Genomic DNA, 209,407 nt, shown 5'->3' with positions numbered 1-209,407 from the left:
GTCTGTTGTTTCCTTCTTTGTAATCATAAGTTATTGCCATTTAGCTCCCACTTAGAAGTGAGAACATGCAGTATTTGGTTTTCTGTTACTGTGTTAGTTTGCTAAGAATAATAGCCTCCAGCTCCATCCATGTTCCTGCAAAAGACATAATCTTGTTCTTTTCTATGGCTGCATAATATTCCATGGTGTATATGTACCATATTTTCTTTATCCATTCTGTCACTGATGGGCATTTAGGTTGATTCCGTGTCTTTACTCTTGTGAATAGCGCTGCAGTGAACATTTGTGTGCATGAGTCGTTATGGTAGAATGCTTTATATTCCTTCAGGTATATACCCAGTAATAGGATTGCTAGGTCAAATGGTTGTTCTGCTTTTAGCTCTTTGAGGAATTGCCATACTGCTTTCCACAATGTTTGAACTAATTTGCACTCCTACCAACACTATGTAAGGGTTCCCTTTTCCCTGCAACCTTGCCTGTATCTGGGTTTGTTTGTTTTTTCTTTCTTTTTTTTTTTTTTTTGTGACAGTCTTGCTCTGTCACCCAGGCTGGAGTGCAGTAGTGCCATCTTGGCTTACTGCAACCTCCACCTCCTGGGTTCAAGCGATTCTCCTGCCTCAGCCTCCCAAGTAGCTGGGATCACAGGCATGCTACCACCCCCGGCTAATTTTTGTATTTTAGTACAGACAGGGTTTCGCCATGTTGGCCAGACTGGTCTCAAACTACTGGCCTCAAATGATCCGCCCACCTCAGCCTCCCAAAGTGCTGTGATTACAGGCATGAGCCACTGCCCCCAGCCTGTTTTCTGGATTCTTGGCGGAGGTTCTTCCACTGGGGAAAAATAGTTTTAGCCACCTCTGGTTAACTTCATTTTCCTCATTTTAAAATGCAGCTAATGAATAAGATAAAGTATGTGGAGGAACAAACCACAATGCTTAATCCAGTGTAGATGTTCAGTAAATATTAGTGTTTTTTAAAATCCCTTTTAATCCTCATAATAGTCTTTTGAGATAGATATTGTATCTATTTTCTTAGATGAGAAAATTGAGGCTCAGATAGGAATAATAAATATGTAGAATTTAAATAAGAGAAAATAGGTAAACTTCTTAACACAGTACCTGTCATATACTATGTATGCACTCAAAATATAAACTTGCTTTCCTAAAAACCCCTCACCTAGCTATCTTCAAAGTAATTGTCATGCAGGTAAACCATTTAAACTATACAGCAGCAGCAGCACATCTCCAGTTGTATATTTCTTTCCTGGGAGTGCAGAAAAGATTGCAAAACCTGCTTTAGAGGTGGGGGAACAGCTGGTGGAAGGCTGTATCCCGTAGTTAATATCCTTTTTTTTTAAGAATATGATCCCTCCTGTGTGACTGCTAGGAGCCGAGGTCCAAAGATGAATACAAATCCAGGCTGGGAGCTAATCCTCAGTGCCTGCCACATAGGTGTTCAGTGAATGAGGGAGGGGGAATCAGGCATTCTTCACATGCCCTTGTGATTGTTGTTCTCTCAGTTATTCCAGCTTCTTTAAATAAGAGGAAAATTTGGTTATGAATGCAGGATTAAACTGGTAAGAGATCTAGATCAAACACATTTTTTATTTCATTAAGTGCAGGACATGCCATTCACTCTCAGATTGAATAAGGGATTAACACATTTTAGTCCAGAGACTATCAAAAATGATTCTAGAGCCTTTTGGTCCCACCCAACTTTCTTGTGAGAGATACTTCAAAATAACATAGTTCCCCAGAGAATGTCCCAAAATCAGAAAGGTAAAGTCATAATCTTAAGGAGTGTTTCATTTTATATCTCAATTTGTTCAAATACCTCCCTTTTGAGAAAATTTTGCCATGTCTCATCAGCAGTTCTAGTCAAGATGGTCAGATGTGGAACTAATAATGTTGACATCACTATTCAAGAGGCAATTTGAATTCTCCCACCAAGTTTCTTTAAAGCAGGACTACAAGGCCCAGCACAGTGGCTCACGCCTGTAATCCCAGCACTTTGGGAGGCCGAAGTAGGCGGATCACTTGAGGTCAGGAGTTTCGAGATCAGCCTGGCCAACATGGTGAAACCCCATCTCTACTAAAAATATTTTAAAAATTAGCCAGGCATGGTGGCAGGCACCTGTAGTCTCCTCTACTTCGGAGGCTGAGGCACAAGAATCACTTGAACCAGGGAGGTGGAGGGTGCAGTGAGCTGAGATCGCACCACTGCACTCCAGCTTGGGTGACAGAGCAAGACTGTATCTCAAAAAACAAAACAACAGATTTTGGTTTCCATTTCACTGATCTGTAATTTATAAGCACTGAATCATCAAGTTTTGGATAATAATCACTGAAATGGGTATTCTTTTGTGGTCTTAAGGTATAAACACAAATATGCTCTTAAAGTATATTTGGCTTCTGATATGAGTATTAGGGACTTAGGATTCTAACAATTTTTAATATGTTCTACTATTTTACTCATACTGTTAGTAAGTACCTTTTACTTTTCCTACTTCATTATTGTAATAAGGACCACATCTTTGGAAATGAAACCAGGAAAATTTTTATATATATATATATACACTAGAGCTTTGAAAGTTAAGTAAAAATTTCCAGTAGTCAAAATTATCATAAAAAATCCTTTAAAATAACCCATCAAATATAGTGCTGTATATGTGATTTGTGAACTTAGGATTATTTCATTTATTCAATAGTGTTTATCCATGTCCTCAAATAATCATGTTTTGTTTCTTTTCTTGAGGATGTTGATCAAGTCATCACCAGCCTTTTATCTTGAACAATGTGTTTTAAATCATCCGCAAATTTTTCCATTGGTTTCACAATTGTTCATTGTCAGTTTCAGGTTTAATTGCATCTATTGCTTTTAATACAAGCAAAGGAAAAGGACTATTTTCGTGGTATACAATCCCTTTAGGTTAACTTTAAAATAACTCAATACACTGTGATTGGAACCCACTAGACAGTTAGGATCTGTTCTCTTTACTCATGCATGGTTAAACTTTTCTGTTAATAAACATGTCTTTCCCATGCTCTAAACATAAAAGTATTATATGTGTATAATCTTATGCTCATTTAGGCTTGCATTGTTTGATAAAAACTGGGTGAAAAGCAAAATACCCTAGACACCCCCCCCCTCCACCAAAAAAAACTACATTAGTGTAAGGAGTAAACTTATGAAACAGTAAGTTGTGCTGTGTTGGTGTCAAATGCTCCTAGTCAAAGCCTTGATGACCATCTGTAAGCTTATCTGTTTGATATAAATGATCTAAAGGACACCCCAAGAAGGTTCCAACAGGCAAGAGAATGGAGTAGGCATCCTCAGGGTGCTGAATATTTCTGCCCATGGCTGGGTAGGAAATCTTTATCCCTCAAGGGATATTACTGTAAACCTTCATTAGCAAGTAAATATCAATAAATGTTGAATGAATGACTCTTGGTTCTCCAGCAATATTAAATGGGATTGAGGAGTAAAAAGAAGTGTCTATGTAACCTCCTCCAAATTCCATTGTAAGAGAATTGAGCCTAAGAAGAATGAATGTCATGTTAACTTCTATGTTATGGGGCATAATTGGTTATTGTTGTTAATGGAGTAGGACTGAGAAAGTCTTAAATTCCTGTTTGGGACAGAATAGAAGGGGTGGTTAATAATGGATGGGGTAGTTAATAAATAAATCAGTAATGTATTACATCTCAAAGGAAGGAATTGGGAAGAGTAGGATTATAAAATCTTGTTGAGCTTCTCTGATATCTCTTTACTAAATGTCTTTAATTTGTGTAAGTCTTCCCAGTAGCAAACTATGAATCACTTTATACATTAACTGTGTTTAATAATTGCATGAAATATTATAGTTTAGCAAGCACTTTCACCCTTCTAGTCATCTTGTCAACAATCCTGATGTCAGTGTTATCACCATCCACCAAAAAACATAAGCTTCTAGCGAGACAGGGCCATGTCGTATCTATTTCCATAGCCCTGTGCCTACGCGTAGCAGACAATCAAAAAATACTTGCTTTTTGAATAAACCCTCATGTTAACAATGAGACACAGGTTCAGAAAGTTTAACTTGCTCAAGACCTGTGAGCAGGAGAGCTGGGAATTTGTCCTAGGCCTTTGGCTCTAAATTGTATGCCATTTTCTCAACCTGGATGAATGAATCCCTCTCAGCAAATGCACATCTGTGCATTTTATTCATGCATTTTGAAATTATTCAAGATAATAAACATAGGGACAATTTCAGGTTGATTTATCTGTTTTTATTCCTTATATAAATTTCAGGCATATTCTCTCTAATATTTTAGTAAAACTGCATACATATTTTAACAATATGCATAGAGGTGATTAACATCACCATGTTAGAATACTGGGATGTTATCCATCACACATCGGGGCCTGTCGTGGGGGGAGGGGGGAGGGATAGCATTAGGAGATATACCTAATGTAAATGACAAGTTAATGGGTGCAGCACACCAACATGGCACATGTATACATCTGTAACAAACCTGCTTGTTGTGCGCATGTACCCCAGAACTTAAAGTATGAAAAAAAAAATACAAAATTTAGCCAGCTGTGGTGGCATGCACCTGTAATCCCAGCTACTTGGTAAGGTTGAGGCATGAGAGTCGCTTAACATGGGTAAGGTTGAGGCATGAGAGTCGCTTAACATGGGAGGCGGAGGTTGTAGTGAGCAGCCGAGATCACACCACTGCACTCCAGCCTGGGTGACAAAGTGAGACTCTGTCTCAAAATAATAATAATAATAATAATTTTACCACCACTGAGATGATCTTGTGACATACTTTGTCCAACAAAATGAGGCAGAAGTGACATTATACAGTTCTGATCCTGGGTCTTGGGAAGCCTGGGGTTTCTGCTGTGTTGCAGAACCCTGCCCAGCCATCCTAAAAAAAAAAAAAAAAAAAAAAAAAAAAGATGTTATCAAAGAAGCAATTATTTCTCTATCTCCCTCTACGATTTTTAGGAATGAAATTAAACCGATAAGCCTGCACATTTCTGCTCTTTCCACTTTGTTCTAGCAGTCTTTCACAGATCTGAAGATCCTGATGACCCCTGTTTAGTGTAGCTTAAAAATGTGTTGATTCTGCTTTAAATTAAAACCTCTAAAGGCTTTGCATGTAAGTGACACTTTCCAAAGGCACTTTCAAAGCCATTTATAGGATTTCAGGTATAATTCTGCCCTTTAAATCTCCTTGTTTTTAGCAATTATTGCAGTTAATTTAATTGTATGACATCTCTAGTGCTCTTATCACACAATAGAATGAAGTCATTTTCATCAACATTCATCAATGTCATATCAGCAATCAATGTGTGCCATTTATAGAAACACTCTGAAAAAGACTTCCTTCCTTTATCTTCCTAAATTTCAGAACTTTATTCTGATTTTCTCCTTTACCTCTTTTTATCCAGAAAGCAAAACTGAACTTCTACTTCAAGTTGCTGGCTCCCTTTGCAGCCAAGAATGACATTGTTTAAAAATCTCGCTATCTTGTGAAAGCTGGCACTTTGAAGGATATTACTTTGGCCCATAGTAACTTGGTAAAAAGTGTTACCATTCAGCCATTTACCATTGCTTGATTCTGACTCATCAAGCTTTCTAATCAATGTGATTTTTAAGTATAAGCCTTAACTATAAGCCTTAATATTCAATAATTCAATGCCATTCACATATTGTTCAGGCATTTTTCCTATTTAAGAAACGAATCATCTATAGTTCCAATATGAAATAAAAAAAACTGTACAATAAGCCAAATCTAAAATAATACATGTCTATTATCACTCATAATCCTTCTTAATGCTTTCACACCCTAGGACTGAGGTTTTCCTTCTAGTTTTTCTTCCCTTCCATTCCTTCTGTCCATTTATTCTTAATTTGAGAGATTTTATTTGTTGCCTTATAACCTTCTTCGCCTTTTTCTTCTCTTCCTTTTTATTCTTTAAACATACATCTTTTGTTTTTTTCTTTTAATCTTCTGTCTTAAGCTTAGACTTTCTCACCTGACACCCATTTTCTCAGCATATGTTAGTGAAACGGGAGAGTTCCCTGATCCCTCACAGGACTTACGACAGAGGTGTCGCTCATGTGCTCAGCCACTACAGGCTGGAACTCCTTCGGGATGGGGAGCACATGGATGGGCGGGGGCAAGAGCTGGGGAGGGGCGAGTGCTTTTGGGCTCCAGCCCCAGTAGCGTTTAGGGGTGTGTTACAATTAATGCTCTTTTAGCAGTTGCCATTTGTGGACGGCTAAGTGTTAAACCAGCTCAGTAGAGAGTCAGGGTGACAGCCTTTTACACCCTGCCCTCTTGGTACCTGGATCCTTGTCTGGTGTATTAGTCTGTTTTCACACTGCTGATAAAGACATACCTGAGACCAGGCAATTTACAAAAGAAAGAGGCTTATTGGACTCATAGTTCCATGTAGCTGGGCAGGCTTCACAATCATGGCAGAAGGTGAAAAGCATATCTCACATGGCAGCAGGCAAGAGGAGAGAACTTGTGCAGGCAAACTCCCATTTTTAAAGCCATCTGATGTTGTGAGACTTACTCACTATCATGAGAACAGCAGAGGAAAGACCCGCCCCCATGATTCAATTATCTCCCACCAGGTCCCTCCCACAACACGGAATTATGGGAGCTACAAGATGAGATTTGAGTGGGGACACAGAGCCAAACCATATCATCCATCGTCCAGGAAGATTCAGGTCACTCAGACTTGAAGGATGGTGAGTGCAGGGATTTTATTGGGTGATAGAGGTAGCTCTCAGTGGGATGGATGGGGAGCTGGAAAGAGGATGGAATGGGAAGGTGATATTCCCCCAGAGTTCGGCTGCCCCACAGCCGATCTCGTCTCTGACTGTCCCCAGCTGAACTCCTGTTGATGTTCAGACGCTCCTTCTCTTCTCTTCTTCTATGCCATGCCACTCTGACTCTGCTGCCCTGTCGTTCTGCTACTCTTCTGTTCCTCTGCTCGTGGAGCTTGGGGTTTATGTGGGCACAGAATAGGGGCATGGCAGGCCAGAGTGGTCTTAGAAAAGGCAACATTTGGGCATGAAAACAGGGATGCCTGTTCCCATTTAGGTCCATGGGTTTCCAGGCTTGAGGGTGGGGCCTTTGCCAGGGAACTGCCCTCTTCTACCTAGTATTTCCTCGCCTCCTGCCCGTATCATTAGCATTTTTAATAATTTTACATTGAGCTTGAGCAGAATCACTTAACTTTCATTTTCTGGTTGGCATTTTCTAAGGGTCTTGTAACTCCAAATTTCAGCAAATCTTCTTTCGTACTCAGTAATTGTTCAGTGCTCAAGTGTTGGTATGTATGTAGAGGTAAGCTGCTGTTGGTGTCTACCAAGTTTCCCTCACTCATCGGCGCCACCTCCACTCACCCACATCCCATGAGGCTCTAGGATGATGTCAGTCACAGTATTCTGCCTGCCCTCTTGCTGCAGCCATAACCACGTGACCCGGACCTGGCCAGTCGTGGCCAGTCATGGCACACCATTTCCCTGCCTACAGAGGGTTTCAAAGTCTTAGGTTCCTAACTCAAGGAGAGGTGCCAGGACCCAACTCCACTGCCAGATAAAGAAAGCTTGTCTGTGTTTGAAGAGAATGAAACCAACACACAAAAGTATAAAAAGCAGAGCCAAGACATAGAAATAGTTCTACTACAGCATTTTAGTACTTGGATTTAGCAGTACCTTTGGATTCACCTTCAGCCTTTTGAGTCAGAAGAGATGAACAGATTTGCTTTTTTAAAAGTTATTTTGAGATGATTTATTTCATAATAGAGTCTTACACAATGTCTAATAGTATATCAAACCAAATGCTATGCAATTGTATGAAATAAAAGGCTAACTCGCATTAATCTTGATGAGACTCAAGTCTTTTATGTATATTACTTCATACAAAATTGGTAAATAAAGGAATGATATTGGTACATTGGTATAATACGGAAATTGCATGGATTCATACACAATTTTTCTCAGCACGTTTTAAAGCAATTAGGTCAAGATTTCTTATAATTAATGAGAAAGCTTTAAAGATATATGAAAACATTTTGGAAAAAAAGCTGAAAATCTGCAGAAGTTTATTCTTTATTGGGAAAAAAAGCCTCATTTAGTAGCTTTAGGGACCTTCAGTAATTTTCATTCTGTTAAGCTATCTGGAGCAGGCATGGATAAAGACACTAAGAAGATATTTCTAGTTATATAAAACAATGGATTAGGAAGGCTACAGACTGGATACGATTTTAAAATTTGATGAAAATTGAGTTTTTTAAAAGCAAATGCCTTCTAATACTTACATCTTAAAGGAGGAAGCACAAGTCTAGGAAATTATAAGGAAGCAAATGATTAACAGCCATGAATACTAGAAGAAAGCTAACTGTGGTAACATTTTTATTAGTAATATTTTTATTGGTATTCTGGTTACATAGTTCATAAGTTTTTAGTGTCTTCCTCAACCTTGTCTACTCCATTTGCCTTATTATTTCTGGTACAGCATAGATTTTTCAGGAACACATATATGGCGTTAGAGCAGCAGTCCCCAACCTTTTCGTCACCAGGACCAGTTTTGTAGAAGACAATTTTTCCACAGATGGGGGCAGGGGGAGTGGTTTCAGCATGAAACCGTTCCACCTCAGATCATCAAGCCTTAGATTCGCATAATGAGTGCACAACCTAGATCCCTCACGTGCAGTTCATAATAGGGTTCCCACTCCTATGAGAATCTAATGCCACCAGTGATCTGGCATGAGGCGGAGCTCAGCGGGTAATGCTCGCTTGCCTGCTGCTCACCTCCTGCTGTGTGGCCCGGTTCCTAACAGGCCACAGACCAGTACAGGTCCACAGCCTGGAGGTTGGGAACCCCTGTGTTAAAGCATTTATATTACATTTATATACACCCATACTCGTTCTGAAAAGGATTGAGAATCTCTGAAGATACAGAGAGGAAAATCAAACTTTTTTCATTCTCTCACTCAACAACACAGAAAACTTCTGTGACCTCTGGTTACCAAGATGGATGTCGGGGATTTTTCCCCACCAGCAACCAATTCTGCAGCAGACACCATCTGCTGGGTGTCCTCCGATCCAATTTCAACAATATCTAACTGGAAACAGCATCAGATTCCACAGGTTGAAGGTTGAGTCCCAGAAGGCTGCCCTCCACTTCCAATGCCTATTGCAAGCCCCAGATTGTGACCTATGCTTCTGACTGACCTGCTATAAATTGGGATATCCACCATTCCCTCCTTGGGTTTAGTTAGCTTGCTGCAGTGGCTCACAGAACTCAGGGAAACATGTTTACCAGTTTACTATAAAGGATATTACAGAGAGCACAGATGAAGACATGCATAGGGCAAGGCACAGGGGAATCACGTGCAGAGCTTCCATATCCTCTCCAGGCATGCCATCCTTTAGAAGCCTATACTTGTTCAGGTATCTGGAAGTTTATCCAAACTCTGTCCTTTTGGGCTTTTATGGGTGCTTTATTATGTAGGCGTGATTGATTAAATTGTTGGCCACTGGTAATCAACTCAACCTTCAGCCCCTTTTTCCCTCCCCGGAGGTTAGGAAGTGGGGCTGAAAGTTTCAACCCTCTAATCCTGCCTTGGTCTTTCTGGTGACCAGCCCCCATCCTGAAGCTACCTGGAGACTGCCAGCCGTCAGTCAATCATTAGCATACAAAAAGACACATCATTTTGAAGAGTCCAAGGATTTTTAGGAGTTGTATACCAGAAAACCTGAGACAAAGATAAAATATATATTTCACAACATAGGATAAAATAATATTAAAATTTACATAATAAGATGTGGGAGAAAAGGGAAAGAAAGAAAGAAATAGAAATACAGATATTAAAGTTGAAGGGTGAGATTAAAGCTAAAACAAAATTAAAGCCATGTGTTGGTAGATAAACTATTCAGATTTTGTGCCAAATAAAGTGGCAATTCCTTAACAAACCAGTTTATTACTATTACTATTTATCTCATGCTGAACAGTGTCATTGTCTGGGGTAAATATCCGAGATTCATTGTCTCATGGTCATGGAAAACTAGGACATGGACACACAAAGAGTGAGGTTCAGAGCGGAAGTTTAGTAGGTGAAAGAGAAGTGGGTTGTCACTTCTGTGGTGAAGTGCAGGAGGTTTTATAGATGACCTATATTGAGTAGGCGGTGTTTGATTTACATGGGGCATGAAAGATTGGTCAGACTAGGTGTGCCATTTGCATAACACATGAAAATCTGGCTGCCCCCCACTTCCACGCTAATATTTTATTATGCAGATAGATTCTCTACCTGGCCGGCACCATGTTGCCTGTTCCTTTACTGCACATGTGGCCCCAAAGAAAAGGGAAGATGGAGCCTCCATGCTGAACATGCCTGGCCCCAGGTAGCCCTTTTCTACTGGCAGAACTGCTGTGCAAGTTTCCAGCTTGTGCAAGTTTCCAGCTTGCTTATCAATGTCTGCAGTTCAATTTTTCAGGCTTATTTTTGTTAGAAATTATTTGGGGGCTCCTTTTTGTTAAAAGGGGAATCTTGCTGAGGAGTCTTGTGCCCTCATTATCTGCCTAATTTCTTTCTAGCTCCTGTATCGATGCTAACAGGTTGGCTATTTGGGGTTAGATTTAAAAATAAGAGCATAAACTGGGTAGGAGAATTTAAATATTTTTACTCCTTTGGTTAACAAGAGATACGGTAGAGAAATTATTTAGATCTGTGAAAACTCTTATTTCCACTTTTTTAATTGATTTTCAGCTTAAATTCATGTGTGTAATAAACATGTACATTTAACACGATTTTAAAAATTCAAAATGTACATATTCAAAATCTAAAATATATCCTTACAGTAATTTTTCCTCCCACCCTGTTCTGGTCACCCACTTCCTCTCTTTGGAGGCAACCACAGTATCAATTTCTTGCACATCCCTTCACAGATGGTCTATGCAAATATAAAAATATATCTACACATATCTGCATTGGACACAAGGATTCACCACCCAGATCCCTTTTCATGGGAGGACTTATTGCTTCAACTCTTAGGAGTGCTGTCAGCCCCATTCAGAGATCTCAGCTGCAGATTTGCTTACCCAAGGCCATGCCCTTCCCAGGGAAGCCCATATCCAGTGACTGAGGGAGCAGGAATACGAGGACTCAGCCATTTCAGCCTGATGCTGGACATGTCTGATGTGCCAAATTTAGTTCCAGAGCTCTCCCTGGGGCAGCTGAGGCTCTCAGGCCTGTATCGCAGCTTGAGTGCTCCTCAATTCGATCCTGCTTCTGCTTCCTCCCTTTCACAGGCAGGGCCACCAATAGCCCCGGTTTTCCTAGGACTGAGGGGGTTTCCAGGATGCTGTATTTTCAGCGCTAAAACTAAGGCTGTTTCAGGAAAACTGGGACAAAGGAGTCATCCTATCCACCTGCGTTGATACCAAGGACATCACCTAATAGTGACATCCTGCATACTAAACTTTCTCTCAGAGGCTGCTTCCTGGGGAGCCTCAGCCTGTGACAGTCAGTCGCAAGAGTGGTCTAAGAAAGTAGGTGATAAGATAGCTTTGGAGCTGAATATCTTACCACCAAGTTGACATTGAGGACCCCACCTAGAGGTGGGTGGGGTAGATAGCCCCTGGCAAAAGGTGATGGTCCAATTATTGAAACTTTCACCAATGGTGAAGTGGGATAGCACACTAAGGAAGGGAAAACACCAGTACACACCATATATCAGGCATTTGAAAATTATGGAGGAAATAGTCACAACAATGACAGTGGGAGTGGATGATTACTGTGATTGTTGCTTTGTTAAAGATAACGAAAGGCTGAGAGTGATTAATGGGCAATTAAAAGTGAAGAGTGGAAGCCAGAGGGCTTCCTTGATAGCCAAGAGATTCTTCTGCAGTAGGAAAGCAGAGAAAGCTGAAGAACAGGCTCAGGTTTTAATCATCAGAATACCTGAGATTCAGAATGTTATACTCCCAGCTAAGGCAGGTCTGCCATGACAAGGCCAAGGCCCTTGTTGGGAAAAAATTGGACTCTGACACAAGGGATGGGGAAACCAGCATTGATGGCTCTGAAAATCTTTAATGCTCAGATTCTTGCACTTCCCAAACTTGCAAAAGTGAATTCCCTCCCTGTTAAGAGCTAGCACTCCTTCCTTGCCTCTCCAGCTCAGGGCAACATATAAGGTCCCCAGCATCTGTTTTCACTTCCCCTTCTGGCCACTAGGTGCATAACGAGGGTTAAGTCACAGAATAACCCAGTCAGGGTTGCGCTAGGTCTGACAAGAAAGGAAAGAGTCCCCAAAGAAGCTGCAATGCCTAACTAGCAGGTACCAGCAGGCGCCACGGGAGGTCCATGGAAATGAACCCCAAGAGTGCTCAATCAAGAAAGCTGGGACATAAGGCTGGTTATGAAAGAGTTTATTTATTTTCCTAAAATACAAGATTTAACACTTAGGCTAGGATCCCAGCAGGTGGGCCCAACCTGCTACATAGATGGCTCCTAGAAGTGTGGCAAAAGCAAGGACCCATGCTGAGTGAAACTAAAATATAAGAATTTCCATAGCACATGGTGGAAGAATAGATTAAAAGATGTAGGGAAGTGGGCAGGCTGGAGTGGATGTACAGTGTAAGGCCAGATAGCACAGTAGATTATTACAGTTCATGGGAAGGCCTGGACATGCTATTTATCAAGGCTACAGAAAGCATTGGTGAAAGGGATCCAGCATTACTAAGTATCCCAGGTGAAAGTAGGAGAGATCATTACAGCATTCAGCTTACAGGTACGAATGGTGATAAGACCCCAAAACAATAGAAATCAATAGACACCTGTCAGCAGCTGGTCCCTGTCAAAAACCAGGTGATACAATTATTTCATAATGAGTGGTAAGATCAAAATCACAGCCAAGGGGGCCTCACCTGCAGAATTATATAGATGATTAAAACAACACAGCTTCAGGTTGGGCGCGGTGACTCATGCCTGTAATCCCAGCACCTTGGGAGGCTGAAGCGGGTGGATCACTTGAGGTCAGGAGTTTGAGACCAGCCTGGCAAACATGGTAAAACCCCTGTCTCTACTAAAAATACAAAAATTAGCCAAGCATGGTGGTGCATGCCTGTAGTTCCAGCTACTCAGGAGGCTGAGGCAGAAGAATTGCTTGAACCTAGGAGGCAGTGGTTGCAGTGAGCAAAGATAGTGCCACTACACTCCAGCCTGGGTGACAGAGTGAGATTCTGTCTCAAAAAAAAAAAAAAAAAAAAAACCCAGCATCCACAGGACCAAAACAGAGAGACAGTCAACAAAGGCACCCCAAAATAAACCTTACAAATATTCAGAGGCCTGTCACTCAACTTGTACCTTGAGAAGAAATCAAGACTAGATGATCAGGAGGCTGAGTGCAGTCACCCCAGTAAAAACACAATCTCTTATCCAGTTTCGTGACCTCAATTGTTATAGGGACCCAGAACCCACTGATGAAAAGAGAGGATAGTCTCCAGATAAAATGACTTTGCAACACCATGGCAACGCAAGAGATATTGATTCAGTCCTCTCCCCAAGGGGCCTATGGATAACTCTACACTGGGGGCAGAGGGAATACCCAAGCATGTGATTACTGTTGGACATAGAATATGAGGTGATATTGATAGCTGGAGACCTGAAATGTCATCTTGATCCTCCCTATTACAAGAGAATCATATGAGACCAGTTTACAAGTGGACTATTGACTGAGGTCTAGCTCACAGTGGGCCTACCTACTGATCATTTCCAAATATATAATTGGAATAGACATAGTTGATAGATGGTGCAGCTCCCACATTGAATCCTTGGCCTGTCAGGTAAAAGCAGCCTATCATAGCAGAGAAGGCCAAGTAGCAGCCTTTGAAATTTCCATCTACTCCCACCTTGCCCCCAGCCAAGATACTAAATACAAAACAAATTCATACCCTGGGAGGGATGACAGAAATTAATGCTACCCTTAAGCATCTAAAGGAGGCCAGAGTAGAGATCCTCATTTTATCTCCACTTAATTCACCAGTCTAGACCCCTCCAGAAATTAGATGGATCTCCTGGAGCATGAGAGTAGACTACACAAACACAGCTGTAGCTGCTGTGCCAGATGTGGCACCTGTGCTAGAGCAGGTGAACATGGCTTTGGGTACACAGCATGAAGCCAGCCATTTCTATCATAAAAAAAGATCAGAAGCCAGGTGTAGTGGCTCACACTTACAGTCCCCACTGCTCAGGAGGCTGAGGCAGGAGTATCACATGAGCCCAGGAGTTAGAAGCCACAGTGAGCTATGATTGTACCACTGAACTCCAGCCTGGGCTATAGAGCTAGATCCTGTCTCTTAAAAAAGAAAAGACCAGAAACAGTTTAGTTTCATGTGAAATAGGCAACAGAGCTATAGTTTTCTCCAGAGCTGTGTTAGTTCTCACTCTTGTAATATAGTCTGAAGAAATTTGGGCTTTCTGAGTATCTCACTGGACCTCATATTGATCCACTACATTGATGACATGGCGCTAAATGGCTGAATGATCAAGAACCAGCTAGCATCTGCTCCAGAGGTGGGAGGTAAGCCCTAGGAAGATTCAGAAGCTCAACATCAGCGAAATTTTTTAAAGATCCAATGATGATGGGCATGCTAGCATATCCCACCCAAAGTGAAAGACAGATATTACATCTTGCACTCCCCATTAGGAAGAAGGAAGCACAATTCCTTGTAGACCTCTTTAGGTTCTGAAGTCAGCACATTTCACACTTGGGAATGTGGCTCCAGTCCATGTGCTGGGTGTCTTGAAAGTTACCATCATCGAGGGAACCCAGAGCAGAAAAGGGCTCTAGAGTAACTCCTGAACATTTGAGCCAGTGACCCAGAAGACCGTATGATGTTTGAGTACCGGTGGTGGGAAAACATGTCATGTTAGTTTATGGTGAGTCCCAGTGGGACAATCGTTATGCAGATCCCAGATTTCTGGAACAAAGCCATGCCATCTGCAAGGAAGAATTATTTGCCTTTTGAAAAACTCTAGTGTGCTACTGGGCCCTAATAAATATGGAACTTGCCTCTGAGATACCAAGGGTGATGGTTAATTTTATATGCCAACTTGGCCAGGCGACAATGTCCAGATATTTGGGCAAACATCAGTCTAGATGTTGCTTTGAAGCTATTTTTTAGATATGATGGACACTTAAATCAGTAGACTTTGAGTAAAGCAGATTACTCCCATAATATGGGTGGGCCTCATCCAATCAGTTGAAGACCTTAAGGGAAAAGTTGGAGGTCCCCTGAGGAGGAAGAAATTCTGCATTCACACTGCCTTTGGATTTAAGATTGCACAAGATTGCAACATCAGCTTTTCCGTGTGTTTCTGAGAGCCTGCCGGCCTGCTCTGTAAATTCTGGTGGTGCCTGCTCACACAGTCACATGAGCCAATTCCTTGCAATAAATCTCTCTATTTCCCCACTCTGTGTGTGTGTGTGTGTGTGTGTGTGTGTGTGTGTCCATCTATGGGTCTGTTTCTCTGGAGAACCCTAACTAATGCACCAAGTGACCCTGCATCCAGAACACGCATCATCATGAACTGGGTTTTCTCAAACCCAGTGGTCCCCAATCTTTTTGGCACCATGGGCCAGTTTCATGGAAACCAATTTTCCCACAGATGGGGTGAGGGGGATGGTTTCAGGATGATGCAAGTGTATTACATTTATTGTGCACTTTATTTCCATTATTATTCCATTGCAATATATAATAAAATAATAGTACAACTCACCATAATGTAGAATTGGCAGGAGCCCTGAGCTACTAGATGCAACTAGATGGTCCCATCTGGGGGTGATGGGAGACAGTGACACATCATCAGGTATTAGATTCTCATAAGGAACATGCAACCTAGATCCCTCGCATGCACAGTTCACAATAGGGTTCACACTCCTATGAGAACCTAATGCCGCTGCTGATCTGACAGGAGGTGGAGCTCAGGAGGTAATGCAAGCAGTATGTAGTGCAAGCCAAAAATGGTCAGCAGCTGCTCTACACATCCCCTCAGGGGTGGCCTTGAAAGACAGCGGTCAGGGAAAAATTCTTCCAATGGAAAGAGTTTCAAGAGATGAATCTGGTCACCCACTTTGTATGGACGAAAGAAATGGCCCAAAGTTATAGATTCATTGGCAGTGGCAAACGGCTTGGTTGGCTGATCAGGGGCCTAGAAGAAGAAAGATTGGGAAATTGGAATCAAATTGTCTTAGGGTAGAAAGTGTGAGAATAGATATGATAGCAAGCGTGAAGTACAAAGATCTTTGATCACATGTTAATGCCCACCAGGGATCACATAGTACAGAAATAGTATGAAGCAATTAGGTGGGCAGGGTGACTCAGCAGGTAGAGGTCATCCAGCCTCTAAGGCTCTCTCTGATCATTCTTCCCACAAGAAGTCATTTGATTATTTCAGATTAAGCAAATGCTCAGTGAACCACACCCCTGGTAATTAAGGACAACCACCAACTTTGGCATTTACAGCCAAGTTTCATGGAAATATCTGAGCACTCAAAGCAGGAGGAGGCAGCCAGGAGACAGATCTGGAGGCCCTGCTAGGATTGTGACTCTTCACAACTATGTGCTCATTCTTCCTCCATGCCTACACTTCACCTGGAATTAACTCTTCCCTGGGCAGCTAACACTAGCATGCATTGACCCAAATGAATGTGGTGGTATTGTCACCCCCAGATGAGCTACTAGTTGCTTCAGATCCAACCATCTTTTATCCATGTCTACTTAGCAAGGACTCCAACCAGAGGCTGCACTGGGACCCTCTCAAAGAAGCTCAAACCCATATCATTGGAAGGAGTCAGGCTGCCATTTTCCTCTGTAGAAGGTCTATATCCCAGCTTGGTAATAAAGCCACCTCCATTGGGAAAACATGAGAGAGTCCAGCTGGTGTGGTAGCCCCAGCAAATTGCTGAAACCCTCAATGGCTTCACCAAATTTTTACTACCATTTCACAGCAATAGCAAGATACTAAGGAGGAAGGATCTAGTAGTTATCTAGGAATATGTATTTGGACTTCAGGAGAGTATCTGAGAATAATCAGCAGATCTGTAGTTCATGCATCCATTCATTTGACCATTTATTAAACATCTACTATGTATCAGGCACTCTGCAAGATGCTAGGAATTTGCCAGTGAATAAGATAGATCGGGTCTCCATTGTCCTGAAATTCAGAGTCTGGTGGGATGTGGAAGTGTAAATTGAAGCCCTGTGTACAGGTCATCTTTCCAAAGGTGTGAAGAAACACTAAGCTTTAGGGCACATTCTGGAGTGCAAGAGAGCGAAGAGGAACTAACAAAGGAAATGGAGAAAGAGGAAGTATGTGGAAAACTGGAGGAGCATAACATTTAGTTTAACTTGTGAGAGTTTCAAAAAGAAGAGAGAATGTAAAATATCATCTGCCGCTAAAAACCAAGAATAAGACTGACGGGAAAAAGTGCAGTATAGTAGTGTTAAGTACATGGACTCTAGTTTCAGAAAAACCTAACTTTGAGTCCTATCTCCACCATTTATTGGTAATGTGACCTTGGTCAAATCTCCTTTAGTGGGGACAAAAATGCCTCCTTTAAGGGTTGTTTAAATGAAATAATATATGCAAAGTGTCAAGTATACTGCTTAATAAACAGTAGTTTGTTTTTTAAATTTTGTTTTCTGTTTCACTCTTGAATTTGGCAAAAAGGAGAATTGGTGTACTCTAAGAAATTTGCCTAAAGTTCTTTAACTTTAAAATCCAACACGCGCTTTCTCATATAACCTTCCAGTGTCTGTGTATCAACCTTTCAGTGTTTGTTAATCTCAGACTAACAATCTTCCTCTATGTGTCCCTCTGATAAGATGTAGAAAGGGCACAATCAAAGGGGACTTTAGTTATAACAAATTAGGGCTACAATTTGGTGTTCAGATGCCTCTACCTATTAATTTAGAGAATGCGGTCCGTCACACAGTTGGAAATTTAAACGAAGTATATATCTTGGTTCTCACAATTCAGAATGTGGGGCTGAGCTGGACTCTGTCTGTCCCACAGTGTAGCAGTCAGATAAATCAAGCATCAGATTCAACCCAACTCAGAAGTCCTAAGTTGGAATCTGTTTCTCCCACAGTCAGTGTAACATTCAAATAAATCAAGCATCAGATTCAACCCAACTCAGAAGTCTGCAAAATATTTCCTCTTGCCTTTAATTGGACTTTCAAGACAAGGACAGTAGCAATCTTAGAAAGTTCCAACCAACCTAGATCCAACAGCATAGATTGCCCAGCCTGGGGAGGACAACTGAAAAATGGAAGCCAGATGTTAGGGGGTTAAGGAGAAGACCTTGAGGAGCCACATAGACTACTCCTTGAAGAAGTTTGGAAATGAAAAGACAGACACGGGAAATTCTGTCTATGCCACTATCAATTTCAACTGAAGCCTAGATCAATTATTTCAAGTAAGTCCTGTTTGATGAGCTGGTTTCTCAAGCAAGCATTCTGTCTCAGCTGTACCACAAGGCCTGGCTTTCTCATGTTCCATAAGCAGAGAGGATCATAAATCCTGCTGAGATGTCAGTAGGGAAGACTCCGCTTTCTAGCATGCCCAGCCTGCAGATAATGATCTTGACTAGAAAAGTGTAAGGTGGTTAAGAGCAGTTAAGGCACCAGGTCACACTGTACTTATTCTGGGAAAAGAGCACTCTCTCTGTGCCTGGGCATAGGCAAACCAAGAAATCACTGGAAGTCTCATTCTCTCCAAGAACATCAGGTATGATATCAGGTCCCACTCTGGAATGCAGGTAGGGCAGCATCTAGGTTAGTCTGTGTGGATTTGGCCTTCCTAGATCACTGACAGTTTATGGATTAGTCCTATGGTCAGGTAATTTTCTTCAAAAAGGGATCAGTCAGTGACAAGGGGCGAAGGCTCTGGTTTGGCTCAAAAATCTAAGGACCTCCCCACAGCCCACATCTGTTATAGAGCACCTTCTATTACACCCCAGTTGTTTTTAACTCTGACCCAATATACACAAACTTCTCTGACCCTCATGAACTGGTGGAGACCAGACTTTCCATTTCTGCCCCTCTCACTTCCAACTCCTGCCTCTGTTTGCCGAAGTGGCTCTACCAGCTGATGTCCACGTAGCTGGACTTTCCTTTGGCCCATTGTGTGTTCATATGCACCAACCAGGGGGGTTATGGGGCCTTCCAGAATGCTCTTCCCAATAGTCGGAAAGCATGATGGCCAAATGTTTATGAGGATATCTTGCTGATGGATTTTAAAGTCCCTGAAAGCTTAAGATCCAAATTCTAAGTTACCCTACATATTAGTCTCATTGACATACAAAGAAATTTCAAGGGGAGCCCTGCCTCCTGAGTTCATTGGCACCTGGTGTAGGTCACTGGCTGGCCTGTGACAGGTAAGCCTCTCCAAGTGACATGATTGGGTTTTCTCACAGATTTCCATTATTGGATTTAAATTTAAACAAAATATTCTGGGCCAGGCATGATGGTGTGTGTCTGTAGTCCTAGCTACTTTGAAGGCTAAGGCAGGAGGATCACTGGAACCCAGGAGTTCAAGGTCACAGTGAGCTATGATTGTACCATTGCACTCCAACTTGGGTGACAGAGCAAGACTCTGTCTATAAACAAACAAACAAACAAATAAATAAATAAACAAAAATGTTCTGACATAAGGTTCACCAAGTGGGGTGGACAGAAATAAATCAGACCATTTGACTTTTGTTCATTCGCTCAGCACATACTTGCTGAGTATGCCGGACACTGTGCGAAGTGCTCCAAGTGCAGCATAAGCAAACCAGTCAGGTTCCTGCCCTCATAGATCTGGAAGAAGTTAGTAAAATAACCTTAGAAGTAAGTGAAAAAGTAGAAGTGCTACAAGAGAGAACTATGAGGTGCTATGAGAATGTACTATCAAGAAGTTGGACCTGGTCTTGGTGGTATAAATAGTGGACTTAAGGAAGGGATATCTTAAAGTTTAGTGACCAAGAACACAGGAGACATTGGCAATACCTTATATTTGGCAGCCTTGCGAAAGTCTTAGCTATGGTCAGCCTCCTCTGTTCCTCTTACATTGCTTTATGTTTCCCTCTGGATAGAAAGGGAAAAGTAGAAAGTATCCATATAGGTTTAGGGGACAGGGTTTGGTTAATAAGTAATCCAATAAGAGAACATGATTTGCTAATTTACTAAATTCAAGGACAACTATGTTAACTGCCACTTCCTTTTATTTTTTATTATTATTATTATTTTTATTTTTGAGACGGCGTCTCACTCTGTCGCCCAGGCTGGAGTGCAGTGGCGCCATCTCGGCTCACTGCAAGCTCCGCCTCCCGGGTTCACGCCATTCTCCTGCCTCAGCCTCCCGAGTAGCTGGGACTACATGCGCCCGCCACCACGTGCCCGACTAATTTTTTGTATTTTTAGTAGAGACGGGATTTCACCGTGTTAGCCAGGATGGTCTTGATCTCCTGAGCTCGTGATCCACCCGCCTCAGCCTCCCAAAATGCTGGGATTACGGGCGTGAACCACCGCGCCCGGCATTAACTGCCACTTTCTAAATGAAAAACTCTCAGGTAGAACTATCTGAAATTTGCTATATTTAACTTTTTGACTCATAAAAGCAGCAATTTCATCTGGTTCAGGCTAACCATATGGAGACTTCTGATAAAAAGAATCTTAAAGTGCTGATGCTGAAGAACAAGACTGAACTTAAACCATAGAACAAGGGACCATGCCAAAACAGGCTTTTTTTCCTTTATCTTTTTTTTTCTTTAATACAGGGGTCAGTAAAACTCTGTGGAAACAAAAAGATGTAGCAGAAAGACCACTAGATGGGTGTCAGGAAACTTTGACTCTAACCCCAGCAAGGCCACTCGCATTTTCTCTGTGATTTTGTGTAAGTTGCTTTCTGTCTCTGAGGCAATAGTTCCTGATCTGTGAAACTGTAGGGCTTGACCTATGATATTTAAGGCTCCGTTCTTTCAAGACTCTTCTTGCTCCTTGCTACTTTAAGACAGTAAGACTAAGAGTAACACAGCTCTATAATCCCCAGCTTAGAATACAGCCATTTTTCATTTCCGATCCCTCGCCATATGGACAGGTGCAACCAAATGACAATATGGCCCTTATCTGCCTGTCAATCACATGTGCTAGTCTCCATGTGGACCAAGACAGAGATAGGATTCACCTTGTTGATCAGATGATTTGTGAGCTAGTGCTTTATCCAGAGTATGTATTACATGTTGAAATTGTAAACATTCAGTAGGAAATCATTTGGAGGACATTACCCGAAGCATCAGAAGAAGAATTGATCTAACTACCGGCTAAAGCAAATCCAAATAATTACTACTCATTTTGGTTTTTTGCCCTTCTTGAACATAGAGATGGTATTGCTCAGCACTTAGAAACTGAATCCAAACAGCTGGGGAGGGAATGCTTTCTGAAGTCCAGTTGGGCTGCCGGCACAGATCATCTCCATTCTGCTGACCAGCAGGACCACGTGCCAGCAGCCAAACCTTTAAGTCTCTCAGCATAAGAGCAAGTGGTAACGCCAGGGGTTTTAAGCCTGCAAAGAGTGATTACCTGAAAGTGAGGTCATGATTCAGGGGTTTGACTGCCAAACACTGCTGACAAAGACACACTCTTTTCCCTGACAGTACAGTACAGTACATATTACTGCACACGCAAGTGTCTCACACCTGGGAAGGATGAAATTACACTGAGCTTAATCCTCCGAAACCAGCCCAACAAGAAGTCACTTAAACATTTAGGATAGGAGTTGTCTCCTGGCAAAGAAAATACTGCAAGGCAACCGGGCAGTTTTTACTAATGAGAAGGGCCTAAACTTGTCAGTTGAAATAATCCTTGACTCTTGATTCCCTTTATTAATTATTCCTTGAGAGGTCTAAACATAGTCTCTCTTAAGTGGGCACTCTGGTCTTTTGCATCCTTATTAACTGAGGAAATCAGCCCTTCAACGAGGTTACATAAGCATATTAAACCAAAGCAGACAGATACCAGATACTTCACTAAAAATAGGTACATAATTCATTCCTTTCAGCAAAAGCTTTGCTCCAATTAGGGTCAGCGAAGATTACTTACATGTTGGAATGTGTCAGGGGACACATACTCAGGGTTGTAAGCAAACCGAGGCCAGACAGGAGTTTCACAGCATTTATCTCTGGGTTTAATTAAACAAAAAGGCAGCATTGGGAAAAGCGTGTAAACATAAGTCTTCCAAGGAGCTCCACTGCCCATCTTTCCCTAGAACCATGTTCTCTTCCACCTGCCTGTCCTGCAGGGAGGCTGGTGCCTTGGCTCCACACCAGCAGGTGGGAAGAAGCAGTAACCTCCTGAGCCATCTTTGACCTGCAGCTCCAGTGTATCATGGTCAAGTTCTTCACTCTCCTCCCTCTTCCCAGAATCCTAGTTTGGAGTGTTATGGAAAGTTAAATCCATGAAACATATATCAACTGACCTTCCTGCCAAATGCAGAACAAAGCAAGGGGGTGCGGTCACCAACATTTTAAAACATATAAATAAGAAGTAGAAGTGCACCATCCCTCTCTTTTTAACTGCAATGTTTCCTTTCCCAGAGGCGACCAGTGTACCAATTTCCTACACTTCTTCCAGAAGTCTTTAATGCACTTTCAAGCCTATATGTCTATATTTCCTTAAATGCACACTCACATACAAATGGTAACAAACCTAACCCATCATTCTGTACTCTACTTTTTTAAATCAGGTGTTGAAGATTCTGCCACATTGATACATATCAGACAGACTTGCTCTTTAAAGACACCAAAGTGACTGGGCACGATGGCTTACGTAGGTAATCCCAGCACTTTGGGAGGCTGAGGCAGGAGGATTGCTTGAATTCAGGTGTTCGAGACCAGCTGGAGTGACAAAGTGAGACCCTGCCTCTTTCTCTTTAAAAAAAAGACAGCAAAGAATTTTATGATATGGATGCACGTAAGAGACCTAATCAATTCTTTAATTTTATTAGTTTAGGTTTGTTCCTCAATGTTTTGCTATTACAAATGATGTTATAACATACATATCCTTGTAAGTATATCATACCCATGTGTGAATCTACCTGCAGAATAAATTCCTAGGAGTATAACTGTCAGGTTGAAAAATATGTACATGTGTAATTTTGGTAGATACTGCTCAATTACCCTCATAGAGGTTGTGCCAGGTCACCATCCTACCAGCAATAGGAGTGGCTGTTTCCCCAAACTCTGGCCAGGCCAGGGTGTTACCAAATTTTCAGTCTTTGCTGAACCAACAGTGACAATGATATCTTATTCTTGTTTTCATTTGCATTTCTCTTACTGTAAGTAGGCAAAGCGCCTTTACTAATGTTTAAATGCCTTTTTTTTTAAAAAAAAAAATTCTGTTTCGGTGCTTGTCTCTTGATTTGTTGGTCTTTTTTTTTTTTAATCTTGTAATGATTTGTATTCACACTTAGTACATTAAGAAAAATGGACTGTGCTGTGCAGTACAAATATTTTATTCTAGTTTGTTGGTTGACTTGTGACTTTGTGGCATTTTCTTCCATTCATATTAAAATCGTTTTTCTGCATAGTTAAAGTGATCAATATTTTCTTTCATTGAAGTCGTAGAAGTGGAGGGGAGGCAATCAACATTTAACAGACCCAAATCAAAACTGACCAAAAGCCAAACTCCTTACAATGATCAACAAGATTAGATTTTCCTTGCTTTCCTTTCATGTCCCATCTCTATCAATCCCCTCTAAGCAAAGTAAGTTCCAGCCATATACACCATCTGCATTTCTCAAAACAAATATTGGCACATATTTGTTTTATCTATATAGACTATACCACAGGCTTTTCTTTCTACTTGGAATGTCTTTCCTTAATCCTGTACTCCAAATGCACCTGTTGGACAAATTTCTATGCATACAAAGCAATTGAAATATCACTTCCTTAGTGGAGACTTCCCTGCCTATTTCATCTGAACTGTGCCTAATTAGTTATGAAACATTTTCTGAACCCCACTAGTACTAATCATATGGTTTAGTTCATAACCTACAAACCAGCAGTATGGGCTCTGGGGCCAGGCTGGTTGGGTTCAAATTTCGCCTCTGCTACTTATTTGTTGTGTAAAGGACCCTAAGCAAATTACTCAACTTCTCTGTGTCTCAATTGTCCTCATCTGCAAAATGGGGATAATGGTAATGCCTCATAGGACTGCTTTGAGAAATAAATTTATAAGAGTGTTAAACAGCATCTGCGTTGAGAATAGTGCTGACACACAGAAACTGCTTATTAAATAAATAAAAACTTGTTGAGCCCAGAAGCAGTCTGAGCAACAGATAGTCAACAGCCAGGAGGCAATTGTGCAGCAACTTATCTTCTTTCCTGCCTACCTTCTTTTCGAGATTGTGAATGTCTTGAAAGAACAGGCCAAGTATTTTGCTTTACTCAACTTAATATTCTAAGCACCCAACACATGGTAGTTTCATTGAATGAATGAATAAATAAATGATTTTCCATCCAAGTATCTCACTTTAGTTGAAATATAGCATAAATACATATAATAGATTCAAGAAAGGCCTCAAAATAAAAATATAGGAATGTAAGTTGTCCATAACACAAGTAAATGTGAAGTCTCTCTACATTTGGTTGCTAAAGAAATAGTCAAGGAGCCCAGTGGATTAGAATAAAGAAAACGGAATTTCCTTTAAAAGTTTAAAGCAGAGAAAGAACATGAACTGTATAGACAATTACAGAGAGTATCCCAGGGAAGGGAAATGACCCTTACCCAGAGCACTTGAGGGTCCCTAAGTCCTAGGCAGCTCCCCCCATATCTTATGAAACATATTCAAATGTACACACATCCAATATAATTTGGGGGCAAAAAAATGTAGTTTTTTTCTAATTTGGTTTTCAAATTATTTTTGTATTAGTAATTCCTTTGATTCAAAATTGGTTATGATTTCTTAGCAATCATTGGGTACCTGTAAGACGATTCAAGTGAGAAAAACTAATCCACAAATGCTTGCACCTATAATGAGATGTTTATGAATACTTAATTTAATAATTGATGAAATTAGCCTATGTCATAATTTGCAGCTATGTCACTACACATTTAAAAATTTTGGTATCACATTGTTCAATGGAATCAAAATATTTCTTCTTTATTTTTCTCCTCCAGATCTCAAGTATTTTAACCATCTCTTGAAATGTTCTTGGGCCTCAGCCTAGGCACTATGCCTATAGAACCTAATGGATAAAGCAACCCTGCTTGTTTAAAGGCCTGGAGGCAAGTGCAATCACGTTTAATGCTGAATATGGCAAACTTATTTTCCCTGTTGAAGCCAAGTATCTGTGTGGAGGATTAGTTGGATGCATGCTTCCAAAAGAAACCAGCTGTTCTTGTAAGTAAAGGCCTGCTGAAAGAAGAAACCAACCTATTTAGCTTGGAGAATATGGGGGCACAGATTGCCTTTTCCCATCACCTGCCAGGAACACCGTGCACTTATTTCATCTCAATGCAAGATACAAGATCTGGGATCCAAAACACTATTTTCTATCACAAAGCCAGTTCTCACACCTTTTTCAGATCAAATGTTCCAGCCTCTTTAGAAAAGCTTAGAAAATAGTCTTTCTTTCACTCCCCACCAGTCTTCATTGTGACATATGTTGCATATCATAACCCTTTGTACTGGATGAAAGCTCCCAATCTGAATCAAGAACAGGTAAAGGTAAACAAAAAACTGAGGCTAAAAGAATCACTTAACCTGAACCAGATGGTAGGAAAAGCATGCTAGAATGGAATATCCAACCGGCTATGGACATTGTTTTTGGCAGACAAATGAATGGCCCCATTATAAAGGCATCAGGGTTGGTGTATTGTCCAACTCTAGGGGGCAACATTGAATTGTATCCTATCGTTATGGTGCTCCCTGGAGTTCTGTAAACACATAGGTCTGAGAGTGATCATCACATGCCTATCATATCCAGGGAAATAAGGAGCAAAATGGCCCAGAAGAAGAGAAAGAACATTCTACCAAGTCACACGTAATCTACCAACAGTCCACAACTGCAATTGATTTCATGCCCAACTCTTGCTACACCTAAGATTTGCATAACTTAGTACTGGGGAGGTTTTGGGGGAAACCAGAATTCCACCTCTGAAGCCAAGCCAAATCTTCAGTGACTGGAGACTGGGAAAGCTGCCTTTTTCAAATTTAGTTTGTCTTTCCCAATAGCACTTAAAGGACAAACGTGTTCTGTTCTGCATCTTTGGAACTCACTATTCATGGTTAAGTCATTGCCTTTGAGACTTTATAAGGGCTATTGGCAGTTTAGCTTTACAGTAAATGTAGTGTAATTTACACAATAAAATGCAGTCACTTTTTTAATTACTTACCTCACCTATTGGGACTTTTTCTCATCTCTTAGGTCACAGTTTTTACTTAGGGCCATAACAATGGGGTTGACATTGGTATGAAACACTTTTGAACCCCCCAGAATGAAGACTTCTTAACTGCACCTGAAGAGTGACTCGCCAAAAACAATGAAAGGTGTTTCACAATCTGAGTGGGTGAACTTCATCTAACTGATATGTAAATAAAGGAGTGGCGGGTTAACAGCTCAATACGCAGAAGCGGCCTCTCAAGAAAGCTTGGCTACTAGAAATGAAGGGCAACTTCACTCAAATCCTGTGACACTGTGTGGAATTTAGGCACAGCAAGATGCTTGGGCCTGGACCAATGGAAGGACAAAAGGTTCCTTTCTCTCTCTGCAGTTCATCCATGTCCAAAGAGAGAGAACACCAGGAGGTGGGACTTCTGAGTTGATTCTAAATCTTCCTGTGTAATTCAAGGCGTGTGTGTGTATCTGTGTGTGTGTGTTTTCTGTTTAAAACCACCAGAGAAATATAGATAGTCCCTGAGAAGAAAAGATTAATATTGCACCTTGGCCTTGCCCTTCTGGCTCACATGAGGGGGATAGCCCAGTAGACCAGCTTGGCCCAAGGGAGCAGAACCACCCCAGATCCAACCACACAAAGAAAACAGAGACCTTGATAGAGGAAAAATAATATTTGTGGCTATTAATGAAATCACAATCACAATAATAATTCTAATGTCAGTAGCTAGCACTTGCCCACACTTACACATGGAAACTCAGATTCTGGCAAATTCTGCCCACTTTCCAAGGCTTTCTGGGAGTCCCAGGTGATGTTTTATAGGCATTTGCACACAGCCCTGTTGTTTTGCACTCCAGCCTCTGTGTTGAAGTCTGATACCTGAGAGTCCCTCTGTGTCCTTCATAATAATTCTGGTATCAGCCAGAGCTGTGTCTCTTGGTAGTCTCAGAGCCAGTAACTCAAAAGGAGCCAAACTGACATTTATCTTCCTACCTGGGCATCAAAGCATTCCAGATCTCATGGGGTCTGCTGTGAAAACAGCTGCTTCTGCATCTCTTTCTCTCTGGGAGGGTTTAGACCGGAGTCAAGGAGCCAGACTCATCCATTTGGGAATTGATATCTGCGACAGATGATTCTTTTCTTTTCACCTCATCCCTTTCCTTACCATTTACTCTCCCTCCACCCATTCTGTTTCACTATATCAGGTAAACCCCAATAATCTACACTTTAATGAGCCCCCTTCCTGCGGGGAGCACAGATACCACCTCTGAGAAGCAAAGATGTATTCATTAAAAGGCTGTATGGCCTCGTGGCTGAAGCTGTGATGTCAGACCTGGATCTGAATACAGGCTCTACTCCTTCATACTATCTCCTTGAGCAAGTGACATAATCTCTTTGTAGCCTGGTCTCCTTGATTACCAAATGAAGACAGTAACAGACTTAGCTCATAGGATTGTGGTTAGAATTCTACAAGATCATTCATTGATTACTTCCTTGTATAAATACCTTATTGAGGATCTGTAATGTTCCGAGTACTATTCTAGGTGTTAGGGATACAACATAGAACAAAACATACAAAATATCTGTCTTCATGGAGCTTAAGTTTCAGTTAGGGAGATAGACAATAAGCAGGAATATAATAGAATAAAATGTTGGGCAGTGATACAGTCTATAAAGCATAAATCTGATTAGGGATGGAGAGGGATGGCAGGGAAAGTATTTGAGAAAAGATAGTAAGATAGTTAGGAAAGCCCTCTTTGACAAGGTGGCATATGAGCAAAGATCTGAATGAAAAATAATTCAGCACTTTGGGAGGCCGAGGCGGGCGGATCATGAGGTCAGGAGTTCAAGACCAGCCTGACCAACATGGTGAAACCCGTCTCTACTGAAAATACAAAAATTAGCCAGGCGTGGTGGTGTGCACCTGTAATCCCAGCTACTCAGGAGGCTAAGCCAGGAGAATCGCTTGAACCCAGGAGTTGGAGGTTGCAGTGAGCCGAGATCATGCCATTGCACTCCAGCCTGGGTGACAAAGCGAGACTCCATCTCAAAAAAAAAAAAAAAAAAAAAAGAAAGAAAAGAAAAAGAAAAATACTTACCGTATTTCAGGCATAGAATATTTAATAAATGGGACAATATTACTTTCCAGGTTCTCATCTTCAAGATGCTCACAGCCTATGTACCTGGAAATGTGGCAGTTGCTTGACTTTATTTTAAAAAATACATCCCTAGGTCAGGTACCGTGGCTCATGCTTGTAATTCCAACAGTTTGGGAGGCTGAAGTGGGAGGATCACTTGAGGCCAGGAGTTTGAGATCAGCCTGTCTCAAAAAAAAAAAAAAAAAGCCTCTGAACAATATTTTAAAAACATCATCACGTTTCACAAACACAACTATTTTTATTTTAAATATTGCTTTTCATTAATATAATTCTTAGTCTCCCATATCTGATCACCTTGCTACTTAGTGCCAGACCAAGGTGCAGAACTAGATGTTTGGGGTTTTTTGTTTTGTTTAACTTTTATTTTAAGTTCAGGGGTACATGTGCAGATTTATAACATAGGTAAATTTGTGTCATGGGGATTTGTTGTACTGACTATTTCATCACCTAGGTATTAAGCCTAGTACCCATTAGTTGTTTTTCCTGATGCTCTCCCTCCTCCCACTCTCCACCCTCCAAGAGACCCAGTGTGTGTTGTTCCCCACTATGTGTGCATGTGTTCTCATCATTTAGTTCCTACTTATAAGTAAGAACATGTGGTATTTGGTTTTCTGTTCCTGTGTTAGTTTGCTAAGGATAATGGCCCCAGCTCCATCTATGTCCCTGCAAAGGACATGATTTCATTGTTTTTTATGACTGCATAGTGTTACATGGTATATACATACCACATTTTCTTTACCCAGTCTGCCATTGTTGGGCATTTACGTTGACTCCATGTCTTTGCTATTGTGAATAATGCTGCAATAAACATACGTGTGCATGTGTCTTTATAACAGAAAGATTTATTTTCCTTTGGGTATATACCCAGTAATGGGATTGCTGGGATGAATGGAATTTCTGTCTTTAGTTTTTTGAGGAATTGCCACACCATCTTCCACAATGGTTGAACTAATTGACACTCCCACCAACAGTGTTCAAGTGTTCCTTTTTCTCCACACCCTCACGAGCATCTGTTATTAATATTTTTTGACTTTTTTAATAACAGCCATTCTGACAGGTGTGAGATTGTATCTCCTTGTGGTTTTGATGTGCATTTCTCTAATGATCAGTTGGACTTTTTTTCATTTGATTGTTAGCCACATGTGTGTCTTCTTTTGAAAAGTGTCTGTTCATGTCTTTTGCCCACTTTTTAATGAAGTTGTTTGGTTTTTTCTTGGAAATTTAAGTTCCTTACAGATGCTGGATATTAGACCTTTGCCACATGCATAGTATGCAAATTTTTTTCCCCATTCTGTCACTTGTCTGTATACTCTGTGGATAGTTTTTTTATTTTTGTTTTTTTTTCTGTGCAGAAGCTCTTCAGTTTAAATCCCATTTGTCAATTTTTGCTTTTGTTGCAATTGTCTTTAGTGTATTCATTATGAAATCTTTGCCTGTGTCTATGTCCTTTATTGCCTAGGTTGTCTTCCAGGGTTTTATAGTTTTGGGTTTTACATTTAAGTCTTTAATCTGTCTTGAGTTAATTTTGTATATTGTATAGGGAAGGGGTCCCGTTTCTGTGTGTGGCTAGCCAGATATCCCAGCACCATTTATTGATTAGGGAATCCTTTCCCCATTCCTTGTTTTTGTCAGGTTTGTCAAAAAATCAGATAGTTGTAGGTGTGTGGTCTTATTCTGGGACAGAACTGGATCTTTTGACCTCTGGTTCACTTTCTCACAAAAAGCCTGTCAGTACCTGAGAAGGGTAGCAATATACTTTCTAGAGTGGAGCTACTGTTTGCTTTTGGGGAATCTGGACAGTGGATGGGAAAGGGAGTAAGACATATTGAGTAGGCAACACTGTATATCACTCAGGAGCATACTTCTCTTGGTTGGAAAGCCAGCATGGATGGTATCACTGCAGAATTATCTCAAACTACTTGGGAACCACTGAAAGCTAATATTGCTGTAAAGCTCTTATTTTTCTAAAGTATGTTCCTTGAGCATTTATTCCATGGGGTTTCATGTTCAAAATCTTGGGGAAACATCACAGACTAAATTTATCTTCTGGAGATTCCCAAAGCATCTTAACAAATTAGATTAAAGGACTTAAGTTCTGCAGCAAAGATATCTGATTAACCTTAATTGATACAAACTTCTTTTGACTACAGAATCCTTTTCTCTTTTGACACTCATTAATGTGAACTTCTTGAAATGCCTCTATGAAGACACTAAATTTGAATCAAGTAAGCACATTTTAGAATTCTGGAATCTTACAAATAGTGCAAAAGTAGGCGATCAGTAAGCAGGAGGTAATTGAAAGAAGTTCTTATCAGATACATATTCAGCTTATCAAACTTCTATATACAAAGGAGTGTTCTTGTTTAAGGTATCACAGGGGCACTGGCATGCAAAGATTTCAGAACTCAATTTGTGGGGACTAATTTTCAGAATCTCAACTTTGGAGACAGAAAGTAATCTTAATGAGTATTTTTAACACTTATTCTGAACTATGTTGTCAAGAAACACCCATAGTGAGCTTTGTTAAAATGATTTTTAAAAACACATTGAAGTATGATAGATTGCGAATGATGTTTTAAAAAGCAAACTAGAACATATTCAAGGTTGTCCATACCCTGTGATTTCACTTTTATCACTCTACACTCCAATATCGTTTCCTGAGTGGGAAAGAGGGGTGGAGTTATAGCCAGCCTGCTGGGAACTGCATATAACCTCCAGCCGCTCTTATGGGTGCAGAGGGACACACCCTTGGGAGTGTGTCACGTATATAAATCTTATCTGTCATGTCTGTTATCTGATGGAAGAAAGTTAAGAAATGCTGAAGCAACATAACCCCTACATTTTACAAATAAGAACATGGAAGCCTGGAGAGGAAAATAACATGCCTTAGTCGTTCGGACAGAAAAAACAAAATAGAACTAAGACCCAGGTGTCCTGTCTCCTGGCTCTAAACAACCTGGTCTCTTCTGAAGCATCTGTCTCAGGTCAGGTTCCCTAGAAGCAGAGCCTGAGATGGAAATTGTAGTTTAAGAGACTTACTGGAGAAGTGTTCCAGACCCCACTCAATCTAGGATTCTTCTGTGTCACCCCATACAAAGATCAGTATTCCAGTATGGAGTATGCTACCTCCTAATCCCAGAGATGCCTGTCAAGCATTGCGCTTTTTTTGTATTTGTGTAAGGTGTAAAGCACAAAAACTTTTTAGATAGGATAACCCAGCATGCACAGAATAACCCATAACCCAGCGTGTTCAGATCACTAAGCCCCTAAACACTTTACCAATGTAGTGAACCCCTGAATCTTTTTAGTGTTTTTCTGTACAAATTCTATCCCTTGAAGCATATGTATCCTGCCAAGGCATTCAGATAATTTGCCACTTCTCATCTGGCTTGGTTAACATGATGACATCAAATATAGTGGGCCAATGTAAAGTTCTGCATAATCATCCGTTGGTCTAGGTCTCTTTGGACTATTTCATGATAGAGAAGGCAGGAAACAAACATAGCCCTGAAGCAAAACATTGCATATGCACATCAACTGCTTCTGATCCTTATTTCTGATGGGCATTTAAAATATTTGCCAGGTAATAGCTTAATATTATGGATATGAGGACATGTTAATCTGCAATCGGGGGAATTACTTGGTTGTTTATAGCAGTACGTTGTTTTCCCCTATGATCCAGTTTTTTTTAGGGGCCAGGCTGATATATTAAATGAGGATATTGCAGATCCCACCACTCCTACATCCTTTATGTCTTCAAGAGTAGCACCAATATGCCATCCCCTCTAGGATGCCAAGCAGTTTCGTATCCTATCTTGACCAAAGGGTGAAGTTTTGGGGATTTTCACACGGCCTTTCGTACCACAATTGCTTTTACTTTACAGCTCAAAGAACCAAAGTAAGTGTTCTACCAACTGCTAAGAATGTTCATTTCACTTAGACATTTGGGAGCTGGGGTCATGATCACTGGGCAGATCCATGGCCTCAGTTTATCAACTGTGAGACAAACCTGGGACAGAATTCCACTTGTTACCTGACTTGCATAAGCCCCTACCCTAAAAGCGGTCATGAAGGCACTTTGGGTTCTCATGTAACAGGATCATCTCTGACCTGATCTAATAGCATCTGAAAGAACTGGGTATTCCTTTTCCTTAGTGTCTAGACGTGGGTCCCTTTGGGGAAGGACTTGCTGAATCACTATGGTATATACTTGTTATGATGCTGCAGTGTCTTTTCACGTGGCAACTGTATTCGTCCATTCTCACACTGCTAATAAGGACATGCTCGAGACTGGGTAATTTATAAAGAAATAAGGGTTTAATGGACTCACATTTCCACATGGCTGGGGAGACCTCACGACCAATGGCAGAAGGCAAAAGAGGAGCAAAGGCACATCTTGTATGGTGGCAGGCAAGAGAGAAGTGAGAGCCAAGTGAAAGGAGTTTCCACTTATAAAACCGTCAGATCTCATGAGACTTATTCACTACCACGAGAACAGAATGGAAGAAACCACGCCCATGATTCAATTATCTCCCACTGGGTTCCTCCCACAACACGTGGGAATTAGAGAGCTGCAATTCAAGATGAGATTTGGCTGCGGACACGGCCAAACCATATCATGGGGATCCAACCTTTCTGCAGTCAGTGGGTTTTGGATCTGAGAACTGACTTAGGTCTAGAAACTGGGCAAGAGATCCTGTTTTCCATTGGGATGGCTGACCTCAGCCTTCTGTTCATCTATTCTTAATCTCATTTGATTTTACACTTTAAGTGAATATTATTAGCTACAATCTATCTTGCCCCTAGGAATGATATGACCCATTAGCCACTTTCATTGATACGTATAGGTCAGGCCTCCTTGGGTGTCATTTCAATATTGCTGCCTGTTACAGTAATTATATCCACCTTGCTTCTGATGGTTAAGAGTTACCACCTGGCCTCTGCTATTCCAGGCCCAATTATTCTCATTGACTCCAGGGAGGCTGGTTCTGGAATAGCATCTTCTACTGTCAGCCCCAGCCTAAAGATAAAGCCTCTATAGCACTTCTCAGTAGTCCTGGTATCCACCCTCAGCCGCTCCCAGTGCATTCCTTTTCACCTTGGTAAATAGTGGAACATAGCTGGTGAGTTTTCCAGTATTATATAGTTGACCCATTCTAGCATGCTCAGTTCTCTGAAACTTTCAATCCCTTCCTTCTCAGTCTTCCAGGCAATCTAGCACCTCTATCTCATTTATTGCAACAAATCACTTTTTCTAAGCTACTAACAACCACCCCATCAGTATATTAGGCATCTTTCCTGAGGTCCTTAACCCTACCTTGACAAACGTTCCCTTATCTTCCCACCTTCATCCAGCATCCTCATGATCCACTTCTAGGCCTACTCATCCAGCTCCTGGTGGCATATATTAACCCATTCCTGCACCTCCTTTGGCATATAATTTCTCTCCTCCCCTTGCAGGCCTGGTACCTCTCTAGTACTTGGTGAGACTTGACCTTAAGTCTTGTGTCCAGAAGAGAATGTGATGGCTGATCCTAAGAAGATAAGACATTATAAAGCACCTGCCTTATTTGAGGTCTTAGTCTTATCTAGAAAATGGAGGGGGGCCCTATCTTCCAACAGGGGGAGTGGGCCATTTATGCATGCCAAGAAGGTTCGGAGAAATCTGAAATGTGGGGGTTCTAAGGTTCTCAAGTGCACCACCCCCAATATCTGTATCCTAAGTCTTAGGGCCCCACTCTTTTCCTATCAGGCTCTTGACATTGGCATAAGATATTTGCCTAAGCTGAGAATTCAACCTGTTTTGAAGCTCTGCTTTCCTTACTATTAGAAAAGCAATCTGCTTGCCCTTCAGCTCTGTCCACTGTCTGGCTGCAGGAGATGAGTGTCTGTAAGTGTCATCAAAGGGGCTCTCTGTTTAAAATTGATGATTAATACATTTGAGCTTTGCATTTTCTCTTTTCAATGAATCAATGGCACTTAACACCAGTCCCCTAGTTCCACCGTCCTAAATTTTCTATTTGCTCCATACCTCTCAAATGCCAGAGACATTGTACTAAGCAGTGCATTCCCTTCTACCTGCATTCTTCCTCAGATTACCAGAGCGAAGTTCTTAGCCAATGTACAGCATGCCAGAGAGTATCAATACTCTATCTACTGCCAGGAGGGGTCCTCACTGTCATCCAGCCAGTGAGTGATCCACCCCCAGGATCCCATACCTTAGAGTCCATTTCCTATGACCACTATTGGCACCAACTGTCTTAGGTAGGTTTCCCCAAAAGCAGAGCTTGAGGTGGAGATTCTTGTAAAATTTATTGGAAAAGTGTTCTCAGCAGATTGGAAGTAAGGGAAGCAGAATAGAGCAAGGGAAAAAAAAGCTAAGTAAGGATGTGGTCTCAGCTGAAGACCCGCATCAGTCTGGTCTAATAGAAAGCTCTGGAGCACAAATTTCAGCACATAGTTAGGCACGCTTGAGGCAAAGATGTCAGCCTTTTGTGTCCCTGTGTCAGTCATTGGCTACTGGCTGCTCTCGGGGGGTAAGAACCTGGTGGGCAGACACCCTTGTTCAGCAGAGAAGTCTATGAAGAAGGACAGCTGCAGGTCATTAGTAGACTTTACTCATAGCCCCTGGGGGATGAGTGAACAAGCCAGGCAGCCACAGTGTCCACTACAGATAACTTCTGTAATGATAACTCCTAATCCCTTAAGAGTAGACTCGATATTAGCAGACAGCCAAAAAGTTATTTGGATCCAACCTGGCAAATAAGATTAATGAACAATATAATATTGTTGTGTGTTTTTCTTAAATACAAATAACATTTTTTAAAGGTGATAACAATGCTTTATACAAAGACTTTCCTCTTTTCTTACGTGGTTTATAAACTACTTTGCGTGTATGTCCCATAAAGGAGTTCCACATACTTTTATCGAATGGTATTATCATTAGATTAAGTGTCTAAGTGATCACTCTGCTGTGGGCAAAACTCACTTTTATGCATAAGCTCATGAATGTGTGCATACAAATCAGATCAACTCATTAAATAAAAATCTTAAAAAGGAGCAAACAATTTGCACTAAGAGAAATATGTGTTTAAAAATATTTTTAAAATGGTATTTGACTTCTCTAGAGATTTTCAAAATGCCTAGGAGACACTTTTCTATTTTCTTCATGTTTGCAAAAATACCTCTGAGGATTAATTGACACAAGCATCAAGCATTTGGGGTGGAAGTATGCACGGGAGTATACATTTTGGAAGATAATTTGGAGATGTATATCACAATCCAGAAAAGAATTGATATGTCCTCAACCCAACAATTCCATTCCTAAGAATTGATTACAAAGAAATAATCCATGATCCCAACAAAGCTGTATATTCAAGGACATTCAGATAGTGTTATTTTATATTGGCGAAAAATTAAAAACTTAAATGCCCAAAAATTATAGAATGAGTACATAAATTCTGGAACATGTGGTCCAGATGTTGAAATACTATGCCTTGAAGTTGCCTTGGCTTAAATTCCAACTCTGTCCTTCCCTAGTTGTGTAACCCTGAGCAAGGCAATTAACATTAATTAATTTTTTAAAATGGAGATTACAATAATTTCTATCTCAAGGGGTTGCTAAGAGAAAGTACTTGGAGCAGTGTCTGGCTCATAGAAATGTTATCACAGTTGTTTATACAAATACAAATATACCTATAATATGATCTCAAATTTTTATGATTAAACACAGTCATATACCAAAGACTGGAAAAAAATTCACTGTACACTAAATATCTTAGTCTTTTTGTGTTGCTATAAAGGAACGCCTGAGGCTGGGTAATTCATAAAGAAAAAGCATTTATTTGGCCCATGATTCTTATGGCTGAAAAATTCAAGATTGGGTATCTGTAGCTGGTGAAGGCCTCAGGATGCTCCCATTCATAGTAGAAGGTGAAGAGGAGCCAGCCTGTTCAGAGATCACCTGGTGAGAGAAGAAGCAAGAGAGAGAGAAGCGGGAGGTGCCAGGCTCTTTATAACACCCAGCTCTCCTGGGAACTAATAGAGTGAGAACTCACTTACCCCCAAGGGAGGACATTAATCTTTTCATGAGGGGTCAGCCCCTATGACCTAAACATCTCCCACTAGACTCCACTTCCCAATACTGCCACAAGAGATTTGGTGGAAACAAACTGTAACCAAACCATAGCATTAAACCAAGGGTTCTCAGACATCTTGCTCTTAGGATCCCTTTATGCTCTTTAAAATTACTGAGTATCTCAAAGAATTTTTGTTGGTGTGAGTTGTATCTACCAATATTTACTGTATTCAAAATTAAAATAAGGAAATTTAAAAGAGGAATACAGAAGCACACATGTTGTTAGAACAATGATGTCATCACATATCATGTAGCTTCTAGAAGACTTCACTGTATACTCACGACAGAATAAGAGTGAACAAAACAGATAGTGGCTTGCTGTTACAAAAATAATTCTGACCGTGTGGACCCCTTGAAAGAGTTCCAGGGACCTCCAGAGAATGTTTTGGTCACACTTAGGGTCTGTAAAGCATCTGACACACAGTAGCCAGTCAATATTTGTCAAATGAGCTCAGCTCTTGAGGATGTCTCTCAGGTACTCCACCCTGCTTAGCCACCGCCCCAACCTAGGCTCTGGCCCAGGCCAGTCAGTCTGGAGCTTCCCTGTTGCCTGAATTTGAAGGCTACTAGCAGGACTTTGTGGAGCTCACTGCAGAGATCACCAGCAAGATTGAGAGGGTCCCCTGACTCCTTCCTGGGATATTTGCTTGAAGCCACTATCTCTGAACTTATGCCCCACTTATCTCCTAAAACAGTTGCTTCTAGACGAGGTACATGATGTCTTAAAGAGGTTTATGAGTCCAACTAAGGGAATAAGAGGAGAGAACGAAGGGAAGATATATATATATATATATATGCCACTGAGTTCTCCTGCCTCAGAGATGTTTGTGGAGCCATTGGCTTATGATGGCCTCATCACTTCATGGTACATCAACTCTGCTTCATTCAATTGCACAAGATGGTCTTGATTTTTATTGTTGTTGCTGGAGATTACTTCCTTTGAATTGTGTCAGAGCCTCAGAACGTCAGGACTTGTGCTGGATTTTGGCTCGTTTTTAATCGTAACCATTTTAGCAGTAGAAACATTGGTTTGTTTGGGCTAATAGCTTTTGCATTGGGAAGTTGTTTTATAAAGTTACAAAGTCATCCCTTTGCAAAATTGTAAAAACTGTTTCCAAGAAAACAGATTTTGTTACAATTGAGGGTGTTTTTTTTTCTTTATGTTTTAATGTAACAATTCCTACCACATAGAAGAAAACATTGAACTAGGTGCCTTAATAATAAAGCCATGCCTTTCCTTAGCTGAAGTTTAATGAGAGGGGGAACACAGCAGCTACATTACAATAGAGAGGAGGCTGCATTGCTGGCACTGGAAAAATGCTACTGACTCGAATAATAGTAATTCTTAAAAATGCAGTGGTTTCCCTCTTAATAACTTGTGCTTGCTGCCTTTGTAATCTATTTTTAATTGATAAATAGAAAAAGATGGAAAAAAATCCATGTAGTTATGAATTTCAGATGTGTGTCTGGGGGACTACTGGAAATTAGTATGTACAACCATGGCAAAAACAATGTGATTTAAAGTAATTACAATAGCTCTCTCTGGAAATCATTAGTGGTTGTAGCACTTGAGTAAAATTGACCCAGAGGAGAGGAACTATAATTTGTTTGAGGAAAGGAGGTTACAAATTGGATGAAACTTTCCAGCCAAAGCAATTCATCCCACAACATATTGCCTTAAATTGAAGTAGAGTGGGCAGATCTATTGAAATAAAGCTTACTCTCTGCTGCGCATGTACGATGTATTAAGGTGTTACTTCCAAAGAGAATAGAAAAGATTGAACATTTTAAAATTTTAAGGAGGAAATTTGATTACTCCATGATATGCTTTAAATTATAAAAAGACTTTGCTCTTAACAAAATTGTGTCAAATGAATCAATGTGGCTGGGCATGGTGGCTCACACCTGTAATCCCAGCACTTTGGGAGGCCGAAGTGGGCAGATCACAAGGTCAGGAGACCAAGACCATCCTGGCTAACACGGCGAAACCCCATCTCTACTAAAAAATACAAAAAAGTAGCTGGGTGCGGTGGCGGGCACCTGTAGTCCCAGCTACTTGGGAAGCTGAGGCAGGAGAATGGCATGAACCCAGGAGGTGGAGCTTGCAGTGAGCTGAGATTGCACCACTGCACTCCAGCCTGGGCAACAGAGTGAGACTCTGTCTCAAAAAATAAAAAATAAAAAAATCAATGTATGACAAGCGGTGTCTACAAACGAGCAAGGAGTGTTATAATAATAGTATCCACGCCAAGTGCTTTACATCATGGTACTATTATCCCTGCTTTATAGACAAGAATACAGAGGCTCAGAGAGTTTGAGCTCCTTGGCTGAAGTCACCGAGCCAGGAAGTAGCAGAGCCCATATTTGAACTCAGGTTTGTGTGAGCATAGAGTTATTTGCCCAAGTCTATATAGCTCCACTGTCTTAACAGGCTTGTATGATTTCAGGGGTGCTAGGGGGGTTCCCACCCCAAGAAATGCTGGGAGAATCAACTAGAACACTGATATTAAAATCCCACCCTTAGAAATTCCTGCCTCTGACTGAAACCTGTAAAACTTAATTTTCTAAGCATAGGTTACACTGTTTCTGGGGATGGGGGAGACAGGCCTGGAGTAAGAGGAGAAAGGGAAATCAAGAGGCTGGGATCCAGCACGGAGGCGTGGATAAAGGCCACGGCAACATGAGGCTGGAGGGAATTGAGGACCAACACCCTTCTTCTCCTTCAGGTGTCCCGGCAACTAAAATCTGGGAGCCAATGGGAGGCAAAGCTCCTCAACGGGCTAGACTGACACCAGTGCTGCTTGGGAACCAGGTTTGGGAAGGATGGAAGCAGCAGATGGGCTCAGTCTTACTTAAACCTGAAGTCTCTATGAAGACCTCACTCACCCAAGACGCTGGCTTTCGGCCCCCCAACATCTCAGCAGAACTCCAAGAAGTACAACATTCATTTGGCTTCCAATGAATGCAAGCAAAATAGAGTTTCAGGACCATGGCAAAAAAAGTCTGCTGGTGAAAAACAGAACATTCTACATAGAGAACCTGAGAACAGGGGAGGAAGCAGAAGTGGGAGCCAGGCTGAGGCAGGAGAAAAGACAAGAAGAATGTGACTGACAAATTAACGGAGTGACCAGAAAGGTTTTTGGGGTGTGTGCGTGTGTGTTTGTGTGTGTGTGTGTGTGTGTGTGTGTGTGTGTGTGTGTGTGTGTTTCTACCCATTGCAGGAGGAGAATGCATTTATTTGGTGAAAAATGTTTGCTGGGTGTATACTGAAATGCTACACTGGAGCCTATACATACAGAGTATATGGCTGGTATGTTATACCGGCCCTACCTCCTGACCTTTGCATGTTTTGTGTCCTCTGCCTGAAATGCCTTTTACATTATTTACCTGTCTACTCAAATTCACCCTTTAAGACTTAGCTCAGAGATGGTCCTTTCCAGGAAGCTTCCTGTGATTCCTCCTGCTCCCTCTCTTAAATTCCTACCCAAGTATGGATTATGCTGCTGAGTATTCATAAGATCTTTGCCCTTAGTACACTGGCCTGAAGTAATCCATGTCCACGACTGTATTCCTGGCTAAACTGACATTTCTTGAGGATCATGTCTTATCCATCTTTGTATCCCTGGTACCTGGCACTTAGTAGAAGCTTAGTAAATATTCATTGCATTCATTGTGTTGATTCTCCATACCCCCCTCTCTGTACCACTGACTAATTATGGGCATTTAATGAGAGACAACTCACATAGGATAAAGAACATAGTCTGGGCATCAGACCTGAGTTGCAGTCCTGGTCCTACCACTTTCTAGATCTATAGCCTTGGGTAAGTTACTCAACCTCTCTGGTCTTTGGTTTCCTCATTTGTAAAATGGAGCTAAACTCCCCCATCTTGCAGGGCTGTTGTTAGGATTTGATGAACCGATTTAATCCCTGACACAGTGGATGCCCAGTAATTAGTTGGCATTCCTTTTAGTGATAAGTTGTAAAAGGTTAGGCAAGTGTTGGCAGGGTAGGCAATTGCCTGGCCTTGATGAGGAGTAAAGTCTACTGCCCTCTAGGGGCTGCATGAGTAACCTGGGCCTCACTAGCATGGTGTGCTCTACTCACAGGAGTCCTTACTGGTCCGTGAAGGGGAAGTGGGGAATCTGTCCTAGAACACAACCCACCACTACACCACTGCCTCCTTCTGGGGCTGGCATTACACTCAGCCAGGCTAGAGAGGTAGCTTTTGGTAAAAAGAACCTCAAAGTGGCAAAGACACAGAGATGGCCTTACATAACAGGAGTGGCTGTAGGAGGTGACCCCTATGCAGTGAACACGTCTGACTGTTCCCTCCTCTCCTGAAACACAGCCATCCTACGGCCTCTCCATCTTGAGCAGGAAAAATGACCACAACACTGAAAACTGGATGAAAAGGAATGGCTGAAGCCAGCTTAAAGGCCAAGGAAGGGACATGGTCGGGTGAGGGAGAACAAGTAGAATAATTTAGAGGACTCGGGGGCCTATAGGGGTTGTGTGATTAGAAAGCCCCTGCAGAAGAAAGAGGTTCCTTGAGGGACCAAGTGAGGAGAAGGCCTTCAACTGGTGGTTTAGTTAGAATCTGTTCCAGGTGCCATGCCAAAGGTGAGCCCCAAGGGATCACTGTGTTCAGCTTCAGACCAAAGGAAAGAACAGTTCTAGATGTTATGGATTCAATGTTAGTTATCAGTGAAGCATCGTCGGTAATGGGCTGTGCCTTCCTGCCCTTCCCATGCTAAGAGCAAAGTCAAGACATTTGGCAGAGACTGCTGACTGTTCTCTGATACCTCCTCTGTCCTTCTTTCTGAGCTACAGGCTTGGAATGCAGATGTGATGTCAGGGGCTGGAGCAGCTATATAGGACCATGAGGTAGGATCATTAAGAGTTAGAAGGATTCATGGTATTTCAAGACTGTGGGTTTGTCATCTCAGCTGGCAAAACCAACCGTGAAAGGGAAATAAACTTCTACCTCTTGCTTTGAATTTTCTGTCACTCATAGGCAAGCCTGCTCTTAACTGATACAAGGAGCTCCATAATAGTTTCAAAGGCCCCAAACCTCCATTTTTCTGGAAAAAAGCCATGTAGACTAGTGAGGTTGAGTAACAACTATTGAGTGCTTACTATATCCCAGTCATTGTCCTAAGTACTTTAATGTATTAGTTCATTTAATCCTCATTATAATCCCATGAAATAGGTGCTTTATTATCCTTGTTTTATAGATGAAGAAATGGGCATGAGATATATTAACCAGCTTGCTCAAGTTCACATATTAAGTAGTAGAACTGGTATCTAAACCCAGATCACCAGGCTTTAAACCCAGACTCCTAACCACCGTGCTAACAAAAATACAATCATATCAGAATTCCAAATCAAATTAGTTTTGGTTGTTCTCTGTCTTGTTTTCTATCACCCACAGTTGTTTTGTCTTTTGTTATTTTCAAAACGAGGGAATAAATGCATTATTTATTATAGCAGCTTGGAAGAAATGTTTTTGAAATGATGCCCATAATGATAATGGGAGAGTGGGGGGCAGACTGATAAAAACAACTCCTTTTATCATTTGGGTACATCTACTCTAAATTGGTGGTCACCACATTATCTATATGGCATGCCCCTACCAGCATAACATTTTGGGTCACACACACACAATTTTTGAAGTGTGTGTGTATGTGTGTGCATGCACATGCATGCGCACACATGTGTGGAATTCACATGCATTGCTGTAGAAATAGATTCTTGTGGTGGACACTGTGGTGCTCTGCCTAGACCCTCTCTTCAGAGTTAATGCCACCACCTCCCAGCAACTGAAAATATTTGTTGCCAAAGCCTCACAGCTACATTCCTGATTGGAAACTGCCCTTGGCTATAACAAACAGCTCACCCAAGGCCATGTACTCCCGGAGGGTGGCTTGTAGCCAGTGACTGACTGATGGGGATATAAAGACCCCACTCCATTGCCTCAATGCAAGACCACTCTCAAGGGCTATCACAGCCCCGGAGCCCCGGGTAGGGTTTGTTGAGACCTCTGTTGCATGTGCATTTTAGGTCAGCTTTCTCCTATGCCCAGTACTGCCCTCCTCACTTCCATATAGTGGCAAGTTGATACAGTCCCAAGTGTACCAACTGGGACTACTCCCCAACAAACCTGCCTGCAACTCTATGTTTCAGAGTCTGCTTCTATGGACCCAATTTGGAGATTATAAAACATACTCCTAGATAAAAATTCAAACAAAGATGACATTAAAATAAATATAACAAGATCAAATATTTTCTATTTATCTCCCACTAGTTGTCTTGTACACCCTTAGGTTGTGCCTACCTGCTTTGGAGATGATTCCCAAAGATAACTTTGAACATAGGTCACATTAATCCCAGCCCTGAGATGGGAGGTAGAGGTCAAAGAAGAGGACCACATAAAAGAGGAAGAAGAAAAAAGAGCCCTTTTATCCTTCCCACCTAGACAAGTTTAGATTTTCCCAGCATGGGTATCCACAGCCCCACTTCCTTTCCCTTTGAAACATTCATCACTCATTTGATGACTGTCTTTCCAAAAGATCAAAGATCGATGAGGTCAAGACTTACATCCATCTTGTGCATGACTGTGCAATTAATATCCAACAGTTCCTGGCATAAAATAAGTGCCTCAATAAATATTTGCTGACAGAGGGGTGAGGAAGTTTATCCAGACGTGTTCACCCCTCACTCTCTGCTCCCAATGGTACACACAGGCTGACCCCTTCCCCACAATTTCAGTTCAGCAGGTCTTAGAGGCTGCCCTGAATCTGGTGGGCCCTCCAAAGAGGCATAGAAGGAGGATTCATTGATTGTTTCAATTGTTTGTTGAGAACCTACTGTGCACCAAGCAACCTGCTCTGCCCTGGGGATCCAGTGCTGATCACAGACACAGACACTTGATCATAGACACAGATACAGGATCAGCAAGAAGTCCCCGATCTTGTGCAGCTTTGAGTGTGGGGGTAGATACTCATCACACAGAGCACAGAAATAAAATGGGGGACAAACTAAGATGAGTACCCTAAAGGAAAGAAGGGGTATGCCCTGAAAATGGCATAGTCTGGTGTGCATTTGGGTGGTGATGGTGGTGGTGTTGGGGTGAGGATGGCAGGAGAGTGCCCTCTGAGCCAGCTTCCCCAGGAGAGAAAGTGATCCTTGAGTTTCAGCTGATGATTTGCTTAGCTGGAGCAGGGTTTCTCAATCTCAGCACTAATTAATGCTTTGGGCTGGATCATTCTTTGAAGGCAGGGGAGGCTGTCATGTGCCTTGTAGAATCTTGAGCAGCAGCCTTGACCTCCACCCACTAGATGCCAGTAGCACCACCCACTAGCCCCAGTTGTGACAGTCAAAATGCCTGCAGACATTGCCAGATGTCCCCTGCAGGGCAACATCACCCCCAGTGGAGACTCACTGAACTGGGAGAAGAGGCTGGAGAGTGGAGAAGGGTGGGAAGGGGAGAGGTATACAAGGAGAAAAGAGAAGCATTGCAAAGGTCATGGGGTCAGCTGAGCTACTGGAGGCTGGAGAGGGCCAGGGTAGGGGCTGGCAATGCACTCTGAGAGGCAGACAGGGCCAGACCCTGCAGGCTGAGAAAGAAGGAAATGAGTTGTCTGCTCCTTGGTAAAGAAAACAGAAACATTCAGAGAGAGGGTGAGAGCCTACAGGACTATGACAGGATCTCATAACTGTAATCATTGGAATCCAAAAATTAAGAAATAAGCCTCCATAAATCCACAGCCCTGAGACAATATTAATGGAACTTGGTTAGCACATGTAGCCCATCCAGCCCGCTCCCAGGGCTGACAGGGGATGATAGATGAAACTGAGTGGGGTGCGAGGACATGCCAAAGGTGCTGTTGAATAAATCAGCTGACACTCCCCTGAATTTGCATTGTTAATGGCAGCACCTAAACCCCGGTGTTTCTGCGGAGACTTGTCCCGCTGCTGCCTTCCATCTGAAACGTCCCAAGTGAGTTGGCTAAGGGCAGCAGGGTGTTGAGTGATTAAGTTTGAAACACATTTTATTTTTTGAGACAGGGTCTCATTCTGTCACCCGGGCTGAAGTGCAGTGGTGTGACCACAGCTCACTGCAGCCTTGACCTTTCAGGCTCAAGCAATCCTCCCATCTCAGCCTTCATAGTAGCTGGGACTACAAGTGCGCACCACCTGCCTGGCTAATTTTTAAATTTTCTTTAGAGATCGGGTCTTGTTATGTTGCTAGGGCTGGTCTCAAACTCCTGGGCTCGAGCGATGCTCCTATTTCAACCTCCCAAAGTGCTGGGATTGCAAGTGTGAGCCACTGTGCCTGGCCTGAAATACATTTTAGAATCAGCCTGGAGCTGGAAGTTGGGTAAAAGGTGCAAAAGATCTGGCAGGTGTTGTGCAGGCTTGGTGTCCTAATGAGCACCTTACAGGGCCCCTAAGGCAGAATTGTCCTGGAATGGGACAATAGGGTCTCCCCACTGGCCATTGAGTTCCCAGGCAGTCCACCATGAATTCTTTGCTAAACGGTGGTGACTTCCAGTAACGAAGTTACCCTCTTTGGATCTTGCTTTGCTCCAAAACATGTTAAAGTACGTCTTCTCTTTGGCAGGGGGTAGGGAATACTGAATAACGGAATCATCTAGGGAGCTTTTTTATTGTACAACCCAAGTCCCATCCACTGCTAAATTTCTCATATGCTCTTGAAGCACATGGGAAGGGCTGTGTTCTTCAGGATCAATGTTGCTGATTTTTCCTCTTGTCTCAAGTCCAATATAGTTTGAAAGGACACTGTCCCTACATTTGTCTTTATTTAAAATTTTGGTAGTTTTCTCCTCCTGATTTGTTTTGCATTTGTTTTGTTGCTGTTGTTCTTGTTTGACATGGGGTCTCACTCTGTTTCCTAGGCTTCGGCACAGTGGTGCAATCATAGCTTACTGCAGCCTCAAACTCCTGGGCTCAAGTGATCCTCCTGCCTCAGCCTCCCCAGGAGCTGGGACTACAGGTGCATGCCACTGCACTCAGCTAATGTGTTTCTATTTTTTGTAGGGACAGGGTCTCACTTTACTGCCCAGGCTGGTGCATTAGTTTTGATCTCATAAAATATTGCATTAAAATATTTTTTATCTTGATGACTGAGTTTTTCAGTGCACCTTAAATTATTTTATTTTATTTTAAATTGTTGTAAAATATTTCTAATATAAAATTTGCCATCTTAATCACTTTTAAATGTACAGCTTTTGGGCCAGGCATGGTGGCTCATGCCTGTAATCCCAGTACTTTGGGAAGCCAAGGTGGGTGGATCACGAGGTCAGGAGTTCGAGAACAGCCTGGCCAACATGGTGAAACCCCTTCTCTACTAGAAATACAAAAAATTAGCCTGGCATGGTGGCAGACGCCTGTAATCCCAGCTACTTGGGAGGCTGAGGCAGGAGAATCGCTTGAACCCAAGAGGTGGAGGTTGTGGTGAGCAGAGATCACGCCATTGCATCCAGCCTGGGTGACAGAGCAAGACTCCTTCTCAAAAAAAAAAAAAAAGAAAGAAAAAAACACAAAAGTACAGCTTTTGGCAGTAAGTACGTCCACACTGTTGTGCACACATCACCACCATCCATCTCTAGAACTCCTTATCTTCCCAAACTGAAAGTCTGTGCCCCTTAAACAATAACTCTCCACTTCCCCTTCCCCTAAGTCCCTGGAAACCACCATTCTACTTTCTGTCTCTATGAATTTGAAAACTTTAGGTGCCTCATTTAAGTGGAATCATACAGTATTTGTCTTTTTGTGATGAGCTTGTTTCACTTAGCATAATATCTTCAAGCTTCATCCATGTTGTAGCATATGTCAGAATTTCCTCTTAAAGGCTGAATAACTTGATAAATAAAATATATATCCATATATGGAATGTATGTATATACATGTATGGTAGGTATGTATGTATGTACATATAAATATATGGAATCATATTCCATATATGTATTTACATTTTATTTATCCATTTCTGTGCTAAGGAACACTTGAGTTGCTTACATCTTCTGATTCCTATGAATGATGCTACCATGAACATCGGTGTAAAAATATCTGAGATCCTACTTTCAATTCTTTTTGGTATATATACAGATATGGAATTGCTAAATTATATGGTTATTCTATTTTTAATTTTTTGAGGAACAGCCATACTGTGTTTCATAGTGTCTGAACCATTGTACATTCCTATCAACAGTTGTGAAAGAGTTCCAGTTTCTATGCATCTCAAATGCTGTTATTTTCTATTTTGTTTTTTAAAAAATAGTAGCCATCACGGATCATGAGATCAGGAGATCGAGATCATCCTGGCTAACACGGTGAAACCCTGTCTCTACTAAAAATACAAAAAATTAGCCGGCTGTGGTGGCAGGTGCCTGTAGCCCCAGCTACTTGGGAGGCTGAGGCAGGAGAATGGCGTGAACCCAGGAGGTGGAGCTTGCAATGAGCAGAGATTGCGCCACTGCACTCCAGCCTGGGCGACAGAGCGAGACTCCGTCTCAAAAAATAAAAAATAGTAGCCATCAGCCAAAATGCCCATCAATGATAGACTGGATAAAGAAAATGTGGTACATATACACCATGAAATACTATGCAGCCATGAAAAGGAGTGAGATCATGTCCTTTGCAGGGACATGGATGGAGCTGGAAGCCATTATCCTCAACAAACTAACACAGGAACAGAAAACAAAACACCACATGTTCTCACTATAAATGGGGCTGAATAATGAGAACACATGGATACAGGGAGGGGAACAATACACACTGGGGCCTGTCAGGGTGGCAGAGGGGAAGGAGAACATCAGGATAAATAGCTAATGCATGTGGGGCTTAATACCCAGGTGATGGGTTGATAGCTGCAGCAAACCACCATGGCACACCTTTCCCTATGTAACAAACCTGCACGTCCTGCATATATATACTGCTAAACAGTGGTGACATCCAGTAAGTAAAAGTTAACCTCTTTGGATCTCAGCTTGCCCCAAAACATGTTAAAGCAAGTCTTTTCTTTGGCAGGGGGTGGGGAATAAAAAAAAAAAAACCTTAAAATAAAATTAAATTTAAAAAATATTAGCCATCTTAATAGATGTGAGAGGTAGTGCCCCCTTACATTTTATAGCCAAGGAGGGGGCAGTCTCACTTGACTCACTGCAGTTCCAGCCCTGCCCCTTAGGTATAAGTCATCACCCAGTTGAGCCTCTGATCCTGACAGACATGTTTTTACATCCCTCACTTGGGCTGATGTAGGAAAAAATACTGTGCCTTTGGATTACAAGCTTGGCTCTACCACTTACTACCTGTGTGAGTCTGGGCCAAATATTTAACCTGCTTGTGTTTAAGTTTCCTTACACACAAATGGAGAATAACTGTATTTACCTGATAAAATTGTTGTGTGGAGTAAATGGATTAATATATATAAAGCTCTTAGAAATAGTAAGCACCACGTCTGTTTAAGTGGTAGCTGCTATTATCATAGATCTCACCTGCTATGTAGTTGTTTTTATTTTTTTAAGTAAATATATTATTTTGGAATAATTTTGATTTATTAAAAGTTGCAAAAATAGTACAATAAGTTCCCATATACCCTTAACTCAACTTCATCTAATATTAGTATCTTATACAGGTGTGGTACATTTGTCAAAACTAAGAAATTAACATTGGAACAGTTACTATTATCTAAACTACAGGCTTTATTCACATTTCATTGGTTGTTTCACTATTGTTATTTTTCTGTTCCAGGATCCAAACCACATTGCACATAGGGTGTAGCTCTTTTGCTTGCTTTTCTTTCTGTTTGTGTTTGCTATTTTCCTGAAGAGTGGTTTTGGAAGTTGGAATTTGAAGGCCCTCAGATGTGGCATGGTTCTCTATTCTGCCACAGTCTTTTGCCATCCCCTATTGCCATGAGCCTGTTTCACATGGCTGCAGTTACCTGCCTGCCCCTGGAGACCTGTGAATCTGTAATCCCCGGATTAGCTGATGGCTCAATGCTTTCCCTCTGAGAGACTGTAATTTGATGATTCTGAGTCTCCAAAAATCCTTTATTAAAATTCAGACACTCTCAGGTAGCTAGTCCATGTAAACAAATCCACAGCTACATATCTCAGTAGCAAACTGTTGATGGTGAAGAAGGTCTCACAGGAATAGCTGGTGAAGAAGTGCCTGGAGGAGAGAAGTTAACAGGGAGATGGAGAGGTGCCTGCTAAGGAAGGCTGCCAGGCATTGATGCTAGACTTATCTATCTCACGTTTTGGAGTGGGCCCTGCTTGAGATAGGCCTTGATTCATGCCGCTCAGCTCTGTGACCCCATACCCAAAAGTGCTCCCTGGTTCCATGGGTCTGTGAGCCCAGTGGAGCCCACCATGCTGTTGGTCATGGACCATTCCCAGCCACTGCCTCCCCACTTCCTGGAACACGGGAAACTCAAATTTTTGGTGGTGGATGGGAAAAAAAGGCTAGAAAAAAACCCAGCCCTAAACAATTTATTAAGGATTTTCTCTCTGCCCAGGACAATGCAAAGTGCTAATCAGGGATTTGGAGGTGAAGACCTGACATCTAAATGACAGCAGCAGGGGTCTTTTCAATCTTGTGTTTGACTTAGATCAATAGGCTATGAGCCGTCGAAGTTTATTTTCTTCTCCATATCTTTACATATCCGGGTTTGTACATCTAGAACTACATGTCAGAGTGGCTTCTCTTATATCTGAATATGTGAAGAAGTCCACTATTGACCAATAGTATGAATTATGAGAAAAAGATGAGACGGCTGATTTTTAAAAAGTAATTGTGAATGTTCCCCTAACTTAGATTCTTGCTATTGCTTGTGGGTGAAACTTACAAGCTGCCTCCAATGTGAGCCACATAATTTCTCCCTGCCCTCACCCTAGTTCCTTTCTTGGTGCGATAGCAGTTAGGTAACAGAATGGGTCACAGAGACCTCATTTTGAGTACCGACTCCACGGCTAACTGGCAGTGTCACCTGGGGCAAGTTACCCAGCCTCTTGGTGCCTCACCTTCACCAGCAAAATGGGGATAATTGTCGCACCTGCCTCCTGGGGTTCTTGTGAGGTTAAATAAAAGGCAGATGAGGCAAAGCATACCAAGAGCTGAGTGCAATACCTGGCGTGTAATGAGTTCCCCACAAGTTTGGCTCTTGTTATTTAGAATATCCAGGGAAAGGCAGCATAATCATTTCCTAAATAGCAGCCAACATAAAAGCAAGGGAAAGAGAACAAGTGAGAATGAAGAGGAGTGTTCTTGTGGAGCAGGGGACATCTATCTGGGCTCGGCAACTTCCACACAGAACACCTTGCTACTTCTGACAAGAACCGTGTGACTGTCTCCATCTGCCCAATGAGGAAAGTTAAACTCAGAGAGCCCAAATGATGCACCAGCAACCACACAGCGAAGATGCGAGCTGGCCTTGAAATACCGGAGTGGCATAGTTAGGGAGCACTAATGCTGGTGTCAAGAAACCTGGAATCCATCCCTGCATGCCTGCCACCTTGGACCAGCTATGTGATGTGAGAGACATCTGTTAAGTTCTGTGTCTCGGTTGCCTCATGTGTGACTGTACCCAGTTTGTGGTACTTTGTTATGGCAGGCCTAGGGAATGAATATCACACATGGGGATAATAATAGTACCCCACAGGGTTATTGTGAAGATGAAATGAGTGTGCGTGTGTGTGTTGTGTGTGATGCATGGTAGTTACCAGTAGTCTTTATAAGCGTGTGAGAAAAAAAATAAAAACTTGGAAATTCAGACCCTCTGAGTCTAATCTACTCTTTGAATACAGAACTAAAAGAAACACCCATCTTTTACCCCTTTTACAGAGGAGAAAACTAAGCCTGAGAATATAGAAGGTTTTTTGTTTCAGTTTAGGAACTAAATTAGGGGGAGGAGTTGTGTGTGTGTGTGTGTGTGTGTGTGTTTTAAGCACCTGAAATAAAAACACAAAGAGACAGAACAGCAAGGCCAGATGGAATAGAAGCTAGATGGAGAATCCACAAACATGCGGAGGCTGAGAAGGTTAACAAAACAGTGATGTCATTTCTGACAGATAACCGGAAAGAATGGAGGTGGTGCTGTCAAGCATCTCGGAGGCCTCCAGGCAGTGCGCCCAATGCCAACAGCAGCCTGGCCCAGCATGCAGCCATGTGTCTCCACGGGCCTTCAAACCCAGCTCAGACACTTCTGGGGACATTCCGATCCAGCCTCTTGAGGGAGGTAAGCTGTGTGCCCCTTTCTTTCCAACTGACTCCCCATTCAGTTCCCAGTCTCAGCCACCCCACCCCTGTGCAGACTGGCCAAGAAGGGGCTGTCTACAATGAGAATGTCTTTCCTGAAAGCGGAGGGCTGGCTTCAGATATGCTGTCACAAACCTTGGTCTTTCTTTCTGCTTCCATTGCTGGCCAGGTGGTTCTGTTTGGCCTGAGCTAGTACATAGTAAGTAACCCTGGGGAATGGCTCCATGTCAGACGGTGGCAGGAAAAGACAGAGGGGAATGCACAGGCAGGAGAAGCTGCCAGGGATGGGGAGACGGGGGGCCCCAACGGTTGTTGTCTTTGGCCCCTTCCAATGCTTTTCCTGCCTTGTGAAGACATCTATGTCTAACCCACATGTAGTACACCCCCCAGCTTCTGCCTTACATTCCCCTCCCGTGAAGATATGAGGTCACCTGCTGGGCTCTTTCCTGTGTATCTGAGTATAGCTGGCAGGTCATTTGATATCTTGTCTCCCTCTCCTGCAGGTGACCTCTGAATGGCCTCAGGTTGGGGGCTGAGACTACAGAGGCTTGTGGGCAGAGTGTGCAGCTTCTACCTGCAGTGGGTGGAGAGCAGCTCCAGCTCACCTTTGCAGGTTCCGAACCAGATTTTCCCAGCTGGTCCTCACTTTGTGTTACTTCATGCCTCTCAAGAAAGACAATTCATGAAATCTTTATGCTTTGGTGGAATGTTGGTTGCAGAGACATTCATAGAGCAGCAAAACAGCCTTTTTTGGATGAAACTGTGACCCACTTCAGGGTTCTGGAAAACAATCTCTTGCCTTCATGAATGCTGAGAACATACAGTATAGACAGGGAAGTGCAGTAGATCAGAATGAATAATAATCTTTTGAGGAAAAATTTGGGAGATCTGCCTTATTTTTTATTTTAAAAAATCAAGTTATGTTACAAGTGGCAAAATTCACCCTAAATTCACACTAAAAAGTGTAGTTTCATGACTTTTCACAAATACACACACACATGGGACCATCATCACAATTAAGATAGAGTAGTAGTATGGTTCCAGCTCCAAAACGTTCTCTTGTGCTCCTGTCATGGGGAGAATTATGTCCCCCAAAACTCCTATGTTGAAGTCCTAACCCTCACTACCTCAGAATGTCTCCTTTTTTGGAAATAGGGTCTTTATAGAGGTAATAATCAAGTTAAAATGAGGTCATTAAGGTAAGCCCTAACCCAAAATGACTGATGCTCTTATAAAAAGGGACATTTGGACACAGACACATACAAGGGGAACACGATGTGAACATGGAGGCAGCCATCTTCATGGCTGGAGAGAAGAAGAGACACCAAGGAGAGGAGCCTGGACAGATCCTCCCCTTGCAGCTCTCAGAAGGAGCCAACTCTGCCAACATCTTGACTTTAGACTTCCAGGCTTCAGGACTCTGAGACAATACATTTCTGTTGAAGTCACACAGTTTGCGGTATTTTGTGATGGTGGTCCTAGGAAATGGATACAATACCTTTATAGTCAATCACCTCCCCTGGACCCTGCCCCTGGCAGCCACTGATCAGATTTTTGCCCCTATAGTTTTACTTTTCCCAGAATGTTATATAAATGGAATCACACACATACTGTATGCGGCCTTTTGAATCTAGCTTCCTTCATTCAGCACAAAGCTTTTGAGATTGATCCATTTTTTTTCTTTTTCATTCCTTTTTAAAATTGCTAAATAGTATTCCATTGTATGGATGCACAGTTTATCTACCCACCAGTTGAAGGACACTTGTATTATTCCAGGGTTTGGTTGCTGTGACTAAAGCATCTATAGATGTTCACATATCAACTATTTTGTGCGCGAATGTAGGTTTTCATTTCTCTTGCATAAATGTTTAGGGGATTTCCTGGGTCATATGACAAGCAGGTTTAAATTTGTAAGAAACTACCAAATCATTTCCAAGTGGTTGTTCCATTTTTGCATTCCCATCAACAGTGTATGAAAATTTAAGTGCTTCACATCCTCATTGTACTTCATATTATCTGCTTTTTGGTTTTGCCAACCTGCTAGGTATACACAGGTATTTCATTTTGTTTTTAATTTGCATTTTCTTAATAACTAAAGATGTCGAACATCTTTTCATGTGGTTATTTGGCATCCATGTAACTTCTCTTGTGAGGTATCGATTTAAACCTTTTCCTTATTTCTAATTGTGTTGTTTGTTTTCTTATTATTCAGTTTAGAAAGGATAAACATCCTTTATCAAATGTGTATTTGGTAAATACTTTCTACCAATCGGTGTCTTATCTTTTTATTTTCCCAACAGTATTTTTTGAAAAGCAGATGTTTTAAATGTTTATGTAGTCATTTATCGATTTCTTTTCTTTGATGGATAATGCTTTTGTTGCCATATTTTAAAAAATCTTTGCTTAACCCAAGGTGACAAAGATTTTCAGAACATTTGCTTTTCATCCTGACTCAGTGGCTGATTCTGCTGCTAGACAAGTCATTTATTCTTTCTCAGCCTTAGTTTACCCTTCTGTGAAATGTGAAGATTGAAGTATATCAGTGTTTTTCAAACTTTTTAAAAGCAAGGGAACCTACTTTTAACTGAGATCATACATATACCCCAGGATATAAAACAAACATAAGTGTACCTGGGGCCCTGACCTCCTGCAGTCTCTTGAACCGCAGTTCCCTACCTTTCATATTACATAAATCACCTGAAGACCTTGTGAAGGTTTGATTCATAGGTCTGGGATAGGCTGAGGTTCTGCAGTTTTAACAAATTATCAAGTTCTAGGTGATGCCTACTGCTGGTCCAGGGACCTAACTTTGAGTGGCAAAGCCCCAGAGTACTTTCTAAGCCACAGGGGGACGTCTGCTTTTGTCGACATAAGACTTGGGAGTTTTACAATGTGTTTCTTCCAAGAAGAGCAAAGTTCTTCCGTATCAGTAATTCTCTTTTCCTCCCTACTGTCTATCCTACTATTATCCAAGTCACTGAGAGGTACACTGAGCCCAGGTTTGAGCCAAGTTCACTGGAACCTGGCAGAATCAGGTAGAGAATAATACTACCAGCAGCTGGGGACTAGTACCACTGTGAACTGTATGGTAACGTCATTGTAACATTAAGAACTTCTGTTGCATCAGAAACAACGGAAAGGGCAAAGGAAGTTTTTGGCTGTAGCTAGAAAGTTTGAGTTCATGTTAATGTCAGGTATAGTCAGCTCTAGGTGTTGGGATGATATCATTAGAAATATGGCTCTCTGAAAGTTTTAGTTCATGCTTCTCTGAATTGGTTTCACTTCCAGGCAGGCTCTTGACATGCCAGGGTAAAGAGTCCATTCACTGGTCTAAGCCTGCATTCCATCAGCTTAGCACCATCAACAGAAAGCTCTTTTTTTTCCCCCAATAGTTTCTACAAACTCCCTATATTTGAGTTTCATTGACTTAGCTCAGGCCACATGGCAATTCATTTAACAACGACTTCAGCCAGTGGGACTGTGGGATGCAGTGATTTGATGGTCTAGGCCTAGATGATGCCTGGACCCTGGGGTGAAGTTAGCTTCACCTGAACCGCATGCAAAGTATGGAAGAAAAATTTCCCGAAAGAAAGGGGAATGCTCTTTGCTTAGTGGGCAAACCACAGAGTCCACTACAGCCATTATGATTTTATGTGTATGAAAGGCTATGTCTTTGTTGTTATTCTTATTTATTTATTTATGTGTTAAGAGGAAAGGGGAAACAAGATGTAACTCAGGTGACCAGGAAACACTCTCCTTGTGCCTTTGATGCCACAATTCTTTCTTAGCACTCAACTTATTTTCCTTCTCCCATTTTCAGTGCAGCTCTCTCACCTCCAACACTCAAGAGTTTCATGCCACCTTTCCCAATCAGATAAATGTATTTGCATTTCAATGCTGGAGACGTATATTACCACCCATCCCAGGATTTTTTGGACTTTAAGTGAGAACTGCAACAGAGAACAATGCTTGACACAAAGCAATTGTGAAACTAAAGATGGAATTTCCAGTATTAGGGTTTTCTGTTTTGTTTTGTTTGGAGAAGAGGGTCTCTGTGGTTCTGCCAAATCATGCAACTGGTTTCAGTGATCCAGGAACATGACCAAGGTCATAGGCTTTTGGCCCTAGAGCAATCTCCTCTGGCTGAAGGTGGCAATAAAAGCAGGTGGAGTCACAGCTGGGCTAATTAAAGGCAATGTGAAGACTGTCTCGGGAGGAACCTCTAAATAGAAGTGCGGGTGGCAAACCTTGCTTAATTATCAACGTGAAAAGCCTGTAAATTGAGACCTCAGGAGGGGAACATTCTTGCTTTGTTTCTGGCAGATAGAAAAGGCTGGCTGGGGCCTGATAGCCATCAACTTCAGTCATTCAGGTGGTTAGGAACACCCCCCAACTGTAGGCCTGTAGGCAGGCCTACACAACGCCCCAGCAGGAGTAGGATGTCTCTGGCTACAAAAGAACCAGTTCTGGCCTGAGATAAGCAAGTTTCTTGTGGGATCTAGTTGATGCTCTGTAATGTCAGGTTAGGCTGATAGGGTATTTTATTGAATGACACAAATTCCAGCTTCAGTAACAGTACCTCAGTGTTAATGTGAATGTAAATAGATTGTCTTATAAAGTGAGAAAATATGTGCACAGTGTCACCCCTCCGATGAACCTCTGCCCTCCTGAGCATATGAGCTATGAGACCACACTTGGCGCCTGTAGGCACCTCTCACTCCTTTACCCAGCACACACAATGACCTCCTTTATATGCCGCTTGCCAGGCTGCGTGGGAAGGGCCCTTGGTGTGCGCAGTTTGACTACAGTAATACTGTACGTGGTAATCATTAACCTGAAATGGCATTTGCGATGATGAGATGGTGCTGTGTGCTGCTCTCCTTCATCTCTCCAGCAAACACAATGTACTGACTCTAAAACAGGTACGACCAGTTGCTGCCAGGCCCTCAAAGACACAGTGTTCTACTGTGGAATTAGCCATACATAATGGGCCCATTGAATCAGGCAGCAGGCACTTTCCTCTCTGGGCTGCACAGATAGAGGAGTTGGGCCTAGACCCCAGGGACTGGTGGGTAGGTTTGGGTTTCTAAATGGGCTTTGTTCACTCACTGGAAGAGAAAACTCCAAAGCTGAGCACAAAACCCAGGGAACTGAGCTTAAAGCTTCCAACGGATTCCCTCAATGGGAGTCAGGGGCTGAGTAATACCTTTGGTGACTTCATAAATAAAACAAGGTTTCTCACCTGAGGGCCTTTCTGCATAATGGCTTTGTTAGGTAGGGACAAGTCAGGCTTTAAGAGTAGCTGGGGTTGTGGTGAGGGAAAAGGCACAGAGGAATTAGGTAGTTTACTCAAAAGCACACAGCTAGCGTACCTTGGGACTGGAAGCAAGACAGTTCTCCTGATTCTTGTATTTTGGCCTCTTTGGAGGCCCAAGGAGGAATTACCTTTGCTTGGGAAGTTCAGTTCCAAGCAAGGTTCCTTCCTTACACTAGGAGTCTAGGCATTGTTGTTCCTTCCTTGTGCCCCTAATAGTTACTTGGATGGAGGAGGAGAAGCAGTGGCTATGGCAAACTTGGAATAGGAGAAGGTGGGTCCTAGTCTGGGCCCAGCGACCTCTAACTGTATGATGGTAGGTAGAATCTTTCAAGTCTTTGAACCTTGGTTTCCTTATCTCCCTGAAGAGAAAGCCAGAACAGGTGATCTCCAGGGTCAGCCACAGCACTCACATTCCGTAGATAGCATTCCACCGAGAGCAGGAGATCTCTGACCAGAAGCTGCTGAGAAAGCTTCATGGGAAGGGTGGGGTGGGGGTGAAGATGCCAAAAAGGAAAAGGAAGCACTTGAAAAGCACCCCACTAATTTGGGGCTTTTACCTTCTTCCCAGTGACTTATGAGATCCCTCCTGAAAAATGGTTAAGTGCTAATCAGGATCTTGGAGTTTGTTTTATTTAACTCTTTTCTTTTTCAGACCCTGGATTTTCAGACCCAAGTGACTTGCCCATGGCCACAGAAGAACTGGTGGCAGATCTGCTTCCTATCTGTAGCTCTTTTCACTGCTCACATGGCCACTTGTGTTCAGCAGCTGGTGACTAGACCAGCTCCCAGTTGGCAGCAGCATAGCAAATACAGATTCCTGTGGACATCTAGTAATGCTGTGATATGGATGATTGAGCCCACTCTGTGCTATGCACATTACCTACATCAGCTCAGTAATTTTTAAATTCAAAGCCTATGACAGGTGTGTTTTCCTAGGTTCAATATAAATATGTGGGAAGTAGAGCTGAGGGTTATTTGCCTGAAGTCACAGGTTTAAAATTTGACAAGACATCTAGGACGAGCATCAAAGACCCTTAAGTTCAAGTCATTCATCAAGCGGGACTGCCTTTGGTTTCTGCTCTTGGCTCAAACTAACTGAGATATTAGTTCTTCTACAGCCTCCCCATCTACCTGCCTCCAGATATAGCCAAACCCAAGGTGCAGAATCTATTCACCTAACCATTGCACCACACTGCCCTGCTAGGGAAGAGTATGTTGGGCCATGGACTCTGACTCAGAACTATGGAAATATTCCATAAAGATAGTTTTTTAATAATCTCAGCATTCCTGATTAGAAAACCAGTTGGCCAACAGGGCACCCTTCTAGGGAGCTGTGGCTGTCCTTGGTACACTGGGAAAGGGTCCTGGAGACAAAGCCCAGTTCTCCTCTATGCCCTCCAGCTTCTGAGAAAGGGTTTCTTCTCCTTCTGCAGTGTTTATAGGCAGGCTATACACTGGATCTGGCCAGTGGGTGACCTCCCTCACAGTGAGAGTTTGTCTAGAAGCCTCCAAAGAGGAAAAAAAAAAGGAAACCATTGTAATCACTCTTGGGCTCCAGCTGCTAAAGCAGACAAGAAAGCAGCCCCAAGATCCTGGAAACTCTTGCCCAAAGGAGATCCTGTTTCAGTGTCTTTGTGTGAAAGTTGGTGTTGAGGGGACAGGGGAAGATGGAAATGCTGGAGTGATTAGTGCTTGGCAATTCTTATGTAGGGGCAATTGTCACCTACAAAATAGCCAGAGCAACTTCAAGCACTGTTTGCTCTCTTGTATGGAAGAGACTAATTCCTGAGATAACCCTCAGAATTGATAACTGGGGAGTTTGCCTATTTCCCAAATGGATAGGCCAAATCCGGCCCTAGGAGACTTAGTAACTGGCATTCTGTCCCAGAACCCTGGGGTGGAGGCAGAGAAAGAAGCCAAGTTGCCTGATGTGTTGCCAAGTGCCTCCCTCACTCTGGGTATCATGACATCAGGTCATCTAATGTGCCTCCTGTGACATTCGATTCTAGGAAAAAATGCCTGGCTTTGTCAAAGAGAACTAGCTGACCTCAGGAGAGAATGTACCCAGAATCATGTGGCCCCTTGGGGCAGACCTGAGGTAGAGTCCCTTCAGTTTCACAAGCAACTGACGCTAACTTAAAGTCACTGGTGCTTGTGGATCCAAAGCTCATGAAACATGGTCTATGAGGTTTTTGATTTGTCTTATACTGATTGTGCCCTCACCAAGTGCCACTGCTAAAATGCCTCTTTTTCAGGGAAGCCTTCCCATAACCCCCGTCAAGATGAGGTCCCCTGTGATTTTATTCCTGGGGTTCTCCCTGGCAGTCCTAATCCCAATAATAATTTAAATAATTATTTGCCCAATTATTTGTTTAATATCAGTCACCTCTCCCAAGCTGTCAGCTGTACAGAGGAGGTTTAGTGTCTGGCTGATTCATCAGGACCTAGTATATTCCTTAGCAGCCATTTAAGAAACATTTGTGGAATAAAGAAGGAGGGCACGTAGAGACTATTATATTTACCAAAGGATGAGAAAATGTTGGAACTAGAATTTCCAGGAGTGATAAACTAACTTGTCCAAGGTTACATGGCTGGACAAGAAGACATCTAGGACTAGCATGTAAGAGCTTCAGGGTCAAGTCATTCATCAGGGGAATTACTTTTAGTTTCTGCTCTTGGCTCAAACTATATGAGATATTAGTTCATCTGCAGAATCTCCCCATCCCTCTGCCTCTAGATATAGTTGGAATCAATTCACTTTTCTGCATTCCCATTTCCATAAACCACTATCATCTCTTGGCTGGAATTCAAGAGTTTCCTAAGTTTTTCAAATGCTCCCCTGCCCCTCCTTTACCATCTTCTAGACAAAAAGATTGGAGTGAGATTTTAAAAACATGCAGCATATTGTACCATTCCCCATCTTATAGCCCACCAGTGGTGTCCCTAATGTAATCACAGTCACTCCTTACAAAGGCCACAAGCTTTATATCATCTGAACCTTGTCTCCTTCTCCAAATTTCTCTACACTCTTGCATTCACTAGCTACACTCCACCCATGCTGACCTTTTTTTTCTTCTGTTGCTCAAACATTTTAAGTTTGCAGTTTCTTTTGCCTGGAACACTTTCTGGCAAATCTGCACATCCTTTTCACACAATGTCACCTCCTCTGACCATCCTGTATAAAGTAGCTCTCCTGTGCCGCCACACTACTCTCTGTTACATTTTTCCATTTTGGTGACTCCAAAGCATATATCACTCTCTGAAATCATCTTCTTTACTTGTTTTCTTGTATATTATCTGTCAAATCGTACCCTAATGTGACTGCCAAGAATTTGGGGGCTTTGTCTTGTACACTGTTGTGTGTCCAGCACCTAAACCAGCACTGCATATGTATTTATGGAATTGGTTGAGCAAATTAGTGTGTAATCACATCTATATAATTGGAGATACTACAATTGATTTTTTTCCCGAAGGTGATGACAAAAAGCGAATGCATATAAAACCCTAGAATATATGCTTGGACAGGGAGGGCACTTGGGTAGGTCAGCTGTTCCCCAAATTGGTCAGCATCAGAATCACCAGGAGAGTTGGTAAAAAAAAAAAAAAATAGAGCTTCCTGGGAACCCCTCAGCATCTACTGGATCAGAACATCCAGGGCTGGGTCATGAAGTTGCTGCCTACCGACAGAGAGTGGGCCAGTTTGGAAAGTCACTAAGTGATAGGATCTGACGCCAAGTACATGTTCCTGCCTTTGAATCTGTATCTGCACTTCTGGGAAATAATCTTAACCACAGAAAAGACTTTGTGTACAAAGATATTTATCTCCCTTTGTTTATAGAAGTAAAAATTAAAAAACAAATGCCCCCAAACAGGAGAAGTGATTAAGGAAACCATGCATGATATCATGGTTTGATGGACATTAAAATGAATGCCTATGAATATGTTTCTGCATGGAAAAGTAGAGTTTCTGACCTTATGCTAAAATGTAGAATGGTTTGTGGGTTATAATCATGGTTAAATGCACAAAAAGTACCGGGAGCTGACTACAAGGATTGAAATTCTAGCTCTGACTAAGTATGTGACCTTAGGCAAGCCACTAAACCTCTCTGCACTTCTGTTTTCTCACCTTGAAAATGGGGATAATTATAGCATCTGGCCGAAAGTGGTATTGTAAGGATTAAGTGAGTTAATGTATGTGACATATGAGGCCCTCTAGAAACATTAGGTGTTATTATTATATATGTGGGAGAGGAGGCTAGAAAGAGTTATATTAAAAGGCTTAGCAATAATACTAATCTTGTTGGATAGGAGTAATTTTTCTTTTCTTTTCTCCAGTCTTCAAGAGGTGGTTCTATTATCTCCATAATATGTTAAGTATAATGACAATCAAGTCTCCAACATTGGGATGGGGAGTGGGGACAGAGGAAGACAAATGCACAAAGACTCTTTGCACATATAAAATTTCATATTAAAATATAAAATATGAAGTTAATAAAGATTATAGCAACTACTTTTACAGCACCTATTTGCCTAAGTTGATCCAGCCACTAAGTAGCCAAGCTGCATTTACAACCTAGAACAGTCTGATTCTAGACCATATGCTCCTTGCTCTGAACTACATTGTTTATCCAAAAAAGTGAATTTACATCTTCTCTTCTCTTTCCTTACCAGTCAATACAATTGAGGGGCTTTTAGCTATTCATGTATTCATTTACTCACTGAATGCCTACTTGCAGTGTAACAGCTCTGCCCTGGCACCCTGCAACTTCATACATATCCACATATGCCACACAGCCAGACGGTTAAACTTCAGCTTATCTGAGTCTTGGGAAAACGTCTGTGATCCTCTTGGAACCCCAGAGTATGTGAGGCTTATGAAGAGCTGCTCTGAGGTCATCTGCCTTTTACCTTTCTATCTTCCTAGGGAGGCTATCTCAAAACCCATCTCATCACTTCCTGGGTACTGATGAGGTATGGGGCTTTCTGCCACATTCTTCTCAAAATAGAGCTGTGGAATATAAAACTACTTAGCTGCAGTCTAAAACCACATAGCTCCTTGATATAGTTTGGCTCTGTGTCTCCACCCAACTCACATCTTGTAGCTCCCATAATTCCCACGTTGTGGGAGGAACCCAGTGGGAGATAATTGTATTATGGGAGTGTGTCTTCCCCGTGCTGTTCTAATGATAGTGAATAAGTCTTATGAGATCTGATGGTTTTAAAAATGGGAGTTTCCCTGAACAAGCTCAGTGCTCTCTCTCTTTGCTTGCTGCCATCCATGTAAGACGTGACTTGCTCCTCCTTGCCTTCCAACATGATTGTGAGGCTTTTCCAGCCATGTGAAATGGAAGTCCACTAAACGTCTTTCTTTTGTAAATTGCCCAGTCTGGGGTATGTCTTTATCAGCAGTGTGAAAACAGACTAATACAGTAAATTGGTACCAGGAGTGGGGTACTGCTGAAAAGTTACCCAAAAATGTGGAAGTGACTTTGGAACTGAGTAACAGGCAGAGGTTGGAACAGTTTGGAGGGCTCAGAAGAAGACAGGAAAATGTGGGAAAGTTTAGAGACTTGCTAAATGGCTTAGCCCAAAATGCTGATAGTGATATGGACAATAAATTCCAGGCTGAGGTGGTCTCAGATGGAAATGAGGAACTTCTTGGGAACTGGAGCAAAGGTGACCCTTGTTATGTTTTAGCAAAGAGACTGGAGGCATTTTGCCCCTGCCCTAGAGATGTATGGAACATTGAACTTGAGAGAGATGATTTAGGGTATCCGGCAGAAGAAATTTCTAAGCAGCAAAGCATTCAAGAGGTGACTTGGGTGCAGTTAAAGGCATTCAGCTTCAAAAGGGAAGCAGAGCATAAAAGTTCAGAAAATTTGCAGCCTGACAAAGCTATAGAAAAGAAAATCGTTTTCTGAGGAAAAACTCAAGCTGGCTGCAGAAATTTGCATAAGTAACAAGGAGCTGAATGTTAAGCCCCAAGACAATGAGGAAAATGTCTCCAGGGTACATCAGAGGTCTTCATGGCAGCCCCTCCCATCACAAGCCTGGAGTCCTAGGAGGAAAAAATGGTTTTGTGGGCCAGGCCCAGAGTCCCCAAGCTGTGTGCAGCCTAGGGACTTCATGCCCTGTGTCCCAGCTGCTTCTGCTATGGCTACAAGGGGCCAACATAGAGCTCAGACCATGGCTTCAGAGGGTAGAAGCCCCAGGCCTTGGCAACTTCCATATGGTGTTAAGCCTGTGAGTACATAGAAGTCAAAATTGGGGTTTGGGAACCTCTGCCTGGATTTTAGAGGATGTATGGAAATGCCTGGATACTCAGGCAGAAGTTTGCTGCAGGGGTGTGGACTTCATGGAGAACCTCTGCTAAGGCAGGGCAGAAGGGAAATGTGGGGTCAGAGCTCCCACACAGAGTCCCTACTGGGGCACCACCTAGTGGAGCTGTAAGAAGAAGGCCACTGTCCTCCAGACCCCAGACTGGTAGATCCAGAAACAGCTTGCACTGTGTGCCTGGAAAAGCCTAAACACTCAAGGCTAGCCCATGAAAGCAGCTGGGAGGGAGGCTGTATCTTGCAAATCCATAGGGGCGGAGCTGCCCAAGACCATGGGAACCCACCTCTTGCATCAGTGTGACCTGGATGTGAGACATGGAGTCAAAGGAGATCATTTTGGAGCTTTAAAATTTGACTGCTTTTCTGGATTTCAGACTTGTATGGGGGCCTGTAGCCCCTTTGTTTTGGTCAATTTTTCCCATTTGGAACAGCTGTATTTACCCGGTGCCTGTGCCCCCCTTGTATCTAGGAAGAACTAACTTGCTTTTGATTTTCCAGGCTCGTAGACAGAAGGGACTTGCCTCGTCTCAGATGAGATTTTGGACTGTGGACTTTTGAGTTAATACTGAAATGAGTTAAGACTTTGGGGGACTGCTGGGAAGGCATGATTGGTTTTGAAATGTGAAGACATCAGATTTGGGAGGGGCAGAGGTGAAATGATATGGCTGTGTCCTCACCCAGATCTCATTTTGTAGCTTCCATAATTCTCATGTGTTGTGGGAGGGACCCGCTAGGAGATAATTGAATTATGGGGGTGAGTCTTTCCCGTGCTGTTCTCGTGATAGTGAATAAGTCTCACAAGATCTGATAGTTTTAAAAATGGGAGTTTCCCTGCACAAGCTCTCTCTCTTTGCCTGCTGCCATTCAGGTAAGACACGACTTGCTCCTCCCTGCCTTCCACCATGATTATGAGGCTTCCCCATCCATGTGGAACTGTAAGTTCATTAAACCTCTTTCTTTTGTTAATTGCCTAGTCTCAGGTATGTCTTTATCAGCAGCATGAAAACAGACTAATATACTCCTCAACTACCAGGTATCCCACAACTCATGTAGTCATCAGGCCCCTTTGGTTCTAATGTTATCCTCTTTGGCATGTGGGACAAGGATCACAGGGGCTGGTGCCTTTGGTTCATCCTTCTCTTCACTGTCTATGTAGGTAATAAACTGTCTAAATCCAAAAGTGGCTCATTGTACCTTTACCTGTCAAATCACTCAGGCCTTACCCTTGGCTTTACCTTTTCCTGTGGGATGCATCAGTGGATAAAACATACAGTCTCTGTTCTCATGAAGCTCACATTCTAGTGGGGTCACAAACCACCAAAAAAAAGGTACAATAAATAAGTGAAGTCTATATGATAGAAGGTTATATGGGAAACAAAAGTAGAGATGGGTAAGGGGGTCTGCAACTTAAGGTAGGAGGCAGATGGCTGTATTAAATAGTCAACAACATCCATCTCATTGAGGACACGAAATCTAAGAGAAGATTTGGAAGAGTTGAGGGGTTTAGCCAAGAACACGTTGGGCAGAGGAAAGAACTAGAGCAGATGTGCTGGAATGTGCAAGAAAAAGCAGGCAGTCAACTATGGCTGAAACAGAGTGAGAAAAGGCAGGCATAGTAGGAGCAAGTGAGCAAGGAAAGGAACCGATCCAAGAGGTAACAATGGACCAGATACCTCAAGGCCTTGTGAACAGTTTTAAGGACTTTGGCTTTCAATTGAGGAGATGTGGGAAGCCATTGCAAAGATTGCTTTTAACGTTTTTATTGAAAAATAAAAGATACAAATACAGAAAACCACACAAAACAAATGGATAGCTTAGTCAGTTATGATGGGGCTGTGCTCTTCGAACCATTTCCCAGATCAAGAATTAAATTTGCCATTCTCCCCAGAGGCCCTTCCATGGGCTGTGTCCCAAACAGAGTTCACTGCCTCTGCCCAAATGTGACCACTAGTCCAACTTTTATACTAACCATTTCCCTGGTTTCTCTAGGTTTCATCACCCAAGTTTGCAGCTCATCTCTAGTCACTGTAGTTTAATCTTGATATGTATTTTAAGTCTCTTTTAACCCATGGGTATTTCTCTATCCCTTTCTTTTCCCTACCATTTATCTGTTGAATTACTCAGTCAATTTGACCTATAGTTTTTCTCATGCTTGATTTTGTTAATCATTATATGGTTTGAAGCAGAGGAGTGATATGATCTGATGTAGAGTTGGAAAGAGTCATGGTGCCTATTGTGTTGAGATTGAAGGGCAAGAAGGGTGCAAAGAGATTACTTAATGGGTACTGCCGAAATACAGAGAGAAATGATGTGGCTTAGACCAGAGTGGTAGAGGTGGAAGACACAAGAAGTAGTCAGATTTAGGAGATATATATAGAACCAGCCTGCACATATACCCTTGAAACTAAAAGTATATATTAGATTGGTGCAAATGTAATTGCAGTTTTTGCATTGTTGAAATTTGCCATTTGATATTGGAATATATATCTTGAGGTATGTTCCTCCTATACTCAGTTTGTTGAGGGTTTGTATCATAAAAGGTGTTGAGTTTTATCAAATGCTTTTTCAGCATTTATTGAAATAATCATATTGTTTTTATACTTAGATCTGTTAATGTGATATATCATGTTTGTTGATTTGCATATGTTGAACCATTCTTGTATCCCTGGGATGAATCCCACTTGATCATGGTGAATAATCTTTTTAATGTTTTGTTGGATTTGGTCTGCTAGTATTTTGTTGAAGGTTTTCGCATCTGTCTTCATCAATGCTATTGGCCTGTAGTTGTCTTTTTTTGTTGTGTCCTCTGGTTTTGGTATCAGGGTAATGCTGGCCTTGTAGAATGAGTTTGGAAGTATTCCCTCCTCTTTAATTTTTTTTGAAGAGTTTGAATAGAATTGGTATTAGTTCTTCTTTAAATGTTTGTTAGAATTCAGCAGTGTAGACATCAGGTCCTGGGACTTTTTATTACTTCTTTGATCTCATTACTCACTATTAGTTTGCTAAGGTTTTCTATTTCTTCATGGTTCAATCTTGGCAGGTTGTATATGTCCTAGAATTCATCCACTTCTAGGTTTTCTAATTGTTGGCATATAGTTCTTCAGAATAGTCTAGTGAGTCTGTTTCTCTGGTTTCAGTTGCTATGTCTCCATTTTCATTTCTGATTTTATTTGAGTCTTCTCTTTTTCTTAATCTTGCAAAAGGTTTGTCAATTTTATCATTTTCAAAAAACCAGCTTTTCATTTCATTGATATTCTGTAACTTTTTTAGTCTCTGTGCTATTTATTTCTTTCCTTCTACTAATTTTGGGTTCATTTTATTTTTGTTATTCTTTTTTGAAGGGCATTATTAGATTGTTTATTGGAAGAATTTCTACTTTTTTGATATGAGCATTTATTGCTATAAACTTCCTTCTCAAAACTGCTTTTGCTGTATCTCATAGAGTTTTAGTATGTTTTACTTACATTTTCATTTGTTTCAAGAAATTTTAAAATTTCCTTCTTAATTTTTCATTGATCTGTTGATCATTCAATAACATGTTCTTTAATTTCCATGTGTTTGTGTATTTTCTGAGGTTCCACTTGTTATTGATTTTTAGTTTTATTACATTGTGGTTAGAAAAGATACTTGGTATGATTTCTACTTTTTTGAATTTGCTGAGACTTGTTTTGTGTCCTAAGATATGGCCTATTTTGGAGAATGTTCTATTTGGTGACGAAAAGAATGTGGTTTTTTTGCAACAGTTATGTCAAATGTTCTGTAAATGTCAGCTAAACCTATTGGTGTAATATGTAGTTAACTTTGATGCTTCTTTGTTTTCTGCCTGGATGACCTACCCATTACTGAGAGTGGGGTGTTGAGGTCCCCTACTATTATTGTATTGCAGCGTATCTATCCCTTTATATCTGTTAATCTTTGCTTTACATACTTGGGGGCTTCAGTTTTGGGTGCACAGATATTTATAATTGTTATATCTTTTGCTGAATTGACCCCTTTATTATTGTGTAGTGACCTTCTTTGTCCTTTTATATAGTCTTTGATTTGTAGTCTGTTTTATATGATATCAGTGTAGCTACTCCTGCTTTTGTTTGTTTGTTTCCAATAGCACAAAATAACTTTTCTCACACCTTCACGTTCAGTCTATGTGTGTCTTTATAAGTGAAGAGCATTTCTTGAAGGCAGCATATAATTGGACCTTGGTCCTCTGTCCTTTTAGCCACTCTATGCCTTTTAGCTGAAGAATTGAGTCAAATTTACATTCAGTGTTATTGATAAGTAGGACTTACTATTGTCATTTTGTTGCTTGTTTTATGATTGTTTTGTAACTTCTCTCATGCTTTCTTCCCTTGTTGACTTCCTTTGTGATTAAGTGATTTTTTTCCTGCTGGTATATTTTGATTCACTGCTTTTAACTTTTAGTTAATATACAATAGATTTTTACATTGTGGCTATCATGAGGCTTACAAAAATATCTTATAGATATAACAAGTGATTTATTAAGAAGACAACTTGTATTAGATAACAAAGAAAATAATAGAAATAACCCAAGAAAAAAAGAGAAAAAACACTATAGTTTAAGTTTATCCCCCCCACATTTTGATTTTTTATCATCTCAGTTTACATATTTTTATATACCCTATCTCTTAACAGGTTGCTTTGGCTATTACTGGTTTTGATAGATTTGTCTTTTGGGCTGTATATTAGACTTACAAGTGGATTGCACACCATGATTACAGTATTAGCATTCTGGGTTTCTCCACGTACTTAATTTTGCCATTGGGTTTTATAACTTCAAATATTTTCTTTTTGAATGTTAGTGGGGTTTTTTTTTTATTTTAGACTAAAGAACTGCCTTTAGCATTTCTTATAAGACAGGGTTGGTGGTGGTGAATTCTCTCAGCTTTTGTTTGTCTGGGAAAGACCCTGTCTCTCCTTCATATTTGAAAGAGACCTTTGCTGGATACAGTGTTCTTGGATGACAGTTTTTTAATCACTTTGAAAGTGTCATTCTCCTCATTTCTGGCCTGTATGGTTTTCATTGAGAAGTTTTTTTGCCAGATTAATTCAAAGTTCCTTATATGGTCTTTGTTTCTTTTCTCTTGCTGCTTTTAGGATTCTCTCTTTGTGTTTGACCTTTAAGAGTTTGATTATTATGTGCCTCGGGGTAGTTCTGTTTGGGTCAAATCTGTTTGGTGTTCTTTGACCTTCCTCTACCTGAACATTTATCTCTTTCTCCAGTTTTGGAAAGTTTTCAATTATTTCTCTGAATAAGCTTTCTACCCCTTGTTCTTGCTCAACTCCCTCTTGAGTAATGATAATTCTTAAATTGGATCTTTTAACGTAATTTTCTAAATCTTGTAGATTATCTTTTTTCCTTGTTATTTTTTATCCTCTGTGTATTTTCATATAGCCTGTCTTAGAGCTTGCTGATTCTTTCCTCTGCTTGATCAATTCTGCTGTTGAGATCCTCTAATAAATTTTTCTGTTCAGTAAATGTATTTCTCAGTTCCAAGATTTCTGTTTGATTTCTTTTTATTGTTTTAATCTCTTTGTTAAATTTATCTGATAAATTTCTGAATTGCCTTTCTGTGTTGTCTTGGAGATCACTGAGTTTCCATAAAACTGCATTTTGAATTCTTAGAGAGTTCATATATCAGCATCTAGTTAGGGTCAGCCACTGGTTCTTTGCTTTTTTCATTTGGGAGATCACGATTCCCTGTTTTTGCTGTTTCTTGTTGATGTATGTCTACATCTTGCATTGAAAGATTATTTATTCTAGTCTTATTTGTCTTGCTTGTTTTGGTTTTTATTGGATTCACTTGTTTAGAAATTCTTTGTAATTTACCTGTTAATTTATTTCCCCAAACTAGGTTGCTGTCTCCTTTTAGATACTAGATGGTTTCTTAAGCCCTGCTTGTCTTGGTTCTAGTAAACAACCAGAGTGCTGCCCATCTTGAATGACAGAGGTCCCAAAGGTTATATTCCAGTAGTATGGAAAGGTAGGCTAGGAGCTCATGCCCAGTGGTCCTGTGGAACAAATCTCCTACAGTATGGTGCTGCTGAACAACCATTCTGATTTGGTGTTTCCTTTGGCTGAGTTACAGAGCAGTGTTTCTAAGCCTGGGAATCATAGTCCCTCTCCTTTTCCTTTGGCTATTCCAAGGCTAATTTTTCCTTCAGGTACTTGCAATGCTTCCTATGGGTTGAGGCAGGGGCAAGTCCACGGCCAAGAAACCCAAGATAGTGGAGAAGCTGGCTGTTCACCTCAATCTCAATTTTTTCTAGTGTAGAAACCATAAATCTAGGAAAAATTTCCTGCATGCTTGGTGCTGAGCAGATTGAGAAAACGGGCATCATGGACATGGAAGTCTGATTTTCTTACCATCTGCTTGGATTTTTTTTTCAATCTTCTGTGGCTGCAGGAACTGTCTCATTCTTACATTTAAGTTCTGGTATATTGCTGGTTATAATCTTTGCACTTTATATTTGTTTTAGGTTTTCTTTGGGGAGTTGGGGAGGAGTGAAGCCGGCTTGCTTCTATGCCATCATTTTGGAACCAGAGTCCAAGGGAACTTTTTGAGGTGATATGTATGTTATATATTTTGATTATAGCAGTGGCTACATGACCAATATATTTTTCAAAACTTATGAAAATGTGTTCTTTAAAAGGGTGAATTTTATTGCATGCTAATTATACTGCAATATACCTGAGCAAATGAAAAATAAAATAGTAGGAAAGGAATTGTAGTCATCAAAAAGAGACAACTCTCTCAAGGAGTTTCCTGAAAATGAGCGCCATGAAATGAGACATTTGCTGGTGGGGGAAGTCAAGTCAAAGTTCACTTACTTCAGTAAAGGTTTTAAAATTTGTTTTGTAATTATTGTAATTATTATTATTTTTTTGATGATGGAAGCATGAGCAGTGAATTCATTGGTTGATGGAAATTATACAAAAAGGAGAGAAGAGAATTGCTGGAAAGATGTCCCTGAATTGGTGAGAAAGAATGGGATCTAGAGTGAAGGTACTGGCTTCGTTATCAAGCATGAACAATTTTCCAATTGTAACAGGAGGGAGGGCATAACATGAGGTTCTAGGTGCTAGCAGTTGACAGATGTTGTGGGAATCTAGAAGTTCTCTTCTTATTGCTTTCATTTTCCCTATGAAGTAGAAAGCAAGGTCAACAGCTAAGAGAGCCTTTCTTCTTTTAAATGACTAGTAGCTAACTTGAACCTGACACTTCTCTCTGCCTCTCTAGACTATAAGCAAGAATGGAACATTTCTTGCATGATTGTATCACCAATGCATTAATGCTTCAAGTGCAATCAATAGACTAGGTAATTGGGCCACACAATGTTAAGCAATTCCATTTCTTGTTGTCAATTTTTTTTTCTTCTTCTTCTTTTTTTTTTTTTTTTTTTTCCTTTTTTGATGGAGTCTCGCTGTTGCCCAGGCTGGAGTGCAGTGGCACAATCTTGGCTTACTGCAACTTCTACCTCCCGGGTTCAGGTAATTCTCCTGCCTCAGCCTCTCGAGTAGCTGGGACTACAGGTGCACACCACCATGCTTGGCTAATTTATTTATTTATATTTCAGTAGAGATGGGGTTTCACCATGTTGCCCAGGCTAGTCTTGAACTCCTGAGCTCAGGCAATCCATCTGCCTTGGCCCCCCAAAGTGCTGGGATTACAGGCGTGAGCCACTGCTGTCAATTTTTGAAAAGCTAAACTGACCAGCAACTTTGAGGCCAGGTATTCCTAGCTAAATATCTGCAGTTTTTTTTTTCCTGCAGCTTTTGTCTTCCTTGTTTGTCCTTTATTTGAATGTCTATTTTCTCTACTAAAAAGGTGTGAACTGTCAATGTGGGCTAAGCCCAAGAGGTCTCTGACTTTTGAATCTGTCCTGCCTCTTATCTCCAGATGGCTGTTATTATATTAATGGCCTTCTCAATCCCTAAGATAAACTTGATTTTTCACCCCCATAACTTACTTTTCTTTGTGTTTTGTATCCCCATCTCAGTAAATGCTATAATCCTGTACTCAGTTGCTCAAGCCCATAAGTTTGGAGTTATTTAATTTCCTCCCTTTATCACCATTCCCCATTTCCTCCATAGTCAGGCTATCAGGAGGTGCTCTTTGTTCTTTTTTCAAGATGTCTCAAGGAATCAGTGAACTGTTCTCTTCATCTCTACTTCCCATAACTTAAGCCAGACCGCTACCATCATCTTTCCACCTGCGCTGTTAAAATCATCTGTAATAGGCTTTCTGCCTAAGCTCCCTGCTCTCATAGAATCTATTCTCCACTTTGACACACAGAGTTCTGTCTGACCTGAATCTTAATTACTTCTCAAACCTCCTATCTTGCTGTTTCTCCTTGCTTATTCCTGCCTAACTGCACTGATCTGTCATTTATTTAAACCCACCATATTTTTTCTAGCTCAAAGTATTTTCTCTGTCCTTTGACCTGAAATGTTCTTCCCTACGCTTCTAAAATGACTGGCCTCTTCTCATTTTCAAGGTCTCTGCATAGTTGTCACCTCCTCAGAAAGTCCTTCTCTGACTACTTTATCCAAAGTAGGTTTTCCCAGCCCAACTTCATCATCCCTATAACACTCTAACGTAGTTGTTTTGCTCCTGTCCCCAACAACCTTTTTTAGTCTTTTTCTTCACTGCACTGAGAAGCTGAATATGCAAACAGACAATGACTAGACCATATATAAAAGTAGAATTCTGACTCAGAACCTGCAGCAACCTGCCCAGGAAACCAGCCTCCTTATCTGCAATAAACAGTTCAGGAAGCCAGCCTGTTATAGGTCAGACTTGCAAGAAGCCAGATTGCTATCTTTAATGACAATTCAGGAAGCTAAAAAAATAACTCATGTAAAAATTGGCCCAAAATGGCCAAGACTTGATTAAAAACTGAAAGCTTCCCTAAGTTTTATTCCTACTTCCAACTTACCACCCACCAGAGAAAACAAAATATGCTCCCCTATCCAATAACACAGGAAACCCGTTTCTAGTTATCCTGCCTACAGCTTCCCTTGCCAATAGCCTCCAATCAGGGCACACCTGAAGCCTTCCATTTTTTCCACTACAAGGCTTTCCCACTCCCACTCCTCTACTTGCCTTTGCATTTCTGCAAAAATACAAGTGACAGTGGCTGATCCTCTTGTTCAGAATAAATTATTTCTCAAGCTCAGAATAAATAGCCTTTGCTTTTCTCATTTGGTTGGTATTAGTTTATTTCCACAAGAATAGACCATGCCTTGCTTATGATTACATCATCAAGGCAACAATGCATGGGACCATAATATTCACTCAATAAATGCTTGTTGAATGAATGAGTGAATGGAAGTCAAAAATCATTACTAGTTGGATAGTCAATCCCTTCCCAGCCTAGCTTCAAATGTATTCCTCACTACATCCACTCTTATGTTCTCCAAGCACACTTTTCTTGACCAAATGCTCATGGTTTATTGCTGTTCTCATGGTGTATTCTTTTCTATAATACAACTGAAGCCCTTTCTTCTCTATGAAACCTTATTGATCACCCTAACCTTCACTGACTTTTCCTTCTGAATTTATACAGCACATGCCACCTCATTTGGTATTTAATTTCTTTCAGTTCATAGGGTGTCTATTCTCCTGGGATTGATGGTTATACTTTTGCACCATTTGTTGTAGTACAATGATAAGAATAATGGTAGTTACAATAGTTTTATAACAACCCTGTGAGATATACACTATTACTATTCTCATTTTATAGATGAGGAAATTATAAAACTGAGGCGCAGAGAAACCAATTCTCTTGCTTAAAGTAATGAATTAGTAGGAAGTAGAACCGAGGTTTGAATTCAGTTCTGCCCGACTTCTATACTATATATACTCAAAACTGTATATTGTATAAACTACCTTCTATATGCTGCCCCCATATTAGGTCCTCAATAAGTGTTCCTGAAATTAATGAAATAACCCAGTTCAAAAGTTGCATAAACAAAAGAGAGATGGAAGCAGAACTCCGTAGGTTAGTTTCAAAGGGTTAAAAGGAGCAAGGGACATGGGGACTACAGGACTTAAATTACTGACCTCCGCATTCTAAGTTCTAACCTTTGTCTCCTATTGCGACCCTAGGACAATTCATTTTGTCTCCAAGGCTTCATCCACCTCATGTCATATTGTTACTTTGACCTGTCTTGAGTCTAGTTCTCTAGATGGGTCCAAAAAATGGCTGAAGGATGTTTAGTGACAAAACTCAGCAGTTCTTTTCCTGTTGATATACATCACCAATATACATCGATTCAGCCATGCTTTTTGAGCTTTGATGTTCAGTGCTAATGAGGATGCCAGCACCAACCAAAGAACATGTCCTCTAGCAGTTTGTAATAACGAACCATGAAATTCAGTGAAGACATAGACTTTCCCTCCCTCTTCTGTATCACAGTTAGGGTTAATTGCTAATTCATGTGGTATAGATTCCCACATAATTTTGAGTACACATTAGGTCAAACGGTTGGAAAAATCCTTTTGACCAGCTAAACATGAGATGTTGTAATGCCATTGTAACTACAAAATTGTCATGAACCTATCTCAGAAAATACTTGAAAGCACTTGGAAAAGGGGTTGTTGGATTAAGCAAATATGAATGTAGTCTGTGTTTGGGAACATCTTTGAAGAGATCTAGGTAACATCAAGTCTGTTCTGGAAGCATGGAAGATTATGATGTGTGGTGATTATAATCCTATTAGCTGCTGCAGTGAAATCCATGAGATTACCAGCAGCACATCCAATTCATTAAGTTTTGTCTCTACCAAATGAGGAATAACCCACTTGAAGTTCAAATTTACAAATTGTTAACTTTGTCATCACAAACAGGTTGACACGAGTTTAGAGTTTGGGGGAATAGAGTTGCTGTTTTATTTGGCATGAGATTAAGAGAGTTGAGGAGAGATTTGTTGCTGTCTTTGGCAGAAATTAAGAGACAATGTGTTTACCATAGTTTGATGACAACATATTGAATTATCTCCCATGCTTCAGGGTCTCATCTGAGGAAAATTTTAATGGTTCTCAGTGTTTTTAGTTTGACTCTTGCTGAGATTAATACTCATATAACTACCCATTGGTCAAACTGGGAAAAGAGGTGAAGGCAGCAGTGTATGTTTGTGGGGTTGGGGGTGGTGGGGTGGGTTGGATGTGGATGGTGACTTCAGGTTTATTGACTTCTCCTTTCAGTCATGCCCCTTCTCTTTGGCAGCACCGTGGTCACATGCCAAGTCAAGTTTGGCAATTTTTATTTCATTCTTTTGATGGGCTGGGAATAGAAAAAGTCATTTCCTATTGGTTTGGCTCTGAAAACCTGAACAGTCCTGGTAAAAGCTTGGTACGCTTCTTGGAATCCTGGGTGTCAATACTTACTAAATGCCTTTGCCCTTCCCCTGCGGTTACTGATTAGATTTGGTGGAGTGGAAGGAAGTGAGGAAGTGGAATTTGATGGTAATAGCCTTTGCTGCCTGGCTAGTCTCACACCTCTCAATCACGTGAAAGTGCATGTCTTCTTTGGGACCAAGTGGTGTGTTGGGTTGCCTATGTTTAAAAAAAAAAAGTCTTCACCTTTCTACTTGTCTGGACTCAAAGGTAATCCTAGAACGCATTAAGATGAGGAAAATAAATATAGCCTTTATTGTAACCCAGTGTAGGACAAAAAAATCTGCTTGCTTACCAAACAATAAGTGTATGTGTAGTTTTCTTAGCTTGCATATTCTCCATATTTCTCTGTTAATATTTAATATCTGCGAGAGTAAAGCACCCTAGTCCATCAGTAACATACAAAGTCAAACCCCATGGATGGGAATCTCCGGGAGACTAGGACATTTTTAGAAATCAAATACAAGAGTCACAGAATAGTAGTCTTGAAAGAAAAAACTGATGGCTAATAGATTCTAATGGAAAAAGGCCAAACTGAAGCTAGTGCTGATGAATAGTGCTGTCAAGGTCACATGACTTTTCAAGGCAAACCGAGAATTCAGTGAGACTCCCAGAGCTTCTGGTTTGATGTTTGAATGACCACATGTAGATTTGGAGAAAATACACATATCTTTTATGTAAAATCTGATGTTTTTCAACATTTCCAGGTTGACTGGAATCTTGCCCTGCTCTCCTGACTTGTATGTGAATGTATGTATATGAATCAGGGCACTCAGGTGAACCACTTTAATCTGGAAATGTTAAAAAAATCTTTCATAGAAGTAGAGAAAAATTAAATGATCCAAGCCTCCACTGCAAGTTTCAATGTTTCGTGATTTTCTGTGTTTTCGCTTGTCGAAAATGTCCTATCTCCAAAGAGCCTTCTCTTGGTTAGAGACCTAGTCAGGGCCACTTGGATCAATTAGCTGTAAAGGAAGAGCTCACGTGGTCAGTGTCTTGAGGCTGAGATATGATACCAGGGAAACCTCTCTCAGGATGCAGCTGAAGAGATTATACATATGGACAAATGCTATAAGGGAAATTGCTGTTATCTTTTAGCCTACTAATATACTATTACAACGCTAGGACAGGGAGCAGATCTTCAATCACAGAGTCCCCAGCAGCTAGCAGAGTAGGTCCTCAGTAAACACTAGCTGTGGGAATGAATAAACCACTGACTTTACTACATTCTTTACATATAGTAGCCAAGCAAAGGGCAACAGAGTTAAGGGGAAAGAACAAATTTAAAGAAAGATCATCTCTTTTGACCCAGAATAGTGATAAGCTGAAAAGTGTTCTTTAAGAATATCACTAGTTCTGGCTCTTTGTTTAGAGATTCAAGTGGGCTTCTCTTCAAACTAGTTCTTCAGACTTAATTGATGATCACCTCTGAGCCTTGTTGTCTTCATTTGAAAATGTAATTGATACAATATTTCCCTCATGAGGATTAAGTGAGGGAACATAGGTGAAGCACCAGAAATGTCTCAGGTTTGTGGAAAACCCTAACTAAACATTATGATATAAACTTTCTGTCCCGACACCCTTTTCTGTAAAATGTAAGAAAAGCACTTAGCATTGTGTCTGGAATATATTACATGCTGATTTATTATAATCAATTATAATCAATGCATATTACCCAATAAATGATGATGGATATGGCTTTTTATTTGTGTTTACATGGTTGAATAGATTCTTTGTTTATTTCTATTTTTAATTGTGACCGTAATGGCATACAGCAAAAGCAGTGCTTATAGGCAAGTTTATAGTGTTAAATGCCTACATCAAAAAGATAAAAAGATCTCAAATTAACAACCTAATGTCATGCCTCAAGGAATCAGAAGAACAAGAACAAATCAAACCCCAAACTAGCAGAAGAAAAGAAAGGACAAAGATCAGAGCAGAATTCAATGAATTGAGACAAAAAAAGACACAAAGGATCAATGAAATGAAAAGTTGATTATTTGAAAGGATAAAAAAATTGATAGACCACTAGCAAGATTAACCAAGGAAAAAAGAAAGAAGCTATTAACAAGCACAACCAGAAATGATTAAGGTAACATTACAACTAATACTACAGAAATTCAAAAGATCATCAGTGATTACTCTGAGCATTTCTATGCACACAAACTAGAAAAACCTACAGGAAGTGATAAATTCCTAGAAACATACAATGACCCAAGATTGAGCCAGGAATAAATAGAAATGCTGAACAGATCAATAATGAGTAGTCAAACTGAATCAGTAATTTAAAATCTCCTGACAACAACAACAACAAGCCCAGGACCAGACAGATTCATAGCCAAATTTTACTAGACATATAAAAAGAGCTGGCAGCAATCTTACTAAAATTGTTCCCAAAAATCAAGGATAAAGATTCCTCTCTAACTCATTCTATGAAACCACTATCACCCCCTATAGCAAAATTAGGCAAGAGAACAACAACAAAAGGAAAGTTACAGACCAATATCCCTGATAAACATAGTTGCAAAAATTCTTAACAAAATACTAGCAAACTGAATCCAGCAGCACATTAAAAAACTAATCCTCTATGATCAAATAGGTTTTATCTCTGAGACACAAGGTTGGTTCAACATAGGTAAATCAATAAATGTGATTCATCATATAAACAGAACTAAAAACAAAAACCACATAATCATTTCAATTGACGCAGAAAAGGCATTCAATAAAGTTCAATATCCCTTCATGTTCAAAACCCTCAATAAACTAGGCACTGAAGGAACTTACTTCAAAATAATAAGAGCTGTCTATGACTAATGCACAGCCAATGCCACACTGAATGGAGAAAAGTTGAGAGCATTCCCCCTAAGAGCTACAATAAAACAAAGATGCTTACTTTCATCACTTCTATTCAACATATTACTGGAAGTCTTAGCCAGAGCTATCAGGCAAGAGAAAGAAATAAAAGTCATTCAAATTGGAAAAGAGTAAGTAAAATTATTCCTCTTCATTAATGACATGCTCTTTATTCTAGAAAACCCTAAAGATGCTGCCAAAAGAATCCTAGACTTGATAAATGACTTCGGTAAAGTTGCAGGATATGAAATGAATGTGCAAAAATCAGTATCATTTCTATGAATCAATAATGTTCAAGTTGAGAATAAAATCCACAACTCAATCCCATTTCAATAGCCATAAAAAATACCTAGGAATATGTTTAACCAAAGAGGTAAAAGATATCTACAAGGAGAACTATATAACACTGATGAAAGAAATCACACATGATAGAAACAAGTGGAAAAACATCTCATAAGCATGGACTGGAAGAATTAATGTTAAAATGACCATACTTCCCAAGGAAATCTACAGATTCAATGCAATACCTATCAAATTACCAATGCAATTTTCACATAATTAGGAAAAACAATACTAAAATTCATATAGAACCAAAAAAGAGCTCAGATAGCCAAAGCAATCATAAGCAGAAAGAACAAAACTGGAAGCATCATATTACCTGACTTTAAATTATAGTACAAGGCTAGAGTAACTGAAATAGCATGATACTCATACAAAAGTAGACACATAGATCTATGGAACAGAATAGACAGCCCAGAAATAAAGCAACATACCTACAATTAACTGATATTTGACAAAGTCAACAACCAAAAAAAAACAATGGAGAAAGGACACTCTATTCAATAAATGGTTCTGGGATAACTGGCTAGCCATATGCAGAAGAATAAAACCAGACTCCTATCTCACACCATCTACAAAAGTTAACTCAAGATGGATTAAAGACTTAAATGTAAGACTTGAAGCTATAAAAATCCTAGAAGAAAGCTTAGGAAAAATTTTGTAGGACATTGGCCTAAGCAAATAAATTATGAGTAAGAGCAAATGCAACCAAAACAAAAATAGACAAATGGGACTTAATTGAAAAGCTTCTGCACAGCAAAGGGAGTAATCAGTAAACAACCTACAGAATGAGATAAAATATTTGCAAACTATGCATCTGACAAAGGACTAATATTCAGAATCTATAAGAAACTCAACTGAACAAGAAAAAATAAATAACCCCATTAAAAACTGGGCAACATGAACAGACATTTCTCAAAAGAAGACATACAAGTGGCCAACAAGCACATGAAAAAGTGCTCAACATTGCTAATCATTAAAGAAATGCAAATTAAAGCCACAATGAGATACCAGCTCACACCAGTCAGAATGGCCATTATTTAAAAGCCAAAAAACCTCCACATTTGTTCTTTTTGCTTAGTCTTGCTTTGGCTATGCAGGCTCTTTTTTGGTTCCATATGAATTTTAGGATTGTTTTTTCTAGTTCTGTGAAGAATGATGGTGGTATTTTGATGGGAATTGCATTAAATTTATAGATTGATTTTGGCAGTATGGTCATTTTCACAATACTGATTCTACCCATCCATGAGCACGGGATGTGTTTCCATTTGTTCGTGGCATCCATGATTTTTTTCAGCAGTGTTTTGTAGTTTTCCTTGTAGATGTCTTTCACCTCCTTGGTTAAGTATATTTCTAAGTATTTAATTTTTTGCAGCTATTGTAAAAAGGGTGCAGTTCTTGACTTGATTCTTAGATTGGTCACTGTTAGTGTATAGCAGGGCTACTGATTTATGTACATTAATTTTTTATCTTGAAACTTTGCTAAATTCATTTACCAGTTCTAGGAGCTTTTTGGAAAGAACAAATCTGGAGGCCTTACATTACCAAACTTCAAGCTGTACTATAAGGCCATAGTCATCAAAACAGCATGGTACTGGTATAAAATAGGCACATAGACCAATGGAACACACTAGAGAATTCACAAATGAAGCCAAATACTTAAAGTCAATTGATCTTTGACAAAGCAAACAAAAACATGAAGTGGGAAAAGGACAACCTATTCAACAAATCGTGCTGGGATAATTGGCAAGCCACATGTAGAAGAATAAAACTGGATCCTCATCTCTTACCTTATATGAAAATCAACTCAATATGAATCAAAGACTTAAATCTAAGAACTGAAACAATAACACTTCTAGAAGGTAACATTGGAAAAAACTCTTCTAGACATTGGCTTAGGCAAAGACTTCATGACCAAGAACCCAAAAGCAAACACAACAAAAACAAAGATAATAGATGGGACTTAATTAAACTAAAACACTTCTGCACAGGAAAAGAAATAGTCAGGAGAGAAAACAGACAACCCGCAGAATGGGAGAAAATCTTTATAATATATACATCTGACAAAGGACTAATATCCATAATTTACAAGGAACTCAAACAAATTAGCAATAATAAATAAATAATACCATCAAAAAGTGGGATAAGGACATGAATAGACATGGGGGGATTGGAAGGCATTTTCCAGGGAAATTTTGAATACCTGTAATTTTCACCATATACACTACCTTAGGAACCCAATCTCTGTATAAAGTACATTGAGAGTCCCTGTGATACACACATGTATAATATTAGTCATGAGTGAAAGGGAATGGGAGAGTGGGAAGAGCCCATGACAACCTTTTCCCACTACTAATAACAGCAAATAGTCAAAATATTTATTTAGTTCTGTCTTTGTGCCAGGAACCACATTAAGCACCTAGCTTGGATAATCTCATTTAACATCCACAGAAGTCCTGTAAGGTAGATATAGTGGAAATCATCCTTCTTTTATAAGTGACAATAGTGAGGCGTGGAGAAGTGTGGTACTGTTCTAGATCATACCACCAAGTGACAGAGCTGATATTCAGACACAGGTGGTATGTATGTCCCCTGAACTGAGCTTTCATCCACTCTGTAAGACTTCTGCATATTTGGGAAGCAACCTGGGGAAGGTCTCCCTAAAAGTGGGTCAGAAGAAACACTTTGATTTGCCTTTTCCCAGTACAGTGTATTAAAAAGCTTAAATACCATACTGAGAACAATATAAGTTAAGATAATCTGAGGTAGCATGATTGAAAGCCTATCATGTAGAAGAACACATTTTCTCTCTAGTTTTCATCAGAACCCTGCAAAGTAAGTAATTATTACTCTCGTTTTACAGGTTAGGAAATGAAGGCTCTCAGGATCTTGCCTGAGATCACACAGCAGGTAAGTAGCTGAGGCAGGACTGGAATACAAGGTCTGTGCTCCTTGCAGCACACAGCCCTTTCTTTACGGGGAAGCAGCCCTTCGCAAGAAGATGCATTCTCATCTGCTTCTAGTTATCCCGTGAGCACAGCAAGACCTTGACTCTATCAGCAATATTGATGATAATCTGGGTTCCGTTTGCTCATCTCTGTGCCTATCTCTCAGTTGGTGCCACATGGGGATTTTATGAACAGCATCATAAAATTCATAAATTGCTTTGATCTCCTTGCAAAACACACAAGGTTTTCCTGGCTGACCATGTCTTTGGCCCTAGTGTGACATCAATTATTTGCTTGAAGTCCTAGAAGTGATAACACAATGGGAAGCTGTCTTCTTTCACTCTCATCTTCTGTGTTGACTTACTTTCTTCTCAAAAAGCCCAGAGGTAGACAGAGAAATAGGAAATCATCTATCTCAATAGAAAGACCTACTAACTGGTTGCAAAAGCCAGAAATCAAGAACTCTCCTTTTTCTCTGCCCCTTTTGTTCAGTCCATCAATAAGCCATTGACCTCTAGACCATCCCCATCCTTCCATTTAATGTCATCTAAAAATTCAGGACATCATGATGTCATGCCTGGAGGATAACTAACATCCCGATATGTCTGGGACTTTCCAGGTTTTAGTACTGCAAGTTCCACCTTCAGGGAACCCCTCAATTGAAGGCAATCCAGGATGGTTGCTCACTTCACTGGCCTGGTGTTTTATAGTAATCTCCAAATAGGTCTTTCAGTTCCCAGGTTTGCTTGCCTTTAATTCTATCTCCACCCACTAGCCCACAGTGCAATCTTTTAACTGCATAGATTATCGTGTCATTCTCTGTTCTTAAAATCCTGCCTTCTACCAATCTAACTCTTTACCATGGATTACAAGGTACTACATGATTTAGTCCTTTGGTACTTCTCCAAACTCAACTCATTCCATTTTCCCCTTTACTATGCTGTCTCTGTCAGTTGCTCAACTGTGCCAGGCTCTTCTCCTTCCCAGGACCTTTGTACTTACTCTTCCCTTTTGCCAGCTCTTTGTATGTGCACATTTGTAACCATGTAGATGTGTGATTATTTGATTAATGTCTACCTCTGAGAATTAAAGATCCTTGACTCCCTAGCTCATCACTTAATCCCAAGGACCTAGCACTGGGGCTGACACCTAATAAAGTTCCATGAAGTATTTATGGAATGAATTAGTGAAAGAATAGATTAATGAATATAGGTTTGTTAGTGAAACTGCTAATGGGATTTGCTACAGAGATTTGGTGGTCTGAAAGGCCACTAAGACACAATGAGCAAGGCTCCATGAGGCTGGACGGGAGGCAGAGGCCAGTACATGAAAAGCTTCTAAGGGAGTCAAGAAGTTGGGACATTGTCCAGAAGATAATGGAGAGCCCTAGAGATTTTGAGCTAGGGAGTGACATAATCACATTTATATTTTAGAAAACTGAAGTCAGGTAGGTAGGCAGGGTCCCACTTGTGAAGACATTTCTTTAACCCTGGGAGGAGGCAGGAATTAGGGTGTGCATTTGCAATGGGTCTTGCAGAGCCAACTGAGTATGACTGCTCCCTTGGTTAATTTTCTGGAAACAATCAGCCAATTATGAATCAAAGGCCTCTGTAGCTCCAGCCCAAAACTAATTGTATTTTTATAGTGTATTTAATCACAAATTAGAGATTGTGTAAAGGGCTTAATTGATGTCAAGACTGGCTTCCAAAGGGAGCAAGTCAGTAGTGCTATTTGTCCAGGATTGAATTTTATAAAATATTGCACTAAGCTCATACTCAGGGAAGCAATGACTCCTATCCACTCTGAGTACTTTGTAGCCAGTGTTCATTATATCAAAGGGGAGTAGAAAAGCAGGTGCAGTGGGTGAGTGAGTGTTAACTACAGTAAATACATAAGAGTTGGAATGCTGCCACAGAAATACAGATGAAGCCCAGGTCAGGAAGCAAGAGTTAGGATCAAATAGCTCAGTATTCTCAGAAATCAATCAAAATTATTGAACAGCTATGCAATCTTGAACAGGTGACATTAATTCTCTGAAATTTACTTTCCTTATCTGTAAAATGAATGGGATGTCCTATGATCTCCTAGTTGTACATTATCTCTCCCTTCTTTGTGTTATATTTTTTATGTGTATAGTAAGTTACTGCTTTTTTCATGTATCAACTTCTGTGATATAGAGTCGTATAGCTGCCTCTGTCTCCACTATTAGGTAGAAGCTCCTTAAAGGCAGGGAATGTATTTTTTTCTCACTTTTGAATCACTCAACAGTACCTAGCTGTATTAGTCCATTCTCACACTGCTAATAAAGACATATTCATAACTGAGTAATTTATCAAGGAAAGAGGTTTAACTGATTCACAGTTCAGCATGGCTGGGGAGGCCTCAGGAAACTCAAAATTATGGTGGAAGGGGAAGCAAACACATCCTTGTTCACATGGCAGCAGCAAGGAGAAGTGCTAAGCAAAGGGGAAAAAGCTCCTTATAAAACCATCAGATCTCATGAGAACTCACTCACTATCATGAGAACACAATGGGGGTAACCATCCCCATGATTAAATTTCCTCCCACCAGGTCCCTCCCACCACACATGGGGATTATGAGAACTACAATTCAAGATGAGGGTTGGCTGTGTCCCCACCCAAATCTCATCCTGAATCAGGCTGCATATCATTCATTTCACCCTTGGCACCTCCCAAATCTCATGTCCTCACATTTCAAAATACCATCATGCCCTTCCAACAGTCCCCTAAAGTCTTCACTCATTCCAGTATTAACTCAAAAGTCCAAGTCCAAAGTTTCATTTGAGACAAGGCAAGTCCCTTCCACCTATGAGCCTGTAAAATCAAAAGCAAGTTAGTTACTACCTAGATACAATGAGCGCACAGGAATTGGGTAAATGCACCATTCCAAATGGGAGAAATTGGCCAAAACAAACAGACTACAGGTCCCATGCAAATCCAGTAGGGCAGTCATTAAACCTTAAAGTTCCATAATGATCTCCTTTGATTCCATGTCTCATATCCAGGACTTGCTAATGCAAGAGGTGGATTCACATGGCCTTGGGTAGCTCTGCCCCTGTGGCCTTGCAGGGTACAGCTCCCCAGCCAGCTTCTTTCATGGGCTGCTGTTGAGTGTCTGCAGCTTTTCCAGGCACACAGTGCAAGCTGTCAGAGGAGCTACCATTCTGGGGTCTGGAGAATGGTGGCCCTTTTCTCATAGCTCCACTAGGCAGAGTCTGTGTAAGAGCTCCAACCCCATATTTCCCTTCTGCACTGCCCTAGTAGATGTTGTCCATGAGGGCACTGCCTCTGCAGCAAACCTCTGCCTGGACATTCAGGCATTTCCACACACCCTCTGAAATCTAGGTGGAGGTTCCCAAACCTCAATTATTATCTTCTGTGCACCTGCAGGACCAACACCACATGGAAGCTGTCAAGGCATGGGGCTTGCATCTTCTGAAGCCATGGCCTGAGCTGTATCTTGACCCCTTTTAGCCATGGCTAGAGTGGCTAGGATGCAAGGCACCAAGTCCCTAGGCAGCACACAGCAGGTAGGTCCTGGATCTGGCCCAGGAAACCATTTTTTCCTACTAGGCCTCTGGGCCTGTGATGGGAGGGGCTACCATGAAGACTTCTGACATGCCCGGAAGACATTTTCCCCATTGTCTTGGTGATTAACATCTTCAAATTTATGCTTATACAAATTTCTGCAGTTACTTATGCAAATTTCTGCAGCCAGCTTGAATTTCTCTCCAGAAAATGGGTTTTTGTTTTCTACTGCATCATCAGGCTGCAAATTTTCCAAACTTTTATGCTCTATCACCTCTTGAATGCTTCGCTGTTTAGAATTTCTTCTGCCAGATACCCTAAATCATCTCTCTCAAGTCCAAAGTTTCACAGATCTCCAGGGCAGGGGCAAAATGCTTCCAGTCTCTTTGCTAAAACATAACAAGAGTCACCTTTGCTCCTGTCCCAACAAGTTTCTCATCATCTGAGGCCACCTCAGCCTGGACTTTATTGTCCATATCACTATCAGCATTTTGGACAATGCTATTCAACAAGTCTCTAGGAAGTTCCAAACTTTCCCCATGATGGCAGAAAGGAGAAGTGTTGAGCAAAGGGGGAAAAGCCCTTTATAAAACCATTGGATTGGCCAGGTGCGGTGGCTCATGCCTGTAATCCCAGCACTTTGGGAGGCCAAGGCAGGTGGATGACGAGGACAGGAGATTGAGACCATCCTGGTTAACACAGTAAAACCCTGTCTCTATTAAAAATACGAAAAATTAGCTGGGCATGGTGGCAGGTGCCTGTAGTCCCAGCTACTGGGGAGCCTGAGGCAGGAGAATGGCATGAACCTGGGAGGCGGAGCTTGCAGTGAGCTGAGATCATGCCACTGCACTTCAGCCTGGGCAGCAGAGCAAGACTCCATCTCAAAAACAAAACAAAACAAAACAAAACAAAAACTAAAAATCATTGGATCTTGTGAGAACTTACTCACTAATATGAAAACAGCATGAGAGTAACCACCCCCATGATTAAATTATCTCCCTCTGGGTACCTCCTATGACACATGGGGATTATGGGAACTACAATTCAAAATGAGATTTGGGTGGGGACACAGTCAAACTGTATTGCTAGCACAATATCTTTGACATAGTAGGTGCCCAATAAACGTTCCGTGAATCTAATTCAGGGTTCATTTCATCTCCAGAAGTCTACAATTATGGGAATTCTAGCTCAAGTGGTAAGTATAAGGATCACAGCATGAGGTTTTCCCAGGCATCCAGGAAGTCTCTAAACTCCACAAGCACCAGTTGGCCATGGTTTCCATCTAAGCTCAGGGGTCTTCTTCAAGGATAGCTTGGTTTGGGTTTCTCCTTTCTCTCTCAGCAAGGCTGGGTCAAGAGCTTTCTTTCTGGGCCCTGGTAACATGATTTGCATACATTTATCTTCACACTAACCACATTATGTTGCATTTGTATTGATGTTCCTGTTTCTCCCATTAGGCTGTAGCCCCAGTGGGAAACAAGGCTTGGCTCATTGTAAGCATCCAATGTAGATAACTCTGGGGACTTGTGGTTAGCTTAGTGATGTACAAGCCTGTGCAACAATTTATTGCCATCATTGAAGTTTCCCCCTTGATCTTGCACTCAGGATGACAGGAAGGAGGATGACACTCAAGGTAGGATGTCATCCTCCTTCCTTTCTGTCTTCCTGCTGAGTGCTTCCTTGCTTTCATTCCACCAGCATTTCAGAATCAGTATAGCCTCACATTCAACCTCCTCCATCCCCTCTAAAACCTCTTTTATTCTTTGCTAAAGGCTTCATCACTGAAACTCTATGTCATTTTTAACATTTGCCTTTGAAAACCACCCCCTAAAGCCAAGTAGTTGTCAAGATACTTCAAGAATATACCCACAGTGCTTTCGTCTGTCCTGGCTTCTCCCTTCCCACTGCCCTGGTTCAGGCCCAATACTTATTTTAATTCTTTATTATGGAAAATGTTAAGCATATACAAACTAAACAGGATAGTATAATGAACCTCCATGTGCCTATCACTCAGTTTTTATAATTATCAATATTATGCCATTCTGTATTCCTGGCTCAATTATTTTTATTATTCTACAGTTATTTTCTAAGTAAGATAAAATTTATACAGAATTTACACAGCACAAATCTTTGTGTGCAAATTTGACAAATGGAGGCGTCTATTTAATCATGCTTCTATCATGATCTAGAATATTTTTATCTCCCAGTTTCTTTGTGTCCCTGCCCAGCCAATCACTCCTGTCCCCTAGGGCAACTGCTGTTCTGATTTTTCATCTTAGATTAGATTGGCTGTTCCCAAAGTTCATATAAATGGAATAATACAGCATGCATTCTTTTCTGTTCAGCGTCTTTCACTCAGCATAATGTCTGTGAGGTTCCTCCATGCAGTTTCCCTCATCCATCGTTCTTTTTTTAATACTGATGAGTAGTATTCTATCATAGAAATAAATTATAATTTGTTCATCCATTCTCCAAATGATGGACATTTATTTGAGTTGTTTCTGTTTTGACTATCATGAGTAAAACTATAATGAACATTTATGTACAGCCTTTACATGGACCTAGGTTTTCATTTCTATTTGATACATCCTACATGCAAAATTGCTGAGTCACCACATTAGTTTTTGTCTTGATGGCTACAGTAATCTAGCTGCCATTTCTGCCATCCGATATCGGCCCACAAGTCTGGGCATCACACCATCTTCCTTTTCCCAAAGCAAAACTCTATCCATATCAAAGATCGACTTAAGAAGTTCTAGTGGTCCCTCCTTGTCTTCAGAGTAAAGTAAAGACTGTCTGGCCTGGCATTTATAACCCCTGCAACCCAACTTCAACTTTCTTTCCCCATATTGATTTCCTGCTTCTCTCTCGATATTCTGTGGGAGCTGGGGACATGGTCTCTGATCCTAGGCTCTTAAAGGACCATTGTCTAAAAGGCATCATTTTACTTGACCCCGTAACACATGGTAGTGCCTAGCGCACAAGGGGACCCACATCATCTGCTGACTGGGCTAGTCAATGCTCCTCAGCCCCAGGGGTGTGGAGCTCACATGTCTCAATGCAGAAACAGAGAAATGCCTGTAATGTCCCTATGGCTCTCACTGCATCTTTCGAGAAGGGAGGCAATTAAACCAGGTAAGATCTCTCTGGACGGTAAGACTCTGTGATTCTGTGAATTTTACTAAATCCTGTGTCCAGAAATTCCACCTGGCTCATACCACTGATGTACCAATGGGAGAGTCTGAGTGGAATAATAAAAATAACACAGGAACGAAAGTCAGTTGTCCCAAGTTCTAGTCTCACTTCTACCATTTACTGTGTATTCTTGGATAGGTTCATCCTCTTAGCCTCCACTGCCTCCACTGGGAAACTGGGAATGCAAGTAAGGGGTGACCTTGATGATCAGTAAAATCAAACCTAAAATCACCCGATGGGACTGGATTTCCCAACATATTAAACTAGATCTGCCATTTCATTTTGTTGTTGTTGGCAGGTCTCTTTTCCCTTTTATGTTCTCTCTGTGAATTCAGTGCTGCCTAAGTACAACCCAAGCATTACTCCTTGTCCCCAAATCATTAGTGGTAGCAGCCAAAGCACAGTTAAAACACTAACTGCCAGCAGGACCTCACTCAATGGTGGTAAGAGTTGGTATCTCACAACATGTTTGCCTAAAGTAGAGACATCTGCTTGAGAGTACACCACTGCTACAGGACACTCTACAAGTTGTAGAATATCCACATAGCACACAATGATTACACCATTGGCAAGAATCAGGCTGCACTGTTTCATAAAGAAAATAAAATGACCCCATTTCAGACACTTAATTTTTCTTTGCCTCTATTTGCTCAACTATAAAACAGGAATAATGAAATATCAATCTTGCAGGCTTTCCTAAAAAGAATAGATAAAAGAACAGATGTAGAATGCTTAGAAGTATATCTGACACACAGGAAAACTCAGTAAATATTAGATAATTATCATTATCATTAATGCTAATATCCACATCTTAGGGGACACAGAGGACTTGGAGAATGTGGACTCCACACTATATTTTGCAAGGCTTCAAGGTGCTTGGCATGTTCACCAAATGATTTCATTTCCTTATCCTTAGAAACATGTTCAAAATGGAAGCAGTGTCTCTAAGCATCAGTAGCCTTTGTTCTCTGTTTTCTTGGAAATTGAATTTTTAAACTAGAAAGCTCATCTCTGAATCTGCAGTCCCTTAGTTCTCATCCCTGGATGTCCTCTATGGGTGACAGCAGAATTGACAGTGGGCTCCTTGTACCTTCTTGGGAAGAAGAGGAGTGAACGTCATACTCTTGGGAGGACAGAAGCCGAATGCTCCTGTGAGTGCCCTTCATGATAAGTGAAGAAAGGAGCAAAGAAAAGAAGAGAATGGCAGCAAACAAAAGCAAGAATTGTTCAAGAAATGAACCCTTTTCAGGAGCCTTCAAAGCCACTCTTTCACAAAGCCTGGCAGGGAGACAGTAACGAGGCTGGGTGAAAGCCAAGCATGGACTTAATTTATTACTGCCAAACTGTTTGTTGCCTTTATTTGCCAAGACTTACTAATTGAACTTTTGTTGATCTGGCTGCCCCTCTGGAGAATTGGAGCTATTGTTACCTGCTCTGTGAGTCCCGTGGAATGTGCCAAAAAATTGACCCCAGTTGCAGCTGATTTCCCTTCCTGGTTCAGGCTGCTTTTTCTTTCATGAATGTTTTTGTTTTGCTTTTTAGGTTACAACCCAGAGTAGGTGTTTAGACTGAATTAGTATGAATTTCACTGACCCAAAGGAAAGATTCCTGTTGAGAGGCCAGAGAGGTCCCCCAAAAGGCCTACATGGAGACCCCTTCCTAGACCTTCCCTTCATGCTCCAGCAAGTGGTACCCACACTCAGCTTCTACTACTTAGGGAAGGGAAACTCTAGACAATCGATTCTCAAAGGTTTATCCCAGGAGCAGCATCCGAATCACCTGAGAATTTGTTAGAAATGCAAATTCCTGTGCCCTACTCCATGGCTCCCAAACCAGCAACCTGTGTCTTAAAAAGCCTTCTAAGTGATTCTGATGTACACTGAAGCTTGAAACCAGTGCCTTAAGCCAGAGTTTCTCAATCTTGGCACTACTAACACGTTGAGCTGGATGATTCTTTGTAATGGGGGCAGTCCTGTGCATTGTAGGAGGTTTAGCAGTATCCCTGACTTTTATCCACTAGAAGCAGTAGTCCCCCACCCCCACCCCTACCCCAACATGATATCTGAAAATGTCTCTGGTCATTGCCAGAGGTCCTGGAGTGAAGGAGGTAAATTCAGCCCTGGTTGAGATGATAGACAAACTGCTTGTTGTTTCTCTGGGCTCTGGGCTTTTGCTCTCTCTGTGCCATAATGGCAAAAAACTGCCACACTGTCTGTGTGGCTCCTTAGCATGAGATAATAGGCACAAGAAGCGGTAACCACAAGGCAGCTTCCTAAAAACAGATGGAGTTTTTTAATATTGATAAATCTTTCTTTTGTATCCAGCCCCAAGCAAGCACACATTACTTTGATTTTAAGAGCAAGTTCTCTTTCTCAGATCGTTTGGTATATTCAAAACAAAACAGAAAGCCTTTGGAGTTTGGCCTCCTCCCATCTGCCTATATGTTTGCTACCCCCAGGGCAGAAGAGACAGAGGGACTAAGTTCAGAGGTTCATATACCTATGTAGTGCAGACTGATGTGAATGCTGCATCTGCTGATTTTCCCTCTCAACATCAAAGTAGAAGATTTTCTTGTGCATTTCAGGACAAGTGTGTCCCAGTGCTCATTCTAAAGGGTTTCCAACTCTGGGTTCTTAGTGTTGGTGCATTTGCATTTGAAGGGTACCCAAACCAGAAAGTCTGCTATTAGACTTCATTCCCACCACTATCATTTCAGGGTTTTGACAATGCTTCCACTTCAGGAAGCTGGACTTGGCAGAAATCAGCCAAACCTAAACTCAAGTGTTCATATAAACACCAGCTGAAGATCACAACTCATTTGTTAATTTAGTTGGAATCTATTGAGCACCTACGATGTACTAGCACTATGCCAGATGCCCAGGATACACATAGAGAAGCATACAGCCTCAGCCTTCGGCGAGCTTGTTGTGAGATAAAGGTAGAAGCCATTTCAAACAGAATGCAGTCTTTGATACAACAGGGAACCATAGAGCAACATGGAAATATGCTTCACTGTTGAAGCTTCAGTGTCTGGCTCATAGTAGAAGCTTAATATATATTTGTTGAAAGAATGTTAGAGGGGACCTGTCCTACACAAACTGAAAAGGTTAAAAAAAAGAGTCTTGCCAAAGAAAGTACTACTTAGGTTTCCAAAGAAAAAGCAAGAGTTGGCCATGCAGAGAATGGAAAGGTAATTTCAGATAGAGACAGTAGCAGGTGCAAGGACGATGGCATGGGAATATGCAAGATAGCTTAGGGTGGACTTCAAGGCCTGAAAGAATTGTCTGAGGAAGTGACTTCCTGGTTGTCTATTGCTGTATAACAAACTACCCCAAAACAACCATTTTGTTTTGGTTGTAATTTTGTGGGTAAGTAATGCAGAAATGTTCAGCTGGATGGTTCATCTCTCGTTTACTTGGCATTACCTACGGCCACTGGGGCTGAAGATTCACTTTCAAGATTTTTTTTCACTGACATTTCTGGTGCCTTGGTGTTTCTTGGCTTCCCTTCCTCTCTATTTCATTATCTCATTATCCAGGGCTCCTCCATGTGGCTTCTCATGACATGGCAGTCTCAGGGTAGCTAGTTTCCCCCAGAGTAAATAATCTTAGAGTGAGTATTTCAAGAAGCCCAGGTAAAAGCTACAAAGCCAGTTGGGCACGGTGGCTCATGCCTGTAATCCCAGCACTTTGGGAGGCTGAGGCGGGCAGATCACGAGGTCAGGAGTTCAAGACCAGCCTGGCCAACATATTGAAACCCCATCTCTACTAAAAATACAAAAATTAGCCGGGTGTGGTGGCACCTGCCTGTCGTCCCAGCTACTCTGGAAGCTGAGGCAGGAGAATCATTTGAACCCCGGAGGCAGAGGTTGCAGTGAGCCAAGACCACGCCATTGCACTCCAGTCTGGGTGACAGAGTGACACTCGATCTCAAAAAAAAAAAAAAAAAAAAAAGCTAGGAAGCTTTTTGTAATCTAGCTTTGGAAGTTCCAGAACATACTCCTGCATTCTTATGATCAAGCAAGTCACTGCAGCCAACCCAGATCCAAGGGGAGGGGAGTAAGAGCCCTTTACCTTAATAGGGGAATGGCTTGCCTACAGAAGGAGGGAGGAAATTTGATTGCAGCCATCTTGGAGGAAAGCTTCCTCGTGTGGGTTGCAGGGGTTGAGGAACTTGAAACTAAAGAGTCAAGCCTGAAGAACTTGGAGCAGCAAGCTAAGGAGTGAGCAAGGTACCCTGAATTCTGCGAGAAGCCATGGAAGAGTTTAGCATGTGAGTGGTCTGATGGGATCCATTTTAGAATGATCTTTCTCTGCCAGCTGTGAGAATGGAGGAAGTGGGAGAAGACTACAGGCAGGGAGGTAGCCATGAAATCTCTATAGCTTGAAAGAGCAAAAGTGACTTGAGGGACTGAAGACTGGGGATGGGAGAAGGGGTGTCATAAGTGAGACTCTGAGGAGCATTCAGTTATCTGAGGGCTCTGACACCTCTCCCAACACAACCAAACCAAACATGTTCCCTCCAAAATGAGAGAAGAAAGGCCTCATTTTCCATTCCGGGAACTGGATGAGGGGTAAATGGCAGCTGGCAACTAAGCTTGCCCTCTGTGGCTTAATGGCAACACCTTTTCAGGTTTGTTCGGAGCTGCCACTGAGGAAAACAAACAAGATTGGTGTGAAGACCATTAAAAAAAGGCCTCAGAACAAAGACTCCACTTGGCAGCTGTTGCTCAGAGCTGAGTGAGAGAAACAAAAGAGTTTGTTGAGCAAACATGAAAGGAGCCTAATTGATGCAATTAAGGTGAAATTAAATAAAGGAAGGTTTTAGCCCGAAGTTCATGGAAAATTTTTCAAAGGAGTGTCACTGGAATAGTCATTCGGGGCTTTTAAATAGAGGGAAGCACCGGATGTGGGAAATTGGCCTATTTGACCCTTGGGAATGAAGCAAATCAAGTGTGGTGATGTGGGCTACACATGTACGACTGTTTGGCCCTGGCTGCCTCATCTTGGGCAGGGAGTAGGCTGGGGTTGGGTGCAAGTGGGGAGGGATGAGACAGAGGCAGCCCAGGGGGATCATCTTTAACAAGACCACAGTGTCTTGCTATCACATCACCCCATTTTATTTATTTCATAATACTACTCTCTGAGAGTATCTTGTTCATTAGTCTTAGTTGTTTACTATCTGTCCTTTTCACTTCAAAACACACACACACACACACACACACACACACACACACACACAATGGAACTCTAGGTCTTCTTGGAACACAATTTCCAAGATGCCTATCTGGCTGTGTTGTCACCCCCAAATGCTGACACCCAAAAGCAAACATTTGTACCTCACACATGTTCCCAAGCACTGCTCAGATGTCTCAGAACTGTGCCACGGGAAATTAATACCTGAAATCAACCCAAACAGGTCAATTTATTTAACAAACCAGTTACACAGGCCCTACTATATGCCAGGTACTCTTTCAAGCACTTTACAAATATTAACCATCTGGTCCTTGTAAGGACCTGTGAGTCAGGAATACTCTTATCTGCATTTTACAGGTGAGGAATAGGAATAGAGAAGTCAGACTGTGTCTGAGGCACTAAGTGGAAGAGCCAGGACTTGAACCCAGGTACTGGACTCCAGAGGCCACACTCTCGACCCCTACACTAGGCCCCTTTGAATTGTAGTCAAGGCAGGATTCATGGACCCAGAGTATGAAATCCATTGGGAGCAGTGTAGCAGCGGCATCTGAATCCTTGGTCTGGTTCCTTAGCATCTCACTCTCATTGGCTTTGGCTGCCAAGCACAAAGCCCACCCTCCTGCATTGATGGTGGATGAACGGAGACATCCAGAAAGGCTGAAAGCACATCTGGATGAACTCATGTATTGTCAATAATTAGAATGTGGGCCTTTCACTGGGAGGGAGGAATGCATTGCAAGGAGGCCCTATCCTTTTATTAGAAAATGCATAAAATTTTAAAAATCTGATCAGGGAAAATTAGGGGCTTTGAAAGAGACAGGGAAATATATAGGATGAAAAAAGCGTAGAATTATAGAGATAAAAATATTATAAATAATTCTAGTTTGATTTTCTCATATCACAATGGCGAAAGTAAGACCTACATTAATAGTTGTTGAATGTAATGTTTATTAAATATGCCAAGGGACTCATTTGAAATGTAAATTCTGGTATTACTTCTAAGCCTCCACCAGAGATTATGAATCAGTGAAATATCTGATTCATGAATTCTGGAGCGAGGCACAGGAATCTGTCTTTTAGTGACAGATTTAAAGACAGGAATCTGTACCTTATCAACTGATTTTTGAGTCAAGCTTTTTCTACAGAAATGCAAAAATATCTTTTTTAAAAAAAAAAATCCCAAGCTAGTCAGTATATAGTGGTATCTCAGTGTGGTGTTAAGTTGTATTTCTGTAATAACTAATGATGTTCAGCATCTTTTTTTGAGCTTTTTGTATTCTATGTATCTTTGGTGAGGTTTCTGTTTCAAATTTATTGGACGTTCTCAATTAGGTTGTCTTCTTACAGAGTGAAAAAATTCTTTACATACTTCAAATAGATGTTCATTATAAGACAAAATGATTTATTACATTTTCTCCCAGTCTGTGGCTTGTCTTTTCACATTCTTAATGGTATTTTCAGAATGCAAACATTAAAAATTCTGATGAAGTCAAATTTAGAAATGTTTTTCCTTTTATAGATTGTGGTTTTCATGCTGTATCTAAGAACTCTTTGCCTAACCCAAAGTCACAAAGATTTTTTTCCCTATGTTTTTGTCTAGAAATGTTATACTTTCAGTGCTTACACTTAGGTCTATGATTCATTTTTATTTGCTATTTTATGTGCAGAGTAAGGTAGCATCTAAGTTCATTTTGCTACATATGGATATCCAATTATTCCAGCTTCATTTTTAGAAAAAGACTATTTCCTCATCCATTGAATTACCTTGGAATCTTTGTTGAAAATCAATGGATCATAAATACACGGGTTTGCTTCTGGATACCCTACTCTGTTTTACTGAGCTGTATGTCTATACTTATGCCAGCACTACACTGTTTTGATTCTTGAAGGTTTAATTTTGAAGTTAAGTAGTATAAATTCCCCAACTTAGTCTTTCTCTTTCAAAATTATTTATTCTCTTCTATGTCTTTTGCATTTTCATATTAATTTTGGATTAGCTTGTTAATTTATACAAATAGACCCGAAGGAATTTTATAAAATTTGTGTTGAGTTTACAAATCAATTTGAAGGGAATTACTATTTTAAAAATACTGAGTCCTTCAAGCTATGAGGAGGGTGTGGCTTTCAATTTATTTGGATCTCTAATTTCTCTGAGGAATATTTTGTTGGTTTGAGTATTATGTTGTACTATTTATGTTAATTTATTCCTAAGTATTTTGTTCTTTTTTGATACCATTATTAATTAAATTATTTTCTTAATCTTATTTTTGGATTGTTCATTGCTAATATATAAAAAGACAATTAGTTGTGTATCTTGAGTTTGTATCCTGTGACCTTGCTCAATTTGTTTACTTGTTTTGATAGTTTTTTTTTCTAATACAAAGCCACCTGTCTTCAAATAAAGGTCATCTTACTTCTTCCTGTCTGATCTATATGACTTTAATTCCTTTTTCTTGACTTACTGCACTGGATAGAAACTTCAGTACAATGCTGAAAAGAAGTGGTAAGGGTGAATATCCTTTCCTTAATCCCAATTTTAGGAGAAATGAATTCAGTCTTTCACCATTAAACATCATGTTAGCTGTAGGATTTTGTAAACTATTTCCAGCTTGCTGAGATTTTTATTATGAATAAGTGTTGGATTTTGTCAAATGCTTTTCTGAGTCTATTGAAATGATCATATAATTTTTACCCTTTATTCTATTAATATGGTGTACTATATTCATTGAATTTTGGATTTTAAATAAACTTCACATTCTGGGATAAAATCCGCTTTGTCATGATAATTCTTTTAATATGTTGTAGATAAAATTTGCCAATATTTTGTTTACATAATGATTATATTTGTGAAAGATATTGGTTTGCAATTTTTTTTCCTTATAATTTATTTGTCTGACTTCAGTATCAGGGTAATAATGGCCCCATAAAATAAGTTGCTAAATGCTTTTTATTCCTCTACTTTCTGATAGTTTGAGTAGGACTGGTATTATCTTGACCTTAAATGTTTGATTGAATTCACCAGTAAAGTCATCACTCTGATCCTGAGTATTTTTGTGTGTGGAAGAAATATTTTAATTTTTATTACGTTATATTATCTACTTAGATTTAGTATTTCTTCTTGAGTCAGTTTTGATAATTTATGTCTGTCTAGAAACGTGTTCGTTTCTTCTATGTTGCCCAATTTAATGCCATGAAGCTCTTCATAATATTTCTCATAATATCTTAATTTCTGTAGATTCTGTAGTGACTGTAGTGTAATGATTTTATACTAGACCTTAATAATTTGTGTCTTCTCTCTTTTTTTCTTAGTAAATCTGGTTAACATTTATTAATTTTGCTGATTTTTACAAAGAATCAACTTTTGGTGTGACCAATTTTTTTCCCATTTTTTTTCTAGTTCATTGATTTTTACTCTAATCTTTATTTTGTCTTTCTTCAACGCACTTGGTTTTATTTCCTTTCTTTTGTGTATGGGGATACAATCTTAGATTATTCATATTTGAACTTTTTTATTTAGACTATATATATTTAAAGTTAAAAACATATCTTAAGCATTGTTTTAGCTGCAATCCATAAATTTTGTTACACTGTGTTTTCATTTTCTTTTAGCTCAACATACTCTTAAATTTCATTTGTGACTTCTTCTTATACCTATAGGGTGTTTTGAAATGTGTTAACTTCTGAATAGTTGGAGATTTCCAATATTTCTTTCGATTGCTGGGTTTTAGTTTAGTTTCATTAGGGTCAGAGAGCATACATCTAATAATTTTGATTCTTTTACATTTGTTGAGACTTTTAAATGGTGTAGAATACGGTCTATCCTGGAGAATGTTCTAAGGGTGTTTATAAAGAATGTGTACTTTACTGCTGTTGGGTGGAGTGTTCTATAACATATGTGTATGTTGGGGTGCAAGGTGAAGGAATGAAATGATAATTAAGATATAATTCTTGCCTTTTAAAGTTGTTTAATTCTTGTAAAGTGGTGGTTTTCAACTCAGGGCTATTTTGGCCCCCAGCTGACCTTTGGCAATGTCTGGAGACATTTTTGGTTATCACTAACTACTGGGGTCCAGTGCCACTTGCACCTAATAAGCAGATTCTGCTAAACATTCCACAATGCACGGGCTAGCCCCCCACAATAATTATCTGTCCTAAAATGTCAATAGTCCCAACGTTTAAAAACCTTGCTTTAGAGGATATAAAAGGGACTTAATTATAATTCAAAGCTTCAGAGGATAATTTTCATGCTATGCCAATTGCTGTACTGTGGCTAAAACTGATCAACCCTTTAGCAATTACCACACCTCTTACATGTTTGTCTGTTTTCCCCACTAGACTTTGAACCTCTTGAATGTTGAAATTTACCCAAATATTTACGATGGTTAAAAGCACAGAGACAAAGTTGGATTTCAATTCTATTTCTGTGCTCGCCAGGTGTGTGACTTTGGGCTGGTTACTTGACCTCTCCAAACCTCAAATTTCTCAGTTGTATAATGTGAATAATGCACCTACCTTATAAGATTGTTGTGAAATTTAAATAAACTCATCAAGGAAGGCACTTGACACAGTCCTGACACATATAGTCATTATTTTGTTATTGTTATTGTTATATCCAGTACCTAGCCCAGTGCCCTGCAAATATGTACACATAAGCAAATGAGTTATTGAGTCATCTTCTCTTACCTTCCTTACCTCCACAGCACACACAGGCTATACAGAATAATCCTGACTGAGATAAAACCTGTCCCTTTCTACTCCTGCTCCTTACTTTCCACAGAGGAGACCACCTATGGCTGTAGGAGATGGACAGGAGCCCAGAAAGGACAAACAAGTGCAAGGCAAACATGGATTTACCTCAGTTTCACCCTTCGGACTCCCACTAACCTGATATGAGATAGTCACACAGGAGGCACTGAGGTCATGCCCCAAACAGTCCCATGATCTGTGCACCCAGCATCACTCTGAGCCAACTCCCTTTGTTTTGCTTCAGAGAAGCAGTTCTTTCTTCTTAATGGCCACAAAGCCTGTCACGACACTCTCCACCCCATTCCTGAGTCTTGGGCACTTCACACTGGGAGTCTCTGTCTGTTGGGCAACCCTTTTAATCAATATTAAAGGCCTTTGGGTCCCTCCCTAAGTACCTCATCTCTGTTCCCATCTACTTCTGAGTGACTTGGCAAAGATCACATCTGTGAATCAATTTGCTAACTTTTAAAGTGGTGGTTGAAGGTGAAGCTTTGCCAACTTGATATCTTACTATGTTTGCTTTTGATGGAGGAGTTCATAGTGAAAGAAAGGACACCTCCAGCCCTAACAGAGCCCCTTGGTGTATAAAGCAGGATTCACATGGTACCAGAGAACCTAAGCAACCAGGAAGACACAGAGCAAAAGCTGAAGTTGAGAAGAGAGAAGGGTTCATTCAGTTCATTTAACACAGGGCACATGCCTCCATTTTACTATCTGGTTCCTACTGTGCCCTGAGGTTGGTAAACAAAATATGGAGACTTCCTTTTTATCAACATTTATTTATAGGTCATTGGTCGATGTCCTCAACCCTCATAACCAAAAGAAGCCATTTTTGCCTACACACTTAGTTTCTCTGTATGTTTACCCAGAAGTTTGCCTTCTCTAGTGACAGGATAGAGCAGAGATCAAGACTAAGCAAGGACAAAGTGACCTGAATCTAAAGAAATAAACGTATATGCAGCAGAAAGCATTGGGGATAGAGTGTTTGCTTTATTTTTAAAAAATCATGAAAAGAATATTCCATTTGCTGTTAACATTAGAGACTTAGAACAAACATTTCTACTTTGTTGAATTCTAATATAAAAATAATTATACCTACTCAATGCTGAGTTTGTGCTGGACACTTTTCTAAATACTTTACATGTATAAATTAATTTTATTCATAATAATTAATTTTATTTAGGTTTTATTCAAAATAGTTAATTTTATTTCATAATAATGAAAATAATAATAACTACTAGCCAGGTGAACCCAGCAGCATATCAAAAAGTTAATGCACCATGATTAAGTAGGCTTTGTTTCTGAGATGCAAGGTTCAACATACAAAAATCAATGTGTTATTCACTACATAAACAAAACTAAAAACAAAAACCATACGATCATCTCAATAGATATGGAAAAAGTTTTCTTTTCTTTTTTTTTTTTTTTTTTTTTTGAGACAGGAGTCTCGCTCTCGCCCAAGCTGGAGTGCAGTGGCGCAATCTCGGCTCACTGCAAGCTCCGCCTCCCAGGTTCACGCCATTCTCCTGCCTCAGCCTCCTGAGTAGCTGGGACTACAGGCACCCGCTACCATGCCCAGCTAATTTTTTTGTATTTTTAGTAGAGACGGGGTTTCACCATGTTAGCCAGGATGGTCTCGATCTCCTGACCTCAGGATCTGCCCTCCTCGGCCTCCCAAAGTGCTGGGATTACAGGCGTGAGCCACCGCACCCGGCCGGAAAAAGTTTTCAATAAAATGCAACATCCCTTCATGATAAAAACCTTAAACAATCTAGACATTGAAGGAACACATCTCAAAATAATAAAAGCCGTCTATGACAAACGCACAGCCTACATCATACTACATGGACAAAGCTGGAAGCATTGCCCTTGAGAATTGAAATAAGACAAGGATGACCACTCTCACCACTCCTTCTCAACATAGTACTGTAAGTCCTAGCCAGAGCAACCAGGCAAGGAAAAAAAAAAAGACATCCAAATAGAAAAAGAAGTTAAACTATCTCCCTTTGTTGACAATATGATTCTATACATACAGAACCCTAAAGAATTTGCCAAAACACTCCTGCAACTGATGAATGACTTTAGCTGTAGAATCTAGCTAAACTAAACAGCCTCTGACAGCAAAAGAAATTACCAACAGAGTAAATGGACAGCCTACAGAATGGGAGAAAATATTTGCAAACTATGCATTTGACAAAGGCCTAATATCCAGAATCTAAAAAGAGCTTAAACAAATAAAAAAGCAAAAAAAAGGCTGGGCGCGGTGGCTCACGCCTGTAATCCCAGCACTTTGGGAGGCCGAGGCGGGCGGATCACGAGGTCAGGAGATCGAGACCATCCTGGCTAACATGGTGAAACCCCGTCTCTACTAAAAATACAAAAAAATTAGCCAGGCGTGGTGGCGGGCGCCTGTAGTCCCAGCTACTCGGGAGGCTGAGGCAGGAGAATGGCGTGAACCCGGGAGGCGGAGCTTGCAGTGAGCGGAGATCGCGCCACTGCACTCCAGGCTGGGTGACAGAGCGAGACTCCGTCTCAAAAAAAAAAAAAAAAAGCAAAAAAAAAATAATCCAATTTTAAAATGGGCAAAGGACATGAACAAACACTTCTCAAAAGAAGACATACAAGTGGACAACAAACATAAGAAAAAAGGCTCAGCATCACTTGCCATCAAAGAAATACAAATCAAAACCATAATGAGATGCCATCTCACACCAGTCAGAATGGCAATCATTAAAAGTAAAAAAATAACAGATGCTGGCAAGGCTGCAGAGAAAAGAGAACACTTATACACTGTTGGTGGGAATGCAAAGTAGTTCAGTCACTGTAGAAAGCAGTTTGGAGATTTCTCAAATAACTTAAAACAGAACTACCATTTTATCCAGCAATCCTACTACTGGGTATTTACCCAAAGGAAAAGAATTCATTTTATGAAAAGACACATGCAGTTTTATGTTCATCATGGCACTATTCACAATAACAAAGACATGTAATCAGCCTAGGAGCCCATCAACAGTGGACTGGATTTTTAAAATGTACATATACACCACGTACACACCCATAAAAAAGAATGAAGTCATGTTCTTTGCAGCACTGTGGATGGGACTGGAGACCATTATCCTAAGGAAATTAGCACAAGAAAAGAAAACGAAATAAATGCCGAATACACATAGACATAAAGGTGAGAGCAATAGACACTAGGGACTACTAGACAGGGGAAGAAGGGAGGGGAAAATGGACTGAAAAACCACCTACTGGGTACTATGCTCACTACCTGAGTGTTGGAATTATTTGTATTCCAAGCATCAGCATTACAAAAGATACCCATGTAACAAACCTGTGCATGTACCCCTTAATTTATAATGAAAGTTGAAATGATTTTTTAAAAATACCATTTACGATAGTATAAAAAATAAAGTATCTACAAATAAATCTAATGACAGATGTACATGACTTGTATGCTAAAACTATAAAACTGATTGAGAGAAATCATATAAGACATAAAAAGGAAGAAATAATATGACATAAAAAATGAAGGCATATAACTTTTTTATGAATTGAAAGACCCAATATCATAGTGATGTCAGTTCTCAAATTGATTTACACATTGAATATAATTCCAATCCAAACACCAAACGAATTATGAAATTTATGTGAAAATTTAATGGGCCAAGAACAGACTAGGCAATTTTAAAGAAGAAGAAGAAAGATGGAAGATGTACTCTATCAAATATTAAGACCTGTTATAGATAGATTGATATTAGTACAAGGATAGACAAAGAGGCCAAGGGAAGACAATAGAGAATTTAGAATTAGACCCACAGTTAATTTCCCAAATATGACAAATGTTATACTACAGTACAGAAAGAGAAAAGATAGGGTTTTCAAAAAATTCTGCTGGGTCTATTAGAAGACCAGATACATGGATAAAAATGAATCTTGAACTCCTCTCCTCAAACCGTAGACAAACATTAGTTCCAGATAAATTTTCAGATGTAGGACTTGAGCTACATTTTAGATCAAATGGACCTGACAGACATGCACATTCTTCTCAAGCACCCACAGAACATTCTCCAGAATAGATCATATGTTTGGCCACAAAACAAGTCTTAACAAATCTAAGAAGATGGAAATTATGTCCAATATCTTTTCCAACCATAATAGTATGAAATTAAAAATTAGCAATGAAAGGAATTTTAGAAAATTCAGAAATATGTGAAAATTTAATAGCATGATCCCCAAAAACCAATGGGTCAAAGAAGAAATTAAAAGGGAAATATAAAAATATCTCAAGACAAATGAAAGTGGAAACACAATATAGTAAAATTTATGAGATGCAGCTAAAGCAGTTCTAAAAGGGAAATTTACAGGAATAAATGCCTATATAAACACAATAATAATCTCAAGTAAACAATCTAATGTTAGACCTGTAGGAACCAGGAAAAGAAAAAACAAACTAAGCCAAAGACAGTAAAAGAAATGAAATAATAAAGATGATGGCAAAAATAAATAAAATAGACTAGAAAAACAATAGAAAAGGTCAACAAAATTAAGAGTTGGTTTTCCAAAAAGATAAACAAAATTAACAAACCTTTAGTTAAACTAAGAAAAAAAGAGAAGACTCAAATAAATAAAGAAATGAAAGAGGAGACATTACAACTGATACCTCAGAAATACAAGGAGTCATGAGACCACTGTGAGTAATTATATCCCAAAAAATGGAATAACTTAGAAGAAATGAATAAATTCCTCAACACAAGCAACCTACCAAGACTAAATCATGAAGAAACAGAAAATCTGAAAGAAAAAAACAACCCACTAACAAGCAAGGAGATTGACTGAATAATAAAAAGTTCCCCATCAAAGAAAAGCCCAGGACCTGAGGGCTTCACTGCCAAATTCTACCACACATTTAAAGAACTAATATTAATTCTCGAACTTTTTCAAAAACTGAAGTAAAGGAAATACTTCCAAACTCATCTTATGAGGCGAGTATTACCCTGTTACCAAGGCCAGACAAGGACACTACAAGAAAAGACAGGCTAATATCCCTGATGAACATGGATGCAAAAATACTCAACAAAATGCTAACGCACTGAATTCAGCAGCACATTAAAAGGATAATTCACCACCATCATCAAGTGGGACTTATTCCTGAGATTCGAAGATGGTTCAACACATGCAAATCCATAAATGTAATACACTGCTTCAACAGAATGAAAAACAAAATCCAAATGATAATTTCAATAGATGCGTAAAAAATATTTGATAAAATTCTGCATCCTTTCTTGATAAAAACTCTAAAAATTAGGTATAGAAGGAATGTGCCAGATAAAATAAAGGCCATATATAACAAACATGTAGATATTATACTCAATGGCAAAACGTTGAAAACTTTTCCTCTAAGATTAGGAACAAAACAAGCATGCCTACTCTCACTACTTATAGTCAACATAGTACTGGAAGTCCTAGCCAGAGTATTTAGGCAAGAGAAAGAAATAGAAGGATCCAAATCAGAAAGGAAGTTTTCTCTTTTTGCAGATGATATAATCTTATATACATAAAGCCCTAAAGACTCCATCAAAAAACTGTATACTAACAAACAAATTCAGTAAAGTTGCAATATACAAAATCAGCACATGAATGTCAGTATCTTTTTTTTTTTTTTTTGAGACGGAGTCTTGCTCTGTCACCCAGGCTAGAATTCAGTGGCATGATCTTGGCTCACGGCAACCTCCGCCTCCTGGGTTCAAGTGATTCTCCCGCCTCAGCCTCCCGAGTAGCTGGGATTACAGGTGCCCACCACCACAGCCGGCTGATTTTTGTATTTTTAGTAGAGATGGGGTTTCACCATCTTGGCCAGGCTGGTCTTGAACTCCTGACCTCGTGATCCATCTGCCTCGGTCTCTCAAAGTGCTGGGATTAGAGGCGTGAGCCACCACGCCCGGCCAAATCAGTATTATTTCTATACACTAACAATGAACTATCTGAAAAAGAAATCAAGAAAATAATTCTATTTATTGTACCTACAAAAAAAATACAATGCTTAGGAATAAATTTAATGAAGGAGGCAAAAACCAGTATGCTAAAAACAAAGAAATATGATAAAAGAAATTGAAGAAGACACAAATAAATAGAAATATATTCCATGTTCATGGTCTGGAAGAATTAACATTGTTAAAAATCTCCACACTACCCAAAGCAATCTACAGATCCAATGCAATCCCTATAAAATTTCTAATGACATTTTTTCACAGAAATAGAAAAAAAATCCTAAAATTCATCTAGAACCACAAAAGACCCCAAATAGCCAAAGCAATCTTAAACAAAAAGAACATTGAAGGCATCACATTAACTCATTTCAAAATCTACTGCAAAGCTACAGTAATCAAAGCAGCATAGTACTGGCATAAAAATAGATATGTAGAACAGTGGAACTGAACAGAGAGCCTCAGAATAGATCCATGTGTTTACAATCAATTGATTTTTCCACAAAGATGTCAAGAACACACAATAGGGAAAATACAGTCTTTCCAAAAAACGGTGCTAGAAAAACTGGAGATCCACAAGCAGAAGAATGAAATTAGACCCTATCTCATACCATATGCAAACATTAAATCAAAATGGATTGAGCATTTAAATGTAAGAACTGAAACTATAAAACTACTAGAAGAAAACAGGGGAAAATTTCCTAGACATTGGTCTAGGCAATGGGATTTTATAGTTTTGACCCTCAAAACACAGGCAACAAAAGCAAAAATTGACAAATGGAATTACATCAAACTAAAAAGCTTCTGCACAGTAAAGGAAACAATCAACAGACTAAAGAGACAACCCAAGGAACAGAAAAATACACAGATGATCCCAACTTAACAATAGTTCAACTTTATGATGGTGCAAAAGCAATATGCATTCAGCAGAAAGGGTATTTCAGTACAGTATTCAATAAATTGCATGAGATATCAGACACTTTATCATAAAATGGACCGTGTGTTAGATGCTTTTGCTCAACAGTAGGCTAACGTAAGTGTTGTGAGCATGTTTAAAATAGGCTAGGCGAAGCTATGATGTTTGGTACACTAGGTGTATTAAATGCGTTTTTGATTTGACAATATTTTCAACTTACAACAGGTTTATTGGCATGTAACCTCACTGTAAGTCAACAAGCATCTGTATATGCAAACCATGCATCTGATAAGGGATTAATATCCAAAATATATAAGAAACTCAATGCAAGAAAATAAGTAACCCAATTTAAAAACGGACCTATGACCTGGATAAATGTTTCTCAAAAGCAGATATACAAGTAGCCAACAGATATATGAAAAAATGGCTAACATCACTAATCATCAGGGAAAAGCAAATTAAAACCACAATGAGATAACACCTCATGCCTGTTAGAATAGCTATTATAAAAATGACTAAGGAGAGCAAGTGTACATGAGGATGTGGAGAAAAGGCAACACTTAAACATTGTTGGTGGGAATGTAATTTACTACAGTCATTATGGAAAACAGTATGGAGGTTTCTCAGGAAATTAAAAATAGAACTAGCCTACGATCCAGCTATACCACTACTGGATATATATCCAAAGGAAAGAAAACCAGTATGTCAAAGAGATATTTGCACTCCCATGTTTATGGCAGCACTAGTCACAATAGCTAAGATATGGGATAAACCTAAGTGTCCACCAACAGATGAATGGAGAAAGAAAAGGTGGCAGATACACACAATGGAATATTATTCAGCCATAAAAAGGAAGAAATCTTGTTATTTACAGCAACATTGAGGAACTGCAGGTCATTATGTTAAGTAAAATAAGCCAGGCACAGAAAGACAAATACCACACGATATCACTTATATAGAGAATCTTAAAAAGTTGAACTCACAGAAATAGAGTAAAATGGTAGTTACCATAGGTGGAGATGGCGAGATTTAGGAGATGTTGGTCAAAAGACAAAAAATTTCAGCTAGACAAGAAGAATAACTTTAAGAGTTCTGTTGTATAACAAGGTGACAACAGTTTTTATTTGTCAAATAAAAATGCTAATTTGTCAATTAAATAAAATTTTTAAATGTTTACATCTAAATGTGAAAAGGTAAAACAATAAAGCTTTTGGAAGAAATCGGATGATAATATCTTCATGACTTTCAGGTAAGCAAAGATTTCTTAAACTTGATACAAAATCAGCTAATTACAAAAGAAATAATTTATAAATTAACATGTTAAAATTAATAAAGTAGTTAAACTACTTCAGAAAACTGTTGAGCCATATCTATAAAGTGATCATAAGTATAACATATGACCCATCACTTCCATTCCTAGGTGTATATCCAAAAAAAAATATGTTTTTATGTGCATCAAAAGATATGTACAAGAATAGTCTTTGTAATACTATTCATTATAGCCCCAAACCAGAAACAACCCAAATGTCAATCAATAGTAAAATAGATAAATGCATTTTGGCATATCCACATAGAATTCCACATGAAATTAAAAAGAAAGCCCAATATGAATGGATCTCACCACATAAATTTGAGTGAAAGAAGAATGAAAATTGTCAGATTCTAAATGGAGTCACTCAAGTCAAACCTGGCAAAATGGAGCCAGGGAAGGCCATCAAAGGAAGGTTCTCATGCATGATTTGCCTAGCAACAATAACTATCACAAGAAATTTTTTCCACACTGCAGCGACTATGTGAGTTGTGCAAGGACAGCTAGCAGCACAAGGACAGCTAGCCACGTACACAGAAACACTTGCCTGACAAATTGTTTCACAAGCCCAATCCAAAACTGCCAAAGGTCTAACTGCAACTCCAAGATTACAAGTCCTACCTAGCAACTATTGGCATTCGCCAATCAGAACTCAGCTCTCACAGGGCACTGCCAGTGCAATGAAGTGTCTTTTAAAACAACAGGTAAATCTCCTCTTTCCCCAACAAAATCCTAACCTTTTGTTGTTGTTGTTGTTCTCTGGACATACCAGAGGCTACCCTGCTCCATATATACATCCCAGATTACAATGCTACTTCTCGTAGCTTATTCCCAAACAAAACCTTTCCTACTTAGAGATTCATCTCTCTATATTTTTTATGTTGACTGAAGCCAGACACACAAAAAAGTACACCGTATATAACTCCAATAATAAAACGTTCAAAAAGGTGCAAAAAAAATTGTTTTAGAAGTCAAGATACTGGTGGGAGAGATTGTATTTGGAGGGGAACTTAAAGAGAAGTTCTGAGTGCTAGTAATATTGTTTCTTGATCTGGGTTACATGAGACTGTTCACTTTGTGTGACTTCATTGATCTATGCAGCTGATTTGTGTACTTTTTCGTACGTATGAATGTTAAAATCCAGCAAATGGTTTTTTAAAAAGCCAAGAACTTGCAAGTCAAAAGCTTTTGTTTTCATAACCATCTTCTCTAAAGTAAGCCTAGTTTCGAAGGTTAAAGCTGAACATTGACTCTCAGGGCTTCATCTTTCCCAGATTTTGATTTTAGGTAAGTCACTTAAACTTCCTATGCCTCAGTTTTCTCATCAATAAAATGGAGATAATAATAGCACTCATCTCATAAGATTGCTGGGAATATTAAATAATAGGTATAAAGTGGTTGGAACCATGCCAGGCACTTAGGAAAGACTCAATAAAAGTAACTTGATGTTGTTTCTGCTATTTTTTCCCAATTCTCTTCAGGCAATGGATGATTCTTGCTTGAGGAAGTAGAAATAAGAAATCACAATATGCATGTTCTAAAATATCATCTTGCTGCATCTATAGAAGCTGAGACTTGGTTTTTACAAAGTCCTCTTGCCACATGTGCTTTGGACATAATGCAAATGGAAAAAAAATAGAAAACGGAAAGCTTGTGCCCTGAGGGAAACTCCCCTAATCAATGGAACCCCAAATTAGAATGAAGTGTACTTTCCAATGATCTCTTCTATAGAAACCATGGCAATAAGTAGGTCACTCAAAATGAAAAAAATTTCTTGGTCTTAGTGAAAATGCTTCAGTGAGGCAGTATTTTTGCAGAGTATTTCAGACCCCTGATTTCTAACCCTTTCTCTGCTCTTTTTGGAATTCTAATCCTTAAAAGCTAGCCCTGTTCTTGTGTTTTCTTGGATACTTACCAAGTTAATCTTCCAACATTGAAGAGTATTATGAATGTTAAGCTGCATGAAAAGGAATAATAATTTTGTCCTACCTGTAAGACTTAGGGTCACTGCTGGCTTTATAGATTCGTGTGGTTTTTCTTGGCAGCTACCTAATAGTTTTTCTAGCCACCATGACTTTAACCCCACATTACAGCATCATTGAGCTATTTATTCAGTTTAGTTCAGTTGGCTGAGGAACTGTGCCAGAAACTGCTATTAGGAAGCTAATTTTATTTACCCCAAAGCAACCAAAGGATTCTCAAAATGGTTTTCACTGAATTTTTTTTATTCTTAAAAAAATCTCACTTTTGCTTCTCTTGTTGAAGTGAGATAAGGAAACAAATTTCCAAAGAGGTTAAGTCACTCCATAATAGTAGGTGATGAGGACAGAACTGGAATTCACCATAATCCTCACCATCTCTGAGATGTTAAGATTTGAATTTAAGTTTACAAAAATAGTGAGGTAAATGAAGAGTTGAGAGTCCATTTCAGCTGAAACTCAGAGTAAAAGTGATTTTGTGATTCTGCAATATATCATGTACAGGTGAGGGAATGTGAATTCCTTTTGGATTAGCATAGAATAGATGCAGCCTGGATAAGTCTGGGGACCATCACTGCCAGACATGGGAAAAAGTTATCCCTAAGGTGCTTTAAACACAAACACTAAGTCCTTTAATTTTTATCCACCTTCAAAAGCTAAAGCAGGTTAATAAGGATTGTTAAGCTCCAGGGGTGAGATTGGAGTTGAGATTCCATCGACTTGGCAATAAGAAGTTGTTTTTAATGGTAATTTGAGGAACATGCCCAAGAGACTCTGGGCTGCTAGCGCCAATAGGCACAAGGGTTGGGGATATAAGCAGATTTTTCTCGCCAGCATTAGGCATTAATGTTATGCCAGTTACGGCGACTCAGTTCCCTACTTTCAAGCACCTTATTTTCTTCCTCCTGAAGACTTTTCTTTCCTGTAATTTTATTCATCCCCAATTGTTCACTATTAAAAAGTGTGCAAGAGGTTCTTTGATGTTTGTTTCACTCCAATCAACACATATTTCTTTCAAGTATCAGAGTGAATAGGCTTCCCAAAACATGAGGAGAAATGAAACTGATCTTTGGAGTCTTTAGGAACTACCACTACTCCTTGTCCATAGATGGGTCACAGTGAGGAATGTTGACCCCAGTTTGCCTGCCAGACATTGTTCTGTGCAATAGGGGAAAATTGCTAACCTAAATTCACATAGGAAGCCAATATGTATCCCAGAACATGAATTCTAAGGCAAATAGATCTGGATTTATTACAAAATGTGCAACTTTCAGAAAGCAGCTGAACATCTTACAGCCTCAGTTTTCTCTTCTGTAAAATGGATATGATAATATTTGCTTCATAGGGTTACTATTAGGAATACATAAGATCATGGACATAAGGTAGTAAGTGAGTACTGTCACTTCGTAAGCACCAGTTTAACATAGCTACTACAATATAATTATTAATTCTTTTTGAGGTGGTTGTGTGGCAAATTAATAGAAATTGTTTCATTTTACAGGGGTGAAGTGGACTGTGTTAGAGAAGAATCATTTCTGTCAATAAACCAATTTAGCCCCAGATCAGGAGAGAGAGCTCATGTCTCCTGGTTCCTCATCTTTTACCTTGGAATGGAGCCAAAACCTGGCAGGAACTTTATTCTGCCACTAATGACAGCTCCAACCCAGGTTCCTGAGGGCCCAACTTAACTGCTTTTCATCTCTGAAACCAGATCACAGTCCCCATTTTCATTTTCTAATTACCCAGTGGGCCAATTTCTACTGTTATTTCTCCTGGGGGTTGGCAAAATCTGGTTTTAAACAGTTATTCTGGGGCGGCAGGAACACCGCAGCTCTGCTCCCGACAGTACCCCACCCTAGCTGACACATATGTACCCTGCCATGCTGCCACAGCTGCTGATACACACAAGCAAACACGGACCCCACTGCCACTGGCCCAGTGAAGCACTTTGGCCAGCACCACTCATGAGAGTGCAGTGGCCGCAGACTGGGAACACTTTGGCCTCTCAAGCACAGCAGGTTTTTAACCAGAGACCAAAGCTGGGGGCCCAGTACTGGCCCCAGAGTTAGAACATACAGCCCAGGAGTGCTGAGCTGAGCCTTGGCCCCCTAAAATCTTCCAGAAATGAAGTCAGTTGACTGAAGCCATCTTATACTACAATTAAACCCTCAAGAGCATCAAAAAAGATAAAAGCCAAAAATTCATCCAAAGGACAGCAACTTCAAGGAATATCAGCTCACAAAGTTGAGAAATAACCAGTACGAGAACTCTGGCAACTCAAAAAGACAGAGTGTCTTCTTCTTTTTTCTTTCTTTCTTTTTTTTTTTTCTGAGATGGAGTGTTGCTCTGTCACCCAGGCTGGAGTGCAGTGGCACGATCTTGGCTCACTGCAACCTCCACCTCCCAGGTTCAAGCAATTCTCCTGCCTCAGCCTCCCAAGTAGCTGGGACTACAGGTGCCTGCCACCATGCCTGGCTAATTTTTTGTATTTTTAGTAGAGATGGCATTTCACCGTGTTAGCCAGGATGGTCTCGATCTCCTGACCTCATGATCCGCCCGCCTCGGCCTCCCAAAGTGCTAGGATTACAGGCGTAAGACACCGTGCCCAGCCGCCAGTGTCTCTTCTTATCTCTAAACAACCACACTAGTTTCCCAGCAGTGATTCTTAACCAGGCTTAAATTGCTGAAACGACAGAAATAGAAGTCACAATATGGGTAGGAATTAAGATCATTGAGATTCAGGAGACAGTCAAAACTCAATCCAAGGAATCTAAGAAATACAATAAAAGAATACAGGAAATGAAAGATAAAATGGCCATTTTAAGAAAAAAACTGATCTGATAGAGCTGAACAACTCACTTTATGAATTTCATAATGTAATTGCAAGTATTAACAGCAGAATGATCAAGCTGAGGAAAGAATCTCAGGGCTCAAAGACTGGTTCTCCAAAACAACTCAGTCAGACAAAAAATGAAGGAAAAAAAGAATAAAAAATGAAACAAATCTCTGAGAAATATAGGATTACGTAAAGAGACCAAATCTATAGCTCATTGGCATCCCTGAAAGTGAGGGAGAGAAAACTAACAATTTGGAAAACATGTTTGAGAATATCATCCATGAAAATTTCACCAACCTCACTAGAGAGGCCAACATTTAAATTCAGGAAATGCAAAGAACCCCTGCAAGACACTATACAAGATGACCATCCCCAAGACACATAGTCATCAGATTCTCCAAGATCAAAATGAAGAAAAAATGTTAAAGGCAACTACAGAAGGGACAGGTTACCTACAAAGGGAACCCTATAAGGCTAACAGCAGACCTTTCAGTAGAAACCCTGTAAGCCTGAAGAGATTAGGAGACTATATTCACCATTCTTAAAGTAAAGAGATTTGAATCAAGAATTTCATATCCCACCAAACTAAGGAAACGGTGGGCCTCCACCACCCTGTCTCTCAAGCAAGATCAGCTGGAAACCGGGGAAACTTTTCCCTTCAGCAAAGATGTAACCAAAAGGATCCCAGAAGCCCCAGTGAACACCTTGGATACCTACAGCCCTCACCACCAAGTTCCCTGCATTCCTCACAAGCACTAAGCCCAGCTGAGGGGGATGCCTGGAGGCAACATATCTCTGTTCCCCCTGGAGAAGGAGCTGACACTGTCCCGTTTCCCTTAAGGCCCATGTGGCTACTGTGCTTCTCCATCTTAGAGCTGGAAGTAAGGCTGAAGTGTGAAGTGTGTCTTGCTCTGCGGGTGATTAACCATGGCTCTCCTTCACCCCCAGGCTAAGCCACCACCAAACCACCCAGCCTAGTGGCTGACATTCTCCAGCTAGCTGCAAGCAGCTGTTACATCATTCCTCATAAGGCCAAGCAAATGTCCAGCCACTCCACCTACCCCTCTGCCTGCCCTTTCAGTCTGGAGCTGAAGTGGTACCCTGCCTCCTGAGAAACAAGTACCTTGGTCACTCAAAGCGGCCATGCCTTCCTGATGCCTAAGTTGAAGTAATGCCCTGCATCCCAGGAAATGGTGCCTGGGCTGTCCAGGCTTAAGCTGAAGCAATACACTGCCCCTTGGGGAATCAGTGTCCTGGCTGAGCTGAGCAGTTGTGCATTCCAGGACTGAGCTGATGTAGTACCCCCACATAACAGGAGAACAGAGCAGTGGCTGAGATGAGACAACTGCCCTACAGGTCAAACAACTCTAGTATACAGATGCTCTGGAGCTGGACCAGCCTTCTAGAGTCTGAGCTGCTGAGACGTCCCTCTTCCTGGGAAGTGGAGTCACCTCTGTGCTGTTTCCTGCTCCCCAGGGCCTGAACAATAGCTGTACTCCACCATTCTAGGGTACTTGCTAGTACTGCATATGGTCTCACAGAGTCTAGGATGTGGCCAAACCCCAATATCCCAGGGTCTAGAGTCACTACTATATGGTGCTACATCCCTTAGGACCCAAGTTGCCACTGAGCTCTATTGGTTCAGGTTCTCAAAGTAGTCATACACTGATACCCAAGTCCAAAACCTCCAGAGGACGCCTTCCTTCCCAGAGTCAGGCCAGTGTTGTGCTCTGCCCTCTAAAGGTCGAAGGACATTTATAAACCAGCCCCCTAGACTCAAGCTGCTGGGTGGAGGGGGGTGGGGCAGGAAAAGGGGTAGTCCTCTGAATCATAGATCTTGGCTCAGTGGGCAACCTACATCCAAATCTGCCACAGAGAGCAAACCTGCACCTCAAGATCCAGGTGCCACAATGGGTTCATGGGACCCTGAGCCTAGGACCCTGGCCCCACAGCAACTGCAAGCACCTGCACCTGGAACCCAGTACTATTGAGGCTGTCTGTAGACCATGTCAGACCTGACACCAATAGGGATCTCCTTGGCTAAGTCTCTCCATTGTGGGGAAAAAGAGAATAAGAGAAAACCAAAAGCCCTTGACACCAAGGACATTAACAACCTATGCTGCTGCTGCTGCTGCTGCTACTACTACTACTGACACAGACTTTTACAACCGAGGCCATTGAAGTGTCCACAGTTATGGCTGACATTGCACATAGCTGAAGAAGCTACACAAAGACTATATCACTGTATTCATCTGGAAACAAAGTCATCACACCTTTCCCAACCAGCATACTACAACACATCTGCAAGTGGAATTGTTTCTCTATAAAAGACTATAAAGTTTAGAAGTGGTGATTGTTCCACCAGATGCACAGACATCAACATCGGAACACAAGAAACACAAAAAACAAGGAAATATGACACTACCATAGGAAGATAATAGCTATGTACCAGACCTCAATAGAAGGAAAATCAACAAACTGACAGAAAAGGAATTCAAACGCATGATCTCAAGGAAGATAAATGAGATACAGGGGAAAAAAAACCAGACAATTTAATGAAATAAGTAAAACAATTCATGACATGAACAATAAATTCAACAAAGAGATATAAATTATAAAAAAAGAACCAAACAGAAGTTCTGTGGCTGAGGAACTGAACGAATAAAATAAAATACAATGGAGAGCTTAAATAACAGACTTGATCAAGCAGAAGAATCTCTGAACTTGAAGATAGGTCATTTAAAATTTACCAGTCAGAGAAAAAGAAAAAAGAATGAAAAAGAGTGAAGAATGCCTCCAAGCCATGTGGAACACAACTAAATGAGCAAATTTTTATAATCTTTATGTCCCAGCAGAAGAAGAGAATGGAAAAGGCTTAGAAAACTATTTAATAAAATAATAGCTGAAAACTTCCTAAAGTCTGGAAAGATTTATGAACATTCAGATCCAAGAAAACTCAAAGGTTCCCAAATAAGATCAATCCAAAAAGTCCTCTTTGAGACACAGTATAATCAAATTGTCAAAAATCAAAGACAAATAGAGAATTCTAAAAATAGCAAAAGAAGAGCATCAATTCACATATAAGGGAATCTCCATTAGATTATGAGCCTATTTGTCTGCAAAAAAACTTACAGACAAGGAGAGAATTACACGACACATTCAAAGTACTGGAAGAAGTAACTTGTCAACCAAAAACTATACCCAGCAAAGCTGTCCTTGAGAATTGAAGGAGAAAGAGTCTTTCCTAGACATGCAAAAACTGAAGGAATTCATCAACACTAGACCTGCTGTAAAAGAAATGCTCTAGAGAATCCTACATCTGGAAGTGAAAAGATATAATCACTATGATGAAAACATGCAAAAGTATAAAACTCTACAGAGCAAATACACAAAGGAGAAAGAGAAAAGAAGCAAAACATATCACAACAGAAAAAGACCAAATTACAGCAGTAAACAATGAGAGCAGGAAAGAACAAATGAATACAAATAACCAGCAAACCACTAACAAAATGACAGGAATAAGTCCTCAATTATCAATAATAATCTTGAATGTATTAATATTAATAAAAGGATTAAAGCATGCACTAAAATATATATAGAATGCCTGAATGGATAAAATATATAACCCAACTATATACTGCCTACAAGAAACTCACTTCATCTGTGAACACACAAATAGACAGAAAGTGGAAGGATAGAAAAGGATATTCCATGCAAACGGAAACCAAAAATGAGCAGAAGTAGCTGTACTTATATCAGATAAATCAGACTTTAAGTAAAAAATTGTAAAAACAAAGACACTCATTATATAATCATAAAATGATCAATTTAACAAGAGGATATAGCAATAGTAAGTATATATTTACCCTATACCAATGTACCAAGATACATAAGGCAAATATTATTAGATCTAAGGAGAGAGAGCCCAAGACAATATTAGTTGGAAACTTCAACATCCCACTTGCAGCTTTAGACAGGTTATTTAGACAGAAAATGAATAAGGAAACATAGAATTTAAACTATAGTTTAGACCAAATGAACCTAACAGAGATTTACAGGACATTTTATCCAAACGCTATAGAATACACATTTTTTTCATCAGCACATGGAGCATTCTCTAAGAGAGATCACATGTTAGACCACAAAACAAGTCTCAACAATTTTTTTAAAGTTGAAATTATATCAGATATTTTTGTCTGACCACAATAGAATAAAGCTAGAAATCATTAACAAGAGGAATTTTTGAAATTGTATAAATACATGGAAATTCAACAGCATGCTCCTGAACAATCAATGGGTCAAGAAAGAAATTTAAAAATTTATTGAAATAAATGAAAATAGAAACACAACATACCCAAACCTATGGGATACAGCAAAACAGTATTAAGAGAAATTTTATAACAATAAATGCCTACATTTAAAGAGTAGAAAAATTTTAAATAAGCAAACTAATAATGCATCTCAAGGACTAGAGAAGTAAGAACAAACCAAATCCAAATTTAGCAAAAGGAAAGAAATAATATCAGAGCAGAAAGAAATGAGATTGAGACTAAAAAATTACAAAAGATCAACTAAACAAAACATTGGTATTTTGAGAAGATAAACACAATCCAACAAACATTAGCTTAACAGAAGAAAAAAGAGAAAAGATCTGAATAAATAAAATCAAAAATGAAAAAGACATTACAGCTGATATCATAGAAATACAAAGGATCACTGGAGACTGTAATGAATAACTATACACCAACAAATTAGAAAACTTAGCAGAAATGGAACATTCCTGGACACTCACAACCTACCAAGATTGGACCAGGAAGAAATATAAAACAGAATAGAACAATTACAAGTAATAAGATTAAATCTGTAACAAAAAAGTATTCCATCAAAGAAAAGCCCAGTACTTCATGACTTTACTCTTGAATTCTACAAACATTTAAAGAACTAATGTCAATTCTTCTCAAACTCTTTCAGAAAACTGAAGAGGAGGAAATTCTCTGAAACTCTTTTATGAGGGCAGCATTAGCCTAATATCAAAAGCAGACAAGATCACAACAAAAAAAGAAAACTGTAGACCAAAATATCTGATGAACTGAAATGCAAAAATCCTCAACAAGATATTAGCAAACCAAATTCACCTGCATATTAAAAAGATCATTTACCATGATCAAATGAGATTTATATCACAGATGCAAGGATGGTCCAACATACACAAATCAACAAACATGATACCTCACATCAACAGAATGAAGGACAAAAAACATGATAATCTCAACAGATGCAGAAAAAGCGTTTGACAATATTCAACATCCCTTTATGATAAAAACTCTCAACAAGTTAAGTATAGAACAAACATAACTCAGCACAAGAAAGGCCATATATGACAAGCCCACAGACAACATCATACTTAATAGAGAAAAGTTGAAAGCTTTCCCTCTGAGATCTGGAACAAAGACAAGGATGCCAACTCTCATTACTTTTATTCAGCGTAGTACTGAAAGTCCTAGCTAGAGCAATTAGGCAAAAGAAAGAAATAAAGGGCATCCGAATTGGAAAAGATGAAGTCAAATTGTCCCTGTTTACAGATGACATGATCTTAAATACAGAAAACCCTAAAAGTTCCATGAAAAACTCTTAGAACTAATAAATGATCAGTAAAGTTACAGAATACAGAATCAACATATAAAAATCAGTAGTGTTTCTATACACCAACAACAAAGTAGAGAAAAAAAGCAATCAATAAAGCAATCCCATTTACAATAGCTACAGAAAAATAAAATACCTAGAAATAAATTTAACTAAGTTGGTGAAAGATCTATACAAGGAAAACTATAAAACACTATGAAAGAAATGAAAGAGGATACAATAAAATGGGAAACATTCTATGTTCATAGATTGGAAGAAGTAGTATTGTGAAAATGACCAGACTAACAAAAGCAATGTCTACATACTCAATGTAATTTCTATCAAAATACCAATGAAATTCTTCATAGAAATTTTAAAAAATTCTAAAATTCACATGGAACCACAAAAGACCCCAGTCAAAGCAATCCTAGGTAAAAAGAACAAAGCTGAAGACATTACACTATAAGACTTCAAAATAAACTACAAAGCTATAGTAATCAAAACAGCATGATACTAGCATAAAAATTACACATAGACCAATGAAACAGAATAGAGAACAGAAATAAATCAATATATTTATAGCTAACTAATTTTTGACAAAAGTTCTAAGAACATTCATTGGGGAAGCAACAATCTCTTCAATTAATGCTGCTGGGAAAACTGAATATCTATATTTAGAAAAATGAGAGCCAAGATGGCCGAATAGGAACAGCTCCGGTCTACAGCTCCCAGCGTGAGTGATGCAAAAGACAGGTGATTTCTGCATTTCCATCTGAGGTACCGGGTTCATCTCACTAGGGAGTGCCAGACAGTGGGCGCAGGACAGTGGGTGCAGCGCACCATGCGTGAGCCGAAGCAGGGCGAGGCATTGCCTCACTCAGGAAGTGCAAGGGGTCAGGGAGTTCCCTTTCCTAGTCAAAGAAAGGGGTGACAGACGGCACCTGGAAAATTGGGTCACTCCCACCTGAATACTGCGCTTTTCCAACGGGCTTAAAAAACGGCGCACCAGGAGATTATATCCTGCACCTGGCTTGGAGGGTCCTACACCCATGGAGTCTCACTGATTGCTAGCACAGCAGTCTGAGATCAAACTGCAAGGCGGCAATGGGGCTGGGGGAGGGGCATCCACCATTGCCCAGGCTTGCTTAGGTAAACAAAGCAGCTGGGAAGCTCAAACTGGGTGGAGCCCACCACAGCTCAAGGAGGCCTTCCTGCCTCTGTAGGCTTCACCTCTGGGGGCAGGGTACAGACAAACAAAAAGACAGCAGTAACCTCCGCAGACTTAAATGTCCCCATCTGACAGCTTTGAAGAGAGCAGTGGTTCTCCCAGCACACCTGGAGATCTGAGAATGGGCAGACTGCCTCCTCAAGTGGGTCCCTGACCCCTGACCCCCGAGCAACCTAACTGGGAGGCACCCCCCCAGTAGGGGCAGACTGACACCTCACACAGCCGGGTACTCCTCTGAGACAAAACTTCCAGAGGAGCAATCAGACAGCAGCATTCCCGGTTCACAAAAATCCGCTGTTCTGCAGCCACCGCTGCTGGTACCCGGGCAAACAGGGTCTGGAGTGGACCTCTAGCAAATTCCAACTGAGCTGCAGCTGAGGGTCCTGTCTGTTAGAAGGAAAACTAACAAACAGAAAGGACATCCACACAAAAAACCCATCTGTACATCACCATCATCAAAGACCAAAAGTAGATAAAACCACAAAGATGGGGAAAAAACAGAGCAGAAAAACTGGAAACTCTAAAAAGCAGAGCGCCTCTCCTCCTCCAAAGGAATGCAGTTCCTCACCAGCAATGGAACAAAGCTGGACAGAGAATGACTTTGACAAGTTGAGAGAAGGCTTCAGACGATCAAACTACTCCGAGCTACAGGAGGAAATTCAAACCAAAGGCAAAGAAGTTGAAAACTTTGAAAAAAATTTAGATGAATGTATAATTAGAATAACCAATACAGAGAAGTGCTTAAAGGATCTGATGGAGCTGAAAGCCAAGGCTCAAGAACTACGTGAAGAATGCAGAAGCCTCAGGAGCCGATGCGATCAACTGGAAGAAAGGGTATCAGTGATGGAAGATGAAATGAAGGAAATGAAGCGAGAAGGGAAGTTTAGAGAAAAAAGAATAAAAAGAAACGAACAAAGCCTCCAAGAAATATGAGACTATGTGAAAAGACCAAATCTACATCTGATTGGTGTACCTGAAAGTGACAGGGAGAATGGAACCAAGTTGGAAAACACTCCGCAGGATATTATCCAGGAGAACTGCCCCAATCTAGCAAGGCAGACCAACGTTCAGATTCAGGAAATACAGAGAATGCCACAAAGATACTCCTCGAGAAGAGCAACTCCAAGACACGTAATTGTCAGATTCACCAAAGTTGAAATGAAGGAAAAAATGTTAAGGGCAGCCAGAGAGAAAGGTCGGGTTACCCTCAAAGGGAAGCCCATCAGACTAACAGTGGATCTCTCGGCAGAAACCCTACAAGCCAGAAGAGAGTGGGGGCCAATATTCAACATTCTTAAAGAAAAGAATTTTCAACCCAGAATTTCATATCCAGCCAAACTAAGCTTCATAAGTGAAGGAGAAATAAAATACTTTACAGACAAGCAAATGCTGAGAGATTTTGTCACCACTAGGCCTGCCCTAAAAGAGCTCCTGAAGGAAGCACTAAACATGGAAAGGAACAACTAGTACCAGCCACTGCAAAATCATGCCAAATTGTAAAGACCATCGAGGCTAGGAAGAAACTGCATCAACTAATGAGCAAAATAACCAGCTAACATCAAAATGACAGGATCAAATTCGCACATAACAATATTAACTTTAAATGTAAATGGACTAAATGCTCCAATTAAAAGACACAGACTGGCGAATTGGATAAAGAGTCAAGACCCATCAGTGTGCTGTATTCAGGAAACCCATCTCACGGGCAGAGACACACATAGGCTCAAAATAAAAGGATGGAGGAAGATCTACCAAGCAAATGGAAAACAAAGAAAGGCAGGGGTTGCAATCCTAGTCTCTGATAAAACAGACTTTAAACCAGCAAAGATCAAAAGAGGCAAAGAAGGCCATTACATAATGGTAAAGGGATCAATTCAACAAGAAGAGCTAACTACCGTAAATATATATGCACCCAATACAGGAGCACCCAGTTTCATAAAGCAAGTCCTCAGTGACCTGCAAAGAGACTTAGACTCCCACACAATAATAATGGGAGCCTATAGCACCCCACTCTCAACATTAGACAGATCAACGAGACAGAAAGTTAACAAGGATACCCAGGAATTGAACTCGGCTCTGCACCAAGCGGACCTAATAGACATCTACAGAACTCTCCACCCCAAATCAACAGAATATATATTTTTTTCAGCACCACACCACACCTATTCCAAAATTGACCACATACTTGGAAGTAAAGCGCTCCTCAGCAAATGTAAAAGAACAGAAATTATAACAAACTGTCTCTCAGACCACAGTGCAATCAAACTAGAACTCAGGATTAAGAAACTCACTCAAAACCGCTCAACTACATGGAAACTGAACAACCTGCTCCTGAATGACTACTGGGTACATAACGAAATGAAGGCAGAAATAAAGATGTTCTTTGAAACCAACGAGAACAAAGTCACAACATACCAGAATCTCTGGGACACATTCAAAGTAGTGTGTAGAGGGAAATTTATAGCACTAAATGCCCACAAGAAAAAGCAGGAAAGATCCAAAATTGACACCCTAACATCACAATTAAAAGAACTAGAAAAGCAAGAGCAAACACATTCAAAAGCTAGCAGAAGGCAAGAAATAACTAAAATCAGAGCAGAACTGAAGGAAACAGAGACACAAAAAACCCATCAAAAAATTAATGAATCCAGGAGCTGGTTTTTTGAAAGGATCAACAAAATTGATAGACCGCTAGCAAGACTAATAAAGAAGAAAAGAGAGAAGAATCAAATAGACGCAATAAAAAATGATAAAGGGGATATCACTACCAATCCCACAGAAATACAAACCACCATCAGACAATACTACAAACACCTCTACGCAAATAAACTAGAAAATCTAGAAGAAATGGATAAATTCCTCGACACATACACCCTCCCAAAACTAAACCAGGAAGAAGTTGAATCTCTGAATAGACCAATAACAGGCTCTGAAATTGTGGCAATAATCAATAGCTTACCAACCAAAAAGAGTCCAATACCAGATGGATTCACAGCCGAATTCTACCAGAGGTACAAGGAGGAATTGGTACCATTCCTTCTGAAACTATTCCAATCAACAGAAAAAGAGGGAATCCTCCCTAACTCATTTTATGAGGCCAGCATCATCCTGATACCAAAGCCAGGCAGAGACACAACAAAAAAAGAGAATTTTAGACCAATACCCTTGATGAACATCGATGCAAAAATCGTCAACAAAATACTGGCAAAACGAATCCAGCAGCACATCAAAAAGCTTATCCACCATGATCAAGTGGGATTCATCCCTGGGATGCAAGGTTGATTTAATATATGCAAATCAATAAATGTAATCCAGCATATAAACAGAACCAAAGATAAAAACTACATGATTATCTCAATAGATGCAGAAAAGGCCTTTGACAAAATTCAAAAACCCTTCATGCTAAAAACTCTCAATAAATTAGGTATTGATGGGACGTGTCTCAAAATAATAAGAGCTATCTATGACAAACCCACAGCCAATATCATACTGAATGGGCAAAAACTGGAAGCATTCCCTTTGAAAACGGGCACAAGACAGGGATGCCTTCTCTCACCACTCCTATTCAACATAGTGTTGGAAGTTCTGGCCAGGGCAATTAGGCAGGAGAAGGAAATAAAGGGTATTCGATTAGGAAAAGAGGAAGTCAAATTGTCCCTGTTTGCAGATGACATGATTGTATATCTAGAAAACCCCATTGTCTCAGCCCAAAATCTCCTTCAGCTGATAAGCAACTTCAGCAAACTCTCAGAACACAAAATCAATGTACAAAAATCACAAGCATTCTTATACACCAACAACAGACAAACAGAGAGCCAAATCATGAGTGAACTCACATTCACAATTGCTTCAAAGAGAATAAAATACCTAGGAATCCAACTTACAAGGGACGTGAAGGACCTCTTCAAGGAGAACAACAAACCACTGCTCAATGAAATAAAAGAGGATACAAACAAATGGAAGAACATTCCATGCTCATGGGTAGGTAGAATCAATATCGTGAAAATGGTCATACTGCCCAAGGTAATTTATAGATTCAATGCCATTCCCATCAAGCTACCAACGACTCTCTTCACAGAATTGGAAAAAACTACTTTAAAGTTCATATGGAACCAAAAAAGAGCCCGCATCGCCAAGTCAATCCTAAGCCAAAAGAACAAAGCTGGAGGCATCATGCTACCTGATTTCAAACTATACTACAAGGCTACAGTAACCAAAACAGTATGGTACTGGTACCAAAACAGAGATATAGATCAATGGAACAGAACAGAGCCCTCAGAAATAATGCCGCAAATCTACAACTATCTGATCTTTGACAAACCTGAGAAAAATAAGCAATGGGGAAAGGATTCTCTATTTAATAAATGGTGCTGGGAAAACTGGCTAGCCATATGTAGAAAGCTGAAACTGGATCCCTTCCTTACACCTTATACAAAAATCAATTCAAGATGGATTAAAGACTTAAACGTTAGACGTAAAACCATAAAAACCCTAGAAGGAAACCTGGGCATTACCATTCAGGACATAGGCATGGGCAAGGACTTCATGTCTAAAACACCAAAAGCAATGGCAACAAAAGCCAAAATTGACAAATGGGATCTAATTAAACTAAATAGCTTCTGCACAGCAAAAGAAACTACCATCAGAGTGAACAGGCAACCTACAAAATGGGAGAAAATTTTCACAACCTACTTATCTGACAAAGGGCTAATATCCAGAATCTACAATGAACTCAAACAAATTTACAAGAAAAAAAAAACAACCCCATCAAAAAGTGGGCGAAGGACATGAACAGACACTTCTCAAAAGAAGTCATTTATGCAGCCAAAAAACACATGAAAAAATGCTCACCATCACTGGCCATCAGAGAAATGCAAATCAAAACCACAGTGAGATACCATCTCACACCAGTTAGAATGGCAATCATTAAAAAGTCAGGAAACAACAGGTGCTGGAGAGGATATGGAGAAATAGGAACACTTTTACACTGTTGGTGGGACTGTAAACTAGTTCAACCATTGTGGAAGTCAGTGTGGCGATTCCTCAGGGATCTAGAACTAGAAATACCATTTGACCCAGCCATCCCATTACTGGGTATATACCCAAAGGACTATAAATCATGCTGCTATAAAGACACATGCACACGTATGTTGATTGTGGCACTATTCACAATAGCAAAGACTTGGAACCAACCCAAATGTCCAACAATGATAGACTGGATTAAGAAAATGTGGCACATATACACCATGGAATACTATGCAGCCATAAAAAATGATGAGTTCAAGTCCTTTGTAGGGACATGGATGAAATTGGAAATCATCATTGTCAGTAAACTGTTGCAAGAACAAAAACCAAACACCGCATATTCTCACTCATAGGTGGGAATTGAACAATGAGAACACATGGACACAGGAAGGGGAACATCACACTCTGGGGACTGTTGTGGGGTGGGGGGAGGGAGGAGGGATAGCATTAGGAGATATACCTCATGCTAAATGACGAGTTAATGGGTGCAGCACACCAGCATGGCACATGTATACATATGTAACTAACCTGCACATTGTGCACATGTACCCTAAAACTTGAAGTATAATAATAATAAAATACATAAATAAATAAAAAGAACAATGAAACTAGATCCCTATCACTCATCATACACAAAATAAAATCAAAGTGGATTAAAGACTTAAATGTAGGACCCCCCAAACTATGAAACTACTAGAAGAAAATGTGAGGAAAATCCTTCAGGACACTGGACTGGGCAAAGATTATATAAAGAAGACTTCAAAAACACAAATAAAAAAGCAAAAATAGACAAATCGGATTATGTTAAACTAAAAATCTTCTGCACAGCAAAGGAAACAATCAAAATATTGAAGAGACAACCAGCAGAATGGGAGAAAATAATTGCAAACTCTTTATCTGAAAAGGAATTAATAACTTGAATATACAAGGAACTCAAAAAACTCAATAGCAAAAAACAAATAATCCTATTAAAAATGAGCAGATGAGCAAAATAAATATCATTCAAAGAAGACATACAAATGGCCAACAGGTATATGGAAAAAATGCTCCACATTACCAATCATCAGGAAATGCAAATCAAAACCACAATGAAATATCATCTAACCCCCATTAGAATGGCTGTTATCAAAAAGACAAAAAAAAACAAATACTGGTGAGGATATAGAGAAAGGGGAACTCTTACGCTGTTGCTTGAAATGTAATTTAGTATACTTGTTATGGAAAACAGTATAGTGGCTCTTCACAAATTAAAAATAAAACTATTTTATGATTGAACAATCCCACTATTGAGCATACACTCAAAGGACAGAAAATCAGCATGTCCAAGAGATATCTGCACTCCCATCTTAATTGCAGCATTATTCACAATAGCCAAGATATGGAATCAGCATAATTGTTCAACAGGTGAATGGATTTAAAAATGTGGTATATATACACCGTGGAATACTATTTAGCCATGTAAAAGAACAAAATTTTATTTGGTGAGCTTAAAGGACGTTATGCTCAGTGAACATTGATGACCTTGAAGGACGTTATGCTAAGTGAAATAAGCCATGGAGCAGAAAGGTAAATACCGCATATTATCACTCATATGTGGAAGCTTAAAAAGTTGAGCTCATGGAAGTAGAGAATAGAATGGTAATTACTATTCTCTACTAGAAAGGAAGGAGAAAGGGGGGATTATTTAGCCATAAGGGAATGCACATTCTTTTTTATTATTATTATTATTATTATACTTTAAGTTTTAGGGTACATGTGCACATTGTGCAGGTTAGTTACATACCTATGCATGTGCCATGCTGGTGCGCTGCACCCACTAACTCGTCATCTAGCATTAGGTATATCTCCCAGTGCTATCCTTCCCCACTCCCCCAACCCCACAACAGTCCCCAGAGTGTGATGTTCCCCTTCCTGTGTCCATGTGATCTCATTGTTCAATTCTCACCTATGAGTGAGAATATGTGGTGTTTGGTTTTTTGTTCTTGCGATAGTTTACTGAGAATGATGATTTCCAATTTCATCCATGTCCCTACAAAGGACTTGAACTCATCATTTTTCATGGCTGCATAGTATTCCATGGTGTATATGTGCCACATTTTCTTAATCCAGTCTATCATTGTTGGACATTTGGGTTGGTTCCAAGTCTTTGCTATTGTGAATAATGCCGCAATAAACATACGTGTGCATGTGTCTTTATAGCAGCATGATTTAGGCAGGAGAAGGAAATAAAGGGTATTCAATTAGGAAAAGAGGAAGTCAAATTGTCCCTGTTTGCAGATGACATGATTGTATATCTAGAAAACCCCATTGTCTCAGCCCAAAATCTCCTTCAGCTGATAAGCAACTTCAGCAAAGTCTCAGGATACAAAATCAGTGTACAAAAATCACAAGCATTCTTATACACCAACAACAGACAAACAGAGAGCCAAATCATGAGTGAACTCACATTCACAATTGCTTCAAAGAGAATAAAATACCTAGGAATCCAACTTACAAGGGATGTGAAGGACCTCTTCAAGGAGGACTACAAACCACTGCTCAAGGAAATAAAAGAGGATACAAACAAATGGAAGAACATTCCATGCTCATGGGTAGGAAGAATCAATATCGTGAAAATGGTCATACTGCCCAAGGTAATTTACAGATTCAATGCCATCCCCATCAAGCTACCAATGCCTTTCTTCACAGAATTGGAAAAAACTACTTTAAAGTTCATATGGAATCAAAAAGAGCCCGCATTGCCAAGTCAATCCTAAGCCAAAAGAACAAAGCTTGGAGGCATCACACTACCTGACTTCAAACTATACTACAAGGCTACAGTAACCAAAACAGCATGGTACTGGGAATGCACATTCTAAATTTCATTAAATAATCCATATTTTCTTTAGAATGTTACATCAGTTTGCACTCTCATCAGTGTATATCAGTATCTGTGCATGTAGGTTCCTACCCAACAAACACTTGTATTACACAGCTTTCTAATTTTTTCAGTCTATTCAGTTTAAAGTGATATCTTATTGCTTTAACTTTCATTTATTGACTATTAATGATTTTGAGCATTTCTTTACTTCTCTATAAACTTTTAAATTTCTTGTGTAATTGTTCATAAGAAATTATGTTCCTGTAGGAACTTCTCTTTTCTTATGGTAGAATCACAAGGATATCATTTATGCCTTTTCCATTTTAGATATTGAAAGAATCTTTATCTTGCCTATCAGCTGCCTATTAACTTTGTCTGTAATGCCCTTTGTTAAAAAGAAGTTCATACTTTTGTTCATAAACTGTTTTCCTGGTCCTAGATTGCAAAGATTTTTTCCCTAATAACTTGATGTTTTATCTTTCATATTTAGATCTTTAATTTTTCTGGAGTCTCCTTAGATGGGGATACTGTTCTAATTTTCTCCACATGGTGAATCACTTTCCCCTACTCCATCTCTAAACAATCTGGCTGTTCCTTATAAAATTGCAATCTTCCCTTACGCCATATATTAGGCTCCATGTATCTATGGGTCTGACTCTTGCCTCTCCCCCCTGTTTCATGAATCTATTTCTCTGCTTTGGTACCAATATCAAACTATTTTTCATTACTACCAGTTTGTAATTCTTCTCAATGAGGGGTAAGGCAATTCTCTCCTTCTTCTTTTCTAAACTTGACTTAATTAATATGGATCTCTCTTCCTCCAACATTTTGGAATACATGTTTCAAGTTCTTCAAAAAGCCCAGCTGGGATCTGACAGCCTTTAATTTATAGATTAACATGGGAATAACTATTACCATTAAGATACAAGGTTGCCCATTCAAGAACATGGAATATTTCCATTTATTCAGATCATTTTTATGTTTTCCATTAGAATGTTAAAGTTGTCTTCATAGAAGTTATGCATATCCTAAGTTAAATAATTTGTAGATACCTTATAATCTTTGCTGCTTTGTGTATGTCCCTTAATTTGGATGAGGCTTGGGTTCTGGATCTTGCTGTGTCACTGATTATGCTGCATGATTTTAGGCAAGTTATTCACTGCTTCTCAGTACCAGTTTTCTCACCCATTAAAGGACCGGATTGAAGTTTATGCTCTTCATGGTAACACGGGTAATAACAATAACAAACCCAGATTAAAGTTTCATAATATGCCAGCCACTGTACTGGGCACACTCCCTGCAGATATATCCCCTGATAGGAAGGTGACTACATGTACAGCACTTAGCATGCCTGGTACATTGTAAGCACTCAATACATGGTAGCAATCATGGTGATCATGCCTATTTAAAATTGAGAGTTGGAATCTTAGAGAGGTGAAGCAATTTGCCCAGGCTCACACAGCTGGACTGAGATGTAAGAAACACTAACACCTGGAGATGATTCTCTTCCAAAGCAAAGACTCTGTCAGCCCTACGGTCTCAAAGGATTTGAGTTACCACCTCACAAATGCTGGTTATCTTGACTTCTGGAACTCATGCCAGACTCCTGAATACCAGAGGCCATGAATGACGTCCAGGGCTTCATTGTGCAGCTAGGGTTACCATCAGCTCTGGCCACATGCGTTTGCTCTTGTAAAACATCATTTTTCCTAGAAGTCCAATGTGTTCCTGGATGTCGCTGGCTGATAGTAGAGTCAGATAACAGCCTGGGAAGGCAGCCGATAATTACAGGACAGGAAGTGGGTGCCATCCAGCCAGCTGGATGAGAATCAGCACCTCTCTCAGAGACTGTGCATGAAGACTGAGGTGGGTACGGTGGAAAACCCCTCTCTCTCCTCTCCCCAGAAGCCAGGGCAGGCCTAGCCCATAGCCAGGTAGAAGAAGGGAATGCTTTGAGAGCTACTGACTGATCATCCTGCTTCCAGATTCTAACCCCTCTGCCAAGACTCTTCCGAATGTGACTGATAGGGAGCCAACTTAAACTAGTGTAACTAAATACAGAAATGTTACTAGCTTAAGGAGTAGAGATGATTTCAGGTAAGATGGATCCAGGATGTTAGAATTATTTCACTAGTTCTCTTCCCTACTCTCTCCTCCCCAACCCACCTTTCTTTTCCTCCTTTTTTCAGGCAAGCTCTCTCTGAAGGAGGAAAATACAGCCACTGGCAGCTCCAGGGATGTCTTCCTCAGGGCAGGGTCTCTTTTTCAGTAACCATATCAATTTCTGTAAAGGACTCTGATTAGTTCTGCGTGAGTCAGGGGTCCGCACAAAGAAAATGGAAAGTTGGGCCATGTGATTGGCAGTCTTGTAGAGTGTGAAAGAGAATTTCCCCAGAGAAAGATGGAGGGCCGAAGGGAAAAAAACGTAGTCGATGTCCACTGCCCTTCCTGTACTATTCCCCAAAGATCTGGTGGGCACATAGAGCCCTAGCTGACTCCATGACCTATTTGGTATCATTTCCTGCCATCCCCATTCTCCTACTACCCATCCTGTCCTCTAGACACTGGTTCACGTGCTATTCAACTGTTTGAATAGCACATCTTCACATCTCTGAACCTCTGCGCTAGCTGTTCCTCTGCCAGAATGCAATGTGGTCCATTCCTTCCTAGAACTCTCTCTCTCTATGTTTGCCACCACCCCCAAGCAAATTAAGTACCTTCCCACAGCAATATATGCCAGTTTATTCTATCACATAGTAATTACTTTTCCAAGAAGTTCTTATTTGTCTTCAGGCTAGACTTGAGGTTATTGAGAGAAGGAATTAATAGTGTCTGATTCATCTTTGTGCAAGTAAACGTGACTCTATAGCATACACTATTTATTTACCCTGTATCCACCTTCTCCTTCCTTGCTACTGAACTCTGACTTGGAGGACTTTTTGCCCAGCTAAATGTTCACTAGCTCAGCCTTCCTTGCAGCCAAGAATTCACATATGACACAGTTCCTGGCCCATGAGATATACATTCATGCATTGCTTAACAACAGGGATACATTCTGAGAAATGCATCATTGTGCAAACATCATAAAGTGAGCTTACACAGACATAGATGGCATAGCCTACTACACACCCAGGCTATATGGTACATCCTATTGTTCCTAGGCTACAAACTTGGAAAACATGTTACTGTACTGAGTACTGTAGGCAATTCTAACACCATGGTAAGTATAATATTTGTGTTTCTAAACATAGAAAAAGTACAGTACAAATACAGTATTATAATCTTATGGGACCATTGTTGTACAAGTGGTTCATTGCTGACTGAAACACTGTTATGCAGTGCATGACTATAACTGGACATCTGCTTGGATGGAAGGCAGTCTCTGAACAGCTTTTTTCTTTCTCATTAAAAGAGATCACATAAGTCTGGCACTACCTTTCCCCCACTCCTTCCTGCCTTATGTATGCACTTGGTATTTGGGAGTATGACAGTCATCTTGTAAACAAGAGGAAAAGATCAAGAGAATCATCTTGGCATGATGGAGGTGCTGAACTTATGCCTGCAACCACCTGCCTCCTGATGTTAAGTCAAGACAATTTTTTCCATCCTTGTTGTTCCCCTGTATTTGGAGTAGCTCAGGTAGTATGATACTCTCAGTTTTGTAAGAGTCATTGTGGAATAGGGCACCCAATCTGATTCCAAGATTTGAGAAGTTGCTTGTGCACAAAAGGCACACATACCTGATTTGTAATTGTAGCTATTTAATAATTAAATATTTTTCCATGTATATGTGTTATTTTTAGTATCTACTAATTTGTTAGCACATAAATGTTATGAAGTTATATGAAACTAACTACTTAATATAACTGTGAGAATTTTTTTTGGCTTAAGACACTAGAAAGTTTACTAAGACACAGAGTATACCTTTAACTAAGAGTGTTCAGAAGACCCTGACTTAAGTAATAAATGAATAAACATAAAAGGGAGGTTTACTTGTGCAGAGTGGAATGAAGAGGTCATTTGAGGAATAGCAGAGTGACTCTCCTTTGTTCTTCCTCTTAAAAAGGAGAGGCCTCCTCTTTATAAAGAAATCTTTATTTTTTTAGAGATAGGGTCTCACTATGTTGCCCAAACTGGCCTTGAACTCCTGGGCTCAAGCAATCTTCCTGCCTTGGCCTCCCAAGTAGCTGGGACTACAGGCACATGCCACTGTACCAGGGCATGATTCTTCTTTTTTAAATGCCATATTATAATTGCCATATTACTTCCCACTGTGTTTATGTAACCATGAGCTTCCGCTGCACTTTCTGCATTGAAAGAGTTTTCTAGCTTCATTGGCACCTCACAGTTTCCACTCCCACAGCCTTCTGGGAAGCATACCTCCTCCACAAAGCCTCTCTTGACTAAGAGGAAGTCTCATGATTTTTGTACTTTCCCCTTCATCTCAAACGCAGCATCACAAGCTCTTTGCACAGGCAGAAATGATAGGCTGGTGAGCTCAGCGGTATGAAGGATCTTGCCTCTCATTAGTGATTGTGTGTTTTTCCTTCTCTCTAGTGTAGATGTCTTTGTTTCAGACTATAAACTCTTCGGTGAGTGCTTGAATCAGCCAAAAGCCAACCTCATTTTAAAAAATTTGACAACTATTTGTTGAGGACCAAGTATGTGTCAAGCACATCCTTCTTGATGATGAGTTTGCCACAGACAGCCCTTGCCTTCATCTTGGCAGCCAGGGCTCCATGAGGTGCTCCGCACCAGTCTGGGGGGACCATTCACATAGACAGTGAAGTTTGCAGGGCATCCAGGACTTCTGCATCATGGCAGGCCTCCTGACAGATCTTTCCAATTTCTAGTGAATATGAGATAACCAAAGGCCACTGAATAAAGCAGTTTAAAGCTTAGGCTTTGGGTCCAAATTCCATCTCAATCATTTACCTGCAAGTTCACTCAATGCTCTGAGCCTCATTTTTCTCACTTGGAAAAAGGAATTCTGGAGCCTCACAGAATTATTTTGAGGGTTAAATAAAGAAACATATACATAATGAGCTCTCAACACAGTAGTAGACACACACACATATATATATATATATAATAAGGATATATATGTTTAATATATATAATAAGGGAATATATATTTAACAAAATTAGTATGCTGGGGGCTTTTGGGAACAGGCAAAATTTCAAGATAGCAGTATAATCTCTGTTAGTCAGGATGTTTACTGCTGTATCTCTAGCCTAGTCCAAGGCATAGCACATAGTAGGTGGTCAAAAAATGTTCGATAAGTGAACTTAATAAGTCTTACATTTTCATAACTCTTTCTACATTTCAAGACATGATCACATCTGAATTTTAACTCAATTCTGGTGATAATTGTGAAAGAAGGCAAATAAGGTGGCCTTATACTAATGGAGTTATTACCAGATTTTTGGCACTGTGCATTACGTGTATTATTTCATTTAATACTCAACTCAGCCTTTGAGTCCCATTTTATAGATAAGGAGATTGAGGCTTCAAGAAGCTAAGTTACTTGCTCAAGGTCACCCAGCTAGTCAAGTGACTGAACTAGGATTCACCATTCAGTACATACTCATTCGGTTCCCACTGCGTGGCAGCCAGAGCTGAGGATTTCGAAATTCAGAGGTCAGGAGACAGAGACTCTCCTTAGGTAGCAAGTGAACATTTTTCTTGTCCAAGTTACTCTGCTGTAGTTTTTGCTGGAACATATTCTGGATCAATCCTGAAAATGGAAAAAAAATAAATAAATAAGCAGCAGCTCATATTCTTCACACAACATGTAAGGATTTCACATCCACAGGTAAAATTAGTATTATGATTTCACAGTGTGGGAAACATCCAAATGAAGCATTTAGCCAAGACCAGTCCATTCAGCATGTTATGACAAGGGCTAGGCTTGGGCCAGGAGCCCTGCTGCATGTACAGAGATGTAGGGAGTTGAACAAAAGCACAGACACTAGAATCAGTTTGGCTGGGTTTGCGTTCTGACTCCACTACTTTTCAGCTTGAAGGAGTCACTTAACTAGCCTGGGATTTAGTTTCCTCATATATAAAGTGGGATTGTGAAAGTAAGTAATTCACAACATGGATGAATCTCAAAAGCATTAGGCTGAGTGGAAGAAGCCAGAACAAAAGGCTACATACTATACAATTCTATTTATGACATTCTAGAAACAGCCATAAAACAGATCAGTAGTTATTTGGAGGTTCATGGCGAGGGGGTGGGGTGGGGGGCAGTGACAGGATTGACTATATAAAGGTGCATAAGGGTACATTGTGGAGTGATGGAAATATTTGATATTTTGGTTGTGTTGTGGCTATATGACTCTATATACATTTGTAAAAACTCATCATCTTGTACGTCTAAAGAGTGTGAATTTTACTGCATTTAAATTATGTCTTGATAAAACTGACTTAAGAAATACAAGTAGTTCATGGGTTCTTGCCACCACTAAATTAAATAATGTCTGTAAAGCACTTGGAACAGCACCTAGGAGAGAGTGAGCTCTCACTGTGCATTCGCTTCTCTTACCAAGTGAGTTCATTCAAGTTTGCATGTCTCTGAAATCCAACAAGAAATCTTCAGAAGGCAGGATGAAAAAAACTGAAATGTTTTTCATGAATTCTTAACATAATATTTATTACTCAATAGGAGATGGTGAAGGAAGTCAAGTTCATCAGAATAAATGCACAATCTTCTAATGTACCATTAAAAATTCACCAACTATCACCAATGTGAAAAATAGAGATAGATAATGAATTAAAATGGTATTTAATCTATATTGTTCTCTGGCTGCGTGTAACTACTTACTTAAGAATATCAAAAGAAATACCTGGACCAGTCAAGAATGCAGGCTACTCTTTCTCTCACTCTTTCCCCAGAATCAGTCCCCCAAAGTTGCATGATTTCTACAATTTTTGAAATCTCTGCAATTTTTTTGGTCCCAAAACTCTGGCATTAGCCACTCCAGCCACTCTGGGCATGATCCAGACATAGCAGTGAGATGGCCTTGGAGGTGTTGACCTGTGCATGAACCATTGTCCTGCAATCTTCTCCTCATAAGGTTGAACTTCTGGGGCCTGAGGTTGAATCCCAAGCTCTGCCACCAACTGCTGGATGATGTGGAGCAAGACTCCTATGTCTCTGTGCTTTAGTTTTCTCATCTGCAAATTCCAGGAGTAAGCCTAGGTGATCTAGAACTGCTTAACAAGCCAACTTCTAGAATTCTGCAACCTCTGGAATCAGGAGGCAAACATGCTTTGGTTCTAATCTTAATGTGTACCAGTAATAAAAATTCTCTGGGCCAGAATTTTCTTGTATGTAAGATGGAATAATAATAATACCCACCTCCACAGGCTCTCTGTGAAGAGCAAATGGATGATGTATGCGAAAGCTCCTAACAAAGTTTCTGGCCCCCAAATTGTACCTTTCTTTCCTTTCATCTTTTACTCCTTTCTTCCTTGCTGCCACCCTCCCTCTTCCCTATGGGTATAATGGACTCCCACATAATTTTAAAAACTTATATTTTTGTTCCATTTATCAAAAAAGCACATCTGGTCTTGAACTTGCATATTCATAGTGTCATATGCCAAGTACTATTGCTAGGTGAAAATGCTGGTTATTCATTAACAGAGAGTTTAAATACATTTTTAACTATGACAAAGGTAAAACAGCTCAGAATGCTAAAACTGACCTCTTGCTCTTTTAGATACTTAAGTTGATTTTCTAAAAGTTTCTTTACCCCTATTTTTCACTTCATTCATTCATTTGTACATTCAACAAGCAATTTTTGAGCCCCTCTATATGCCTGACACAACACTAGGGACCAGGGATACATAAATGAATCAGACATTGGCCAGGCGTGGTGGCTTATGCCTGTAATCTCAGCACTTTGGGAGGCCGAGGTGGGTGGATCACCTGAGGTCAGGAGTTCAAGACCAGACTGGCCAACATGGTGAAACCCCGACTCTACCAATAAAACAAAAATGGCTTGGTGGCACGTGCCTATAATCCCAGCTACTTGGGAGGCTGAGGCAGAAGAATCGCTGGAACCTGGGAGGTGGAGGTTGCAGTGAGCCAAGATTGCACCACTGCGCTCCAACCCCAGCAGAGCAAGACTCCATCTCAAAAATAAAATAAAATTAAATAAAATAATCAGGCATTGTCCTTAAGTTCCAAAAATTGCCAGGTGAATGGAAGGAGGCACAGGGGATATGATAGAAGTCTGTTGAGGATACATTAGGGGCCAAAGAAGGGCATAGTGGGTTCTTCCAGAGAGCAGTCAGGAAAGCCTACACGGAAGAGTTGAGGCTACACTCAGATCATGGCAGATGAGTAGATGTTCATCAGATCAAGGTGCTGAAGAAGGGAACAGCATGCAGAGACAGCAGGATGCACAAAGGCCTAAGTGTGTGCAATAGCCTTGTATAATCTGGCAAGTGCACTTTGGTTGGGGTGGTGGGAATGTAGGGTACAGAGTGGTGGACTCCACAAGAGAAGAAGCTGGGAGTCCTAGAACAGTTCTCTTTGAGCAAATGCTGACCTGCTTAGGACAAAAGGACATTAGATGCTGCACAATTGTTGGTGGCAACAGAAGAACAACTCACCAAGTCCTAACTCCATTGCCCACTATTCACACTGGCCGGCCACAGCTCTGTTGCCTGCGATGGGTCTGGAAACACTTCTCTAGGGTTTTCCTGGGACTCTACAACACTTGGATTGATTTCTTTCTGTATCAGGTCATAGTCCTTAGAGGCAGCACTAAATGGAAGGCATTTGTTTAAATTCTGATACCTTGATTGAATTTTTCTTCATAACAGGACCAGATTTTTCACTGTCTGCACATCCATTGCTCAGGCACAAGATTAAGAAATAAATTTGTTGTTTATAAGATGAGGACCCACAATATTCAGTAAGGAGAGATGAGTTGTCAATAAGGGAATCAAGAGTTATCAAATGTCTAAAATGTGCCAGATGCTTTTTAACTTTTTCACAACCCAGTGTGGAATTTAGATATTTACCCCTCTGATTACAAATTCATACTCCTTCCACTTATACCACCTTGCCTCCAAGGTCTCTTCTCAAAGAGTCTTTGCTTCCAAGGAGCCAAAAGGAAAGGAAAGTGAGGAGAAGAAAGTGGTCTTCCCTTCTCCTAATGTCTTATGGAGGCTGCTGATAAACAAACACCCAGAGTTCCAGTTTAGATTTATGTGAGGGAAAAGTCTATGGCTTGGAGCTAATACAAGAGCATAGCTAGACTATCTTGGCTACCTACAAAGTTGGGAAAAGCACCACAGACACTTTGGCTCCTAGTATTAAGTGGAAACATGAAGAGAAAAGAGTTCGCTTACAGATATAGTGAAGTTTTGGAACAAAGATAGATAGAAAAGAATGTAGCAAAAGGAACAAAAAAATTTCTTCTCTTTCAGAACCTATTCCTTTTGCCTATTTTGCAAAGAGAATTTTCCCCCATTAAATGATATCATTCTCCTTATTTTGTCTTCCTTTTTCATTCTTTCCTAGATTCCTTTCTTCTATGTGTATTCCTTCTTTGCATTCTCCCTTTTCTCCTCTCTCTTTTTTTATTTCTTGGTCCTTCAAGCTCTTTCTTAAAGTTCAAATTGAAATACCAGCCTTAATCCCTGGGAAGCAGCTCTGTTTTCCCTGCCATGGCATTGCACAACTTGTGGTGTGGCTCGCTGCCACCATTAGCTGTGCAGTGAGGTTTTATGTAGCCAGGGAACATCTTGTACAATGCAATTTTTTATCAAAACCAAATAGCATAACAATGCATACAGGGCTTCGTTCACCTCAACTTCATAAGATTTCACTATGATAAAAACAATGAAGTTGACATCTAAAATCCATCTCTCTTTGAAAATAAATGGCCCCAGTGCCTCTCCCTTCCCTCTCCACCCTCCCCAGGTCCCCTTCCAAAGCCCCTACTTGCTCACCGACCCCCCTCTTCTTATCATCAAGTGCTTCCTTTGGCTTCCAACTGTTCAGGTTTCACCAGTCTGGTGACCCATTAGGACAGGGTTGCACCACAATGGGGTGAGGCTAAAGGAGAGGGGAGGAAAAGGCCTGCGTGGAAAGTCCCAGTGAAGCTGGGTTTGACTCCCCTACAATCATAGCCTCCATAATCCTGGCAAAGTAGGAACGACTTAGAGATAAGTACAGTCAAGTGTCACTTAATAACGAGGATTTGTTTTAAGAAATGTGTAGTTATGTGATTTTGTCATTTTACACACATCATAAAGTGTACTTACACAAACCTAGATGGTATAACCTACTACACACCTAAGTTATATGGTATAGCCCATTGCTGCTAGGCTACAAACCTGGACAGCATGTTGCTGTATGGGATACTGTAGGCAACTGTAACACAATGGTAAGTATTTGTGTATCTAAGCATATCTAAACATAGAAGCAGTACAATAAAAATGCAGTATTATAATCTTATGAGACCACCATCATATATGCAGTCCCTCATTGACTGAAACGTCATGACTGTATTCTTATTGCAGGGATCAGGACAAGAGTCACAGGCAGGAGCATATACAGAGCAGAGCAAGTTTCAGCCCCTGGTTCAAGAGGGGCCTGGCCCTGCCCATCAACATAGAGGTATCCTTAGCCAGGAACCTCCAAAGAGAGAAACAGGATGCACTTAGTCAAGATCAGGATGCAGTGAGTTGAGAATGCACTAATTTGAGAGCCCAGGATTCATGGCTCAGGCCAGGTTGTTATGGTATTAGACCCCCAGAAGGCAACGATAAAGGACAGGCTTTTCTCCCCACCAATTCCTTCCAAGTGATCCCCAACAATAGGGCTAAATGGGACTCAGACCTTTCTATGCCTTGAGAGAATCCTTGCCTTAAACTCCCAGAAAAGCCACAGAGCTCCCAACAGGAAGGTTTCACACTGTGTCCTTGAGCATGGAAACAAGTTCTTCAATGCCAGATAGGTAGGAGGGAGGGCTGGAAAAGGAGATGGCTTGCTAAAGGCCAAGAAGAATAATTCCCTAGAAAGAAAGTCCTTGTTCTCTTTCCTACAACACAGGCTAAAAATTGAACCCCCCTGCCTGCCTAATTCGTGGATACCATCCAACCATTCATTCACTTATTCATTTGTTCAAGAAATATTCAATGGGGTTCAACCACACATTAACATGATTTCATTACTCTGGGAGTAATGAAATTTATGCAAAAAAAGTGCCTGCTTTCATTGAAAGGAATAAATATTTAAAATAAATAAATACATAAAATCCACTAATGATAAGCCTGATGATGGGTTTTGCGGGGTTTTTTTGTTTAAGAAAAACAGGGTATAAAAAAGAAATGAGCATGGGGAGTATGTGGCTACTTTAAATTACGGTGATCAGGATGGCTTCTTTGAAGAGGTAGCATCCAGGTGAGACCCACGTGAGTAGGAGGCAGGGAAGGGCATTCCAGACAGAGGGAAAGGCAAGAGCAAAGCCTCGGAGACAGGAGCAAGCCTTACATGTTGGGAAAATGCAAAGAAGTTTTGTTGAGGCTGGAGTGGGGTATCAGAGGAGTGGAGGGTGTGCAAGGAGGTTGTGGAGGCAGGGACCACCTCCAGCCTTCCTCCTGCCCTCCAGGCCACTAGGCCCATCCACAGTTCCCTGTCCCTTTACCCAGTGGCTGGGTTGATCCTGTTAAAGTTCTATCTGGGGCTGGTTTGGAGGGCCTCTGGCTTCTACTCTGTGGAGAGGCCTCTTGGTTCTATGCACCCTCCCAGGAAAGCCCCAGCCCCTTACCTCCCTGCCCAAGCATCAAACACAGAGATTAGTGAGTGATTTCTCTGGGTGTCAGCCCTTGGGTGTGAAATTTAAACCCTTAATTCCAAACCATTACAACATGGGTATCCAATTGCCTCCGATGACTTCAAATCATGATTTGCTTGTGTGTGCCAGACATTTTGTCAACGAAGGATTTCTCTGACGGCTTCAGTTTTAAGTGAGTCCGCTGTTTACTGAAACTCCAGCCTAATTAAAAACACCCAGACAAATGACAGAATGAAAGGGCATAGAATACCTCAACGAAAGTCTCCGTGAAAGGGTTTGTGGGCTCATCTAAGGAAAAGGAATATGAAAGTGTGTGTAGTCAAAAAATGATGAGTTCATGTCCTTTGTAGGGACATGGATGAAGCTGGAAACCATCATTCTCAGCAAACTATCGCAAGGACAAAAAACCAAACACCACATGTTCTCACTCATAGGTGGCAATTGAACAGTGAGAACACATGGACACAGGAAGGGGAGCATCACACACCGGGGACTGTTGTGGGGTTGGGGGAGTGGGGAGGGATAGCATTAGGAGATATACCTAATGCTAAATGACGAGTTAATGAGTGCAGCACACCAACATGGCACATGTATACATATGTAACAAACCTGCACGTTGTAAAACTTAAAGTATAATAATAATAATAATAATAATAATAATAATAATAAAGAAAGTGTGTGTAGTAGGGGACAGAAAAGGGACGCTGTTAAGAGCCTGAGCTCTGGACTCTGTCTGGGTTCGAATCTTGGCTCTGCCACTTGCTAGCTGTGTGACTCTGGGCTGATTACTACCTTCTCTGTGCTTCAGTTTCCTCATCTGTAAAATGCAGAGAGCAACAGTGTCTTTAGTGTTGTGATGATTAAAGGAGTAAATACATAGGAAGCACTTAGAGCAGTGCCTGGCAAATCATAAGGACTCAAAGGTTGTTCACTTTTATTGCTATGGGTGTGTCATAAAGCTGACATGGTCCTAGCTTTGTGTTCATAATGGCTCAGTTCAGGTGGTTGGAGCTGGAGGCACTGGAGCTAAGACTGTGGACTCAGGGCCTCAAGTCCCTAGAATCACACCACACTTCCAAATCTTTAAGCTCACACACACAGCCTTTTGGTCCTAGAGGGAAAAAATACAAAGATGTAGACAGTGCATCACAAATTCATTCTTCCTTTTGGAGAGAAAAGCTCCAGGCCATGGTGATGCATGAAAGATAATGCCTGGCGCTGAGAGAGGCTCTGGATGTGGCGCACTGACTCACTGGGCCACCAAGAGAAATCTAGTTCCCAGAAAGTTAGGTCTAGGTCTGTGCTTTCAAAATTCAAAACAAAAAATTTTAAGCAATTGACCCTTTAATTCAAATGAAATTTCACCAGGAACCTCAACATATAAAACTGATAAAAGAGTCAAAGAACCCCAGTCTCTCAGTCACCCCCTTTCTTTTTCTGACGGTCCCTGAAAGAACTGTGAGGAACATGATTTTAAAAAGACACTGACTTAACTATCAAAACCCCAAGAGAAGAAGTGTGCATCAATTCCCGCAGTTATACGCCCTCTAATACTTCTATTAATTAAATTAAAAAATAATATATGTACATAGTTTAAAAAAGTAAAAATCATCTCAAAAAGCAGCAATGCCTGCTCTACTCCTTCCTACTTTTAGGTTGCTGTCCCCAAACGCAACAACTCTCAACCTTTTAAGCCGTTTCTTTGGAATTGACCTTTCTTTCTTTAAATAATATGGTTATACTGCTAGTTCTGGATTTTTCCATTGTAGACATTTCTCTTTTGTTACTCTATAGTGGAGGATAAAATTTATCTCTCTTCATCACCTCTATTTTGCTCTTCCTATAACTCTCCACAACATAACACTTCCCCTCCCCTATTCACTCATACATATCAACTTTTTGTTAATTCAATATTTGCTGTGTACATGATAATATCTATGAAAATATTGTTCACAGATGAGACACATAATGTACTGTGGTTAGTTTTCCTTTCGTGAACATTTTTTCCTATTTTTCCTTTGCTTGGTTTTGTGTACCTACAATTAATTAATCCCAAATTCTCACATAGGGCTATAAAACTCCTAATGAAGTCAAATCTACCATGTAACTAAAGAGTTTCATGTTTTTTTGAGGTGGGGGCAGTATATCCCTCTTGGAGATGCTTGGTCTTCCTCCCATAGTCTAGATGGGTTGCTCTGTAAGTCAGCGGTGCTGCTATTATTCTGGTCTTTCTTTTGCTATCATCCTAAGAATACTCTGAGCTTTTCTCTTGAGTTAAATACCAGGATCCTGGATTCCATGGTTTAGTTTATTCCCCCTGCCCCCACCCCACCCCTATTTTTAGGGAAGTGCATCCTCTAGTATCTTCCCAAGAAGAGCTGTTTGGGAAGTGACTATTTGTGGAGACCATGCATGTCTGAAAGTATTTTTATTATATGTTCACCCTTGATTTACGGTGGGCAGGTCAATCTTCTTCTTTATTATCAGCTTAGTGGCACTTGTTAGACCCATGCATTTTGGTCTTTGTCCAAAAGTTTTAGAATAGTTGTGTATTTAACCCTACACATGGGGCAGGATCCTCCAGCTCACTTGTGAGAGGACTCCTGGAGACATAAATACCTGACGCTGCGTGTGTGACATACAATCTACAGCAAGATAAGGCAAGACATAATTAATACCCTCCTCATCTGCCATCATGTTTTAACTTAGCAAACACTTGCAGAGTACCTGTACTCTGTGCCATGTACTGTGCTCAATGCTGGGACTTGTTTAGGATTGAGATGATTAATATATATTTATTTTGACAGGTTCACATGGAGCCCTCAGGCCGTATGGCAACATTAAGACTTTTCTGTCAAGCTGCTCTCTTCAACTAGGTCAGTTTCCCTCACTTCAGTCAGCAGAAGCCAAACTCAATAGATAAGCCTGCCAGGAAAAGGACATAACAATGAACACCAGCCTCTTGCAGGTGTCACTCAGCACACAGTACAGAAGACCTATTGTCTAGAGTTGAGGGGCTCTGAGGGGTCAGGCGAAGCTCAGCCTCAGCTTCTCAGACAGTGAATGTGCCAGAAACTCTGTGCTCTGCTCCAGGCGAAGTCCATGGAGCTTCTGGCAAATGGCCCATTCCTCCTAAGTGAGCCCAAGTGGAGGGGATCTCAGAGCAGGAGAACAGGATGAAAGATAGCAACAACAATGACAATAATAATAGTTGTTTTTATTGTTGCTACTGAAGCCAGAAGAGATATCCCACTTTATTTTATTATTTATTTATTTATTTATTTGTTAAATTTTTTTGAGACAGAGTCTCGCTCTGTCACCCAAGCTGAAGTGCAGTGGCGATTATAGCTCACTGCAGCCTCAGCCTCCTGGGCTCAAATGATCTTTTGACCTCCTCAGTAGCTGGGACTACAGGTGCGTGCCACCATGCCTGGCTAATTTTTGTATTGTTAGTAGAGACAGGGTTTTGTCATATTGACCATTCTGGTCTCAAACTCCTGTGCTCAAGCGATCCACGCACCTCAGCCTCTCCAAGTGCTAAGATTACAGGTGTGAGCCTGGTCAGGGAAATATCACTTTAATGTGATTAATTGGAACACTAGCACTGTGCTAGGGACTCAGCAACATTAAGACATAACATTCACTTCTGCTTTGGTTCCCACAGATGTTTTTCATTAGCAGTAAGTGAAATTTCAAGAAAGGAATCGAACAAAAGGTAAAGACTACTGCAGTAAAAAATGCAGAAAAAAATCTTTTCTGACCCTGCCACACTACTGCTAGAATTTATCCCAAGGACATAATGAAAGATGTGAGATGTTACTGCTAGAAATTATGAAGTAATGAAAGGTCTGAGAAAAGATATAGTCTTAAAGATATTTGCTAAAATGTTTCTATAAAATTAAAACATGAAATAGTTTAAATATTCTTCTCATTAAAAATTTGGGTAGTATCCTCATTCAATAGAAGACAGTCTATTTTAATGACTATGTAGTCATTAAAAATATATTCTAGAAATGTATTTATTGATGTAGAAAGACATATGTACAAATACATAAATGTGTATACACATATTCTGAAAAATATCTGATAGCAAAAATACCAACATAATATATTACATATTATTTTTTACATATACCTATACATATTCAGAAAAAGATATGAGGCTGGGTGCAGTGGCTTATGCCAGTAAACCCAGCATTTTGGGAGGCCAAGATGGGCAGATCACTTGAGGTCAAGAATTCAAGACCAGCCTGGCCAACATGGCAAAAACCACGTCTCTACTAAAAATACAAAAATTACACAGGTGTGGTAGCACATGCCTGTAATCTCAGCTACTAGAGAGGCTGAGAGAGGCAGGACAATTGCTTGAACCCAGGGGGCGGAGGTTGCAGTGAGCCGAGATTGTGCCACTGCACTCCAGCCTGGGTGACAGAGCAAGGCTCTGTCTCAAAAAAAAAAAAAGAAAGATATGATAGGAAAACATCAGAAGAGTTAAAAGAGGTTATCGCTGGGTTGGTGGAGTAATTGTCAGGTTTTTTTTTTTTTTCTTGCTTATCTATATTATCCATGATAATCTGACTTTACTTTTGTAAGAAAAAAAAGAGGTATTTTAACTATCTAGGATAAAGAAGAAAGGAAGGGCTTCAACGAGCCAAGGACAAACCTTGAAGGTGGCTCTCCAAGGTGTATGGAGAAACTATGTGTATATATATATATATATATACACACATATATACACATATGTATATGTATACACTGTTATGTGTGTATATGTATATATGTATTTATACACATATATGTACATATGTATACATGTATATACATATATATGTATATACACACACATATACATATATACATATACATATGTGTGTGTGTGTGTGTGTGTGTGTATATATATATATATATATAATGTTGGCTTAAACAACAGAAATTTGTAGTTTCATGGGCCTAGAGGCTAAAAGTTCAAGATCAAGGCTTCCTTCTAAGGTGTGAGGATGAATCTGCTCCATGCCTCTCTCCTAGCTTCTGGTGCTTGGCTGCCAGTCTTTAGCGTTCCTTGGCTTGTAGGTGTATCTCCTTGACTTCTGCCTTCGTGTTAACACAGTATTCTTCTCATGTGCATGTCCATTTCTGGGTCCAAATTTCCTCTGTCTACTGCTTCCACATCAAAGCAAAACCTCTTCTCAATGGAGTCTGTTTTCTTCCGTGTCCAGGATTTGAGGGTAACTGATTCACAGTCTCCCTATTTCCTCCTGACTTTTGGTCAAATGGTACCATGGTGATTTGTTTGGAATCCCATTTATATATACATACAGTAGTGCTTCACCCAAGAAGTTCCAAAGTCGTGTTTCTCCTGCACATAGAGGTATCCCTCCATGGTGTAGGGACTGATGGTCTTGTGCTCAAGGGGATTCTCCTTCATCTTTTTCATCAGTGATTCCTGGCCTGTGGCTTCTGACTTTTTGGAGCACGGACTTGAGTAGACCTGGCTTCAGGTGGCTAAGAGATTAAGTTTCGGCTGCAGCTATAAGGGTCCAGGCCGCCCACAGAAGGTTGGTGTGTCAGGGCTTGCCTTTTGCTGTTGCAAGAAGCATCCAAGCATCAAACTTGGAGGTAATAGAGAGGTCATCTCCCATCAGCAACCTTTACAAAGATGCTGATCTGGTAGATGAAACTCTTTCTTAGTGCAGATTATAAAAACCTTGCCAATGGTCCTTAACTGTATTTCATCTGCCTTCCAGTTAGCTTATAGGTTAGATGAAACCATACTCATGGCTGTGCAATGTGGTGCTATCAGAGTGCTAGCCTTCCACTTGTAACACAGTTTGAAGTCAGGTAGCATGATGCCTCCAGCTTTGTTCTTTTGGCTTAGGATTGTCTTGGCTACATGGGCTCTTTTTTGGTTCCATATGAAATTTAAACTAGTTTTTCTAATTCTGTGAAGAAAGTCAATGGTAGCTTGATGGGAATACCATTGAATCTATAAATTACCTTGGGCAGTATGGCCATTTTCATGATATTGATTCTTTCTATCCATGAGCATTGAATGTTTTTCCATTTGTTTGTGTCGTCTCTTATTTCCTTGAGCAGTGGTTTGTAGTTCTCCTTGAAGAGGTCCTTCACATCCCTTGTAAGTTGTATTCCTAGGTACTTTATTCTCTTGGTGGCAATTGTGAATGGGAGTTCACTCCTGATTTGGCTCTCTGTTTGTCTATTATTGGCGTATAGGAATGCTTGTGATTTTGCATGTTGATTTTGTATCCTGAGACTTTGCTGAAGTTACTTATCAGTTTAAGGAGTTTTGGAGCTGAGACGATGGGGTTTTCTAAATATACAATCATGTCACCTGCAAACAGGGATAATTTGACTTCCTCTCTTTCTATTTGAATACACTTTATTTCTTTCTCTTGCCTGATTTCCCTAGCCAGAACTTCCAATACTATGTTGAATAGGAGTGGTGAGAGAAGGCATCCTTGTCTTGTGCCGGTTTTCAAAGGGAATGCTTCCAGCTTTTGCCCATTCAGTATGATATTGGCTATCGGTTTGTCATAAATAGCTCTTATTATTTTGAGATATGTTCCATCAATACCTAGTTTATTGTTTTTAGCATGAAGGGGTGTTGAAGTTTATCAGAGGTCTTTTCTTCATCTATTGACATAATCATGTGGTTTTTGTCACTGGTTCTGTTTAAGTGCTGCATTACATTTATTAAATTGCCTATGTTGAACCAGTCTTGCATCCCAGGGATGAAGCCGACTTGATCGTGGTGGATAAGCTTTTTAGTGTATTGCTGGATTCGGTATGCCAGTATTTTATTGAGGATTTTCGCATTGATGTTCATCATGGTTATTGGCCTGAAAATTTCTTTTTTTGTTGTGTCTCTGCCAGGCTTTGGTATCAGGATGATGCTGGCCTTATAAAATCAGTTAGGGAGGAGTCCCTCTTTTTCTATTGTTTGGATTAGTTTTAGAAGGAATGGTACCAGCTCCTCTTTTTACCTCTGGTAGAATTCGGCTGAGAATCCATCTGGTCCTGGGCTATTTTTTGTTGGTAGGCTGTTAATTACTGCCTCAATTTCAGAACTTGGTATTGGTCTGTTGAGGGATTTGACTTCTTCCTGGTTTAGTCTTGGGAGGGTGTATGTGTCGAGGAATTTATCCATTTCTTCTAGATTTTCTAGTTTATTTGCATAGAGGTGTTTATAGTATTCTCTAATGGTAGTTTGTATTTCTGTGGGATCAGTGGTGATATCCCCTTTATCATTTTTTATTGTCTCTATTTGATTCTTCTCTCTTTCCTTCTTTATTAGTCTGGCTAGCAGTCTATCTATTTTGCTAATCTTTCCAAAAAACTAGCTCCTGGATTCATTGATTTTTTTGAAGGGTTTTTCGTGTTTCTATCTCCTTCAGTTTTTCTCTAATCTTATTTATTTCTTGTCTTCTGCTAGCTTTTGAATTTGTTTGCTCTTGCTTTTCTAGTTCTTTTAATTTTGATGTTAGGGTGTCTATTTTAGATCTTTCCTGCTTTCTGATGTGGGCATTTACTGCTATAAATTTCCTTCTAAACACTGCTTTAGCTGTGTCCCAGAGATTCTGGTACATTGTGTCTTTGTTCTCATTGGTTTCAAAGAACTTATTTATTTCTGCCTTAATTTCATTATTTACCCAGTAGTCATTCAGGAGCAGATTGCTCAGTTTCCATGTAGTTGTGCAGTTTTGAGTGAGTTTCTTAATGCTGAGTTCCAATTTGATTGCACTGTGTTCTGAGAGACTGTTTGTTATGATTTCTGTTCTTTTGTATTTGCTTAGAAGTATTTTACTTCCAATTATGTGGTCAATTTTATAATAAGTGTGATGTGGTGCTGAGAAGAATGTATATTCTGTTGATTTGGGGTGTAGAGTTCTGTAGATGTCTATTCGGTCTGCTTGGTCCAGAGCTGAGTTCAAGTCCTGAATATCCTTGTTAATTTTCTGTCTCATTGATCTGTCTAATATTGACAGTAGGGTGTTAAAGTCTCCCACTATTACTGTGTGGGAGTCTAAGTCTTTTTGTAGGTCTCTAAGAACTTGCTTTATAAATCTGGGTGCTCCTGTATTGGGTGCATATATATTTAGGATAGTTAGTTCTTCTTGTTGCATTGATCCCTTTACCATTGTGTAATGTCTTCTTTGTCTTTTTTGATCATTGTTTGTTTAAAGTCTGTTTTATCAGAGACTAGGATTGCATCCCCTGCTTTTTTTGCTTTCCATTTGCTTGGTAAATCTCCCTCCATCCCTTTATTTTGAGCCTATGTGTGTCTTTGCACATGAGATGGGTTTCCTGAATACAGCACACTGATGGATCTTGACTCTTTATCTGATTTGCCAGTCTGTCTTTTAATTGAGGCATTTACTCCATTTACATTTAAGGTTAATATTGCTATGTGTGAATTTGATACTGTCATTATGATGCTAGCTGGTTATTTTGCCCATTAGTTGATGCAGTTTCTTCACAGTGTCAATGGTCTTTACATTTTGGTATGTTTTTGCAGTGGCTGGTACTGGTTTTTCCTTTCCATATTTAGTGCTTCCTTCAGTAGCTCTTGTAAGGCAGGCCTGGTGGTGACAAAATCCCTCAGCATTTGCTTTTCTGTAAAGGATTTTATTTCTGCTTCACTTATGAAGCTTAGATTGGCTGGATATGAAATCCTGGGTTGAAAATTATTTTCTTTAAGAATGTTGAATATTGGTCCCCACTCTTTTCTGGCTTGTAGGGTGTCTGCAGAGAGATCCGCTGTTACTCTGATGGGCTTCCCTTTCTCTCTGGCTGCCCTTAACATTTTTTCCTTCATTTCAACCTTGGTAAATCTGACGATTATGTGTCTTGGGGTTGCTATTCTTGAGGAGTATCTTTGTGGTGTTCTCTGTATTTCCTGAATTTGAATGTTGGCCTGTCTTGCTAGGTTGGGGAAGCTCTCCTGGATAATATCCTGAAGTGTGTTTTCCAACTTGGTTCCATTCTCCCCATCACTTTCAGGTACACCAGTCAAACGTAGGTTTGGTCTTTCCACATAGTCCCATATTTCTTGGAGGCTTTGTTAGTTCCTTTTCATTCTTTTTTCTCTAATGTCATCTTCATGTTTTATTTCATTAAGTTGATCTTCAATCTCTGATATCCTTTCTTCCGCCTGATCAATTTGGCTATTGATACTTGTGTAGGCTTCACGAAGTTCTCGAACTGTATTTTTCAGCTCCATCAGGTCATTTATGTTCTTCTTTAAACTGGTTAATCTAGTTAGCAGTTCCTGTAACCTTTTATCAAGTTTCTTAGCTTCATTGCATTGGGTTAGAACATGCTCCTTTAGCTTGGAGGAGTTTGTTGTTACTCACCTTCTGAAGCCTACTTCTGTCAATTCATCAAACTCATTATCCATCCAGTTTTGTTCCCTTGCTGGTGAGGAGTTATGATCCTTTGGAGGAGAAGAGGCACTCTGGTTTTTGGAATTTTTAGCGTTTTTGTGCTGTTTTTTTCTCATCTTCATGGATTTATCTACCTTTGGTCTTTGATGTTGGTGACCTTCAGATGGGGTTTTTGCATGGTCATCCTTTTTGTTGATGTTGACATTATTGCTTTCTGTTTGTTAGTTTTCCTTCTAACAGGCCCCTCTACTGCAGGTCTACTGGAGTTTGCTGGAGGTCCACTCCAGACTGTTTGCCTGGGTATCACCAGCGGAGGCTGTAGAACAGCAAATATTGCTGCCTGATCCTTCCTCTGGAAGCTTCGTCCCAGAGGCGCATCTGCCAGCTGCCAGTGTATAAGAGGTGACTGTTGACCCAGTGACTTGAGGAGGCAGTCTGTCCCTTAGCAGAGCTCGAGCACTGTGCTAGGAGATCTGCTGCTCTCTTCAGAGCTGGCAGGCAAGAAGGTTTAAGCCTGTTGAAGCTGTGCCCACAACCGCCCCTTCTCCCAGGTGTTCTGTCCCAGGGAGGTGGAAGTTTTATCTATAAGCCCATGACTGGGGCTGCTGCCTTTCTTTCAGAGATGCCCTGCCCAGACAGGAGGAATCTAGAGAGCAGGTCGGGCTACAGCAGCTTTGCGGTGCTGCAGTGGGCTCCACCCAGTCTGAACTTTGTTTACAAACAATGGCTTTGTTTACACTGTGAGGGGAAAACCACCACTCAAACCTTAGTAATGGTGGATGCCCCTCCCCCCACCAAGCTCCAGCTTCCCAGGTTGACCTCAGACTGCTGCGCTGGCAGCAAGAATTTCAAGCCAGTGGATCTTAGCTTGTTGGGCTCCATGGGGGTGGGATCCACTGAGCAAGATCACTCGGCTTCCTGGCTTCAGCCCCCTTGACAGGGGAGTGAACAGTTCTGTCTCTCTGGCGCTCCATGTGCCACTAGGGTATGAAAAAAAAAAAAAAAAAAAAAACTCCTGCAGCTAGCTGGGTGTCTGCCCAAACAACTGTCCAGTTTTGTGCTTGAAATCCAGGGTCCTGGTGATGTAGGTATCCAAGGGAATCTCCTGGTCTGCAGGTTGCAAAGACTGTGGGAAAAGCATAGTATCTGGGCCAGAATGCACAGTTCATCACAGCACAGTCCCTCATGACTTCCCCTGGCTAGGGGAGGGAGTTCTCCAAACCCTTCTGCTTCCCAGGTGAGGCAACACCCCACCCTGCTTCTGCTCACCCTCTGTGGGCTGCACCCACTGTCTAACCAGTCCCAATGAGATGAACTGGGTACCCCAGTTAGAAATGCAGAAATCACCCGCCTTCTGCATTGGTCTCACTGGGAGCTGCAGACCAGAGCTATTCCTATTTGGCCATCTTGCCTGGGAATCCAGGCTTTTTTATATATGTTGTTTCCCAATCCCTGTGACTCTTCAGGCTAGATGTTATCTCTGTTTTTCAAAAGAGGAAATTGAGCTCAACAATTTGCCCATCACCTCATGTGAAGGAGCAGAGCTGGGATTGGCATCAGGTCTGCATCACTCCAGAGCTCATGTTTCACCTTGTACACAGGGCTGCTTTCAACCCCTCCAGTCCTTCTGTCTATAGCTCACATTCTAGCATCAACTAGATATCAACTGTTTACTGCCTTGTGGACTCTATTGTCTTTGGCTGTGTTGGGCTGTGTCCCTCTTCTTCCGAATCTCACTGAGTGCCCAGCAATGCACTGGACCAATGTGGATGAGTGAAACTGAAGTTCAGAACTAGTGAAATCATTTTAAGGTAAAATTGTAGCTTTTCCCCATCTTCCACATTGCCCTCCAACCTTACCCCATCATCTTGTATTAGCTTTGCACTGGGAGTTGAGTTCCTAAATTCTCATGGTAAAATTCAAAATTCTTCCAAAGTTTGGGGTTATTCTTTAGGCAGTAGTGGTGGAGGGCACCCAAGATCTCCTCTGGTTGTTTCCTTACCTGCCTATCCTGTCTTTTTATCCATTTCTTCCCACCCCGGTCTTTGAGTCCAGTCGTCCAGGCCTGCCTCTCGTTCTTGAATGTTCCAAACTCCAAGGCTTTTTCCCCATCATGTCTCCTGCCTGGATTATTACAGTGCCTCCTCTGTGTCAAACACTTAATAAATGGCTGTTGTGTAAGTTACCAAATGGTGAATGAATGAATAAACACCTTCCACTTCAACTAGTTAAGTCCTGCCCTGCCTCTGAGGCTGAGCTTGGTCACATGTCTTTGTGAAGTCTTTCTTCCATCACTCCAGCCCATATGTGTTAAGTGTTCTTCATCAGGAATGCTTAGCACACATGCAATCCACAGTGCTGGTTGATCACTCAACATGCACCATCTTGTATGTTTAAGGTGTTTTGTGCACATGCCCTGCTCTATGGAGGTAAGAGATGTGTTTTTTGCTGACTTTGTAGACAGAGAGTTCCAGGTTTGAGTTCCAATTCCATCGCTTGCCAGCTGAGTGAATTTGAAGAGGTTGCTTAACCTCTCTGAGGCTCAGTTTCTTTATCTGTTAAAAAGGGACACTGCCTGCCTTATCACTTGCTTTGTAGGCTAAGTGGCTTTTCTTTTGAGGGTCAATGAGTCAAATTACAAAATAATGTGTAGAGTATCATCCCAATTTCATAAAAAGAAGCATTTATTTTCTCAGACTTACATACCTACAGGTTTGTTTGTGTGTTAGTGTAGATAAAGTCTGAAAGGACACATACTAAACATCAACACTTATATCAATCCCAACCTTTCTCTTCTATATAGTAGTTACTTGTGTATATGCCTGATTTTTCTTCCCCAAAATTGTAAGAACCTGAGTCAGAAACTGACTTTATCAGTCAGGGTGGGCTAAATTATGCAGTGGTAACCACCTCAAAATCTGAGCTATCGAAACAAAAAGATTATTTCTCACTTTCAATACATGTCCACTGTGAGCCATCCAACAGATTCCACATACCACAATCAGTAAAGATGCAAGCTGCCAGACCCCACACCATCTAAAACGTTGCCAGGTAGCATGCTGCAGAGAAAGGAGAGAAGGATAAAGCATTTGTTCTCAGCTCTTGGCCAAAGCAAGTCACATGGCCACACTGAACTTTGAGAAGGCAGAAACATACAAACTTCTTCTTATGTGTCTAGGAGGAGTGAAACCCCAGACTTCTGTGAAGTGCTTAGCAGACTACCCTACTGACTTGACTTTGTTTCTCTACACCCAAGATGATGATGTGCATGTAGTGGTCACTCAGGTAATATAGATGATGTAAGGCAATGCAATAAAATCCAGGTGCTACTTGAGGTTCTGAAGAAAAATATAAAAATAACTAAGACTTAAGTCCAATAAAAAGTGAGGGAGAGAAATATATGCATACTCAAGCAATCACAGTAGTAGACTGGCACCAATGCTTTAGTATTATAAAATAAACCCAGTGAAAGTATATTACTTTTCTATTGCTGCTGTAACAAATCACCATAAACTTAGTGGTTTAAAACAACACAAATTGATTATTTTACAGCCTTGTAGGTCAGAATTCTAACACAGATCTCAATAAACTAAAAACACAACTGTTGACATGCTGCATTGCTTTCTGAAGGCTCTACAATCTGCTTATTAGATTGCTGGCAGAATTCAGTTCCTTGTGGTTGTGTGACTGAGGTCCCATGTTTTTGCTGGATTTAGCTGAGAACTGTTCCTAGTTTCTGGAAGCCACCACATTCCTTCACTGATGACCCCCTTCCTCCATCTTCAAAGCCAGCAATGGTGGGTCAAGTCCTTCTCATGTCACATGTCTCTGACCCACTCTTCTGCCTTTCTCTTTTACTTTTTTTTGGACAGAGTCTCCCTCTGTTGTCCAGGCTGGAGTGCAGTGGCACAATCTCAGCTCACTGCAACCTCCGCCTCCCAGGTTCAAGGGATTTTCCTGCCTCAGCCTCCTGAGTAGCTGAGGTTACAGGTGCACATCACCAGGCCTGGCTAATTTTTGTATTTTTAGTAGAGACGGGGTTTCACCATGTTGGTCAGGCTTATCTCAAACTCCTGAGCCACCATGCCTGGCCCTCTTTCACTTTTAAAGATTTGGTGATTAAGTTGGGACCACCTGGATAACCTGGGATAATCTCCCCATCTCTAGGGCCTTAATCTTAACAATATCTGCAAAGTCCCTTTCGCCATGTAAGGTAACATATTCACAGGTTCCAGGGATTAGGGCATGGATATCTTTGGGGGAAGGGCATCATTATTCTTCCTACCACTGTTTAAAAAAAATATATAATATGTATACACACACACACTATATATGCATGTATACATTATATATACATATATAAATTTTACTTATTTATTCACACTTCACTGAGATTGAGCCAAGGAGGGAAAGAGTCATTCCAAATGGGAAGACCAGGGAAGACTTCAGCTGGGCTTGAAGGATGAGTAAATTCCAACAGGCAGAGATGGGGGAATGGGCTGTTGAGGGGACTCCAGGCTGAGGGCTGAGCATACAGAAAGAGGATGGGAAGTCCCTGCCAGGTGTGCCCATGGCAAGGGGAGTGCAGCCCTGGGACATGGGAGAGGACAGGACAGGAAGCAGAGGCAGGTTTGACTGGGCAAGTTTGGTGAGGCAGCATGTCGCTGGAGAGAGGAAGGAGCATGGGGGCTGTAGAGTCAGACCTGGGTCTGAGTCTCAGCTCTGCCACTTGGCTGTGTGACCATGGGCTTACTTTACTTAACCTCTGTAAATCTCAGTTGCCTCCACTGTGAAGTGAAGCTGCTAGCAATAGCACCTATATCTTAGGGTTGTTGGGAGACTTGACTGAGACAATTTAAAGTGCTTAAAATTTAATGAAGGATGCTATTATTGGTATTACCAGCCAAGTCCTTGGACCACGATTGGGTCACCTGCCCTGAGGGGACAGAATCTGGGAGAACCAAACAGGCAGGCTGCGGGGGAACTCTGCCACCCTCCTCTTCTTACCTCCCATGCCAACTTCATGGATTTTGTGAGTTTCCCACATCCACAGACCTTTATGGTACCATGCAGGGAGAACCTTGCTCCCTCCATCCACTGGCAACTTGGCCTGGAATGGTGCTTAACCATGAATGACAAAGGGACAGTACCAAGACCAGTCCTCAAATAAAATCACATTCCCAAGTCCTGAAAGAGGGTTTGGGCACCTCTTCTTTCCCCAAATGTTTTTGCCAATTTTTTTTTTTTTTTTTTTTTGAGACAGAGTCTTGCTCTGTCACCCAGGCTGGAGTGCAGTGGCGTGATCTTAGCTCACTGCAAGCTCCGCCTCCCAGGTTCACGCCATTCTCTTGCCTCAGCCTCCCGAGTAGCTGGGACTACGGGTGCCTGCCACCATGCTCGGCTAATTTTGTGTATTTTTAATAGAGACGGGGTTTCACCATGTTAGCCAGGATGGTCTCGCTCTCGTAATATCGTGATCCGCCCGCCTCGGCTTCCCAAAGTGCTGGGATTACAAGCGTGAGCCACTGCACCCAGCCTCACATTTTTTTTTTTTTTTTTAAATGACGCAAGGCAGTGAGCTTGCTATGTCTGGGTCTTCACTTTTCAATCTACAAATTTTGGGCCCTAAATACAGAAATGTATGTTGCACATAATTGAATTGGGGTCAAGTGTTCAGAACGCATCTTCAGAGAATTGCAGGAGGGGCACAAATGTGTGTGTGTGTGTGTGTGTATGTGTGTGTAAATAAAGCAAAAGCAAATATCCTTGCAGAATTATTGATTTTTATACAATTTGTAATTATAAGCTGAAAAGCATATGAAAAAGGAAAAACACGTGTCAGATTTAACCAGCAAGTATCCATTTTCTTTGAAGAGCTAGGGACCTAGCATAATCCCTGCTAAGTCAACAGAGCAGGTCGTGGAGCTTTAACTGCTTCATACAAGGCAGGTGGCAGGCAAGAGCAATACCTTTATTCTCACCACCCACCCCCTCCACCTCCACTGTAGTTTCTTTCATACTACCAAAATAACAAGTAGTTATTTTAGAAAGTACAGACTACTAACCAGGAAAAAAATAAGGTTTGTATACAGACCCACCTCCCAAATAAAAGTGCAATTAATATTTTATAATGTCTTTTTCATTTTATCTCCATACAAATACATTTCAATCTAACCCAAATAGAATTACTTTGCACATACTACCTTGAGAAAATGAATATTTATTAAGCACCTGTTATGTCACCTCCCTGAACCCCAGTTTGTTGCTCTGTATCTCACACGGTATTTGTAAACCAGTAATAGAAATGTAAGCTAGCAGATAGTAAATATTCAATACATGTTAACAATGATCATTATCACAAATAAGAATCATAATTATTTTTATCTTGCTTAATTATCACAAAAACTCTGCCAAATTACAACAGACTGAGGCTCAGAGAATTGCCATGTGTGATCTACATAACTTTTAAGGGGTGAATTCAGGATGTGGAAAGATGAACAAAAAGAGAAAGCCCATTTTTCATAGATGTTACCTTGAGAATCTTCAAGTCCTTCAACTCCAGTTACTGACAAAATCCAGGATAAGACGGTTTGCTTCAGAATTGTCTCAGTGCATCAGCTAAAATGATTTGTAGCCAATTGGTTCCATCCTTAAAGTTCCATCATTTGAAGAAGGAGCTGCAAGAAAACCACTATTCAAGATGGCTTTCCAAGATCCTAGGCTCCCCCAGTCCTGCCTGGCCCTCTTGATTTCCAAACCCAATCAATTCCTTTTTAATAATCATAGTTCAAGCACAAATAAGAAGTAATCCAGGTTACTGCTAAACCTTGTAAAGGTTTTGGGATTAGCCATTGCATCCCTGTGCCTCCTTAACCTCTCATAAGAACACGTAATTGAGAACTTAAAGCTCAGCTGTCATTGTCTTCCATCTGCACTTTATTGGTCTTTATTCATTCGGTTCCTCAAGCCATCAAGCTAGAGTGGATTAGGCAGGATTCATCCCTCAGGTGGTCACCTTTGCTGCTTTGCCTCACACGCAGGCACACACAGGCACATGCGCATATGTACACACACATACCACACCACACACACACACACATATATACACACACATGCATTCAGCTTCCATGAGTCATAAGTTTGAGCATCCCAAAATCTGGCACCCTATGCTGGGCTGGCCCAGATCACACCAGGGCAAATGTTGTTTGGCACACAGTTTGGTTGTCTAAGGGAATGTGGATTCAGGTGGAATTAATTAAGAGAGAACTAACTTCCAGCTCTTTATTAGTGTGTTGCACCTGCATCCTAGTGGCCAGCTCCTCTCCAGTCCCTAGAGAGGGAACTAATGACTAAGCCAGGGCAAGACAAGGGGTTTAGGGACAGAGTCAGCAAGACACTTAAGCTACATGGCCAGGGTGGTGTGAGGAACTTCTCCCTGAAAGGCCCCATTGCTAAAATAGCTTGTCTAGTGATAGTGACAAATGCCTGGAATTCTACCATTAGAAATTCATCCCCATGGATTAAAGTTTTGGAGCTGCAGAAGACCCTCTGTTAAAATACACGTACCTCTGGGGAAATGAATGCAGTCATGTTAATCAGTAATGCATTAATATAAACTATTGTATTAGATTACCTCCTGTTATTTAACATGGTCCTTAGGGATCCAGGACACATAAGTTTGGGTGAGAGGCTTAATCGAAGGAACGTGGAATGCCAAGGAAGGCAGTATGAGAGCACTGGGCTCTGGGAAGGAAGGGGCGGAGGACATGTCTGACTTTACATCTTGGTTACCACTGGCCAGTGGGGTGACTGGGCTGCAGCTACTGCTGGGTGAACTTAGGCAGATCCCAGGCCTGTCTCAGTGACTCAGCCACACCCTGAAGGTAATCAAGGTGACCTACATCTACAGGCAGCTGGTGCAGGATTAATTAATGACTGCAAGGGAGCCTGAAAACACCAGGTCCATTGACACACAAGGCATGATTATTAAGTCATTAGGAGGACTGGCTAATTATCATTTCTAAAGTTGCTGTGAGTTTGTCATAGATGGCTCTTATTATTTTGAGGTATGTTCCTTCAATGCTTAGTCTGTTGGGATTTTTTTTTTATCATGAAGGGATGTTGGATGTTATCAAAAGCTGTTTCTGCCTCTTTTGAGATGACAAATGGTTTTTGCTTTTGATTCTGTTTATGTGGTGAATCACATTTATTGACTTGTGTATGTTGAATCAGCCTTGCATCCCAGGAATAAAGCCTACTTGATTGTGGTATATTAGTTGTTTGATGTGCTGTGGATTCAATTTGCTAGTATTTTGTTGAGGATTTTTGCATCTATGTTCATCAGGGATATTGGTCTGAAGTTTTCTGTTTTTGTTGTGTCTCTGCCAGCTTTTAGTATCAGGCTGATGCTGGCTTCATGGAAAAAGATACAGAGGAGCCCCTCTTTCTTGATTTTTGGAATAGTTTCAGTAGGATTAGTATCAGTTCTTCTTTGAATGTCTGGTAGAATTTGGCTATGAATCCATCTGGTCTAGGGCTTTGCTTTGGTTGGTAGGTTCTTTATTACTGATTCAATTTCAGAACTTGTCTTTGGTCTTTTCAAGGTTTCAATCTCTTCCTGATTCAATCTTGGAAGACTGTGTGCTTCCAGAATGTTTCCATTTCTTCTGGATACTCTAATTTGTGTGTGTAGGGTTGTTCATAATAGTCTCTGAGGATCTTTTGTATTTCTGTGGGATCAATTGTAATATCACCTTTGTTGTTTCTGATTGTGCTTATTTGCATCTTCTCTCTTTCTTTTTCTTTGATAGCTAGGGGCCATCTACGATAAACTCACAGCCAACATCATACTGAATGGGCAAAAGCTTGAATCATTCCCCTTAAGAACTGGAACAAGACAAGGATACCCACTCTCACCACTCCTATCCAACATAGTACTAGAAGTCCTAGACAGAGCAGTCATGCAAGAAAAAGAAATAAAAGGCATCCAAATAGGAAACCAAGAAGCCAAACAATTTCTCTTTACTGACAATTATGATTCTATGCCTAGAAAATCCTAAAGACTCTGCCAAAAGACTCCTAGAATTGAAAAACCACTTTAATACAGTTTCAAGATACAAATCAATGCACAAAAATCAGTAGCATTTCTATACACCAACAGCATCCAGGGTGCACGTGGAATAAAAAACACAATCCTACTCAAAATAGCCACAAAAAAATGAAACATTATCTAGGAATACAGCTAACCAAAGAGGTGAAAGACCTGTACAAAGAGAACTACCAAACACTGCTGAAAGAATTCAGAAATGACACAAATGAACAGAAAACATTCCATGCTCATGGATTGAAAGAATCAATGTCATTTGAAATGTCCATACTGCACAAAGCAATTTAAAGATTCAATGCTATTCCTATCAAACTACCAATGTCATTCTTCATAGGATTAGAAAAACTATTCTAAAATTAATATGGGACCAAAAACAGCTCAAATAGCCAAAGCAATCCTAAGCAAAAGGAACAAAGTCTCACATTACCTGACTTCAAGCTATGCTATAAAGCCACAGTAACCAAAACAGCTTTGTATTGGTACAAAAACACATAATGGAACAGAATAGAAAACTCAGAAATAAAGCTGCACATCTACAACTATCTGATCTTTGACAAGGTCAACAAAAACAAGCAATGGGAAAAGGATACACAATTCAACAAATGGTGCTGGGATAACTAGCTAGCCATATACAGAAGATTGAAGTTGGACTCCCACCTTTCACCATGTACAAAAACTAATTCAAAATAGATGAAAAAAATTTAATGTAAGACCTCAAGCTATAAAAATCCTGGAAGACAACCTAGTAAATACTCTTCTCAACATCAACCTTGGCAAATAATTTTTGACTAAGTCCCCAAAAGCAATTGCAACAAAAACAAACACAGACAGTGGGGCCTAATTAAACTGAAGAGCTTCTGCAGAGCAAAAGAAACTATTGACAGAGCAAACAGACAATCCCTACAGAATGGGAGAAGGTATTCACAAACTGCATCTGATAAAGACCTAATATCCACGATCTGTAAGGAACTTAAGCAAATCAGCAAGCAAAAACCAAATAACCCCATTAAAAAATGGGCAAAGGACATGAACAGACACTTCTCAAAAGAAGACACACAACTGGCAAAAAAATGAAAAAATCCTCATTATCACTTATTATCAGAGAAATGCAACTCAAAACCACAATGAGATAGCATCTCACACCAGTCAGAATGGTGATTATTGAAAAGTCAAAAAATAACAGTTGCTGGTGAGGCTGCAAAGAAAAGAGAACACTTACACACTTTTGGTGGGAATGTAAATCAGTCCAGCCACTGAAAAAAGCAGTCTAGAGATTTCTCAAATAACTTAAAACCAAGCTACAAGTCAACCTAGCAATCCCATTATTGGATATATACCCAAAAGAATATAAATCATTCTCCCAAAAGACACATGCACTCATAAGTTCATCTCTGCACTATTCACAATACCAAAGACATGGAATCAACCCAAGTGCCCACCAATGTTTGATTGGATAAAGAAAATGTGGTACATGTACACCATTGAGTCATAAAAAATGGAGTTATAAAAATACACTATGCAGTTATAAAAAATGAAATCATGCTCTTTGCAACAACATGGATGGAGCTTGAGGCCATAATCTCAAGCAAATTAATGCAGAAACAGAAAAACAAATACCACATATTCTCACTTATATGTGGGAGCTATACACTGATCACACATGGACTTAAATATGGAAACAATAGGCACTGTGGACTATGAGAGGGTGGAGGGAGAGTGAAAAAAAACTATCAAGTGCTGTGCTCACTACCTGGATGACAGGATCTGCACTCTAAACTTCAGCATCATGCAATATTCCCATTTAGCACATCTGCACATATATCCTTTATAGCTAAAATAAAAGTTGCAAAAATAAAAAATATAGTTGCTGATGGAAAAGGATAACTATCAGTTGCTCTAGATGGGGAAAGCATGGAGAATGGTGAAAAAGGATAGGGAAGATAGAAGGCACACAGGCCTACCCCTCCCCACTTGCTTTCAGCCTGTGTTGGGAAGCTGGATTTTTCTGCACCCAGAGTAACCAACCTATGGGGCGCTAGTGGCATGTATTGGGTTGTACAAGCAGCAGCAGTTTGTAATTGTTTTTTCTAGGCTGCTAGCTGGCACTACCTGCAAATTTGACCATCTAAGAAATGGGAACACCAAACACTAAAGAGAATAACTGGTCTGTGATGACTCAACACATTTTCTTGGGTGGTCCACGTGATAGGTGTGCCCAAATGTTCTAGAGACTAGATAGGGAGGAAAAACACCAGCAAGGCGTGGCTAAACTCAGCCATAGATAGATGTGTGACCTTGTGGGTGATAGTTTCTTAACCTCCTAAAACTCAATTTCTTCATCTACAAAACTGGGCGTCACAAACCCTATCTCAGGTTTTCCCTCCCAGGATTGATGTAAACATGGACTGAGACAACAGATATGGAAGTTCTTTGTGCAGCATAAAATGCTATTTGAATATTATCTCTATTGTTCCAGATGCCTCTGCCGTGTCATTTAAGGAAGCCTTGTTTGACCCTATGGGTCTTACCCAACAGTCTGCCACAACATCTATGAATTTGAGCATTTGTCAGCATTTTCATTAAAGAATTTTCCCACTTGGAGGTTCATCTTTAAAGTCCCTACATAATAACCAACACAATAACAAGATAAAGATGACCAAGGTTCATCTCTAAAGTGCCTACATACTAGTCAACACAATAACAAGATAGATGAGTATGAGCTGGTTCTTCAGATCAGCCAGTTGTCTAGAAAGTTGCTGAGGATATAGGATTTGGGATGGGTAACTTTCGATGGATAGGATGGAGAGCTCAAGGAAACAGTGCCAAAAAAGTGCAGAAGGAGGAATCCTGTAAAGAGAAGGGTGAAAATAGAAAGAAACATATTGTTGCTATTGATTTTAAGGCTTTCATACAGTTCTTTCCAGAATGGAATTTTTGTGCTTATTTTCTCTCCTAATTCTCACGCAGCCTGGTGCCTATTCTTTCCTTTTCACATAGACTAAATTGAGATCTGGAGAATTTAAATGACTTGCCCAATGGTACATGGCCCTTAGATCTAATATGTAGTGGAGGCAGGACTCAAATGCAGATCCTGAGTCTCTAAATCCTGTGCCCTTTCCACCACACTCTCATACCCACACTTCACATTTTACTTGAAGGGAAGAGTCTTTTCTGATTTGAATTTACCCAGCCCCCAAGGCTTTATCTTTCCTTCTTTTGGAGAGTAACTGAAATGTTTGAGAGGCTCAGTAGGTAGCTGGCACCTTTCTTCTTCCTTCTTTTCTTAGTGGGTCACTCCAGTATGTTCAACAGAGCAGTAATAATAGCTAGCATTCATAAAGCATTACTATGTGCCAGGTGTTTTCATATGCTATACCTAATTCTCACAGCAATCTGTAAAATAGGTCTCATATATTCAGTCTACAGAGGCAAAGACCAAGGCTTAGAGAATATAAACAGCTTGCCCAAGGTCATATAGTTGGTAAACAATTGAGCCAGAATTCAAACCCAGTTCTGCCTATCTCTAAAGCTCATGTTAAGAGGCATTGTCATCAATACACAAAAGCTACCAAGTGTTGTCTTTTTCTTTTTTTAATAGTTATTTACAAATTCTCCTTTACATGAATATTAAACTGTTATAAGCCACCTTTACTCATAAATAATTTTATTCATGTTTTATTGGGGCCTATGAGCAAGAGTGTCTCTATATTATATACCTAGAAGTAGAATTTCTGTTTCCTATAGTGAGGAGCATTTTCAACTTTACTAGGTAAAGCGGTACTGATTTACACTATTATCTGTGCATAGGAGAGTTTGTATTACTCTACTTCCTAGCCAACACTTGCATTGTGAACATTTTACACTTTTTCCAACTTAGTAGTGTGAAATGGTGTCTCATTGTGGTTTCAATGTGCATTCTCCTAACAACTGATAAGGTTAAGTCTCTTTCTATAGGTTATTAGCTATTTGTGTTACCTTCTTAATGAAATGCCTATTCATAGCTCTGGCTGCTTTTCTATTAGGTTTTTATTTTTTTTTCTTGATTTGTAGAAGTTCTTTATATATTAGATACTCTGGATACTAATTCTTTGTAGGTTATACATATAGCATATATTTTATCCTGCTCTGTGGCTTGTCCTTCACTCTATAATGCCCTTTGGTGAACAGATTTTATTTTAATATGTTGAGTTAATCAACTTTAAAAGGTTTTGTTTACATTGGATTCACCTGGATAATCCAAGATAATCTCCTCTTCTCTCGATATCCTTAACTTAATCACTTCTGCAAAGTTCCTTTTGCCATGTAAGGTAACATAGTCACAGGTTCTGGGGAACAGAATGTGGACGTTGGCAGTGGGGGGATTATTCTGCCTACCACATGTCACCCTTGACTGAGGACTTGGGAAAGAGGAAGCCTTGTCTTCTTTGCCAAATCACCCAGAATGGTACTGACATCACGATGAGTTGGGGACAGGGAAGAAGCAAGTCACGGCTCTGGTGCTAAGACTTTCACTGTTTTTACTGATATTTAGTAAATTTTCTTAAATAAATGTTGCTTTCTTTGCTGTATAAACTCCAGACAATTTCTGAGAGTTTAAATGGATGGTTTTTAAAATAATTTTCTCCAGTTATGGTAGTTTCACTGGAGAGAAGTTCTTCAAATCCCCTCACACTGCATCTCCAGAAGTAGAATCTCTCAAGCAAGTTCCTGAACTTAGTTTTGCTGGGTATGTAAGTGGAGGTTGATATGTACTTCCTGTCAGTGTGCAAAGATATTCCTGTGCTCTGTCTTTCATTATTTCTTTTCAGAAGTTTAATCCTAGTCTAATTGCTTATAGATTACCTGTCTCTATCGATTATCTTCCTGGTTGTTTTTAAGACTTTCCCTTCTTCCTAGGCACTGTGCATTTTACTGCAATGATTTTAGCTATTGATTTTCTTTATATTTACTCTGTTTGCAATTTGTTGAACTTTCTGAATCTAATTGATGTATTTCTTAAAATGTGGGAGATTCTTAGTGTATGTCTTCTCAATATTGCTTTCTCCTAATCTTTTCAATTTTTTTTTGCAACACCAATTAGACATACATTAGCTTCTCTTAGTGTATCACAAACCCCATTTTCCCCTTTCAGCCTTCCACGTTCATTAATATTTCTTTTATATTTTCTACATCTTGATCTCTGTATGCTGTATTTTGGGTAATTTATTCAGATCTATCTTCAAATTAAATAATTAACTCTTCAGCTAGGAGATATTAATTTTTATAAGAATATTGATTTTCATTACTGCATTTTTTTTTCTGGAAGTTCTATTTAATTATTATCCAAATCTGCCTAGTCACATTTTTCATCATATTTTCAATGTACAATTATTATTCTGTATCTATGAGTCAAGTATTTTCAGCCTTTGTAGGCCTATTTTTCACTTACAGTGGTTTGTTTTCTCATATATATTTTGATTTTACTTATATGATCATTAAAACATTACCTATGGATATTCTTGTGGTTGGTTTTCAATGGCAATCCACTAGAGAGGGTTAGTGTTTGCTCCTGCCAGTACTTGAAAGAACTAACTCAGGAACAACTAACATTTGGTTTGAGGTGTTTTGTAACAAACAGAGAATATGAATTAGAATCCAAGCCCATAGGAAGACTTACTTGTAGATATGAACCCCTGAGGAAAACAACTTTTCCCTCTATCCAGAGCCAAAGCTGAGAAACACCTCCTTCCTCGCCCCTCTTATTGGGTGTATCTTTTTCTCATAGATGATATTTCACTGAAGGAGCAGCCCTCTCGGGATCCTAATTTTATGTAAGAATCTCTCTCCCTACTTCCACTTCGAGCATTCTTCATCCCTTATCCCTTGTCTTCATTTGTTACAAATGCAGGTGTCAAACAAGTAAACAAATCTAGGTTATAGATTATTGGAGAAGTTGACAGACTTAGTGCTAACTTCTCTCCATGGTTTTATATTTCAACTTTGCATTTAGCATCTGATATGGTTTTACTGTGTCCCTACCCAAATCTCAACTTGAATTATATCTCCCAGGATTCCCACGTGTTGTGGGAGGGACCCAGGGGGAGGTAATTGAATCATGGGGGCTGGTCTTTCCCGTGCTATTCTCCTGACAGTGAATTAAGTCTTATGAGATCTGATGGGTTTATCAGGGATTTCCAATTTTGCTTCTTCCTCATTTTTCTCTTGCCACCGCCCTGTAAGAAGTGCGTTTTCCCTCCTGCCATGATTCTGAGGCCTCACCAGCCAGGTGGAACTGTAAGTCCAATTAAGCCTCTTTTTCTCTCCAGTCTAAGGTAGTTCTTTATCGGCAGTGTGAAAACAGACTAATACAGCATCTAAGAGAATTTCTTCTCTTGTAATAGCAGCTAATAGTTGCTTAGAAGAGTTTTACCTTATATTTTATCTGGCACTTATGTTTTTTTCTTTTTTCTTCTTGCTTTTTTTTTCCAGAGGATTTTTTTACACTATCTAGTCTTTTATATTGCTGAAAATATAAATCCCCATAATGTCCTTTCCCCTCTTTTCCTTCTTGTAAAATCCCCACTTATCTTTAAATTCCTTGGTGAAATGTTGTCTCTTCTAGGGGACATTCACTGCCCTACTCCCTCCTGAAGCAGAATACATTAGTCCATTGTCTGTGTTCTCACATACTTGGAATGTGGCTTTAATAAAGATCTCTCACATTTTTTATTACAGTTATGTCTTTATCTGTTACCTCCTACTGTTCTGCAAGATCAGGTCAGAGTGTTTTAATTATCATCTTACATTCAGTGTTTAACAAAGTGCCTGGCAGAAAATAAACACATAAGTGGATATTTATTGGAGTTTGTAAAGGAAATGAATAAAACATCATTGTTTGCAAATGAGGTCCAAATTCATTTGAATTTCATTCAGGTACCTCCACATTCTAACTGCAACCCACTCTTTCAGCCTTATCAATCAATTAATGCATTGTTAATTAACGTATATGTTATTTATTAACTCATTCATTCATACATTTATTTATTATCCAAAGTTGTTTGTTTTTTTTTTTTTTTTGAGACGGAGTCTCGCTCTGTCTCCCAGACTGGAGTGCAGTGGCGCAATCTCGGCTCACTGCAAGCTCCGCCTCCCGAGTTCACGCCATTCTCCTGCCTCAGCCTCCTGAGTAGCTGGGACTACAGGCGCCCGCCACCACGCCCAGCTAATTTTTTGTATTTTTAGTAGAGATGGGGTTTCACCATGTTAGCCAGGCTGGTCTCGATCTCCTGACCTCGTGATCCGCCCATCTCGGCCTCCTAACGTGCTGGGATTACAGGCGTAAGCCCCCGCGCCCAGCCTATTATCCAAAGTTTTTTTAGAATGCCTATGTTGTGCAAATTTCCATGTTGAGTAGTTGGAATATCGCCATGAACAAGGTGAATATAATCTTGCTCTTCATGGAATGTACATATTAGCAAAGGGGGACAAATGTTAACAAGTTATTGCATTATTAATCATTTAATTACATTGTGATAAGTATCATGAAGGAGAGATAGAAGCCCTGTGAGACACTTGGCAAACTTTTGTGGTGCATGGGTGGGAAGAGCATCTCAGCAAATAGAATAGCTTATAGGAAGGCCCCTGAGGCCAGAGCTAGCACAGGGAACTCACCCACTCCTTCCACTCACTCTGCTACAGCAGCACTGAACTAATCATTATCCCCTGAACAGAGCCACAGTGATGCCTAGGCTCAACTGTTCCCTCTGTGTGATTTCTCCTTATCACTCGCCTATCCCCCAACACCTCTATCTGTCAAAATGTCAAGAACTTGTTTCTTTCCCAGAGGTTTTGTCCATGGAGGCTCCCTTGGTCTGGAATTTACTTTACTGCCCTTTGCATTTTTATTTTAGCATATATCTCATCATTGTCTATGTTTGTGAGCTACATGAGGGCAAGTGATATGTTGTGTTCAGCTTGACAAGATCCTGCCATGTGGAATCCCAGTTTAACCACAGTTTACTTCTGTGGCAAAGTTACAACCAGATTGTGCCAGACTGGAAACTACAATGACATCAGAAAAAACTTCAAACTGGTTTACCGAAAGAAGAGTTTTAGAAAAATCAGCATTGCAAAACCACAAATTCATGGGGTTTCTGACAGGTAGCCAAGACCCAGGACCTTTTTGAGCTTCCTTTGCACTGTCAACCCACCGACTAGGCATGAAATAAAAAGCCCTGAGCTATATAACTTGATTTGTCCATGTTGAATAATGCCAGCTGTCCACATCTGCAGGCAGGGAGTCAGTGTGGTATGGTTAACCTTTTTCTTGCTCCTTCCATAAGGAATGAATTCCAAGGAATATCTGCCCCCAAACCACGCCAGGTTGCAAGACAAGGTATCTAGAGTTGGGGGATACTCAGGTGAGCTCAGAGTAAGAGTTAAAATAAAGGTCCACATTCCATATCTCTAAATACCTGTATTTAAAATGTATAAATTAAGCTGACATACTATTAAATACAATTGTTCTACCCCCTACCTTGACAAATACACATTGAAAACAACAGAGAAGGGCGGGTTACAATTTGGAATTCTCTAGCATCTTGCAACATGGAGGCTCCGGAAGAACCATCCCCTACCATGCTCCAGGAATTCTCCCTCTTCTCTTCCTACCCCTGGCTTCATCCTGCACCAAGAATGTCTCCCATGCACACATATGTAAATATCCTAGCCCACATATCCAAGCTGCATTGTACCTCTGAAAAACTGATGCCCCTTGGCTATCTCTCCCAGAGATGCAGGAGATTCATCCTCAGGAGAATAGACCCAGAGAAGAGGTCTCTGCAGGCCCTTGAATCATGTTCAAGGCTATTTGAGCAGGGAACTATTGGGTCTGGAAGCATGGCCTTGAAGGAAGCATATGAGCTCCTGGCGAGTCCTTTCCTTTGGTTTCATGGACCCTTCACCTTATAGGGAGAGTCATAGCCGGAGAAAGGCCAGAGTGGAGCCTTCAGGAGGGGTGCAGTCAGCAGCCAGTAGGGATCATACTTGAGCAGATAGTCTGCTAGAAGTTGCTTCATCTTCCAAATGGTCCCTAAAGTTATGTCCCTAATAGCACAAACAGTGCTATTCACTCTACTTAAGGACGTTGAGGTCTTCTATTTTCCATAGGATAAAATCTAACATATTTTAAAATTCCCTCACAATCTTATTCAAACTACTCTCTGTAGTCTTATCTGCCATAATCCAGAATATCCTCTACCATTTGCTGGTCAAACTGAATTACTTGTGAAAATTTTATGTAATCATCCATAAAATTTCTAATTATGAAATCCAGAGGTCTTTCTGAATACATCAAAGGCCAAAAAATGAGTTTTTGACCCAGAAATTCCATTTTTAGAAATTTATCCTAAGGAAATAGTTAAGGATGTGAGTAAAGATTTTGCTAACAGGATGTTCAATACAGTGTTGCTTAAAATACTTTTATTGACACGAAGGGAAAAAAGAGCCTTTGCTCTGGTAGTTTCTTTTTTCTAGAATATTATTACTGCCTGGAGAATGTTATCTCTACATGAAGAAAACATGACATAACTTTCACTTGACCAAATAACAGTACTGTTAATGACTCCCACCTCAGTGTTTCCACAGTACTTTTTTCAAATTTCCATTTTCTTACCCATCATGGGAGTTAACTGGCTGTATATATGTCTTTTTTTTTTTTTTCTAGGGTGGGTGCTTCTCTGGGCAGAGGCCTCTTATGCATCTTTATCTCACCCTCATTCTCAGCTGATGGCCTCTTCTTATGCATCTTTATCTCACCCTCATTCTCAGCTGATGATCTTTCTTTCTATTTCACAAGGAAAATAGAAGCATTTGGAAGAGAGTTCCTGCATGTTCCCATCACCTCCGGCCACCTGCATCTGAACTTATATATCTTTCCTTCCCTCTTGCTCCTCTCCATATTTTTATACAAGGCCAATGCTCCATTTATACTTTAGATCTCTGACCTCACCACTCAAGAACTTCACTCAACAATTCTTCCCTCTGTCTTCTGTGTTATGAAATTCGACCACTCTATTGGATATTGCCATAAATATACAAATATATTGTCTTATCTTCTTTTTTAAAAATCTCTCTCCTGGACCTGCATTCCTATCTAGTCTAGTCACTGGCACATGCTCTTCTTTACAATATAATCTATTCTAGCTGTCTCTTAAGTCTCTCTTCCTGTTCTGTCTTGGAGGCTTTTGTCCCATACCAAGGTTACCAATGACCTGCATATCACTAAATCCAGTGGTCAATTCTTATCATACTTGCCCCACGGCAGTGTTTGACATGATTGATCACTCTGTCCTAGGCAAAACAATTTCTTCTAGAACATCACATTTGCCTGGTCAGTCTTTCCCAGGCTCCTTTCCTGGTTCTTTCTTATCAGCCCCATGCTTTCAATGGTTGAACAGCCAGGGCTTTATCCTCAGACTACTTTATTTACACTCATGCCTTCCTGAAGTGATCTCATCCAGTTTTATAACTTTCATGTCATCTTTCTGCCAACAACTCCTAAATTTGTATTGGTAGCTCAGACTTTGCCTCTGATCCCAGTCTTGTATACCCACCTGCCTACTTAACATCTGCATTTGAATGTCTAATAGGCATCTATCTCATTCATGTCCAAACCTAAGCTCCTTTCTTTTTCCCAACCTGCACTCACATCTTCCCCAGCTCAGGTACTGGCAACTTCATCCTTTTATTTTCTCAGGCCAAAATCTTTATCATGCCAGTCTCTTTTTTTTCATATATCACTACAAATTACATATATCTTCAAAATATATCCAGAGTCTGGTGACATGTCTAATCACTTATCATCACCTTCACTGTGATGAACCACTAGCTCTTGTGGTTCAAGCCAACGTCATCTCTCACTTGGATTATTATAACCCCCAGGTGACCTTCTTGCTTCTGCTCTTGGACCCTGCATTTCCTCACTCCCACCACCACCCATCTTTATCAACTGAGCTGCCAAAGTCAACTTCTTAAAACCTTATATTATAAATAGGGTTTATAAAACAGAGCTTTGTATCTCATTTAGAGTGAAAGCCAGAGCCTGCACAATGGCCTGCAGGCCCCGTTTGATGGGCTTTATCACCTCTCTGCCTTCATTCCTCCTTACCCTGTCTCTCTCCTATTCTGCTCCAGCCACATTGGCCTTCTTTTAATTGAATCCATCAAGGGGGCTCTTGCCTCAGAGCCTGTGCTCCTGCTAATTCCTTTGCCTTAAACATTCCCCAGATAACCTTGTGGCTTGCTTCTTCACTCCTACAGACAGTTGTTCAGATGTCATTCTATAATTGAGGCCTTTCCTAATAGTCCACATGAAATAGTAGCCTCCACAGATATACACACCACCTTTCTCTGTAACTCTCATTCTTTTTTCCTTGCTTTATTTTTTCCTCCATAGCATTTGCCACCATTGGAAATGTTGTATATTTCCTTTTAAAAAATCAGTTTCCTATCTGTCTCTCCCAAATAAAATGTTAACTCCACAAGGGCAGGGCTTTGCCTGTTTCATTCACTGTTTTATTCTTGTTATCCTGAATGGTGCTTGGCATATAGTAAACATTCAATAAATATTCATTGAATGAATAACTGGTGTGTAGGACATCATACATCATCAGGTAAGTTTGAGTGTACAGAAAGTAGAAATAATTTTACAGTGTATGCCCCATACATTCAACACTTAGATTCTATCCTAAACATCTTACCATATTTGTTTTAACGTATATTTATCCATCTATCCATACTTGTATTCATCCATCAGTCTCTCTTTTTTGACACATGTCAAAGTAAATTAACAACTGTTCACTTTCATCAAAATAATTCAGCGTGCATATCATTAACTATAGTTCTGTATTTATTTACAGTATTTTCTCTTGAAAGAAAAGTTGACATATAACAAAATGCCCAAATCTCAAAAGTACATTCACTACATTTTAGCAGATGCATACACATGTTTAATTGAAATACCTATCAACATGGAAAGCGCCGCATTCACTCCAGAAAGTTCCTCCGATCTCTTCCCATTCACTCCAGCCACTGAACCCCTTGCCATGTTTCTGATATTTTTCACCTTAGCTTGAATTTACCTAATTTACCTAAATGAACCCTGTAGAAGTTCATATAAATGAAATCATACAGTATGTACTCTTTTCACACAGCATCCTTTTGAAGTTCAACTAAGTTGTTGCATGTAGCAGTTGTTTGTTACTTTTGATAATAGAGTAATATGAATGTAGTATTTCATAACATGATTATAGGTCAGTTTCTTTATCTATTTTCCTACTGACAGACACCTGGGCTGTCTCTAATATTTAGCTATTAAGCTGCTATGAACACTGTTATATAAGTATTTTTGGGGGCGCTTCGCATAGAAGTTCAGTAATTCCAGCACCATCTATTTAAAATAAAGTTCTTTCCCATGGGCAATTGGATTGCTTTGATACCTTTGCTGAAAAATAAGATAACTGCATAATTGGAAGTCTGTTTCTGGGCTCTTTATTTTGTTCCATTGATCTATTTGTTGATTCTATAATGAGGTTGAATGGTGTTACCCCCAAAACATATGTTGAAGTCCTAACCTAAACTCTAACACCTCAGAATGTGACCTTATTTGGGAATAGGGTTGTTGCAGATTTTATAAGTTAAGATGAAGTCATACTGGGGTAGGGTGGCCCCTCATTTAATATAACTGGCATCTTTATAAAAAGATGGCACGTGAAGACAGAGACACACAGAAAACAGCCATGTGATGAAGAGGCAGATAGCAGAGTGATGCATCTACAAGCCAAGGAACACCAAAGACTGCCAAAAACTACCAGAAGCTAAGAAGAGGTAGGAAAGAATTTCTCCTTTAGAGCCATCAGAAGGAGCGGGGCCTTGCTGACACCTTGATTTCAACTTCCAGCCTCTAGAACTGTGAGACAATAAAGTTCTGTTGTAAAAAACGCCCAGTTTGTTTTGTGGTACTTTGTTACATACTCCTAGAAAATTAGTAAAATCCTTATCCACATACCATAGTCTTAATTACTGTAGCTTTACAATAAGTCTTCAAGCTTTGCATATGTCCTACAAGGTTGATTTTTTTCTATGATTGTTTTGGACATTCTAAGTCATTTGCATTTCCATATATATTTTAGAATCACCTTGTCAATTTCTACAGGAAAGCCTGCTTAGATTGAGACTAGAATTGCATTGAATCTATAGGTTACTTGGGGAAAATAAAATCTTAATAATTAAATTTTTTCAATGTATGAACATAGTATATTTCTCCACTTACTTAATTCTTCTTTTATTTCTCTCATCAGTGTTATAGTTTTCAATGTAGAAATCCTACACACATTCTAGTCTAATTATAAAAATGTTATGTTTGTTAATGAAGTTGTTCATAAAATTGTATCTAAATTTTTGTTTTCTAATTATTTCCTTCTGATTTATCAAATATAATTGATTTTTGTATACTATTAACCTTTCACCTTGTGACTTTGCTAAGTTTACATATTAATTACAATGGTCATTTTATAGATTTCTTAGGATTTCCTATGTAAAAATGCTTCATCTGAAATGCAGTCTTAATTATTCTTTTTTACTCTTTATGACTTTTATTTATTTTAAATACATATATTATCATTATATGAGGTCTAGATGGTAGAATTCATTCTCTCAGTGTTATGTGGGATCTTTAAAATGGTGACTTCTTACGTGTTTACCTGCCTTTGCTAACATCTTGAGATTCTTCTCAGGCAGGCAGGAGCTTTTCTCTCCTTGGTATTTCACATAACTTTCCTTGAGCTGCCTTGTTACTGCCTCATTTTGCTTCTATTTAAATTAGAGGATCATAGTGAAAATTCTCAGAAATATACCTGCTCGCATTCTTTCTCCAGCATTGATTATTCAGGGAAGTGGTGAGATTAAGGAAGATGATGCTGAGTTGTCGTAGGATTTTCTCTTTCTTTTCTTGTTGCTATCTTTTAATGTTTTGACATGATATTATACTCTTTCTTTGTATAACTGATAAATTTTTATGCTTCTTTCAAAACTCCTTTTCTTTATTTTGTGAGGTATTTGAGGGAGGATGTTCTTGTGATATGGCTTAATTTTTCTACATTTATCAAGAATTTTCACGCTTAATCTTTAGAGCCAAGACCTCAAATGCAAATGCTAAAGAGACTAAAACACAACATAAATGAATGAAATTAGCTGGGTGGAAACTGTGGAAAATGGAGATCACAGAGTTTGTCTAGAAAAAGACATCACTACACTGCTCCTGTGAAACGTTGCCATGTTGGAATGTGGCCAAGGCTTAACGATTTTTGAAGAGAAGCTGGAAATTCGATTTTTAAAATGTGATGTTAAATGTCTCTATTTTTAAGAATTGGTGACTAGTTTAAATTTTAAAAATATACTGAAGGCAAAAATAAATACCTACAGACTGGATAGAGTGGGCAGGCTATCAGTTTCCTTTGGAGAATCACTTCATAGAGGGTTTAGTTAGTCCTTTGGTGCTATTGTAAGGTAGAATGGTATTTTAACCTAGATAGATAATTCTGATGCAGTTCCACAACAACAACAACAACAACAACAACAACAACAACAACAAAACCGGTAAAGTCAATCAGAGAACAGTGATCTAGGGTTTAGTATTGTAAAAGGAGACAGAATCTGTACTTTAAAACATCATATCTCCCTAATTCTCCAGTATCACCTGCCTTGGATGGCTGTAAAGGAGGGATTTAAAGCCCATTCTTTTCCTCTTTTGTGGTTGACACAGTCATATTATCCATCAGAATTGGTTCAGGAGAATTGCAGATAGAGAAGAGAAAACGTTGTTTTCTCCAAGCCTGGATCCAGGGAAATCCATTGACTTAGTGAGACTAGTATACACTCTGCAAAAGGATCAAGAGAAAATGAATGGTAGTAAATAGGTGCTTGTACATTCGGCTCTGCTACTTATCCATATAGTCAACCCTTATGTATATTTAACTTCTCATCTGTTCATTCATTTCATCCACCAATCTCTCCACCCACCTTAGACCCCATTAATAAAAAATTGAAAACTTTTGAGTGGTTCCCAACCCTGATCATGCATCTGAATAAGCTAAGAAACTTTTTAAAATAAGACATACAAGACTTACACTTCTGAGCATGGATAATTTACTCTCCCACTGTAAATAACTAGAAAACTGTACCATATATATGAGATCATTGGTTTCAGATCTTTGGCAGCAGACAGTGCATAAATGTAATAGCTGAGAGAAGAGAAACAAAAAAGATGATTCCTATGAGTGTCCTGTCTTTCTTGAAAGACATTCTAGACTACAACACAGGGAAGGAGATCATGATAAGTACGCAGTGGTCTTGATGAGTTTTTGATACTGGAGTTCAATAAAGCTAAGGTGGTTGGAAGTTTTGTGCTAGAGTTCTGAAGAGAAGAAAGCTTTACAGAAAAAGAGCTACAAAAATATGAACAGATAACTGTATTAGTCTGTTCTCACACTGCCATAAAGACATACCTGAGACTGGGTAATTTACGAAGAAAAGAGGTTTAATCAACTCACGGTTTTACAGCCTCTACAGAAAGCATGGCTGGGGAGGCCTTAGGAAACTTACAATCATAGCAGAAGGTAAAGGAGAAGCAAACAGATCTTACGTGGTGGACAGGAGGTGGGGGTAGGTGGGAAATGCCACACACTTCTCAAACAACCAATCGCATGATAAATCAATCATAAGGCACAACAAAGAATAAGTCTGCTTCCATGATTCAATTACCCCCCACCAGGCCCCTCATCCATCACTGGGAACCACAAATTGACATGAGACTTGCATGGGGGCACAGAGCCAAATTATATCATCCTGTCCTGGCTCTTCCCAAATCTCATGTCCTTTTCACATTTCAAAACATAATCATGCCTTCCCAACAGTCCCCCAAAGTCTTAACTCATTACACCATTAACTCAAAAGTCCAAGTCCAAAGTCTCATCTGAGACAAGGCAAGTCCCTTCTGCCTATAAGCCTATAAAATAAAAAACAAGTTAGTTACTTTCAAGATAAAATGTGAGTACAGGCATTGGGTAAATACTCCCTTTCCAAAAGGAAGAAATTGGCCAAAACAAAGGGGCTACAGGTCAGATGCAAGTCCAAAGCCCAGCAGGGCAGTTGTTAAATCTTAAAGCTCCAAAATAATTTCCTTTGACTCCATGTCTCACATCCAGGCCACACTGACACAAGGGGTGGACTCCCAAGGCCTTGGACAGCTCTGCCCCTGTGGTTCTGCAACGCTCAGCTCCCATGGCTGCTCTCAAGGGCTGGCATTGAGTGCCTGCAACTTTTCCAGGCTCACGGTGCAAGCTATTTGCAAGTGGATCTACCATTCTGGGTTCTGGAGGATGGTAGTCTTCTTCTCACAGCTCCACTAGGCAGTGCCCCAGTGGGAATTATGTATGGGGGCTCCAACCTCACATTTGCCCTCCCCACTGTTCTAATAGAGGTTCTCGATTAGGGCTCTGCCCCTGCAGCAGAATTCTGCCTGGACATCTAGGTGTTTCCATACATCCTCTGAAATTAAGGCAGAGGTCTCAAGTCTCCACTGTTGCCCTCTGTGCACCCACAGGCCCAACACCATGTGGAACCTGCCAAAGCTTGGAGTTTACACACTCTGAAGCAAGGATCTGAGCTGTACCTCAGCTCCTTTTAGCCATGACTGGAGCTGGAGCAGCTGAGACACAAGGAGCCATGTTCTGAGGTTGCACAGAGCAGCAGGGCCCCAGGAACAGCCCATGAAACTATTTGTCCCTCCTACACCTCCAGGTCTGTGATGGGAGGGGCTGCTGTGAAGGTCTCTGAAATGCCCTAGAGGCATTTTCCCCATTGTCCTGGCTATTAATATTTGGCTCATCCTCTTTACTTATGCAAATTTATGTAGCTGGCTTGAATTTCTCCACAGAAAATGGGTTTTTCTTTTCTACCGCATAGTCAGGCTGCACGTTTTCCAAACTTTTATGCTCTGCTTCACTTTTAAATATAAGTTCCAATTTCAGAGCATCTCTTTGTGAATGCATATAAGCGTACGTTGTTAGAAGCAGCCAGGTCACATTATTGAACTCTTTGCTGCTTAGAAATTTTTTCTGCTAGATACCCTAAATCGTCTCTCTCAAGTTCAAAGTTCCACAGATCCCTAGAGCAGTGGCACAATGCTGCCCATCTCTTTGCTAAAGCATAGCATGAACAACCTTTACTTTAGTTCCCAGGAAGTTTCTCATTTCCATCTGAGACCTCATCAGCCTGGACTTCAATATCCATATCACTATTAGCATTTTGGTCAAAACCATTCAACAAATCTCTAGGAAGTTCCAAACTTTCCCTCATCTTCCTGTCTTCTTCTCAGCCCTCCGAACTGTTCCAATCTCTGTCTGTTACCCAGTTCCAAAGTCATTTCCACATTTTCAGGTATCTTTATAGCAATGCCCCACTACTCAATATCAGTTTTCTATATTAGTCCATTATCACACTGCTTTAAAGACATACCAGAGCTTGCATAATTTATGAAGAAAATAAGTTTAATTGACCCATGATCCACAAGTTGTACAGGAAGCATGGCTGGAGAAGCCTTAAGAAACTTACAATCATAGCAAAAGGTGAAAGGGAAGCAAGCATGTCTTACATGGTGGGCAGGAGAGAGAGAGAGAGAGAAGGGGGAAGTCCCACACACTTTTCAAACAACCAGATCTCATGAGAACTCTATCACAAGAACAGCAAGAGGTAAGTTCACCCCCACAATTAAATCACCTCCCACTCGGCCCCTCCTTCAACACTGAGAACCACAGCTTGACATGAGATTTGGGTGGGGACACAAAGCCAAACCATATCAACACCCTCTTGACTATTCCTGAATACTAGGATTCACATGCATAGAGTTAAACTTCTTGAGTTGGGTCAAAGAGTAACTAAGAATCTATGAGAAGAATGGTTCCCAGAGCTTACATATACAGAGGAAGGGTTCCACCTTCAAACAGAGTAGAGAATTCTCACTGATCACTTTTTACATTCAGTAAAGATCCCCAAAAACTTATTAATGAAGCTACAACTTATTTGAAATTAAATTGACTCTTAAAATAAAGGCTATGCTAGATCCACCTTAATAACCTTAAAAACAAAGCTGAAAAAGATAACACTGAATCACAAGAAACCTAACTCCCTATCAGAAGAAAATCTTACTCATTAAAGTAAAGAAAAACAACAAAATCCAGATATTGGACAACACATAAATCATATTATCCAGTATCAAATAAAAATGTCTTAGACATTGCAAGCAGGAAATTGTGATCCATAACCAAGAGAAAAATCAGTTAACAGAAACAGACCATAAATGACAAAAATGATATAATTAGCAGAAAAGAACATTAAAACCACTATTTTAACTATGTTCAGATATTTAAAGGAAAACATAAAATAGTGAAAAAGGAATGTAAAATATTTTTTAAATCAAATAAAAATTTTAGAAATAAAAACAATATCTGAAATAGAAAATTCATTGGATAAGATTAACAGCAGATTAGGCACTTCATAAGAAAAGATTAGTGAGCTAGAAGATGAAACAATAGAAACTATTCACAGTGAATCTTACAGAGAGCAAATACTGAAAAGAAATAAACAAAGTCTCAGTAACATGTGGGACAATATTAAGTGGTCTAATATTTAAGTAATTGGAGTCCTATAAAGAGAAGAAAGGGTAAATTTTTTTTCAAGAAATATGGCCAAAATATTTACAAATGCAATAAATCTCAGATCCAAATACTTCAATGAAACCCAGAAAGACAAGCACAAACAATACAAGATAAAGACATGTGGTACTCAAATTGCTGAACACTAAAGATGATCTGAAAAATCTTTAAATTATGTATACATATTATATGCAAAGAAATAAAGATCAGAGTGATAGTAACCTTTTCATTAGAATCTAGGCAAGTGAGAAGAGAAAATAGCATTTTTAAACTCTGAAAAACTTTTGACAACCTAAAATTCTATGCCCAGCAAAAACATCTGTCACATATGGAGATAAAGTAAATATATTTCAGTCAAAGCACAGCTGGTAAGACTTACTGCCATTACATCTTCATTATAAGAATTGATATAGAAGTTCTTTGAGAGGAAGAACACTAATACAATAAATAAATTTGGATATAAATTAAGAAATAAAGAGAACTGAAAATATTAAACATGTAAGGCAATAAAATACTTATATTCTATTTTTTTATTTTGTTAAAAAACAGCTGTCTGTTTAACACCAAAGTAATATCAATGTGTTGTGGGGTTTACAACAAACAAAAATAAATTCTATGACAATAACACAAAGAACAGTAGGAAAGAATTTGAAGATTATTATTGCACATTTTACAGCAAGCACTAAAAGTATAAATAAAAGTTAAAACAGAGGAATAAATAGTAAGATAAAACTAAAGACAAATTTAAATAAAAAAATTAATTAAAAGAAGATAGGACAGGAAAAAAGAAAAGAGCAACAATGAATACATGGCATGAATGTAAAACAAATCATAAGATAATAGACCTAACAATTATCAAATTAATAATTGCATTAAATGTAGGTGGTCTAAACACTGCATTTAAAAGGCAGAGATTTTCAGAATGAATAAGAAAGTAAGAAAAAACTATGTATGTACACATACATGTATATATTTTTTCCTATGGCACTAAGTTTTGTTAAAGATTTCATTCAAGTTAAATTTGTAGGAATTAAGGAGTCCTAGGTAGAGGGCACAAAAGCTTATGAAGCCCTTAGATCTCATAGTGAACCACTAGCTCAGGTTCTTTGGTGGGATCACTGCCTTGTCCCAAGTACAGATTATTAAAAGGATACTGCTTTGGCCCCACAGGCTGGTAGGTAGAATAATTCTCCACTACATAGAACATAAACTTCATGAAGGTCAGGAAGCTGAAGAGATTATTGAACATGATATTCCAAGAAACAGGGGTGGAGGGCCATATCCACATGGTTCCTGACATACATGTCCAGATGCCAGTGTATCAGTTCACCCCAGTTCAACCTCAAGTCTTGGTGGTTCCAGTCAAACCACAGATCCCTCTCCTACTGTGAATGGTCAAAGAACTTTGAGTAGTTACCTTACCCCATGCCATCATCCAAGTAAGGCTGATAGTCTTCCACACACATATTATACTTCTTGGCAGCGGTGGCCCATTCTTCTGGGGTCTTGGAATAGAACCCCAAGGGCATGACCTTGATCATGTGGAAGGATGGCCATGCACTCAATGACACCACTTTCTGGGTTGCCCTTTGTAGCCACCAGATTCCCAGGACCCCTGCCCTGGCTACTTCCAACTTCACCCAAAATTATATTAGGTCTAAAAGTAACCTAGGTCAAATAAAAAAACACAGGGCTAGTCACGGTGGCTCACGTCCATAATCCCAGCACTTTGGGAGGCCAAGGCAGGCATATCACCTGAGGTCAGGAGTTTGAGACCAATCTGGCCAACATGGTGAAACCACATCTCTACTAAAAATACAAAAATTAGCCAGGCATGGTGGTGTATGCTTGTAATCCCAGCTACTCGGGAGGCTGAGGCAGGAGAATCACTTGAACCCAGGAGTCAGAGGTTGCAGTGAGCCAAGATCATGCCATTATACCCCAGCCTGGGCAACAAGAGTGAGACTCCATCCAAAAAAAAAAAAAGGCAGGTAAATTAAAATAAAAGGATAAAAAAAATACATCATGAAACATTAATCAAAGATGTCCAGAGTGACTATATTATAATCAAACAAAGCAGACTTTAAAATAAGGAATATTACCAGAAACAAGAAGAGATATTTCACAGTGATAAAAGGGTCAATTTATCGAGAATAAAAATCTTAATTTTAGTGAATACATCTAATAAAAGTTTCAAATACAGGATGCAAAACCTATATTTGAAACTAAAAATAAAAGAAATTGACAAATCAACAAATATAGCTGGAAACACTAGCATTACTCTCACAATAATTGATAACAAAAATAGATAAATCAGTAAAGATATAGATGACTTTTAAAACGCTATTAACCAAACCTGTCCTAATTGACATTTATAGAACTACACACAACAGCAGAATATGTATTCTTTTCCATTGTTCATAAAACATTCACCAGGACAAACCATATTTTGAGATAGAAATCTGTTTCAATGAATTCACAAGCATTGAAATCATACGGAGTTGTTCTTTCAACAAGATGGAATGAAATTAGAAATTGATAACAAAGACATCTGCATAATGCCAACTTTGGAAACTAAACATCACATGTAAATTAAACAATACATTTCTAAGCAATTAACGGGTCAAGTAAAAAATCATAAAGGCAGTTAGAAAATATTTTAACTGCATAAAAATGAAAACACAAAATATGAAGACTTTTAAGCTGCAGCTAAAGTAGTAATTATAAGAAAATTTATATTATTAAATGTATACCTTAAAAGAAGAAAAGTGCAAGATAGTTTATCTAAGCTTCTACCTTAGTAAGCTAGAGGAATAAAAGCAAACTAAACCCAAAATAACAAGAAAGAAGAAAATAATAAAAATAAGACAGAATTCAATGAGAGAAAATAGACAAACTATAGGGAAAATTGATTAAAACAAAGCTGTTCTTTGAAAAGAGTATTGAAGTTGACTTATCTAGACTGATCAAGAACAAAGACAAAAGGTACAGATTATCAAGAAAATGAGCGGGCAAAGCAAGATGGCCAAACAGAAGTCTGTAACAATTATCCCCCCACCAAAGGAACACTAAATTTTAACAACTAACTACACACAAAAAAGCACTATCACAAAAAACAAAAATCAGGTAAGCAATCACAGTACCTGATTTTAACTTCATATTGCTGAAAGAGACATTGAAGAGGGTAGGAAAGACAGTCTTGAATTGCCTATGCCACTTCTCCTCTACTCCCTGGCAGTGGCCACATGGCATAGAGAAACAATCTGTGCACTTGAGGCAGGGCAAGCACAGTGACTAGGGGTCTTGGCATTGAACTCAGTGCTGCCGTGTCACAGCAGGGAGCAAAACCTTGCTTGGTTCAGCTGGCATCCACTCACAGAAGGAGCATGTGGACCAGCCCCAGCCAGAGGGAAATTGCCCATCCCAGTGGTTGGAACTTGAGTTTCAGCAAAACTTGCCACTGCAGGCTAAAGTGCTCTTGGGTTCTAGGTAAACTTGAAATGCAGTCTAGGACACAAGTACCACAATTTCTAGGCGAGTCCTAGTGCTAAGGCTGGACTTACAGCCAGTAGACTAGGGCAGCACATGACCTAGGAAGACACCAGCTGGGGCAGCTAAGGGAGTTGCTTGTGCCACCACTTGTGAAACCCAAGCTTGTGAAACCCAAGCAGTGCAGCTTGTAGCAATGATAGTAACTCCTTCCTTCTGCTTGAGGAGAGGAGAGTGAAGAGTAAAGTGCTATTTGTCTTGTGTCTTGGATACTAGCTCATCCACAATAGGATAGTGCACCAGGCAGAGTTGTCAGGCCCCTATTCCAGGCCCTAGTTCACAGACATTTCTAGACACACCCTGGGCCAGCAGGAAACTCACTGCCTTAAAGGGAAGAACTAATCCTGACAGAATTAATCACCTGCTGACTAAACAGGCTTTGGGCCCTGAGTAACGAATAGCAATACCCAAGTAGTACACCATGGGCCTTCGTTGAGACTCTGAGACATGCTGGCTACAGGTGTGACCCAGTACATTCCCAGCTGTGGTGGCTAGGGTGAAAGATCTTCTGCTTGAGAAAAGCAGAGTGCAAGTAAAGGAGACTTTGTCTTGAACTTTAGATAACAGCTCAGCCACAGTGGGGTAGAGCACGAAGCAGGCTCTTGGGGTTCCTGAGTCCAGGCCTAGACTCTTAGACAGAATTTCTGGACCTGCTCTGGGCCAGAAGGGAAGGACATAAACCTGGCTGGCTTCCTCACTTGCTGACTGTAGGGCCCAAAGAGGGCCTTCAGTGAACATAGGACATAGCCAGGTAGTGATTACAGCAGGCATTGGGCAAGACTCAGTGCTATGCTGGCTTTAGGTCTGACTCAGCACAGCCCCAGTGGTGGTGGTCACAAAGGTCACAAAGGTTCACCCCAGCCCCAGCTGGCTTAGCATAGAGAGAGACAGAGACTCCATTTCTTTGAGGGAAAGTAAGGGAAGAGAACAAGAGTCTCTGCCTGATAATCCAGAGAATTCTTCCAGCTCTTATCCAAAACCACCAAGGCAGTACCTGTACAAGTCTACAAGAACCACAGCAATTTGGGGCTTGGGGACCAAGTCTCTCTGAATAGCTGGAAAGCCTTTCCAAGAAAGATGGGCACATATAAGCCCAGACTGTAAAGACTACAATGAATGCTTAACTCTTCAATGCACAGAAACTGATGAACATCCACAAGCATCAAGACTATACAGGAAAATAAGACCTTACCAAATGAACTAAATAAGGCACCAAAGAGCAATTCTGGAGAAAGAGAGCTATGTGACCTTTCAGAAAGAGTATTCAAAATAGCTGTTTTGAGGAAACTCAAAGAAATTCAAGATAACACAGATAAGAAATTCAAAATTCTAGCAAATAAATTTAACAAAGAGATTGAAATTGAAATAATGAAAAAGAAATCAAGTAGAAATTCTAGAGTTGAAAAATGCAATTGACATCCTGAAGAATGCATCACAGTCTCTTAATAGAAGAGTTGATCAAACAGAAGAATGAGTGAGCTTGAAGACAGGCTATTTGAAAATACACAGTCAGAGGAAACAAAAGAAAAAGGAATGAAGTATACCTACAAGATCTAGAAAATTGACTCAAAAGGGAAAATCTAAGAGTTATTAGCCTTAAAGAGGAGGTACAAAAATATATAGGTGTAGAAAGTTTGTTCAAAGTAATACTGTCAGAAAACTTCCCAAACCTAGAGAAAGGTAACAATGTTCAAGTACAAGAAGGTTATAGAACACCAAGCAGATTTAACCCAAAGAAGACTACCTCAAGGCATTTAATAATCAAACTCCCAAAGGTCAAGGATAAAGAAAAGTTCCTAAAAGCATCAAGAAAAAAAATTATACAATGGAGCTCTAATACATCTGGCAGCAGACTTCTCAGTGGAAACCTTACAGACCAGGAGAGAGTGGCATGGCATATTTAAAGTGCTGAAGCAAAAAACGTTTTACCCTAGAATAGTATATCCAGCAAAAATATCCTTCAAGCATGAAAGAGAAATAAAGACTTTCCCAGACAAACAAAAGCTGAGAGAGTTCATCAACAATGGACCTATCCTACAAGAAATACTAAAGGGAGTTCTTCAATCTGAAAGAAAAGAACATTAATGAACAATAATAAATAATCTGAAAGTACAAACCTCACTAGTAAGAGTAAGCACAAGGAAAAACACAGAATATTATGACAATGTAATTGTGGTGTGTAAACTAAACCCTAAGTAGAAAGACTACACAACAAACCCATCATAAATAATAACTATATCAACTTTTCAAGACATGGTACAATAAGACAAAGAGAAACAACAAAAAGTTAAGAAGTGGGGGACAAAGTTACAGTGTAGAGTTTTTATTAGTTTCCTTTTGTTTGTTTGTTTATGCAATCAGCGTTAATTTGTCATCTGCTTAAAATATATCATAGTATTTGCAAGCCTCACAGTAACCTCAAGTAAAAATCATGCAATGGATATTCAAAAAATAAGAAGCAAGAAATTAAAACATACCACCAATGAAAATCACCTTCACTGAAAGGAAAGCAGGATGGAAGAGAAGAAGGAAAAGACCACAAAGCAACCAAAAAACAAATAACAAAATGGCAAGCATAAGTCTTTACTTCTCAATAATAACATTGAACGTAAATGGACTAAACTATCAATAAAGCTGGACGAATGAAAAAGCAAGACCCAATGATCTGTTGCCTACAAGAAAAACATTTCATCTATAAAGATACACATAGACTAAAGATAAAGGATGGAAATATATTTCATGCCAATGGAAACCAAGAAAAGAGCAGGAGTAGCTATACTTATACATCAGACAAAATGGATTTCAAGGAAAAACTGTAAGAAGAGACAAAGAAGGTCATTATAACATGATAAAGGGCTCAATTCAGCAAGAGAATATAACAATTTTAAATATATATGCATCCAATGCAGTAGCACCCAGATATATAAAGCAAATATTATTAGAGCTAAACAGAGAGATAGACATCAATATAATAATAGCTGCAGACTTCAGCACCCCATCTTCAGCACTGGACAGACCTCTCAGACAGCAATTCAACAAAGAAACATCACAGTTAATTTGCACTATAGAAAAAAATGAACCTAATTAATCTTTACATATGATGTTATCCACTGGCTGCAAAATACACATTCATCTCCTCAGAAAATGTACCATTCTCAAAGAAAGACCATGTGGTAGGTCACAAAGCAAGTTTTAAAACATTCAAAAAATTGAAATAATACCAAGCATCTTCTCTGACCACAATGGAATAAAAATAGAAATCAATAACAAGAGAAATTTTGGAAACTATACACCCACATAGAAATTAAACACTGTGCTCCTGAATGACTGATGGGTCAATGATGAAATTAAGAAGAAAATTGAAAATTTTCTTAAAACAAATGATAATGGAAACACAACATAGCAAAACCTATGGGATGCAGCAAAACAGTACTAGGAAGGAATTTTACAGCTATAGGTGCCTACATAAAAAAAAACTTCAAATAAACAATCTAACAATGCATCTTAAAGAACTAGAAAAGCAAGATAAAACCAAACCCCAAATTAGTAGAAGAAAAGAAATAATAAACATCAGAGCAGAAATAATAAACATCAGAGCAGAAATAAATGAAATTGAAATGAAAGGAACAATACGAAAGATCAATAAAATGAAGTTTGTTTTTTGAAATGATGAATAAAATTAATAAACCTTTAACCAGACTAACAAAGGAAATAAGACAGAAGACCTAAATAAAATCAGATATTAAAAAAGGAGACATATTATTGATAATGCAGAAATTCAAAGGATTATTATGGCTACTATAATTCTTAGGCAATAAATTGGAAAACCTAGAGGAAACGGATATATTCCTAGACACACAAAACCTACCAATGTTGAGCCATGAGGAAATCCAAAACCTAAACAGACCAACAACAATTGACAAGATCAAAGCCATTAATAAAATGTCTGCCAGCAGAGACCTGGGACCTGATGGCTTCATTGCTGAATTCTACCAAACATGTAAAGAAGAACTAATGCTAATCCTACTGAAATTGTTTTGAAAAATAGGAGGGAATACTTCCAAACTCATTCTACGAGGCCAGTATTACCTTAAAACCCAAACCAGGCAAAGACATGTTCAAAAAAAGAAAACTACAGGCCAATACCTCTGATAAAAATTAATGCAAAAATTCTTAACAAAATACTAGCAAACTGAATTCAATAATATATTACAAAGATCATCATTACCAAGTGGGATTGATTTTATGGATGCAAGGATGGTTCAACATTTGCAAATCAATCAATGTGATACATCATATCAACAGGATGAAGGACAAAAGCCACATAATCATTTTATTTGATGCTGAAAAAGTATTTGATAAAATTCAACATCCTGTCATGATTAAAAAAACTGAAAAAAACTGGGTATAGAAGGATCATATTTCAATATAATAAAAGCCATATATGACAGACCATCAGCTAGTATCATAGTGAATGGGAAAAAAACTAAAAGTCTTTTCTGTAAGATCTGGAGCAAACAAGGATGCCCACTTTCACCACTGTTATTCAGTGTAGTACTGGAAATCCTAGCTAGAGGAATCAGACAAGAGAAAGAAGTAAAAGGCATTCAAATTGGGAAGGAATAATTCAAATTACCCTTGTTTGCAGATAATATGATCTTATATTTGGGAAAACCTTAAGACTCCACCAAAAAAAATTAGAACTTGTAAACAAACTTAGTAAAGTTGCAGGATACAAAATCAACATACAAAATTCAGTAGCATTTTTATATACCCACAGTGTACAATCTGAAAAAGAAATTAAAAAGTAATCCCATTTGTAATAGCCACACATAAAATTAAATAACTAGGAATTAACTTAACCAAAAAAATGAAAGATCTCTGTACTGAAAACTAGAAAACACTAATGGAAGAAATTAGAGAGGACGCCAAAAAATTGAACGATATTTTATGTTCCTTGATTGGAAGAATGAATGTTGTTAAAATGTCTGCATTGTCACAGGATCCTTACGATGTTGCTTTGCCAGCTGGAAACCTCTGTGGCCAGTGGCACATTTGCCCAAGTTTTGCTTGGGCCCACTGGGCTCATTCCACCCATTCGACCTGGCAGACTGCGCTGGACTTTCACTACCAGCCTGGATACCATGCCTGCCAAGGGTAAGCCAGGAATGGTGTGGTGAGGGGTGCATGAGCAGCAAGTACAGGGTCTGGCCACTGCACACAGCCAGACACTCTGGCTGCAGTGGGGCAGGCAGCTCCAGGCACCAGCGTAAGCACTGTCTCCCTGCTGCAACTGGACCAGACATACCGCAAGCGGCTTCCACTGTGGGCACTGGGAAATGTGGCAGCACCCAGAAGCTTGGAGATGCCAGGAACCACAGAACCCCAAAGAGGGTCTCACAGCCCTGGCTCAGGGAGCTCCTACATCTGGGCTCCCCAAAGGGCCACAGTGCTTCTGTCCTTCTCTCTTTTCTCCTTCTTGTTGCCTGCAATGTGGCAAGCAAGGGGAAGGTGTGTTTCAGCACTGCTTGTGTTACAGCTCTTTCAGCCCTGCCATTTGGCAGGTCCTGAGTTCTTGTCCCATGTCCAGGAAAAATAAGAGATGTGGACTACTAGAGAGTGAGCAAGGTGAAGTGATGCTTTATTGAGTGACAGTACAGATTTCAGGAGAGCCGAAGTGAGTACCTTCTATGTGCAGGCAGGTCATCCCAGTGAGTGTGCAGCCCTCAGCAGAGAGGAGATCCAGAGTGGGTAGCTCCTCTCCACAAGCAGGTCATCCTGTCATCTGCCTGAGTCTGACTGAATCCAGAGTTTTTGTGGGCTTCAGAGGGGAGGAAGTACAAGCTGATTGGTCCATGGGTGGCCATGGGTGGGCCTGGAAAAAGCACCATAAGTTCTCACTCTGGTCCACAGAACTAGTAGCCTGGCCCCCAGACTTCAGGCCATCCCTGGCTTAAAGGTGGAGTTTCACCAAGGACCTGCCCATTTCCACCCAGGAGCCTGTCTGCCTCCTGCCACCATTCATGATGCCCAGGCTGTTCATGCCAAGGGGAACCTGCAATCTTGTGCCAGGCCACCCTCAGCTACCCTAGGCTTCAATAGTAAGGGATTTGTGTGTCAGTACCGGCCTGAGCGCAGGCACACCCAACCAGGTAGTGACAGCACCCAGGCTCAGCCACAACTCTACTCTGAAATCAGAGTGGGTACCAGGATTGGGGAAAGCCCAGACAGTGGGAGCAGGAATTTCTGAGCCTGTGGGGGTAGGAGGATTTTCTGTGTCCCCAAGACCACAAGGATGCCTGGGTCAGCAGACATAGCTGGGCAGCTACAGCTGCACCTGGGAGCACCGGGCTCCCACCCCCACCAACTCGGATGGGGGTGGGGCTCCCACCCATTCCTGGCTCCCACCGGCCCCACAGAGCAAACAGCCCTGCCCAGGCCTCCTCCGCTGCAGCCAGTATCTTTGCAGCAGCCACTCCAGATGGGCCACTGCTGCCATCAATAGTACCAAAAGCAATCTACAGATTCAATGCAATCTTTACAAAAATACCAATGACATTCTTCACAGAAATAGAAAAAAAAAATACTAAAATGTATATGGAACCACCAAATACCCAGAATAGCCAAAGTTATCCTAAGCAAAAAGAACAAAAATGGAGGAATCACATTACCTGACTTGAAATTATAACCACAGAGCTATGGTAACCAAAACAGCATGGTACTGTCATAAAACCAGACACATAGACCAATGGAACAGAGTAGAGAACCCAGAAATAAATGTATACACCTACAGCAAACTCATTTTCAACAAAGGTGCCAAAAACATACATTGGGGAAAAGACAATCTCTTCAATAAATGGTGCTGGGAAAACTGGATATCCATATGCAGAAGAATGAAACTCAATCTCTAGCTCTTGCCATCTACAAAGATCAAATCAAAATGGATGAAAGACTTAAAGGTATGAAACTATTACAAGAAAACATTGGAAAAACTCTCCAGGACATTGTTCTGGGCAAAAATTTATTGAGTAATAACCCACAAGCACAGACAACTAAAGCAAAAATGAACAAATGGAATCACATAAAGTTTAAAAGCTTCTGCACAGCAATGAAAACAATCAACAAAGTGAAAAGACAATCCACAGAATGGAAGAAAATATTTGCAAACTGCCAATCTTACAAGAGATTAATACCTAGAATATATAAAGAGCTCAAACAACTTTATAGGGAAAAATCTAATAATATAATTAAAATGGGCAAAAAATATAAATAGACATTTCTCAAAAGAAGGCATACAATGGCAAGCAGGCATAGGAAAAGGTGCTCAATATCACTGATCATCAGAGAAATGCAAATCAAAACTACAATGAGATATAATCTCATCTCAGTTAAAATGGCTTATATTGAAAAGGCAGGTAATAACAAATGCTGGCGAGGATGTGGAGGAAAGAGAACACTTATATACTGTTAGTGAGAATGTCAATTAGTACTACCACTATGGAGAACAGTTTGGGGGTTCCTCAAAAATCTAAAAATAGAGCTGCCATATGATCCAGCAATCCCACTGCTAAGTATATATCTAGAAGAAAGGAAATCAGTATAGGGAAGGGATATCTGCACCACCATGTTTGTTGCAACACTGTTCATAGTAGCCAAGATTTGGAAGCAACCTAAGTGTCCATCGACAGATGAATGGATAAAGAAAACGTGCTGCATATACACAATGGAGTATTATTCAGCCATTAAAAAAATGTGATCTTGTCATTTGCAACATGGGTGGAACTGGAAGTCATTACATTAAGTGAAATAAGCCAAGCACAGCAAGACAAACTTTACATGTTCTCATTTATTTGTTGGGTCTAAAAATAAAAAACAATTGAACTCATGGAGGCAGAGAATAGAACGATGGTCACCAAAGTCTGGGAAGGGTCGTAGGGGGCTGGGGAAAGAAGTAGGGGTGGTCAATGGATACAAAAAAAAAAGTGGTTAGAAAGAATGAATAAGACCTAGTATTTGATAGCACATCAGGGAGACTATAGTCAATAATAATTTAATTGTACATTTTTAAATAACTGAAAGACTATAACTGGTTTGTTTGTAACACAAAGGATAAATGCTTATTAGGATAAATACCCCATTTACCACAGTGTGATTATTACACATTACATGCCTGTATCAAAGTATCTTATGTACCCTGCAAATATATACACTTACTATGTACCCACAAAAATGTATATAAAAAGAATACAAAATGAGACATTACTGCAAGTCCTATAGATATTAAATTATAACAAGTAAATATAATAACCAATGTATACTAATAGATTTATTTAATCTTTTAAGATTTTTAAAAATTACATATAAATATATTTATATATTATATATAATATATTTTTTATATATTACATATATACATACTTGGGTTTTTTTTTTGAGATGGGGGTCTCGCTTTATCACCCAGGATGGAGTGCAGTGGCCTAATCTTAGCTCACTGCAATTTCCACCTCCCGGGCTCAAGCAACCCTCCTACTTCATCCTCCTGAATAGCTGGGATCACAGACACTTACCACCAAACCTGGCTAACTTTTCATATTTTTTGTAGAGACAGGGTTTTACCATGTTGCTCAGGCTGGTCTTGAATTCCTGAGACAAAGAGATGAGCCTGCCTCAGCCTCCCGAAGTGCTGGGATTGCAGGTGTGAGCCACTGTGCCCAGACTATTTTTAATATATTTTTATTTTTATTATTATTTCAGTAGTTTTGGGAGAATAGGTGGTGTTTGGTTACATGGATAAGTTCTTTAGGTGTGATTTCTGAGATTTTGGTGCACCCATCACCTAAGCAGTGTACGTTGCACCCACGTGTAGTCTTTTATCCCTCACCACCCTCCCACCCTTTCCCCCAAGTCCCCATAGTCCATTACATCATTCTTAAGCACTCTCATAGCTTAGCTCCCACTTATAAGTAAGAATATATGATGTTTAGTTTTCCATTCCTGAGTAAGTTTTTTAAACTTAGATGAAAAAGTACAAGTTTCTTGAAAAAAACACAAATTATTAAAAATGCCTCAAGAAGAAATTTTTAAATCCTCACAGTCCTCTATCCATTTAATAAATTGAATTTATAATTTAATGTATTTCCACAAAGAAAATGCTGAGCCCAGATGGTTTCATTGGTAAATTCTAACATTTAAGAAAAAAAATTATGTCAATCATAAACACTCTTTCAGAAAAAGATGAGTAGAAAATACTTCCTGATTCTTTATATGAAGTCAATATTACCCTCATTCTTAAAACAGAGACATTACAAAAAGAAAAGAAAAGAAAATGCAGCATATAAATACACCCCATGAATATAGACTCAAAAATCTTCCAAGAAATTCTAGCAAATTAAATCCAATAGTAAATAAAAAAGACAGCACATTATGACTACATGTGATTTATCCCAGGAAAAGAAAATAATGCTGCAGAAAATACATCTATTGACACAGAAATACACTTACAAGGCCAGGCGTGGTGGCTCACGCCTGTAATCCCAGTACTTTGGGAGGCCGAGGCAGGTGGGTCACGATGTCAGGAGTTCGAGACCAGCCTGGCCAGCACAGTGAAATCCCATCTCTACTAAAAATACAAAAAATTAGCCCGGCGTGGTGGTGGGTACATGTAATCACAGCTGCTTGGGAGGCTGAGGCAGGAGAATCGCTTGAATATGGGAGGCAGAGGTTGCAGTGAGCTGAGATCGCGCCATTGCACTCCAGCCCAGGAGACAGTGCAAGATTCCATCTCCAAAAAAAAAAGGGAGAGAGAAATACACTTACAATAAAACTACAGGAAAATATCAGGCCACAAAAAGTGTATCATGCTACATAATCTCTTTGAGGAGAAAATTCATAAATGTGTACAAATAGAAAAAAATCTCAGTGACTTCCCTAGGTTTCATGCAACTATCTGATCCAAACCTAGAACAATGTTTATATAAAAATAAATAATTAAAAAGATATAATTGAGGTCAAGAAACAAGAGTTACCAAGAACATAAGTGTAAAGTTATGAGAGTGGTTGAAACCAAACATGCACAGAGCTCTGTGTCCTGAAGCGCCATGTAACAGCTGAGAGTCCACCACTGTGAGCTAAGGAGAGTAGAAAAGTTTCATGTAAGACAGTATTGTCTGCATCATTGCTTGAAAAGAGACTTCTCTCTCAGTCCCTGTCATCATGAAAGGAGGCTGACCTGTGTGTCTAGAACAGACATGAGCTTGTGACCTAAAGATAAACTAAGCCACCTTAGGTTTGTCTTGGGTTGACTTCCCCAGAAGCGAAGTCTGAGATGAGGTGATCAATTTACTGAAAGCGTTCTTTCAGGAGAAACCCATAATGGAGTGAGGAAAGCAGAACAGTGTAGAAGCAGCAGCTAGGCATATCATTTTAGGAAAAGCATGATCCCGCAGGGAGCTCTGAAATTTAAAATGTGTCAAAGATTGTCCTGTCCAGAAGAAGGAGGGAGAAGCTCTTACACTCTTGCTTCAGTCAGTCATTGGCCATATGCCAACTCCCAAAGTGAAGTTGTGAATCCTTCAGAAAACAAAAGATAAAAAAGCTTCTGTCAGTCAAAGATAATCTTTTAGAAAAGAATACAAGTGTGATCTATTAGCAATCAACACCCAGAGCAGCTGGGTGGGGCACCAATAGCAATAGCGTCTGCTACAGTGGGTGGTTCTATCTGTGATATCCTGACTTATGGTAGGAGCAGGAGCTCCAAAATGCCATTACAAAACTTGATTCTGAATGGTAAGGCTTAGGAAACCCAGGCAGAAACAATCACAAAACTACAGAAAACAGTGTGAACACAGAGGTTTGTGTGTGAGGTAACAGGAATAAAAATAAAACACTAAATAAATCAATAAAACACTCGCACACAATGATATTTTATACCAAAATCCACTACACATAAAGAAATCAAATGCTAACAAAGATAGCAAAAAAACCAACAATCAGGACACAGATTCACTCCAAATAAAATTAATGTTATGCAGCAATCTGACAAAGACTTTCAAATAAGTTTTCTTAAGACTCTCAAATAACTAAAAAAAAAAATCCAAGGAAGAAAAATAAATAAGCAACAAAAATGAAAATGAAACAGGAAAAATAGGAGGATGAAAAAGAATAAGTTTCTGGGTATGTACCCAAGGGAATAGAAATCATTCTACGAAAAAGACACATGCACACATATATTCATTGCAGCACTATTCACAATAGCAAAAACATGGAATCAACCTAAATGCCCATCAACAGTGAACTGAATAAATAAAATGTGATACATATATACAATGGGATCCTATGCAGCCATAAAAAAGAACAAAATCATGCCCTTTGCAGCAATGTGCATAGAACCAGAAGCCATTATACTAAGCAAAGTAATGCCAGAACAGAAAACCAAATACGGCATGTTCTCACTTGTAAATGGGAGCTAGACATTGCATACACATGAACACAAAGAAGGGAACAATAGACACCAGAGCCTACTTGAGGGTGGAAGGTGGGAGGAGGGTGAGGGTTGAAAAAGTACCTGTTGGGTACTATGCTCATTACCTGAGTGACAAAATAATCTGCACATCAAACCGCTGTGATGTGCAATTTACCCATGTAACAAACCTGCACATGTACCCCTTCGAAACTAAGACAAAAGGAAAAATGAAATAGAGACTAAAAAAGATACAAAATATTAATAAAATGAAGTTGTTTTTTAAAAGGATAAACTGCTAGCTAAGGCACCAAGAAAAATAGAAGACCCAAATAAACAAAATCAGAAATGAAAAAGAAGACATTACAACTGATACTACAAATACACAAAAGATCATCATAGATTATTATAAATAACTCTACACTAACAAACTGAAAAACCTACAGGAAATGGATAAATAGTGGACACATACAACCTACCAAGATTTAACCAGGAAGAAACAGAAAGCCTGAACAGACCAATAATGGGGAATAAGATTGAATCAGTAATAAAAACTCTCTCAACAAAGAAAAACCCTGGCCTGGATGGCATTACTGCTGAAATCTACCAAACTTATAAAGAAGAACTAATGCCAATTCTTCTCAAGCTCTTCCAGAAAATTGAAAAGGAGGAAATTCTTCTACACTCATTCTATGAGGCCAACATTACCTTGATACCAAAACTAGACAAGGGCACGACAAAAAAAGGAAAACTACAGGCCAATATTCCTAATGAACATAAATGCAAAAATCCTCAACAAAATACTAGCAAATTAAATCCATAATGACATCAAAAAGATAATATACCATGATCAAGTGGAATTTATCTAGGAATGAAAGGATGGTTTGACCTACACAAATCAATGAACATGATACATCACATCAACAGAATGAAGGACAAAAACCACTTTTTATATTGATCATTTCAATATATGCAGAAAAAGCATTTGATAAAATCAACATCTTTTTATGATAAAAACTCTAAACAAATTAGGCATAGAAGAAACAGACGTCAACATAATAAAAGCCATATATGATAAACCCGCAGCTAACATCATACTGAATGGGGAAAAGCTGAAAGCCTTTTCTCTAAGAACTAGAGTAAGACAAGGATGCCCATTTTCACCACTCTTATTCAACATTGTGTTACAAGTCCTAACTAGAGCAATCAGGCAAGAGAAAGAAATAAAAGGAATTTTAATCAAGAAAGAGGAAGTCAAATTGTCCTATTTTGCAGATGATATGATATAGAAAAACCTAAAGGCTCTACCAAAAACTTCCTAGAACTGATAAACTCAGTAAAGTTGCAGGATACAAAATTAACATACAAAAATCAATGATGTTATACACCAGTAACAAACTGTGTGCAAAAGCAATTCCATTTATAATAGCTACAAAAAATTAAAATACCTAGGAATAATTTTAACCAAGGAGGTAAAAAGCATCCTTTTTGTAGTAAGACTACAAAATACTGTCTAAAGAAATTGAAGAAGACACAAAAAAATGAAGAGTTACACCATGCTCGTGGGTCAGAGGAATTAATATTGTTAAAATGGCCATACTACCCAAAGCAGTCTACAAATTCAATGCAATCCCTATCAAAATACCAATAAAATTAGTGACAAAAATAGAAAAAAAAACCAAAATTATGGAAAAGCAAAAGAGCTCAAGTAGAAAAAGCAATCCTGAACTAAAAGAATAAAGCTAGAGGTATCATACTATCTGACTTCAAAATATACTACACAGCTATAGTAACCAAAACAGCATGTCATGAGTATAAAGATAGACACACAGACCAATGGAGTAATATAGAGAATCCAGAAATAAATCCACGTAATTACAGCCAACTAATTTTTGACAAAGACACCAAGAACATGGGGGGAAGAACACCCTATTCAATAAATAGTGCTAGAAAAACTAGATATAAGTATACAGGAGAATAAATATTAAATCCAAAACTATTTTAATGACAGTAATAGATTATGACCACAAATAGTTTATCTTAAGACTACAAGGATAGTTCAACATCAGGAAATTAACCAGTTATGATCTAAACAATTAGATGCAACGATAGAACAGCATATTATCTCGATATGTACAGAAAAAGCACACAATATAATTCTCCATTCATTCATGATTTAAATATAAAAACCTCTTATTAAACTATGAGTAAAAGTAAACTTCCTCAGATTAATAAGCAGTATCTATTAAACACCTGTAGCAAACATCACACTTAAAATGGAACGCTTTAGAAATATTGTCTTGTCAGGAACAAGACCATGATTCTTTATTGCCCCTTCTATTTAACTCTGCCTTGGATAACTAAGTTAGTCACACAAATCAAGAAAATAAATAAATTTAAAATTGAAGCCAAATCTGTTCTTCTTTTTAGAAGATACGGTTGAATTACATAGAAAACTTGAAAGTCATTTTAAAATATATGAGAACTAATAAAATAACTTAGCAAGATTTTTGAACATTAGGTCAACATATCAAAATTAGTAGTTTACTCATAAATAAGTAATAATTAGAAAAATGGAATAGAAAAAATTCCCACTTACAAAACTGCAAAAATATGCAAAGCACTTAGGAATAAATCTAAAAAAAAAGTGAAACTTTCGTGATGAAAATTATAAAACACTATTAAAGAAAGAAGATCTAGATAAATGAAGATATTTGCCATAGTTATATGTGAGAAGACAGAAAATCTTAAAGACATTAATTATTCCCAAATTAAATTGTTAAAATCAATGCAATTCCAAATAAAATTCTGGTAGGGTTTCTCACTCAATTTCACAATTTGATCCTAAAAAGCATGCAAGAGAAGAAAGGGCCAAGAATAGAAGACAAAAAGCTGGAGGAATTATGAAATATGCACCTGGCATAGGAACAGATCAATGAATAATTAGAACCAAATAAAGAGCCTAAAAACAGACCTAGCCATATGGGGAAATACACTATAGATGAATATGGTGTCATCAAGTATAACAGAATGAATAGATTATTTAGTGAAAGTTTGGGAGAGTTGATTATTTATGTAGAAGACAGAAATTAAAATTAACTCCCTGCACAAGTAAAATTAACACCATACACAAAAAGGTTCTGGATGAATTAAAAATCTAAATGTGGAAAGCAAAAACTGTAAAATGTTAAAACTGAGGAGCATGTATGTATGACCTCAGCATAGAAAATATTTATTTCTTAAACACAACCTAAGTACAGGCCATAAAGGAAAACATTTAAGGTTAAATACATCAAAATTAATAACTTCTGCAAAACAAAAGATATTTCAGTCAAAATAAAAGGTTATCTATGGTATAGATACTTACAAAGTATATAACTAGAAAAGATTCATCTCCAGAGTCTGTTTTTAAAAATGCCTACAATTCAAGATGGCCGAATAGGAACAGCTCCGGTCTACAGTTCCCAGCGTGAGCGACGCAGAAGACGGTGATTTCTGCATTTCCATCTGAGGTACCGGGTTCATCTCACCAGGGAGTGCCAGACAGTGGGCGCAGGTCAGTGGGTGCGCACACTGTGCGCGAGCCGAAGCAGGGCGAGGCATTGCCTCACTTGGGAAGCGCAAGGGGTCAGGGAGTTCCCTTTCCCAGTCAAGGAAAGGGGTGACAGACGGCACCTGGAAAATCAGGTCGCTCCCGCCCGAATACTGCGCTTTTCCGATGGGCTTAAAAAACGGCGCACCACGAGATTATATCCCACACCTGGCTTGGAGGGTCCTACGCCCACGGAGTCTCGCTGATTGCTAGCACGGCAGTCTGAGATCAAACTGCAAGGCGGCAGCGAGGCTGGGGAGGGGCGCCCGCCATTGCCCAGGCTTGATTAGGTAAACAAAGCAGCCCGGAAGCTCGAACTGGGCGGAGCCCACCACAGCTCAAGGAGGCCTGCCTGCCTCTGTAGGCTCCACCTCTGGGGGCAGGGCACAGACAAACAAAAAGACAGCAGTAACCTCTGCAGACTTAAATGTCCCTGTCTGACAGCTTTGAAGAGAGCAGTGGTTCTCCCAGCACGCAGCTGGAGATCTGAGAACGGGCAGACTGCCTCCTCAAGTGGGTCCCTGACCCCTGACCCCTGAGCAGCCTAACTGGGAGGCACCCCCCCCAGCAGGGGCACACTGACACCTCACAGGGCAGGGTATTCCAACAGACCTGCAGCTGAGGGTCCTGTCTGTTAAAAGGAAAACTAACAAACAGAAAGGACATCCTCACCAAAAACCCATCTGTACGTCACCATCATCAAAGACCAAAAGTAGATAAAACCACAAAGATGGGGAAAAAACAGAACAGAAAAACTGGAAACTCTAGAAAGCAGAGCGCCTCTCCTCCTCCAAAGGAACGCAGTTCCTCACCAGCAACGGAACAAAGCTGGATGGAGAATGACTTTGATGAGCTGAGAGAAGAAGGCTTCAGACGATCAAATTACTCTGAGCTATGGGAGGACATTCAAACCAAAGGCAAAGAAGTTGAAAACTTTGAAAAAAATTTAGAAGAATGTATAACTAGAATAACGAATACAGAGAAGTGCTTAAAGGAGCTGATGGAGCTGAAAACCAAGGCTCGAGAACTACGTGAAGAATGCAGAAGCCTCAGGAGCCGATGCGATCAACTGGAAGAAAGGGTATCAGCGATGGAAGATGAAATGAATGAAATGAAGTGAGAAGGGAAGTTTAGAGAAAAAAGAATAAAAAGAAATGAGCAAAGCCTCCAAGAAATATGGGACTATGTGAAAAGACCAAATCTACATCTGATTGGTGTACCTGAAAGTGATGGGGAGAATGGAACCAAGTTGGAAAACACTCTGCAGGATATTATCCAGGAGAACTTCCCCAATCTAGCAAGGCAGGCCAACGTTCAGATTCAGGAAATACAGAGAACGCCACAAAGATACTCCTCGAGAAGAGCAACTCCAAGACACATAATTGTCAGATTCACCAAAGTTGAAATGAAGGAAAAAATGTTAAGGGCAGCCAGAGAGAAAGGTCGGGTTACCCTCAAAGGGAAGCCCATCAGACTAACAGCGGATCTCTCGGCAGAAACCCTACAAGCCAGAAGAGACTGGGGGCCAATATTCAACATTCTTAAAGAAAAGAATTTTCAACCCAGAATTTCATATCCAGCCAAACTAAGCTTCATAAATGAAGGAGAAATAAAATACTTTACAGACAAGCAAATGCTGAGAGATTTTGTCACCACCAGGCCTGCCCTAAAAGAGCTCCTGAAGGAAGCGCTAAACATGGAAAAGAACAACCGGTACCAGCCACTGCAAAATCATGCCAAAATGTAAAGACCATCAAGACTAGGAAGAAACTGCATCAACTAACAAGCAACATAACCAGCTAACATCATAATGACACGATCAAATTCACACATAACAATATTAACTTTAAATGTAAATGGACTAAATGCTCCAATTAAAAGACACAGACTGGCAAATTGGATAAAGAGTCAAGACCCATCAGTGTGCTGTATTCAGGAAACCCATCTCACGTGCAGAGACACACATAGGCTCAAAATAAAAGGATGGAGGAAGATCTACCAAGCAAATGGAAAACAAAAAAGGCAGGGGTTGCAATGCTAGTCTCTGATAAAACAGACTTTAAACCAACAAAGATCAAAAGAGACAAAGAAGGCCATTACATAATGGTAAAGGGATCACTTCAACAAGAAGAGATAACTATCCTAAATATATATGCACCCAATACAGGAGCACCAAGATTCATAAAGCAAGTCTTGAGTGACCTACAAAGAGACTTAGACTCCCACACATTAATAATGGGAGACTTTAACACCCCACTGTCAACATTAGACAGATCAATGAGACAGAAAGTCAACAAGGATACCCAGGAATTGAACTCAGCTCTGCACCAAGCGGACCTAATAGACATCTACAGAACTCTCCACCCCAAATCAACAGAATATACATTTTTTTCAGCACCACACCACACCTATTCCAAAATTGACCACATACTTGGAAGTAAAGCTCTCCTCAGCAAATGTAAAAGAACAGAAATTATAACAAACTATCTCTCAGACCACAGTGCAATCAAACTAGAACTCAGGATTAAGAATCTCACTCAAACTGCTCAACTACATGGAAACTGAACAACCTGCTCCTGAATGACTACTGGGTACATAACGAAATGAAGGCAGAAATAAAGATGTTCTTTGAAACCAATGAGAACAAAGACACAACATACCAGAATCTCTGGGATGCATTCAAAGCAGTGTGTAGAGGGAAATTTATAGCACTAAATGCCCACAAGAGAAAGCAGGAAAGATCCAAAATTGACACCCTAACATCACAATTAAAAGAACTAGAAAAGCAAGAGCAAACACATTCAAAAGCTAGCAGAAGGCAAGAAATAACTAAAATCAGAGCAGAACTGAAGGAAATAGAGACACAAAAAACCCTTCAAAAAATTAATGAATCCAGGAGCTGGTTTTTTGAAAGGATCAACAAAATTGATAGACCGCTAGCAAGACTAATAAAGAAAAAGAGAGAGAAGAATCTAATAGTCACAATAAAAAATAATAAAGGGGATATCACCACCGATCCCACAGAAATACAAACTACCATCAGAGAATACTACAAACACCTCTACGCAAATAAACTAGAAAATCTAGAAGAAATGGATAAATTCCTCGACACATACACCCTCCCAAAACTAAACCAGGAGGAAGTTGAATGTCTGAATAGACCAATAACAGGCTCTGAAATTGTGGCAATAATCAATAGCTTACCAACCAAAAAGAGTCCAGGACCAGATGGATTCACAGCTGAATTCTACCAGAGGTACAAGGAGGAACTGGTACCATTCCTTCTGAAACTATTCCAATAAATAAAGGGAATCCTCCCTAACTCATTTTATGAGGCCAGCATCATTCTGATACCAAAGCCAGGCAGAGACACAACAAAAAACGAGAATTTTAGACCAATATCCTTGATGAACATTGATGCAAAAATCCTCAATAAAATACTGGCAAAACGAATCCAGCAGCACATCAAAAAGCTTATCCACCATGATCAAGTGGGCTTCATCCCTGGGATGCAAGGCTGCTTCAATATACGCAAATCAATAAATGTAATCCAGCATATAAACAGAGCCAAAGACAAAAAAACCACATGATTATCTCAATAGATGCAGAAAAAGCCTTTGACAAAATTCAAAAACCCTTCATGCTAAAAACTCTCAATAAATTAGGTATTGATGGGACGTATTTCAAAATAATAAGAGCTATCTATGACAAACCCACAGCCAATATCATACTGAATGGGCAAAAACTGGAAGCATTCCCTTTGAAAACTGGCACAAGACAGGGATGCCCTCTCTCACCACTCCTATTCAACATAGTGTTGGAAGTTCTGGCCAGGGCAATTAGGCAGGAGAAGGAAATAAAGGGTATTCAATTAGGAAAAGAGGAAGTCAAATTGTCCCTGTTTGCAGATGACATGATTGTATATCTAGAAAACCCCATTGTCTCAGCCCAAAATCTCCTTCAGCTGATAAGCAACTTCAGCAAAGTCTCAGGATACAAAATCAATGTACAAAAATCACAAGCATTCTTATACACCAGCAACAGACAAAGAGAGCCAAATCATGAGTGAACTCCCATTCACAATTGCTTCAAAGAGAATAAAATACTTAGGAATACAACTTACAAGGGATGTGAAGGACCTCTTCAAGGAGAACTACAAACCACTGCTCAAGGAAATAAAGGAGGATACAAACAAATGGAAGAACATTCCATGCTCATGGGTAGGAAGAATCAATATCGTGAAAATGGCCATACTACCCAAGGTAATTTACAGATTCAATGCCATCCCCATCAAGCTACCAATGCCTTTCTTCACAGAATTGGAAAAAACTACTTTAAAGTTCATATGGAACCAAAAAAGAGCCCGCATCGCCAAGTCAATCCTAAGCCAAAAGAACAAAGCTGGACTTTGTTCACGCTACCTGACTTCAAACTATACTACAAGGCTACAGTAACCAAAACAGCATGGTACTGGTATCAAAACAGAGATATAGACCAATGGAACAGAACAGAGCCCTCAGAAATAATGCCACATATCTACAACTATCTGATCTTTGACAAACCTGAGAAAAACAAGCAATGGGGAAAGGATTCCCTATTTAATAAATGGTGCTAGGAAAACTGGCTAGCCATATGTAGAAAGCTGAAACTGGATCCCTTCCTTACACCTTATACAAAAATCAATTCAAGATGGATTAAAGACTTAAACGTTAGATCTAAAACCATAAAAACCCTAGAAGAAAACCTAGGCATTACCATTCAGGACATAGGCATGGGCAAGGACTTCATGTCTAAAACACCAAAAGCAATGGCAACAAAAGCCAAAATTGACAAATGGGATCTAATTAAACTAAAGAGCTTCTGCACAGCAAAAGAAACTACCATCAGAGTGAACAGGCAACCTACAAAATGGGAGAAAATTTTCGCAACCTACTCATCTGACAAAGGGCTAATATCCAGAATCTACAATGAACTCAAACAAATTTACAAGAAAAAAACAAACAACCCCATCAAAAAGTGGGCGAAGGACATGAACAGACAGTTCTCAAAAGAAGACATTTATGCAGCCAAAAAACACATGAAAAAATGCTCATCATCACTGGCCGTCAGAGAAATGCAAATCAAAACCACAATGAGATACCATCTCACACCAGTTAGAATGGCAATCATTAAAAAGTCAGGAAACAACAGGTGCTGGAGAGGATGTGGAGAAATAGGAACACTTTTACACTGTTGGTGGGACTGTAAACTAGTTCAACCATTGTGGAAGTCAGTGTGGCGATTCCTCAGGGATCTAGAACTAGAAATACCATTTGACCCAGCCATCCCATTACTGGGTATATACCCAAAGGACTATAAATAATGCTGCTATAAAGACACATGCACACATATGTTTATTGCGGCATTATTCACAATAGCAAAGACTTGGAACCAACCCAAATGTCCAACAATGATAGACTGGATTAAGAAAATGTGGCACATATACACCATGGAATACTATGCATGGAATATATATATATATATACATGGAATATATATATATATTCCACAATATTATATATATAATATATATAATATATAATATAATATAATATTATATATTATATTATAATATATTATATAAATATATTATATATATTTATATAATATATTATATAAATATATATATTTATGTAATATGTATTATATATTTATATTTATATAAATATATTATATATTTATATTTATATAAATATATTATATATTTATATTTATATAAATATATTATATATTTATATTTATATAAATATATAATATATTTATATTTATATAAATATAATATATATATTTATATTTATATAAATATAATATATATATTTATATATAAATATAAATTTATATAAATATAAATATAAATTTACATAATTATAAATATAAATTTATATAAATATAAATATATAAATATAATTATATAAATAAATAAATATAAACAGGCAATTCACAGGAAAGAAAACCTGAGAAGACAATAAATATATGAAAATGTGCTCAAACTCATTAATATCTACAGAATGCAAATTATAACACTAATGAGAAAACATTTCACATCCATCAAATTTATGAAAATTCAAAAGTTTGGCAATGCCAAGTGTTGGTAAGGATATGCTGGTAGGAGGGTAAATTAATACTATTACTTTGAAAAACAATTTGGCATTATCTAGGAACTCTGAAGATGCTCATACTCTCTCCAAAATAGTGTTTTAGAGAAACTCTAACTCTTGTGCATGAGGAAACATGTGTAATAATGTCCATTGCAGCTGTTTTCCTGGGAGCAAACATTTGGAAATGATTTAAATATCTATCAATAGAAATGAATAAATTTCAATATATTTTCTGGAATGGAATATGTTTAATGGAACACTTAAAATAAATGTGGAAAACAAAATTGAGAGAACAACAAATACTAATATTGATAAAACACACATTGCAGAATGATACAGACATAGGACCATTCAGATAAAATCTTAAAATGTGCAAAATTTTGCTATTTACAGTTTAGGGATGCATACATAGATAGTAAAAGTATAAAATAAGCATGAGTACTCAGAAGAGAAGCAGAAGAATAGGACCGGCGCTATGGTACCCTGTGGTCTCCAATTGTATCTTTCATTGTAACTCTGTTTCCCAAAAAGAAAGAAAAACTCTATATATTTTCTATGTTTGAAATATTTCACAATTATTTTAAAATCAAAAAGGAAAACTAAGATTAAAGTTTTCACAGATTTCTTTTCCTTTTTCATCGTTGTGGTTGTTCAGAAAGGCCAATTCATTTTTTTCTGAATATAAAATAATTAGGCTTTCTTTTTATCTGAATATTGTGTGAGTGTGTGTGTGTGTGTGTGTGTGTGTGTGTGTGTGTGTGTGTGTGGTGTAGCACTTAATCCTTTAGTAATAACAATGAAAGTTAGCGTAATTGGAAAATTTGTTTCTCCATCAATCATTTAGAATGTTTGGTGGAAAAGTGATTTTTCTGGACTTTGCAGATAACTATCTCATCAAGGCCTTGACATGTGTGGACATGACCTCACCCATGGTGGTTTCCAGGATTTGGATGGCAACCAGTTTCCGCCTATTTCACCACCTCAGGAGAAATGCGAGGTATTCTTCCCGGGGGCACCCAGTCAGCGCTGCATCTACCCGAGAGTCCCTGCCCAGCGATGCAATCATTTCTGAAACTAATGAGATCAGCAGCTTTTCACGAAACCATGAGTCATACCTATTGGTGAGGATTTCCAGGCTTGAGGAGTGCCTTGAAGTGCCGGCTTCACCAGATGTTCTGGCATCACCAATCCTTCCCCTAATTCTGAGTGCCACATCTGACCCACTGCCAACGGTCACAAGGTCGCCAGCGGCCAAAAATCACATTGGGCTTCAGGTAAGGACCTGTAAAATCAAGGCAATACCAACTAAAATTCCAGCTGGATTGTTTTCAAGGAACTTGATCATCTAAAATTTATATTGGTTCACAAATAACCAAGACAACATTAACTTTAAGACATATTAGAGACTGATAATGAAAACAGTGTGGTAATGTTTCAAAAATAAATTAGCCAACAGAAGAGAAAAAATTAGTGTCGGACAAATAGATAATAGATTACGCATTCATTGAGAGACACTTTGTTTAATAAATATTGAGAAACTAGAGAACTGAAATTAATGAAATCCTCATTGAACTCCATAATCCTCATTGAACTCCTTAAACAAGGATAGATTCTAGATTAATTAAAGGTCTAAATGTGAGCTATAAAACTAAAATAAATAGAAGAAAATGTAGAATATTTTTGTGACCTAGGGGCTTGTGGCAGGGAAAGAGAGAGCATCAATAAAACTTCCAGAGCACAAACCCAATGACAATGAAAAAAACCCTTGAAAGATTTGACTATAACAAAACTGTGGATTTTTGTTCATTGAAGGACATCATGAAAAAAAAATAGGGGAATGACAGTATTTAAAAGGAAAGTGAGAGAGCACCTCAGAAGAAGATATCTGTAATCTCTAAAACCAATATCTAAAATATTCAAACAAATTAAATAAATTTCCCCAAATACAATAGCCCCAGTAAGAAAATAGAGGGTATGAAAAGACAATTTGAAGAAGAGGAAACACAGAAGATTACTTAGTATATTAAAGTCATTCAAAATTACTTGTAGTCAGAGGAAAGCTGTTTTTAATTGTAATGTTTTTAATTGATAAATAAAAAGTATATATATGTATGGTGTACAAAATGATGTTTTGAAATATGTATAGATTTGTGGAATGGCTAAACTCAGCTAGTTACCATATATTAGCTCCACATACCATTTTTTGTGGTAAGAACACTTAAAATCCACTCTCTTAGCAATTTTCAAGTACACAATACATTGTTATTAACTATAGTCACCATGTTTGCAGAAAAGTAATTTAAAACAAGGAGATATCACTTTCTACCTTCTGAACCAACAACAATCCCAAGCTGGACCGTGGAAGTGTTGATGAGGATGAGATGCCACAAGAAAGTTCATTACTGTGGGTGGGAGTTAGGACGCAAAGATTCCAGGTGTACATCCCAATGAATTCTTTACCCAACCCCACGGGAGACCATGTACAACAAACACATTAAACAGAATGGTCACCCATGGTAAGAGGCATGGAAATTGGAGTGGGTAGGAAAATAAAAGACAGTACATAAACATGTAAAATTTAAAAAGAAATGCTTCAGGGCCTAATAATAATTATGTTTCATAAATTGTGGAGTGTGATCACCTCTGCAGCTGAGAATATTCTTGCCCTGTAAGTGCTCATTATCTCATGGAGAAAAATATACTACACATGTCAGATAAATTTTATATATATATATTTTATATATATATATCTCATGTATATAAGGAATTATGGTGTCTTGTAAAGAGATGTCCAATATACAGATGTTTGTAGTAAGCCAGGCAAACTGTGATAAAAAAGCCATAACACAGAGTGTATTACAACATAATGTAGAGTGACCAACATCTACTTTTGCAAAGACTGAACTCATTATACTTCTTCCTCTGGGGGTATGTTAATGGCACAGTTTACACAATGGAAAAATCTAGGCATAAATTGTCTGAGACAATGCATCCTAGATGCATCTGTACAGATTTATGGAAATGCATTAAGAGTACCTAATTTTTTGCAATTTTCATCAGCACATTGAACCACACATTGATAATGAGAGATAGCACTTTGAACACATCGCCTATTGTCTGTAATATCAATAAAACATTTGTTATGTATATTTTTCTATGTTTCTAGCCTTTATGAGCACCCTGTAGAAGAGCACAGTACTCAGAGAAAATAAATAATTCCTATGTTCTTTTTCCCTCCATCTCTAGAGTTTCTCACCCACCATGTTTTAATGCTTGCTCCTACCTTATTTATATAGTGAATATATTGAAATAAAAGAAATGCCACGAATAGGACAACAATCAAGCCGATCGTTTTTCCCACTTGAAAGAAAATTATATGGTCATTAAAAATAACATTAAAGTAGAAGAACACTGAGAGCACTAAGGAGGAGATGATACATCTTGGCCAGGAATACAGACAGATTTAAGAGCAGAGCTCAGGTTTTCCCTGGTGAGTCATTTGGTTGGTATCCTTAATTCTTTATCCCAACTGCATACCTCTACCAATCCTTTGGGAATTCCAAATGGCCATTGACAATAGCAGATCACACATGGAGAAAAAAAAGAAAATAAAATATGTTTTCAAAACTGATTGGGTAAAGGCATAGAGATTTGTAGAGGTATAAAAAGTAATCCTAGATTAATACAACTAAGTGTCATTTATGCTAAGGTGCCATTAATTGTAAGATCCTCCATATTTCATGTATCATTAAGTAAGAAAAAACACTTTCAATTACACTATCACATAATATCATCCTTGAAAAAATAGTAATACATGTTTAGCAGCCTGGCAAGCCTGGATTTACATCCCAACTGTTCCACTTTTAGCTGTGTGGCTGTGAACAAATGAACTAACTTTTCTAAGCCTCAGTGTTAGCCTTTGTAATATAAAAACAGTAATAGTACCTACTAATTTATGTGGAGATTAAATGGGATAGTGGATCTCATATAGTGTTTAGCATGGTGTCTAGCACATACTGATTATCAATACTTAAAATATATTAGCTATTTTAATATTAAAGTTTATAGTAATATGCAAAGTGCTTAGGGTATAATGATAATGAAAAGACAAGATACAAAATTATACTGTAATTTAATCTCAACTACGTTTTAGAAAAGTAATGCATAGAACAAGGGCTGGAAAGAAATATACAAAGTTGTTAGCACATATGTTAAGACATAAAATATATACTTGAGAGGTAAAACTATGGATATTTTTCTATTTTATATTTATTTTTTTCTTGTTTCCTAACTTCTCTATAATATTAATTTTAATGAGAAATAAGTATTTTTATGACTTACTCTTAGATCCTTCTTTTATACTCAAATACCACTATTGAATGAGTAAACTAATTCACCCCACCGTAAGGTAAATAAATGTGCCTGTAAAACATCCATCATACCACTTCTCATTCCAGCCTAAGGACAGATCTCTCTCACAGAGTCCTACCTGAGAGTCCCTCTCAACACAATAGTTTAGCTCTTTCCTTCTTTTGAAATAGTATGATGGGTGAAGCCTAACCCTGATCACATCAGTTATTTTTCCCCAGGATATTTACATGTTAATAATGATCAAAACTTTAAGCAAAAGACAAAAAACTCAAGGTAGAATTCTAAGTGGCCCATATTTGGGAAAGGAGATTTAGAAGGAGAGGTTTTTCAATCCCAACAACTTCATTTTCCTTTACCAAAAGATTGTAAGATTAACGACAGGGTCCCATGTCTTAAGCTTATGGTAAAAGTCCAGATTTTCCTAAATAGTCATAATGTTAAATACTCTACCACTTGTGCTGGTCAGGAAACATGTTCCAACCTTGGTTTTGCCTCCAGGCTCCCTGAACTCATCTCTTTTTATATTCCAGGCACCTGGCTCTCAACACACTCTGAATCAATTGGTTGTCAAATGATTGATTGCTCCTAGCCCAAAAGAGACTTCTTTCTTTCCAAGCAAAGCCATGATTCCCCTTGCTCTCAGACCTCATTCCTCACCTCCTTAATCTACCTTAACAGAATGGCACAGTGCAGGTGGCTGACACGTGAACTAATTTTCTCAGGCATGTCCTAAGAACCAGTTTCCAGGGAGACAGAATGCGTGGTCAGTACCGTGCCATGCCCATGCTTTGGAAAGCCACTGGAAATGACTGGTAGGTGAGTCATGTAGCTTTGTCACTGTGTTTGTTTACAGGGACCAAAGCTATATTTGTGTTTAAGCATGAAAATTAAAGAATCCATCTCAGGAAATAACCAGAGGCTCATATTACTGCAAAGTACCTGCAAAATGTGCTGTGTTGGCTGCAGGTGGAGGTATTCGGGTCTTTGAAACTCCACTAAAAGGCAGCAGGCATCTGTTCCCCCATAATGGGTAGTTTACAAAGGGATGTTTACCTATGAAAAGGCCGAAGCAAAGAGGAGATTGTGTCCTTCCACATACTCAGAAGGAGGGATGGGAGGCGGCTCTAGGACAGCCTTTCAAATTGTTGGTTGATGTGGTGGAAATAACGTATAGCATGTTTCAGAAAACTTGCATTCAAGTTCCGCTTCTGTCACTTAATGGCCATGAGATCTTGGGTGAGCCTCAACCTGCCTGAGCCTAAGTTTTCATCATTTATAAAACAAGGACAATAATTATAGCATGTTGAGATGAATAATTGAGACAACTTACATTGAGCTCCTGATATGTAGTAGATGCTCACTAAACGTTTCATTCCTTATTCATTTTCTTTCCGTTTTTCCAGGTGTAGAAATGTAGGCTTAGAGAGACACTGTGATTCCCCCAAAGGTATCACACATCAATGAATGGTGAATGACAGACATCCTTTCTCTGTCTGAAAGTGAAAAAACTGGAACTTTAGTTTTCAGATTTGAAACATAATATATTTTCTGAAAATTCTTTTTACCGTCTCACCTACCAATGCCAGATGGTAGAGCAGGCAGTTGGGACTGACGTTGAGGAGGGGAGCCAAGAGAGGAGAAATCTCTACAGAAAACACTTGCTGAGAAATCTCTTAGCTCTGTGGAGTGATGTCATCCTCCCCAGCTGGAGAACCAGGTGAAGACAGCGTGTGGGAGGGTCCAACCCAGCATCATTGCATGTGGATGCTCACTGTAGTCGTCACTCATGGCTGACCCAACACCATGTCATTGTAACAACAATAACTATAATAATGAAAACTCCCACTTACTGACTGTTTCCTTTGTATCCAGTTACAGGCCAAACATGCCCACCTCGTAGGTTTGTTGTGAAGATGCACTAAGGCAATGTATATAAAACACTTAGCAGAGCTCCTGGCTTCTAGTAAGTGCTCAACAAATGGTAGCTGCCTGTGCTTTACATATACAGGCTCATTTCATCTTTGTAACAACTTTATGAAATGGGCATTACTGTCTCTATTTTACCAATGGTGATGCTGAGGTTTAGGTGGATAAAGGAACTTGCCCAAGGTCAAAAACCTAGAAAGCAGTCAACATATAACCCATATATGTTTGAGGCCAAAGCCTGTGCTTTTAGCCATTAGGATATACTGGCTCACAGTCCTGCTTGTGAAAGTTGTGACATGCTGAACATTCTTGGTTTAATGTTGCCTTGGTTTGTCCTTTCCCCAAAAACCTCCCATGGGCACAAGCCCTGCAGCTGAGCCCAGCTGGAGGGAAGCGGATGCTGTATTGTACCAAAGGAGGTCTGGCTCCGTGCCCACTCTTCATTGCCAGGAGCCTGAGATGAAAGACATTGGCTCAGAAAGAAAGACATTGGAGTGAGCTTTTATAGTAGGGAGCTTAGAGGTCACCTAATCACCAAAAGTCAGTGGACTTGTTTGTTTGTTCCAGTTTGATTTGGTGTCATCTTGCTTTGGAATGTTTTGTCCCAATGAAATTGTATAGGAAAGCTCAAAATGTAAAGCCAAAGTGGAAGCACTCTCTTGAAAATGAGTGGGAAGCCCAGAGCCTCATCCCTTTTGAGAAGCCAGGCATCACCTCCTTATTCTAGAGGGGTGGCCAAGCACTTGGAGACTAAAGGACTGTGGCCTCAGCATGTGCACAGAGACAGCCTGGGTAGTGGAACGGACATGGGGCTTTAAAGTCAGACAGCCCAAGGTTCAAATCTCATCTCTGTCTTTTGTGAAGTGTGCAATTTGGTAAAGGAAGATAGCTTTTCTGAACACGTCTTATTGAAAAATAAGCTCTGATCTAAACCTAAGAGGAGAAAAAAATGCAGTAATAGATGAAAATATCTTCAGACAGCAAATGCCACTCAGAAGACAGGAAACAACTATAAGGCATGAGGTCACCAATTTTGGTTTTTGTTTTGTCTTTCTGGTTTGTTTTGTTTTTGTAGAAAGAGGAAGAAACTTTTTAAGGGTTAAAATGAATAAAGAAAGAATGCCTTAAGATAAGCAAACACAATTACAGAGGCTTAAACGTGCACATCCTTGCCTTGATTCAACATTTACTGTATGCCCAGAAGCGTGTGGTACTGGGATGGAATAAGCAATATGACCTACTACCTGCCTTGGAGGCTAGTGTACCTAACAGTCACAAACACATACGCGCGCGCACACACACACACACACACACACACAGAGGGAAAAATTTCAAACTCAGAACAGTGTGGTAAATTAGGACACCGCAGCAGCTTGGTGTCCTCAATCTTGGGAATCCCTGTGCTGGTTCTTGTTAGAGCCAGAAAATTACTACAAGTTTCTCATATGGGGCAAGCTTTGTCTAAGGTCTCAACAGCTCAGGACTTAGACTCTGTGTTTTTTCTGGATCTGGTTTGACCCTGAGATTCATTTATCAGCCTCTGCCTTGATTTTCCCACTCCTGGTATAACAGGATGACTTGAAAAGCCTTTCTTTTCTACCATGAGTGCATTTTCCACCCCTAACCTTGTCTCTGGAAAGAAATATGAGGATCAAATGCAATAGCTTTTAAAAGGGCACTTCCCTCCGGGGCTCAGATATAAGCTTTCTTAGCTAATATATTGAAATTTATAGATAAAACAGGCTCAGAAGGGAAACAAATGTTCCCATAGCTTCTGGATACATAATAAGCCAGGATTATTGTCTCTTAAGGAAAATAGGCCCAGTCATTGCTGGTGAAGAGGGACCAACCCAAGTCAGGGAGCCCAGAGGCTAATGCTCCTGCCCCTTCTGGCTGAAGGCAGGATGTGGGGAGGAGAAAGAACTGGGGAAACATTAAGATCAAGGCAGATCAAACATTAAGACTGTATTAGTCGTTCTCACGCCGCTGATAAAGACATACCCGAGACTGGGTAATTTATAAAGGAAAGAGGTTTAATGGACTCACAGTTCCATGTGACCGGGGAGGCCTCACAATCATGGCAGAAGATGCAGGAAGAACAAAGGGACTTCTTACATGGCAGCAGGCAAAGAGGGCATGTGCAGGGGAACTCCCCTGTGTAATATCATCAGATCTCTTGAGACTTATTCTCTATCACTGAGACTTATTTGCTATCATGTCTTTCCCATGCTGTCCGATATCATGCTATTGGTCAGCATGGGAAGACCCATCCCCATGATTCAATTGCCTCCCACTAGGTCCCTCCCATGACACGTGGGAATTATGGGAGCTGCAATTCAAGATGAGATTTGGGTGTGGACATAGCCAAACCATATCAAAGACTGAGGCTCGTTAACAAGGAAGAGACAAGTGTGGGATCTTGGGAAAGTTACTGAATATCTTGAACTTAGGATGAAAAACCAAATATAGGTGCATTAAATTATTCCAAAAATATTTATCAAGCCCCTATAATGAGTATGTTATTAATAGCATCTATTACTGCACAACAAATTATCCCAAAACTTAGCATCTTAAAATAACAAGCATTTATTTTCTCACAGAGTTTCTAAGGATCAGGCATCTGGGAGCTGCTTAGCTGGATAGGTCTGGCTCAGTGTCTCCCATGAAGTCACAGTCAAGCTGTTAGCTGGGGCTCCTATCATAAGAAGGCCCATCAGGGCTGCAGAATTCACTCCCAAGATCACTAATATGGCTATTGGCTGGAGGCCTCAGTTTCCTGTCATGTGGGCCTCTCCATGAGGCAGTTCATAGCATGGCAGCTGGCTTCCCCCAAAGTGAATAATCTGAGAAAGAAAGAAAGAGAATGTCCAAGATGGAATCCTCAATATCTTCTATAACCTAATGTTAGAAGTGACATACCATTGCTCTGCCATATTATATTAGCACAAACCAAACCTGGCACACTGAGGGAGCAGACTATATAAGGATGTGAACACCAGGAAGAAGGCATCACTGGGAGGCAATCTCAGAGGCTAGTGACACCAAAGTGATACAGTCCCCAATCCCCTTGCCCTGAAACAACAAAACACACCATTAACCCTTCTAACTTAGACATTTTAGAATTCTGAGACTTTATTTAGCTAAGTGAAACTATCTTTCACCCAACAAGATCAGAAAGGCAAATATTTTTGATAAAATCTAGTAATAGTATAATTATTTCTTCCATTTATTGAGTGCTCGCTATGTGCCAGGTAGTGTGCAGACTTTACATGGATTATCACTGGGCTCTCAGCTACTTGGGAGCAGTGAGTTTTTTTTGCTGGTTCACTATCAGAGTCCCAGTGCCTAGAATAGTACTGGCACACAGAAGTTCTCAATAAATATTTATTGACTGAATGATACAATTAAACCTTCAAAATAACCTTGCAAAGTGTTATCTCTCTTTTACAAATAAATCAGAAGATTGTAGTGGCTTGCCCAAAGTCATAAAGCAAATACGTGGTAAAGTCAGGCTTGGGATGCAGGTCTATGTAGTTCCAAAGCCTGTATTCTTATCCATCACACTCCACCGTCTCCTTTGTTTCTACTGTATACCCTGACCAATGAAAATATAAAAACAAAAGGGCCTGAGGTTATATCAGAAGTATATAACTTCATAGATGCTTTACAATAAGCTATTTCCAATCTACTACAGTTTGAAAAGTTGATTCCCTGTTACTTGTTATCAAGGTAATATAGTAGCCAAGGATGAGCACTATTGCCCTGGAAGGAAAGGTAAGTGATAGATCCCTAAACACACACACACACACTCTCTCTCTCACACACACACACACACTCACACACACACATTCAGATTTCCACTCTGCATGAAAGACCTGTGAACAGATAACACTGTTAATATGTAACCGTTCCAAGTTTTCCCCAATCCTCTGCTTGCCAATGATGGCTTTGATTTTGACTACTCAATGTCACCCCAGACTTCACATTTGGAGAAGAGTTCTTCCATTGCCAGAAGAGTCTTCCAAATGTTGGGATCAGAATCAGAAAAGGAATGGAAGCAGGAGAGAGAAAGGAGGACAAGGTACGGTTGGAGGAATGAATCTTAAGAAGGAAATGAGAATTTCTGAGAAGCACAAGAGAGCAGCTATTGTGAGAAAGTGGATAGGAGAACAAAAAAAAATGTTAAAGAATTGCTATGAATGTTTATCCTTTACAGGTTTTTACAAACACTCAAAGAACTTGAGTGGTTTTGAAGTCACTTTTTGGTTTCTGAACAGTGTTCTTCGATCAAGACAGTGCACTGAGACTAGATAATATAGGATATAGTATTGAATAATTACACACAAGAACCTTACCATAAGAATAATTTCATAGACGACAATGGAAGCACCACACTGAGATACTTCTGAAGTCAGAAAAAAGAAAGAGAACATGGAGAAGGTGGGAACATCCTGCTAACAGGTAGTGTTTAATATTCTCTGCTTTAGAGAATATTAATAGATCCCAACTACGAAGTTATGATGATATCAGCATACTTGAAAAAAGTGTATATAGGCTTAAGTAGCAAACTGCAGAGCCCCCGAATTTTATACTAGTCCCAGTTCTGA

General features: G+C 39.8%; 1 long non-coding RNA gene across 1 annotated transcript; it reads right to left on the bottom strand.

Annotated features, from left to right (window-relative positions):
* Window positions 1-28,589: 28,589 nt before the first annotated feature.
* LOC134759285 (uncharacterized) lies at window positions 28,590-192,648 on the bottom strand. Its single transcript, XR_010135378.1, has 4 exons — window positions 192,142-192,648; window positions 152,445-152,589; window positions 130,280-130,429; window positions 28,590-28,776 (listed from the first exon to the last, which is right to left on the bottom strand). It is a non-coding gene; the product is annotated as an uncharacterized lncRNA (long non-coding RNA).
* Between the last annotated feature and the right edge of the window lie 16,759 nt (window positions 192,649-209,407).

The sequence above is a fragment of the Gorilla gorilla genome, chromosome 9, assembly GCF_029281585.2.
Source record: "Gorilla gorilla gorilla isolate KB3781 chromosome 9, NHGRI_mGorGor1-v2.1_pri, whole genome shotgun sequence".
In the NCBI taxonomy this organism is placed as follows: domain Eukaryota; kingdom Metazoa; phylum Chordata; class Mammalia; order Primates; family Hominidae; genus Gorilla; species Gorilla gorilla.
The sequence above is the reverse complement of the archived record's forward strand: the minus strand, read 5'-3'. Positions and strand labels throughout refer to the sequence as shown.